Raw genomic sequence first — 288,358 nt, 5'->3', positions numbered from 1 at the left:
CATAGCAAGAGGGGAACAGAGAGAGAGAGAGAGAGAGAGAGAGAGAGAGAGAGAGAGAGAACCACCAACAAAATCAACACCTCCCCCCCTACCCCCGCTTTCCCTCTTTCAGGAGACTGCCTTCTTCCTTCTTGTTATATAATGAATGATTTCCCCATCCTTGAGATAGTGATTTGACTTTACCAAAGAGGTTTTTTTTTTTTTTTTTTTTTTTTTTTTATTTTGGTATATAGCATGTGGCGGAAGTGGGGGAAGCAGGTCTTAGAACAGTGAGGGTGTAGCTCAACACATTTGCATACCACAGATGTCATATTTCAGTGTCAAAGGGTTGTATGTAGACCACCATTACAGGAAATGTTCTCATGGCAAAGATCTTTTAAAACTTGTTTTAAAAATTCTTTTTCTGTATTTCACCATTTTTTTTTTCCCCCATGATAGAAGTGGCCCTAAGACTTGTGTAATGAGGCTGTTGCCAGGGAAACTTGCTTTTTAGTGAGTAGCAATTTCCCCCAAGCAGATGCATTTCCCTTTCTGACTAATGAGTGTGTAAATGGTACCTCTATTGCTTTCTGCCTCCGTATTTTGAAAACAACTTGAACTATTTGCTTAGGACAGCAGACATCTGCTTTGTAGAACTGAGGCAGACAGACTCCTGGTATGCCTTATTTAGATGCAGCTTGGGTTTCATACATCAAGAGCACATTTACTAGTTTGCACTTTTTTTGTTTGTTTGTTTGCTTGTTTTGGTTTTTTGTTGTTAGAAGGCATTTTATACCTGTTGATGGCAGAAGTAATTGTTTAGATGAACGAATAATTAAGAATAGCCCCTCTCTGAGGATTTAACTTTGTCAAATAACTGTGGATTTCATTCCCACAGGTCTAACCATAGGCAGGTCTAACTGGGCTGGGAAGCCAACTGGAATCTGCAATCTGGATATTGTTATGCAAAGCTGGGGGAGCAAGACTATTTCAGAGGCAATAATGTTTTCTTCCAGTTCAGCGATCCACTAATTCCTATTCACTTTAAACTGCTCTTGTAGTGTTCAGAGGAGGAAAAAAAAAGGTATTTTCTGCCATGAGTGAGTGCTGTTCTAATCTGTGGCTTTGAACAGAAATCTCCTTGATAACAAGGAGACCTAGTCACTCTCTTGCTCTTTGGGACAGCTGGCAATGGGTCCAAACATATGCAAATAAGGAACATAGCTATTTACATAAAAGGCGGAGCCACATGCCCTCTAATTATGCCTTTGATTTTCAAAGGAGAAGGATAGATTTAAGGAATTTGGAAAGGGCTGGCCCAGGGGGGAAAAAATGAGATTAGCATTGTGATAAGGAGGAAGGATTATCGAGTAGAAAGCACTCTCGGTTTGTTAAGTTTCTGTCTCCCTTGAAGGAGGCCTCTGAACTCACCAGAGTTTCCATTAGTATCGCTGGAATAAAGGATAATCAATTTGCTAATTTATGTGAATTTACAAGATTGCCCTTGATGTGATTATGCAACGTTACATTTTTTTTCCATTTTAAAAGATATTTACTCATATTTTCTTAGTCTTTTGCTTCTCTGTAAGTCTCTCAAAGTGATTGATGCTAAATCTTCTAAAGATTAAACTGCAGGTTTGGGTAAATCTCTCCAGTCTTTCCATCAGTGATCTCTGTTGTGCAAGAGAATCTGTGTACCCGGCTCCCAGTTTCCTTTTATTTATTTATTGTTTTATGTTTTTTTTTCTCTCTCTCTCAGAATTTTGAGAGTTTTGAGGGAAGTTCACCAGATGTTGAGAAGAATGTCCCAGACCAAGTGTGTCTGATTTGATTTCCGAGTGACTAGACTGGGTGGATGAGTGTTTGAGGCTTTTGATGTCCACATGACAGTTGCCACTACTGAGTATCATGGTGTCAACCATTCCCACTTGGGTAAAGTATATCTGTTCAGTTTCTCATGTTGTCTTTTCCTTTTCTGTCATTCCTTGGGAAAGTCCTTTATTTTTACCCAACACTAAAAGGGTTGGTAATTAAACTTCACTTCCCAGAAGGGCAGGGTTATCTAAATACACTACCTAGAATTCTTCCTTGAGGAAGACTTAAAATCTCTTATCCAACTTGTTAGTTTATGCAGTGATTTATTTATGCAGTATGGATCCACGTACTTACTCTGTATTTTGGGTTATAATTTAATGCAGATTTACCTTGCTCAAAATGTTGTCTGCCTTTGGCAGTTGAAAGCTCTTGCAGGTTGGATCTTGTTCCCTGAGTTATTTCATTGTTTACGTGTTTCATTGTTGTTTTAAAGCCATAGCTTCATTTAATACATTAGAAAGTTAGGAAGAGCCATTATGGACATGTGATAATATGAATATATCCCACGTCTCATGGATTGTAGAAATTATAACATCATTATTTTTAAAAATTTTTAACTCATTGTGTTTAGGCTAGAAAAATCCTTAAAGGTATAATATGCTCATAGGTATATTGTATATAATATACCTCAAAGAAACTGAAGCTTCTGTAGAACCATATATTAAAATACTGAATCATATACTACCTTAGAGTGTCAATACATTGGGCTGTAAATTCTTTTCTATAGAGACATTTTGGTTAGATAGGTAAAGAGATAGTATCTTTGTCTTTTTTTTTTTTTTTTTTTTTTTTATGTAATGACAAAAAACAGATGATACAGCACGGTGGCACATAACTTGTGATCCCAGCACTTAGGAGGCTGAGGCAGAAGGCAAAGATTGTAGGCCAGCCTGGGCTACATACTGGGACAATGTTCCAGAATGAGTTGAAATTAAACAAACAAACAAACAAACAAACAAACAAATCAACAACAAAATATTCAACATCAGATTTCCTGTTGCACAGTTACTGAGGCAGTAAAGTCCAAGGAGAAGGAACTAGCAAATTTTATTCCTGATGATGTCCCTTGTTCCGGATTGCAAAGGCTTGTCTCTTGCTGAGTCCTCCCTGGGTGGCGTGGAGTAGCAGTTTCTCCAACTGAAACCTTCCATTCTGGAGGGAAGCTTAAGATTCCAAAGCTAACCCAAAATTCCAAGCCTCTGGAAGCAAACAACCTGTAGTCTCTGGAAACTTCTGAAATGAGGTTGCAAAGACTGTACAGACCTAACTCCTCAAGGTTGGATAAAGTGCAGCAACTGAGGAGAGCAGACCCTCCATACCTGTTGAGCTGCTGTCAGGTTCTACAGGGAGCTCTTGGGTTGAGCTTTCTTTGCTGTCTCACCCAGGCTGGGTGGGGTGTTGGTAATGCAGCTGCCTTTGGGTCATCCATGCTGCTGGACGATCACTCTTACCTCTTACCTGAAGTAGAGCTTTCTTGTTTCTTTGGAAACTCAGTTACGTCATATGATGTTTTGCTCGGGTTGACAGATGAAAGAATGTTTTGCTGAAGCAGAAATGTAAAAGGATGCTTGACGTTTAAAAAGAATATAAATATGACCCCAACAGACAGCGGGGAAGAGGCCCTGGCATTGGTTTGCCTTGCACCACCTCAATAGTCTGTATTGGTTCACCTGGCACCATGCTGCTGGTCTTCGCTTGTCATGATTTCATAGAGACTAACTTGCCAAAGAAGTTCTTGTGATATTCCAGCAGCTTGCCATCACTGATTTGTGAGGGGGTGATTGCTGAGTGGACTGAACTGTGCTGCTGACTTGTGTTGGTGTTTGTTAAAGGACGGGACTGCTGACAGCTGACAACAAAGATTGGAATCTCTCCAAAGAACTATTTCTAAAGAGGTCCACAACAACACCCGTTTCCTATTAACCTTTCTTTTCCACTACCTCTCGCAGGTGATGGGCTGGAAGGGAAGTTGAAGCATTTAACTACCTTTATTAAAAGTAGGTTTTGAAAAATCTAAGCCAACACTTAACCCCTGTAAGCAACCCAATAAACTCACTGGATGGAATAATTTCTTTGTTCTGTCATCAATGTCCTATTTGTTCTCGTGGCTACAGGAAAAGTTGAACAATGGGTAGAAAGAGTGCCCTGGACTCTTGTGAGGACACTAGTTTCCAGATGAGTGACCCTTCATGACCCTGGGCAAGCATAATGACCTCTAAAATGTCTAGCCGCAAATGTTATATCGAGTTATAGTTAATGCTTTAACAGGGATATAGATACTGGGTTCAAGAGCCTTCACTTAATGTGATTGGAGTCCCCCCCTTATAATATGAGGTGATTAGAATGAAAATAAAGGGAGATTGGATGTATACAAAGGAAGTAGTATTCTTTAAGCCCAGGAGAGAGAAGAAACCATCATCATTTTGATCATCATTTTGATCTTGCATTTCTATGTGCCAGAAATGAGAGTAAGAATGCTGAGCTTTGGTCTGTCGCATGTATTGTAATGCTAAATTCTGTATCCCAAGGTCTAGGTGCCTCAAGACAGTGAATTCTCATGGATGCCAGCTTTTGTTGTGCAAACCTTGTTCCTTAAAACTATTGGTTGAATAAAGATGCCTACAGCCTGTAAGGTGGGCAGAAGAGAGGTAGGCGGGGCATTAGTTCTGGGCCTATGGGTCTGAGGCATCGATCTGAAAGGAAGGGAAGAAGAAAGGAGAAAGAGGTAGAGAAGATAGCATGGGGTAGATGGAGCCTGAGCCCATGGCCGGGAGGGCAGGCCTGTTGGAGTAGGAGTGGCCCAGGCTGAACATGAGTGATATCTCAGAGTTACTGACAGAGAACTAGACAAACTAGCAGAGAGGGTTGACATCTGTCCAGCCCCGGTGTTTTAAGGCTTATTATAAATAGAAAGGCTTTGTGTCTTTTATTTGGGAACTAAGTGAGCAAAGATGGGGTAGAAACCTCCAACTAATATTTACCGAAACAGAAGACATTTTCTGTTTTGTTTTCTAGCGACTTTGTCCCAATGCTAGTAATTTGTAATAATTTGTATAATTATATTACAAATTATATAATAAAATAAAGTAAGTATAGTACAGATTATATTACTGACCCCCATATTTGAACTTTTCCAAAAGCTTCTGTAGTCTCATGTAGGAGAAAGGTGGAATGGTGATAAATCTTGTCAATTTTTGTTTCTTTTTTTTTTAAAGTTATTATTCTTCAATTTGTGTTTCAACCAAGTGAATTTTTTTTGTTTTGTTTTTTAGATATACTGTTCCAAAAATGAGGTGCTTGAAAGAAAAAACACAGATGTGTTAAAGAAAAAAACATATAGCTGCAGGGGATAGAGGGCAAAGAGTCTGCTGGGGAAAAATATAGAAACACCTCTCATTGGCTTCCCGTTATCACACCTAATATCTGCATGTGCTTTTATAATGCTGACATTACAATCCTAAACCACAGTGAAGGAAGAAAGTCTTTTCCTACAGAACAGCTCCTGCTGAAAGAGAAGTGCTGAGCGGAGGCCTTTCTCATTCTGGAAGTTATCTTCTTTTCCAGGAACATGGAAAGCAGATTTAAAATTAATTAAGCCAAAAAGGGAGATGCGCCAGTGTGCATATGGCACTTCAAGCAAGGACCACGTCAAATCCATCAGAATGCTGTCTCAGCTTTTGCTTCTAAACTCCTAGAACGTCTAGACCAAAGGGACTTAGCAGCCACTCAGTTCCCTATCATCTTTTATAAATGTGGCATCTGATGCCTGAAGGCTTGATCTGCTAGGAGAGCAAAGTGGAGAGCAAAGATGCTGAGAAATTCCCCCTTTTATTCATCACTCGTGGCGTGGGGATTTCTCCTTTACTGTTTTGTTGTTGTTCACCGTTACTGCCACTGTCTCCTCTTCCTCTTCCTCCTCCTCCTCTTCCTCCTCCTGTTCTCCTGTTCTTCCTTCCAAGAAAGGGCCATCCTATGTAGCTGTATCTGGCCTGAAACTCAGTATGTAGGTCAGGATGTCCTTGAATTTGTAACAGCCTTGCAGGGCCACACTAGTGCTGAGTCACCAGGTAGCAGACAGGAATCTTTCTGGTGAAAATCTTAGAATATGCAACCCAAAATTGTTTAAGCCAAAATGGTATTTACTGAGCAGCATAAAGCTTCATAGTTTCTTTTTTTTTTTTTTTTTTTTTTAAATAAAAAGTATAGTGTTCATTCCAATTTCAATTGCCCAGCGGAATCTGAGTACCACATCAAACTGCAAAGCTGAGTTTGGCTTAGGTGTTTAGGTGCTGTTGTGATTTCAGTGGGGCGTGGCCTGTGCAGGCTCATGTGACTGAACACTGGTACTTAGTTGCTGGCACTGTTTGGGAGGGTGTGAAACCTTAGAAGATCGCACCTTCCTAGAGGAAGTAGGTTACTTAGGGTGGGCTGTGAGGTTTTATAGCCTAGACTTGCTTTGTGCTGATATGAACAAGTGGCTTTATGCTCTTACTACCTCAGCCTTGTCCAGACGCCACTCCTGCTAAACCTTCTCTGTACCTCAAACTCCAAGTCAAAATCAGACACTGTGCCCTCAAGCTCTGAGTCAAAAATCAAACACTCTCATTAAGCTGCTTCACTGGGTATTTGGTCAGACCATTGAGAAAAATAGCTAATCAGCTGCCTTCTTCAGGGCCTGATTTCTTCCTTCTTTTGTATCTTATTTTCTCTGTATCAGAGTCATTTTCAAATGCAGCCTGCCCTTGCCATCATACTAGCTTCTTGTTCTCAGGGTTGACATTCAGTAGAAGAGAGTACTAGCCTCCCTTCATCGGTCCGGAAAGTTTCTTTGTGTGTCTTTGACTGTCTGTGTCCATCACTAAGTCAATTACACTGGTAAGGATGCCGCACTGCTTTGATTTGTCCGACTGTGGTCATTTCCTATGCCTCCGGAGCTGGCAATATATATATATATATATATATATATATATATATATATATATATGTATATTTTTACCAAAAGAAGGGGCATGCATGAATGCTGGCACATCTCCAGCTTGAAAATGGTTTTCTGTGTTCCCCTTTGAAATCCCTCCCCTTTAATTTGATGTACTGGGACCTGCTCCACACCAGGTGTGCAGCTGGAAAAAAGTAGACAGTCTCTCTCTCTCTCTCTCTCTCTCTCTCTCTCTCTCTCTCTCTGTCTGTCTGATGTGTGCTGCTGTAAAAGACTATTTGGGGATAGATAATTTATAATGAGAGAATTGTATTCCCTCACCTGCCATTCTGGAAACTAGGAAATCAAGAATGAAGGCATTGGTGGGTGGGTGTGGTGTCTCTTTCTAGGATAGTGCCTCATTGCTGCAGCGCCTAGAGAGGAGGGTGCTGAGCTCTCTCTTGGCAGAAGTAAGGAAGTAAGAAGGAATCTCCTGCTGAAAGCTTCAGTGGCTCCAATCACTATGCACCTCTGTTAGGCCCCCATCTCCAATGCCCGAGAGATTTGGCTTACAGTATGGGTTATCAGTATACATTCAGACCTCAGCATACTCAATCCCATGGAACGGAATATCTTTGTATATACAGTTATTAGGACAACTAATAACTTATGTGTTAAATAGTATTTAAAAGCTAAGAGCTTATCTACTAGAGAAATATACTAACGTTTACAGATAAAGTCAGGTGATGTTTGCAATATTTTCGGCAAAGGTACACCTGCACTTGCACATACATACACACCTAGACAGGGTGGGGGTGAGGGAGGGAGCCAGTTAATTTTCAGTGATCAGGGAAATCTGAACTGTGACTGGCTGTTGAAATATTAGCAGGCTGTAGTTAGGGCTAAGATTGGACTGAGGACATCCAATTGCTTCTGGCAAACATTCCAGTCAGATGACACTTCCTATTTTATCATGGAAGCCAGAAGCTCTGGAAGACAAAAACAGTAAGCGTCACTCTGGAGTTCGCTCATCAATGGCTAGATGGATGAAGAGGAGAGGTACTGTTCCTGTCTTAACAAGTAAAGGTGAAGTAGGTTAAGGAGGGTTGGGTGGATACGTGTGCAGATGGGACAGTAAGTGCCAAGTCCTCCCTACATGATGCCCTAGGTACCTACCTTGCTTAGTGTGCTGATGTCCAGGGACCACCACAGAGAAAGGTGTTTGCCCTCTTCCTTGAAGTCACCTGGGACTTGTGTGGGAGACAAGCATGGAGAAGCAGCAGGACACTAATCACAGATTACAGAGGAAGTCAGGTGCAGTATGTTCTTCTGGAAAAGAGAAACAGAGGAAACAGAAGGAAGGGAGAGATTATGAGAGGCTTCCTGGAGGAATCATTATGTAACTGATCCTCAAGAAGAGATAGTCACCCGGTGTTCCCTTTGGCCCGTTTCTGTCCAGCATACCCACCTGTTTAATCATCACGTGATGTTTCAGCTTCCAGAGCAGAGGCAGCCTTACTCTTACCGCCTCACGTAGTTCCACAATGGTGAAGCCTCAAAAGGAAGACCTTTCTTGAGGGTGTTCCCCTCCGCCCACACAGAGCACTGCTCCCGCAGGCTGCCTGCTGCTGCTGCCATATGGCTTGTATAGGAGGGGTGGTCATCAACATAGGATACGAGCCTGTCTCTTGTCTGAGGTCAAGACCGGAGAATCAGAGTTTGTCTTGCAGATGCAATCCCTGTAGCGGCATGAAGAGGTTTCACTGTATGCTGCTGCTATTGCACGGGGTGACATTGCCATCCTTTTCTGTCCCTGTACTTTCTAAAGCTTTTAAAGAAACAGCTTGAAAGGATGCTTCTTTAAAACTAAGAGAAGATGTGGGAGCAAACTTTTTTCTCTCTGGAGCCACTGTGACAAGTCTTCATTTAATGTCTTTTGAGAGTAGTAGGGTTCCCCACTAAGAAAGAGTCTGCTATTATTCAATACTAGATTGAAAGCTCACATCTACCGTCAAGGACCCACCAAAGAACTAGTATGTTAAAAGCCTAAAGTAGCTTTCCGTCCTAAAAATAAATTTTATATCGTGACAAGCAGGCAAGGTCTACTACCCACATGGAATATTTTTGATCCTTTTGCTATTTCCAGTCATGGTTTACAAGTAAGCAATTTCAAAAGACATACTCATTAGGGAAGAGAGGCAGCCTTGATTGGGGTGCTGAGAAGCATTTGGCAAGCTGTTGTAGGCCCTAGGAGGTAACCTGGAATAGCCTTTGGATCCTCAGTCACAGGGCTCAGACTTGTGGCCTGGTGAGTGGCTCCTTCCCTCAGGTGTGCAGCCTCGGGGCCAGCCATCTGGTCACAGGTCCATGAGCATAGCTGAGCTGTGTAGGTCTCTCCCTTGGTCCTACAGTGGGTGGCCTGTGAGCCCGGGGCTATGTTCAATGACAGGTTAAGGAATTATTAACCAATCTACTCTGGGTTCCTGAAGTTCCTGATTTTCTCAAGCTATTATCCTTTTAAACTCTAGGAACAATAACCATTCCAAATCGGAATATTTCTTAAAATACATCAAGAATTTCTGACTAAAAGATATGCCCACCAGCATTTCTTCCCCTTGATTTTCTATATCACCGTCAGCCCCCAGCTCCACTAATCGTTCTGTTCATTTTGTCAAGGCCACAAAGCTGCAGCACTCCCTGAGTGTCTCAGGAAATCCCAGTTTACCCTTATCCATCTTGGAGAAGAGAATAGGTTAGAACCCTTTACTCAGCCATTTTAGAACCATCTCAGATCCGTAAAATTCTTAACACGGGAGCACTTACCCATTTAAGAGATTTGAAGACTACTTAGAGCACACAGATTTTAAATATTCATCGTGTGGAGATATGAATGTGGACATCAATTTGTCAAGGGTTAAATACAAGATCAGGAGCCATGCCATGTGAGAAGTAGGCATGGCTGGATCCAGCCCCTTGACTTCCTGCAGTAAAAATTCCTGAGACAAAAATAAACATTTGATGATACAAGTCACAGTGGATCTAGTGGGCAAATTCCGAGTGGAATTAGAAGACCTTAAAAAAATACCATGAGGTTGAAGAATGAAGCAGATGACGAGAGGATGGGAAGAGAATTACAGGAAATGTGTGGTAGAGTACAATCATTGTTTCTTGGGTGTGTGTGTGTGTTCTGAATTGACCAGTGGTTGTAGCAATAATATACTAGGCACCTGCTAAGTCAGTTTCCCTAAGCTAAAAAAATCCCAAAAGACAGACACTACACTGTTCTTTTCGTTACAGGGGAAAAGATGTTCATCTCTGAGAATTCATGGAACCTATTTAGCTGTTTAGTTGGGTGTCAAATGTCAGATACAGAAATGTCTGCTGCAAAACCCCTTGCTGCCTCTTCCATATCATGTATATTCCTCAAAATGTGAAGGAAGAGAAAATAAAAATGAGACCTAGTGTCAGATTGAGAAGTCTGAACTTCATGAAGGAGGTTGTTAATAAAATGAGACGGGAGAGTTAGCCAAACCAATGCATTTGGCGGTGTGTGAGAATGTGGGCACAAGTGTGCTCTGGTGTGCCTGTGGAGCTCAGAGGACAACATTAAGGAATCGGTTTCTTCTTCAATATAGGTTCCAAGGATAGCTTTGGGTCTTCCGTTGAATTTTCTGCAGTGCATTTGTTCTGAATAACGAGTAGTCCAGGAAAAGGGCACGCTTTACTCGCAAAAGAGTTGTATTTTTGTGGCAAAAGAATGTGTACAGCAAAATTATAGTATCCAATGGTGATTACTACAATAAATGGGTACTCCCAAATGAATGCCATCAATTGGTCAAAGCTGATTTAAATCCTGATACTTATAAGTCTGTGAAGCACAGTCATGTGTCTTGTCACCCTGGTGTAATAGAAACATTAGAAGTACAGAGTAGGTGAGAACTTGGTTCATATCCTAACTAACTGTGTTCCAGGTACATGAGCAGGTGGACATGGGTGAGGCTCCCAAGGGTCATATGTAAAATGGGTACACTCATGTATTTTGTGAATGTAAGTAAAAATAACTCTGAAATGCATCACACAACAAAATTACACATAATTTATTAATGAAAATAAGACTTTGGGGCTGGTTAAAGGTATTTAATCCCATTGTAGGGAACCTGGGCTTGGTTCCAGCACCTACATGGCTCTAGGTGGCTACATGGTAACCCACAATTGTCTGTAACTCTAGTCCTAGAAAATCCAGTGGCTTCTTCTGACCCCTATAGTCATTGCACACACATAGTATATTTATATACTTGGGGGCAAAACACTTATAAAAATAAAATAAAATAAAAATAAATAAATCTTTAAAAAAATCTCATAAAGCTGAAAGTATTTCTGGCATTGCCAAATGGAAATTTGGCACTGGCATAAGGAAGGTATGTCTAGTTACAATATCAAAGTTTAGCCCATCTTAGTGAAGGCTAGTTTCCCTTTACAAAAAAAAAATTGTTCATTAGAATAGGCAAGTGAATATATAACTATGAGCTTAAATATATTTAAGAACTGAAAGAGTTTATATAATGGTATATAGTAGCAACATACCTAAAATTATTGGTTGAAAAAAGACAGTTCATTTGTACTATGTTGAAAAGTGATTTTTATACCTATTTTATTGATGTACATCTCTTGCTTTATTAATAATAGGTCTTAATTCTTTCTGAGAAAAATATCCAGTACTTTAAAAGTAGGTCATGCCGTGCATAGGTTTCTTTTCCAAGCTTGGTATCTACTTATGTAGTTTTTACAGAATGAAAACAGATGACATAAATGTCTACAGAGTATCAGAAATATTGCAAACATATTTATTGGAAGTATTACTGGAGTTGTTTTGAGTGTAATATTCTTGGAAAAACCACTCATCTACAAGACTTTGTTTTGGTTTGTAGACTCTCCTAATTGAGACCCTTGTCTGGAAACCTCCCTGAGGGAGATACTGTAATTGGTGAAACCAGAGAGGGATGTACAACGTGCCATATCATTTCATCCTTCTGGAGCTCTGGCTCTTAATGCTTTAATTGGTCTCATGCCTTTCCCAGGACACAGAACCTCAATTAGCTTACCCAGAAAAATATTTAGAATGACTTTAAGCATTCACAGGTAGCGTTATCTTTAAAATGCATTTTTATCAATGTTATATCCTGCAGCTATTTTTGGAGCATGTGATGGTTTCTACTGATCTGTCAACTGTGTCAGAGATTCTGAAGGAAGAAAACTGAAGTACAATTTAAAAAGCCTCCAAACTAGGATGGAGTAGCTTTATTTCTTTGTTCCCTTCCCTCCCCTCCCCTCCCCTCCCCTCCCCTCCCCTCCCCTCCCCTCTCCTCTCCTTTCCTTTTTCTTTTTTTCTAAAAGTAATTCTCTAGGACTATTAGGATAAAATTCAAAAATATAAGTCTATCTTTCAAACTGTTTCATTGACATTGTCCTGAAGTAACCTATGAAGAAGCTTTCAATAAATGCATGGAGTAGACAGATTATTTTGTATCTGTATTGGAATCTAACTGAGTAGTTTGTTTTAGTATAGAACCATGCAACATTATGATACCTTAATTGTTATTAAATTTTCTTAATACTTATGTATTCTTGAGTCTTTAAAACATTTTATACAATTTTATACTCTATATATGATCTTATTTTAACAATGTACTTTATGATAGTAGTAGTAAACACAAATGTGTAAAAAGACCACAGCCTTATCTGAAATAGTAAAACCGGAGAATGCTTAGTTGTCAGTTAAAATGGAGAATGGATTTTAGAGTCAAGTTGGAATAGTATATAGCAATTAAAAGTTGTTTTCTTTTGGCCCCACCCTTCAAGTGGGCCCTGACCTTCTCCATGGTGGTGAAGACGCCAGTGGACTCCACGACACACTCAGCACCAGCATCACCCCATTTGATGTTAGCGGGATCTCTCTGCTGGAAGATTGTTATAGGCTTCCTATTGATGACAAGCTTCCCATTCTCAGCCTTGACTGTGCCGTTGAACTTGCCATGGGTGGAGTCACACTGGAACCTGTAGACCATGTAGTTGAGGTCAATGAAGGGGTCATTGATGGCAACAGTCTCCACTTGGCCGAGTGCAGAGCTGAAGGCAGCCCTGGTAACCAGGTGCCCAAAACGAGCAAGTCTGTTCACATCAACCATCACCATTTTGTCTACGGGACAAGGCTGGCACTGCACAAGAAGATGCAGCTGTCTCTGGAACAGGGAGGAGCAGAGGGTCATCATCTCCTCCCCTTCTGCTGATGCCTCCATGTTTGTGATGGGTGTGAACCATGAGAAATATGACAACTCGCTCAAGATTGTCAGCAATGCATCCTGCACCACCAACTGCTTAGCCCCCCCTGGCCAAGGTCATCCATGACAACTTTGGCATCGTGGAAAGTTCATGACCATGGTCCATGCCATCACTGCCACTCAGAAGACTGTGGGTGGCGCATCTGGAAAGCTGTGGCATGATGGCCATGGGGCTGCCCAGAACATCATCTTTGCATCCACTGGTGCTGCCAAGGCTGTGGGCAAGGTCATCCCAGAGCTGAACAGGAAGCTCACTGGCATGGGCTTCCATGTTTCTACCCCCAATGTATCCGTTGTGAATCTGACATGCCACCTAGAGAAACCTGCCAAGTATGATGACAACAAGAAGGTGGTGAAGCTGGCTTCAGAGGGCCCACTGAAGGGCATCCTGGGCTACACTGAGGACCAGGTTGTCTCCTGAGACTTCAACAACAACTCTCACTCTTCCATCTTTGATGCTGGGGCTGACATGGCTCTCAGTGACAACTTTGTAAAGCTCATTTCCTGGTATGACAATGAATACGGCTACAGCAACAAGGTCGTAGACCTCATGGCCTCCATGGCCTCCATGGAGTAAGAAACCCTGGACTGCCCACCCCAGCAAGGACACTGAGAGCAAGAGAGAGGCCCTCAGTTGCTGAGGAGTCCCTGTCCCAACATTGAGCATCTCTCTCACAATTTCCATCCCAGACCCCCATAATAACAGGAGGGTGCTAGGGAGCCCTTCATACTCTCTTAAATACCATCAATAAATGTTCGCTGCACCCCCCCAAAAGGGGTTCTTTATAGGATCCGGATGTCATATCCAATGAGGAGAAAAAGTGAAAGCTTCCCCTCCTGTAATATGCTTCCAACTGAGGAAGCATATTAATAAAATCGCACACTAACAATAAAATAAAAATCACACAAATGAGCAGGATAAATTGTAGCTGTGATAAATGATAAGAAGGAAGGCGATTGTGAGTATGTGTAACGGGAACTCAGGCATGATTTAGATTTAACTTGCCAAGGAACTGACTAATGAAATGAAATTTGATTGTGGGCAGGAGCTGGGAAGGACTTTGAGAGCTGTTCTTACAGAGTATACTAGGTAGAGCACTGTATGCTTGCAGATGTAAACTAAGGGTGTATCTACCGGTATGTGGAAAGGGCTTGCAGGGGCTGCTGCAAGGTCAGTGTTTTAAAAGTTTCATTCTTCTGTAGTATGAGAAAGCATCGGAAGGAGTGAAACCACAGCTGGTGACCCACCATGGGGACTAATACCAGTAGAGGTAAGGACTGATAGATTATGGATTAGACAGAAAGGCGGGGTCAAGTGAGTGGATTCAAGGCATTGTTTGGGGTTAACAATTAAATGTGTGAAGTGATGGGTTGTGTGCTAGGCAGGAGAGGTAAAGATAACTGAGCATCACAGGGAGGTTTTCAGGTTGAGTCACTGCTTGTCAGTGACAACTGTAGGAGGATAGAAGGCTGGGCTTGAAGGAGATGCTATGTGCTCCATTTAAGGCGTGCTCATACAAGTTGTTTTTGAGTCATCCAAATGTAGAAAACAACAGGGAGTTGGATACAAAGGTTTAAGCCCAGGAAACTTGTATTATTTCTTTCTTTCTTTTTTTTTTTACATTTTTTCCCCAAAACACTTTATCAGTATTTGTATATACATACATACTTATACATGTATACATATATACATACATATATGAACAATAATTAAATAAGATATATTTGAAAAGTATTGGGGGTTGGGAAGAGTGGGAGGAAGGAGAGAAAGAAAAAAATTATATAAATATAGTGCTCATATATGAAATTCTCAAAAAGGAATCCATTTTTAAAAAAATGTTCAACAGATTAACTTGCATTTTACAATATGAAAATAAATATGACCTACAATTATGTTGAAGGACACTTTAACTCACTACAAACTTTGAAATCTAATAATGAAATCAATAAAAATTATTTTACCCAGCATACTAACAAAAACCACAATAACATTTTATAATTCAAAGTATTTCTGAGAACAAGAAAATAGATTGTCAGAAGCTAAGTCAGCAGAGCCAGGGGGACACTGTGTGTCATTTCTTTTCTTTTCATTTCTTTTTTTTTCCTTTTTTTTTTTTTGTCTTTTTTTATTACTATCAAATCATAATTTTTACTTTTTAACACAGGGGTTATAAACACGAAAATGCAGGATATGGGAAAGGGGATGACACAGGAGCATAGATGTTCAGGGGGAGTACAGATATCTTTCAGAACAGGGTATCAGCTGGGTGAAGGCTCAGGGGTCAGGTCACTATGACTCTGCCTATGATTCACTTGTCCTTATCTAAGTTGGTACTATCAGCCAAGGCTGCCTATTTACAAGGTCTATGACTACTCAAGCTGGTAGATTTCCACAAAAGCTGCCTGTTTACAATAGTTTATAGACATCTGTTTCAGTGTTTTTCCATAGAGACCCAAGACTTTGTGTCAGCAGGCATGAATGTCAGGCCTATTGCTGATTTTAGGCTTATGGCTGATTTTAGGCCTTCAGTGTATAAGCAGGGCTGCCCCTGACATCTCCTCCCTTCTCTAATTATAGAAGGGCTGTGGCGATTCTAATCATGCCAAGGCGGGGATAGAGGCCTGACCTCCAGCAATTAGTATCATTTCATCTTACTCTTATTGGCTAACAAATTGTGGGCATCCAGTAAATATTTGTGGAATAAGAGAGTGAATTGTCTGGAGAAGGACATTTGGGAGTTGTTGGCTTATGGTTGACCAGTAAATTTCTCCAGGGTAAAATGAACATTGAATGAGAGGACAAGATAGGGTTAGTGGGGAAATTTTATTTTTAATGATTGTGCAGACGTGTCTAGTAGAAGTCACACATATTAGAATGACTGGCAAGTTATGGAAAATGGAGCCCGAAAACATCATTTGTGTTTTTTATTGAAAAATCTTTGCTGACCTTACTAAATTTCTATGACAAGATGCGGGGAGAAGGAAGGAAGGAAGAATGGCATCTAAAGGTGATAGGGGAATAAAGAGTTTACTGATTATTGCAATCTTTCTCTTGAGATGTGGTCTTTTTATGTAGCCCAGGCTGGCCTAGAATACATTAGTTAGCACAAGATTGGCTTCAAACTCGTGATCATTCTTCTGCCTTACCCCCGAACACTGATTACAAGCGTGTAATCATGCTTGGCTTATTATTATTGTTAATTGCTATCTGTAGATTGCTTTTGGTAATAAAGCCATTTTGAATGAAATATTACAGTCATTTGAAGTCTTTTCCCATCCCTTCTCTTCTATTTCTTTCTTTTGTACTTTATTACTTGCATTGTAGAGTTTTCAAAAACACCTTTGATTAAGTTTAGGAGTAGGATTTGTTTCTCAGATAATTGTGAATGGAATTGTTTTCTGGATTTCTTTTACAATGATTTTGTTGTTGGTATATAGAAAAGCTATTTTGTTGAATGGTTTTTATAGATAATGTTTTTGTGAACATTCCTATGTAAATAATTGTATACATATATGTCTCTTGGGTACATAGGTGCTTCTTAATCTAAGACAGGCTAAACCCTGGTAAACATATCATAAGTTTAAAATGATACTTCACCTACTGAACACCACAGTTCAGCATCACAGTCAGTGTAGAATATCAGGTGCCTAGCCCACGTTTGCTGGGATACCTGGGTGTGGCAGCTTACGCTAATTTCCAGTATCCTGATAGTACTGTGATTCACATCATTAGCCAAGGAGAAGATCAAAATTCAGAGCCAGAAGTACAGTTTCTGCTGAATATAAATAATTTTGTAATATAGTCAAGATCACACTGGAATCATAGTAAGTTGGGGACCACCTGTATAAGTAACTGTGCAGTTGCCAGATCACAGGAGACATCTTCAAGATTTTAATAATCTTCTAAATTTCTTTCCAAAATGACTGTAATTTTATATTCCTAAGAGCAATATAAGAAGGTTTCTTTTTTTTTTTTTCTATATCCCAGGCAACACTTGTCTTTCTTTTTAATTTAGCCATCCTAGGGGTGATCTCTCATTGTGCTTTAAATGTGCGTTTTCCTATTGACGGATGAGTAGGGCTCAACACTCCCCTGTGCTTCTGACTCTTTGTCTTTCCCATTCAGAGAAAGGTTAGGTTGCATGCTGAAATTACGTTTTAGGCAGGAAACTTCCTCTCCAGTAGCTAGCTTTCATGGCGTCAAAGGTGTTATGCAGACTTCCAGGGGAGAAAAGGTACCAGCAGTCAGTCTTATTTATATGTCGTGCTGGATCCTGACCTACCAGGCAGGGCTGGTCTGGAGTAACTAATCTCGTTTTGATTGAGTTTAACATGCTCCAAAGAAGGGAATTTCATGCCTGGTCTTAAAATTCTGATAAAAGCCCATGGCCCTGATAAAAGGTCATAGGCCCTACGGTAGAAGCTTTTGTTACCAATTTTAATAAATGCCCATGCTGTCTAATGTATTTGTTTCTAATGTATGTATTTGTTTCTTTCATTGCTTGCTTAGCTCTTTTTTGTTTGTTTGTTTTGTTTTGAGACAGGGTCTCTGTTGGCTATCCTGGAACTTGCTTTATAGACCAGGCTACCCTTGAACTCACAGAACTCCACCTGCTTTTGCCTTCCAAATGCTGGGAATAAAGGCATGCACTACCACACCCTGCTCAAACTATGTATGTTGGTATCCAGAGAATAGAGATGCTCTCAACCTTGGTCAAACAAGTTTCTTTTCACAGCACTGAGAATGAGCTTAGCCTTAAATAGGATGTATGTTTTACTCTTCTTACCAAAGACTCAGGGTTATCTCAGAAGAAGAGGCGGAAAGAATGTACGAGCTGGAGAATAGGAGCATGGTGAAATTCAAACTTCTGGATTAACACTCACGGTCTCACAGCGGCTATGGTTACATGTAAAAGGTCAGCACAAAATAAAATAAAAGGATGTGACATTGGAACAGAGCTGTGTTTGGGTCTGATTGGGAGGAATTGGAGGTGGTAAACAGGTGATATGACCCCATTTAATTGTATACATGTATGAAATTCTCAAGAATACAGAAATATTAACATAAACTCAGCACCAGGCATGAGAAACCTCTTTTCAGGTTATTGCTTAAGTGAATCCAAGAGACTCTAAAAACAATACATTCTATTGCTGTTGCTCTGACTTGTCTCTTAGAGGTTCAAGGCAAGTCTCTATTGCAGAAGGTAACATGCACTTTAGAGTCAGGATTTGTAAGGTTCGAGCTGAATCTAACCTGAAAATCCTGTCTCTGAAGACTAACTTTCACAGTACCAGATGGTGCTCTACAAACTGACAAGTGAAGGAAGCAATCAGTGTCATACCCAGCTGTGATGTCTATGAACCACAACAGTGACCAGCATGGCGAGACATTCCTAACAGTGCAATAATAATACTCATATCTTCGTGATGACTAATTGAACTCAAGGCCTGCTCAACAGGAGGTAAATTATGCTGGGTCTAGGAAACCTAGCCAACTTCCTCAGGCTAGTGAGATCTAGCCACTACCAGCACTTTACTAGACCAGCATATTTTCTAATTGTATTCTAAGTACTTATTTTTATACCCACAAATAAGTATAGCTCTCACCCACCAATGAAAGAAGCTATTTTAAAGCAGACTGTGATTATCACAGAAAACAATTACTGGTCAAGATACAGAGGAAATGAAGTGATCACAAGGTACCCAGCCCCAAAGGATACCTCTACAATACAACTCCTATACCTAAGGCTCAGGGAGCAGTGCAGAAGAGGGGACAGAAAGATTGTAAGAACCAGAGAACTAGCAAGTTTGCTGTGATTGTCACCTAGAAATGACAGGGAAGCTACACCGGTGTTATAGTAACAATACAGCTGCTTAAATAAGACTCAAACAGTGACAAATTCAGTGGACATTCTAACATGGAAGAAGGAATTATCATAGTGCCTCACCCATGTACTAAAAACTACAGGCTAACTAAACAGTGCTGAGAGATGGAGAATTAGTCTTCCTGAAGGATGAGCCTCATATTTTGTAATCTAATAATGAGTGGTCAGCCCTGAAATCACATACATACAAGCAACACCAAACAGACTCAGTTGGTAATATTTGTATGTGTATATATGTATGTATGTATGTATATGTTTATATGTATATATGCATGCACATATGTACACATGTATGTATATATGTATACACATATGCACATATGTATATATATGTACATATTATATATGTATCTATATATATTTGTATCTATGTACTTATATGATATATATGATATATACATGTATATGAAACAATGATAATCATAGGAAAAGAAGGGATGAATTTGAGAAGGAATAATGGGGAGAACTGAGAGGGGTTGGAGGGATGGTACATGGGAGGGACTGGAGGGAAGAAAGGAAGAGGGAAATGATGTAATTCTGTTTTAATTAGAATAAAATTAAAAAGTAATTGGGCTATATATTTTTAGATGTTGAGATATGTGAATTCCTCATATATTCTGGATACTAGTTTTGTTTTATAAATACTTCCCATTCTGTTGATTTCCTTTACATCCTCCTTTGATTCCTTTCAAAAGTAATTGTGCTCATTTAGAAAAACATTTTAACTGATATATTAAATTGTTCAGACTTGTGGAGTACCCTGTGATATTTAATATATGTCTACATTATATGCTTAAATCAGAATAAACCTGATTATGCCATAATTTGGATTCGGAATGTTCGAGGCCCTGTGTGTTTAAGCCTTCATTTCCACCTTGGTGCTGTGGGGTGGTAGTGGGAAGTCCACACAGAGGGAATCAGGTGATCGTTACTGTGCCTATGGAATCCATTGTGGGTCCTCAGGCCCTTCTGCTTCCGCTGTATTTTTTTTTTTTTTATAGTAAAAATTTTCTGTGTTTCATCCTTCAACCACAGTGTGCCTCTTGGCCATAGGACCAAAGCAACAGGGCCAATGGATCATAATCCAACCAAATTTGGTCCCTAAACACAATCATCTCTTTTATAAATCGATTTCTTCAGGGTTTTAATTTTTATTTTAATAGAAGCTGACCAACCCATACACTAAGCCTAAGTATCTTATTAAATGAAATGTATGGCATTTTCTAAATTATATTTCATATAAGCAGGCATGTGCTTCTTACTTAGAAACATTAAAGGATAGATATAAATAAAACTTTAGAACAAGAAGTGGTATTGTATATATTTTTCTTTTTATTAAATAGCAGTGGCAGGCTGAGTAGCAAAGAAATCAAAAGCCATCTAGTGTTTCCTGGAATTATTTTTTTTAAATGATGGGAAATAATTTTTATTTTTTTTTTTCTATTTTAGCTTGTTTCTTCTTATCATCTTTTTTTTTCTCCACACATTTTTTTTTTATTGGATGTTTTATTTACATTTCAGATGCCATCCCCTTTCCCCATTTCCCCCCTGGAATTATTTTAAAAAGACGACATATTACCTGCTATTTAATACTCTGTAGAAATGCAGAGTTGATTGACGTAGGCTGGAACTGAATGATGTAGTGTAGATGAAAGATATATATGACTTTGGTTGTTAGCTACTTTCATATAGCAAAAAAATTAATATTGTAATATAGCTAGGTTGTGTCCAAAAACAACAGTGTATTTAAAGATGACCGTGGCTTCATGAGTCTTGCTTCTTGATCAAATGTGCCCAACGTGTTTATTAGGAGAGATTTTGTTTTTCATTTCTGGGGATCAGACACAAGATCCTGCTCATGTAAGTCTTGAGCTGTACCATTGAGCTCCAGCCCCAAGACTTTCTTTGAGGGAACACAGGTTTGAAGATTACATGTTTTTCTCTTTCCCTACCTACACTCAGATGATTTCTAAAGTATTAAATATGAGGGTACTGCCAAATAATTTAAAATTATATATGGATCTAAAGTTAGAAAGTTTGTAACAAACAGAGTTTACTGTCAGAGCAATCAAGGGAGGAGGGTAAGCATATACACGTACTGTTAGTTAGAATCTGGAGAAAATAGCTATTGAACTCCAACGTCCATGGTGAAGCCATCTTAAAATATAGTGTTCCAGTTGCGGGGTGCTGAATTTTAGAAGAGTGGGGCATGGATAACTTCCTAGCAGTGTGAAATCAATAGCAAGGAATAGTTTGGTGATTTTAAGGGACAGGTGTGCCACGAGTCATTAAGAATATGAAAACTCTCGAGTGTCAGAGTGTCAGAAAAAGATGATGATGACGCTGGGGTGTGTACAGGAGTGTCTGCAGTAAAGGTAGGATGGCTTGAGTCATGCAGGAGCTATGAAAACAAGATTATCACGTTACTCTCTGTTTCCTTGACCAGGCCAGAATTACTTATGTCTAACTCTCAACCTGCATTTGCTTCTAGAAGGTGATTTTACATTATCTACCCCTTTTGCAAAGGCTACCCTTTTTGCAATGTCGGGTGTGGGTGTGGGTGTGGGTGCACACATGCTTGTGTATGTTCAACTGAATGTGGGTACACAGATGTGTGCGTGTGTGTGTGTGTGTGTGTGTGTGTGTGTGTGTGTGTGTTAGTGTTTTGAGAAATGCAGAAGTATTTGTCCTCCATGGAGGGAGGAGGATTTTGGGAATGGACTGGGTAGATTTCATTAGGATAAGAAAGGGACTTGGCGGCATTGTCTTGGCAGCATAGTTGGCATTCCACATAGAAGAAACAATACAACTAAGGCACCGGAGATGTCATGTCACAGTGTCATTTTGGCCTATTTGTCTTTCCAATGATCTAGACTATCATAAATGATCTAGAATATCATCATAAATGATTGAGGGTGGCAGGGCTCGTATTTGAGTGGATGTTGGTCCTTTTCCAGAGATTTGCCATTGTCCTGGAAGTGCATTTACTCTTTAACCCAATGAAATATGGGATCAGTTCTGTTTTTTTTTTTTTTCCTCACTATGCCCTATTTCAGTGACTTTTTTTTTTTTTTTTTTTTGCATGCAACTCTTCATGTCAATTCCAGGTTTACGTAGTTTTTTTTTAATTTTGATGATTTGGTACAATTTTTTTTATCATATTTATCCTTTCTTTCCCAGATCTACTCGCTTTTCTATCCATTCAACTTTGTGTCCTCTCTTTTTTGGAAACCCACTGAGTACAACCTGTGCTGTCCGTTACTCTGGGATGTGAACCCTTCCCCTGGTACATGGGTACCAGACACAACCCCTTAGAGAAAATTCACCTGCCTCCGTCAGCGTTAACTATTCTCTTCTTAGCTGGGGAGACACTTGGTGCCCAACTGCCAAATTCCCCTGATTCAATTCTTTCCCAGTACTAACAGAATCAGAACACAGGTTTAGGAGTACAGAACAGCAAGCTGCCTTCCACATCCCCCTAACCCTCTCATCTCCTTACTTGGATCCTAGACAGGAAAACAAGCAGCTGTTTTCTCCATACCAATTCAAACGCAATCATAGCAACGGCAGGAATAACAATTGCTCATGACACAGTTGCTCCACAATATTAAGTAAATGATAAAATTTTGGTTTTTCAAAAATCTGTAGGCTAATTAGAGTCAATATGCTTGGTCATGTTTGAGGGAATTTCCCGAGAATGGCAACAGAGAACAAGCAAATATTGATTGAAACAATGAAAACCGCCTTAGGAAATTCTGTTACTATTAGCTTGAATGCTTTATAGTTGAAGAATGGGATAAAAATTATAGAGGTTAATTGGCTGTGAGTGTGCTCTATGCAATACAACTCAGTTGTGTCCTCACCTAACAAAGAATTGCCTCAGTACATAAATGAAAATTATCCATAGTTAAAATTAAACCCTTTCTGCTTATTTACAACTTAAATATATTTTATATAATATACAGTATAATATGTAAGTATATATAATATATATTATAATATGGATTGCTTTACTCCATAGTTAATGGTTAATTATGTTGATCATATTAATCATTAACCATGGGGTCACTCCCAAGAATAAAATGTTAAGACTTTCCTTAAGCAGGGAGGAAGCATAAATGTACAATAAGGATCACACCACTAAGAAGACAGTAAGTTTATTGTAAATGTATAACATTCAAGTTTCTAAATCATGCCACTTGGAGGTGGGTGATGAGTTTATTGTAAATGTATAGCATTTAACAGTCTTTAAGTCCAACAGATTTCTATTGATTGCTGAAGATGATAATCGTCACCTGTAATTATAGAATTACAGAGACATACATACACTTCAAATGTCATTCCACTTTATAGCAAATCTCACAAACTGTTAAGTTTATAGAATTGTGCTGTAAAGATGACATAGCATTTGATAGAAGACATGGTGCTTGGTAGTGTGTGCACGCCTTGTCAGTAGCTCTTATTGTTTACTTTCACTGACTAAGCTGCTTGTTCTGGCAGTGTGTGTGCGCATGCCCACACGTGTGTGCCTCTGTCTGTCTGTCTCTGTGTGTCTGTGTGTCTGTTACTATGCTTGGGTGTTGTTACTCAGGCATTCCCCACCACACTGAGAGACAGGAGCTTGCGTCTACCTGGAACTCCCTGATCCTGCTAGGCTGGCTGGGATGATCTGCATAGGAATCTGCTTGTTTCTGCCTTCCCAGGGCTGGATTACAAGTATACACCACTGGCTGGCTTCTTCTCTTTTTAAATACATGGGTTCTAGAGATCAAACTTAGCTGCCCATTCTTTTGTGGCAAGCACTTTATTGACTGAACCATTTCCTACACTGTTGGATCATTCTTTGTACCAAGCCAAGGGAGGTGAACTACAGATAGCTTTATACAAAGTTTTATACAAAAAAACCTAAGTTATTTGCACACATGGGAAACTAAAGCCAAGGTTTACTTCAAGTCCTATGGATCCCAAGATCTCAATGTATTGAAACTCATTCTTTCAAATCGTTTGCAAAACAACAGAAGAGGCTGACTTTCAGACCATTGTGACCAACCATTTTCTCTAGTCACTGATGAAGATTCTGTGTGGTTAAGCAGAGGAAGAGTAGTTAGAAGGGAGGATGTTTGGTTTATAATTGTCACTTGACTCCCTTCGAACTCTGTAGGTCAGATGAGGATAAACACCCTACAGAAAACCCACAACACACAATTGCCTAAGTCGCCTAACTACCTTGCATAGAATTGGTTTTTAAGCAAAGAAGTAGTTATTGCTTTTAGGCAAGAGCCAGAGAAGATGTGAAAATGTGATCTGGTACCCACACAAAATGTAACTGGAATGCTTTTTGGCTACATAGTACCCAAGTTTTGCATCCAATCTAAATTGGCTCATGCTCAGGAGGCATAAGCCACAAAAAAAGAAGAAGGAGAGAAAAGAATCTATTTCATATGTGGGAGGCATGTCCCTAATTTGGATTAGTTTTATATCAGAGTGGGTATTATAAATAAAAGACAGAGACTAGAGATAGTTTTATTGATTTTTCCTGATTCCTTTCATTTGCTAATGGGTTGTTATAATAGATCTAACTTGAAATGATGTGTGTAGCAGGTGTGTTGCACGGGGGCTGCACTTGTTGGCATGTACTGTACACTATATCTCTATGTCCTTCAAGAATTTACTACATTGTGGATGGTTTTAGGTGGTAGAAACTCAGGAAGCAATTAAGTTTAGCTGAGGCCATGTGGGTAAGGTGACATCGTTGGGGTTGCGGGGTTCTACCCTCTCCCAACCAGGGACCTTCCTGCTAATCACTAATCTCACCTTATACTTCACAGCCTCAAGAAATGTGAGAGATGAGTTCTGTTGTCTAAGCCACATGGTCTACAGTATCTTCTTGTGGCCTCCTTCTTAACCAAGATGCTGTCGAGGGTGTGAGTACTTGTTGGTTGTATATGTGGCTGTAGCTGGGGGTGAGTGAGCAAGTGTTGGTGAAGAGAGAGAAGGGAGGGGCTGGTTAGTATTGGAGTATGTGTGTGTCTGTACATGTACATGCATGTATTCACATGTGTGTGGTTGCTGAGAAGTATGGGTTCAGCTTTTGTCCATGCAGTCCACTGAACTCATCTTTTCCCTTCACACGTAAAATCTTTGTCATCCTTAGTTTATGTAGAAGCGCACTTTAGAACCATCACTGCAAGATAGCGCCGATCTAGTGAACTTCAACAAGCCTTAGGCCTGACCCCAAAGCAACCCCACCCCTCTTCAGCTCTAACATTATGGAGACTCTATTTTCCTTTGGTTGCGTTATGAGAAAATGAATGAATAAGCTTAGAATGCGGAGGGGAGAAAGCGGGGTGGGGGAGAGAAAACAAAGGAAAGGCAGTGAACAAGAGGAACATATACTCTTAAGTCCTGTGCAGTCCTGACACCCTTAACACATCTTTGTTCTTTCTCCGTGATGAGCCTCCTCATTCATGTGCAGAGTCTGGGCTCCTGGAGCTGAGGAAGCAGTCTCTAGAGCCTTTGATTATTTACAACTTCTTAAAATTCACAGAGGACTAATGTAGCTAGCTGTGGCAGATCGGAAAGGACAACTGTTGCCCTCCCATATCTGAAATTACTTCTTTTCAAGCTCTTGACTAAAAAATCTCTGATCCAAACGACATCACAGTGTCACCTTTCGGGAACATAACAACCTTCCTCTCAAGCTCATATGATTTTTTAAATGAGCAAGTGGGAAGGGGATGGGAAGGGCGGGGGAGGCGCTCGCTCACTGTTTACTACCTTGTGTATATACAAGGTGACTCTACTTCAGTAATCACAGTGGCCAGAAAAGACTTATTGCTTCCTCTACTCTGTGGTTCAGAAGGTGTGTCCAAAAAAAAATCAATGTCAACTGGCTTTAGAGGAAATGTTTTTAATGGGCCTTCTGTTGCCAAGTCTGCCGGCGCAGCTTGATCGATGTCTCTGCACTGTGACGTCAGCAGCCTGCTTCTGTGGAGATTATCTCCCGGGCTCGAGGTTTCACAGGCATACAGAGGTCAGTTATTGGAAGCAAGTCCTGGAGTAGAGCTATTAGAGATGTGAAAATTGGAAGTATGAGGAACTATACAGGACTGGGGAGGGCGTCTCTTACACACAAGGGTAGTCACAACTTACAACTCCCCCCCCCCGCCCCCAATGAAGTATGGGGCCATGAGGGAACTGTGCTGCAGGAATTTCTGGTGTTTTAGAAGAAAATGTCTTGCACGAATTCTTCTCACAGAAAGGACGAGAAACAGACTCAGTTAGGGTCATCTAAAGTGAAGTCAGTTCTGAAGGCTGGAAGCCAGGATCCAAGTGTTGGCGAGTTTTATTTTTTCTGAATTATGAGATTCCCCTCTTTTTAGATTGCAAGTGTTTGTGGGATTTTGTTTGTTGGGCAACTTGAGATAGGATCTCACTGTATAGCCGAGCCTGGACTAGGCTTATCTGGAACTTTCTATGTAGCCTGGATGACAAAACGTGTGGTCCTCCTGTCTTGATGTCTTACGTTCTTATATTACAAGCATGGGCCATCATATCTGCTCAAAGCCAACCACCTTTTTGCATCTTCATGTGTTTCTCCTTGTGTTTTCACGATTTGGAGTCTCTTTTCCACCAGTTCCATTGGGTTAGGATCTACTCTAATGTTCTTATTTGGATCTGTCATTCCCTTACACACTATCTTCCAGCACAGCCCCACTCTGAGATGCTGAAGAAGGGCTCCAAGTGGTTTATAGGCACTGTGTTCCAGTGCCACCCCTTTCTGGGATACTGTAGATGACAACTTTCTGTGGTTTAGATGTGGCTTTTGTTCCACCGTGCTTTAAAATTTTGGCACTACAGGAAGGTAGTGGAAGCTTACACAGTAGGATCTTAGTGAGAGTTCCTTGAGACCTGGAGAAGCCAAGGTTGGAGTGGTCCGAGAGAGATCTCCTGGTCTTGTATTGCAATGCATCCTTAGGTGATGTAGGACAAGAGAACACTTAGCAGAGCCTGAGCCCTGTGAACCTCTTAAACTCCAAGTTAAATAAAATTCTTCCCTCCCTAAGTAGATGCCCTGGATATTTTGTGATAGCGAATGGTGGCTAATACAAGACTTTTATATATGAATATTGGGGGAAAACAATTAAGCTGACAGCAGGGAGACACCCAGAGGTTGTGTTTTCCACAAGCAGGCAGCTTGGGCATCTGCATTCTGTTCTCCTCATTCAGACCCTTTGATAACTATGTATTACAAACAAGACATGAACAACTCCAACATTTATATACAGTGACTTAATTAATACTTTAAGCTCATCGTGAGACAAGAAATTCCCAAAGAAACTTGTGATTATTATAGATTATAAAGGCTTGCCATAGGGAGTGTGGGGTTCCTTGACTCCTCCAACAGAACCAACTTTGTCATCTTTGTGAACTGCGTTCCATTTTGGAGGTGGCATTGTCTTTAAATAGTTAGTAATTGGTACCTCAGTGCATTCCAGCATTTGTCACCCCTCACAGCTCCTGTTCTCTAAGACACAGCATCTGTGGTGAGATATAGTGGTTTACACTCCATCTGTGTGCAGCCACTTTTTTATGCCAGCAACTACTTAGCTTGCAGAAAGAGGGTCCCATGCTGTTGATAAGGGCAACTCCTGGGAATTGTTTTTCCAGTGAGTCAAAATAAGTTTACTTCTTATGGAAAATAACAACAACAACAACAACAACAACAACAACAACAACAACAACACTAAGTCCTAAAAGAGAAATTACATGTTTGAAGGAGTGCTTGAAAGTCTTTGAAGTACATGGACTTTTTGCTACATGGAGTGATGACAAATAATATTGATCTAGTTACTTCAATTGTTGAACTGACTTATTTTATAACCAAAGCACAGGTAACCCAATTTAAAAAAAAAACAAAGGAATCACTTAATATATATTTTTCCCTAAAACAAAATATAGACATGGCCTACAGGTAGATTTGTAAAGGTGTAACCATCGCTAATGAATCACTCATCATGAAAAAAGTACAAACAAAATCCAATATGAGCTATTAAACTGTTCTGTTAGGATAAGCATTATTGAAAAACAAAACAAACCAAAATGGAAGTTCCACAAAGAGTCAAACTACTATACAATCTAGTAATCCTATTTATGGGAGTGTGTCCTGAGTCTACAAAAGAAACATCTCAGGGATAGTCACACCTCTGGCTTCACTGCAATATTATTCACAATAGCCAAGATAAGGACATAACTAAAGACAAATGGACAAAAAGTTTATAATATCATAAGCATTTATCCATACTTACATGGTGTTCATCCATATAAAAGAATGCAGCTCTGCCATAGTTGGGAGCTTTAATGGATCTGAGGATGTTTGTATGAAAGAAGTCAACTCAGAAACAGAAGTTCTGACGGGATCATTTAGCTGTGAAGTCTAGAAAGTCAAACTCATAGAAACAATAGTGGAACTTTGGTTGGAAGGAGCTGGAAGAGAGAGAGGAATGGAGGGATATTGATGAAAAGGTTTATTTTAGTTATAAGATGAACAAGACCTGATGGTTGAAGGGAGACTGTTGCATGGACTGTCTTCAATGTGTTAATTAATTTGACTGGAAATTATCGCACAGTGTACATAACTTATCAAATCATCGTTCTATATACTTTGAATATCTACAGTTTGTCCTCACCAAATATTTTGAAAAGGAACTTGATACTGAATGTTCTCATTTCATATTCCTATGACTGACTTTGATTGCTGGATGAATCAAATTGTTGATTTGGTCATAGCCAAACAACAATGGCTTGGTAATTTGTGAATAACAGAGATTCATTTCCTACCTTTCTGGAGCTGGGGAGTCTCAGGTTAATGGAAGTGTATTTTATGGATGTCTTCCTGATCCATATTTCCATAACAAGGGACACAGATTTCTTAAGAAGAGAGACAAAAAGAAAATTGGTATTGAGCATACTTTTATAGTGACTATTCTTGTGGTATTAGGTTGTAGAGTCTTGTGTCTGTATGGATGTGGCACCTGTCAATAATACATCTGATGGCCTATAGTCTAGGTAGGAAATAGGAGGTGGGACATCCCAGAAGCAGAAAGGATTCTCAGAGAATGTCAGGCTGGAGATTCACCAGGGAAGATGGGATGAATGCAGATGCATGGTGCTTGAGCATAGGTAACCAGCCATGTGGCAGAATGTAGGTTAGAATGAATTGGTTATTTTAAGTTATAGTCTAGTCGGAGAAAAGCCTAGCTCTATGGCCAAGGTATTTGTGAATACATTTTGAGTCTGAGTCTTATTTCTGGGAGGATGGGGCTGGGAGGAAGAACCAGATCTAACTTCTACATTAAGTCCGTTCTCTGACATTAATTCACTTCTTGAGGCAGAGTCCTTGTCATTTAATCACCTATCTACACACAGCTGCAACTGAGATTAATTTTCCAATTTAACTCTCAAAACATACGGGGCTGGATAGGTTTTGTCCTTGGACAGTAATGAGAACCATCTGGGAAAAGGGAGTTTCCTGCATCTACTTCACCTGTAGGGAATTTTCTAGATTGATAATTGATGGTGGAGAGTCCAGCATCACTGTGGGTGGTGCCACCCCTGAGAGAGCATGGTTCCTAGACTGTATAAGAAAGGAGGGGATTGAGTTTGGAAGTGGAGATGAGGTCAATATAGAAGCAGAAGGAGGGAATAGGTATAAATAATAATAGCAAGACCGTTTGAAAAACACCTTAAGGAAACATTTTATGTTTACGTAAAATTACAAATAACACACATATGGTAGAGTTAATATATATAAATGGAAGGCATGCTAGTTAGTCTGACAGTCCTCCCCCAAGAGCCATAGACCATCTAACAAAACTCCCAGTATCAGGTGTAAGAAACCTGTTTTTGAGATATTGGTCAGGGGATACCAAAATACTTCTAAAACTAAAACTCTTATAGGCTAGTGTTGTCCCTGTGGCCTTCCAGAGGTTGAAGGTAAGTCCCTATTGCTGAAGGGAAAATGTACTTCAGACCTAGGACTTGGAAAATTTGAGCTGGCACTGACCTGAAAACCTCCTCCCTAAGAACTACCAGTTGTGATATGCAAGCTGCTAAATTGGGGGAAGAAATTACTAGGTATGAACCACAACAATGCCCAGCTCTGGGAGGTTTTCCCAAATGTGAAGTAGCGCTACTCATATTTTGGTGGTAACCGTTAGTGGTTTAATTGGATTTAAGGCCTGCTCTACAGGAGGGAAATTATGGCTAGTACTAGAAACCTAGTCAATTACTTGTAACTGGTGAGGGCACTGATCCTGGAGAAAAACTTACTATGCACCATTTTATTAGAACAGTGAAATTCCTAAACTGCATTCTAAATGGTTATCTATATACCCAGGGAAAAGTATAGCTCTCACTCCTTATCAAAGAAACTTTTCTTTGAAGCAGATGGTGAGGTGACCATAGAAGAAACCACAACCTGTTAAATATGGAGAGTGACTGATCATGGGGTACCCAGCCCCGATGGATGAATACATACACAATAGACTCTTGCACCCAGGCCTCCTAAAATGTCATGGAAATGAGGACAGAAAAAGCCAGAGGTCAGAGAAGTCTGCTGTGAGATTGTGTCTCTCAGAAATGACAGGGAATCTATTTCTATAATCTCATAACAATGTGGCTGCTTAAGCAAATTCCAAACAATGACAGCCCTAATAGCTGTGTGTAAGGAGAAAATGTATAAGGAGAAAATGGGACTGCACATCTAGACAAAGAACTAAGGACTACAGGGAGAGAGAGAGTTTTCCTTAGGAATGAGCCTCCGATTGGTTATCTAATATCAAGTGGTTAGCCATGAAATTATACACATATAAGTGCACTAAATGGACTCAGCAGATTTAGTTTATATATTTATGCATTTATAGATATATGTAACAATAATAATCAGAGAAAAACATGACATTGAAGATGAATAAAGGTGGGGTACAGACAGAGGTTTATTTCAAAGAATAAAAAACAAAACAAAGGCAACAACAACAACAAAACCATACACACAGATACACACACACACAGACACACACACACACACACACACACACACAAACACACAGACGCACACAGATACACACAGACACACACACAAACACACAGACGCACACAGATACACACAGACACACGCACACACAAACACACACACACAGATACACACACACTGCCCTTCACTACTGGCCTTTTTGCTTCCCTCTGAGCAACTGAAATCTCAGTGTTCTTCATTCTAGAAAAGTTCCCTGCAATGCTAAGCCCTACATTTTCAAATTATTTCCCAAAGTAGGCCACAGAGAAGGAAATCTTCCGAGGGTGGGACCAGCTTCTGTGTGGCTCCATTTTGCCACATAGCATGAATTCCATCTGCCATCACCACAACCTTGATATCAGCAGCAAATTCCGGTCTTCACCTCCAGCTGCTGGAGATCCTGGAGGTCAGGAGCTTTGTGGCGTGTTGAGTGGCCTTCTCTCCTGCTCCTCACTGCAACGCAGAGGCCTCATTGCCACCAGTTTCTTAAGTTACTACACTCAGGTGGTAGGGCTTTGAGAGTAGGAGCTAGGCGCTGCTTGGTTCCCCATGCTAAAAGATTAGTAACATTTCATAGAATATCGAGTCAATTCACGGTCGGACTCAAACAGAATTTCTACATTTTCTTATTTTGTTTAAACTAAATGCCGTTATTATATTTAACCAATTATGAGTGCCACAGCTCATGTGTTGTGATGCTCAGTGTTCTAGCAATACATATGTATTGAGGTCCTGCTGGAGATTGTTACTGTCACACAGAACAAGTGAATTTGACAGCCATTCTGAAAATATGGCGAAATCTTGAATTTATTCTTGAAGACATATTTTCTGGATCTGCTAAAGAATATGTGTATATTTTAAAATAAATATGTTGTAAGGTTTTGCATTATTTGCTTGCCAGTCTTCTGTCACTGTAGAAAAAACACCCAAGGAAAAGGTCTTTGCTGGGAGAGTGTGATTTTGGCTCATGGGTTCATGACCCCTGGTTAGTTAAGTCTGATGTGGAGCATGCAAGAATCACATTTGGAAAAACTGACAGGAAATCTATAAGATCACAATAAAAGTATCTTCCTGAATACTCTGGGTCTAAAGATGCCCTGATGCCTTCAGCCAAGTATTCTAGGCACAGGGAGACTGAAAGGGAAGGATTTTATTTCATCTTTTGGGGGGGGCGGTGGTCACATGATCCGAGAGTGAAGTTGCAGAAAACCTCTCATCTTTGGCTTTTGTCTATAAAACCTAAGGGTTTTCCTTTTCACTTGGCAGTAGGGAGCACATCCAATGTGGTATGCATGCATCTGTATCAGTGTGTAGGTTTGTGTGCATGGGCTATTGTCCTCCATCACTGTCTGTCCATTTCCAGAGGTAGGATTGGTATCTGAGCCTGGAGCTTGCTGTTCATGGAGTCTAGCCAGCCGGCTTGACCTGTGGATTGCATCTCTGCACCACATGCGCTGGCATTACAGAGGGCTGCTGCTCCTACAAGGGTCTTCTATGGGTTACTGGATGTGAACTCCGGTCCCTCCATGTGCACAGTAAGTCCTTTCCACCCTGACCCATCTCGGAGTCGCAAACATTTGTTTTAGTATTCTCCACTAAGTGATTATGCTCTGAAACTTTGCAGATTTTGTGTATCTCTTTCCATTTGTAGACATGTTGTAATTAAGTAGGATCTTCCTTTAAAGCTCGGCTTTCATCCTCAGCTCCTTAGTTTTTAACTCCATATGTTTTTTTTTTTTTTTTTTTTCCTTCTGCGGTGAACAAGCTTTCTCTCTTAACCCTGAACTGAAAATACAACCCCTGCCCTCTTCCCTCCTCCCCCAGTCATTGAATGCATTGTTTGCTTCTGTCGTTGGAAAGGGCGGCTTGGGATATTGTTTTTGTCAAAGAAGACTGCAAATGGAGTATTCAGCTGGGAACAAAATACTTTCTTATTAGCAATCCACTAGCTTTGATGGGTTTCCTGACAAGTGTCCCAGGCTTGGGAAACTTACTAACAGAAGCAACGGGTGAGAGGAACTCTTGATACACATGGATAGAGGGTAACAGGCTAATTTAGCATCTTTATGTTGGTCTTTGAATTTACATCTTGATGTGGAGAAAGCATAAAGTTTATGTCAGTTTATGTGAAAGATTATGATAGCTTAACACGATGTGGAGATAAGTGGCTGAGTTGTATTGTATTTGCAGAGAAGACTGATCTGAGAAAGTTGTTCATTATTATGAAAAAAAAAAACCTGCTGTGTGATGAGTTGCATCCACCCCTCATGTCATGTGTTAAGGCTTTGGCCCTTATATGATGTTATTTGGAGATTCAGTTTGAAGGAAGTTCGTAAGGCCAAATGAGGTCATTAGGATTGTTTTGGTGCCTTTATAAAACAATAGGACATTGTTTCTCCCATTTCCCATACACACACACACACACACACACACACACACACAAACACATACACATAAACACACACACACATGCATATACACACACACATATATACTTACACATCCATGCATGCACGTCCACACCCATACACACACCCATACACACACTACCACACACATATGTATACACAAATTCACATACATGCACACAGCCACATGAATACATACACATACACACATGTGAATGCAACACATGAGTACATAGGGAAATCCACACACTTGCACATATATATACACATATTCATACATACAGATACACACAAAAATGAATAAACATCTGAATACACACATATATGCACATACCCACATACACACATGCATACACATACACACATTCACAAACATACATTAATTTCCATACACATCCATATACTCACACATGCATATATACAGAATATCACACAGACATTCACAAACATACATGAATTTACATACAATTTATGCACACATGCATATACACACAGACATCCACAAACATACATGAATACACAGATACACACATGAATACACACGTCCATATACATAATACACACATATACACTTACACACATCCACAAACACACACGAATGCACACACATACACACACACACATGAATACACACATATATACACACACTTCCACAAACACACATGAATATACACACACATCCACACAGCACACATACACACACATGCATACACAGACACACACATGCACGTATCAAGAAAAGGCACAGGGAACACAGACTAAGAGGATACTCTGAGCACCCTCATCAGATGCCTGGATCTTAGGCTTCTGTCTCAAACAGTACATTTCTGTCCTGTGAGTCATAGTGTCCACAGTATATTATGGTGCTAGCCCAGGTTGACTAGAGAAGTGTGCTTCTCAGCGCCGACAGTGGACCCAGGCTCTATTCATTCTATTGCCGTAGCCTCTTAAAGCTCTGTAATACCACAAGCCCTCACTGTCCCCTTTTTAGAATAAAGGCAGTCCGGCTAGCTGGCCGCTGAGATCTCTTCCAGTGTTTGACATCTTTGATTCTCATTACATAAGGAAGTGCTGTGAAAGAGCTCACTTAGTGAAAGAGGAATCTCAGGCCTCGGTTGCTTATGTGTTGTGAGCCTCAGGGAAGTGTGGCCTGCTTTATTTCTCTTCATGTTACACTGCTATGTGAGCTTTCAGTTTTTAAACATGAACAATGCATTTTTAAAAAGGTATAGACCTGCTCTACTGGGAAAATGTTGCTAGCTTGGACACCACTGAGTTTTTCAGAATAAAAGTGATGATTTTTACGGCACTATGGTGATTTACCATTAGAATATCCTGAGGTTTTGTTTTTGTTACTATATTTCAGTGTTTTTCAAAACATTTATTAATAAATAATGTCAATATGAAAACCTAGCAATATTTTTTTATAAACTCCAGATTTCACAGTTGTCTGTATGTGTTAAGTACCTACCCTTGAATTTATAATGAAGTGTTTCTCCTTTTCTCCATTCCCAACTATATTTCCAAAGGCAACATTCTTCAATTGTTATTTTCTTTGAAGATTACCTTCACTAAGTAATGCGTAAGTCAGATTCCATAACCAATAGGTTTTACCAAATGTTTCTTATTTAAAAGTGAGATTGATATTACATATGCTCTCCTGTATCTACCATTAGTGTTTATATTCTTAGTTTTCATACACTTTTATAATTTAAAACAGTGTCATCAAGTGCTATTCTTTTAAACATTCTTTCTCGATTTATTTTTTCATAAAATCACAAAGTCTTCCTGGCAGTTGCCACATGCTCGCCCTCCTTTCCTGACACATGCACTCCTTGCCTTTCCTCCTTCAGTCTGCTCCATGCTTTCCCTTTTATATTGTTAGCATTAACATTTACATCTTATGCAAACACAATATCTTCTATGTTTGCCCAGGGTTTGTCTCTATGCACAGAAGCACAATGAAATAATGTTTTATATTTTATTTTTAAAGAACTTTGGAGATTCCAGATATTCTTTATAAGTAGATTCTATAAAAAATGGAAATTGAAAGTCTCCCTCTTAGGTAAATTTACATAAAAAATTATATCTATTTGTTTTAATTAATTAATATATGAATTGATATTTTACCCAATGTATGTCTCTGTGAGGTGTCAGATATCAGGGGTATAGACAGGTATGAGCTGCCACTTGGGTTACTGAGACTTGAACCCATTTCTTCTGGAAGTACAGTCAGTGGTCCTACAATCTGAGCCATCTCTCCAGCCCCAGTGACATTGAATGATGACAAGAGGTAAGTATGTGGCTATTCCATCAGTGATTTTAAAAAATGACCTAATATAGGGGCTGGAGAGATGGCTCTGGAGTTAAAAGTACTTACTGCTTTTGCAAAAGATCCAGGTTTAGTTCCCAGCCCCTACATGGTAGCTCACAACTGTCTGTAACTCTAGTTCTAGGAGATCTGGTGCTTCTTCTGATCTCTGCGGGCACCTGGATGTACTTAACACACATACATAAACTAAGGTACACATATACAGTATAATAAAATAAAGTAAAATAAAATGATATGTAATAAGTAAAATAAAATAAAATGATAGCATAAACAAAATACCCAGAAAAAGCACCCCAGTATCATTTACATCATTTAAAAATTTTTCATTAAGTTATTACATCTGAATTCTGGCATGCTTCAAAAGTTCAGAATTTATATTGCACTAGATGCATTGCTTATAACTTCTGTATTTACTAAATTTAGAAAAATCTATGCTTTTACTATGTCTCTGCCATGTCATACTTGAAATTATCCATGTAATTCAGAAAAAGAAAACCTCACAGGAAGATATTTCTAGATTCATATCAAAAGACTTTTCACCTGTTAAAAGTAGAATAATGGTAGTGGCTTGGAATGGAGGGGAGCCCTTTTCCTAATTAGTGTTTGGTGACCAGAATTCTGTCCAGTGAATCTTGTAGGGGGTTTCTGTTGGTTTTTATTCATTATGTTAAAAAATCTACTGCTGTTGCTTTTGAGTTCAGATTTTCTGCGTGGTTCCTAGGGAGTTAGTTTTCCACCCCTTTGTAATGAGAAGATGGTCTCTAACTTCCCCGCCTACTTAGCATTTCATATCCTGTGGACATAGATCCCGGTGCTCAGTGTAGGTCACACAGCTCCGTGTGTTTTCCCTTCCCCTAGGGTAGCTATATCACTTGTGAGGTAAGATCGATACTGAATAGGCTTCTCTAAGACAGGCTAGCCCTGCACCAGATACAGGACTGGTAAAGCCTTTAGTGGCTTCCTGCTTGTGATGTTCACTGCAGCTAGAAAGCTGACTAATACCAGGATTTGATCTTTGCAGCGGCCCGGGTTCCAAGGAGCTGACAGGTCTTTATGCTTCTCATTGTGTCTGAAGGTTTTTGTTTTTACAATAGATTTCAGTGGGATTTCACTTTAAAATCCCAAACTTCTGATTAAACCACATTGCTCTTTAAGAAAGAAAGCAAGGCATGGCTGTTACTAATGTTTTAGTTCTCACTAAACTGGGAGTCCACTTCCTGTGCTTTAATTTCGTTGTCATTGAGATTGTACTCTAGGACGCTTTACATATATGAGATTGCAAATACTTCTTATGCATTTTATCAAATTTAGAACAATGCCACAGGAAGGTGACCTTCAATCTTATTTCATGTTTGGGAAGCTATAGGATGAGAGGCCTTAGGTCTCTCACCCAAAGGCAGATAGAAGCTAAAGAATGAAGCTATGCTTGATCTATGTCTGAATTCATCCAGAATGTACAATACATTGCACTCTGCAGTATGTGCCCAGGTGAAGTGGCTTTTTTTTTTTTTTTCCAGTGAGACTTTCTTACATTTGTTTCCCCAGCTTGCTAACACACGTGCTTTTAGTGCTGACTGATGTTGTGCTTTCTGGATGTAGTATGGCTTGTTCTTTAGTCAGCTCCTGAAGGCATCTTGATTGCTTCAAGTTTTGGCTGTTCTGCATAAAGCTGTTGAGAGCGTGTGTGAGGTCTTGTATGCTCCTCCATTTTCACCTCCTCTAAGTAACAGCAAAGAGTGGAATTGCTGGATTGTGTGGCACATCACTTACCTTTTTTTTTTTTTTTTTTTTTTTTTTTTTTTTTTTTTTTTTTTTTTTTTTTTTGTGGCTGTGATAAAACACAGTGATCAACAACTGAACTTATTGAATAAAGAGTTAATTTTGGCCTGTAGTTCCTGACCAATAAGAGTCCATAATGATGGGGAGGCATTGTTTTGATGGAGAGTCCCTTAAGTGACAGGCATGCTGGCAGATACAGGAAGCTTAGAGATTGAGTCTCCGCCCATGTGCAGAGAGCAGAGAGTAGATGGCATTTGGGGTGAGCTTATCAACTCTCAATGTTTGTCCCATTGTCTCACTTCCTCCATCGAGGCATATCACCTCCCCACACAGCACTACTAAGTGTTCGATTCCCTGAGTCTGGGGTGGGGGGGGATTCCTATTCAGAGTACCACATGTGATAAGAGTGTTTAATTTTGGAAGAAACCAACAAATTGGTGGTAGAACTTTACATTTCCATCAACAAAGAATGAGGATTCCTGTTACTTCCCAAGCTCATCAGCATTTGGTATGGGAGTGTTTGGATGTGATGGTTCTGGTGGGTATGCACTGGTTCCTCATCGGTGTTTTAATTGGCAATTCCTGACCTACACATGATGCTGAATGTTATTTCACATGGTTATTTGTCAGCTTCTACCTTGTATGCTCTCTGTTCAGGTCACTGAGATAGTCTTAAATTAGGTTGTTTGCTTATTTGTTTTTTTAATTTACACTTCAGATGTCATCCCCTTTGCCATTTCTCTTCCCTAGAACCCCCCATCCCATCCCCCTCCTCCTGTTTTTAATTTTAATTTCATTTTAAAAAAAAATTGTTTTCATTTTAATTTCATGCCAGTATTAAGGTCAGTTCTAGGTTGAGGAACTAGCAATAAAATAGATGCAAATAGTCAGGGAACAAGCAAGACAATAAACACAAATAGTCAAAGAACAAGCAAGGCAATAAACAAAGTTCCATGAACACTCCCTCAATACTGTTCCTAAGGGCTTATCAGAATGATCAAAATATCTGAGCCAATTTCCCTGTTGTAGCCCACAGTCATTTTCATGTCTGAAGCCTACTTCCTTGTTCTAGCCTAAGATTTAGATTCCTGCCTGAAATTACTTCTTTGTTCTAGCCTAATGTCAGATTCCTGCCTGAAGCCCACTTCCTTGTCCTTGGCCAATGTCTTATTCCTGCCAAGCATCCCATAATCATGGATGCAAGCATCACCAACAGAATACAAGAGATAGAAGAGAGAATCTCAGGTGCAGAAGATACCATAGAAAACATTGACACAACTGTCAAAGAAAATGAAAAATGCAAAAAGCTCCTAACCCAAACCATTCAGGAAATCCAGGACACAATGAGGACACCAAACCTAAGGATAACAGGTATAGATTAGAGTGAAGAGTCCTAACTTAAAGGGCCAGTAAATATCTTCAACAAAATTATAGAAGAAAACTTCCCTAACCTAAAGAAAGAGATGCCCATAAACATACAAGAAGCCTACAGAACTCCAAATAGAATAGACCAGAAAAGAAATTTCTCCTGTCACATAATAATCAAAACATCAAATGCACAAAACAAAGAAAAAAATACTAAAAGCAGTAAGGGAAAAAGGTCAAGTAACTTATAAAGGTTGTTTGTTTCTTAATGATAAGTTTTAGGATTTCTTTGTGTTTTTTGGACAAAAGTATCTTATCAGGTATGTCTTTTGAAACAAAATCTCTTCCCAGTGTGCAGTTCATCTGCCTATTCTTTAGATTTTTGTCTTTCTGGACCAAACTTTTTGATTTTGGTAAAGTTCAACAAAACAGGGTTTTTTTGTTTTTTTTGTTTTTTTTTTTAATTGATTGATCACAATTCTGTTGGTGAACCTAGAACACCACTGTTTAGGTCTGAGCTCAATAATTTGTTATATGTAAGGCCCAGTTTAGTTCCCAATTACACGCACAGACATACACAGCCACATATATACAGACTCAGACAGACAGACAGACACACACACACACACACACACACACACACACACGCACACGCACGCATATACCTCGCTATATCAAAAAATGTCTTAAGTTTCTGTTGCAGTATGAAACTTTGTGAGCAAGAGTAACTTGAAGAAGCCAAGGTAGGAAAGCAGAGCAGGAACCTGGAGGCGGGAACTTAGGCTGTGATTGTGGAGACAAGAGGCAGGAACTGAGGCTGTGATTGTGGAGACAAGAGGCAGGAACTGAGGCTGTGACTGTGGAGACAAGAGGCAGGAACGGATGCTGTGATTGTGGAGAACAGATGCCCGTTGTCTTGCTCCTCTTGGCTTCCTCGGTTTTCTTCCTTATATATCACAAGACCACCTGCCCAGTAATGGCCCCGTCCACAGTGGGCTGGACACTTTCACATCAATCATCAGCCATCTATCACCAATCAAGAGAATGCTGCATACACCTGGCTACAGGTAAGCCTGGTGGAGGAATGTTCTCAGTTGAATTTTCCTCTTCCCAAATGACACTGGCTTATGTTAAGCTGACAAAAAACAAAAGCACAAATATTAGCACACGAGATAGAGTAGAAAACTTCCCCATGTTATATATTCTGGGAATGTTACCCTTTTGCTCTCTAGGAATATGTTACTCATTTGTGGCTCATACTGAGTTAAACAGTCCATTTTGAGTTAAGTTCTTCGAAGGGCACATGGTCTGGGTCTTGAGCCATTAGCCTAGTGAGAGTTATCTTATTGATTTTACTGATCTTACAAGGTAGTTGGTGTTTGATCACGTTATTTTGGGGGCTCATCCTTTCATACTTTCTTTTTCATGATTTATTAGATTTGTTTACTTTGGATGTATTTTGTTCTTTTGCTGGTTTCATTGATTAGAAACCTGGATTATTCACTCTAGATCTCTCCTTTCGAACTTTTCACGAATTTAACCAATGTTGGTAAGTTGAATTTTAAATTTTATGTTATTTCAAAATACTTTAAAATTTTCTTGAGATTTCCTTCTTGGTCCACATATTCTTTAGTGTCCTCAATACAAGCGGGTGAAGAAAAAAATTTTTAAGTGTTTTGAAATTGTTCAGACATATTTCTTTATGACAAATATGCTAAGGATATTAACAGAAAAAGTGACAGCATATAAGCATAGGTGGGTAATTCAAATATTCTGGCTAAAGTCTTGGTTGGAGGCCTATAATAGTCTTGTTGTATCCGACTTCACGGTGATTCTTATTTAGTCCCAAACTGTGATTTTGTTATTTGTTTAGTTTTGTTATATTTTCTTTTTAGTATGTTTTGTCATTTTCTGTTAGAATGTAGGTGTCTTAGGGTTTGCACTGGCTGGTTTTGTGTGTCAACTTGACACAAGCTGAAGTTATCACAGAGAAAGGAGCCTCCCTTGAGGAAATGCCTCCAGGAGATCCAGCTGTAAGGCATTTTTTCAATTAGTGATCAAGAGGGGGAGGGCCCATTGTGGGTGGTGCCATCCCTGGGCTGGTAGTCTTGGGTTCTATAAGAAAGCAAGTTAAGCAAGCCAGGGGAAGCCAGTAAGTAACATCTCTCCCTGGCCTATGCATCAGCTCCTGATTCCTGACCTGCTTGAGTTCCAGTCCTGACTTCTGTGATGAACAGCAACATGGAAATGTAAGCTCAATAAACCCTTTACTTCTTGGTCATGATGATTTGTACAGAAATAGAAACCCTGACTAAGACAAATTGGTACCAGCATAGTGGGGTATTCCTGTAACAACCTGTCCATTTTTTTTTGGAGAGGACTGTGGAAGGACTTTGGAACATTTTGCTAAAAGATGGGATGTTAAGAGCTATGTGGGATGTTCTGTAGGAGCTTGGAAGATAATGTTGAGAACAGTACAGAAAATGGAGGCCCAACTTGTGAAATTTCAGAGGGAAGATTAAAGACTCTTATCAGGGCTGTTGCTATTTTGATTGTGAAGATTCTGTGGTTTTGTTTAGCTGGGGCTGAAGAATCAGCTGTGATTAACAAGATACCAGAACTACTAACGTGAAACCTTTGTATTACAGGGACTATTGTTGCTGGTTAGCTGGAACTAAGAAATTAAGAAGAGACCAGCATCATAGAGGTGAAATCTTCTGGGAAGTGTTTTCTGAAAACACATAGGCTGTGTTCCAGAGATATCTAATGTTGTACCTTGTGCTGTGGCTGGATTTGAAAGAGTCACCCAGGTGGTTCTGGTTTTGAAGGCATAAAAGGGTCATGAAGAGCAGCTGAGGTTCGGTGCTATGTGAGGCCACAGAAGGCCATTGGTGACGGTGCAGCCTCAGTTGCAGTTGATGGCCCAGGACTGAAGGGGTCATCCAGAGGAATTGAGGCTTGACACCGTGAATAAAGAGAGCTCACGACAGGCTATTGGTGAAGCCTAGTTGCATCGGGAGACAGCAGTGTTTTGGAGATTCCAGTGCCATGAGATGACCAGAACAACAACAGCAGTGGAGTACAGGCAGCTGGAGCCTAGAAGACAAGGTGTGTGCTACAAAGGGCAGAGCTGGAGAAGTGACCCAAGCCCTTTGAGGATCCCCAGAGTATCATGATGGATCCCAGACATTGGACAGTTGGAGTTTGCTTTTGCTTTTGATTGTGACTGTGCCCTGATATTTTTTCCCTCTTGAAGGAAGAAAGTATTTTAGTGGAGCCCACAGTTAAGAGACTTTAAATTGTAAAAATACTGAATTTTAAAAGATTGGATATTTTAAAGGGATTGAAATTTTAATATGTAAGAATGTGTAAACACTGGGACTTTTAAAGTTACTTAGATCTTGGGGATGAGTAAGAAAGTAAGGGTTGAGGCTTAATAGTGATGTATTTATGTGTCAAGTTGACAAAGGGTCACTCGTACTGGCTGGTTTTGTGTGTCAACTTGACACAAGCTGGAGTTATCCAGAGAAAAGAGCTTCAGTTGAGGAAATGCCTCCATGAGATCCAGCTGAAAGACATTTTCTCAAGGATGGGCAGGTTCATTGTGGGTGGTACCATCTCTGGGCTGGTAATCCTGGGTTCTATAAGAAATCAGGCTGAGCAAGCCAGGGGAAGCAAGCCAGTAAGCAGCATTCCTCCATAGCCTTCGAGTTAGCTCTTGCCTCCAAGTTCCTGCCCTGTGTGAGTCCCTGTCCCAAGTTCCTTTGGTGATGAACAGCAATGTGGAAGTGTAAGCTAAATAAACCCTTTTCTCCCCAACTTGTTCTTGGTCATGATGTTTTGTGCAATGTCTTAGTCAGGGTTTCTATTCCCGCATGACCAAGAACAAGTTGGGGAGGAAAGGGTTTATTTAGCTTACACTTCCACATTGCTGTTCATCACCAAAGGAAGTCGGAGCAGGGACTCGCACAGGGCAGGAACTTGGAGGCAGGAGCTTAATCAAAGGCTATGGAGGACCCCTGCTTACTGGCTTGCTTCCCCTGCCTGATTTCTCACCTCGATTTCTTATAGAACCCAGGACTACCAGCCCAGAGATGGCACCACCCACAAGGATGGCCTGCCCATCCTTGATCATTAATTGAAAAAAAAAAAAAAAGTCTTGCAGCTGGATCTCATGGAGGCATTTCCTCAACTGAAGCTCCTTTCTCTGATAACTCCAGCTTGTGTCAAGTTGACACACAAAACCAGCCAGTTCAATAGGTATGGTGCCTTGGTAAAGACAACAGGGGTAGGTAAATAGACATTTAGTGGCACAAGTTGTAGCACCGATGGCATACTCTAGTGTTAGAACTGGATGCAGTCTTGGTGAATCTTTGGCCTCAGAATTCAGCAGAGCTATCCATTTTATACCTTCTGCATCAGGTGGAGCAGGAAGCCTAAGTGCAAGGCTTGTTAAGAACAACAGAATGCCCAGCTATATTTCAAGGTAGTTCTGCTTGCCTTCCTCCTGTTAAAAGTGAGGGGGCATTTCTCTATGATTGGTTTGTCACTGGGAGAAGCTGGTTAGGGTGCTGGAATTAAACTTGCAAGCATGTGAGGCTCCCCACACCTTGTTTCCCTGGAGGTTTTACATCTCAGTGTTCCCTGTGCTGAGCCTCCAGTAATCTGTCAGTTATAGCTCAGGTGGTTCCACCCAGCACTAGTTCCCATGGAGGGGTTTCCTTTTGAGGGTTTCTGTTCTGGCAAGCCATGCTTCTCTGTGCCTGCCTGTCTGCCTTTCTGATCATGAAGACAGCCGTTGGTCCTGTGACCTCATTTCTCTGACAGATCTAAGAAGAGGTGTTTTTCAGTTCTCACGTCTCACCCAGAAACAGGAAGTATGCACAGCTCTTAACCTCTAGTTTCCCACCAGTTGCTGAGTTGAATTTTGTGAGGTGATACAGCTTGGATATATGAATGGGAGGACTTGTGATTATTGTTTTATTGGAGTTCAATTCTAGTGTGTAAGATAAGTGAAGTCAGGTGGGGAAAGGAGAGCAAATGTTACCATGAGTTGCAAGCCCTGCCACTCCTTAAGTTATTGCTAAATTCTGAGGAATCCTTGAGGAATCCTTGAGAAAGCCAGATAAACAATTACTGCTAAATCAAGTCTGAGAGGTGGCATGGCATTTGGGCTTCATTTACTGACCTAGTCTCACCAAAACGTCACTCTGCAGTATAGTTATAGTTGTTTCCTCTACACATCTTAATAAGGCATGCTTCAAGGGAGATTATATATATATATATATATATATATATATATATATATATATATATATATCTTTGATGGAGCATTCCCTGAAAGTCAAGGCTGAATGCTTGGTTATGGATACCCCATTTTAATGGTCAGTGACCTCAGGAAGCAAGAGTAGGGGTTTGAGAGAAAGAGGAAGAAGAAAAAAGTCAGGCCGAGAACAGTGGAATACATGACTCAGGTCCCTGCAGTATGAAGATGTGTGAGAATTACGTAGAATGTATCTTTGAATTGATAATCCAGTGCATGGAAGCTTGGAGTGTTTACCCAGTGTTCCACCCCGTTTAAATTGTTAATTGCTCCTGGTGGCCATTCAGTTTTTGCAGAATGCACTTACATGGGCATCTGGGATTTTGCAGAAGGTTTCCAGTCAGAGATCTTACATTCCAGAGTAATAGCAAGCTTGCATGCAATAGTTCAGCAAGGCAGGCTGGAAGAATGTGATATGGATTATCAGATGCCTCAGGGACAAGAACATCGGGAGAAATTATAAAATGTTATTTCTTTTGTGGGTAATATGAGATTGTATCTCTAGAATGGCCAGCACATGCTGACAGGGGCCCTCACATTCACACCCTGAAAAGAGCCTTCGATATATGTAGTAAACTGGAGCCATGCAGATTTCTTGGTCATAGTTCAATCTGGGACAATAAAAAAGTAAGATATAATTGTATTTAGGAGGTAGTCAATATGTTTGCTTAAATGCTTCTCTAGAAACAATTTTCTGGAAGGCTTTAGAGTTGTTTTTTCCCCTATGCTTGTAGAATAACATTTGAAAATTTTTACAAATACACAAGTCAAATGAATTGGAAAAAAAGTTTGGCTTTCAACTCTTCTCTTCCTGGTGTGTACACCCATTGAGAGGTAGAGTCTATTTCTCCTCCCTCTTAATCTTGGACTAACAGATAACTTTTTATAAGTCTTTAGATAACAAATCAGCAGAAATGACATTTTGAAAATTCAGAAATGTGGATTTCATCAGGTATTGCAAGTTTTGTTTTAACATTCAGCAATGAGAACATTGTGGAGGCAGAGTAGACCAACTTATTGTCAGATGAGAATTCTTGTGGAGAATAAATGAGATACATTAGCTACCAACCAGTACTCATTTCAGACATGTGCTTAAGGCTAGTGTTGATCTTTCAGCCTTGTTACTCACCCAAACCAATATAACCACCTGATTAAGAGTAGATAGTGCTACAGCCCAGCCACAAGATCGTAAAAAAATACTGAGTCATTGTTTCAAGACACTCAAGTCTGGGTTGTTCCTCATATAGAAAAATATACCATAACACAGATAAGATCCTAATACTCTTTGGAACTATACCATTTCTCAACTAAATGGATACTAAAATAATGTATTAATGCATTCTGGAGAGTTCTGTATTTATCCAAGGAAGAAACTGTGGAGTGGCTGTTTCATGCTCAAGTGTAATCTTATGAAAATAATGCCCAGTGAAGTAAGAAGCACATAGTAATTTAAGTAATTTGTGAAATTACAATAGATAGTGTTGGTGCATCAGCCCTTAGTTCATAGGGAAAGAGTATCAGTGTGGTGTCTGTCAAAGTTGACCATGTGGATGGTGTGAATTTGCAGCATGGTCCAACTGTAACTGATTTGGTAGATCATTGCAGTCTCCAAAATGTCCTGAAGGGGCTGAACTTATATTGGTTGAGTTGGAACTGACAGATGCTGGAGATACTGTGACTTGTCCATGGAATGGCACGAATAGGGAGGAGGAAAGGCCTAGTCAAGCAGACTCCTTATCTTTATGGCTTTGGGTGACTCTGCAATACCCAAGCAGTCAGAGAGACTAGATTTTTTTCCTAATGGTAGGGTACATTTTGCTTCCTAGTCTTTTAATTTGTGTCAACAGACATTTGAATTTTATTATAAAATGGAATGAAGAGTGAAGGTGAATTTTTATAAGATCACTGTGGAGTATCTGGTACAGTAAATATTTTTCCCAAAAGAAAGATGATTATCTAGATCATACAGAGAAGCAAGACAAGTCCACTGCTACTGAGACTACAAGGAAGGACAAATATCTTTATCTTTTACTTTTGGTTTCTAGAGGGAGAAAAGCGTACAGAGTCACCTAAATGAATCATCAAAGATGCAGGATATGAAGGAGTCAATTGAAGAGAATGTCATACTCTTCAAAGCCACACATGTGCATGCTGTTTAGGAACAGGGTGCTCTATGCTATGTTATTCTTCCTCCGTGCCTTAGAGTGGAAGAAAACACTACAGTTCTTACAGAAACACATAAAAAGGAGTCAGCAAGGGCCTCCCCTCCCATTGATATCAGATAAGGCCATCCTCTGCTACATGTGCAGTGGGAGCCATGGAGCTCTCTATGTATGCTCTTTGGTTGGTGGTTTAATCCTTGGGAGCTCTGGGGAATCCGGTTAGTTGATACTGTTCTTCCTATGGGGTTGCCATCCCCTTCAGGTCCTGTGGAGGCTTGATGCCCCAGCATAGGGAGATGGCTAGAAGGGGGAGGTAGGAGAGGGTGAGTGGGTGGAGGAGCACCCTCATAATGGCAAAGAGGAGGGAGGAGGGTGGGATGGGATAGGGGTCTTGTGAAGGAGTAACTGGGAAGGGTGATATCATTTGAAATGTAAATGAATAAAATGATTAACAAAAAAGTCAGCAAAACATGAAAGATTTGATGTTACATTTTGTTAGTAAAACAGTATTTGAATCACAAGTTATTACAAATAATATACTTTTAAAAACATGATTAAAACTCAAAACCATGTCCATCCCATTGTCTAAACAATGAACTTATTTTAGGGAGGTAAAATATTTTACAATAAAGACAATAATTTGTGCAGTCAAGGGATTGTTTTATTTAATTCCCCTTGAAAGCTAGTCCATTTACGTATACAAACAAAACCCAGAACAGACCCATACTGCATCTGTACCCAAACAGTGTACTGACTGTTGTAGTCATGATCCTGAGTGTTAACTGCCTGCACTTGTGTTCATTTACTGCCAGCCTGGCATCTTTTAAAGGACAGCTTTGTGGTTTTGCTTGTCACCAGCTAGCAGGGCTGTGCACAGGTAATGGCTCTTCAAATTATCACCATTGAGTTGGCATCTATACTTGTTTTCCTCAAGTCAGCAAACCAGCAGGAGCTTCTTTCCAAACTAGTGGGTCCACTACTTTGTGTGTGGACATAGGTCTCAGTGGAAAATGCTGCCTGTGGTCCCAGGACACTGAGACACATTTTTTAAGTGTAGTTGAAAATTTCCAGATATATATATATATATATATATATATATATATATATATATATATATGGAAGACAGTACTTAACTATTTAGCAAATATTTGGTAAGTGGAAACTGTGAATACAGGATATCAACAATAGTTGGTCTCTCAAAGCTAACTGCTCTGGGTGAGGATGAATACATACGTGGCCATGGCAGAGATGGACGTCCATTGGAGAAGTTATGCACAGTACTTATAAAGGACAGGAGATAGAGAAGTTGGGAAGTCAGCCTAGGAAGGGGATTCAGTAGCATTCTGGCAAAGTGGTATCCAAAAACTAGGTTCTGAAGCAAGGAAGTAAGAATTAGCCAAGGAAATAGAGTGGCCAAACACTGGTACACCTTGCATGTGAAGGAATTTGGACTTTTCCCTGATCTGGGGTAGTTCCTTAATAGCATCGTAAAGGGATTCTAAGCAAGAAAGAGTCTTTGTCTAAATTATTCTTTTTACAGTGAGCTTAGGTAACACTGTGGAGGATGAATTAGGAGGCAGTCAGAGAAGAAAAGGGTTTCTAGAAAGAAAGGATGGTAAAGATGAGCCATAACGTGCAAGCATGCACGCACATGCGTGTGTAAAACATATTAAGAAGGAAGAAAACGTATACTTAGCATGTGTTGTGTATGTTGAGTTAAGAAGTGAAACACGCAGGTGATGCCCCCAGTGTTTCTGCTTGAGTGGCCGTACAAATTATCACTGTAGATGACAGTGAGTAAGCTGTAAGACCGATGGATTGACCCTTAGGAGCCGAAGGACAATGGAATCTTTGGATTTCCTAAATCTGAGAAACCAATGGAGATTACACTTAATATTCGAATATATGGGCTTAGAGAACAAGAGACGGGGAAATAGCTGGGATGTAAATAAACATTTTGAATTAATTTTTTATTAATTGATTTTTGACAGTATCATACATGAATATAATGGATTCTGATTATTCTCACCTGTATCCTCTGTGTTATCTTCTTCCAACCTGATCAACCCCCTTTCCCTACAAGTCCTGTTCCCATGTTTATGCCTTTTTGTCTTACTTTGAGACCCACAGAAGTTAACAATGACCTTTCTGCATGATTGTATGGATAGTGTGGAATTATTCATTCAGATTGTGAGTTCACCAGTGGGTTTACATCGAAAACAGTGACTTCCCATCCCCAGCATCTATTATGACCAATAGTTCCCTCATTGGAATATTTCCCTTTTTTGCAGTATCACACATGTTGCATTAGAGATAACCCTAACGATAGGAATTTTATTTAATTGTCTCTTGAAGGACCTGTGCTCAACTGTGGCATGCTCTGAGGTACTAGGGGTCAGGACTTCATCATATGAATCTGGAAAGGGCATTATTTAATCCACAAAGTAACTCCCGTTTTCAGAACATAAAAAAGAAACTCATGATTTGTCTTCATATTCTAATCAGATACACACACATTTTATCCCAGGCATAATAAATCCCAGGTTAATAAAATTGCACAATGACATCTGACCAATGTATCAAATTTCTCCAATTCACTAGTGCATTAATTAGCTCTTTCTCTAAAACCAAGGGGTAATTGTATTGCAACAGAGTAAGGTTATCTACAAGTCCTTGAACATTCTCACCACTGACAGCTAGAGGCCACATATCAATGTTTGTTCTTTAGACTCTGACTGGGTTCTGTAAAACAAAGTTGTCCTAGATTCCAGTCTTAAATGATCAGTAGTCAACACTTGATGTATCATGAAATACTGCCTCTGGAAGGTTCAGATTGTCATGTCAAAGTCCACTATCCTGAAATATCTTCTAGAGAGAACACATGCAGACCACTTGCTGTGCATATCAAGCTATTTTTCATCTTTCACATTTTTTTTTTTTTTTTTTTTTTTTTTTTTTTTTGTTTTTCAAGACAGGGTTGCTCTGTGTAGTTCTGGCTGTTCTGGAACTCTGTAGACCAGGCTGGCCTTGAACTTAGAAATCTGCTTGCCTCTGCCTCCCAAGTGCTGGGATTAAAGGCATGCGCCACCACTGCCGAGCCATCTTTCACATTTCAACTGAATGTTGCCAATGCAAAAGGTGGGAAATTGATTCTGGAGAACTATTATCATTCTCTTGAAAACAAAACATCAGTAAATTCTATACTATATCTGGCTGAATATGCATCTGTCCCCATTGTGGAAATCCTGTGTGTCTAACTACAAACTGGGTCTCATTTTGGTTATTGTGATTGTCAGAGGATATTTGTATCTGTATCTAAACCCAAGGATTAGCTTGTATTCTTTAGTTCAGTCTCTCTTCCAGAATTAGAGAAAAGAAAGCCAGCCTGTGTTATATAGAACATGAAGCATAGTTCCCATGGAAGAATCACCAAGTAACAAGTTGGGAGCCATGTTTACGGAGAGTCTATATATCAGAAGGCTTGAATCTTTAGCTTTAACCAAAGATAAAGATCTTAGCGGAATATTAGGATAATGTAGCTTTATTTTTGGAGTACAGGTGTTACTCTGATATTAACCCTTTGAGAATGATGGTAAAAATGGAAAAATTTTAAATGACCTTTTTTTTTCTATTTTTACAGTATTAGTTTCCAAAATGCGGAGTTCCACCTTGACAGTTGACCAAGGTCTTGATTTTCATTCCTGTGATTGGTGCTTGTGCTTTCCCTTGGCACCATGTTAGTGATGACACTCACTCTCCAGCCAGGCATTCCGAGCATCCCACATACATTAGCCCCCTTTTCCTGATGTTGAGCTGGAGAAGCAGGAGGCATGTTCTGCTATGAATTTTGTGAATGGGAATGAAAATACAGAAATGTATAAATATGAATTGGATAGTCAGTAAACAATATATAACCAGCTGGAATATCAGACACTTGTGCACACTATGAGGGATGGTAGGCAAGATAACAGGAGACACTTGAGCTCAGTTAGGTGGGGCAGGTCATTGGTGAGCATACGGTAGAGTAGGCAAGAATGCAGAGTTTTCATCATCGATGCCTTTGAAGCATTTGTATTCCCAGAGTAAGCTGGCAAACTCTCTCTCTCTGTCTCTCTGTCTCTGTCTCTCTCTGTCTGTCTGTCTGTCTCTCTTTGTCTCTCAAAAACATGATGGTTTATAGTTTACCAAACATGAATTACTTTCATGAGCAAATGTGTTAGTAACAGCCATCTCAGAAATACCACAGCTAATTGCTGTGCTTGCCGACTCTGGTTATTTATTAAAATAGAATGAACTGCTATAAGAAAATCTATGGAGAATGTCATTATTATTTAAACATGTAAAATCATAATGGTTCAGCTAGGCAAGGTGGCTCAGATGTAACCCCACCTCAGGAAGCTTAGTCAGGAGAATTGTTATGACTTTCTGTACTTATATTAAATTTAAAAAAATTGGCAAACAACCCCAGGTGTTTATATATAGTAAACTTTTACTAAACACTCCATTTCTATGTGCTAGTTAATTCTTACAGAAGTCTTCAGAAGTAGTATAAACAATATGGTTATATCAGAGATGAAGTGAGTTAGGCCAAGAGAGAATAGTTTGTCCATGTGACACAGCTTGGAAGTTTAGGAAGCAGGATACAAGTACCATAATCAGAACACTATGTACACTACACAGTCAGAGAATAATCATTTCTTTTATTCAAGGCTTAATGTATTAGTATCAGCTGAGATATTTTTAAAATATGATATAATTTTGTTTGTTTAAGAATGGCATTTTTATTTTCAAAGCTAGTGACAATCTTTAATTTGGTATTGGGAGTTTTTAAAAAGTGCTTTTAAGCAGAAAGTCTACCTTAAGAAAAAAATGTGTTGTATCCAAACAATATTCTACGTAAACAGAAAAGAAAAAAAACAGAAAGATAGGGAGGGAGGGAATGAGAGAGAGTGGGGGATGGGAGGGAGGAAAAAATGTCCACTGCAATTTAGCAGTAAATAGGGTTGTTTGACCTGAAGCTCCCACATGATTTCCCAAACAGCATGAATAATTTATTTTAAAAAGATAGAATGATATGGGTTATGTTGTAATGTCTGTTGATAAATTGTTGCCATCACTGGCGAAGCTGCTTCTACTTAGGAGGGTAACCTATAGAGAAAGTTACAGCTCTTAGGATATCGTTTTTGTTTGTTTGTTCTTCCTCCTTAAGAATCTTGGCTTGAACACTGGAAGTGCTGGGTGCCTGGTTTCAGTCAGCAGTGTAGCAGAAGTTCACTTCATTTTCTACAGGCCTCGGAAACCATCACATATCAAGTCCCCACATAGCTTGTGTGCTTCTTTCTGAGAGCTGGTCCTCCAGTCCCGCTTTCACATGTCAGAGCCGTGCGCACATTTCCAGGGTCTGCAAAGAAAGCAAGGCTTTCCAAAACCGAGGATAAGCTGTCAATTTTGTAGGGCAGATCTGTTACTCCTTGGAATTTGTGCCCTATGGGACGAGTGTTCTACATGGAATTTTGAAAGCTGACAGCTCAGTGTTGGCAGCTGAGTTTTGACATTCATGCTGTTATCAAAGCTCCCTCCAGCAGCTGACGCTGTAGGTATGTGGCCGTTAAGCCTTCTGCGAGGCATGTTTATCTAGCAGGGAAAAATCTGTCAGCCCTTTATTATTCTATTATCCCGAGCATTTCAGCTGCCTTTTTGTTAATCAACTAAGATGAACACGTTTTTTGAGCTGTCTGCAAAGACGGGGCCAACAAAGAGCCAGGGTTAGGATTGTAGTCTTTCTCAACAAATGTGAGGCCTGTTTGCTTCAAATGATTTGTTTGGAAAATTTATCTACAGTTCTTCGAAATGTGAAAGTAATATGAGATCACATAGTACATCGTCCCCGTGAATCTCACACGTAGTCCTTTCCCTGTGGACTTAGAGGAGACAGATGCTCTGTATTTACCCAGGATAGAGTTCACATAATTAGAAATGCCAATACCTGAAAATACACTCTATCAAGATAAAGATAAGTTGAAATGTTTGAAAAAGGACACTATGACCTTCCATTTGACCCCTGTGACATGTTGAAACAAGTCACTATTTGAGAAGTAAAAGGGGATTCGAATTCTTTTGAGGAAGAGGGAGTAGGAAGGATACAGATGTTCTTACTTCTGATACAAATTATTTTTGTTAGTGGAAAAACAAAAGCAACCTACTAAGGATAAAAAGAGCTTCTCTTTTAGTAAAAATTTAATTGCCTTCCCACCATAGGAACATGCAAGATATACACGAGTATATATACACACACACACAGTTACACACACACATTCTTACACATATATACACAATTTTATACACACTCACACTATTACACACACATATACTCTTACATATATATATGAGTATATATATATATATGTATATGTATATGTACTCTTACACACACTCTGAGACATATACACTCTTATACTTACATACTCTTACACACACATACACATACATACACTCTCACACACATCCATACACATATACTCTTACTCATCTTTATTAACCACCAAGTCAACTCAGAGACACAAAAGCTTCCCCTCATCAGAGCATCCAAGAGCCCTATCAGACCCCTAAACCCTGAAAAAGCACAACGTGTCTCAAAAATAAACAACACCCACTGATTTCTACAAAATGGATGCAAAACCCTGAGAATCTGATGTTCTTCTGGACTGGCAACTTAGTTTGATGAAATGGCTTTGAAATGGATCATGTCATATGCCCATATCCCCCAAACCAAACAGGCAATCCATCCAGTAAATAAAACCTTCTAAAAAAAAAAAAAAAAGCTCAGTGAAATGCCATGAAGTATATTAAGAGATGTAATATATTTTCTTGTGAAGATGCCTTGCAGACAGCAATCTTGAACCCAGCAGTGCCCTCTCTAGTCGGAGCTAGAGGCTAGGTTTTAAGTGGCTGTATTAATGACTTCTCTCATCATTGACAAAATGCAACCCAAGGAAGGAAGGTTTACTTTGACTCATGGTTTCAGGGATATGGTCTCTTGAAGCAGGCTAGGGATGGTGCCAGGAAAAGGTGTGTCCATAGCAGCAGGGATGTGAGGCAGACTGGGAGGGGGATAGGAAGCAGAGACATTGCAGTTGTAAGTCAGGCGGAGATCTACCCCTCAAGGTCTATTCCTTGAGAGACACTTCTCCAGCTGGTCTCCACCTTGTAAAGTTTCTAGAGTTTTGCTATCAGTACAATCTGTGGGAGAGGTGAGTCTTTAAATTCACATGCCTATGTAGAAATTCTATATGTACATCTTGACAGTGAGCTTGCAAGGGAATTAATAACATACAGCAATAATATCTGACACTTAAAGAATATATGTGATGGATGTGGTATAGTTTTAAGCTGAGTGTGTGTGGGTGTGTATGCACACTGTGTACATGTATGTAGAGATACACACTCATGTATAACGTTGGATCCTCAACATGTTTGAAATTGGTAAATGCCATCACTGTCCCTGCTTAGAGGAGGAAATAAAAGCTTAAAGAGATTAAATAGTTTATCCAAGGCCACGAAGTGAGGAGAGGAGAGAGTAAGCCTGTACCATCTGACTGCAAAGCCTGTTCTATTTGTTTATCATTATTTTCTCCTGCACCTTGAGCCACCAGAACATTTACATGTTAAAATATGTTAATCCAAAGTTTATCTGCTGAACAGGGATTTCAGAATTCCATATGAGTTCCTTAAAAAAATGTCGCCGATACAGTGAAAAGGAGCAGCTACAATAGTCGTGGCGTTTTCAAGTCTTCCATACAAAAATACCCGGGGGCAGACTTGATAATGGGAAAACATTGATTGTGAATTTAAAAGGTGATGGGCTTCAGCACTGATAACAGCCAAATTTATATCTCTGCAGTTTCCCTCTCATATTTTTTTTTTAATTCTCATCTCCACATTTGAAAAGCTGTTTTTGAGAAGCAATGACAGCAGTATTACAGAGTCAGCCCTAATCACGGCTGTCAGCTCAGATTAGCGCAAAGAAAATTTCCTTCAGTCTCTTCCACACATCTGTTCTAGCTTGACTTTTTTTTAAAGATATGTGGCTGGTGGGATGTAAAGTGGTATAGAGAGTCTTTTTTTTTTTTTTTTTTTTTTTTTTTTTTCTGTATTCAGAGCATTTTCCCATGTTCCCATGTTGCCTCATTTCCTGAAAGTTGTTCTACTAGCACAGCATAGTCACTCACCTTCAAACAGGGTTGAAGGAACCAATACAACTAAGGGTGCTTGCCTCAAGTAGAAGAGTCCTTGGGACTGAAACCCTCTTAAGGTTGTTGTTTTTATATTTTTGTATGATTTTTTTTTTATGTCATTGTGCACCTCTGAGTTTTGAAGTTTTAGGTCTTAATTGCAGTATTAAGATAATTCAAATTGACTTTCTCTTTTTTGGAGAAGGCTTTTTTTTCCCCCATTTTTGCCAGAAAATCATATAATCCTGTATCATTTATTATTAATTTACAGCACACATGTATGTGTGTGAGAGAGCATAATCCTACCTCATATATCTAATTACAACGTGTGTGTGTGTGCACATGCACACGTATATACACTCACGTGGGCACACCTCACATCTGAACTCTAATAAGCACACTAATCTTTGACAGAAGACCTGGTTTTTAGACTGCTTAGTTTTATATTTTCTAAAGGGAATTTCCTAGATATTTTAAAGGCACACTTATATTCGTTTGCTTGTTTCCATTCCTGACTATTGTTGGCATGGAATTGAGCTGGATTCAGAATTTCCAGCAAAGATGATGATTTGAGATATTGTCACCCCTGACCTCTAAATCTCTGACAGAGAGTTTGGTCTTGTTCACGGCCGTGGCCTCCATTTCTCTAGACTTTAGCATAGTGAGAAGCCTAGATACAGTGGGGATGGTATTTTTAGTGATTTGCCTATAGGCATATCTAGTAGCAACTGCTAATGGGCAAGTATTGATTTGTAAGCTGAAACTCGTCAGGATTCATAACAGCCATTTCTATAACCTAAAACCTGCCACAAAGTTTTTGGCTTGTGGCCAACTCTTGCTCTTTCTAGAAGTCAATCATAAAAAAATGAAAAATATAGAGATTTATACTGACACTTCAACAGTCTCAAATTCCATTGCAAATCATTCCAGAGATTTGAAATTTTGTTTTACAAAACTCAGTTTTCTTACCATTATGTGCAGAGTAAAGCTATATATCTTCATTTTTCCATAGACTAAAATGAAATAAAAACCTGTGGAATTTTCTGGGTCTTTTGATAAATGTTTCTGAGTCTCTCAATAAATATTTTTCTACTTTGCTTATAGTCTGATAACAATTTCTACTTTTTGTTTTTGTTTTTGTTTTTTCGAGACAGGGTTTCTCTGTGTAGCCCTGGCTGTCCTGGAACTCACTCTGTAGACCAGGCTGGCCTCGAACTCAGAAATCCGCCTGCCTCTGCCTCCCAAGTGCTGGGATTAAAGGCGTGCGTCACCACCGCCCAGCTCAATTTCTATTTTTAAAATTATCATAAAGATAATAGAGTAGATAATTATAAAGAATGAAGAAATAGACATATGTGTGTGTGAATATATTTTTTTAATTTTATTTTTTTTGGTTGAGCCAAGAAATTTTTGTATTAATTAAGACCCAGCCTTCTGGATTTTATGATTGGCATCAGTATTTTTTTACAATACGTGGATAGTTTATATCACGATCACTTGTGGTGCATGGTAAACAAAAAAATCCAGTGACCCAGGGATGGCACCTGGGAGAGTACATGTTTAACATCAGAACAGGAGGATTTTTTCTCTCAAAGTTTGTGTGGCATTTACTCACCTTAGGTATATTGAGTGTAAATCACAGTTTGCCTTCAAGTGAGAATGTCATCAGTCTGCAACCTTGTTAAATTTAAAGTACAATAACGAAGACTTCCATGTAATTGATGTGGAAACAGAAATGAGGAGCTTTCTCACCCAGTGTTACACAGGCAATACGAGGCAAGCCCTAGGCCCTCGTTTTGGGTATCCATTCCAGTTAACCTTGGAATTTCTTTCTAGAGGAGAAAAGGGATTTTAGCCATAGCTAGTTTCAGACAGGCTTGTGAATCAACAAAATATTCTCTGGAAAATGGTTGTTTTCAAATAGTAGAGTTATTTTATCTGGGGTGTGTTCAAAGAGGCAGCCCAGAGAATGGTTGGAGACAGAAGAAATGGAAACTGGAGTCAATTGGGAGACCAATGTCCTTTCTGTCTTATCAGTGAGATAGCCAAGATTAGCCTTAATGAAACCTCTCAAATTGCCTTTCACAAGGTATCAGAAAATAAATAGTTCCCATAAATATGACATTGTAAATTTCCTAAAAAATGTTTTAGTTTTGCTTGTTGAATTTTAACATTAATCAAATTAACATGTCAAATTCCTACAATAGGAATTGTTTTGTGAACCCTATAAAACAGAACCATGTTGCATTTATCTTTGTGTCCTCAGAATCTAATTTGTTGTTCATTTAGACTCATTTAAAATGTTTGTTGTTTATTTAACAAACTTGTGTAAAACAGTAGAAAACATTTTTTTCCTTTGAAAATATGTATTGTTTTTATATGCGGACTTAACATTTTATTTACTATGTATTATAATAATATTTATCTTTAGGTATACTTAGTCACTTGGTCATTGTCTTAGGTAGGGTTTTACTGCTGTGAACAGACACTATGACCAAGGCAAGTCTTATAAAGGACAACATTTAAATAGGGCTGGCTTATGGGTACAGAGTTTCAGTCCATTATCATCAAGGTGGAAGCATGGTGCAGGAGGAGCTGAGAGTTCTACATCTTCATCTGGAGGCTGCTAGGAGAAGACTGACTTCCAGGGAGCTAGGATGAGGGTCTTAAAGCCCACGCCCACAGTGACACACCTAGTCCAACAAGGCCACACCTACTCCAACAAGGCCACAACTCCTAATAGTGCCACTCCCTGGGCCTAGCATATACAAACCATCAAAGTCATCATAACTATTTGTCTATTACTGCTTCTTATTTTATACATGTTAAGCACAGAATGGGTAGGTGACTTCTCTTGCCCAAGCTCTAATCCTAGTGACATCATGATGGGAATTAGGACGCCTCCCTAGGCAATGTTACAATCTCCATTGCTCATCACCATGATTTCATGTAAGTCTGAACTGGGTCTTTATATCTATGCAATATACGAAGGGAACAACCTCAGAATATGGAGGACTTGTTTATTTTATTGTTTATATTAGAGCTGGGAATATAGCTCAGAATTTGTGTCTGTTGTACTCAAGGACCTAGATTTGACCTCCAGCACTGCAACTCAACAAAAAGAAAAACAGTGTCATTTTATGTGCCCTGGATGCCATTACTGTACAGCTCCCATCCAAACGATGACTCAGCAGTTGGGCTTCTTTCCTCCTGTAGCTGCCAGCTGGAACAAGCTTCCTCCACGACAAAGAAAAGAAGGAGATGTATGTACTACCTGTTAATTACGTCCGTTTGTAAGGTCACATGGCATATATTCATAGTCATTGGATGGCAAAAGAGTGACTGACTCATCTGCAAGGAGGGTGGGGAAATGAGAGGAATGCAGATATCTTTGGTGAACTCTAGTAATTTCTACTACAGTTTAAAAAAATTAGGATAATAAATACAGTAAAATAACATAGAGTACATTGTATTTGCCTATAAGTCCTTATCAGGGAATTAGTTCAATGACCCCAAGCATGTAATCTAATAGCTTTGAATCAGTTTCATCATGCACAGGATAGGCATTGTGCATGAAACCTAACTTCTCTGGATGTTGTGTCTATGAGAGAAGGTAATAGAAGTAATGATTATATCCCAATGTTTGGGAACTCAGTAGAGTGCAGCCATTGGTCAGTGATTGTTTTTTTCCAGAAACAGGAATTGATATGGAGCCAAAACCTATCTGTAAGGAGGAATTTGACATTTATCTATCACAAAAGAATTGACATGCAGCTTTATGGAGAATGACACTACAAAGTTTGTATCAGAAAGCTAGAAGTCACCGTCGAACCAACGTGAGCAGATGTCGCCCTTCAAGGGTGATCAGGGAAGAACGCTCTCTCTTATACTGAGCAGCTGTGTACATGTGTCATGGTGAACCTTCAGCTGGATGGAGACACACACTCACAATATGGAGAGGCATATACTTTATGAGGTCTGCTTATCTAAATCACAAAATAATTACCCTGAAAGAAACACCCCTATTAATGTTTGATCAAATACCTGGGAACCTCAGGATCCAGTCATGTTGATTCACAAAGTCTGCCATCACAATCATCACTGCAGTCATCACCATCTCATCACCATAATTTTCACCATCATCACCATCATCACCACCACCACCACCATCTTCATGGTTTCTTGTTTCTCAAGTTTATTGTTGTTTCGCGAAGATTTTTTCATTATTTTTTTTAAAGGTCTAAATTAAAAATTAATTCCAGGGTAGCAATGGATAACCATACTAGTTGGAAGTCTGTGAGTGAGGTCAGATTTGGGTGGTGCCTATAGTTGGTAGATCAAGTTGGTAACCTTCTTAACTAGACCACTCTCTTGTCATCTCTCTCTCATTCATTCTCTCATTCTCTCTCCCTCTCCCTCCCATTCTCTCTCTCCCATTCTTTCTCTCCCCCTCTTTCTTCCTCTCTCTCTCTCTCTCTCTCTCTCTCTCTCTCTCTCTCTCACACACACACACACACACACACACACACACACACACACACACACACGGCCTCACACACGGTAGCACTAGCTAGCTTTGAACTTACAGTTATCTGCCCATATCACTCTCCTGAACTTGGGGGGGGGTCAAAGGTTTGTGCTGGGAGACCACCATCTTGATGATCCACAGCTACAAGAAAAAGTGAGCACAGTCAGTCCCTTTAAAGCCTGTGAGGAACACATGAAGCAGAACTGACCTGAAAATCAGTGCCCTTTGACCTTGTCACACTGTTTACAGTGGTCATTTCCATGTGGCCTTTGCATGTTGCTCCTAACATATATTCCAATTTTACCCAGACTTCCATGCTTTCATGTGGAAGCTAATCATTGCCCTCAAACTCACAGTTCCCAAACTCCTCATTGAGCCAGTTTCCAGTCAGCCGAGGCAAGGAAGAGGAGATCTGCCCAAACTATTTGGGTTGTTTAAATAAAACAATATCATCTGGTTGACTTAATTCCCTACTTTCAGCTGGTAGACATCATGGATACACAGATGAAGAGATATTCCAGAGCCAACTCCATCCCCCAAACACATTGGGCAGACACAAAAAACCTGGAAAGATACTGTGTTCTTGGTGCCCAGAAGTCTAGCGTGCACAGGTTTTGTCAAAATGGTGAAGAAAATAAACCACAGACACACAATGCTTTCCAGGAAAAGGGCTCATTTTTCAGAAAACCAAACTGGAAAGTTTCAAGGAATTCGGCAATCCACCTGCATGGCTTCTACCCTGTCACCCCACTGGGCTGAACTGCCCCATCCATGGTTATGACAAACAAATGGCTTGGCCTGGCGCAGGTGGGGAGATCTGTGGTCAGCAAGGTCTTACCAAGGAAGGAAGGAAGTTGCATGTCTCAGGACATCTCTCAAAGTCTTTAGAACAACTGTCTCAAGATTGCTGACACAATGTGGGTCACCAAAAATGCGGTTTCACAGCACACACCTGGCATGTTAACAAAAGTGTCTACAGGAAACCAGGCCAGAAAATACTAGTTTTGTTTGAAAATATTAAAAGATAGGATGGCTATGATTCATGGCTATGATTATTTTAAGATAAATTTAAAAGACACCATCTCTCTCTCTCTCTCTCTCTCTCTCTCTCTCTCTCTCTCTCTCCTCTCTGTCTCTTTCTCTCATAGGCATAAATACTCTGCAATCTACTTTAATAAGGGTTCGCTCTCTCCTCTAGCCCACCACCCACCAGAGGTAGTGAAGAGAAAAGTTATTAGGATATGAGAGAAGTGGACTTGTTTAGCAATAGTTCTTTGGGGGTGAGCCTGCTCTTTGTCAGCTGTTCAGTCCTGTAACAAACACAAAATATGATTTAGCAGCAGCAGACCAGTCCTCTAGGCAATCAGACAGTACACAGGAACCACCAGCTTCAGAACAGACCTCACAGCAAGCAGACACCAGGCACACACCAGCAGCTGTAGGTCAATTTTGAGGAAACCATCAGGCTTACCAACCTGCCTAAGGGGAGGCTGCAGAAGCAGTAAGCTGCCTCAGGAACCTCCTGAGAAGTTCTTGGGTGAGTTTCTTGCAATGGCAGCATTACCATAAGTGCAGTTCAACAAAACTATGTAAGACAAACCAATACATGTGTGTTATTAGCAAAGAATACCAAGGCAGAGCAAACCAAACCAATGATCAGTGCTAGTTTCCCACTGTCTGTGGGGTCACATATACACTCCTTCATCCTGGCTTCTTTCAGCAAAACATCCTTTCACCTGTATCTGCTTCAGGACAACAGACTTTCACGTGTCTGCTTTAGCAAGACATCCTTTCACTTGTGTACCCCAGCAAAACATCATTTGATATAACTGACTTTCCAAAGAATCTAGAAGTTTTTACCTCTCTCTCTCTCTCTCTCTCTCTCTCTCTCTCTCTCTCTCTCTCTCCCTTTCCCTCTCCCTCCCTCCCTCCCCCTATACATATACATATACATATACATATACATATACATATACATATATCCATCTTGGAGCTCATTCTATAGACCAAGCTGGCCTCAAACTCGCAGAGACCTCTGTCTTCTGCATGCTGAAATCAAAGTCATGCCCCAGCACATGTGGAGCAAACGTTCTCCTATCAGACAAAAATAAAACAGTTTGTGACATACTGACAATAAAGTTTCTGTATTTCTATATTTAATATTAAATATTTATATATCTATGTTTAATGATGCATGAGCTTTGAGTACAACAGACATTGGAAACCCCCTCAGGTGAATGGCTCCATTCTCTTGCTTTTAATGGTCAGTAAGTTTTATTCTGTGTCCCATGACGACTGTTGCTGGAATTACATAAAAGCTGACCCAGTTTGACTTGAACTTTGACCTGACTGTGCTTATAATGCCAATATGTAGTGATGCACACACCTCAACTACAGGGTGTAGAAGTATGGTGTGTAAGGAGATAGTAGGCTCTTTGCTTATTCCTATAGCTGTTACGCTTTACCAGAGGAAGGCATCTGCACCAATTCTCTACAGAACTAAATGGAAAGGTCGGTTCGCATATGACCACTCATTATTAACATATTGCTTAGGTCAGTTTAGTCATAGTCAGCAGAGGAGAATATACGCCACTCTAAATATTTACTCTCTTTATGAAGTTCTGTGGGGAGTCAGACATACATTATAAAAACTCTTATCTGGAAATCTCTTGCAAAATCAAGTTTTAAAGTGATGTAACTTATGAGGGATCATACAGGTGAGGGGTGAGAACTCAGCAAAAGGATGCTATGAATATTTAACAAGCAATTTGCTGAAAAGAAGATATGGGAAAATTTATATATATAATATCAATTTTAATCAAGTAATTAAATATTCAGCAACTTTGAATATAATTGTCAGCTTCACAGTTATAATGCTTTTATTGTTGTTTTTTTTTTCCAAACACTTGTAACACCAGTCAAACTATGACTACAGTTAATCACCAGCTGTAAAAAACACATGAATATTGGTTGCTATTTCCAATTAGTAAAAAATCAAAGGTCTATCTTAGACCTTCATTCACTTCTCAGTGATTTGAGTGGCACATTCACTGATGATGTAATAGTTTGAAAACACTCAATGTAATGGGTAATCTTTAATCACCATGGAAACATTTCTCTGGGTTTGTCTGTGAGGATATTTCCAGAAAGATTTAGCTGAGGAGGGAAGACCCTTTCTGAATAAAGAGACATCATCTCAGGATTTTAGAATAGAAAGGAGAAAACTGAACCCCAGCATTCATCTCTCTCTCTCTCTGCATCTTGACTGTCCATGCAACATGACCATCGGCCTCGTACTCCAGCCTTGACTGACTGGTCTGCCATGATGGAATGTGCCCTCAAGCTATGAGGCCTAGGCAGTCCTTTCCACCTAAGGTTACTTTTATTAAGTACTTTTGCCATAGTCATGACAATAATAATACACTAGAAGAACAATGCAGGTCTTCTCATTGGCACTGCTAACATTTCCAAAATTGCTCTCTCAAGTTCAGAAAAATAGCAGGCTTATTTCCTAGTCCTTGCTGAATTCAAGGGTGTCAGTCTTTCCACAATGGCTGACTTCCAGCCACTAATGTGATGTCACTGGGTCAGAAGAGAGATGGTCACTAGTCCACCATTAGGTATTCTCGCCATAATGACAGACATAGATAAACAACAATGAGATGTGATAAAACATAAAAGAGCAATGGGTCTATGTTTTTATCGCCTTGTTTTAATTTATGTAATAGAAGTTTAAATCATTTAAGTTTTAAATACTAATTGTGTTCCCAGTTCACTCTTGAAAATGCAGAAAAATCAAGTAACTTCCTGAGCTGGCAGTTCATATGAGCTCTTGCCTACCACTGGAGAGGGGAGAAGACTTTTTTTTTTTAATCAAATGTAGCCTTCAACACATTTGATTTCACCCTAATAACATTTCTTTGACATTTAAATTCTTTTATATTTCCAATAGATTTCTTTAACTTTTAAATCCTTTGGGACACCAGCACCAGACCAGTAACATCTAGTCCAGTGGACTGAACAACTACTGGATTCTTGGTCTTTCCACTGGGAGAAAACCACTGTTGGACTTCTGAGATGACAGCCTGTAAGCCAATACCCATATAGTATGTATTCATAGTTATACTATCAAATCTGTTCCTTTAGAGATACTTAATATGCCCAAAGATAATTTCCACAGGCTTTTAAATCTATCTATCTGTCTGTCTGTCTATCTATCTATCTATCTATCTATCTAGATATCTAGATATCTATTTATTTTTTAGACAGGGCTTCTCTATATTGCCCAGCTGGCTTGGAAATTGCTATGTAGACCAGGGTGGTCTTGAACTCACAGAGCTCCACCTGCCTGTGCTCCACCTGCCTGGCTGGGATTAAAAGCATGAGCTACCATGCCCCCAGCTCCCTTAGATATCACATGATTGTTTTTCAAGGCTGGTTGAGTGGTTTTCTATTTTCACCAGATGTCTGTCGGAAAAGCAGCTCACTTTACCATGTCAGAGGTTAGTTGCCCGGTACTAGATTTGGAGTGAAGCCAATCATTGTTTCATTTATACCAAAAGTTTACTATACCCTTTGGACTACACTGGGCCTGACTATCCACACCTGAGATAGTTCTCTGTGTGCCAGCCCAGATGCTGGGTCTCAGGCATGGTGACCTGACCTGACCTGAGACTTCTGGCCTTGATAGAAGTTCTGTTTTGCAATGAAGAATTTCCAGTGCTCTGGGCATCTTAGCAAGAGCTACGATGGAGTGACATCAGCAGAAAGAAGGGAGGGATGAGAGGAAACTGCCCTTAGCATTTTGTTCAACATCGGCCCAACCCATCCACAAGCACTGACTCCTTGTGACAGGGCACACATTTCCAGGATCTCATGTGCAGCAGCTATACAGAATTTTCTGTTCTCTTGATTAAAGGTACTGGTTTTAAGTGCTCTTTCTTCAGAATTATTTTTCTAACGTCACAACTCCCCTGGAAAACAAATATATCGTCTTAAAGCCTTAGTAGTGTCAGGTATAGGACAGGTGTAGCCTGTAGATCAGGATTATCTCGGTCATCGCTCTCAGAATGCCTGGAGCATATTGATTGAATCCTGAACTATCATTCACTTTTGCAATTGGAGACAATGACTGTTCATGTATTCAGCCAATAGAAACTGGGTAACGGCGGCACGTCCTTAGGTAGATTTTAAGGGCTAAGGTCACTGGGACAACCCTCACAGCTCTGCGAGAAGTTTATGTTCTGCTGGAGGAAGCTAAAAAGTAAGTGGTAATTATAATGCCTCGAGAAATTATGCCAGGAGTGGGAACACATACACTGCCTATTTCAGCCACCACCCCCTCGCTCTGCTTTCCAGAAGCAGTGTTAAGATGCCATAAAAGGGTATGAGAAAGTGGCAGTGTGTAGATCCCCATTTTCTCAGCTCTCTTTCAAACGGAGAAGAGAGACAGGAGCTGAAAATGTTCAGGAACATATCCAGGTAACAGCTTTCTCTCTCTTGCTTTCTGCACTAATAGAAGAAAAGAAGAAAGGCTTGGATTGTCACCAGTGGAAGGCTGAGCTGAGGTGGGATGGCTGTGAGCCACAAGGGAGAACCATGAGCCCAGGAAGACTTTCTCTTCGGCAATAGCCAGGTTGTAACTGAGAGGAGTCCCATAGTGTGGTTGAGGAGAAATTGACAATTATCTGTCTTGCTCAGTCTTCAATGGCTCTTTATGGCCTGCAGCATGAAGTTACTTAGTACAAGGCACGGAGCTTGCTCTGTCCTCCTCTGCCTGGCTTCTTAATAACAAGCTGGTACATTTACCATGCACATGTTATGTTCTTGCAAGATACACACCATACATACAGAGTATTCTCTCTCTGCAAGATACACACCATACATACAGAGTATTCTCTCTCTCTCTCTCTCTTTCTCTCTCTCTCTCTCTCTCTCTCTCTCTCTCTCTCTCTCTGTGTGTGTGTGTCCCTGTCTCTCTCTGTCTTCTTCTCTCTGCCTTTCTCTCTCTCTCTCTCTCTCTCTCTCTCTCTCTCTCACACACACACACACACACACACAAAGACACACACACACACACACACACACACACACACACACACACACACACACAAAGACACACACACAGAGAGATACAGAGACACAGAGTGCATATATTCTGTGCTTCCCCTCACCCCAGTGTTTCAGTGTTCTGCTTTCATGGTATTTTACCTTTGCTTATAGTTTTCCCTTGGAATGTCCTGTCTCCCATCCTAAAGGCATCAGTTCCTCTAGAGTGCCTTCTCAGTCCTTTCTGACTGGTTAAATGCTCTTACTCTAAGGTTTGTGCACCCAGTCTAATCTTGCACCAACCATATCATGTTGCATGTGTATTTCTTCTGCAAGCTTCCCAGGTTATACTCTATATATTTGTATCTTCTTCTCTATATTTGTATCAACCTAAGCTGAGTGCAGTGCCTGGACAGAATTGTTACTCTAGAAGTATTTTGTTGTATAAATGAACCAAAGGATCCTTAATTGTCTCCTAAATGAGAAACACTAGACAGTGCCTGTTTGGTTTCCAACTAGAGTCTGGAAGCAGTAGGTACCTTCATTTAACTTTTTGGACACAGGGATGTAGCAATCTATAGCCTGCCAGGCTGTATGCACCTGAAAGCCTCGGGAAATCTTGTCACCCTGCATTTTATTGTGTGTCTACAGTTCAAGCTGAATAGACAGAAATGAATCCTGGCCAGTATCTGAGCATCATGCCAGGAATAGAACAGTGGACTATTACAGTCAGAAACAAAAGGTTACCATGGTGTGGCCAGGCAGTGCTCTTGAACTGTGGATAGGCGATGCAGTCAGTGGAACACAGAGTTACCATGGTGTGGCTAGGCAATGCTCCTGACCTCTGTTGGAACCGCCTGCCTCTTTCTACCACTCCAGAATCTGCTGCCACCCTTAGCATTCTGGGTGCATACGGGGCTGCAGTGTAACCATTCAGACTCCCCCTGTGGAAGGTTGCTGGCCCTTAAAGTCCCTCAGCAGAACAGTGTATGTGATTTCAGCTCCTCCTGGTTGCTCAAATATCACGTGACGCGCAACGTGTCAGCCAGGTGACAGAATAAGAACGAGCCCTTCTTGCAGGCCCTTTCCTCAGGACTCTTTCCTCTTTCTCTAAACTCAAGCTAGTTTGACCTCAGTTAGCACTTCACCGAGGAGAGGGTCGGAGGGTTAACTGAATAAAACCCTGTTTTCTTGTAGGGATATGGGTCTGAGGGTTTCCGTCCATGAGATGGAATGAGTGGGACCGCAAGGCAGGGGAAAGAACACAATGCACTCTCAAGCGCTAGGGAGGACAGTGGGTTCTTCCTCTGTAGTCAGTACAGAATGATATTTCCCCTTCCTACAAACGAGGATCTTGGATAATGTCTAATTTTAAAAACACACAAAGCAAAGCCTGTTTTGTGATTCCCAGACCTAAGGGAATGAAGATGATCTCATATGATCTTCAATGTAAAGGTCATCTCTTGAATTTGGATGTTTCCCAGCTATGTACATTCAGTGTCATTGCTGGCACTGCAAGCTGGAACCGGCAGCCTCCACACTGTGATTTAATGCAGGGTGTGGCTGAGAATATTTTTGTCAGAGGAATGGTTTCTCTGCTTAGCCTCAATATTTCATAAAAAGCTCATTGCAGCAAACTTTTTCATTTGGCAGCGTCTGCTGTGCTATCATCTTGGTATCTTCATGACAAGAAACACTGCCACTTCAAGGTCAGCTGAAGGTCAACTGAGAACGAACAGTTCGTTCTCAGCTACCATTAGCTCTATACTTAAAACAAAAATGCATTTTGTTTTCTATAAGGATGCAAGCAAAACACACGATCAGCAGTGTTTTTAGGAGGAAAAAAAAAGGTTCAGGTCTCCTGAAATTGAAGAGAAAATAAAAAGTCCAATTTTAGGATCAGAGTGGGATGATAGGAAAATGTTATAACTGAGACCAGCACTGCCATTTTGGTCGAAGTATTTGCATGACAAGTCTGTTTCTTTGGAGAATGAGCTATGCTACTGTCTGTGGTTCTCTCTCTCTCTCTCTCTCTCTCTCTCTCTCTCTCTCTCTCTCTCATAAAGGTTTTAGGGTTTTTCTGCTGTGATAGACACCATGTCCAAAAGCAATATGAGGATAGGGTTTGCTTTAACTTGCGATTCTCCGGTGACACGTCCATCACAGAGGGAAGAAGTCTGGGCAAGGACTCAAGGAGGGAGCTGAAGCACAGACAATAGAGGATTACTACTTACTGGCTTGCTCCCCATGGCTTGTTCAGCCTGCCTTCTTGTACAGCCCAGAAATAATTGCCCAGTGGTGGTACTATTCATAGTGAACTAGATCCTCCCACATTAATCATTCATCAAGACAATAATCCACAACCTTACCTAAAGGTTAATTTTGGGGGGTATTAAGATGGAAATAATTGATTTTTATAAAATTAGGAAAAGAGCTCACTGTGTTCAGGGACTATGTTAATAGGAAATAGTCCTTTTCCCGTTTCCAGTGGAGAGCACTGGGCACTACAGCAACCAAAGGTTTTTTTTCTAGGGTTCATTCAAGATATCCTATACCCCCTAATAGTCCAATGGCAGGGCATGGTGTGGACTGTGTCTTTCCCAAAAGCCAACCATGAAATAGCATAGAAAGACCTACTTCTAAGCACTCTTGCAAAGTACTCTGTTTAAAGTTGTGAGTGTCTGATTCCAGAATTCTTATAACACTGAGCACAGGAAAAGGTCATGGGGTTATGCAATCAGTGTTTCTATGAAAGAACACCATAAAAGAGCACCATAGATTATGTTAGTGAAAGGACAGAAAATGAATTATGAAGGGAGACAACATGTTCCATGAGATGTTGGCTTTGCATGGAGCTGTTTGGGCATGTTCACTGACAGTAACTAGGAACAGTGACGAATAGTAAGGTAAACTCCGGGGAATCTGCCTGTACATGCTGCTGATGTACACGAGAGTTTCTGATACAGACTTTTCCTTGCTCCTCACAGCCCATGCAGTTTTGCCAAGGTCCTTATTATTTGTAATGGCGTCATTTTGAGCACCCCAATGAAAGGATATGCTCAAAAACAGCCTTTCTTGGTCTTCTTACAAAGGATCCATTTCATTCTAAGAAATGGACTTACCTCTGGTCTCACAGTTTAATAGAATTTACGTAAGTGTATGGTCCTTTTGTGAATGGGTCTACCTGTTGACAAGTTGGAGGTGAAGTTACCAGTCACCATGAAAATGATAGGCCACATACACGTGTATCCACAGACCACAATACCTTCTTTGACCTTGGGATATGAAGAAGGTAAAGGCTGGAAAAGTTCAAACAGATTATAGTTGTTCCCTCCCCCGACCCCGTGAAATTTGTTTAAATTATATGGCAGAGTTTGACAGGGTTGGGTTTTGGAGAAGTTTTCTTATTGGTCAAACCTCATCACCTTTGAAGTACCTTTCTTAGCACCCTTGCCTTGTGGCTTATGTTCTGTGATTTAGACCAATCATGATCTCTCAGTCTAACGTGAGTTAGTTGGATTGGGTGGGCTATGAGGGAGGGAAAGGGAAGACGAGACATGTACGTGATCTTTTGTTCAATTCTTAAAGAAAAGTTTACTGTGCAGTGGCCTTGATCCCAGTACTCAGGGCAGAGGCAAGTGGATCTCTGAATTCCAAAAACCTTTTCTTTGTTGTTGAGAAGTTGGAGGTCATTTGGCACTTTAAAGGTTAGCAAACCGAAGTCATGAGCAAAATTTGCTTCACTGCCTGTTTTAAATAAAGTTTTATTAGAATACAGTCAGGGTAATCCATTTACATCTCGAGTGCCCATACTTTTGTACTAAGACAGTAGAGCTGGTATTAGGAGAGTAGAGCTACTCCAAGAACCATAAGCTGTATTCGCTGCTTGTTCCTGTAAGAAATGCCTTGACCCTAATGCAGCTTTCATAAGTGCTGGTTCTTAGGACCTTGCTTTGATCTTTGGTGATGTGCACAGCTCATAGTTACTTTAGACATGAGGGTTGTTTGTTTGTTTGTTGTTGTTTTTCTTTCTTCTTCTTTTCTGATTGTGATCTGTTTATTCTTTTATTATTATCCCTAACCCCTCACATATTTTACCCACCTCATTTCTTTTCTGTTCTTGAGACTCTGAATCTATCCTGTAGTCTCTTGTTTCACTCTCCATTGCTTTGGCCTCTCTTTGCATTGTCTACTATTGAGGGTTTCCATCTAGATATTTCTATAGGTATCTTTTTTAGTTCCATATCCCTATTTATTATTGGTGTATAAAGTTCTTTTATTGTCATTTAGTTTTGGTAGATTGTATTTTTACTGTACTTCATCTATTTCTTCCAGGTTATTCTATTTGTTCACATATTATTATTTATACCAAAGTCTCTTATATTCCTCTATTCAGTTATAATATCTCACATTTAATTTCTTGTATTATTTATTTTGGTCAAAATATTTGTCCATTTTGCTTGTGTTTTCCAAGAAAAAGACAATTTGGTTTTGTTGATCTTTTATTTCCCTAACATTTATTTCCATATTGATATATATTATTTTCTATCTTCTACTGTCTTTGGCATAGGTTGTTTTTTTTCTAGTTCCTAGGTATGGGAAGTTAGGCTGTTTATTTGAATCATGACTCTTTTCTCCTGTGAACATTTGCTACTCTAAGCCTCTTTTCCCCACTGCCTTTGCTGTGTCTAATAAGATTGTTGGGCTGTGCTCCTGCTTTATTTTCTCTCATCATTTCATTTTATTTTAGTTTTTATTTTTCTTGGCTTATTGTTTACTAATAATATATACATACTTGGAGGTTCTTCCATTCTTCTCTGAATGATTTCTAATTTCATACTATTGTAGTTGCAGAAGTTACTTGATAGTGATGATTTTTAAATCTTGGTACCATTTAGTTTGTAGCTTTATATTCAGTCCATCCTAAAATACTTGCATCAGAGGAATGCATATACCATGGCTGTTGGGTGAAATGTTCTTTTGTCTGCTAGTCCATTTGGATGAAGATATAGGTCAACCCAATGTTTCTTTAGTGAATTTTTTTTGCATGGCAAATCTATATATTATTCAAAGGAACAACATAACTACAAAACAGCAAGAACAATAATGAACAAAATTGCCAAAAGAATTTTTATCTCTCACTAAATTTTTTGAATGTAGTGGTAGTAAGCTCTCTATCACAGGATAGAAAGTAGCTGAATGGAACAAAAAAGAAAGACCCAAATGTGTGCAGATTAAAATAAGTTAACTTCAGCTTTAAGGACATATGCAGACTGGAAAAAGTGGGGACAATTATTCCACCCAAAAGAAAATCAAAGCACCCAGAAGTGTATAACACATACAGTTAGAATGAACTTTAAACTCCAAACATATAAAAAGAGGTTTAAAGTCATCATATAATTTAAAAAGCAGCTGTGTGTGTGGAATACCCTCCAGCATTGGGGAGGCAGATGCAAGAAGAGCTCTGTGAGTTCAAGGCCAGCCTGCTCTAGATAGTGAAGTCCTGTTTTATGCAAACAGAAGTCATAAGGGAATGGACTCAAAGAATATAAAAATTAGAAGTATGTGTTTGTCCAACATGGGAGACCTAAAAATAGAAAGCCAGTACCAATATACCTAAGAGATAAGCAGTAACACAGTAACTGTTGAGGACTTCTGAACTGAAGATGAATTGTTGTGGCTTACAGATTCCTAAGTTACAGATAGTCACTTGCTTTACCAATTATTGAGGTATGAAATTCAATTATTACAACCTTCTCCCTCAGATCCCAAAGTCTCATTTAGACTTTGGTTCTTTTAGAAACCTATTTATTCATCTTAGTTATATGTCACATCATTAGTTATATCTCTCTTGGTTCTTTAACATTTATTTTAGATTAATTTATTTTTTTTTCTGCCTGTGAGTGTCTTGCCTAAATGTGTGCATGTACACCACATGTTTGCCTATGCATGTTGTTTGCAGAAGTCAGAAGAGGTCTCTGGGGTTCCTGGAATTGAAGTTATGGATATTTGAGAACCATCATTGTAGGCACTTGTAGGAACTGAACCCAAATCCTCTGAAGGAGCACAAGTGTTCTCAGCCACTGAGCAATTTATCAGTCTCTCTTTGTTTGTTTGTTTGTTTGTTTGTTTGTTTTTTAAATACACCAGGCATGCTTATTTTCAATTCTATACTATTAATTCTAGAACACAAAGCTATTGTAGATCTGATTCTTATGTTTTATCCTCAGGAAATCTCTAAATGCTTGCTTACGTATAAATTTTTATACTGTTTCTAGTGGTGAACTCGTTCCTTGAGAATTTTAGTAAAAATTCTATGAGCATCTTTACTTGGTATTCAGGATATGCAGTATACAGTACCACAAGCAAATTGGTTTAAACCCACTTCCATACTACGGTAGCCAGAGATCCATATATGCTGAAGAATGTTTAACCGTTGCCTGGTAAGGCAAAATCTGTGAGGTTAAATTGCTTAAGTATTCCTAAAATCCCTTCATATCTGTTATTTACATCTTGAGGGAGACACGGAGCATCTTATATTCCTCTTGAGCCACAGAGACTAATAGAGACAGAGTGTCACTGTATAATTTGAACGGCCTCACTTGTCCGCTCTTTAAATTTGTCTCATCACAATTCTCTTCCCTCCCTACGTCTCAGAATTGACTATAAAATTTGTATCACCTTATTCGTAAAAGTTGTACCAAAAGATGGTTCTTTATTGCCATGCAAATTGTTGCACTCTCCTGAGGCAAAGACCATCTGGCTTAATGTTTTACATCACATTTTGTTCCTGAATCCAACACTTGTAATATCCAGTCTTGTTTGCTTACTGGAGATTCTGCATTTGATTCAATGATCTCTGATTCCACTTCTAGCTCTGACTAACCTTGGCTAACTTCAAAACTTCATATTTTTCACTTTTTTGATTTTCAAAATATACTATACCTGCCTATTTCTGTAGTCTCAAGAAACGTCACCATCTTGAAAATCACACACTAAGGGATTCTCTGATTTTTTTCCTTTTTTTATTGGATATTTTATTTGTTTACATTTCAAATGTTATCTCCTTTCCAGTTCCCCCCCCCCAGAAACCCCCATCTCATCCCCCCTCCGCCTGCTTCTATGAGGGTGCTCTCTTACCCTCCTACCCACTCCCTCCTCCCTGCCCTGGTATTCCCCTACACTGGGGCACCGAGCCTTTTTAATCACAACTTTCCATGTCTGTCCTGAACCTTTCATAATATATTGGCTCTTTAAGCTAATGGAGACACCAGTTCTATTCATCTGTACTTCCAATGCAACAAATATTTCTCCCAGTTTCTATCCTATCTTTATTTATCTCAAATCTTATAATGCAAGGCTTCAAGCATTGCTTCACTAACATGGCAAATGACTTGACTAATCTTTCTGTTAATCTTACTTGGCAAGTAGTCCTAGATTAAATAAAATATCCATTTTTTTTTTTTTTACTTTACTTCTTAGGCTAATCAATATTAAGAAGAAATATAGTTTCTATTTTGATGATGTTGATTTGGATCAATTTCTCCTGATGAAAACCTGTGAACAACAGTGAATATGTCATAACACACATCTCTTAAAATGTTAAAGATTCTCAAATATTCTGAGGAATGTTAGATCAAAGTTAAGAACAAATGACGAAAATTCAAAGTATGCTAAGCTCTGAAGGCATGTGCACCAGAAGGCAATTTTTTAATGTTAGAAAATTAAAGTCATGTTTTTATGGCCTCCTTGGGTAAAGGATCTTAACTTAAGGCCCAGTGTCAACTCAAGTAGAAAATCTAGTAAGACGCTGATCACATCTCTATCCATAATTGCAAAGTGTTGACTGTCAAAGAAAATGGGGAGTCAGAAAGAAACTGCTAAAAAGGTTGCCTTGGAACTGAATGGGGGAGAGAAAAGAAGGAAGGGAGGAAGATTACTCTTGGGAAACTTGTGGGCACTGGATCAGCTTGCTGCAGATTTGTGGAAGAAGTTCTCATATTGTTTCCAGAAGTTTTTGGTGGAATTTTTGAGATAGCTTATGTGTAATATCAAATGCATATGAGCTAATCATATGCAAATGGTGATAATTTGACCTTTTATTTTCCTATTTGTATTTCTTTAATTATCCTTTCTTGTTTTACTGCTCCAGCAAGTACTTCCAGCACTGTATCCCCAGAAAGATCTGGGGATACTGGTCAGTCTTGTCTTATTCTAGATTTGAATGGTGTTGCTTTAAGTTTTTCTCAACTTAGAATATGTTGGCTTTGACTTTGTATCTGTCGAATTTATTATGCTAAGGTTTGTTCTCTCCTGTCCTACTGCATCTAATACATTTAACATGAAGGCATGTTGGGTTTTGGCAGAAGATTTTTCTGCACTTGTTGAAATGATCGTGTAATTTTTGTCCTTAAGTCCATTTATTTGTTTTATTACATTTACTGGCACGTATATTGAACTAACCCTTGATTTCCTTGACAAACAAAACATAGTGGATGATCTTAGTCTGTGTCTGTATTAGGACTGCTAATATTTTATTGAAGATTTTTGTATCCACATTCATCAGAGATATTGGTCTATAATTTTGCAGGTGGTTTGTTTGTTTTGTTATTGCATCTGTACCTGGTTTGGGTATTAGGGTCATGTGGGCTGCATAGGAAGAGTTTGGGTATTACCACTTTATTTATATTTTTTCTGAAAAGTCTAAGAAAGTTTAGTTGTAGGTTTTTTTTTGAAAGTATGGTAGAGTAATCTGGGCTGGCATTTGTGTTCTCTTACTATGATATCAGTCTAGGATCTTCTGGCTTTTATAGTTTCTGGTGACAAGTCTGGTGTAATTCTGATAGTAGGTCTGCCTTTATATGTTACTTTACCTTTTTCCCTTATTGCTTTTAGTATTTTTCTTTGTTTTGTACATCTGATGTTTTGATTATTATGTGACAGGAGGTATTTCTTTTTTGGTCTAGTCTATTTGGGGTTCTGTAGGCTTCTTGTACATTCATGGACATCTCTTTCTTTAGATTAGGGAAGTTTTCCTCTATAATTTTGTTGAAGATATTTACTGGCCCTTTAAGTTGGGAGTCTTCACCCTCATCTATACCTATTATCCTTAGGTTTGGCCTTCTCATTGTGTCCTGGATTTCCTGGATGTTTTGGGTTAGGAGCTTTTTGCATTTTGCATTTTCTTTGACAGTTGTGTCAATGTTTTTCATGGTATCTTCTGCACATGAGATTCTCTCTTCTATCTCTTGTATTCTGTTGTTGATGCTTGCTTCTATGACTCCTGATCTCTTTCCTAGGTTTTCTCTCTCCAGGGTAGTCTCCCTTTGAGATTTCTTTATTGTTTCTACTTCCATTTTTACATCCTGGATGGTTTTGTTTAATTCCTTCACCTGTTTGGTTGTGATTTCTTGCAATTCTTTAAGGGATTTTTGTGTTTCCTCTTTAAGGGCTTCTACCTATTTCCCTATGTTCTCCTGTACTTCTTTAAGGAAGTTATTTATGTCCTTCTTAAAGTCCTCTATCATCATCATTAGACGTGATTTTAATTCTAAATGCTGCTTTTCTGGTGTTATGGGGTGTCCAGGGCTTGCTATTGTGGGAGAACTGGGTTCTGATGATACCAAGTAACTTTGGTTTCTGTTGCTTACATTCTTACACTTGCCTAATCGTCATCTGGTTAACTCTAGTGCTACCTGCACTCACTGTCTCTGACTGGAGCCTGTCTTTCCAGTTATCTTGCTTGTGTCAAAAGTCCTCAGGGTCCAGATGTCTCTGTGATCCTTTGATCCTGAGCTCCAGCTGCTCTGAGTGCAGTGGCTCCTCTAGGATGTCTCAGGATATGGTGTCTCCATGGTAGCAGACCAGTTAGGTGTCCGATGCTCTGGGTGCAAAGTCTCCTCTAGGATGGCTCAGGATATGGTATCTTCACAGGAGCAGACCAGCTAAGTGTGTCTGCCCCAGCCACAAGGACCAAGCAAGAAGCAGAAGGGGAGTGGTATTCCTCAGGGGTGTGGTTTGGATGCCTGGTGGGTCCTGAGTGCCCCCTGCTCCCAGGGAGCAACAACCCTGAAATACTACCTCACACCAGTCAGAATGGCTAAAATTAAAAACTCAGGTGATAGTAGATGCTGTTGAGGATGTGGAGAAAGAGGAACACTCCTCCATTGTTGGTGGGATGGCAAGCTGATACAACCACTCTGGAAATCAGTCTGGCGGTTCCTCAGAAAACTGGACATAGCATTACTTGAGGACCCAGCTATACCACTCCTGGGCATATACCCAGAAGATGCTCCAACATATAACAAGGACATATGCTCCACTATGTTCATAGCAGCCTTATTTATAATAGCCAGAAGCTGGAAAGAACCCAGATGTCCTTCAACAGAGGAATGGATACAAAAATGTGGTACATTTACACAACGGAGTTTTACTTAGCTATTAAAAATAATGAATTCGAGAAATTCTTAGGTAAATGGATAGAACTAGAAAATATTATCCTGAGTGAGGTAACCCAATCACAAAAGAACATACATGGTATTTACTCACTGATAAGCAGATATTAGCCCAAAAGCTTGAAATAGCCAAGATTCAACTCACAGACCACATGAAGCTCATAAAAAAGGAAGACCAAGTGTGGATGCCTTGGTCCTACTTAGAAGGAATAACAAAATACTCAAGGGAGCAAATATAGAGACAAAGTGTGGGACAGAAACTGAAGGAGGGGCCATCTGGAGACTATTCCACCTGGGTATCCATCCCATGTGCAGTCACCAAAGGTAGACGCTGATGTGGATGTCAGGAAGTGCATGCTGACAAGAGCCTGATACAGCTGTCTCCTGGGGGGTCTGCCAGAGTCTGACATATTCAGAGGCAGATGCTCACAGCTAACCATTGATCTGATCAAGGGGTTCCCAATAGAGGAGTTAGAAAAAAAACTGAAGGAGCAGAAAGGGTTTGTGGCCCCATGAGGAGAGCAACAATACCAACCAACCAGAGCTCCCCAGGGTCTAAACCACCAGCCTGGGAGCACATAGGGAGGGACCCATGACTCCAGCTGTATATGTAGGGGAGGATGGCCTTGTTGGGCATAGGTGGGAGAGGAGATCCTTGGTCCCATGAAGGCTGGACACCAAGTGGGGGGGAATTTGAGGGTGGGGAGATGGGAGTGGGGGTAGGTGGGAGCACATCCTTATAGAAGCAGGAGGAGGGGGATGGGATAGGGGTTCCTGGGGGGGGGATGGGGTAAGGAGATAAAATCTAAAATGTAAATATAATGTCCAATTAAAAAAAAAAGTATGGTAGAATTCTGCTGTGAAACCATTGAGACCGGGATTTTTTTTTTTTCCAGAAAGCATTACATTATTTTTTCCATCCCTTCTTTGTTATGAGTCTTTTAAAGTTATTAGCCTCTTCTTGTTTTAATATTGGTAATTTGGATGAAGCAAAATTCATTTGTGTCTTTTATATTTTCCAACTTAGTGGAGTGAAAGATTTTAAAAGTATTTCCTTATAATATTATGGATATCTTTGGTGTCTGTTGTGATGCTTTTCTGTTCATTTCTGATTCTGTAGATTTTGTATCTCTTTCTTTCTTTGGGTTAGTTGGGCCAAGGGTCTTTTAAAGACTTGTTAATCTTCTCAAAGTCTCAGCTCTTAGATATTTTTGGCTCTCTGTATTCCTTTCTTTGCTTTTATTTTATTATTTTCTGCTCTGGTTTTTATTATCTATTGCCATCATTTGGATTTGGACTTGATCTGTTCTTGTTCCAATTTTTTGAGTGGCATCATGAAGTCACTTATGTGTGCTCTTCCTGATCTTTTACTTGGGGTGTTTAGGGCTACAAACCTCACCTTTAATGAGTCTCAGAAGTTTTGTTGTGTTGTGTTTTCCTTTCCATTTAGTTCCAGGAATGTCTTCATTTTTTTTCTTTATTTCTTCTTTGATTTAGTCATCTTTCAGTAAAAAAAAAAGTGTTTAATCTCTGTAATTTTACACACTTACTAGGATTTTGTTTGTGGCTAATTTTAAGTTTTATTGCTTGATGATCAGCTAGGATACATGGAATTATTTCCATTTTCTGTATTTTCTAATGTTTGTTTTGTGTTCCAGCATATGGTATATTTATTTCTGTGTGCTGCTGAAAGTATATTCCTTGGCTATTGGGTGAGTATTGTATAGAGATGTTATGTCCATTTGATAAAAGATGTTACTTAAATCTGAGTTTTCTCTGTTTATTTATTTATTTTTTGTATAGATGACAAATGTATTGGAGGAAGTAGGGACTGAAATTACTATTGTTGAGCTTGTGTTAATTTATGTCTTTTATTCCATTATCATTTTTTTAAATAAAATTAGGACACCAGAGTTTGGTACATATAAGGCTAGTGTGTGATCATTTTCTTGATTAATTGATCTCTTGGTAGGTATAAAGAGCTCTTCTTTGTGGGCTTTGATTAGTTTTAATATGAACTCTATATTGTCAGGTATTAGGATGGCAATGCCTGCTTGCTTCATAATCCCACTTGCTTGGAACACTTCTTTCTATTCTTTTAGATGGTGTGTATCTTTAAGGCCAAGATAACTTTCTGGTAGACAACAAATGGACATTACATGTTTGGACACAGGACTCAGGTGATCCAAGCCGAGTCTAAGCTGAAACCATCTATCCTGCAGTATACTTCAGTGGTACCAAACAAGCTGTATACGCTGCCAACGGAGGGAAGAACTTCATAGTTCTACTCAGACTCAATGGCTACGAACCACAACAATGATCAGTATGTCAAGCTATATATCCATAAAGGCACAATAAATGGCACTCACATGACGGTGGTAACATCAGTCTCATTTGACTTAAGACCTACTAAACCATGGGGAATAGCATGCCTGGTACCCAAATCCTAGCCAACTCCCTGGGGCTAGTGCAGTCACAGACCTTAGGAAAGACTCTACTACACTCAGTTTGCTAGGCCACCATGATTCCTTACTGTATTCTAAATCTTTATACTCACAGATTTTGGCTACCATTCCTCATAAAAGATTTTTTTTTTTTCTTTACGACAAATGGAGGCCATCACAGAGAACCATAACTTGATGAAATACAGAGATCAAAGTAAACCCAGCCCCAATAGAGATATCAGGGGACATTGCATAAAAGAGGCCTGAAAGATTATAAGACCCAGAATACCAGGAAGTCTGCTGGGAAGGCATCTGTCCTAGGAATGGCTGCATAAACAAGATCTGGAACAGTCACAGTATCAATGAACATGTTAATGTGGAAGGGGGAATTTTCAGGGAGTCATCACTAGACAAAGAACTATACATACCTATTGATGCTGGGATAGGGAGACAGGCTCTCCCAGTTATGAGCCTCCTCATAGCTTATCCAATGCAAAGTGGCCAGCTCTGAAACCATATACACTCAAAGAGAAACTGACTAGACAGATTGTACTTATATATCTGTGCATGTGTGTGTGTGTGTACGTAAAATAATAATAACTAAGGAAAAGGAGCTATCAATTTGAGAGTCCAGGAGCACAAGAAGAGTATATAAGAGGAAGAAAAGGGACTGCCTGGAAGGGACTGGAGGGATAAAAGGGAAAGATATGTAACTCTATTTTAATTAAAATATATTAAAATAAATAAAAATTGATTTATAACTTTACTATTTGATTCATAAATTTACCATTTGCATTTTACTTTTTCTAGAAAGTATCTACTATATTGAGCACATATGAGAAAACAATCCCATGGCCTAAAAATTTTAAATAAATCATTTTACGGAAAAATATTAAGAAATACAGCAATTAAAAGATTCAGAAGCTATTGAAATTGTTCCAAGAGCTATCAAAAATCTCTCTGTCTCTTTTGAAATCTTTAAATTATTGTGTATTGTCTGTAGCAAGTAAATGGACTTAATTATCTTTTCATCCAGTAGAAAAGGGACTTTGATCATTTCCCCTTCAGAGTGACCACACTTATCTTTCCTTTGCAGCCTCTTTCCTTTCCTCTGAGTCTTTCTACTCATACAAGTGAAAGAGAATGTGAAATACTGAGTTCTCTTAATTTTGTATTTCTTTTTTATTTTACTGATCTTCTCCTTCATTTTTCTTAACATGATCGCTAACTTCAACTATTTTCCTGAAAAACATAGGCTTTTGTTTTTTTTTTTTAATGCACCCCAAATAATCCATTGTGAATATATGCTTTATTCTCTCATTCCATTCACCCACTGATGGGTGATGGGCACCTGGGCTGATTTGCAGGGCTGCTGGGAATATCATGTCTATTGTAATCTGCCCTCGATTCTATTGGGTGTGTACCCAGCAGTGGTACAGCTGCACCATATTGTGCTTCTAATTTGTGTATACGCAGAGCAAAGAAAAATTCCACTTCTTGACACTTTGCAACACAACCACGGAACATTAATGAACAAAAAAACCTTCAAAGTTGTCAGTAGACAGTGTCAGGCCCCTTTCAAGGGAATGCATTAGGGTGAGCACTGACATCTTGTCACTGGATGATCACAGTGGGTCACTGGAGTATCATTAACTGTTCAGAAGACAGCAACTATTGAACAATTTTATATAAGGAAGAAAAGTCCTTAAAAATAAACGTGAAATGATGTCTATTTTTAAGACAAATGAAAATAAGGTATGGCTCCTTAGCTTATTATCATCAGTAGAGGAAATTCTAAGAGAAGTTGAGTCCCATTGGGAGGCATGAATGAAGGAATGAAATGGTGAGAGGGAAAATGGGTAAATAGGAATGAATGCCTATTAGACAAAATATTAACATATTGTAGAATCATATCCCTGCGAGGATACTTAATAATATACACCAAATGACTAAATTCACCAAAGCGCCTTACTGTATGTTGTGAAGGTGAACGTGTGAAGAGACATCAGAGCTGTTTGTTGTATTATAAATATTCTTTCCATGGATTTCTCTAATGTGTGCCATACTTTACAATAAAGTAAAGTAGACCTTTATCTGACCAACTGGTTTCATGCACCATGAACTTGTGAGCTTCAGTTCTAGTCCACAGAACCCTCCAGACTCCTGGAAGATTGTCATGGTCTGCAGTCTGTCTGGAACAAGAGCAGATCTCTCTACTCTCCCACTCTTCCCACTGCTTTCTGCCTACTGCCTGCTCTTCCCATCAACTTCCTACCACAGAAACCCAAATTTCCTCAATGTCAGAATTCACCTTTCCTGCTTTTCTCCTCTCAACAGTACCTGCCTCAATCTAAGACAAACCATTCTATTTCTTCCAAGGGATTATTTTATTCTCTCTCTGCTTTCCCATCCTTCTCCTTATGCAACATCCATCTTTTTAGTGGACTCCTGATTTTAGTTGGCATTTAAACCCAGACACGTTTCAACACTTTTTTTTTTAAACACACATGCCCGAGTCCTAAAGCTATTTTTTTCTAATAATATCTATCCAATATATTTTTCATGGCTAAACTGCTTGAAGACATTTCCCCAAATCTTTCTCTTTACTTTCTCACTCCCTGATCAAGCTGTTAGAATTTAAAATATTTTCATCTAACTTTCCTTTAGATCAAAGACTGTTGAAAATTATTGCTGTCCTAACTAGCACTTAGGTGAATATCCACAAGTTATTTTCTATTCTGAGAGGTTCGACTTTTCTTTCCAGATAGATAAATGTCTTGTATATTTATACCTGAGTGAACACCACAAGAACAGAAGTAATGTAGTATTCATTTTGATCTCCCTAGGTTTTGGCTTACAACTGAGTAATCTTTTTGTTCCATGTGGTTGGTACCTTTGCATTACTGTAACAGAATACTCATGATAATTAAATTATAAACTGAAAAGCTTGACTCACAGTCAAAGGCTGGCAAACTCACTGTGTCAGGCCTCACGTGAGTGTCCTGAATGGCAAAAGTATGACCAGATGGCAGAGTACATGCTTTCTTCATAGCCAGAAGTAGAAGTCAAAAGGGTAGGAGGCCGGAGACGGAGCATCGCCTCTCAAACTCTCAGCATATATATGGCCTGTGATGGCTGGTCTTAATTGCCCATTTGACAGCAGTTAAAGTCATCTAAGAGGTTGGTGAATGTTGTGTGATGTTTCTTGAGGAGACATGAAGAAATGTCTGCTCTTCCACATGGGGCACCAGAGCAGATCAGAGCAGTAATCCTGTGATGTCTGTCTTTGTGAACCAATGAGTTTATGAGGGCCTGAGTAACTGAAAGGTAGCAGCATCTCTGGAAAATCTACTCCAGCCTGAGAGGTGAGTCACAAGAGCTGAGTCTGTGGAAACTTTGGCTCTTACTTGCAGGTACCCTCCACTAGACAGCTTCTTTTCTCCAGCAAATGCTTTTTGCTTTATAACCGTATGAGTCTTATAACTTTTCTAAGCTTCCTGAATCTCATAAACTGTCTTCCTCCCTCCATGATGGAATGTTTTAATTTAAAGGAAACAGCCACACTACAGAGAGGCATCCCTGGATGGATCCACGAGGGCACTTCCAGGGAGGACTTGCTGAGGGGAGAAGACGTGCCCTGAGTGTGGACACTCCTCTGAGTGTGAGAACCTCCCTGAGCTGAGCATCTGAAATGAGTAACTGAAAAGGAGAGAACAGGGAGAGCGCCACTGTCTCATTTTCTTGGCATCTGGGACCACAGTGATGGGAACTACTCAGTCCTGCCTCACCCTTCACCAAATCCTCTGAAAAAATGTGGACCCAGATATGTCATTTCTCTAAGGAAATCATTTCTGTCAGGCATCTTGGCAACAGTGATATAGAGCTAACTAAAACAAGGTCCCTTTTCTTAAAGGTCCATGGGCCCTTTCAATAGCACTACCGTGGGCCTTGATGTCTTAACATTCCCTTCTTTGCAAGACAAGACCCAAACTGCACAGTCAGCACTGTGTCTGTGATTATTTTCCCAATCCCTCAGTTCTCTTGGTAAATGTGAGAGTTAGCTAAATCCAATTGAAATCCCTTTAAATTACCTTTTCTTTTTTTGAGGTAAGAACGTATCTCGTTCAAGTGGCCTCAAACTCTCTATGTAGTTGATTCTGGCCTTGAATCCCTAATCTTCTTGCCTCTAACTCCTAAATTTTGGGATTGGAGGTGTTACGTTTCTTTATGACAGTGATATTTGCATAATCATTGTATATTACATTAAGAAGTTTAAAATTCATTTCAAGCCTTTCGATGTTTCCTGTTTATGTATTTTTTTTGTCGATTTAAGACAAAAGGAAAGAATAGTTATGAAACATAAAAACCAATCCATCCTGATTCAGAAGACATGAAGAAGGAAAAAGAATTTAATTTCATACTCCAACTTCTATGTCTAAGAAACTACTCCAGGTGTTCCACAGAGGACCTTTAGCTTGAGATTCTAATATGCTAAAGATGATTTCTCCAGGGATGATATCACTCTGAAAATTCCATGTTAACAGCAAATTAAAATAAAGCTGAAGTACACTATTAGCGCTGTAGCTGAATGGAGTGGTTAAGTTCCATCATGGGGGTGTGCAGAAGAAGGGCTGTCAGGGGGCTGTTGGATGCAAGGCTGCCTAGGTGAATGTAATCTGTAATGGTTTTGTTACAAAACCATTTGTCCCTTGTTACTGTGGAATGGAGAGTTTTTTGTTTTTTGTTTTGTTTTGTTTTTTTTTTTTTAAAAGACGACTGTCTCCAAGTGTTTATATACATTTTAAATTCACAGGGCAAAAAGGGCTCCCAGGAAAAGCCGTTTTTGTGAAAGCACTGTAGCCTAATCCTTCTGCCATTTCACACTTTACCTTTGATCTGTTGGTAGGTGCCTTGTGGTGGGCCATGGAGGTATATGGAGGTATATGCAGTCTTGCGGTGGGGAGGAAGGAGAGGGAGTGAGAGCAAGTAGGCCCACACAGAGAAGACTTGTTCTGGAATGATTGTGCAGATTTACTCTCTGCCATGTTGAAGATAATTAGCAACATTGATCGAATTGTTATAAATGAGATAGGATAAAATGGGATGGACTGCATGACAATGTATTGGTAAATAAAGGCTTGGTTCCGGGTTGCCACCTAAGAAGCTGCCTACTCTAAAAAACAAGATTGAATTGAATTGAATGGGGACTTCATCCTTTATAAGTACACCTAGAACAGGCAAACACAATATAAACCTTGATTTCCATCCAAGTGTACTGTTTAATTCTCACGTACACCAAGACAGGCGGTGAGAGCAGCTTCCCCACAAAGCCCAAAGCCAGCCCTTTGTGCCCGCCAGCTCCACTGCGTGCATGGGTTGCCTTAGTGATGAATGTCTTTCTTTGTGTGGTCTCTGCGTTTTCTCTGGAGAGGCTGTTTTAATGAGAAGGTGAACAGAGGGGGCTTCCTTTGAGACTGAAATAGCAGGAGGGTCACTTCTACCCATGCTGGCACAATGCCGCTGTTCCTTCTCACGGAGCTCTGACAGCCCGGGTCTGTGCCTCGGTCTCTGTCTCTCTCAATCTGTTTCCTTCTCTCATTTTTTAAAAATCTTTTATTAGTGGGTAGTGTTCGAAGCCCGCCTTGGCTAAGTAGTGTTTCAGAATGGCCTGTGGATTCCCTTTAGAAGAGAAAAGTAACTAGCCAGTTCACATTCCCTCCCCCTTAGCCCCTACCTCCTCCCCAACCCTGACCCTCGCCTCTGACATCAGCGTTCCTGCAAAAAGGAGCCAGTTTGGTTTTCCCAGGCCACACCAGTTTCTTTCACCTTTTCAAGCTGAGGGGCTTCCCTTTTCAGCTTGATTCACACACCAGGAAGTATGCTGCCTTCAGCTTTCAACACCCCTTCTCCTTCAGGATCCATCAAGCAGGGCAGGAGTGGGAGGAACATCGGTAATTGCAGTGTTTTAGGACTCACTTGGGGAGAGACTTGATTGAACGCACATAGTAAACTTTTGATCATCCCTGCTAATGGAAGGAGTAGTAATTCAGACGACGCGTGCGTTTCCATCTGACTTTGAAATGTACTATGTGATTTTTAAAAGCAATAGCAGGTGGTTTTACTTAGAAAGATAATAGTGCAATTACTTTTGGATTGCCAAGGTTTGCCTCTGTAGGCAAAATGGCAGAGAACAATGCCCTGCCTGCTACTCCTGCCCTACAAATACACTTGGCAGATTCTTTGTGCCTTTACTATATTAACTCTTTATCTTCCCCTTCAATTTCCACAATGAAAATACAGAAAACAGGGATAGGCAAGGATTATTTAATAGGTACTTAATTAAAGAACATACTGTCCTACACAAATATTTAAGTAAGAGCCTAAACCTCCACGCTAAGGTCACAGAACGATGTTTAACATTTGAACTGAGTAGTGCCGAGTTTCAGGACACATTCTTGCTTGTGATGACTGTGTTGATCAAATGCAATGTCATTTGTCATGCTTACCGTTACGCCCTCATTGCATAGGATAGCACTCAGTTAGTTTTTACAGGCCAACTGACCAAATGGATGAAAAAATATAATCCTCATTTTCTGTATGTGTTCACGCAGGCACATGTGCCTGCTGCATCTGTGTAGGCAAATATTAAATAATTTATTTTAAATTAATTAAATCTTTCTTGATTGATATACCTTTTTGGAGACAGAGACAAGAGCTCTTATTGAACCCAGAATTTGTTGGTTTTGCTAGACTAGCTGGCCACCGAGCTCCAGGGACTTCCCCTCTCCTTACCCCTGCCGCACTGTGTGGATGTGCACGTGTGCATGTATGTGTGTATGCCATACCCACCGAGATTTTATTATGCAATGACGAATCCATGTCCTTGTGTTTGAGTAGCAGACACTGTCTGAATCATCTCTCCAGCCCTTCCCTTTACTTTTTTATCTAACTGGTGCATTTACATGTAAAAATTATGCATGACCTTCCTTATAAATTGCAGTTGCATGTAAAATCTCAATGGCACACATAACGGTGGGAGGACTTTTCCATGAGCGATCTCACTCTGTTTCTAAGGTTTTGCCCTTTGCTGATTTGTCAGCAAAGTTTTCATCATTGTTACTGAGGCAGCTTTTCTCTGGAGATAAGTGACAAACTGGGATGCTGTTTGCCGGCCGCTTCTATCACCGCACCTAATCTGTCACAGGGTGGCTGTGTGTGATAAACCACTCACTGCTCAGACTAATAGGAATCTCACAGCAGCTATGCCCCCTCCAGCCAATTCCCCCCCACCCCCCCCCCCGCCCGTAATAATTCCTTCATGTGTGCCATGTGAGTTGAGAAGAAACCAGAAAGGAAAGGTCTAGTTGGGATAGTAGCACTTTCCCTTTGTGACTTGCTCAGAGGAAGATGAGATGGTGGGGCACACAAAACCATGAGGTTTCTAGTTCCACCCGAGGTGCCCGAGGGCCCCTCCCCTCCATGCCTTGTGCTGGCATGCAGATTTAGTTGCTTGGCTTTGCCGAGGAGCTGTGATGTGATGGAGAATAACCTCTCTTACCCCTTTCACAAATGGATACTCAGGTCCTCAAAGCCCCCTTCCCTCATCTTTAAAACACTCGTTGCAATATGTCTATCTCAATGGCAGAGTTAACTTCTTAAGGTTCTGCAAAGGGCTTCCCTTTCTTTCGCATTTGTTATGACCCTGAACAGTTCCATCCATGTCTACTGTGAGCAAGAATCATGGCAGGCAACTTCAGCCCTGTGCGATTTATAGTCCTTATAGCAACTTATTTGTCCTATTGAGGAAACAGAGGCCCATGTAAGTTAAGTCAAATGCTCAGCATTCCAAAGCTTCAGGAGTCCTGGGGACTCTTCACACTGTATCATGTGGCTTCTCTGAGGTGTCAGGGTCCAAAGAATGTAAAGCCACTTATAGCTATGATTCCCAAAAGAAATATTCCACCTGAAGACATGGGGGATTATTTATTATTTATTATTATTTAGCCAGCTGGGCATCTTCCCTCCTTACTTTCTAGATACTGGTGATGCTGGTGTGACTGCTGGCGCTCAGCTGGAGTGACTCAGAGATCTTGTCCCTGCTACACCCTGTGGACGTGGCTATTTGATTATGCCACAGCCCCCATTGCAGCATTTGCTAAGACCTGCGTATTTAGATCTATTTATTTGAGTCTTTGCATCCATCATGGCACCTCACTGTGAAGTATTTAGAAGCGATTTTCCTTCGTTTACAGATACGTCTTACATATGTGATCCAGGAGGGAATGAGGGACTCAATAAATCCGTGGCTGATCTACACTGAAGAAGTCCAAGTATTGTGCAGACGCCTTGGAAGGCAAGCTGGCACACTGCCAACGCTTCCAGTTCTTAGGAGACAAAGAGGTGGGGGTGGGGGGAGGAAAAGTTGCCTGAATCCTTTTCATGGGGTAGGTCTGTTTCCTGGTCTTCTCATGGCAGGAGAGAGCTGTCCTGATTCTATTGCCAGGGAATAAGAGCTTGAGGTACAGCCTGTGGCTAAATATGTCCCAGCTCAGCTCTATTCCACCCTCATTAGCTCCACTTCATAGCTGGCCAGAGGGAAAGATCAATATAGTGGCCAAGCTTAATAAATAGATGCTTCAGGTCATACATTTCATGCGCTGTAGTCAGAGTCAGGGAGTGCACTGAGGTGGCAGCTTTAAGATGTCAAGGGCAAACAGTTGAGCTTGGGGGAAGTGCAGAGACATTTCTCCAGCTCCTTTTGTAATCACCCATACTGCAGCTCTGACGAGAAAGAAACAGTATCTATTATTCATGCAACCCTAAAACCATACTTTTGAATTGGCTCCCTGTTGTGAGGTGTTGCTACATGTGGGATTCTCCAAACATATTATTCTACTACCTAAGATGCACTGTCCAAGAAATGGTGACTTTGTCACTGTATGGCACCTACCATAGAAATCTTTATTCTCTTCCTTCTAAAGGGTCTTGGCAAAAAATTTGTCTTTTGGAAGATGCTTGGTTCCAGGTGGTTGTCTCTAGAAAAAATTAAGTTTGAGGGATAAGACAGCAAGCAACATTATGTTCCATAGGGGCTGAAGTGATATGAGGAAATTCTGAGGTAGGACCATGATGGCGGTATTACAGTGTATGTGTGCGCACATGTGTGTGTGTGTGCATGTGTGTACTTGTGCATATGTGTGTGTCTGTGTGCATGCACATGTGTGTGCATGTGTGAGTGGGAAAGTGTGGGTGTGCAGGGGTGTGTGCACGTGCATGCATGTATGTGTGCATGCACAAATGGAAGGATGTGTGCCTGCCCATGCATATGAACAATTTTAATATATAATTAATACAGAACTAAAATTAAACTCCTGTGTGAACAGATACTGGCATGCCAGAACAGCAAAGAAACATTAACTTCAGACAGCTTGTTTTCAGCTACTTATGCACACACTGCTTTTCAAGGCTTTGTGTGTGTGTGTGTGTGTGTGTGTGTGTGTGTGTGTACACCTGTGAGAGAGTGTGTTTTGTTGTTGTTACCATTTCAGCCTTGAGGAATTAGGATTTTTGCAGTTTATACACCATCTATTATTCCCCAGTGTCAAAGACACCTTGTCCTCAGCCCCTTAATTTCTTCAGGATTCCAGTTAATTAATCCCTCCCAAATGGGGCTACTCACAAAGCAGGCGTCAGCATGGCAAAAGCACAGCTCTTGCCTGTGCAGCCCCTTCACTCCGTAGTCGGTGACCTTCACTGGGTTGGTGGTGACCTCGGATGGAGAAGTTCACGGCTCTTATCTTTACTTATAGAACATTACTGCTTACTTTGACCTTGAACAAAGACAACCGTTGGGCTCAAATGCTTCCTTTGATTATAAATAGAGATTTGACATTGGGAGCAAGTGTCTTTTAAACAATCACCAAAGAAACAAAGCTTATTTTAATGTGTTGAGCCCAAGCATGACTTTAGCATTTGCATTATGAACTGTGCTAAGTATATACTCTTTTCAATCTTTTTCCTCTCTCTCTCTCTCTCTCTCTCTCTCTCTCTCTCTCTCTCTCTCTTTCTCTCTTCTTTGAGACAAGTTTTTATTATGTCATCCTTACTAGACTCCAGCACCCAATCTCTTGCCTCAGCTTTTGGAGTAATGGAGTTACAGAGATATATGCCCAGACTGGTCCTAAATGTTCAATCTTGAAGAAGACAGAGAAAAAAATATTGTTTTCATCTTTCTTTTCATAACATTGGCTTTTACATTGGCATAATATTTCTTTATATTGGCTTTGCTGTCCACACACCGTTGACTACTGGTCTTGTTTTCTTTGGGTGTTCTCTCATCCCTGTTTGAAATATACACTCTGTACATTTCACAGCTTCATTCTGTTGTTTCCCTTTGAACTGTGATCTTACTTTGCCTATCCTCTACCTCTTGGTTTGTAAGGAAGTTTCTAGAACTTTCCTGCATATTTGAACAAAGTGTGCTATATACTAATCACAACATTCTATGCTTTTCTCTAAATTACAGTGGGGGTGGGGAGGAGAATAAGAGAGGGGGAGATATAATAATATAAGAGAAAAGAAGGGGGAACAATTATAGTTTCTTGTAATGAAATCTTCTGTATCAGTAGCAACATGTATTAGCAGAGGATCCAAGACTCGGTGACACCCCACCCCAGGATTATTCCTGAATTCAGGAATTCAGGATTATATCCTGAAATCAATCAGAGTGTATGTTTCATCATTGGACAGTTTATTTGATAAAATCAATTTTCGTACCACATCTGTTCATATTGAATTGTTAACTTCAATTGTTAATTGATAATAGAATTATTTTTCATATTTTCATTAAAACAAGTTCTGAAAACGTTCAGAGAACCTCATGAAAATGCCATGTAATAAAAGTGGAAAATAACAAACTAAAATAATACTATAAATTATATCTTTGGCACATAGATAATTGTATGATTAGCCATATTTATAGATGGTCATTATTGTGATGTTATTTTACTGTTATGGTTAGCTAAACATGTTTAGATTTATTACATAGTGTTATTTAATATTGAGACACTTAAATAATGCTTGATTGTAGACCCAGGGTGTCTGTAGAAGTAGGGTAGAAATCTGGTTGGATAGAGGTCCCAAACGCCAAACCTCTCCACTCTCTTGACCTAGATTGCATGTTTCTCCAGGGTGACTGATGCTGAGGGAAATCTACAGCTTACTTTAAAGTTGTATTTTCATTGTGATCATAATATTATTGCTTGACTGGTATCCTTTGATCCAGTTGATGGAGTCAGGGGTAGAGCTCCAACTGAGTCTGGTTTTCTCACCACTAAAGATAAATGTATATGTATATGTATATGATATATTTAGCAGTTTTGTCAGAAGACAAGTTTGTTCAAAATACAGAGCTTAGATTAGACATGTGCAGATTTCAAATGTTGCCACTAGTTCCTAGACTTGGAATGATTTCCCTTTTTTTTGCAGAAACCAGGTGTTTGAGAAACAGCTGAGAATTGCAAATATGCTCCCGGAGTTAAACACACATGCTGCTGCTACTTGTTTCCTAAGACAGTATGTGTGCCAGTGATGCCTGCTCTCTTTAAGCTTGATGCTTGAATAATCTAATAGTTTTATTAAAGATACAATGAATTCATAGTTGATATTTCAAACTTTTTTAATGCCAGTGATCGTTTCAGAGAACAATGATAGCATCAAGGAAAAGGGGGAGAGTTTGAATGACGGTCAACTGTCTACTTGACTTGACTTTAAGCTGTTATGTCCCGCAAACTTTACACAAGATGCCTAAAACCTTAGTACGCCTAATGTCTTTGCATAAAAGACTTTACTAAAATTAAAATTCAGCCCGAGAGAAGTTGCACTGGATGTAATAAATCTGTACACTCAGATTTTTAGGATTTGTGGCTAAATCTATCCTGGGAATTACACTCATATTTAATTTCTTTAAATTAAGCAACTAAGGTATATATGAAGAAGAATGAGAGAACAGAGAGTCATCATGTGATTTTTAATTTTATTTTTTTGTGAATCAATAGGATTAATATAAAAATTAGTACTCTATGAAAGTGTAAGGTCTAAACTTCAAGATTAAAGTTAAAAACCACATAAGTATAATAAACTTTTGATACTAATATCTATTGGAATTGTACAGTGACCCTGCTTTTGCCTCCTCCAAGAGCATGGAGTTTAGAAAGGAGCCCTTTGGAGACAGTTATCCATGGACATCAAAACTTAGACTATGTTAAAATATCTCAATGGATCTCCCCAACAATATAACCCAGTGATTGTTCTTTGAACAGTCATCAGTAGAATTCTGAGAACACACTCTGACAATCTGAGTTCTTACATTCATCTTTCCTTATAAGCAGCAGAGAGAGAACAAAAGGAAAAAGAGATCTGACCTCAGTATCCTTACAGCCACAAGATAGCTGTTAGACAACAGTAGGAGCCTGTCTCCTTTGCTCTTTTTTCCTGCCTGCTTTCCTGAACTCCCCAAGCACTGAATTAGGGCCACTATATGAAGACCACTGTGCTCGTACTAGCCCATTATTTTTCATTTGTGAAGTTTTCAGCTCATCATCAAATTATTTATTTGGTTTTATTTTTGCATCTAATTCAGGTCTCTTGGAAGAGGGAGGAAGGAAAGTGAGGAAGAAAAGGAAGGGGAGGAGAAGAGGGAAGAGAAAGATCCCTTTTAATTGACATAATGTAGAATCACCTTGGCTCAAAGAAAGATTGTATCAGGTTGGCTTATGGGTATGTATGCAGAGGATTGTCATGATTATGTTAATTGATAATGAATACTCTGACTGCTATGGGTAATACCATTGCCTGGGCAAAGTCTCCTGTGCTGTCCTAAAATTTAATCTCAATTGGGAGTTTCTACCCCTGCCTTTGATCATTCAGTTTCCAGATAAAAGACACAAAACTTTTATAGTTAAAATAAGCCAACAGTGCACTAGAGCTGGGCAGATATCTACCCTCTAAGCTATTAGAATCTACTTTCCCATCAATAATACCAAATTATAACTTGACATGTTCTGTCTGGGCAGCTGTAACTCCAACTGACCAGCACTCACGGCTATGTTTTCATGACTCACCTACCCATGGCGCCTTCTCCTCTCTCCATTTTCTCTCTCTCTCTTCTTAGTGGTTCTCTTCCTCAGACTCCCAAGCCTGGGAACCAAAACCCCACCTATATCTCTTCTGCCCAGTTATAGGTTGTTGATATCTTTATTTAACCAATAATTTTAAATTAAAAAGCAAGACCACATAACATCGTTTTGTGTATACAAGGATTCTCTTGTCTCTGAGGCAACCAATGTCAGTATTTAGTGTTATAATACATAGCAATAGACCAGACCAAACCTCCACAATTCCCCCTTTTAGTTTAATAAAAGGTTCTTTTTCTTTCAAATATAAATTGAATAAAATTATAACAATTATGAAAACTATAAGGTATGATTTACATTCATAATGTCCAGTTCATTTATATTTGTCAACTTGGATAAAGTATTCTATCATCTATCCTATCTTGATGAGTTCAGAGTTTTGTATCTAAATCACTTTCTATCCTAACTTGTGTTACCATCCCTGATGACTAAGGGTGTTGAACATTTCTTTAAGTGCTTCTTGGTCCTTCGAGATTCCTCTGTTGGGAATTCTCTGTTTAGCTCTGTATTCCATTTTTAATTGGGCTATTTGATTTTCTGGAGTCTAACTTCTTGAGTGAGTTCTTTATATATTTTGGATATTATCCCTCTATCAGATGTAGGGTTAATGAATCTTTTCCTAATCTGTAGGCTGCCATTTTGTCCTTTGTCTTACAGAAGCTTTTTAGCTTCAAGAGTACCCAATAATCAATTGTTGATCTTAGAGCCTGAGCTACTGGTATTCTGCTCAGGAAATGTTCTCCTGTGCCAATGCATTCAAGCCTATTTCCCACTTTCTCCTCTATTAGATTCTGTGTATCTGATTTTATGTTGAAATCTTTGATCCACTTGGACTTGAGAATTGTGCAGGGTGACAAATGTATCTTGGTGTAACTCTAACCAAGCAAGTGAAAGACCTGTATGACAAGAACTTCAACTCCCTGAAGAAAGAAATTAAAGAAGACCTCAGAAGATGAAAAGATCTCACATGTTCATGGATTGCTAGGATTAACATAGTGAAAATGGTCATTTTACTAAAAGCAATCTACAGATTCAATGCAATTCCTAAAATTAAAATTCCAATACATTTTTTCCCAGAACTTTAAAGAGCACTTCTCAACTTCATATGAAAACACAAAAAACCCAGGATAGCCAAAACAATTCTGAACAACAAAAGAACTTCTGGAGTAATCACAATCCCTGACCTCAAGCTATACTACAGAACAACAATGATAAAACCCTCATGGTATTGGTACAGAGACAGACAGGTTTATTGATGGAATAGAATTGAAGACCCAGAAATAAACTCACACACCTATGAACACTTGATCTTTGACAAAGAAGGAAAACCATACAGTGGAAAAAGGAAAGCACCTTCAACAAATGGTGCTGGTCTAACTGGTGGTCTGCATGTAGCACAGGGGTTTTTCACAAAATAAAATGTCCTGCCTTTAAATTATCACCAATATCAGTTTGGATAGCAGATAGCAACAGGCTATAAGAAACCCTCTTTTAAAGGAAACACAGTTATCCATTGCACAATAACAGGCATAGACTGAGAAATGTGTTTTCTGGCAACTTACTATTGGTTGGTAGTATAGAACACTTACAGGGACCTAGATATGCATATGCCAATCATTCAACATATCTATGGATGAGATGAGATAGCTGAGAGAATTGCAGAGTAAAATAAGATCATGTTTTCCAGTAAAATTTCATTTTAAAAATTATGTTTTAAAAGAGCTGAGAGTAGGAACTGAAATACCAATAGGGATGAGGACTATCTTAGAGCTTCCTTGGCAACTTCAAGGCTCTGGGTTCTACTCTTATGCCCTCATATTTAAAAATATACTAATTAAAAAAATGCAAGGTATAGTATAGTCAGTGTATAAACTGTTGTGTCAGTAAATGTTCATGAACCCCAAAAGACCACCAAGGAGCTGATTCCAATGCAATTGCATTAGAGTCTCTTTATTCAAGCTCGAGCTTGAGTCACACCACCATCTCTGATGCAGGAGAACTGGAGGGAGCCCTAAGCTTAACTTCAGACAAGCCTTTATAGAGGCAAGAAGTGGGAATCTAGCCTGATACACATCTGATTGGGAGGCCATTATGGCCTTTAACAAAATGGGCTGGTGCTGGGAGACAAACCATAAACTTCTACGTTTTTCCTGATTAGTGGTTGTTAGGAAGTATAGTGCTAAAGGCAGGCTTGTAACCTGGGGGTGCAAATTTGTTGGGGAATAACCTGCTAGATGCAGGTCTTGTTGGGGAGTGGAGAGTAACCTGGAAACTGGTGCTAGGTACTGGCCTGCTAGTTAACTCAAATTTGACCTTAGGTCAGGTTCTCTAAGATGGAGTCTGAACCCAACAGATCTGGTCTCTCAAAACCAGTATTGTATTCATTTATTTTCAGTCCCACGTATTATATGTTTTCCCTACTGTATGTATTCCATTTTTATGTGATGGTGAGTAGGAGAGCATAGGAGGTGTGTTTTCAGGAACATCGCCACAGGCAGGTGTATTACATTAAAAGGTCTTCTACATCACTAGGCAACAGGAATTTTTCAGTACCATTATAATCACGTGGGATTACTTACTGATGCTGATGTGCCTAATTATTGGCTGGAATGGACACAGATTTTTGTTTTGTTATATTTTTGATGTGTGTCTGCCTGTGTTGCCCAGGCTTAAGCAGTTTTTCTGCTGCAGCCATTCAGTTATTCAGGACTCCAGATATATGTGACTATACTCACTTTATATAAAAATTAAAAGATTTTAAGACAAAATCTGTTGTGTAGTCCTGAAAACAAAATTCATTTTGTTGTTGTTGTTCCAGATTGTTAAGCATTTCAAACTTTGATAATGAAGGTCACCTAGCTTGTCTCATTTTCCCTTAGCTTCTGGGAAATTGTCAAGCTTAAGAGTTTTGCTCAATTATCATATGCCCTCATAATCTGGGTGTTTCTGTTATGTGTCTTTTTTTGTGCTTTTATCTCTGATTAAATCATATTTAAGGCTCCTACATTACAGCCAATTCAAGTTCCTTTTGGATGTAGGAGGGCTGCAAAGTAAACATAATTATTTGGTTAGATGTTTGACTGAGATGTTTTTATCGTAGCTATAGCTGAATCAGTACTGGGAAACAGTATGAGATTTTTTTTAAATATCAATTAATATTAACATATCTCTCTTGTCTAGAGTAATACTTAAAATTGTGATTAGTCATTTCCCCAGAGTCTTGTGACTTGAATAAATTTTATTACCATCTTGGTTTAAGGTATTCTATTATTGGGGAAGAGCAGAGGATTTAGGGTCTGAACCAGAGGAGATTCCGTGATGAGATCAGTGCCTTCCTTAGCTTTGTTGCAGGCTGGGTAACAGGGAACCATTCAGCACTACCATTATTCCTGGATGAAAGGGTGAATGGGTGGCCTCATAAAAGGTCACAAATAGAAAGGAGAAATAAATGCAGGCTCGAGTTAGGTGAGATATATTGAGAGGGCTTAGAATGAGTCTCCATGCTTCATTCACAGAAACTACCGGAAATCAGAGTAGACTAGGATCCAGTGTACTTGCAGTATGTGCTTGTAAAATATTGAGAAGATTATATATATAATATATATATACATATACACACACACACACTTATATATACATATAAGCTGTGTGTATGTATATAAAGCAATTACTATCAATTCCCTAGGATGTGAGCTCCGAAAGCACTTGAACTTTCCTGGCCAATAATGAAGCTGGGAGGAAAAAAACCTTTTGCTTGTATTGAAAGAGAATTTTTGAAATAGGCGCAAACTAATAATAATAACAGGGCCCTGTGATTCATTTTCCCTAACCTAAATAGTTAAAAGTGCCTGCCAGCAGGTTTGGGCCCAGTTAATTAGTTACAGAGGAGCTGGAGTTACAAGACAAAGGCCTGTTAAAACATCCAAGAAACTGACTGGCCAAGGGAGGAACTACACCCTGCCCTCATGGTACAGCCTGCTGATGTTCAAAAAAGTAAAACAACCAATCGTGTGCACCCGCACGAAAATTACCCTTTCCCCCACCCCACCCATATATAAACGCTAGACCCCTGAGCCGAGGGGCAGTCCCTCTATCCCCTCCCTATGTGAGATATGGAGATATGGACTGGCCCAGAGCTCTGATTAAACCACCTCATGTGCTTGCATCAAGACGGTCTCTTGTGTGTCCTTTGGGTGAGTGCTATCCTGAGACTCGAGTGGAGTCCCCTTCTGGGGAGTCCTCGACCTTTCAGTATATTTTAATATCTGGGTAATAGCATCTTTTATCAAATGAGATGCCCCTTGGTGGGCTTCTAGACAGGGAGCTGTTACCAAAAAAAGCAAGCCATGATTATAATTCTGGAGCTTTTGCCTCACTCCTGTTTGTCAGAGAGGGGTGAAGGGCTTGAAATGGAACCAATACTTGATCATGTCTATTTACTGAAGCCTCCATAAAAATCCAGAACTATGTGATTCAGAGGACTCAAGTTGAAAAGCACATGCATATACCAAGAGGCCGAAGAATCCTAAGTAGAACAGAAGCTCCAATGCTCAAGACCTCTGAGACTTTACTTTATTTACATTTTTAATCCTGTTATATCTCTGGGTTCTTGATCATATCCTCAGTTCGCCAATCAGTAAACAGAAGTGAAGTGTCTCTTTGAGCTTTGTGACTGAATCTACAGAGTTCAAACAACACAGCAGGGGCTTCTGAGAATCACTAGCTTATAGCCAGTTAATTAGAAGTGTAGGCTATATTAGAGTTAAGCAGGTAGTTTGGGCTATGAACAATCTTGTCAGACTGACACCCTTCCCTGGTGTCATTTGCTACAACCATTAGTTAGATAATGTCAGGACTTATAGGACATCCTGTTGGTGTCCACTGGCCAAATGCTTGGCTGATACCTTGTGACATACCAAATATATGATGTCAGAGTGTTGTTTGGGGCTAGAGGCATGGGAAGATTTTTGTTGTTGTTTGTTTTTACCTGTTATACTGGCATACTATACTCATACTGTTACCGTGCTATGATACTTATAGCCTGGTTCATTTTTCATCCCCTTTGTGCATTTGTTTGTAGTCACAAAGCTATTCTCTCGTGTATTTATTGAGGAAAATGTAAGAGACCAGAAAGCATGTCAAGGTGGCTAAATAGACCTTAGTATCTGGAAGTTTTACAGATTAAAGTATCCATCATTTACAGCCTCAGTGGGTAAAGACACTTGTCACCAAGCTTAATGACCAGAGTTCAACTTCTTGAATCCACATACTAGAAGATAACCAACTCTCACAAACTATGCTATGCTTGAGGGTGCACAAGTACACACATGTGCACACACACAACCACACACACACACACACACTAAATTGCTAACTAAGTGTAAAAATGCTTAAGTTGACCGACCTTCAGTAATTTCTATTAGATTCTCATTTAATGCTAAGATCAGTTTTTCTAACATAGTTTGAAAATTTGACTGGGAAGCTAAGTATTGGTTAGGATTATGTTTCCATTCTATGGTCATCTTTTCTCAATTGAACATCTCTTATTTTTTTTTTGTTTTGTTTTGGTTTTTTGCAAGAATCCAAACATAAGGTGAATATAATAGCATAAGTACTGGTTTTTGAACTTTTAGAAAACTTTGAAATAAGCAAATGCCCATAGAGAATACCCTTCATCAAGGGGGAACTAATTAAGGGTTGTAAACTGGCCACTGTAAACAAGAAGTTCCCTGCTGCGTGCATGGATTTTCTAGGTTTCCTGGGTTGGCATTTGAACAGGAAACAAGTTTTTGGCTGCTGATGTCATGTTCCAGAATGCCCAGGTGTGTTCTCCCACTGTGCTGTCTCAGAGAGAGAGACTGTTTAGCATGCTTGCTGAGAAGCAGCTTACACTTGCAAATGAGGTGGCTCTTCTTGCCTACTGTGGGAAATTTCTCCCAAATGGTCCTTGGCTGGCATCTTGCCCCAAGTAAAATTGATGTAGTAGAGGCTGCGGATTCTGGGCATGGGGCCAGCATGCAGGAGTATAATTCTCGTGTAGCAGAGAAAGACGGACAGGGGGATCTGCATGACATTATCTCTACAGTCACTGCCAGGCTCTAAAATAGAAGAATCACTCTCCAGAATGGACATTGGCACTAGTGAGCTTTCCCCCTAGCCTTCATACGGAGAGAAGATTCATTGAGCATTTGTGGAGCAACTCATTCATTGTTTAATTAATCTGTTAAAACGTATTTAAATCCCTATAATATCGTAGCATGCTAGATAGCTTTTAGGTCAGTTTGACCCATGTAGAGCCAACTGAGGGAAGGGAACCTCAGCTGAGAAAATGCCTCAATAAGATCGGGTTGTAAGCAAGCCTGTAGGGCATTTTCTTAGTATTGCTGTGAAAGGGCCCAGCCCATTGTGGGCAGTTGTACCCCTTGCCTGTTGGTCGCAGGTACTATAGTAAAACAGGATGAGCAAGCTGTAAGGAGCACTCTCCCATCAGCTTCTGCCTTCCGGTTCCTGCCCTGACTTCATTAGATGATGAATTGGGATATGGAAGTGTATTCAAAATAAAGCTTTTCCTCCCTAAGTCACTTTTGCTTTTGGTGTTTCTTCACAGCAACAGAAATCCCAAGACAAACAGACACTGTTACCATTTTGGTGTATATGGGAGTGAACAAGGTGTAGAAGGTTCCTGCAGTCGTGGAGATTATATTCTGAAGGGGTAATGGGGACAGAAAATCAAGGTAAGAAATGGTAAGTGGTAAGGGGAGGAGCAAAACTTCCCTCAGCCTGGAAGAAGCGGCTCAGGATCCCCTGTTGCCAACAGGGAGGACAGCCCCACTCCTCCCAGGAGATGCAGTGTTTATACAGGCTGAAACAAACTGCAGATGCTGATTCTCCCATGAGGCAAGCAGGTGGCAGACCCGAGCAGTCTTTCTTCCTGCACTCTGTCGTCAGCTGCCCCAAGGGTCTAGTCTCACAACACTCACAGTAACCTTAACCCTTGGAGAGGCTGCTTGAGCAAGAGATACGTGATTTTTCCATTCTATATTTACACCTGCTATTAACTTCAGACCGGGAAGAAGTTTCCTCTCATCGCGTGGCGAGCAGTAAGCAAATTGCGCGCATTGTTAATTAAAAACATTGCTAGAATCTCCAAGTTTTCTTGCATATTTGTCTAAATGTTTCCACAAGGCCACTATTACAGCGCTATCTAAGGCATCTGCCCCGCCCACACTGTCCATTTATTCCATATCCCTATTGCTTTCTTTATCTGGACTGAGGTTTTAAAATTTTAACATGGATTTGTTGAGTTAATTGCTTACTCCCTAGTATATATACAGATGGGTGTGTGTATAAAAATTATATGCAAGGATAGTAATTAAAGAACTCAAACTTGAGAGGGAGAAAAGGGGACATGGAAAATGTCAGAGGGGAAGAGCATGGGATAAAAATGATGTAAACACAGTACTCAGTACTCGTGTATGAAGATCCTAGCAGAAGCTAAATCAAAAGCCATTACGATGTTGACTGGGTCTGCCCATGTTCAAAATTAGTGTTTTGAGGTCACGTCAAGTTTATTTGGGTGTGCATTGGGCATCCCTAAGAAGCATGAGTAAAATCAAAATGTGAAAGACAACTGTTGAAAGAAATTAGAGAAAAAGAGGGCGCCCAAAATAAATAGTCCATAAGGATGGTGGGCTGGATTGCCGACAGTTTGACAAAGGCTAAGGTCATTTGGGAATAGAGAACTTCACTTAAGAAAATGCCCCCATCCGATGGACCTGTGAGGCATTTTATTGATTAATGATGTGAGAGGGCCCAGCCCACTACAGGCAATACTGCCTCTGCCTTGGACAAGAAACAGTCCAAGCAAGCCGTTCGGAGCACACAAGCAGCCTTCCTCCATGGCGTCTGCTTCAGTGCCTGTCTTGAATGCCTACCCTCGATTCTGTCAGTGATGGATCATGATGTGGAAGTCTAAGCCAAGTAGGTTCTTTCCTCTCCAAAATCATTTTGATGATGGTGTTTTTTCCACAGAAGTAACAAACTAGGACAGAAGGTTTTTGGGCCACTTCGGGCCACCATACAACAAGGGCTCAAAACCTCAGTAGCTGGGGTTGTTACTTACTCTTCTCTGGAAGGGAATTCTGCGTGAGACTCCTTTATGGCCGTTGTAGCCATGGAAAAGCATTGACAGAGCTTTTAACAAAATTGTCCTGGGAATGGAGAGATTATTCAGTGGTGAAAAGCAGTGGCCGCTCTATTAGAGGATCCAGGTTCGATTCCTGGGAATCATAGGGGCTCCCACTTCTGGCCTCCACGGGCACAAGAAGCCACACGCATGGTACATACCTACAGGTGCAGGCAAGACACCTATCCACAGAAACACAGTCTCGCCTTTTCTTCGGGTTTATTTGAGCTGCTCTTTAATCTATCCACTGAAGTTTTAGTTTCAAGTATCCAGACACTCATTTTTTTTTTTTTTTTTTAGCAGCAATACTTGTTTATTTTGAAATCCATTGCTACTCTTTTTCTCAGAGTTAGTCTTCCCTTATGTTCTCTATGCAAACCACTTTAATTATGCTTTTTTCTTTTCTCCTCCTTCTCCCCCTCTTCTTTGTTATCTTTCCTGCTTCTCCTTCATCCTAGATCCTTGCTGAACGAGTGTTGTGTGCCCTTTGTTATTTATTTATTATTTATCGATGCAATTCAGACCGATTTACTGCTGTCTCATGCTCTAGCAATACCTGGGCTCAGGATATATCTTAATTCTAAGGTGGGGAGTTTCTATGCCATCCCTGTGGGACAGAAAACATCTGCGTGGTACAGCATTGGGCACAAGAAATGTTCATTTTCTCATTGAGGGAAGAGTGGAGCGTCCTACTTTTGTGACAGATGGCTGAAGGTTCCCCAACCTTTCCTATACAAGGATGCAGCTGTTTTCTTCGAGTCCCGAGTTTACATAACAGCTCAAGACAAATTTCTGCTTCGTTTTCTTTTCTCCAATCTCAGCCTTACTTAATTGTTGTTTTTAAAATGTCAGCACCAACCCCTTTTCCAATCTTCCCCATGTCATAATGGTTATTTTGATTTTATATTTTGCTTTGTTTCTCATTGCATTTATGGGAACTTTGCCTTCGTTTTCAAATTTTCTTTCTTTTTTATGGATTCTTTCTTTCTTTCTTTCTTTCTTTCTTTCTTTCTTTCTTTCTTTTTCTGTGTAGTCCTGACTGTCCTGGAACTCACTCTGTAGACCAGGCTGGCCTCGAACTCAGAAATCCGCCTGCCTCTGCCTCCCAAGTGCTGGGATTAAAGGCATGCACCACCACTGCCCGGTGGATGATTTCTTTATTTAACTTTTTAAAATTTAAATTTAATTATTTTTTTTATTTACTCACTTTACATCCCATTCACTGCCCTCTTCCTGGTCACTCCCTCCCACAATCCTTCCTCCATCCCCCTCATCTTCTACCCTGAGTGAATAGAGTCCCCATGGGTATCTCTCCTCCCCCCCACCCCATTCTGGCTCTTCAAGTCTCTGTGAGGGTAGGTGCTTCCTTTCCCATTGAGGCCAGACAAGGTAGCCCAGATAGTAGAACATATCCCAAGTACAGGGAACAGCTTTTGGAATAGCCCCTATCCCGGTTGTTTGGGACCTACATGGAGACCAAGCTGCACATCTGCTACATATGTGCATGGAGGGCTAGGTCCAGCCTGTGTATGTTCTTTGATAGTTTAGACTCTGAGAGTCCCAAGGGTCAAGGTTAGTTGTTTCTGTTGGTCTTCCTGTGGAGTTCCTATCCCTTTCGGGACCTGCAATCTCTCCTCCTATTTTCCCAAACTCCTTTTAATAGGGTTTTTTCACTTATGGTATGAGTGATTTTTGTTTTGTTATCTATTCCTTTCAGTTGCTGTCAGAAATGCCATATTATTAACCTGTTAACCTGTTGTGTGTTGGCAAGTTTTATTTATTGTATTTTTTACAACTTGAGCTCTTCAGAAGCAGATACCAAGGTGGAATTTGTTAAGGATTCATAAGGCAGCAAACAGGATTGAACAGTGGGATTGATGACAGTACAAGCACTTTGTTGGGAAGCCCTGGAGAACATACTGCAAGGGAGTTGTGATGACTATCCTTGGTTGTCAACTTGACTACATCTGGAATTAACTAAAGCCCAAGAGACTGAGTACACCTGTGAGGAAGTTTTCTTAATTAAATCATTTAAAGAGAAAAGACACAGCTTCTATCCGGTTCTTTCGAAGTGTGAAGATCTATCTTCAATCTGGACCATACCTTCTGCTGATGGCCTATATACATGGAAGAAGGAAGCTCTTTCTCTAAGCTTGCTTGCTTCCACCTTCACTAGCAAATCCATTCCTTCACCAGCATTAAAGCCTAGTTCTTCAGGATTCCAGCATCTACTGAAGACCAGCTGAGACATCTGGCCTCTTAAACTGAGCAAGTACTAGATTCTTGGACTTTCTGTTGGTAGGCAGCCATTGTTGGACTATCTAGAACACAGCCTGTTAGGGAACTAACTTCAGAGTCTATCAGCAGAGGAATGGGCAAGAAAACTATGGCATGTATACAGAATGAAAATTGTCATCTGTGAAGAGGAATGAAAGTTGAGTTGTTTGAAAGAATATGATTGTAACTGGAGATAACTACTTAAGAAAGTTGAACTAGACTCAGGGAGACTCAGACACCCACAGCCAAATAAATGGATGGAGCTTGGGGACTCTTATAAAAGAATAGGAAGAGGGATTTCGAGCCCTGAAGGGAATAGGAACTCTTCAGGAAGACCAACAGAGTCAACTAACCTGAACCCTTGAGCTCTCAGAGTCTGAACTACCAACCAAAGAACATACATGGGTTGCACCTAGGCCTCCATACACATATGTAGCAGATGTGGTCTTCATGTGGGTTTCAAACAACTGGAAGCAGAAGGCTATCCCAGAAGCTAATGCCTGTAGGTGGGACATGTTCTTCTAGCTGAGATGCTTTGTGTCTGGCCTCAATGGGAAAGAAAGTGCCTAGCCTTGCAGAGACTTGGGTTGCTAGGGTGGGAGGATACCCAGGGGGCCCCAACCACTCAGAGGATAAGAGGAGAGGGGAAAGGGGAAGGGGGAAGGGGGAAGGGGAAGGGGAAGGGGAGGATTGTGAGAGGGGAGAGATGAAGTAAGTGGGGTGTAAAGTGAATAAGAAAAAAACTAATATTAAATTAAAAAGGAAAGAAAGTTGAGCTAGTCTCAGAAAGATAAATATTATTTGTGACTTCTGAATTTTATTAGATTTATAGAATATAAATTTATGAATTGTGTGTGTGTATGACACAAGAGTATAAGTGAGGCCATCAAGGGGACAAGAGGATGAATAGGAGCAGTTAAAAGCAGAGAGGGGGTGCAGAGGAGTATATGTTGAATATATAATGTATATTTGTATGAAACTATTACTATGTAACATAGATTGATGTGCAATGAATATACAGTGAAAAATAAAAGCTAAACCAAAAACCAAAAAAAAAAAAAAAAAAAAAATCTCAGTTTGGACTCATTCAGTATGAGCTGGTGACTGGGCATTTCTTTTGGAAGCACATTAGCAGAAAATTATTTTATTACCTTTGCAATGCAATAACATACATGCATATTCTGAAGGAGATTTGGTATTTTCATTTTTATTGTTCACCCTCATTTTCTTCTTGTTTTATCTCACTAGTGAGTGAAAGTTTTATCCTATCAAAAACCACATGCAGGAGTACTTTCCACCAAGGAGTACAGGAACAGATTTTTGGTTCATAAAATTCTATCACAATCTGTAGATAGGATAAGTGTTTTGTGACTGAGGCAGTGGGAGGCAAGTTGGGGGAAAGAGAGAAGAGACAATGTGGATATAGCAGGTAAAACACTTAGGAACATCAGTAGAGCAAAGGACTGGTCAACAAAATCTGGGGGTCATGCAAGGATATGAATATTGGGTAAAGGCAGCTATCAACAAACCCAACATGTTTCATATGTATATATTGATGTATTGGCTTTTATCATATATCTGATACACATATACATTATACACATACACATACACATACACATACACATACACATACACATACACATACACATACACATATGGTCCTCACTACACACAGGGGAGTTATTTTTCAGGAATTTTCATTAAAATTCTAGGTGTGGTACTGGAGAGATGGCTGCTCTTCCAGCAAACCCAGGTTGGATTTCTCCTACACACGTGGTGACTCACATCTATCGCCATCACCAATCCCAAGGGATCTGCTTCTTGCCTCTGTGAGCAGGTGTAGAAGTGGTACATAGACCCCTAATACATAAAATAAATAACAATATTCTAGATGACATTCTAGGTGAAATATTGGTCCTTAGAAAAAACATTTGAGGAAACCAAACAAAAACTAAATAGATAACATGTGAAAGTGATTCCTGAAGCAATCAATATAGGATGAAGGAAGAAATGGGAAACTTCTTTGAGGGATTCTACTCCTCCAGACAGCATCAACACAAAGAGGCAAAGAGGCTTCCGAGCTGCAGGGAGACGGATCTTCCTGAGCATCAGTGGAGGGAAAAGCTTTAGAACAATATGTGCCTTGTTTGAATGTTTTCTGGAAAGGTATCAGAAAGAGTGTGAGCAAAGCTTTGTCCTAAATAGGTCATTTGAGTGAAGAGAATATTACTAGGGAACTGACTGGCCTGCTTATTGACTTTCATTAAACTCCTGTAGCAGACAACACACACTGGCAAGAGCTTTGGGGGGAAATGTATCTGATTTCTAACCACAAAAAAAAGAGCAACAGATCCAAAGCCAAGGCATATTCTCAGATTGATCTTTCATCGTGCCTTAATGTAGCCTGCTGGAGAAATGCTTTTTGTGAGCATGGAATTATTTAAACCGTCTAAGGGAAGCTTTCTCTTTTAGTTGTAAACCTGGGATTTACCGCAAAAAGTCCTTCTACTAGTTTGTCAAAGTAATTTCCACTTTTTATCGTATGTATTTACGAAGGGACTTATTGTGGATGGGGTGGTGAACTTATGGCTACAGACCTAGCAAATAGTATTTTGTCCTTAGCAAGGAATAGAGGGATTTCTACAAAATTAGGAGTTGCAAAGCCCTAGAGCTATATAAACCACCAGGGACATAGCTCAAAAATTCAATGTTGAATAAAAAAGCGAGTGGCAGAAAAACATGTACAGGGTGCTATTTCTGAATACATATATTTAAGGACAAAGTTTTGAAAAACATAGATATTATGCTGCTGGCTGCCTGGTGTGGGGGAGTGGCCTTTGGGGCAGAGAACAAGGAGGGAATGGGAGAAAGGAGGTTGGTGGTGGCTAAAGGAAACTTCAGTTCTCTCCTTATTACAATGTCTCCCTACCTCCCCTTTTCTCTCAAGAATGTGAGCAGAAACTGTGTGTGCAGTTTTAGTTGAGATCATAAGCATCTATGTTGCAGGAAACAAAGCCTACTAGCTGAAAAATACATGTATATGATATACACACTGCATATATCTTCACATTAACTGTATTAACTGCTAAGGGCATCAGAGAGTGATTTTTATTCTACCAGTGGTCCTCAGAAGAAGCAAAGAGAATGACAACACAGACCTCATCTAGGTTTGAATGGTCAGGACAAGAAATGAGGACACAGAATCAAGAAATAAATGCAGAATAAAAGCAAAACCAGGCAACTGGCAAGGAATTCTGAGAGGAGGGCCTACAAGCAGAGGGACCAAGGTGATCCCCTCAACAGCATCCACTCCTAGGTAACATCTCTGGTAATCCCAGCCAGTTTCATCTTCACGCCAGTCAGATCTGTTGATCAGTATTTTTCCAAAGCACATACGTTGAAACCTGCAACTTCAAAAAGTTCTAATCTGAAACAAATGTCATAAAAATGTATTATTCTTCATTAGGAAGAATGGATTTGTAGCACTGGTCTAACAGAAGTTCTGTGACTCATGAATCTGACCAAGCATTCTTCGTGTGTCTGGGTTTTCTTTTGAAGTGAGTGCCCACAGAAAGCAGGGCTCTAAAACAGTGGGCACATGATCCACCATCAGAAGCTTTGATCTATGACACAGACACCAGCAACACAAGAACAGATTCTCCTGTCTGGTTAAAAGTCAACTTTTGTCTGGAAAGTCCCCCTCTGGCAGTACAGAGACCAAAGCAAAAATATTAATAGGACTGGCTAGGGCAAAAAGACCTAGCTTTTGGAATCTTATGGGTCGATGGCAGTGGTTCTCAACCTGTGGGTTGCAACCCTTTTGTGTGTGTGTGGGAGGGGAGGGTCAAATGACCTTTTTCTGGGGGTTGCATTTTAGATATTGTGAATCTCAGGTATTTACATTGGAATTTATAAGACTAGCAACTTACAGTTATGAAGCAGCAACAAAATAATTTTGTGGATGGAGGTCACCACAACATGAGGAACTGTATCAACACCAGTCACAGCATTAGGAAAGTTGAGAACCGCTGGTCTATACACTGTTCTACAGTGTCAGACCATTCCGGTGTTACAAATTAAGCCCCATACATGAAGCCTTATATTGGACGAGCTCATGGCAGGGAGCACATGCATGCCAGATCACATTTAACCCATCATTTGGTTCCAGGCCAATTCCCATCTAATAACATCTAATAACGTTGTCTGGAATGAAAATGGACAGGTTCTGGGTATCACTGTGGCATGTGGGAAAGCTGGTCCTGCCCACGCTTGTCTACCTGGCCATTCACTTCCAGTGAGTAACCAATCAGTTTAGGTTGGATACAGAATCGGGTGAGGCAGGGGTCAGATACAATACACCCCATAGAAAATGAAAAGGCTAGTAAGCTGTAGTGAGACTTGTCTCTCTTGGTGTTTCTTTCCTCTTTCAGTGTCGGTCCACAGGGCGGCTGCAGTGGGAGCCTAGAGTCTGTCCTGCCGCTGAGGGCGGGGACAGAGCTTTCTGTGGGAACTAGTGACCAAGTTGAGTGACTCTTCAGCTTCACGTCCTGCCTTGGATTTTATTTCCAACAGAATCTTGAGTCCTAACAGACAGGCTTTTGAAATACAAGTGCTTATGTGATTTCTTGAAACGAATTAGAGGCTCTAAATATACAGACACATCTAATAAACGAGTTCGCCCACAAAAACAAATGAGGGGTTTTATTGATAAGCTGACGGTCAGACAGGAACTCTGGGCCATTGTGGCTTTAATAAAACATTAAGTGGTTTAATTAAATCATTAATTCCACCCTACGTTCCATTTTTCAAAAGACAACATAAAAATAAAACAAGTTGTGTTTTTTGTTTTTTTTTTTTTTTTTTTTTTTTTTTTTTTTTTTTTTTTTTTTTTTTTTTTTTTTTTTTTTTAAGTCGGTTCTGTTCCTCTATAATTCATTAGGTTAAGTCCGTAGATTGACTTGCTCTTCTGTCGTAAAGCACTTGCGGCCGTTTCAAAATACAGCACTTTAAGCAGGATACCGGCAGGTATTGATCTGAAAGTGACTTCTTCCTTCATTTGTCAAAAAAAAAAAAGAGGTAAGATTTTTATTTTTAAAGAACAGTCTATAAAAGGCATCTGAATACAAAGTTTATGTCCGACCTGTCCCAACCATCTTGACACATCGTTAAACTAATTTTAGCTTTTGTATACGGGAAATCTCTGAATGACAAGTTGTCTGACATGACTGGTAGATTTCAGGTATTAACTTCTAAATTAATGTTTACTTTATGAGACTTATCTATAAGAATTGGTGCGAGATCACAAGAATTAAAGAAAATTAGGAATACATATCTCATTCTGCTTGAGAACCCTAGTCTCTCATCCCCTTTCTGTCGAGTATACATCCTGTATATAATGATCCTTCAAGACTGGGTTAACTCAGCATTATCGTTTTGACCCTTGGATGTGAGAATGACGAATAGGGAATCTGAGTAATGCCATCAGGGAAGCATCGGCGGCGTGTGATGGCCACTGCGCAGGCGTTTAGTAGCCCTGTCACCTCGCTGTGTGACTTCTGTGTCCTCGTGGGTTGTAATGAGTGAGCGAACCACTCATAAGGAGCAGGTGGGTAGAAGGAAAAGTAATCTTTGGTTGTTGTTTCTGTCTTCTGTTTCCTTGGGGTCAGAGCTCTCATACAACTGATTGACTCGTCTGTGCTTGGAATCTTGTCATCGAAGCCACTGGTGTTCTCCTAGGAAGATTTCTTCTATGCCACGTGGAACTGTGATTCTCTCGAAGTCAGAGGAGCATAGAGGTAACCCACAGGAGCAAGCGCGGTGTGTGGGCCACGCAGACTCCAGATTTCATCTTAATTTTAGTCATTTGGAGAGCCTCACAAATAGCGTGGGTTGGGTTGGGGCTTCAGGGTGAGGTATAGATGACACCACCAGAAAAGGAACTGTATGAGTACTGTGAGAAATTGGATACTACACAAGTTGTGTTTTTGTCGTTAAATTACCTGACATTGGGAAATGAATTATACGTGGCCATGAATATACGTGGGAGACTGATTCCAAGAGACTCCTGAAGACTGGAATCCATAGATGCTCAAGTTCCTTCTATAAAATTATATAGTACTTGCATATAATCTATACACAGCCTCCAGTAATCCATCCGTTACTTCAAATAATTAATATAAAATAAATATTATATAAATAATTGTAATGTTGGTATTATTTTAAAAATGACAAAGATGTCTGTGGACATTCAATGTAACTTTTCTGAATGATTTTAATCTGTAGTTGGTTAAATTATTGGGTGTGAGGAGAAAGAGTGAGCATCTATAATTCTTAAAACTTCCTTATTTTCATCTCTACCCTAATATAGTTGTGTAACAATTTTGATTCCAAGTCAAGATTTTCATTATTATGAGTAGGGGAATTATATTTTTGCTAAGTCAAATGGCTCAGAAATAATATGTTTTCCTCATATAATTTCCATTTTTCTCAGTTACTATGTTTTTATGTACATTGCATTCTAAATACTTATTTTGATAGTTTTTTCATTGTAGCTTGTATTTTTGACAAATAGAGATTAAATTCTTTTGTTTTTCTATTTTAAAAAAATCTTCATTTTGGAAATTTATTTAAATAACTGGGTGATAACTTGCTGGATAATAACTCATGTGTGTGCACAAAGATCCAAATTAGAGTCTTTGTGTGTCTGGGAGTGGTATTTATCTTAGGCAGTGGACTAGGGGACCAGCCCTTAAAGTAGCATGGCACTTCTGGTGTTCATATATGTTTTCTTTGAGTCTTTCTCCATTTCTCAGATGATATATACTCATTTTACTCTGTAGTTGAGACCTAAAATCAGATTGGCTATATTTTAGGAGAAGGGAAGAAGAAGGAATTGCCAGCATCACACATGAATACTTGATCTCTGTCACTCATGTACCCATGTCTGGTTACTGGTCCAAATTCTCAGATTTAAATGCATGGCTTTTTATGGTAGGAAAGGAGAATAAAATTTCTCGGTTGCAAACATTGTGAAGTTGTACCTGTGGTGGAGTGGACTGGAGAAGAGGCATTTGGTACCCTGTGGTTCTGCCTTGCTCTGACCCACACATTTTTGAACATCCCTTCTTAGATTTTGTTGCCTCTGTTGTACCAGAACCCTTGTAATTGGGCTAAGTTGAATGGTTCCTGATAAACCTTCTCATTGCCAAATTTCTAGTTGCATCTAAAAGGGCCCTGTGCCTTTTCCTTCCTTCCTTCCTTCCTTCCTTCCTTCCTTCCTTCCTTCCTTCCCTCCCTCCCTCCCTCCCTCCCTCCCTCCCTCCCTCCCTCCCTCCCTCCCTCCCTCCCTCCCTCCTTTCTTTCTTTCTTTCTTTCTTTCTTTCTTTCTTTCTTTCTTTCTTTTTCCCTGAAAAGGTAACATTCACAAGTTCAGAAATTACAGATTCAGATAACCTTGGGGGAATCACATTACATAAATATGTAAATAAAAATACCTATATGTGTGCTTATACACTCATACTTGATCAGTTGCTTTGTCTCAGAGTCTGAGATCAGAAATGTTTCACTATCAAGAAGGACCTACTTTCCAGACCTTGATTTCAGGTGTGTTTCTGCTTTTCTGGGTGTGTGTTTTTGAGTCAGAATTATGTTGGACTGACCAAGGAAGGTTTTGACTCTGGGCAAGATACTTATTAAGTAGCTCATGACACTTCTATTTTCAGACAAAAGGAACAAGCTTCTTGACAAATGGTAGCAATGGTAGCAACAGCATACAGGAGACTGTCAGCACATGTAGAGGCAAGCAGGGACAAAGTAACATGAGTTCTTCTGTGCCTCATCTGGAACCATAAGAAGCTTTTGCCACATTATGGTAGATCTTCCCACTTCAAATAGTCTGATCAAGAAAGCCCCTCACAGGAAGGACTAACGGAGCTGAAGGGGACTGCAATCCCATATGAAGAACAATATCAATGAGCTGGACCCCCCAGAGCTCCCAGGGACTAAACCACCAACCAAAGCACACATGGAGGGACCCATGGCTCCAGATACAGATGTAGCAGAGGATGGCCTTATCTGACATCAGTGGGAGGGGAGGCCCTTGGTCCTGTGGAGGCTTAATGCCCCAGTATAGGGGAATGCTAGGGTGGTGAGGCAAGAGTGGGTGAGTAAGGTGAGTGGGTGGAGGAGCACCCCCATAGAGGCAAAGGGGAGGGGGAGAGGGGAATGGGATGGGGGTTTGTGGAGGGGTAAGAGGGAAGGGGGCTATCATGTACAATGTAAATGAATAAAATGATTAATAATAATAAAAAGGAAAGTCCCTCACAGATGTACCCATCCACTTTGTCTTTTTCGTTATTCCAGATGCAGTCAAATCGACAATCAAGATAAGCCATCAGTTTCCTAACATTTGCATATTAGCTCACAGCATCATTTCTCTGATGCTGTTATACTGCCCTCTCTCAGTCAAAGGACATTCTGAGATGAGGATGAAGTGCAAAACAAAGTCAAAAGGTAAGGAGGCGTGCTATGTAATGCTGTCTTCCAGACATAACACCACTACAGAACTCACGAACTTACAGTAGCTGTGTCTACCAGCACAAGAACAATTCAGCCCGAATTCTAGCATGGATAGGGAAGGGCTTCTAGAGACTCATCATTAGCTTAGGAGATGCTAACACATGTGTTCTTAAGGAGGAAGAGTCATTTGTTTTTGTGGCGTGGTCATTGTAGGTTACCCATGCTCCAGTGGATGCTCCATACCTATATACATGTGGATAGTACTACCTGGAATATAACCCTCCCCCATACACACACATACACATGTACTAATGAAAAAGTTAAACAGACATCTCACCAAGGGAACAGTTAGTTGGGAAGAAAATTTGACTACAGGGTCCCAGTGGGCAATCTTCTCAGGTGAGGACTCTTCAGAAGCTTTGCAGGCTAAACCCATGTCTGCTGTGAAGTCCTTCCGCTATGGCAGGCTAGGAAATAGAATGCCACTAGAAGAGGCTCAGAAGGTCTTGAGAGTGTTGGGCAGTGGCTAGCAATGACAGGAAGGCATGGATCAGCTCAACAGTAGTGCTGGAAGTTTAGCAGTCACTGAAGCCAAAGCTCAAAGTCCTCTTGCTGATGGGTATCAAATAGAGGCTGGAGAAGTTGGATCTCAGCAGCGTATCACAATGTGATCTTAGGAGATGCTTCCAACGTTCCGTTTCTTTGTATCATTTCATTGTGTAATAGGGTTTTTTGCTATCTAGCTCACAGCTTGGGCCTGGTTCACTAATATATCAACTCCACCTCGAGGTTAGTTCAATATCATATCAAGGCCTGTCTTGGGTTTGGCTCCTATCTCAGCTGCCTAGTGGTAGGCTCCTGTCTCATAGAAATTACATTATTCTAAGTAACACAAAAATGTCTTTTAAGTGACAGAAAAATGGTTTCACTAACATTCCTAAGAAAACACACACACGCACACAGAGACGTGAAATTGAGCAGAGGATGTATTAGTTGAGGTCTTGGTGGAGTTGTTGGGAGAAATAGGAGTGGATATTATAAAAAAAATGGATTGTGTACACATATACAATTCTCAAATAGTAAACAAATATATTAAGAATAAAGGATTAAAACATGGAAATATTATTCCATTAACTCCTATTCACCTCATGAACTGTCTCCCAAGGTCGATTATTTTGTCTCATCTTGACTCCTCTCACCTGCACCACTGAAACTTCAGGCCATGCACAGATCTGTGTTGTAACACTTCGTTCCCAGTTCCTAGCCTAGAGGGTGGAACACAGAATTCTCAGAGGCTATTTAAAGAATTGACTAATGTTCTCTGTCAAGTAAGTTGAGAAAGCAAGCTTTGAAAGTGGCAGTTCAACCAACATTTAGGTCTGAGAACGAAGAAACAAGATGATTCTTTGCTTGTTTTACTTTCTGTGTTATTTTTAACGAGACGATTCTATTTGTGGCTTCTCCATCTGCACACATTTTCCTGAACAGTCCCAGGCAATTAGCTTCCAGGAATATTAGCAGGTGACAAGTTTCTCTTTTCCAGATGTTCTCATTCTTACCTGCCATAGTTACCACCTCTTGAGAATTTACAGAAGATGCCTTGCAGCTTATCTTCAGTGTCTGAGTCCATGTTAAGATAGTCTCCTTGGGTATTTATGAGAAGGAAACTTATTGCAGCCTCACCTCTGACCAAAATGTTACTTGATATGCAAATTCGGTTCATTTTCAACTATGAGTTAAAATCATAGTAGCTTACATTAAAATTCTAACGGCTGAGAGTTGTTATCAATTATTGTTCTAAGCTTTCATACTTAATTTGACTACAGGAAATTTATAGGCTAAGTATCATTTCTTTCTCTCTCCCTCCCCCTCCATGTTTATGTGTGTGCACATAATGTACATGTGTATATGTGTGTGCGTGTACACGTGTGCGTGACTATGGGTACGTGAATTCCATGGTACACATGAGGTCTGAGGACAATCCTAAGTCTTTCCTGGTATACCACCTTGTTTAAGAATGCTTTCTTGGGCTGGAGAGATAGCTCAGCGGTTAAGAGCACTGACTGCTCTTCCAAAGGTCCTGAGTTCAATTTCCAGCAACCACATGGTAGCTCACAACCATCTGTAATGGGATCCGATGCCCTTTTGTGGTGTGTCTGAAGACAGCTACAGTGTACTCACCATTTATATAAAATAAATAAAAATCTTTTTTTTTTTTAAAAAAAGAATGTTTTCTTGGATGTTTTTCAATGCAGATGCTGACTAGTCATTCTTTGAGCTTCCATTCCAAGGACTCTTCTTGTCTCTGCTGTTCAGATTACAAAGCCCGTTATTACATCCAGTTGAAGATATAGTTATAGAACTGAGTTCTGATGACTTCCAAATCTTCATGGCAGGCTGCCACAGAGATGCTACTCTGCCCTTAGAGAGCTTTAGAGCCAAGTGCTGTTCTTCCAAGCTACCAACTACAGATGTGATCTTAAAGTAGGAATGCTCCTCTCTGGCCACTCTTTAGTCCAGATTCAGTCTTGTACATCTGAATTTGATCACATCTGGAAACTGGGCTGCCACATAGTTATGTGGTAGATGGGAATTAAAAAAAAGGACACTACAATAGCTCAGCAGTCCTCAGCACATGATAGAGCTTCACTGATGGGTTGTGTGAAGCTTGTTCTAGCTAGGGATGTCTCTGTAGTAGATTTGCTGATGCATCCTTGAGTCCATCTCACTAAGTGTTGACATCTGAGTACTCACAATCTTCACAAGCTTATAATTAGTACAGATGTCAGAATAAGAATGATTTACATAATTCTACCAGCCTGCTTTCAGTTCTTTTCAAAGTCCTAGTAGTTTCCAAGTAGATGATGTATGGATTTGCCCTATGCTTTATTTTATACAGGATAACTTATTTCTTAATTTCACACACATACTGAAAATATAACCTTTAGTCTCCCAGCTTTGTAATGCTTCCAGATTGTATGGCACTGTTTAATCTCAAGCCAGTACTTGGTTTCAGAGAAACTTTATGTCTCTTTGTTCTGTTCAAATACCTCAAAGACATTATACTTTATCACTATTCAATATATAAATACATCACGAGCCACCTATAGATGGGTGGTTTTCTCTAAGCCTCACCCCTTATTGAGGAGTTTTTGCAATTCATAGTTGCTGGGGGAGGTAGAACCTACATATGGCCACTGTTAGGTCTCCCATGCTTCAGTGGATGACTTCATACCCAAACACATATGAGCTTTAAACAAATTATTATAACTTACTAGGGTTATAAAGGAGGATGAAGAGGAAGAAGAAGGAGAAGAGAATGACATGAAGTTAGGAGAAGGAGGTATTAAAGGAAATATAGGAGTTGGAGAGTGTACAATGGGGTTGTATATGATCATATTTCAGTGTATACATGTATAAAATTCTCCAAGAATTAAAATGATAATTATGTTTCAGTATGTACCATAAGCAACCCTATTTCTAATAATGAACTTTATTTAACATAATGCATATAATATTTTATCATTTTAAAATGTAATTAATATAAAATTATTAACAAAATTCTTCATATTTTATGAATCATATCTTCTGAACTTAGCATATATTTCACAGTAGCAACACCATTAACCATATCTTACAACATTACTTTAGTGGACACAAGTAGTCAACTATTTTCTTTGGCTCAGAGCACAATGGTCATGTTTGACTCTACTGTGTCACGGCGATGAATAGATCTATGAGAGAGAACTTCATCTGAGGACTCAAGTCCTTAGATCACGTGGATATGCCATTCTGCCTTTTGCTTCCAGGCTTTTGGACCAGACATGGCTGATGCGTCCTAGCAACGCAGAGCTTTCTTACTGAGAGTGATTTGGTCTATACATCTTAGTGCCAACTGGGAAATGTATTTCCTTTAAAGACATCCCTAGTTGGGTTGGATTTCAAAGCTGAAAGTACCTCCAAAGCATTATTTTTTAAGTGGTAAAATGCTAAAATATATCAATACTTAGACTTTATTTCCTCCCACCTGAAAAAATTTCTTCCTGTCATCTTGCCCCTGTCTTTTAGTAGAGAGTGGAATATCCACTAGAACTATATGTGGTGTGTTACTTGCCGTGGTCTCTTGATCTGCTACCTGGAGATGTGATATTGCCTGTCATTCATGTCTTAGGCACATACAACCTGGTTGTCAGTTGGGACCAGGAGACACATTCTATTACAGTTTCCTGTGCTGCTTCTTGGTATTGTTACAGAAAACACCACACAGTGGCTCAGTGGCCTTTGGAGTTTTATATCAACATTCAGATACATTATGAAGTAGTACAGCTATTTTCATGACATGACTCTTGCTTGAGGTGTTTAGTCGCTATTCCCTTAGGTGATACATCTTCCTTAGACATAGTAAGAATTTCAGTGTTTTCTGACTAATCTCCTTTGCTAAAGGCTTTGTGTCCATCAACTGAATTCAGTTCTTTGAGAGGTAACGCAGGAGAATCTCATGCTTTGCTGGGCTCCCTCTGTTTCTCTTCTCTCTTCATCTTCTGATTTTATTAGAGTTTCTTTTGTGTCAGTGGCTTCCCTAGCTAATTCTTTACCCTCAAGATCACCATTTTCTGTGTGATTCTATAGTGTCTAGCATCTCTGATTCCATGACTTTTTGTTAACTTTCAAACAAGTAAATTGTTTAGGTTTCCATAGACTTGTTTATTCATATTGAAAATAAGAATTTAAAAATGATTTTTTTTTTTTAGTCTTTTTAAAAAAGGAAGACAGGATGTATAAGGAGTTGGTTACCACAAAGATTTCTCTTGTTCTGTTACAGGCACTCTTGACCCTTGGACATCGCCAGGTATGGTTTTGTGTGTGTGTTTATTTTTATAGTTTATGTTGTTGATGTTTTCATACATTTTATTTTTTAAGATAATTAAAGTCATATTCCTTTTTGTTTCCAGGGATGGGTACTTACTTCTAGCCCTTAAAAAATAAATTTTAGTAAGTCATTTGTCTTCTTATATGTCTTTTATTTAGCACAAAGCAGGAATTTCACTACACAAATGAATGCATTAAATATTCTTTGTGCACAATGCAGCTGACCTACTACTCTGAGTTCATGACTTGTGCTTTGAGTCACTTTTGTAGTCATAGAAGTTTTAAATTTTCCTCTTTTGGGGGAGGGCAGGGAAAACTGGATAATATTTAAAAGGGAGAGTTGAGAATTTACAAGAAAATAAGGCTAATTAAGCTATTAAGAGATTTGACCATTTTAAGACACACTGCTAATGGCTTGAGTCAGTGATGTCCAGTGGGTATAGAGTAAATAAAAAGGAATGTATAATAAATAATTCTAATTGACTCAAACTGTTTATTAACCACCCATATGAGGAGTCAAGTCAAAGGAGTCAGAATCCATCTATGCCTGTTAGTTCTGTTGTATGATGCCACCAAATAGGAATTTGAAAATATAAAGAACATTATACATGTTTGCCATATTTTAATTTTAAGTATCAACATTAATTTTAAAATTATAAACAAAATGTATGTTAACTGTTATTTTGAGCAGCAATACATGCTTTAATGACTAGTGATTTTATTTAGGAATGTCACTCAGCAAAGTTTAAGACCACAGCACTAAAAAAGGTTCACTTTTTGTATGTATATGTGAATATCTGTGTGTGCCAATGCACACATGTGTGCAGATGTGAGTGCAGGTGATTTTGGAGATTACATGCCTAGGACAGCCAGATTCCAACCTTGGGTATCGTTTCTCTTGCTCAGATACCATCCAGTTTCTTATTTGAGACAGTATCTGTCAATGGTCTGAGCTTCTCAATTAGGTTTAGCTGGCTGGACAGCGAGCCCTAGGAATCTACCTACCCTATTTCTCCAGTGCTTGGTTCACAAGTGCACAACAGTGCCATTCTGCTTCTTAATATATGCATTAGCTACTTGTCTTGTAGCTGTGACAGGATATCCAACAGATGCTACTTTTGGAAGGAAGAACACATTTGGTTTACAGATCCCGGGGATACAGTCCACTGGAAAGGGAAACATTTGGGCAGTGGGAACAGGAGGCAGCTGGAAAGATTACATCCATAATCAGGAAGCACAAAGCTCTGAATGCTTGTGTCAGGTTGCTTCATTTCTTCACTCTGTTCAGCTCACCGGCCACATTTACAGTGGTCTTCCCATCTCAGCCTAATCTAGACAACACACGACAAACATGCCCATAGACTTGTTTCCACTGTGATTCTAAATCCCACCAAGTTGACAAACAAGGTTAACCATCACATACAGGCTTTGGGGATCAGACTCAGGTCTCCATGCTTAGTTGGCAAGCATGTTAGTGACCAAGCTGTCTTTGAGCCTGCCCACTTTTCCTTATAAAACTGTTAACAAAGTGATTTTGCCTATTTCCCTCTTTCCAGTTCACATAAGTGTTGGTATGAAGCTCAGTCTCTGTGGTTTTTGAGGCCTTGAGGTTCCTACCTTATTGTCAGCAACTTCCGTTGTTTCTACAAACTCTGCTGTATTTGCTCAGTTGAGTTCTTGCTCCAACAGAAATCTGGTTATCCATACATAGGCTTTTTCACATCTACTGTGTTGCGGTCTGATAGAGGGAATTTAAACTCATTTATTATTCCCTCTTATACTGGGTTGGTTATTTTCTTCCACGTATTCATCACCGTCTGGTTTATTTAATCCATTTGTTCCATATATGTTTGACTTGCTGTAGGGCTTTGCTCTTGCTTATAAGGCTGCAATTCTTCCGTGTCTACTGTTTGCTATTAGTGATTGCAAGCCAAAAGGTTGAAGAATGCAGTTACTTTTGTACTTCGACTAAGTATGTTGTGCTATAGTTCTACTTTTTATTTACCTGTTACAGATTAGCCACTGGATTTTGGCTTGTTGTTGCTTTTGCATATTGTCCTGGGGGGAAAATAATAAAGTACATATTAGGTTTTCAGATGGCTGCCCTTATCTGACTTGGATTCGGAATTCCTGAGGATCTGAAGCAGCATGTGATGGTGTGACAAACTGATCGTGTGTGGCACATTTGTTCATTCTCTGCGGAACAGTGAAATTTGATCCTGGGAGCAAGGCGGTGATTGGCACCTGTGCGCTTTAGCAGAGCTGAGACTCAAAGGACCCTAAGCAATCATTGTTCTTGGACAGAGGTGCAAGTGGTTTCCGAAGTAAAATATGGTAGTTATGGGTGAAAAAAATGGGTCCTGAGAGAAACAGAGGAACCTACAAGTGTGGGTGATACGTCTTCTCAGGACTATAGTAGAAAGGGAATTCCACATGCTACTGTTTCAAGGGGTATTTTATTTAGTTAAAAATTTAAAAAAAAAAGTTCTGCCATACTTCCAGGCTTAGAAATATATTAAATAGTTTTAGGAAGAATAAACATACATACACATATATCCAAACACAGCGGGATATTCTTTTGAGAGAAACAAGAATTGAAAATAGCATAACTAATATATTTTAGATTGTAATTAATAGGTAATATACTTCTGAAAGGAATAGAACTGTTTGTATGTGTATTTGTCTAACGAGAATATGATCGCATGTGCAATTAGGAACACAGAAGAGGGTGAGAAGAGCCAGAAGGAAATCCTGGTGAGTGGCACAAGGCTACTAGATTGAACTGCTTTATTTTGCTGCAACCAGCAAAGTAAAGTTTCCAAAAGCAAAAGTTCTAATTTATTTTATAGCATGGCTCATTTAAAAATAGCCATGATTGGAGTGCCAGCGACTGAAGAGATTCACTGAGCAAGACATTTTCTTTATATCCACAGGTTGAGGCCCTGAGGAATCATGAAGGACAAATGTGTAGAATCGCTTGGGAAGGCTGAGAAGGGATGCTAACAACAACGAGGCTGTGGTGTGTCTCCCTAACATTTACCTACGCAAGTCCTTCTTTCAAAAGCACATTAGCAGTGGAATGGTTCATTGCTCTGCTGGCAAATCCACATGGTTTTAGTGTTCTGGAAAAGGTCAAGTTTTCAGCCCAGGTTTATTTGAATAATGTCCAGCCTCTTATGTGTTATGGTGTTGTGAGACACTGTTTCTGGGAGATGAGGACAATTGTCTACACACCCTAGATAGGGATCCAGTGACAGATCACACGAAGGATAAAAGCCCAATTGATGAACAAATGAGTTCCACTGGCTTACTTATAGGAGCAGAAATGACTCAAAGACAGCTGCATCACCAAATCCCACCCCAGCACGAGTGGCAGTTCATGAAAGCCAGAAACCTGAGGTTGCTGCACACCCTGCACGCAGTTCAACAGGTTAGAGAGAGTCTTCTCTGGGTCTTCTCAGTAGGTATGAGATTCAACTAGGCAGCTTGGCTGATCTGCCTCTTTCAAAGGCTCAGTGAGTGAGCGTGTTCTAGACAGCTCGGCTTGTCCAAGAGTGTCTTGGACAAGGGGAAGTCCTCACTGCTTCTGTGCTTCAAGGGAGACATCTGGCTTCTATGTCTTCTCCAATAAATTTACATAAGAGGGGTTTCTGAGACTTCGATATTTGGAAAAGCAGCTATTGTTCCTGCTCAATCCAAAATAAACATGGAACTAAGGGCTGAAGAGTTTTCTAGACCCATTTTTAAATAACCCCCCCCCCCCCCCCCCCCCCCCCCCCCCCGCCGCTGGTTTTTCAAATGTTATTTGTTTCCCCGCCCCATCCCCTCGACGCTGGTTTTTCAAATGTTATTTGTTTCTTAATTTGTTAGTGCTATGAGAAACTAGATATGAGAACTGCTGATTTTTTTTTTAAAGCAAACTTTCTGGTTTTTTTTTTTTTTTTTTCTCCCCAAGACAGGGTTTCTCTGTGTAGCCCTGGCTATCCTGGCACTCACTCTGTAGACCAGGCTGGCCTTGAACTCAGAAATCTGCCTGCCTTTGCCTCCCAAGTGCTGGGATTAAAGGCATGCGCCACCACCACCCGGCTAAAATTTCTGTTCTTATAGGTAGATAAGAAACAGAAGACTACACATGGTTATTCTACATATGGCTATGCTTTGTTCTTGAATGTTCCTTTGCTTTGGACATTTCCTATTCCAGTATAGTCACTTATAGTGTCTTTTTCTCAAAATGTCTGATTTAGGAAGTGGTTTCTGCCATCACATCATGTTGATGACAAATGTCAGGAGGAAATGAAGAGCAGCTGTCTCACTTTCATTCTGGGTTATCATGCAAGAGGCTCAGAGTTCAAGTGTCTGAAAGAGGATGGGGCACATTTACCTCTATGAAGAAACCAGTACTTTAGACCTCTGAAGCTCTAACTCTCCACATTTATAAGGAAACTGAGCCTCACATAGGTGTTGCTGGGTATCCATTTGATCTTACTCCTAATGTACAGAAGAGCTAAAGTTTCAGGCTGAGCATGATCAAGAATGACCAAGATCCATAAGACAAATGACAGCTCGTGCTGGTGAGGATGTGGGATCACAGCGTTGTTGGTGGGAATGCAAACGTGTGGAGCTACTATAAAAATCAGTGCTTCAAGGGGTTGGAAACCCATCTTCCTCAAGAACCAGCTAAACCACACTTGAGCATATACATAAAGGACTCTCTGTCCTCCCACAGAGACGTTGGTTCAACCATGCTCATTGGTGTTGTATCCATACTACTGGAAACTGGAAACAGTCTGGATGTTCATCAGCGGCTGAGTGGATAAGGAAAATGCAGTTCATTTATACATCAAGTTATTATTCACCCGTTAAAAATGAAATTATGGAATTCACAGCGAAGTGAATGAAGCGAGGCAAAAATAGTCCTAAGTGATCTCAGTGCTTCCTTCAGCCATCCTCAGAGGAGTTTCCTCTTGCAGTAGGTGGGAACTAACACGGAAAGGCACAACAGAACCGTGTGTAGGGAGTGAGAGACTTTGGATTACTCTGCCCTAAATAGGATGTCTTCTCTCCATCAAAACCCCCATCCCCTGGGGCTTAAGGATCTACAAGGAAGAGGAGGTGGATTGCACAGATACTTGAAGTGCCAGGGTAAGGGGATTCGCAACAGGGCCCAATCCTCTCACAGGAGAAGGGTTGGGGAAAGGGAGGATGGGAGAACAATTGTGGGAGGAGTTGACCAGAAGAGGGGCAGTGAGCAGAATGCAAAGAGAATAAATAAAAAAAAAATAAAAGTAAATAAAAAAAAAGAGGTAGAGGTGGTTGTTGACTTCAAGAGTGTCTTTTAGAACCCACAGGACTGATGCACATAACAAATCTGAGACTGGCAGAATATAGTGGGCCTGCACAGGTTCCCAGCATTGAGATGGGGGATACAAGGTCCCTCCTTATATCCTCCTGACCAAGAAGCTATCTGAAACTAATGCTTGCAAAGGAAAAAACCTAGTTTTCTCCAATGGAGTCTCACTGTGTATTAGCCACATTTTATGCAGGCCATATGCCCAGGAGTAGTTGGTCAACACAAAACAATCTCAAGGGTATTTTTGGTAGACTTTTGTCTCTCATATTTTTTTCGTTTGGGCATTTTTGTCTTATTGGGATTTTTGCTTGTATATTTTGTTTTCCACTTTTTGTGTTGTGTGTGCGTGTGTGTGTTTTCTTTTCTTTTCTTTTTTTGTCTGTTTTTTGAGAAAGAAAAAGAGAGTTGGGAGGTCTGGAGGATCTGAGAAGAGTTAGGGAAAGACAAAGCAGGATAAGAATATATATATGAATATGAAATATATATATTTGAAATATGAATATATTTGAATATTTCAAATGTATATATAATATGAAATAAATTCAGTTAAAATGTTAAAAATTTTTTAAAAGGAGAAAGATCAGTGAACAAATGCTACCTAGAAGCATTTGTTCTACCTAGAAGAACCATCTCTACCTCTTTTTTTAATTTACTTTTATTTTTCTTTCTTTCTTTATTTTATTTATTTATTTTATTATTTTTTTTATTTATTCTCTTTCTACAGGTAGACACGGAAGAGAAGAGCGCAGGGGCAGAGAGCAGTAAGATTGAGTCTCCTCTGTTTCAGGACCTGTTCACACTGTTCCTGAGATATGTGATGCCATTTTCTCACACTCATTATAAATATAAGGTTAAGTTCTTTCCAGAAAATGTCTATGATTTTAAGTCTTCAAGTTTGTTCAAGTTAGAATTGAAACTCAAAATTAACAGATTCAATGTTTTGTGTGATTAGATTATCAAATGGAGTTCATTTGTCTGCTTATAAGATGGAGTTTTATTTATCATAAATAGTAATAGCTTAATATTTGTATGGATTCTGAAGGCTTCTGGGTATATAGTAAGCAACATAGCAATAGTCTTTAATCTTTGAAGCTATCAAATATTAGCTACAGAGGTCCTTTCATTTTGCTTCAAAAGATTGATAAAATAGCTTTCTGGAATTTTTTTGAATGTTTTACAAATACTGGATATATCTGCCTTAGGGTAGTAGACAGTGAAGAACTCATTGAAATAAAAATGTTCTGCCCCCAAATGGATTTCACTCTGAAAAGGCAGGCTTGAAAATATGAACAAATATTAATATTAACCAATGTTGGTGTGTGTGTGTGTCCATCCATGATGTAAAGTTATTGTAAGAACAAAGAGGCTACTTTTGGGAAAGTGCTTACAGCTTAACTGTCAGATATAGCCATTGAGAAGACTTTCATGTGGTCTCTGGGTAAGCTCACATAGTATACACACATCTAGAATGTTAGCTCTGGAGAAAGCATTTTCTTCCCTCAGAAGTTCGGGGGAAATTATTGCTGCAAGCACTAATACAAACGGAAGGTGATCTGGGGACAAAGGATGATTGGAGGCACTTTCTCAGGCTAGTGACATTATTGAGGAACTGGACTAAAATTTAAGTACTTCTTATGTGTTTTGGATGGTTGTTTATTTGTCTTCACTGCATGTAATTCTAATGGGAACTGCAAGTACAGTGGTAGAGGTTTCCCTAAAGTGTATGCACTGTCAGTAGCAGGGGTAGAATGAGAATCATCGCATCTTACAAATTACATGGAGAATTCTGTGAAAAACGTTAGGATATAGCAGTGGTTCTCAACCTGTGGGTCACAACTCCTTGGGGGCAGGAACAACCCTGTTACAGCTGTTGCATATTAGTTCTCTGGCATGTCAGATGTTTACATTCCAACTCACAACAGGGACAAAATTACACTTATGACGCAGCAACAAAACAGTTTTATGGTTGGAGGTGACCACAACATGAGGAACTGTATTAAAAGGTCACAACATAAAACTACTGGGCCAAAGATTGGAGCTTCCTAGGAATGCTAATGGAAAGTCAAGTTCACCAGGGAATTTTGGTACTTGTAAGCCAGTCTTGGTGGTTCTATACAAGACTGTATTGTGAGATAAGCAAGCTTGCTCTTTTATATCCTGTCCCCATATAATCTTAATGGATCTCTTCTATATCCTTTCTCCACTAAGACTCTCAGGAGACAAGATACTTCTTTGTATTTTTTGTGGTGCTGTTCTCAGAGATAAGAGGTCTATGTGTAAGCTGACTAGTCCTTGGTAATGACACTAAAAATCATCCTGAGACTCTACAGATTGACACACTGTTCTAGGAGTTTTCAATGTGTGGTTGTGTTTATTGAATTTCTGTAGATACTTGGGACAGGAATGACCTTATATAACGATGAGGAAGCTAAAGCCAGGGAAACACAAATAAAGTCTCTGAGGTTGTACCAGAATGAGGTGGGGCTAGAAACAACCTCCCAAGCCACTTTCTATGCTGTAAATGATTTGTGTATCTTTTATACCTCCATGGTAGTTGGTTGGGGGCAGTCAGGAAGGATGGCCCTGGATATGTGCTTACTACACATCTACTGATTGACTGGGCTTGTGGGAAGTGCTTCCTGATTTGACAAAAGGCTAATCCTAAGATGTAGAGTGAGATCTTGCTTACATAGAAGGATGGTCCAATTCGCTTCCCTTCTGCTCACATCTATTGAAGATGCAAACCTTCTGGGTCTAGGGAAATATCATTAGTCTTAGGACTAATACATGTATTTTTGCTTTCCTTTCTGGGTCACATTTCCTCCTTGAGAAACGTATGAGAACTACCACTACTCTCCACATGAAATTGCTCACCCAGAAGTTTTTTAATTTAATGCCCACAATTATTAACATCAACAGAACCACCCAAGAATAACAACAATAAATTGAGGGCAGCCTCTCTGGGCTATGAAGGTTGGTACCATTCACTTTCAAAGAAGTTACATGCATGCTTGAGTCAGAGGAAACTATATTCACATTTGGCTGCTGTGTTTGCTTTTGTTTTTCTCCTGCAGAGGAGAGCTCCATGCCCGTGTTCCAGTTGGCTGTGGTCACTAGCTGGCTGCCTGGTAATGGCACAGTGTGTGCATTCCATGGCCAGGATTCAGAGGGGCAGAGACACCACAGGGGAGCAGAAGTGCAAGCCCCAGGTTCCTGACATGAACATTCCTGATGATTCTGTTGAAAGACCTCATTATTGTCATGGCAGATACTGTGAGAACAAAGGCACCATTCTCAGGATGGAGAGCTATGTGTTGTTAATTAACTATTTTTTGATTACAGCATTAAGTTGGTCAGAGCGTTACAGCATGCTGCTTCGGGGCCTGAGCTCATCTAGGCAGCTTCTCCTAATCCGTGGAGTAAGTACCACATCCTCATTTGCTCACAAGACTCCTTTATTCGAATTATGACAAATAACAGGCACAGAAAATATTTGGGGAATTCCATATACATTTCAGCCAAGGAGTGATACAGAATATAGGACACTTAAGATTGTCTGGCAAAGAATAATAGAATTTAAATCAACATGAGATAATTCCATGAGATATAAGGAATAAAAGAGGCCATTAATTTGAAAGCGAGCAAAAAGAAATATATGAAAGGGGTTGGAGGGAAAAAGAGATGAGGGGGGTATGGTACTTATAATCTTAATAAAAAAAATATTATGTGTTGCTTCAGGGTTTTGCTGCAAACTGGATGAATTTGACCAGAAGCTTCAGTGTGTTTGTGTGAGCATACCACATTTTCCTGGGTACAGTGAGGGGAGTGGGAAGGATGAGCAAGAAAACACTGAATGGAGCGATGACCAGGATCCAGGTATGGTCATCAGCAGGAAATCAACTCCCTTTCCCTAATCTGTAAGGAAGATGAGTCAAACTGTACAGCTATTGTGGCTCTGAAACAGCATGACTTTGGCCTTCTGTCAGATGGAGTATGAATTGCTTCAGGGTATTGAATCTTCCAGATGAACATGAAATCTGTGGTCCATGTCCAGGACATGGAACATCCAAAATGCATCGCAACCTCCTCAGTACAACATAGGCTAGGGATCGTTACACTGAGAAACACAGCCAAGATTTTGTTTTACTTCTTCAAATTTTGCTTTCTAGGACTACACCAGTGAGCTCTCAAATCATTTTTGGTTTTGTAGAAATTCATAGTGAATTAGGTCCATGTCTTTGAGATGTCTCCCTTAGAATCAATCTATTTCCATATATATATATATATATATATATATATATATATATATATATGGAAATAGATTGATATATATTATATATATTACTATTTAAATGTATATATTTAAATAGTAATATATATATATATATATATATATATATATATATATATATATTTAAATAGTAACTTCTAGAGATTATTGAGAACTCCACCTAAGAAGCCCTGGAGGAGGGTTTAGGCCTGTTTGTCATAAGAGAGACTAACAAGATGACCTCCTTTAGCCAAAATACTCTCACATCCTGTAAGGAACATCATTTCCATGATTTTAATTTTCCCGAATGTCCTGTTTCTTGGCCCAAAGATACCCTCCGAAGTTTGTGGTCAAAGCACTGAATGAAAGATTTAATGAAGAATGTGAAAGATAAAAATAAGACAAATACATGTTTATTTATGCTTTCAAGAGCTGGAGGTAGGGGACTAGGCTCCGCTGATGCAAATATAAGCCACCTAGGCTCTGATGTAAGTGCAGAACTTAAACACTGATATCAGGGAGTTGCTCCAAGTTTTAAAACATAAGGAGTCGATTCATTTAAACAACTGTGTTTCAGAACACTGGAAAGAGATGCTATGTTTCTTTCCTCAAGCTGGGAACAGCCTTGTGGAATCTGTCTTTTTAATTAGAGTTTCTTCACATTCTGGTCTCCTCTAGAGGTCGATTCATGAACTCTTGAATAGCTTGGTCCAAAGGAAGCCATTTTTTGATAGATGTTTTCAAAGCTGCAATCCAGCTGCAAGGAAAAAAAGCACAGAACAGATCATTAAACCTGTCAGACCCTGGGGAAGTAAGAATGTGACAAAATTCTTTAATTTATTTTCTAGTTGTTTCTCTTGGTGATTTAGTTTGGAGTTAATGGGATAAACACGCTCTGTGGATTTCAGGTTGACTGAGAAGGAGAAATACCAGGACGGCTCAGTAATGAAAGTGGGGGTGTAGGAGAGAACAGGCTGTTCATAAGTAGTGATCAATAGAATTATATGGTTTCAAATTGCTAATAGTATTTTGTAGTTTTCAGTTAACTTTAAGCTCTGTTGATCAAACATATCAGCAAAAATGATTTTGTTATTAAATTCTAGAAACCACACTGCCTTCCAGTTAATTTCTCTTGGCTTTCTCTTGCTTTCATTTTCTTGGACAGTTTTTTTGTGCAACATTGCTCTTAAGGGCATGTGCTTTATTACTAGAGTACTAGGAATAACAACCAGAAACAATTACCCAAGAGTATCTCCAACAGACTGTCTCAGAAACACTAATAAATGAATCTCTGGGTCTCTGGGTGTGAGCAAGAATCTTTATAAATTTCTAAGCTTACTTTAGGCATAAGTGATGTAAAATGTAGGTCTAAGTTCTATCCATTTTTGACTTTCCATTGTTACCCTTTGAAATATTTCTCCAGTGGCTTAATGATAGTTTTTTTTTTTTCTGTTTAAAAAAAAAAAGCCATATGAATTTAATAGTCAGGTCCCAACTCTTTAGAGACTCTTAGGTTTTATCAGATGGGACTTAGATCAGTTTCAGTGACCCTTGCTCCAGTGTGCTAGCTGGACGCTTACTCTCATTATCTGTTTGCCAGATGTCCAGGAAGAGAGTCATGGCAACACGCTTAGCAGTAACACACCTGCCTCCTACCCCAGAACCTCTTTCAAAGGAGAGGCACAAGCAACATTTACGTAGAGGAAAAAGGCATGTTTGCATCTCTTGCTAAGTGTCCGTTTGAGGGAGTACCTAAAATCTCACTTTTGGAGTTTCATTTCTTTGAGTTTAAAACATTATTTCTTGTAAATGTCCCTTAAAAATATACAAGTCCATCAAGTGGCTTTACTATGGAATTTTATCATGGGATCCTTCTAGTTGGAATATCAGGCCTGGAGCAGGTGAAAGATGATGGTGACACAGTAAGAGAAGGGACTTGAGCCCTGATGCTGAGCACCTCTGTCCTCACCAGGTTTTGTCTAGCTATGTCAATGTTCTTGTGTTTCAAAACCATTTGAACAAAATGTTGGCTTTTGAATGACAACCGGAGGCCAAATAGACCACAAACTAAAATCCTTTGTATATTCTTCAGTGGCTTATGATAAAAACAACCAACCAAATACAGATGGACAAATCCATGCATGCTATGGGAAAATAGATCAAGTGACAGATCTGTGCTTTACACGATTGGGATGAGCTAAGAAATATAGTTTAAAGATCTAGAGATTATTTACAAACTGCAAATGGAGTGTGTATACGTGTGCATGCGTGTGTGCATGCATGTGTGCATGTGTTTTAATGTTGATGCCTGAGTTATCTATTGTCTTGGCAGAAATTCAGTTTACTACATCTTCATTTGGAGGGAAAAACATCTCTAGAGAAGTCACTGAAGAAGGGATGAAAGAAAAAGAATCCTGCAGAATCGCAAATCCAAAACTTACAAAGGGTAGATTTCCGTTAAGAGTGGAATTGGAAGATAAAGGGGATGCGTTTGCTTGTCAAGGCTGGCACAGAGGGAGGAATGGGAGGTCCTGGCTTACCGCTGATTTTCTGTTTTATTTTCTGCACAGAAATAGAAAGTCTTGAACTCCCCTGATGAAGGTTTGAGCTCAATCACTGGTTGCTCAAAACCGTGGGTCTGCTCGCTCACACTGTATCCTTGAAGGTATAGACCACCTGCACAGGATGAAAGCAAAGACACAAACCCATGTGAGAACAGGGAAAACAGGGGCGAAAAGGTGTCAGGCAAGCTGTTAGCATACAGTAGGTGAAGGGATGCGTCTCTAGCTGGTAGTCTCAGGTGGAGGAACTAACTTCACAAGAGGCCACACACTGATCAGCATCCCGTAGCCAGGCTGGGAGCAGAATTCCAACTTCTTGGTTCAGTTTGTCAATCATCAGTGGATCAGTGTTTATCGTCTCAAGCTCTGTGCTCAGATAAGCTTCTTCACTGGAAGGACATAGTTTTGAAATAAATTTTCCATTATCAAAGAGGAACAGCTGTAATACCATATAAGAAGAAAATTAAATAGTATTTCTCGGGGCAGAGTCATTAAAACATACTTTCTGAAGCAGGATGGAGGCTGTGGGCAGTTTTTACAATCCACACAGACTCTCACCCTCTTTGTATATATCCTGAAAATCCCACTAAAAATATGAACCCACAGGGTGATACTAAAATTCGAACTCAAATTAGCAATGAGGGTAGATAGCTGATTATAAAAAATAATTTTCCTCTCCTGAACTTATAAATCCAAGGATATTGCTTGGTCTGAATTTTGTTTCAATTTTGAGGTTAGTAAGGATCTTGGTGTTGGAGAAGATTCTGAAAGGTTAAAACTTTTGTCTGATTCTTCTGTGAGGTAGTCCAAATCTCACGCTGAGAGTTAGGCTTTTGTTTGTAATAACGGTGGTGATAGGCTGTTAGCCTTGCTCTGATACCCTAGCACCTCTAACACTGGCCACAGTGCACTTCACTACAAAAGCAAACAAGAAAACACCACACCATGAGAGAGTCTCTGCAGTGATAACATGGCAATATGAACAGGGGACTTGAGTAGGGTCGACTCTGGCTTCCGGTAAGTCATCGTCACTATCAACCTATCATAAGAGCAAGATGGGTATTTTCACTTTAAACAGAATGAAGGATTTTAAAGTTTAGAAATTGAGGAGGGGTTGGTTGCTTTTTAATTTTTTTAAATGGAGGATGTAAAAGGCAATATCAAATTTCCTTTTTTAAAAAAAACTTTCATTTGAAAAGAGTCTATTTTCAACTCATAAGAAAACACTGACTTCAATAATGGACAGATTTTGGTTTGTCTGCCTTAGTTGGCCTCAGTGATATGGTGCTTACCAATGGGGTGATAGCATTCTTTGAGAAGAAGGGTGGATGGGATGTAAAACATGGTAGTGTATTATTATTGACTCAACATAAGCTCCCCATGTGGAGGGTGCAGGCCAATGGGCTTACTTTATGTGTGATATTTGTGTAATCATCAGCATAACTTTCCTCAAGTCAGAAAGAAACACCAGCCCCTAAACAGTCAGTCCTTATCTGAGCCGCCAGCTGCTGGTAACCCCTACTTTCCATCTCTATGGATTTGCTCTTTTTGAGGCAGTGCCTAATAGAAGAGCAATCACACAGCACCCACTCCCCAATGCCTGCTCTCTTTCTCTTAATATAGTGTTTTCGGGGTTCATCCATATTAAGTATCAGATATCCATTCTTTTCATTATAACATGATGTCACATTATATGGATGTAGCACTTCATACATCAACAGCAGCTAAGACTTGCTCTGAGACGGGAAGTCATTGTCTCCAGTGGTGTAACCCCTATGCTCCAATGGATGGCTTCATACCCCTGCCAGTGGGGACACTGCTGGATAACATCAGTGGGTCACCAAACCAAAAGACAGGAAAGTGGGATGGGGACTTGGAGGAAAAGTGGGTGGGTTCATGTGGAGAGAGAAAGGTAAGAAAGAATCAAACTGAGTATTACTCCTTTCTCTACTGCTGTGATAAAATACCATGAACAAGTCAACTCATAGAATAAACAGTTTATTTGGGGCTTTTGGTTCCAGAGGGTCATGATCCATAACAGTGAGGAAAGCAGACTGACATGTGGCTGGAGCCGAAAGCTAAGAGCTTATACCTTGAACCACAAACAGGAAACAGAGATAATTGGGAATGGTGGTGGCTTTTGTACCTCAAAACCTGTTCCCAGTGATATACTTCCTCTACCAAGGCCACACCTCCTAGCCATATCCAAACAGCCAACATCTGGAGACTAAGTATTCCAATGCCTGGGACTTAGAGGAGACATGCCATTCAGATCACCACAAAGGGTATGACTACTATGCACTATACACATGTGTGAAATAGTAAAAAACAAAGAGCTAAAAAATAAAAGAATGCAAAAAACAATTTTGGTGAAAACAAGAAAGCCCTGTAACCATTTTTTTTTTTTTTTTTTAGTAACTTTTAGGGCATCATAATAAGTGGCAGTGAAGCTTGTGGCTGCAACCCCAGCACCTCATTTAAGGAAATTTCACTGGGTCCACGCCTCTTTGTTATATAAGTAAAAGCAATACCACCAGACCAGTCCGCCGTTATCTGGAAGAACTGTGTGAGCATTACATGGCCAGTTTACTGTAATCCTGTAAAATAATCTTTCTGAGAAGTGCTCACAGACCTTGAAGTAATTTAGAAACAAACAACAGTGGACAGTCATAATTTGTTACTTCTAGCTTTTGCTGGACAGAGATCAAAAGGAATGGGGAGAGACTGACATGAGCCTTCAGCCTTTTGGAACAGCCTTTGCTTGACCAAGGGGCTTCTGAAATGTTATTAATATTAGTGGGCACATGAGTGCCAGTAGTACATTTTACTAAGAGGACAAATATTTCTCTTGACGCTTCAGTGAAGACAGTCTTCTGGGAACGGGGGCTGTCTGCCCAGTTCCCCCAGTGCACAGTGGAACTAGCATATATACCCAGATGAAAGGGAGACATAGGGTTAGTGCCTAATACAGTTCTTACTAGAGACCAGGGGTACATGGTTTTCCACAGCTCCCGATCACTTTACTTCTTTTCATTTCTCTGACTTTTCCTTGTCCTCAGAATCTTTTCAGCCCTGCGAGTAAGAGGAAATGCCCTGCCAATTAAACTACAGCTACATTCAGGATCATGCAATATGATGTGAGGTCTGCCAGCCCGAAAGAAGAATCAGGGTACTAACATTTAGCATATATAAAACAGTAAAGAAACACAAAGTAACACAAAGGACAACTGTTTGTAGATTGTTGTTGGGGACTATGCTGGTTTAGTAAATTAGAGTTTGTAGATCCTCTTGCAATAACCATGATTTCAATAGTATTGAGAGTTAGCTAGGTTTTCAGTCCTGGGCATGGCATCTCTCTTGCTGAGCAGACCTTAATTTGAGTTAGAGAGTTCTTGGTTACTGCCATGGTATGTGTGCCTCCACTGTATCTCTGGGAATTCAAAATAGCTCACAAGTCCCAAAGAGGTTTAGAAGTACTTAACTTTTTTTTTCCCTGAATTTGGAGCAGTCTATGAATCTAGACTTAAACATTCCCTTTATATCTATGTACATAATCTCTTGAAAATTAGTTTGATTGGTTTGGTAATAATATTGGTATCATAAATAATATCCCAAGTCAACGATAAATCTGTAGTTCTGTTGGCTTTGCCTGCATTGGATCTTATTCTATTATCAGTCATTAAAGTTGGAGAGTGTAGGCTGCATACAAACAGCCCTTTCTATTCGTCTGAAAAGGGCTGCTTATCTCTTCATAGCTAGACGTTCATCTGGGTCATGTCCAGAACGTCTTCAGTGTGATGTAAGAGGAGAGTCATCCCACTGTTCATCCCAAATGATAGAAAATGGGCCAAGGAGTGATGTGAGCTTTCCCTCTTTAAACATCCAAGACAGTTGGAGTTGTCACTAGACTCTTCCTTCCTGTTTGGCATGCCTATTGGTCTTAGCCAAAATGAATATCAGTGCTAAAAATAGAAATCAAATGGCTCAGGTGCCCGAGTCATATAGCAGGCATTTCATGTGGAAATATGACAGTACTAATCGGTTTTATTAACAATTATAAGAGGATGGGAAATGGGGCAGACTTAATTGGTGGGTAGGAGGCAGGTCAATACAGAAAGGGAAAGAAAGATAAATAAGACTGAAGATGTTTGAAAAAGGCCTTAAGGAATCATATCTTTGGAGATTTGTCTAAAATTTAATATAATACATCTAAGTGCATGTGTTTACATTCCTTTGTTTAGTGAATGTGCTGGGTAGTTTTACTTCACCTTTACACAAGCTAAAGTTATCTGAAAGAAGGGAACCTCAATTTAAAAAAAAAATCATTTCATAAAATTGGGCCGTAGGTAAACCTGTAGGGTAGTTTTTAAATTAGCGATTGATGGGGGAGGGCCCAGACCATAGTGGTGGTGCCATCCCTGGGGTTGTGGTCCTGAGGTCTATAAGGAAGCAGGCTGAGCAAGCAAGTAACAGCACCCCTCCATGGCCTCTGCATTAGCTCCTGCCACCAGGTTCCTGTTCTGTTTGAGTTCCTGTCCTGAAAGATACAAATAATACCAATACCAATAATACCAATAACACAAAAGCAATACAAATGAACCTTTTCCTCTCCAACTTGCTTTTGGCCATGATGTTTCATAACAGCAACAGTTACCGATATATATACCGATAATGCTCCTCCTGAGAACCACAGAGCATCTAACAAAAATCTCCCACACCAGGCATGATAAACCTCCCTTTGGATTGTTGCTCAGGGGATCCCAAGAGAGTCCCCAAACAATATAGGCTACTGCTGTTTCCCCACGTTCGACTTTCAGAAACCAAAGGTAAGTCTTTACTGCTGAAACTACCATGTGATTTGACAAAAGGATTTGAGCTGGATCCGACCTCAAAGCTTCCTCTCCTGAGACTAGTTTTATAGTGCCAGGAGATGCTATGCAAGCTGCCAGTGTAGGGAAGTAATCAATAAATAGTTCTACCCAGTTGTGACACCTACAAACCACAACCATGACCAGTATATCAAAAGATCCCTAAAGCTACAAAAGTGCCACCCATGTCACAGCAGTTTAATTAGACTTAAGGCCTGCATAACAAAAGGGAAAGTACTGGAAACCTAGCCAAGTCCCCAGGGCTAGGGAAGTTATGACTCTTAGAAGAGAGCCTCATCCTGCCACTTTAGCAAAGCAGGAATATTACAGATGGCATCCTAAATCTTATCCTTCCACCTCCAGATAAGTGCAGCTCTTGTCCTTCATCAGAGAAGATGCAGAGAATAATTGATCATGGAGTGTCCAGCTCCAATAGATACATGTGAACACGTATATAAACACCTACACCTAAGCTCAGGGAGCATCACGGAGGAGAGGGCAGGAAGACTTTAAGAGCCGGAGAACCTGGAACTCTGCTGTTAGATTCTGTCTCCTAGAAATAACAGGGAAGCTTCACCCATGGTGCCGCAGCAATAATATGGCTGCAGGAATGGGACCTGTGAATGGTGACAATGCCTGTAGACGTGCTTAATGTGGAAGGCTGAGTCCTTCCACTAGACAGAGAATGTTTGAGATTTTAGAAAGAGACTTTGGCAAACTGAACTGAACGAAAGCAACTAAAGACTGATGAGAGATGGGGGATTAGTCTTTCCCATGATTACTCAGTACCAAGTAGTCAGCCCTGAAATCAGTCTCTCTGTCTCTCTCTCTGTCTCTGTCTCTCTCTGTCTCTCCACACACACACACACACACACACACACACACACTCATGCACTTACACACTTACACCACTAAACAAGCTTAGCTTATATATGTATATACCACTAAACAAACAGGTTATGTGTGTGTGTGTGTGTGTGTGTGTGTGTGTGTGTGTGTGTGTAAAACAGCAAAAATTAAAGATGAAAAGACCATGAATTTAAGAGGGAATGAGAGTGTCATGGAAGGGGCTGGAAGGAGAAAAAAGAAAGAGGAAGTCATATAATTACATTGCAATTAAAACTTAAAATACATAGGTTAAATAATAATTTTTAAAATTCAAGAAATCTTTTGTCTAGATTTCAGGTATTATTTTTTAATACTTGTATGATCTCTTTATATCTACAATCTTTTAAATAGTTATATACATATATATATATATCATAAGAATGTAAAACAGATCTATGATAAACGAATGGAATATGTATGATAGCTTTTTATGCTCAGACCACTAAATGTAGAGCTAATATTATTTCAATGCGAGCACTCTTGTATACCAGTCAGCTGCTACTTCCATTTTATAAGCAAGGGAAGTGAATTGTGGGAAGTTGTACAAACTGACCACCTAAAACAGCCTGCCAGCATCCACATTAGGAAGACTTTGAGTGAAGGATGATGTTCCAACTCAAGACAATGATGAGCATTCCATTTGAAAGCCATTGGTGACCAAAGGAATGAGCTTGTGTTTTAACTACTAGACTCTAAAGCATGAGGCATTAGGCCACTGGCTCCAGGGTTAGCCTGGCTGTTCGGATCTCAGTAGGCTGCTTACTTCTTCACTTCTTCCACACTTCACTGTGTGGCCTCTGCAGCTGCTCTTCTAATCTGCAAATAGAACAGTAGCTGTCCAACTGCGCCTCTTCTGCAGAGCATCCATGGGCTGTCTTAGGTGAAACAAAGGTACAGGAATTTACAAAGGTTCAGTAAAGCTAAGGCATCCTTCCTGTTATTGTAATGATTTTCAAGGGATGTGGATTCCTTACCTGACGCCTGAGTAGAGCGAATGCTACCATAGAAGTATAAGCAGCCATCCTTCAGGATGCAATAGTGTTGGATCCACACATCTGTGCTTCTCTCCAGCTGGTGCAGAAGGCCCAGGCACTCAGGGTGTTTGATAGCGAGAGGTGGGAGGCTACTGTTGTGCACTGTGACGTCTTCCCAGACATGGTTCTGCAGGTGTAGCACAAGGATATGTAAGTAATCATCATTCACCAGATGCCTTTGACCCACACAGCAGTGACATGGGCTAAGTTTTGTTTAGCATTAGGAAGCCACTGTCCCAAATGTTTCTATTGCTACTATGATCTCGCTGCTTGAATAACTGACAAATTAAGCCCTTGCTTATAGAGAACTCCCTCTTTTTTTTTTTTTTTTTTTTTTTTTGTTTCTATTGTATTCTGAAGAAATCAAGAGTATCAGCTGCAAAGCAGGAGATTGGAATTAGGGAGCCAATGGGCATATGTACCTCTGTAAAGAGTTATTAATGTGTGGCTTCTCACATCACAGAGATTGCTCTCCAAGACCCAGTTCCTGGTATGTTCATTATGAATAATAACAGCCCCTGGCTCACGCCTTTCTTTATCTGAACCCCGACTTGTGCAGCAGAACAAGTTAACTGCTCCAGGCCGGCTCCAGCCTTGGGCTCTCATGGTCACTGAAGGGGAAGGCTGATGATAAATGAACCCCTCTAACCTGGAGGGCAGCCCTCAGTCCACAGGCCTGGGAAACAGGCTCTTTTCTGAGAACTCTGACCCATGGCCGGGAACACCATGCTTTATCTCTTCATCAGAACAGGCCTGTGCTTGCCAGTTTCTTTTTGTTCGGTTTTGGTTTTGCCCTTTCATTTTTTTTTTTTAACAAGGCAGTGAAAAGCTAACAGAGTGCAGAGCTTGTTGGATTCTGTGCTGTGAAGTGGGAGCCTGCTGGGAGTTTGGCCGTTCATTTTTTTTTTTTTTTCACTTGCTGTAGACACTCTGAGTGCATTATCAGAATAGATGCCTCTTAAAAGTAACCAGGCTCATTACAGTGGTGCGTTGGCGGGACCGGTGAATATGTTGAGTGCTGTGTTCCGGTAAAATGAAATACAAGTCCTGCTGTTCATTATATGACAATGCTTGAGACTGTTCTTAAAGGATAGTTTACAAGGCAAGGGCACCCAAACTCCACCCTGAACTTCTGCTAATGTGGAAACTCAGAATGTGTAGAGAAGTAATAAGTACATGTCATCTTAAGAAGGAATGATCGTATTAAACAAAATCTATAACTTCATTACAAACCACACAAATCATTACATCCACAATGTAAAAATAAAACAGTGGAGCACTGAGAGAGTGTTCTTCAAAACGTGCTAAGGCACAAACTCAGAAAGAGGGCTACCCAGTCTGAAGTGATAGCTTACCTGATGACGTAAAAATCTAACAGAGGGATATTGCTCCAAAGTTGAGGATCATGAATGTGGAAGAAAAGTGCAAAGTGGCTAACATGTGTACGGAACAGAGCTGAAGGCATCACTGAGTGCCTGGGTGCAGCACTCTGGATGCAGCACTCCGACAAGCTGCTCAGGCAGCAGCAACATCCCAAGACATCCTGGAGATGCCGAGAGGGCAAAGAAATACCAGCATCAGTTTCTCACTATTGTAGACTACTGCATGGCTACATGCAAGTCAGAAATTACAACCCACCTTGTGACTTCACCCCAAGTCTTATGGGAGGGATCTCATAAAAACTCATGAAACTAAAAAGAACAGCAGGATTGACGGCTCGCTTCTTGGATTCCAGGGAAACCCATTTGATGCCAATCATTAAACCCATTTGATGCCAGTCCTTTTGCCAGGCCAGTGTTTAGAACAGTTCTAAGACATCTCCGACTGGGCTGCATGACATCTACCCCGCTCTTTAGTCTTCTGGAGGGAAACAAACCAAAAGTAGAGACCAGGAACCCAGGAAACCTTACCTGGCGGACAGGACTGGCTGCTTTCTGCATTGCCTCAAGCCACCTGAAAAAGTAAAAGGAGAGGGGCAATCCATAGAGGATTGTGTCACAGGGAGGGACTTGTTGCTGCTTAGCCTGTCCTTCTAGCAGAGCAGTCCTGAGCCTCAGATGTATTTCATCCCCCCAGGGTGAAATTAACATGCTCTTATAAGTTTAAATTTAGTATAAAACCTTTTCCCACATATCTAAAGTAAAATTCACGGTATCCCCCCCATGACTGTCATTTGATCAATTCCTGAGAGAAAGTTAATTCATGACCTCTAAGGTTTGGAATTCGTTAACAACAGCATAGCTACACTAACTATTAGGCTCTGCCTACTAGAATATGGAAATACTGGTGAATGGCCATTGCCTGGAGCCCCATCTAGTGTGCTCTTTGGACACTGGCTTCATTGGAATGCCTTATGGTGTCGCATCTGGAGCCCTTAGCTCTCCGGTCTTGCTCCTCAGGCTGGCATCGGTAGATTGACTCCACCTCAGCTTGCCAACCTTTTCTGGTTTTGTTTCACACTCCCCAACTTCCAAGCAGAGCTCATTGTTCCCTGTTCTCCCTGAAGCCCAGTGAGTTTCCCTTGCTCTCCCCTGCTGCATTTCTGCTTCTGGATGTGTCCCTTTTCTGTAAATAACTCTCCCACCTTCTAATTCACAAGCCCTCACTGCCTGTTCTCTACTGGTGTCCTGTGTGTCTTCTCCTGTGATGCTTCTCAATGTCCATTGTGTATTCAAAAACACAAATGCCGTACCATGTTAGTTCCAATTTGGTATTGAGTTTTGTTTATTTATTTCTCTTTTCTCCCTCCAAGCCACTTACTGCTCTCTTTCAAGTTTATGGCCTCTTTTTATCACTGTTATTGCATGCATGTATATATGTGTACATATATATGCCTATATATGTGTATGTAAATATATATATATATATATATATGTTCTCAAATGTAATCTGTTCATTCCATATGCTGTAGCATGTATATATGTTTTCAGTGCTTATTGTTTGGCACTGGTTTTCTCTGGAAAAGACTATTTCTCCTACTCAGCATTTTTAGCTGCCCACAGTTTTTGTGCAGGGCTGAGGCCTTTTGATCCTCACCACTCCTATGTCTATTGGTATCACCCTTGTTCAGCTCACATTTGGGCAGCCATGTTGGTGAGACTTTGTGAGTATATCTTCTGACTTGCAAGGAGACACAAGTATACAGCAAACTCCCTGATCTTCTGGCTCTTCAAATCTTTCCACACCTTCTTCCACATGTTTCCCGTTTATATACTTTTGAAGTTAAAAATGGGCTCTTCATTATAAAAATAATCTCCAAAAACATTAAAATGCACCCTAGGCATGTTAGATATAAATAAATGCTGTTCATATCACACTATATCCTGGTATTCCTTTACTGTGTATTTATTTAAATATACAATATTCCACAAATTCTTTCTGCCCAAGATGTTTCTGACCTAGTACTTCCTTTAAGGATAGAGCTGGCAGAAGGAAGCATTCATTTAGTCTAGACACATTGATGCATTGCTTTCTCCATTGACTTTCTGTTCTGCATGCTGACCCACCCCTCACTTTGGCTGGTCAGTTCCTTCTTTACAGCTTTCACTTGGCTGACTGAAATGTCCAGTGAGCTCCACTTCCTCAGGGAGATATGCGCAGTGTGTATCTAATGGTCAGGACCCATTTTTATCTTCGTAGAATGCTGAGGCACTCTCTCTGTGGACTGTGTGCTTACACAATGTCAACAGAGTCTTCCCTACTCAAGGCCCTGTTATTTTATCTTCGTCATACATTTAGTTAATTTACTACAGCATGTTGTTACATATCATGCTGTATTATTTTACACTAATAACTATCTATCTTACAATACATCTGGCTATTTGTTAGAAATAAGGAGCTGTGGCATTACTGAACTTTTATCTTTTTAGAGACAGGAAGGAGAGTTGCGGTAGTCATGCTAACAGGGCATGCTCGCATTCTATGGAAATTCTGGTTGAAATAAAAAGAAGAAATAATGACATCCTAAACTTACTGTACTCAATACAACGTACACTACCACTTTCTTGTTCCTTTTCTTATTCCTGACTCCAAGGGTATGCAAGTTACCCCTTATGAAACATTCCCCCTCTAGAAGTAAAACCAGGGAGGCAGATTACTGAATTACCTTTTCATCTCTTGGTTTGAGGTTGCACAGAGGCAGAATATTCTGCTTCTAGACTGAGGCATACAGTTAAATACAAATGGCTTCCCCAAGCTGTTGTCAATATCAACTTCTGCTCCTTCTAATTTTATTATGTCTAGAGGTGGCCACTTCCCTTCATCCTATAATTAATGAAGAAGATGATCAGTAGTTAATGGAGAAAATGAAAAAGAAAGGAATGAATACCACAATGGTTATTTTAAATTGATTTTTTTCGTTTAAGGTGAAAAGAAAGTAAAACACACTTTACAGATTATATTCTATTTAATATATAACATAGTACTCCAAATAATCTATATGTAATTTTTAAACACCTTTTGAATAGTCATTCTTTTTTTTTATTAGATATTTTATTTACACTTCAGATGGCATCCCCTATCCCCATTCCCCCCCACCCCCCTTAGGAAACCCATATCCCATGCCCCCTTTTCCTTTTTGCGTTTATACATTTTTAAAAAAAGAATGTTAATCATAGGCTTTATAAGTTTGGAATTGTTCAATCAGCGGTGTAACCCACTGACCGACTTAGATATAACAGCTATCTTTGACTGGTGGAGATACATGAATATCTGCTTCCCTGTCTCCCCCCTCTTTCTCTCTTTCATCACCTAGCTTCTCCTCTCCGTCTTCTTCTCCTCTTCTTACTCCTTTTCTTCCTCTCAGTACTCCTCCTACATTATCTCCTCCTACACATCACCCTTCCTGTTAAAATGAAACTTTTCTCTCAAAATACAATTGAGCATAATTATGCCAATTTGTACCAGTGAGGTACAGGATAGTCCTAATACCCAGTCCGTCCTTTTGTTGACTAACCAGCTCCTCTGTCATCTATTCTAACTAGAACATTTAGTTCTGAACCTGGCTTTAGGATGAATGTCAGCTGACGACCATCCACTCAAATCTTTTCTCTTAAGGTCAATAGCTATTTGTTTTCAACCCCATCAGAAATCCAGAATGACTGAGTTAACTATAATTGTGGGAAGCACAAATCGTAGTTTCTAAAACTTAGCCAATTTATAGAGACCTCTGACCACCTGGACACTCTCTCTACTTCAAAACATTGGAGCATCTGTTCTTCTGCCTTCTGGTCCAGGATCTTCTGACAGACCTTAGTGCTGCAGAATTATTAAGGGCTGATTACTCTGTCTAGGCAGATATAATCAGTCGACGAATAGTCATTCTTAATATGAGCTTTATTTATGGCTGTTTGTGAAAGTATTATTAATTCCAGCTTTCCTATCACAAACACAGGACATCAAAAGAAACCTGTATCCCATAATATCCCTTGTAATGATGTGACATCTCTGGAGAGCACCTACACAATGGGTTCCATGCTTACTGTGTATCCAGTTCCCTGCTAAGCTGTTACTGAGTCACTGAGTTGGCAAATGCTCATTAAATAATTATGTTTACCATCTTCTATAATACATCAGAAGACAGTAGTACAAAAACACTAAAGAATAGTTTTTCTATAAAAGACAACATTTTAACATACTATAATATCAATGTAAAACTAAAATAACTTTACAAGTAAACTGTTTTGATTTTGTTTATTTTATAGTTCTTTCTCAAACTCTTTTCACCATTAGTCATATCTATTTTTACCATGCATGGGGATGTAACTTACACAGCATGACTTCACTCATTGTATAATTATGTGGGCATCACTCTTTAGTAAACTTATGGAGATGAGAAACCACCATTGTAATCTAGTTTCAGGATATTCCCATCAACCTCTAAGCTTCCTTTGAGTTTATTTTCAGTTAGTAGCTACTATTTCCCAAATCACAGATAAATAGACATATTTTGGCCATTATGTATCCAGCATGCTTGGATATTTAATATAAATGGAACTATATAACTTGTGATTTTTCCCCTTAGTGTGACGTCTTGAAATGGCCAAGTTGAAGCAGGAATTAGCACTTTATTCTTTTTAAAGGCTGGATGATATTCTACTGTAGGAGATGTCACATTTTGTTTCTCCACACATAAGTTGATGGATTTTTTTTTCTGGTGTGGGGCTATTTTGAGTAGCACTTCTGTGAATATTTATATATATGCCTTTGGCATAGAGGTGAATAAATGCAAGGATGTTCTTCAACTACAAATATTACCTCATACTTCTGTGGAACTTTCAAGGACTATGCTTTAATCTTCACAACAGAGGAAGATTATTTTAGAGAAAGACTATTAGATTCAGTCATATGCCCCAGTGTTACAGGGATGGCATAGAAGCAGAATATGGTCCCTGTTTTCCACCAGTGGCTTTCCACACTGCATCTTTTAAATGTCTGCCTTCTTGGATCACTGGGATATGAGGGACTGTGGGTTTTTGGAATCAATATTCAATGCATGTGTTAATCAACATTTTGGTTATGTAGTTACATTTCCAGGAATATTTTAAAGTTAAATTACAAATAGAAATGAAATCTAAGGATCTTAGGTGTTCATTTGCTGAAAGCAAATATCCTCTGGGTCTGCCTTGTGTGGACCTGTTTTACAGACAAGGAGATTCTGGCCTTAATGTCAGTGTCGCTTGATTACTTGGGAAATGGCAGGATCCTTCCACATCCTTTGATGTAGGAGAATTCAACAACGTTTGCCTTTGGCACACTATCCAACCAGGATGAGAGCCTCTAGTCATTTAAGAGGTCTTCCCAGCTTGCTCAAGTCACATGTGCATGAGAAAAATGAACAACATCTTAATGGATTGGATTTTAACACCAGGACTACTTTCTCTTACATGCTGTGCAACATAGCCAAGATGGCATTTTTACTAATCTCAGCTGCTCTCTCATGTCCCCCAACTGAGGAGCCTTCTGTGTCCCTGGTAGCAGCTGCAGTGACACGTTGGTCATGGGGCATTTCAGCAAGTGTGGGTTCTCCTGCAGCTGAGCTTTCTGTGCCTACTGTTTTACTTCAATTTCACTGGCACAAGAACATGTAAGTCCCTGTCTCGGTAAGATCCAGATGTTGAAAAGGAGAGTCCTCTCACTGTAATCCCAAGACTACTATGGTGCCACTCTCACCAACCAAATGGTTTCTAGTGATAAAGGACAATTAAAATCCAGCTTGCATTTTACTGTCAAGTCTGAAACCTGAATTCCTTAAGCAAAATTCAGTCTTTTAGCTTGGCAATGACTATTAAATTGGCTCTGTTTGATCCCTTCCCTACAGCTCTGCCAAAAGTCCCCTCTTAGCTTTGATGGAGCAATGAAAATTTCTTCAAGGCTGAATTTGCCACAACTTTCTATTCTTTTGTCCAAGGCACAGAAATCCTCTGGCAGGGTTTTCTATTCCTGAGCCAGTTCACAGGTTCAGCTGCTGTCTGTGTGCAGGATTGATTAAAATAGCACCAATGCTGAGAGGATTTAAATAGGAATTGTTTAGTGATGTCCAAAGGCTATAGACTGAGAATAAAGGAACTTGGACCGTTTGTGCCAGAGGTCCTTGGATAATGTTGGCGTTTTCCTCATGGAAATAGTATTTTTTACAGAATGAATTCCAAAGGTCAGACTGTTGAGAAAAGAGGAGGACAAAACCCAACACAGAGTGAACACACTTGTAAAGTAGATTGTTTTTTAACACAGAAGAATAGAAACAAGGGCACCTGTATGTTTGCGAGATTCTCTGCTAAAATAGACCTACCTACAGATGCCTTTGAATTTGTTGTTTTGGTCAAAACTTTGGTTTGAACCTGATAAAAAATTTGTTGTTGCCAGATCTTCCAGTCTTCAAAAAACAACAAACACAAATAAACAAACAAAAATCCAAAAGCCAAAAACTGAGGGCACCGTGTGTATGTCTTACTTTGTTTGGAGGTACAACCCTGAAAATCCAAAGTCCTCTTAGAAGGCAGGGAAGGGCATTTTTTAATCATGAAAAAAAGATTATTCTGAGTGAAGAAAACAAGAGACAAGACAAATCTAGACAGGAAGAAAGCTGGTCTTAAAGGAAAACATTTCATGAAAGGGTTAATAAAATGGAGCGCCTAGAAGGTATGAAACTGGAGAGTTGGAGCAAAGCTGACTGTCCTTCAGAGCTTTGTTAATGACCCTGAGCACCCTTTATCACTAGGTGGCACATTAGAGCACTTTCTCCCTGACAGCAACTAAAATCACCACTCCTTGATGGGCATGAGGAGATGCATATGACCAACTATGCCCTCAGGTCAGAAAAGCAGTCAAGGGAAGAAGAAAGGTGGGGATGAGGAAGGATTTCAGTGCTGTGCCTGTTGCTATCATTGTGTAGTTGACAAATGGAAGTCCTGACTCTTGAGGAACTACAAGTTCCCCCTACATTATTTAACATTATTTATGTATCTATGCATGTATATGTATATATACATACACACGTATATATGCATACATATACATACACACACACAAGCATACATGTATATATGTTTGTGATTTCATATTTTGTCTTCAGGCAGGCAGGACCAGATAGAAATGGCAGAAATCAGAAACTTAAGTAGGCAGGAAAATGACACCCCCCCCTTTTTTTTTTTTTTTAATGAGTAATGTGTTTCCCAGTTGAAGCTTCATGACTTTTGTTCTTCTTTTGATCACAAAACAAAACAAAACAACCATGAAGGCCATTCGACTGCCTCTAAACTAGCAGCCACACACACCTTTTCATTAGAAGTGTACCCGTAAGATTGTTCACCTTTCCACAGAGATATGGCTCTTTCCCCATTTTTACAAAAATCCCTGGCTGCAGATGTGACATCAACAGAGGCAACTGGTTGCCAACTGGGAATTTTGTGCTTTCTTTTTCAGTTTGCCTGGAGTCAAGAATCAGGTTTTCAGTGTGATAAATACAGGCTGACTGCACCATGTTGTTTCCTGGCAGCAGCAAGATTCCAGACTCCAGGAGGCCCTGGGACCCCTTGGAGCTAAAGAAGCTTGTCATTGGACAACTCTTGATGCTTTGCCCAGACAAATAGGTTTCTTCTAGAAACTTAGCCAAAGGGAGGTTTGCCAATAGTATTTGAGTTGGGGCTACCCAAGCTCTATAGCTTTGAAGGGCAATTTATGCTTTCAATTAAGTTGTTCATTTGTTACTATTTTTCTTGGCTCCTAAATCACCCTCAGAGGATAGCTAGTACCATGAAATGCTTACCATTACAAAGAAAGAATGAAAAACCGGGTATGGTGGCATATGCCATGAATCTTGGTGCTCGGGGCATGAAGACAAGATTAGCAGAAGTTTGAGGCAAGTCTAGAACACACAGGGAGTAGAAGGAAAGCCTGAGGTGTGTTGCAAGACCTTGTCTCAGCACTGACACTATTGCAAATAAAAATGCCTGTGAAACAGTGCAGTGGGTTTAACAGCAGGAAAGCTATGGGCACAACACAGGCATCTGCACCATATGCTCTTAGGTGAAGTGCTTGTTTTAAAGGGTCGTGTCTAAACTCAATGCACAGTAGTGCTCACTTATTCTTAGAGGATACATTCCAAGGGCTCCAGTGGATGCATGAAGCAGCGAGTGCAGAACCCTGACTATAAGCATTTTTCTCCAAGCCTTGTATATCGAGTGTAGCCACCTAACACTAGACTATGTTGATCTTTCTGAGTTTTATGTCACTCATATACATCAGTACTTCTCTAAATAATGAGTACAACAACCAGGACACTATGACAGGGGATCTGATCATTGAAATAACTATGAAGTGACTTACAACTGTAGTACATAAAGTATAGTGTGTAGAACGCAAAAATGTATGATTTATGTCCAGAGCAGGATGCAGTTGGATAAGATTATCACATTACTCAGAAAGGCATGTGGTACAACATGAATTATTTCTTCCTGGAATTTTCCACTTAGGGTTTTCGAAACGCAATTGACTGTAGGCCACGGAAACACTGAAACCTCAGAAAGCAAAACCATAGTTAAAGGGAGGACCGTCATACTATTTCTTTGTAGAAAGGGTCTACAGTCAGAGTAATGGACTTTGAGCCCCATGACACCCCTCAGTGTGTCCCTACATGACTTGCTATTGACGTCATACTTACCAGGTGCCTCAATTTCTTATCTGCAAAATTCGATCAATGTAAGAGTTGATCAGGTGTAAAGTGTTTAAGATAACGCCTGATATTTTGTACATGATACATAACTATTTTCGCCAAGAAGCTCCTGGCACCTCACACAGAGGCTGATTCCACTACAGAGAACCAGGCCTTTACAGCTGAGCTGCTCACAGGGGTTAGCTTCTGGAGCCTTGCCAAGCCCTGTCTCTCCCAAGCCTGGATTAACAACCTGAGCACGGATAATGTTTCTTTCCCCATCCATTCCTCCGCCAGTCTGTGGCTCCTGTATCATCTGGTAGCTGTTACATTGGGCATTCAAGATCTACATGGATGTTAACGTTCGACCAATTTCTGATTAGGCATCTCATTCATTCATTCATTCATTCATTCATTTTTCACAATTTAGGAGCTTGCCTTGCAAATGCTAGGCAAGTGCTTTTCCACTGAGCTGCAAGCGCTCTTGCTCATGCCAACTTCTGCTCTTTTTTCTGGCCTTGTTCTCTGATTATTGGCTGTTTTCCCAAGGCTAGTGTTTCCATTCCCTGTAATCATTGGTTAAACATTGTGCCCTTGCTGGGAAAGAAAGGTCTTAGCCCTGTTTTAGTTTGTAGTGGGTTCAGATGTTTATCTACAGGCATGATGGGTTAATCTGACTCTTTGAGCATAGGAAACATGACTCTGTGTCTTCTTTTTTTTTTTTTTTAAGATTTTTTTTTTTTTTTTTTTTTTTTTTTTTTTTTTTTTTTTGCTTTTTGCAAAAATGAGTTGATAACATGAAAGAAAAGTTCTGCTTTCCTTTTGAGGTCTTCACCCCAGTTCCATGATTTCTTCCTGACAGTAAGTTTGCTCAAGGCCTTGACATTTGGTTCATCTAGAGCTTAGTGCTGAATCCTCTGCCTTTCAGAGTGTGGGCTACAATTCACAGCCTGAAGGTTCTGACTACATTCCAGGGTTCTGGACACAGAAATCAGCCAGTTATATATGGGGACTTTGCTTTTCTGTGTCAGCCTTTTGATAGTTTAATATGACAATCCTTCTGAGTCTTGTGGATGTTTGAGAGAGCCTATATAATGCTGTGTTTTCCTACTCTGTGGCCTTGAGACATCCTCTAGTGTTAAATGCAACTTGTCCAGGGCTTTCCCCTGACTATTACTGTAAACAAAAAAAAAAAAAAATGGTATGGTAGTGATTCCCAGATGATTCAAACTCGAATGATGGTCTAGATTTTTTGCTCCATATGCTTTTCTTGTATGACTTGAAGTTGGGCATTTGAGAATCTGCTTTCACTCCCCTACGAATTACTCAAAAGCACCTTGGACTCCTGAAGAAGATAGTTTCACCAGCTGCTAGATCCAGTTGAATACCATCATCCCCCATATTCTCTACTGCACCAGACTTCCTCCTGTGTTGAAACATCAGCCATGGCTTCCTTAAGCTCTGAGATTTCTGATGGTCTCCCTGATGCAGAGCCCATGTTCTCTGGGCTTCATGCCTGTATCAGTAACCTGATACCATTCCCTCCCTTGACCTGCTGCATACCTGCTTAGCAGCCTTGGTTCACCTGAGCACTGTTATTTTGCTTTTTGTTTTGAATCTGTTTCCCCAGAGATGGTGGATTGGTTCTGACTGAGCATCCTAGCTACAGTGAGCCAAACCCAATATTTTTGGTGATTTCTGAACTATCACTTCCAAATGTGTCTTTGTTAGGAGTACTTTTCTTCTGTCTTAGGACACTTTTTAGGATACATTGATCAACGGAATAAAAACAAAGACCTAGAAATAAACCCACACACCCATGGACACAATATTTGATAAAGAAGCCAAAACCATACAATGGGAAAAGGAAAGCATCTTCAACAAATGATGCTGGTCTAACCGGAGGTTTGCATGTAGAAGAGTGCAAATAGACCCATATCTATCACCCTGCACAACACTCAAGTCCAAGTGGATCAAAGACCTCAGCATAAAACTAGACACACTATAGAAGAAGAGAAAGTGGGGAATAGCCTTGAATATACTGTCACAGGAGACAAATTCCTGAAGAATTAGGCACTAAGATCAAAAATTAATAAATGTCACCTCGTGAAACTGAAAAACTTTTCTAAGGCTAAGGACACCATCATTAGGACAAAATGGCAGCCTACAGAATGGGAAAAGATCTTCAACCTTACGTCTGACAGAGGACTAATATACAAAATATATAAGGAACTGAAGAAATTAGACATCCACAAACCAAGTAACCCAAATGAAAAATGGGGTGCAAATCTAAAGAGAGAATTCTCAAAAGAGGAATCTCTAATGGCTGAGAAGCACTTAAAGAAATGTTCAACGTTTTTAGTCTCTAGGGAAATGCAAATCAGAATGACTCTGAGATTCCATTTTACAGCCATCAGCATAGCTAAGATCAAAAACTCAAGTGATGGCACCTGCTGTCAAGGATGGGCAAGGAGAACACTCCTTCATTGCTGGTGGGAGTATAAACTTGTATAACCACTTTGGAAATTGGTTTGACAGTTTTTCAGAAATTTGGGAATAGTTCTACCCCAGGAACCAGCTATACTACTCCTGGGCATATACTCAAATATGCCTCACCATTCCACAAGGACATTTGTCCAACTATGTTCATAGCAGCTTTATTGATAATAGTGAGAAACTAGGAATAACCTAGATATCCCTCAACTGAAGAATGGATAAAGAAATGTGATACATCTACACAATGGAATACTACTCTGCTAATAAAAACAAGGACATCATGAAATTTGCAGGCAAATGGATGGAACTTGAGAATATCATCCTGAGTGAGGTAACCCAGACCCAGAAAGACAGGGAGGATATGTACTCACTTATACATGGACATTAGCCATAAAGTATAGGATAACCATGCTACACTCCACAGACCCAAAGAAACTGGGTAATGAGGAGGCCCCAAGGGAGGATGCATGAATCTTTCTTAGAAGGGGAAACAAAGTAGTCATCTTAGGTGGATGGAGGGAGGGAAATGGGTAGGAGGTGAGGAGGGGAACAGGGGATCAGATATCGGGAGAGGGGGTGGGGAGTGAGAATGGAAATGGGGGGCATCTCTGGGACCAGCTGGAGGTCTGGGATGGGGGAGGCTAAGGGGAATCTATGGGGATGACCCTAGCTGAGATTTCTGCTAGCAGGATACAGAGCCTGAAGTGGCAGCCTCCTGTAGCCAGACAGGACTTCTAGTGAAGGGGGCGGGGCACCAAATGAGTCACAAATCTTCAACCCCAAATTTGTCCTGCCTACAAGATGTGCAGGAATAAAGATGGAGCCAAGACTTAGGGAACAGCCAACCAATGACTGACCCAATTCAGACCTAGCCCATGAGAGAGAGCCAATCCCTGACACTATTAATGATATTCCGCTATGCTTGCAGACAGGAGCCTCACATAACTGTCTCCTGAGAGACTTCATCCAGCAGACGATAGAAGATAGAAACGGAGAGACCCACAGCCAAATAACAGGAAGAGCTCAAGGGTTCTATCCCCTACTTGTGAAGACTCTGAAGAGAAGGGGAGGTGGTAATGGGGGAGGGATCTGTAAGGGCTGGACTGGGAGAAGAGGAGCGAGGTGGGCTTTGAACTGGATGTAAAGTGAGTAAGAAAAGAAATTATTGAAAAAACAAAGACACCTGTTTACATTTATAGTAACATTTATAGTTACTCTCCCATGTCCTTAGGCAATAGTTCTCTGTATTAAATTTCCTGTTTGAGTTACTTAGTGTGATGGTTCATTTTCTTTGTTAACTTTGTAGTAATTGTTTGGTCAAACAATCCTAAGTGTGTGGGAAGGTGTCCTTCAGACATGATTAATGTTTAAGGTAATAGAATTTGGTTAAGCAACTCAGCTCCATACTTTGGAACAGTTTCATCCAGTTAATTGAATGGTAAAGAAGAGATACTGACCACCTACAATGAAGAAATTAGTCTATTCAATCTTCTTCCCCTTCCTCCTTCTTTTCTTCCCTCCTTCCCTCCCCTCCCTTCCCTTTCCTTTCCTTTTCCTTCCTTCCTTCCTTCCTTCCTTCCTTCCTTCCTTCCTTCCTTCCTTCCTTCCTTCCTTCCTCCCTTTTTCTTTCTTTCATCTTCTGTGCTTGGGATTAGTTCCACAGACTTATTTATGCTGCCTAATAACTAAGCTACAGCCCAAACACCACTGTATTCTCCCCATCTAATTATGAATGATATACTTATGAGAGCATCAGGAACAAGCACTTTCCTCTGGATTCTCAATTGACCTTTTTATGAACGCCATTAACAGAACAGTGTGGAGTGTCACAGGGTCACATGTTCTCCCCAGTATTACCTTTCCATTACCTCCCACCTTCATTATTCCCTCCATCCCAACCATCCTTCATGGTCCTGCTTGAAATCTTTTTCTTTCTTTCTGAAATCTTGACCTTGTAGCCTTGATCAATCTCCATCTTCTCACGAAGCATGCCCATGTCTCACAACTTGGTGCTGACTTATGTAGGCTGTACGTGGATCTTTGGAAGCAACATTATGTGGGGCTCTTACTGTGCTCAGGGATTCTGATACGCACTGTTTTTTTCTCCATGATGACTTTTAAGCGGGAGGCATGATGCTGATTGGTGCCAACAATAAGCAATTCCCTTAGTGTGAACTGTTGTTTGTCAGCCATTTCTACATTGTCTTGTTTAATCCTCTTAATAAAAGACTGTCTATATTTTGTGTGTGAGAAAAAGGAAGCATAGGATCTTGTCTGAAGGGCCCAGAGTTGACAAATCCTCAGTAGGAAAAAAATCCGACTCAGGTCAGCTTGATATTCCCTTTTCCCTAGGTCTGGACATAATCAACAGAAATACTGAGAGAGGTTTGTTGAGCTAGACCAGCTGAGAAGCTGGCTTTAAGCTTTTTGTTTAACTTATTAAGAACCGTGGTAAATACATACTATATAGAACTTTAGACTTTAAACAGTTTGAGGGGACCTATCTCCATCATTCTTACAAATTCTCTTGATTCTCAGAAGCTGAGTGTCCATTCTCTTGGCTCCATTTCCTTTGATCATTATTTTTTTTTTTATTTATTTTTTGAGACAAGCTTTCTCTGTCTGTCCCTGGCTGTCCTGAAACTTGCTTTGTAGAGCAGGCTCTCCTGGAACTCAGATCTGCCTGCCTCTGCCTCTTGAGTGCTGGAATTAAAGGCATGTGTCACAACCACCTGGCTTTGATTATGTTTTTAAATCAAATTTTCATCAATTAATTTTAATATTTTTTCACATATATTACTATGAAAATATGTATTTATTGTAATATATATATATATATATATATATATATATATATTTTTTTTTTTTTTTTTCTTTGGAAAGAATACTTAAACTTTATTATCAGTGATTTTCATTATTTAATCATCTCTTCTGGAACATTTTTTATCATAACTTTATGTTTAGACCTACATACTACCTGGACAATCACTGTATAATTAAAAATTCTTCTCTTTCTTCCTCTGAGGCATCAAATGAGATTAGCATATTGGAAGTATGATTTACTATTCTCAAGTAAGAAGCCTTAAAATTAGAGTACTCTTTATCAAATATAGACACATAAGTATAAGCAGGCAGGAAAAAAATAATGCATGCTAAATTCCATGGTAAATCCTTTATACTTCAAACATTTATAGAGGTCTGATGATTCAGTGTCTTTAATAAATGACAGAAAACCCTTTCATGGTTTCTCAGAATAGGAGACTTTGTCCATGATTCACAGTGAAGTCTCGCGGAGATTAGAAGGGTCAGAATACCCGTCTCACTTTACAATAGTTGTTCTGTTATGGCCATAGTACTGGATAGGAATTTCTATCAAATTCTTTTGTCTAATTTCAAGAAGTTACCTAAATGGATCATATATTATCAAATAGGAAATCTTACTAGCCCACTGATAAACACTTTCTATATGGTGTTCAGCTTTTTCTCCAGTAAAAATTAACTCTTTGGCCCAGATGCTTTTTCCTGAAGTATTTATCTTAATAATTCTAAATGATTTTTGACAGCATTATAAAGCCATATATTATGAATACTGCATTAACTATATTCTACAAACAAAGAAACAGACAAGCGAAGTTGAATAATTTGACCAAGGAAATGCAGCTAATAGATGGAAAAGTCAGGATGTGAACCAAAATTTACTCAACCACTGTCTCCGTGAAATGAGATTTATTTTATAAATGCCTGACATTATAAATGTCACATTCACATTAACCCTGGAGGCCAGAGATGTCATTAATTCCCATCTCATAGCTGAAAGCAAAGGTTGGATTAGATCCTCAGAGACCCAAGGCAGACCTGGGGCTTGTATCTCAGTCTTCACATCCTAGGCCTAGTCTTCTTAATCTCTCGTTAGACAATGTGTTTCACCCAGGTCTTGTGGATTCACCTGACCGTAAGCTCATCAGAGTAGGGATAGACTGCTCTGCTCTGGCAGGGCTCAGTCCAGAGGAAATGTTCTGTTAACAGCTGGTGAACTGTGAAAGGAAGCTTCACCCATGGGACCCATGAAGTTTTCTTGTAGAATAAGTACCCGGCTTCTTGCTGTGGTACTTTGCAATGGTATTTGTCACCCATTATAGGAGTGAGTAGGCTTAATCCTGCTTCTAATAATTTTACCTCTCCTTAAAGTTGAGAGAAGGGTATGGTTTGCAGCGTTGCTTCATTTTAATGCTTAGGTTCCTACTAAGATCGGAGCCTACCCTTGTATGCATTCTGCTCAGGACAGATGGCAACATTAGGAAGCATGGGAGTGCATTCCTTCTACCAAGAGGGTAATAAATAAGTGATCATTTGGTGAATCTGGATACTGTAAAAGGAAGGGTGTCCAGGAAGAAGCTGACAAATCGTTTACTTTTGGACTATGGGCTCAATCCTTTAGGACTTCAGGACAAGGTCTGTATTTCTGACTGAGGTCACTTCTTCTCTTGTGATGCCCAGCTGAATACACCTGAGAGCTGCTAATTGATTCGGACTCACTGTGCTTCTAAGCTCATCTTTAGCTTCTGTCATTGCCTTTGACAATCATGTTGAACTATCATGTTGCTCATGAGACCCCAGATTGTCACGTCGTGGCCTTCATGGTTTCCTCATCATTCTATGTTGTTATTTCTCTAGGACATGCGGGTTCACCTGGGTACAGTTGTCCCATCATTTAGAGGGAAGGCCTCTCCTCAGAAAGGTGTGCCTGGATGGCTGTTCTTAGCCAAACTCCACCCAATTTCAATTCCATCCTATTAACTGTGGTTCTCACTCTTAAGGTTAACATTCTATTCCATGTTCTAGTGATGTAAAGATGATTTTGCCCCACTAGGATGGGAAACTTTCTTTTCTTCATAACCTCTGCATCACTGCTAGGTTCAACTACACGTAATGTAATTTGTTGAGTTAAAGAAGATTATTTATTTCTTCAAAACAAACTCTGGGAATACTGGATATTATGTTTTGCTCACAGGCATTTCTGTTCGTCTATGCTGTTAACTTCTTGAATGAGGGATAACTCACTTTCATCCCCTGCAAAATCTAGGAAGAACAGGCTTCTATAGTGTTTCTAAGTGAGTTCATAGAAGTAAATGGTACTGATGAAGTAAATGATACGTCTTTTCTTTTGTAGAGCAACTGGGCACATTATTAAGCTGCAATGATTGAAACTAATTTGATTGGACAGATTGCTAGAGACTCTAAGAGACCTCAGATGCCATACCAGAATACTCAGCAAAATGTTCAATCACCATAGGTAGAAAAAAATAAGACATTTCATGATAAAACCAAATTTAAGCAGTATCTACCTACAACTCCTGTCTTACAGAAGGTGTTGGAAAGAAAACTCCAATGTAAAGTGGTCAGTTAGAACCATGAAAACACAGGGAATACATCTCAGGCCAGCAAAAGCAAAAGAAGGGAAGTATACATGTGCACACACACACACACACACCACCACCACCACCACCAAAAACGAAATAACATGAATTAACAATCATTGGTTAGTTCTATTTCTCAGTATCAATGTCTTAATTCCCCTATAAAAAGACACAGACTAACAGAATGCATATGAGAGCAGCATTCAGTCCTCTGCTGCATCTAGAAAACATACAACGTCAAGGATAGACATTACTTCAGACTAAAGATTTGGAAAAAGATATTCCAAGAAAATGAACCCAAGAAGCAAGCTGGTGTAGTCATCTTAATGAATCATAAGGACAAACTTTAACAATCTGTATTCCACCAAACTGAAAAATTTTAAAGGCATGGATAATTTTCTCAAAAGGTAACACATACCAATGTTAAATTAAGAGCAGATAAGCAATTTAAACCGACCTTTAACCCCTAGTGAAATAGCAGCAGTCACTCATTAAAAGTCTCCTAACTTGATTTCTACCAGACTTTAAAAGAAGAATCGATGCCTATACTTCTCAAATTATTCCATAAATTAGAAACAGAAAGAACATTGCCCAATTTATTTTACGAGGCCACAGCTCTTATACCCAAACCACATAAAGACCCCACAAAGAACCAGAATTGTAGACAATTTTTTTCTTATGGACATAGACGCAAAATTCTCAATAAAATACTTGGAACCCAAATCCAAAAAGCCCGTGTAGCTTGCTAATATTGATGGAATTGGTCGATACTACAGGGATGAGAACATGGGGGATTTCAGGAAATACTGCAGGCAAGAAAAGCCATAGGTGTAGTCTTTTGTTTATAATATGATTTGGCAACACTGCTGGTCCTCTATAGGGATTCTTGTCTTCCTGTGGGTCTGTTTCTCTTCTGTCTTCCAGTTGGAATTTTTAAAAAACAGCTATAAACCTCAATGACAGTCCTCAGCCTGAAAGCCTGCACACAAAAATGTCACATTACAGTCAGCCAGGCTGGTCCATCATTGGAACAAAGCAGAGTGAACCACAGTGCCGGGGGGGGGGGGGGTCTGAGAAATGATACTGCGTAATAAAATCATTATGTCTCTTCTTTTTTGCTATGAAGAATATTATGCTCACTTCATATCAAGAAGTTCTACACTGCTGGAATTATTATTATTTTTTTCCACCCAGAAAGGCATCCACAGTTGTTTTAATTGCCATTCTTGGTTTTGCATTGCTACTTGTTAGGGAGATTCTGAGCTTTGTTTTTCTAGTGGCTAGCGGCTGGTAAGTAAGTTACTTGTCAAATCAGTTACCTAGCCAAGCGGCACTTATGCTCCAAGACTGATGGCTGCAATGTGCCAAATAGTACCCAGGGGTTCCTGCTCTGCCACAGGGAAGAGTGGTTTAGGAGTTAAGGAATCTAACAAGTCCAATCAACCTTACTTCCAAAACATACTCCCCAGCAGATCTTCTCTCCTTAGTATGCATCACTGTTATTTGACACAGGAAAACACCGTTAGGATTGCTGAAGTCACATGCCTGCAGGCCTTTCAGTTTCTTTGGTTCCCACTTCTAGGTATCTTTATGTCAGAGTCTACAGGAGTTTTAATAGTTTCCTGTTACTGCTGTGATAAATATGCTACAATACAACGGCTTAAAGCTACAAAAATGGATTCTGTTATAGTTCTGGAGGCCAGGTCCAAAATTAGTTTCCATGGGCTAAAATCAGCATACTGATAGAGGATTCTATTTTCTGGAGGCTGTGGGGAGAAGACACATCAATGTCTTTTACAACTCTAGTGGCTGCTTGAATTCCTAGATCCCTATGTCATCAGTCAACCTCTGTGTCCCTGATCACATCCTTTGAGTCTCCCTCTAATAAGGACTCTAAGATGACACTAAATCTATCTGGAAAGTCCAGGATAGACTCTCCATGCCAACACTCTAAACTAAATTGAACATATTCACCAACTCCCTTTCACCATCGTAGACAACACACAGACTCTGTAGAGATTAACTTGTAGAGATCTCTGCTGGGCAGGACAGATGTCCTCACACATGGATACTGAATTTTTTATTTGGTTAATATCTACTGTTGACTTACCACTGTAAAGCAAAATCCATAGTCTTTCCCATAAGATGTGTGATCCAGCTCATACTTTTCCAGCAATTTCTCGAGTAAGTCTTCTCCTGCCTTCCTATGTACCTGTTCTATTGCTAAGGGCCTGTTACTCATGAAACCTCAGACCCTTTCCTGTTTGGAGTGTCAGAGACCACTGCTCCTTGTTGAATTGCTCCCCATATGGCTTCCTGGTCATTTACTTTGGGTCTTTGGCCAAAAGCTCTATCTTATGAAAGAACCTTTTTGAGAACCACCACTATGTTGGTCATTTTAACATCTGTGTCAGCAGGTTAGTTAGGTATTTGGGATCTGCCTCACTAAAATGCAAACTCAGCGCAGGCAGTTTCTTTTATCAGTTGTATCCTCAATGCCTACTATGTTTGGCAAATACTTGGCCGCCACCAAATACCTGATTATTGAAACAGATAGTGTCAGAATCTTAGGGAGAAGCTTAGTTATAAAATATATTCTTTGCCTTTTCATGTCATTGATTCATGGTGCTCCAGCTGGTTTGCAGAAGTCATAAGTGCTAGATGAGCTGGTGAGAAATAGTGATAGATGTCAATATTTACTATTCTGACAAAGGATTCTTTACTAACTGACAAAGAAATCTTATGTCTCTACCAATGCCTTTGGTAGTGAAATATTCTGAGTCTCTCCTCAAGAAGAAACCAAGGCCAACTTAATCAACTTGCTTAGATTTACAAGACTAGTGGAGGGAAATTTAAATACAAAATTTCTGAGACCTAATTCAGTACCTTCATTTGTATAAGTCTTACATGTAAGGGATAGCACAGCCAAGAGGAAAGGCCTAGGATGGGCTTAGACTGAAGTCCTCTCTGTGACTTCTGGCATTTGTGTGATCTTGGGCATACCTTTGCTTCTATAGCACATATTATTGCTTTGAATAACACTAAGATAAAAAAATAAGTGTCCAATACAATGTCTGGTGGTAAAGCAAATCTTGGCTCTTCCTGTGTGGTAGATCCAAGTAGCTATTAACAGAAAGCTATGGCCCCCAAAGGGGGCCTTATTACTTCTTTGCTATCCTCTCATTTATAAGAAAATCGAGTGAGAAACTTGACAAGTCATTTTGCCAATAGTCTGTGATCATTTCGTCATTGCTTCTCGTTACATTTGTGCCCAAGCTTAAACTTACCGAAACAGGTTTCCTCACCAGTAGCAAACATTTTGCAATCCACTCAGAACTTACAGGAAAGAGACAAGGTTTTTTTTTTTTTTTTTTCTGCATCAAAATACTCTTTAGGGAAATGTCTCATTTAGATCATAAGAAGGGGAGGAAGAATGCTCGGGAGTTTTTGAGCTCAATGACAGAAAATTGCTTTTCATTATCCTAAGACTGACATTCTTGTGAGACACTTCCAGAAAGCTAGGAATTTTCTACCCACACACCCCCAAAATAGTGAGTAAAGCAAACACCTTAAGCTTGTATGCTAATAATTTCTTTTGGGGCCAATACAGTTTATGCTGCCTTGTCTAAGAGACAAATCTTCAACAACAAGAAGCCCCAACAAGGCTTCATGACTTTTAGAATAAATCTCAAACATGTCACTGCTTCATGTCTTTCTATGGTTCCTTTTCAAAAGACCTTCAGAATTCTATTTCTTGCCTCAAGACCTCAATTCCTCTTGGCTCAGCACACTCTGTTCTTTATGGAGAAGGTTCTGGTAGCTACTTCCTTACACTGGGCATTAAATGCATCTTACACAGACACCTCTATGTTCACAAGAACTTAGAACGAATGAACAAGAGCTGTCCATTTCAGCAGAACAGAGTACTTAGGACCACCAACTAACCTTCAAACCTTATAAGACTCCACCAGAGTATGATGCAGGATGGTGGTTTCTGGGTAGTAAATGCCTTTACAAGCTGTGAGGATGGTCTAGACTCTTAGAAGAGTGCCCGCAAAATAAAAAAAAAAAATCTTAGAAAGTTGTAAAGATTTTACTTTGTAAATGACCAAATACTCAAAGGAACTCTGTTCTTGTGAAAATTTCAATCATTTAATATTGTTTTTATTTTTTTGAGAATTCCATATAATATATTTTGGTCATATTTCCCTTTTTTTTTCCCTAACTCCTCCCAGGTGGCTCTTCAATCTAACCCAACCAACTTCACATTCCCCACCTCTAAAACAAAGAAAGAAACAAATAAAATATTAGACCAAATCAAAGCACAAAACCAAGGTGAAATTAAATAACTTCAATCATTGAGCAAGAGTTAAAAATATCTCAATCTCCTGTGTAGAAACCACCCTACGAGACCTTCATAACTCGCAGGTGTTCATGGCTCTGTCCTTTCAGTTCCTCTATCTAACATTTACCCGACAACTCCCATGTGTAAGCATTTTGCCGAGGACAGAGGCACATAGGACAATGGCATAGTAACAAATAAGGCCTGAAGAAACTGAAGTCTCTCATGCACAGGCTGTGTCTTAGCAACTGTAGGAACTGAGAGCTGAGAGGTGCCAAGCAGAAGGAATGGGCAGGGTTTTTGTGTGCTGGGGTAGCATTCAAGCAGTGGGCTAAAGGAGAAAAATCAGAAGAGAGGCACAGCCAGGGAAGATTTGAAGGTTAGGTTATAAAATTATAAATTCCAGATCAAAGAGTTTGACTGGCTTCTATGAATGAAGAGGGATTCATGAAACATTGAGACATAGATGTCATAGTTTTTTTTTTTATTATTTATATAAAAAATCATGGGAGGATCTGGCTCTGCATTTAAAGTACAAAACATTTCTACCATTTATGTCCTTAAAGCATACATTTTAAGTGTCTGTCTGAGAAAGCATCACAAACTCAAATGCATGGGTTCCAAAGGAAATACAATAAAAAGGAACTTTATCTGAAAGGCAGCATTGGGCCTTTCTGCATCTCCCCATCTAAAACGAAGTCAACAGAATGACTGTTCATAGTCAAGTTTCTAAGAGCGTGAAGGAGGGACCAATTATCTTAAAGCCAGAGCTAAGTTATATTTTGCACAATGGGATTACGATAATATTATCAATTAGAAACAGAGTACCAGATTAACTCGAGAAATGCCATATTGCATAGAGTAGCAGGACAGTTTGATTTTGCATCTACACAGAGTCTGGGCTCAGTCAAGACACACCTATGTGAGCTGGGGGTACAACTCCCTTTCTAAGTTTTTCTGCTCCCATTTGTAAATGGGATAACAACATTGTTAAATGGTGGCTGTTAACATGCACTGCTGTTTAATTGCTTCCTGAGTTCCCATTTTTTTTTTTTTTTTGTTTTTTGGATTTTTGAGACAGGGTTTCTCTGTGTAGTCCTGGCTGTCCTGGAACTCACTCTGTAGACCAGGCTGGCCTCGAACTCAGAAATTCGCCTGCCTCTGCCTCCCAAGTGCTGGGATTAAAGGCGTGTGCCACCACCGCCCGGCTCCCATTTTTGTAATAATAATTTTGTTCCCATCTTTTTCATAATAAGCTCTTGCTGTGTTATTTTTTACTATTGTATACTTTTTAAAAAGTAAAATATAATGATGAAATAAAGTTATTTTCTTAGCTTATTTAGTACACAATGCTTTCTTAGGAACAGCAGATATTTGTTACCTGGGGATTCCATATTTATGAATCTTTCTACTTTCTAAAACTTATTGTGACCCTCCCAGATCAATAGTTACCCCCGTCATAGTCATTCACAGAAAAAAGATCTTTAAACGAAATTCGCCTCCCGGAACTTAACAATATACTCTTATAAAATAAATTCTTCGTCATGATGTACACAATTCTTTTCTAGTCTTGAGTATTTTACTTTTATTTTGTTTTTGGTAGACTTGCAGAGCCTAGGATCAAACTGTCTATGAAAGTCACTGTGCCCAAGAATAAAACAGGAAACACTAATAAATGGAGCATATCATTGACCCCACTGGCTTTTTCCAATTATTTAGATTTTAAGCTAACCAGATTAAGATCATGGCATTCTTGTGATACATGTCACAAAGACTTCGATATAGGAAGAAAATAATGTAGCGTGTATTTTTATATCCCATAATATTTGTCTAGCACACAGTGATTAACTCAACTTTAGGAGCATTTCTCATGTGGCCTCTCTGTGATACCATCACACAGTTGTACTTCTGTCACAGCTGTCCTGATACTTTATGCAATATGGCATTTCTGGAGTTTACCTGAGGCTCTGTTTCTAAGTCAATTGCTAATATTATCATAATTCCATTGTGCAACTATAACTTAGCTGTGTCTTTAAGACAACTGGTCCTTCTTTCAGGTTCTTAGAAACGTGACCATGAACAGTTATTCTATTGACATTGTTCAAGACTGTGAGATACAAAAAGTCATAATTCAAGTACCTTATGCTCAAAATTCTAGTGACTGAGAGCTGGGTATGAGTTCCGTGGCATGGAAGTGCACCTGCACACTCGTGACCAGATGTGTGCTCACGCTCCTCAAGGTAGTGTTAAATTAGCTTGTAGTTAAGTATGTGGATGAATTATCTTTTTTTTTTTTTACTTAAAAAATATGACGCTTTGTATGGTGTGGGACATTGCAATATTGCATTGAACATAGAAGTATTCTGCTGTATAACATAAAATATTCTCAAACTTTAAGATGAATCACCCATTTATTACTTTCCTTATTTATTTAAAATTTAATAACTTGTCCTCCACATCCACTGAGGAGTATGTGCACGTGTGTTCGTATGTGCATGTGTGTTCGTATGTGCATGTGTGTTCGTATGTGCATGTGTGTGCATATGTGCACGTGTGTTCGTATGTGCACGTGTGTTCGTATGTGCACGTGTGTTCGTATGTGCACGTGTGTTCGTATGTGCACGTGTGTTCGTATGTGCACGTTTTTTCGTATGTGCACGTGTGTTCGTATGTGCATGTGTGTCCGTATGTGCACGTGTGTCCGTATGTGCATGTGTGTTCATATGTGCATGTGTGTTCGTATGTGCACGTGTGTTCGTATGTGCATGTGTGTTCGTATGTGCATGTGTGTTCGTATGTGCACATGTGTTCGTATGTGCACATGTGTTCGTATGTGCACGTGTGTTCGTATGTGCACGTGTGTTCGTATGCGCACGTGTGTTCGTATGCGCACGTGTGTTCGTATGCGCACGTGTGTTCGTATGCGCACGTGTGTTCGTATGCGCACGTGTGTTCGTATGCGCACGTGTGTTCGTATGCGCACGTGTGTTCGTATGTGCACGTGTGTTCGTATGTGCATGTGTGTTCGTATGTGCATGTGTGTTCGTATGTGTGGGTTTGATAAGTACCTGTCACTTGTGTGCTAGAGTGAAGATATGTGAGAAAAAAAAATGAGATTTGATTTGCCCTTTGAAAGTGAAGGTTACATTTTAAACACAGATGAGAAAACAATCCATGTTGAAAGAAATTCATGTTATGAAGAAAAGAGTTTGGAATATTTCGAGTGTTGGTGTCTAATTGGCTTAAATAATGGGACCCATCTATGAGACAATCATGTCTCTGTAATAAAGACATGTGGCTACATTAGCTCTTTGACGACGTGTGGCGACCTACATCACATTTTGCTCTTAGGTCTGTCCTGTTCATATGTCCATTGGCTCTTCTCTTGGTATATATCCCTACACATCTTCAAAGGCGAGAGTCATTACAATGCGAATCCTACCTTATATGACCCAGCACAACCTTACACCCGTGGCTCTAGTCTTTATGATCATACTTCTCTGACTATTTTGTTTGTTATTGTTAACAAAGGCATGGTGTGGGTTTTCACAGCAACGTCAGAACCAGCACTGCTCTCTTCTACTAACACAAGAAAATATTGACTAGCTTTTAGCTCTTTGTTTATTAGTCAGTTTATGTTTCTATTAAAAGAAAAATAAAAAAGCAGTGAGCTCGAGGGCAGGGAAATGGGAGTGGGTGGATGGGTGGGAGCACACCCTCATAGAAGTAGGAGGAGGGAGGATGAGATAAGGGGCTTATGGGGGAGGCATTGAGGAAAGGGGATAACATCTGAAATGTAGATAAATAAATTATCCAATAATGATGATGATGATGATGATGATAATGATAATAATAATAAAATACACAAACACATAATGTAACTAGCTATGGCAGTAGAACATTTGACAACTTTTGTCAGCAATTTAATATTACTCATATTACTGGGATTCCTTATAATTGTCAAGAACAAGGGACTGTGGAAGGGGCCCATGGAACTTTAAAACAATATCTTCATAAAATAAAAAAAGGGGAGGTATATCCCCATATACCACAAATGTATTTAAATTATGTTCTTTTTATTTAAATTTTTTTTAAAAAATAATTTTTGGATGCCAAGGAACTTTTCTGCTGAGTGCCTATGGCACCCTACAACTAGGCATACTTCTGCATAGGTGAAAGGGAAGGATCTACTACTGGTGTATGGCATGATCCCCATCAGGTATTTAATATGGCATGTTTATGTTTTTATCTGCAGGATGCTGAAGTAGCATGGTGGCTGCCAGAGAAAAGGGTGAGACATGCTGATGCCCAGACAAAGAATGATGCTGACCTGTGAGCTGGCTGGGTGCCCTGACAGTGGTGACTGGGATGCTGTATTGGACATATGTTCCCAACCTACCTTTGCTTGACTATACCCCTGATAGGACAATCTGCTTTGCCTCAAGTTTTTAGACCTTGTGGAATAGAGAATCAAAAACCCGAAGTTATAATGACTCTTGTATTTTTCTTAAATGTGACCAGTTATTTGGACTGAATCATGAACTGGTCTAGAAATCAATTCAATATTAGAAATAACAGTCTTCATCTAAGTGCCGGAGATGATATGTGATTGGAAAGAGATGCCGGAAGAAGAAAAAGTTATGAACAGACACCGATTTAACATAAGCTGTGACAGCAGTCTTCTTCCCTGGTTCTTAGTGCCACCATCTGAATCCAGCCACTTTGAGTTTGGATTATCTGTTCAATTATCTTATCTCTCTGACTTAACTTAATTGAAAGGTCCCTAGTTTACCCTACATCTCAGCATCCAGAATCACCCCCTAATAATAAACAGTTGCTTCATTTTATGCTTCTGGATTCACAGCCAGGGCGCAATTACAGTGGAGCTTCTTAGTCTGAATTAAGCCTTCTCAGTACATTGCTCTGGTCAGTTTTCAATCATAATGCAACCAAGTGGACCCACTTATGTTTCCTTGGTTGGTCCCAGCACAAGCCTGTCTAGCTTTTCCTCATCCTGTTCTACCTATTTAGAGTTGTTTTTGCCTCATTTCCTAATACCCCTGTAAATCCTACTCATGTTAGAAGTTTAAGATCAATCTCGACCAAATATGAGGACAAACAGTTTCTTATTTCTGAAATAATGACTAGCTGCATCCTTCAGAAACACAAGCTTATCAGTAAAAAAAAAAAAATGGTGAATGGAAGGAGATTAAACATGGTGCTTTGGAGAGCACCTAATACCATAAATTAGTTAATTGAGGAGACAGGGTTACACACTGTGTTTCAGCAGACTAAAACTTATTTTATACATACATTCATATGCTTTAATTTACTAGCCCTTGTTTTTCATGTCATAACGTTGTCGTTACCATTATCTCCTCACTTTGAGATGATATTATGAGAAAAAGACCCAACATATCGGTCACAGTGAGTCTCACAGCAGTAAAATGAATACCACCATTTATTTATTTATTCATTTATTTACTTATTTACCTATTTAGATTTTTACAGTGAGGGGTTTTAAAGATTAGTTCTACATTAGGGGATTTTATTTTCTAAAATATTGCCTGCCTGTGACCTACATGAGATTCTGGATGGAAATTCTCATGCCAAGCAACTCCAGCTTCTCTGTTCCCATAGCACCCATTATAGAACAATGCAGTCTCAGAGCTGCTGATCATATCAGAACTGACGAATTCACTGTTCCCTATGAATTATTCAGAAGCAATTTCAACTTAGCAGAAATGAATTTCCCTTCCACGAAAAGGCAAGTTTTGGTCATTTTCACTTTAAAATCACCTAATGATATTGAGGACCAAACAGACAGATACAGAATATTTATTGGAAAATTTCTTCTTTGAAGGCCAAACTGACCTAAATTCATACCTCCTTGCTGGATTCAAATGCAACCTGATATCTGGATGAAAAGAACTGGAGGAGAATTAATATTAAACTGACCTTGAGCTCTCTCTATTTCTGATTAAAAAAAATCTTCAAAATGCAGATGTTGCCTCTGTGATTTCAGAGCATTTTTTTTTTATAGCTTGACCATTGCCAAGCATTTTATTTTAAGATTATTTGAGCACTCTGTGTAACTCATTCGGTACTGTGATTTTTCACAATCTAATGCATTCATCTGTCCACCACACAAAATGGCAGAGTGTGCAAAGAGATTTTAGAGCCCCAGCCTGGCATGCCTTGTCATTGGGTTTGGGCAAAGCAAGCTGGAGATGTCGGACTGTGACATTGTGCAATATTTAGGACAAGGATGACTCAGTTTAAATGGAAACACTATCTTTGTTCTGAAGCAAAAGGGCAGATCTGCAAGCGGATACTCTTCATGTAAACAACGAGGACAAACCTATCCCAAAGGGAAAATAAAAAGGGCAGTTACACCTCGTGGGTAATTTATCTTAGTAGCCGGCTCTTGAGTGTTTGCCCCATGACTTTCTTGTGATAAATAAAGGCATTTTAGTTGACTGACTCTCCTTCTGTTGAAGTAACAAATATTTTACTCAAGTGAGAGACAGCTATCCCCACAAGAAGAGCCATAAAATGATCTTTCCTAATGATGACTTTTGGTTTGAAGTCTCTGAAGAATAGTGGTCGCATAGTCTTTGAAAAGGGTTTTCAGGCATCTGGATCAAGATTTACAAAGGCGCTGTTGTGAGGTACAACTTACTAGAAAGTTCAGTACAAGAAAGAAGTCAAGGGTGGGTGGGGGAGCACCTTCTTGGAGGCAAAGGGGAGGGGGGATGGGATGGAGGTTTGCAGAGGGGAGACTGGGAAGGGGGACAACATTTGACATGTAAATAAATAAAATAATCAATTAAAAAAAAAGGAATGAAGTCAGATCCTCTCCTTTCCTGCTTTTTGAGGATATAAGAAATAAAAAAAAATCATTAAGTTTGTCTGATGACCACATACCAACCAAGCAGATAACCTGACCTTTTCCTTTGATTATTGGAGTTGATAGATAGAGGGCTAGCAAACATCCCAATGCTTAATTAAAAGCAGGAGGTAGGTAAACAGTCCAAAATTTACTTTAGCTTATTTTGTTCAGAATCTACCTTCCAAGACAAATATGAACAGGCCAGTGCACACAAAGAATCTGGTGATGTTCTTTATTCTCTCTAAAGCACTTGCTGCGTCATCGGCATCTTCTGCAGCAGCAGTGGGCAGGGCAGCTTTCCTACCCTCTGGGTCAGACTCAGCATCACCAGGGCCTCTTCCTCACTGAGCCCCAAGTACAGGATCAGATGAGGCTCAACGCTTCAAGAGTTAGAAACAGTCCATCCCTTGCCTCAAAGCTACACCATTCACAGAAAAATAGAAACAGTCCATCCCTGGCCTCAAAACTACACCATTCACAGAAAAATAGAAACAGTACACCCCTGGCCTCAAAACTACACCATTCACAGAAAAAATAACATTGTGCCCCCCCCAAAGTGCTTAATACCCCAACTCTCCTCAAGTGCAGAAAGAAATCTGCCTCTTTGCAGATTAGCAGATCACCAACATTATCGGTTCTTTATGATGACAAAATCAAGGCTCTCTTAACACTAGTGTTTTTGTGTGTGTATATGTGTGAAAATTTTGTGAAATTTTCTCTTTCCCCACTCTTCTGAAGAGTTGCACCATGAGGATGAAGAGTTGTGTTTTCTTGTTTTTGTTTGTTTGATTTTTTAAGTTTTTTTTTTGGAGAGGCAAAGGACTGGCAAAAATTATCAGGATTCAACAGAGCTTCAAGCTGTCTTTTCAGACCTGAAACGAAGCCTGGGATATATGACAAGCTTCTGGGTAAATCTAATTGTAGCTTTCCATCGACATTTTTGGAAAACATGCAAGTTGAGAGGAAATGGAACAGGTTGCTTTGAAGGCTCTCTCAAGCATCTGAATGCCACAGCTCCAGAGTTTGTTCTTCTGGTAAGATTTTTGGTTCGTTCGTTTGTTTTTGTTGTTGTTTTGTTTTTTGATGCCCTCCTTCCTTGTAGCGTGTCATCAGGGTCGTCTCAAGTGCTTTGTTCTGTCATGGTAGGAAAAGAGGAGCAGCAACTGAGTTTCAGAGGGATGCCTCCCTTACATTTCCTGGGCTATCTTTCTTTGTGACACCCTTCAGAAGCAACTTGATGGACCCTCAATGCTTATTCAGAAAATGCTGACTAAAATGCTTCTTTGTTTCACTTCAGGTCCCCAGTTTGTTCCGACTACCCCCTTCTCTAAGATCTTTATTATACTTGACACTTTCTTATTGTGGAGACCAGCTGCTTTGACACAGGAGGAATTAGACTTCCGGCCTCAGGTCCCACCCTCCAATTCACTGTGCCAGTGTCTAAAGTTACCGTGTGTCTTTTTTTTTTTTTTTGTATCTTCCCAGAGAGACGCTTTTACAGGTCTATCCTGGGTATAAAGTCAACAAGTAATCCATGTATAACTGAATACGTGTAAAATTCTCTAAAGAATGGATATCTTGAAAGAGAACAGGGAATCATTTTTGTTCCTGAGAATTTCAGGCACTGGTCAGTCTGGAAAGAACGTCATTTGGGAAAATATTCTTATAGATTGTGCCTTGAGCATTTATTTTGTAAACTGAACGTTGTAGAGAAAAAGCAGAAGGCAGTGGACGAATGTTCTGGAGGCCAAGGAAGGTTTATTCCTGTCCCGAAATGTAGCCTTGCAGGGTAAAGCCTTCTTAATACTGTATGAGTAGTTCTAACAGAGCATTGACACAGACACAAGGCTCATCCAGTTACCTGACTGACACCCTTTCAAACCAAAAGTGTCACTGCCAACAGGGACATCATAGTGGAACAGTGCCTGAGCCTGTAAATTAGTATCCGCAGGGGTTCCAAAGCGAGCAACTGCCTAAATTCACTAATAGGTTTATGTTGCATCATCCTTAGTATTCATTTTCTTCTTTTCTTGATTAGTTCTCATTTTTCTTCCAGCATTTACAAGACTTGTGTTTCTAAAGACTACATACTGGTAACTTTGAAAACTAACTGTGAGTATGCTGCGCCACCTACCGGGCATGGTCTAAATTACACCGAAGGGTCTATGGAAGGAAGAGACTTGGAGATAGATATATAAGATTCCAGAGTGAATGCATATCTTCAAAGCCAACCGCTCCCGTCCTTCTGAATGGGCATTTCCCCACTATGTACTTCTCTGTTTTTACCTCTGTGATCGATCCCAGAAAATGATGAGCTCAGCTTTTACCTCAGAGTTTTCTTACCTTCTTGTAAACTTAGACTTTTTGTAAGCCCAACTTCTTAAACTAACTGAACTGACCGTTGGGAATGAAGACTAAAGGGGTTTCCAATTGTACAAAAACAGACTTTGGCAGGGAACTCAAACATGGAATGAGTCCGGGTGTTTCTAGCAAGGTCTGACCTCACTGCACCTGCAACTTCATTGTAGTTTTGGTTTTGAACATAGATGAGCACTTTGTCCCTCTCTGCGTCCCTCAATACGCCACCCAGTGCCAAGAAATACTGTCCCGAGCACCTCAGCCTCAGATCTGAGACTACTGTGTATTAGAAGTCGCAGTGTATTTACTATAAGCATGGAATTTTCTGTTCTTACATTAGCTGAAGGATGTAATTTAAAATTTTTTGATTAATATTTTTACCATCATTCCTTAGGTATGAAGTTTTATCTTTAGAATTGTGATAGAAATTTCTGATTTTAAAATTTCTTTGTTTCAGTTGCTGACTTGAATTTTATTAAAAAAAATGATAGCTGAGTTTTGACTTGTTTGATTAAGAGGGAATTTTCCAATAATTCTGAAATGGCCCTAAACATATTTTTGCCATTTTGAACTTTTATTTATATAAAACAACAATGTCATCATTCATCATTTTAAACTCAAAATGTAAATCAACTCAGGAAAAAAATTAAGTTTTTATATACACTGGTGCATGAAATATTAAATTATTTTTTCTTTTCCCCTTCCTTCCCTCCTTCCCTCCTTCCCTCCTTCCCTCCTTCCCTCCTTCCCTCCTTCCCTCCTTCCCTCCTTCTTCCCTCCTTCCTTCCTTCTTCCCTCCTTCCCTCCTTCCCTCCCTCCCTCCTTCCCTCCCTCCCTCCCTCCCTCCCTCCCTCCCTCCCTCCCTCCCTCCCTCCCTTCCTTTCTTGATGCCCGGTCTCACCATGTACACCTGGCTGCCCTAGATTCCACTATTTATATCAGGCTGGCTTGAACTAACAAAGATCCAGTTGCCTCTGCCTCCCAAGTGCTGAGATTAAAGGAGAACACCAGCCTCACTAAGATTGAAAAAATTTAAAGTAAAACTAAAGGCTCATATCCATCTTATTGGTATGAATATTTGCTTTCATATTTAATAAACAGCAAAATTATCTGTATTCTAAGAAATTGCTTTAGAATTAATTTCTTTTTGACTTACCATCAGTAAGTGTTTGGTCTGTATATCTATTTTATGTAATTTCCAACCCAGAGTACCATAACAATTTTAAGGGTGGAACTGAGACCTTATTGGAAAAAGTTTAGGAAGTCCTGTGCTGAAGCATCTGCGGATGCTGCCTCTGCCCTTTGCCAGAGACTTCCACCTGGGTTTGGTCCTTGGCATTTTCCTACACACTTATGTTGGATCTGGGTGACCTCCTGGCACATAACACCATCTACCTGTTCACATGACCAGCCAAACTGAACCTCACTCTAGATCACTGTCAGAGTTCCAGTGCCATCAGCACCACCTCCTCACCTGAGGTTTGTCTAGTAATCATATTTAAGGTGGCAAATAGAAATCTCAAGTATCTAATAGAAATCAACTAAATGGTTTCCTCCCACAGTCCAGCCAAGCCCATTCTTTGGCACTGGTTTTCCTCTGATGAATTTCAGCACTAAGCCCAACAGCTGTGTATTTTTCTGGTAACTGATAGTTAACCCGAAATTGTGACATAAATTCTTCATTGTGAGATTGTGGGCTGCAAAGCTAGCCTGACCTTTCGAGCCCACGCTGTCCCATTTTTCCACTCTGCCCACATCTGCCCACAATCCACAAGATGTTTAACTTGATTGATTTGGGAAGCACATGGAACTGTAGCTTAGTGGCAGAGGACTTGACTAACAGGCATGAGGCCCTGGGCTGGATCACCCAAATAGGAGAATAAAAGACCATAGTATAAGTTTGTGATTCATTTTGCTTTGATAAAAGAAAACACAAACGAATAAGCCTCAGTTGCAAGAGATATTTAAGATACACAAATGAAACGATCTGATTCCATGCACTAAATTTTGCTTCCTCTTCAAAAGAAACTCTTTTCACTGTGTGCCATGACACGGTCTAACTACTCCTCCAGGATGGTGAATAGCACAGCTTTTGAACAGAGTCTAGAATTGTAAGCAAAACAGTGTCTTCTCTCTCTAGGCACCCAAATCCTTGTGTGTGCCATGCCTCCTTGTCCTACACACACCCACATTTGGTTTTGTGCATTGAAATTCATAGGAAACAACAAACAATGATTTCTTTTGTATAACACAGAAGGATTGCCCCCGTTTGTTTTGAGCCTGTTTGGAAATTCAGCCATATCTTTTATGTAGTCCAATCTTCTGTGGTCAACTGATGGAATAGAAACAATCTGCTTTGTAAACACATGATAAATTATATCTGTCTGTTATCCCTCTTCTTCCGTGCCTCTACTTTTTCCTCTGCTTGATTCTTGTACCCCATGGCAGCATTCACATCTAAACTGGTATCGAACAATTTAAATGACATTTAAAACAGCTCTGCCCTCCTACCACCTGCCATCTCAGCTTCGATGATGCTCTCTGTCTAATCAAGCTAGACTTGATTAGTATCAATCTGACTGCTAGAAAAGGCCATCCAGAGACTGCCCCACCTGGGAATCTATCCCATATGCAGCCACCAAACCCAGACACTATTCTGATGCCAAGAAAGGCTTGCTGACAGGAGCCTGGTATAGCTGTCCCCTGAGAGCCTCTGCCAGAGCCTGACCAATACAGAGGTGAATGCTTGCAGCCAACCATCGGACTGAGCACAGGGATCCCAAATGGAGTAGTTAGAGAAAGGACTGAAGGAGCTGAAGGAGTTTGCAACCCCATAGGAAAAACAACAAAACCAACCAACCAGATCCCCCAGAAGTCCCAGGGACTAAACTACCAACCAAAGAATACACATGGTTTCAGCACATATGTAGCAGAGGATGGCCTTGTACAGCATCAATGGGAGGGGAGTCCCTTGGTCTTGTGGAGGCTTGATGATGCAGGATAGGTGAATGAGGCACTGCCTCTGAGGCAGGAGTGGGTGGGCAGGTGGGGGAGCACCCTCATAGAGGCATGAGCAGGGAGGAGGGAATAAAGGGCTTGTGAAGGGGAAACTGGGAGGGAGGATAACATTTGAAATGCAAATAAATAAAATAACCAATGAAAAATAAAAAAAGGAAAGAGGTGGTTCTGGTAAATAAGGCTCTAAGGTAGACCTTTAATGGATGACCCTGGAAGCAAGGGTGCCGGGTCAAGGGCTCACAGGGACCAAATAGGAATGAATCTCCAGCACTCTTTTCTTGTACATATAACTGAAATCAAATTGCAGAGAATACAACAGAGAGAAAGACTTATGGGAAATCTTGATAAAGAAATGAATAGACATAGAGGTTAATATGACTGTGATTAGTATGTTCCAAAGAAACAAAGGCTAGATTGATAACTGCACTATAACCAAGAGGCTGTAGATGAGAATTAAATGGGAAATAAAGTTGAAATGGAAGCTTTAAATGAAAAACTTTGGGGAGCAAGTAAGCTATTAACTATAGCTTGGAAGTGAGCCAGACACACACATGGCTCCCAGAGCAGGCTGCTCTCTTAGATTCTTCTTGTGGATAAGTTAGTGTCATAGTGTCACAGAAAAGAGACTTCTCAAAATACTCCTTAAAGAAATGGTGGCTAAATCGAAGGTTCTGTAACTAATTTAAAAATCAGAAAGTAGTGGGGCAAAGATAAAGATGATCACTCAGGAAACAGTGCTGTAACAGAAGAAGAATTATCTGAGGCCGCATAGTTGAAGATCCAGAAAAGAAAGAATTATAAGCGAATGTCATAAAAATATAGTTAAAAATGGAGTGCATATGGTCTATGCATATAAAAGAATATTAACATCCCATAGGTTTATAATCTGTATATAACTAAAATACATGGCATTATGAACATATTGCATAAGACATGGTTAGATTAAATGCCAGAATGTCCATTAGATAGTATACATGCTCTTAGAAAACACACATATTGTTTTTGTATTAGGCTTAACCAGTTGAAATATTGTATGACAATCTTTTAGATAGGCAGCAAAATAATACAATGAAACTGGTTTGTTGAAAGGAAGAAAGCGAAGAGAAATATTAGGAAGCATTTACTCGACTGTATAACAGAGAAGAGACTGATCACTTTGCCAAAAGGCATTCTGGGTAATGTTGAGTGAGTTCTGTAAGAGCCGATCCATTAATGTGAGTTAATAGTTGAAAGCAGCGTTCAAAGACCGGGCTTTTAAACAGTGCACACAGCTCAAGTCCAAGTGGATGAAGGACCTTCACATAAAGCCAGATACACTGAAACTAATAGAGGAGAAGGTGGGGAAGACCCTCGAATACCTCGGCACGGGCGAAAAGTTCCTGCACAGAACACCAATGGCTTATGCTCCAAGATCAAGAATTGACAAATGGGACCTCATAAAGTTGCAAAGCTTTTGTAAATCAAAGGACACTGTCAATAGGACAAAATGGAAACCAATAAATTAGGAAAAGACCTTTACCAATCCTACATCTGGTAGAGAGCTAATATCCAATATATACAAAGAACTCAAGAAATTAGACTCCAGACAATCAAAAACCCTATTGAAAAATGGGGTACAGAGCTAAACAAAGAATTCTCAACTGAGAAAACTCAAATGGCTGACGAGCACCTAAAGAAATGTTCAACATCCTTAGTCATCAGGGAAATGCAAGTCAAAACAACCCTGAGATTCCACCTCTCACAGTCAGAATGGTTAAGATTAGAAACTCAGGTGATAGCAGATGCTCTCAAGGATGTGGAGAAACAGGAACACTACTCCATTGTTGGTGGAATTGCAAGCTGGTACAACCACTCTGGAAATCAGTCTGGTGGTTCCCCAGAAAACTGGACATAACATTATCTGAGGATCCAGCTATACCACTCCTGGGCATATACCCAGAAGATGCTCCAACATATAACAAGGACATATGCTCCACTATGGTCATAGCAGCCTTATTTATAATAGCCAGAAGCTGGAAAGAACCAAGATGTCCCTCAACAGAGGAATGGATACAAAAAATGTGGAACATTTACACAATGGAGTATTACTCAGCTATTAAAAGCAATCGATTCATGAAATTCTTAGGCAAATTGATGGAACTAGAAAATATCATCTTGAGTGTGGTAACCCAATCACAAAAGAACACACATGGCATGCACTCACTGATAAGTGGATATTATCCCAAAAGCTTGCAATACCCAAGATACAACTCACAGACCACATGAAGCTCATGAAAAAGGAAGACCAAAGTGTGGGTCCTTTGGTTCTTCTTAGAAGGAGTAACAAAATACTCATGGGAGCAAATATGGAGACAAAGCATGGGACAGAAACTGAAGGAGGGGCCATCTGGAGACTGCTCCACCTGGGTATCCATTCCATGTTCAGTCTCCAAAGGCAGATGCTGATGTGAATGCCAGGAAGTGCATGCTGACAGGAGCCTGATATAGCTGTCTCCTGAGAGGTCTGCCAGAGTCTGACATATTCAGAGCTCACAGCTAACCACTGAACTGATCACAGGGTCCCTAGTGGAGAAGTTAGAAGACTGAAGGAGCTGAAGGGGTTTGCGGCCCCATGGGGAGAGCAACAATACCAACCAACCAAAGCTCCCTGGTCTAAACCACCATCCTGGGGGGCACATAGGGAGGAACCCATGATTCCACCTGTATATGTAGGAGAGGATGGCCTTATTGGTTATCAGTGGGAGAGAAGGTCCTTGGTCTCATGAAGGCTGGATGCCCCAGTGTGGGGGAATTCAAGGGTGGGGAGATAGGAGTGGTTGGGTGGGTGAGGGCACATCCTCATAGAAACAGGAGGAGGGGGGATGGGACAGGGGGTTTCTGGGTGGGGAGGAAATGGGGAAAAGGGATAACACCTGAAATGTAAATAAAATATCCAGTAACAATTAATTTCAAAAAAAGTGTTAGAGTGAAAGAGATGAGACTAGTAGAATAGCTGAAGAGTGTTTCGTGTGTTTATAATTAGCGTCATTACAGATATCACTGGATTCTAAAATGCTATTATTATTTTGCTTCCTGTATTCCTCTTCTGTACTTCCATCTTGTCTGGGAACTCATCACCCTCCATCCTGAAACTGCAGTCCTGTCTTATTTTATGACACATTTTCCCCTGGGTTTTGCTTCTACTTCTCTGGTTGCCTTGCCTACTTCTTTCTTTGCAGACCCTCAAAGCTCAAGGTAAAGATGGCTCCTTTAATGCTTTCATCAACTATTATGGCTGAATATATTTACTACCTACCATATTATAACATATACATTGAGTATATGTCATATATATTCAAAATATATAGAGCTTCCTAGCTCTAACCCTGATTGCCCTACAAAGGCATGCTAATCACACTGCCAGCCACAACAATACATTAGTTCAACACGGACTTCAGATCATGTACTCATTCGATCTGCTCTATTTCAGTGGATTGTTAGAATTTCATCTTGCCAATCATTCTTTCCAGGGAACGCTGAGTCATCCATGTAAACTAAATATCCATGTTTCTTGAGTTCATATGATGAAATCTAATCCTTATTGAGAAGGAATTCAGAGTTAGGATTTCTGAAAGATTAGGTCACAAGAGTGATCCCTCAAGTAGGAGCCGGGCAGTGGTGGCTTTAATCCCAGCACTTGGGAGGCAGAGGCAGGCGGATTTCTGAGTTCCAGGACAGCCAAGGCTAACAGAGAAACCCTGTTTTGAAAAACAAAAACAAAACAAAACAAACCAAAAAACCAAACCAAACAAACAAACAAAAAAAGAACCAGATTAGGGTGTATCAAGCTGCCCAAACTCTCCTTGTCCATGTGAAGACTCAGTGAGAAGATAGCCCTGAAACAAGCAGGAAATTAGTCCTCAGCAGGCTTTGAATCTGCTGGTGATTGGCTTTAGGATTTAGTAGCCCCCAGCGCTGTGAGAAATACTAGTTTGCTGTTTATAAGGTACCAGTTGGCAGGATTAGATAAAATGGCTTACCATTCTGCCAATCTCCCAATCCTGTTCATCCTTGTCCTGAAACAACTTTAGAGTACTCTCCCTAACCAGGACTGCGGTGGCCTCCTCGTGCCTTGGCTATTCCCATCCAGCCCCTGTCGGCCTCTAGATCACTGGCAGCAAAGACAACTAGAATAAAGTTGAGGATATCCCACCACCTGGGGTGTTCTCTGGGTTCCTGTTTTAGTCGAAAGAACTCCCCAAACCCCTGCTTTTATCCAGGGTTCCCGTGTGGCTGCCTCCTGCTTATTTTGTAGACTCACATCCTTCCTTCCTTCTCTGCCCTCCCCTTTAGGCCCTGGCTTTAGCCACAGGAGAGATTTTTAAGTTTCTGTAATGTAACACACCCTTTCTGTTTCTTATTCCCCCCTCCCTCCCTCTCTTCCTCCCTTCCTTTTATTTCTCTCTCTCTCTTTCTTTCTTTCTCTCTATCTCTCTCTCTCTCTTTCTTTCTTTCTTTCTTCTTCTTCTTCTTCTTCTTCTTCTTCTTCTTCTTCTTCTTCTTCTTCTTCTTCTTCTTCTTCTTCTTCTTCCTCTCTCTCTCTCTCTCTCTCTCTCTCTCTCTCTCTCTCTCCTTCTCTCTCTCTAAATACAGCTTAGAGATCTCATATATCTTGGTTTTGGTCTGTATAATAAATGCATATCACAACTTTTTGTCTGGCTAACTTTTACTTAACTCTTGGGTCTTAGCTGAAATTTTACGTTTCCTTGTACACACACATACCACCACCAACACACCACACACACATACCAATATACAGACAAACACACACATATCACACACACCAACATACATACAAACACACATATATCACACACACACACCAACATACATACAAACACACACATATCACACACACAGACAATATACACATACTCACTTTCATACAAACAAACCACAAACTCATACACAACATATATACACACATACACAACCAACCACACACACTACACACACACACACACAAAACACATGCAAACTCAGTCTCTCTCACACACACTCACAGACATACACAATCACACTCACAGACATATATAACCACATGCACACATTAATTATATCTTCACAATCTTTTCCTAGTGTATCCAAACTTTTCACCCTTTCCCAGTTGTCAACCTAGTTATCAGTGTCTCCCAGATTCTAATCAATCATTCTTTTTCTCTGATTTTTTTCTTACAACATGATGTTTTTATTGATTATCCGGATGTTTCACATATTTTGCCCTGATCACATTAACTTCCCTGTCTTTCCAGGTCCTCCCCCCGCCGCCCCCCCCCCCCCAAATATGAAGAAGAAAAGAGAAGAGAAAAAGAAAATGTAGATCCGTATTGTATTACCCATATACTTACTGGAGCATGGTCAAACTCCAAGTTGCCAGCCCCTTAAAGAAAACTTGCTTTTGATTTTGCTAATGAACTCATTTCATTATCAAGTTCTGTACTATGTTGCTGCTAAGATTTCTCAGCAGAGGGCGCTATAGGAACACTGTAAGGGAAGGGAGGCTCTTGCTGTGTCCAGTCCCTACAAGGTAGGCCAGGAGTGTGAGTATGTGACCATCCAAAGGTACTTTGTTCCAGCCATGTGCTAGCATATGCTGTCCCTCTGGGACCCTGCAGTTTGAGCAGAGTCTGTGGTCGCCTGCCTGTGATCCTTGCTGTATAGATAAATTCGTGCAGGTCTCCTGTACACCCTGATGCCCTGACTTTTCCTGCTTACATCCCTCATCCCCAAGGTTTGTCTCCTTCACAGAACTTCTGACAGAGGCTTCACGACAAGGGCTTTTCATGTTCCAGGTCTCTCAGCCACACACGAATTCTCACATCTATGGTATAACTATGCACCAACCACGCACTGAAGGTTTCCTGCCTTGTGGGGCCCCCAAAAGGTTGCTTCCTACTAGCAGTGGGGTTGTAAATTGCTCTAGCCTGGCAAACGAGTGAGCTACAGGCCTTCCATTTGATTACTTTCATTTTTTTCCCTTGAACCCCAGCTTTGGAGAGGGGACAGACCCCCTTCTGAGTTTGTCCTTCATGGGATATGCCTTCTTTAAAAATTTCTCAGTGGTGCTGAGAATTTTTAATTCCGATGAATGGAATTAAAGATGTTATACCAGTAATAATCAAGCCTTTTCCCTACAGTTATTCTTTTATCACAGAGAGCTGTGTGGGTTGCACTTCTTGATGCAAATAGACTGCGATAACTCTCCTCTGTCTATAGCTTTATTTGTAATACTGATCACAATTACACATTGATTTGTGGATTTGTTTTCTTACATTGGCTTCTTACATGGAACTGTAAGCACAGACAGGGCAGACACCGTGTCTGTTTTGCTTTCTTCTGGGTACTTTCATAATGTGTGGCATATAAAAAGTATCTAATAAATACTTGTTGCATGAATGACTTCTGAATGGGTGAGTTCATTTTCTGCTAATTTATTCTGTTATGTCCACGGTATGCTTCATTAACTCTTCTCAAGCTCCGCTATCTATTTTGCAGATCAGACATAATGTGTTCTGGAATGTGCAGCGCTACAGTGCGTCTGATTTGGGCTTTTAAAAATTGAAATAAAGTTATATTTTTTATACTTTGGTTACATCAAAGGCTAATAAAGCAATGATATTCACAATCACAGACTTCCTATCAGCTTTTTCTTACTCTGTGTTAATCACAAGATCCATATCTTTCCCTCCTACACAGAAGACTAGAAGCAGATAAAAGTATTTTAAATTTAACGAAGAATACCACTGTAGTTTATAATTTTCACATACCATCCATGGCAGGCTTCATACTTTCAAATGGCAAAAGTCTGATAGGTAATACAAATAAACAGGTAAGGAAATGAAGAATAGTGTGAATTATGGTAAGCTGGGTAGCATGTTCGTCTCTGAATGCATTTAATTCAGAGAGTCCACACGAGCCAGAAGCAGTACCAGTACCCTGACTTAGAGAACTCAGATGGGAAATCCTGGGGCCCTTCTGAATCTCAGAGATCACAGATCTTAAAACAAGAGATGCATGACTCAGTGATGTCTCTTATTTTATTTTGTTGAAGAAGAGCATTAAAAATGAACATTTACTATGAGCCTTATTTTATAAGAGGGGACAGAAATTACCAATGCAGGGCAAGACAGACAGACAACTCCAGGGTTACAGTCTCCAGGGGTCAATGGTCAAGCTTCATTAGCTGATTTTCTTATTTCTTTCTTTCTTTCTTTCTTTCTTTCTTTCTTTCTTTCCTTCCTTCCTTCCTTCCCTCCCTCCCTCCCTCCCTCCTTCCTTTCTTTTTTCTTTCTTTCTTCCTTCCCTCCTTCCCTCCTTCCCTCCCTCCCTCCCTCCTTTCTTTTTTCCTTCCTTCCTTCCTTCCTTCCTTCCTTCCTTCCTTCCTTCCTTCCTTCCTCTTTTCTTTCTTTTTTTATTGTTCATTGTCTATTGACTTTAGTTTGGAATACACTTGGTTGTGATATTTACTCAATTTACAAATTAGAATTTCCTTTAAAATAAAATTTAATTTAAAATGAAAAACAAAAACCAAAAACAAAACCATCAAATTTCCAGGGCTACACTCCTGCCTATTCAGGAGGTCAGGGGAAAGAGACTGTGAGACTGTAGGCATAGTTCAGGAACTCCTGTAGGCTTCTGAAACATGAATGTGTAAGTTTCCACAGATTAGAAACTATGACTGATGTTTCCACAATGTTTTCTAGACTGAAAAGTTCTTGTCTGTTTTACTTTAATACTTAAGAAAATAGAAACCGAGGGCAGATAGCAATTTCTCTTTCTGCTTAGAGAAAATCCTGTTTTCCTGCACTGGAGGGAGACAAAGTTTCTCAAAAGAGCCGCATGGTTGACTTTCCTATGAAAGGCACAGCACTTGACAGTGTTCCACAAGTGAGTGGCTCATAATGCAGGAAGAGAAACCCCTACATAAGAGAACATAAATGATAGTAACTTATCAGGAGATCATCTTTCACTTCCATAATGCACTGATTTCCTTACTGGCATTTTATTTTCAGGAAGAAATTAAGTTGTTTATACTTGCACACAAGTGCATGTGTACACACACACACACACACACACACACACACACGAACAGACACACAAGTAATGCAAAAAAAAAAAAAAAAAAAAGGCCGATGGAAAAAATAAGATTGTGTCGTAAATGAGGGTTGTGAGTGTCCCTGGAGTGAAGCCAGCAGATCCACCAGGCTTCGGGATGCACACTGAATCCTTTGTTGAATGGGCGAGAGCATGTGCTCCGTATGACAGCAAGTCTATTTAGCTCCTGACAGCTGTTGAAAATATTTTGTGAGAAGTTGGAATGTGGGAGCTCTCCATGAAATCTCTGTTGTCGTTATTAAGCATTCTTGCTATGGCCTAACAAAATTAGACACTGGATTAAATCAAACTGAGAAAACATACATGATAGCAAAATGTAAACTGTGTTTCAGATTCACCTAAAGATGATCTCTCCAAGCACGTGGGCCCATCAGGCCACTCAGTCACAAGCATCTGAGAGTAGGACTGCCTTAGCATAGGTCTGGGGTTATTTCCTACGGGATCCCAGCCTCCCCGTGGAGTTAGAAATTACTGTTCTCACAAAATCTGGAAAGAAAAATAGGTATTCCAGGCGACTTGCCCAGCTCTCCGCCTCAAAAACCTGAAAAGCACAGAGTTCTGCCAACCATGGTAGACTATCTATGTTGTTACCTGAAGAGCTATGTTTTAATCGTCTACGTTTATTTACTAATGCTACTAGAAACTTAGTTTTGTTCTTATTTTTATTTTATTTTTTTTAGTGATAAGGAGATCTTCATGAAGGCTCAAAACCAAAATAAACAGGAAGAAAGATATGCCTTGATTTATGCAGCAGAAGAGAGCATACATTATACTTCTCTGACTTTTGAAAGAACAATTCCTGGACAGTGAAATGGGAAAGTACTGTTTCCAGAATCCTGCAATACAATGTCTTGAAGGGTAACTTTTGGACATGGGCTAGTCCAAGGAGGTTTTTCCTTCCCAGTGTTTTTCATTCTTACCCATATCAGCTGTTCCCCTCCTCACACTTTACCTTTCTGTGTTTGTAATAGAGGAGAAAGCCGTCATGCTTCAACACAAACCACCTCTTCCTCCAGCCCCTCACAAAGCCCGACTGAGTCCTCTTATGCAGGTAACCACGGCAGGTGGGCCATGGGGTATTAGGACAGCGGCTGATGTCCGATGCCACCACCATAGTCAAGATGTCTGGACCTACAGAAATGAATTTGGGAGAGTTCAGTGGCTTGACATTTTATAATCTTCTGGAGCGGGCAGTGACTCTGCAGAAGTAATAATTGGAAAAACAGTCACGACTTTAAAAACAAAGAAACAGAACCTTACCATTAGAATAAACCAGGTCTCTTAGACATACAAATTTTTATTAAAAAATAAGAATTGGACAGTTACCTCTCTGTTGACTCATATGTCAGTGGTGGGTCTGTGACCCAGGTTTCCTGAACTGTATTAAACTCCTTCATCATAACCACAACCATCATAACCACAATGGTTCTGATGACAGAGTCAAGTCTGTGTAATGTCACTAGTTATAATATCAAGCCAATTCCTTTAGCATCTTGATTTACTTCCCACGAAGCATGTGAAAGTATGCTTCACTCTTCTATTTTGCTTTTATCTGCAACAGTTATCCTCCTTGATCTAAGCTCCTACTTATGTCTTTTGCTGAAACTGTCCCCCATCAAACTCCTTGAGTTGAGAAACAGGAGGTCTGCAAGGTCCTAGGTACTGACCCTGTTCTCTTTCTAGGATAAGTCAAGACTTTACCCGAGCTTCTAGTTACTGTCTTTCTTGGGAATTTCATTTTTTTGCTGGACTTCTATGACACAGGACTACTATAGAGTACAGCTTGTGGAAATTGTCTCTGTCCCTGTTAATATGGGGTCACTGCCTACCCACTGTGTTTTGTTGCTGCCAGCGTGGACACCGCACCCCTACCTTTTGATGCCTTGAGACAGCTCTCTGAATGCCATGCAGACAGACAGCAATCCTGACACGCTTTGAAGACTGCAAATGGGGTATGACTTCATTTACAATTCCTCTGAGAGAGAGGCCACATCCCTAAAGGAGGGCATTTGGCCTTGGCAGCGCTGACTTCATCATGATGGCTGACATTGAGATTGCCGATCTGTTTAGAACTGTCTATGGAAATGGGGGTCAGCAAGGAGACTCATCTTCTATAACTGACAAGCTCCAACCCAGGGGATCATTCCTGGCTGAGCCACATGGCCCTGAAAATAAAGATTTGTCCCAGAAAGGCTGACACAGTCTTAACTTTGGCAGCACGCAAAGTACCTTAGTAATTAAATAACTCTCAGTATGTCAAGATATTTCTTCATTGCCATGTAAATACATTTTAATTTATTGAACTGCCCTTAAGCTCCTGTCAAAAACACATCCAGAAAAATGAGAAGAAATGCTCCAGATTCACCGGCAACCCACAAATGTCTTTGTCTTCGGACTACAGTCCCCAAAGAACTGCACTCCTGGACTAATGTGCGTAGTTGACACATCTGCCAATTTATTTATGGACTGCAGCAGTGGGCTGCCCCTGAGGTCATTTTCCTCTTGCTTACACAGACTGCATGCTAGTTTCTCTGATACCGATCAGACTAAGCTTGCGCTTCAGCCTGGTCATAAACATAACTTGGTGCACCATGAAAAATTCTCTCTGGGGCAAGGATGCGGCTGCCTCTGCAGCAGCATGGTTTCATCATGTTAGAGGAACATTGCTTATACCCAGAGTGAGGACATGAGCCTGATGCACGGGGAGTTGCTGAACTCCAAACAGCTGTCGGGAGACGGTGGTTTATATTCTTCACCACATGCTACTGGGGCCCAGAAGACTCAGGCTTGACATTCAGAGAAGAGCTTGAATGAGAGTTTTAGACTTTTGATATTATGTTTTACATAATATCTGTAGCCATTGTACTTTATGCACTAAGGGAACTAAAAATTCAAGGGTCAACATTTAAAACCTCCTGTGGTTATTTACTTACTAAGCCTGAAGTTAGGAAATGTCTTGATTTGATACTTAACAAACTAACAAATATCAGCCAGTGGTTTGTTGAACCCTGTGCCTTCATTCAGCATGAGCATTGGCATTCTGTATTTGCGGAAAGTTCTCAGACGATGTTCAAATACAACTCCAGTTGCAAGACTCCAGGCTCTCGTTTCCAAGAGGCCCTGCTACTTGGCCTTTGCCACTGACTACAGTGTTTCTTCCTTTCTTTGACTATGGTTTAGTTTCCTTTGACCAAATGTATTTTTAACAGTAACATATCTCCTTAAAAAATAAAAGGAAGAAAACAAAATGATTAGTTGCTTCCGTCCACATTACATCTGCTTATCAGTTTTCTGACCCTGGGGATGGAGGTGCATAACCATTGCCTTTATCTCCTGGACACCTTGCTTGCTTTGAGTCGTGCATGGGATGAAGAATGCAGATAGATGATTGTCTGCAGACTGCAGTGAAAGAGTCAAGAAAATTGTCACTGTCATAAGATAAAGGAGTTTAAAAACCCCCTCTTCTCCCACCACAACTCTTTAGTGACAGAGCCCTTCAAAACAAAAGCTCCCCAGAAATCTCTTCTTTCCTCACATGTTGGCCCATGTTTGGAAGTGTAGTATTCGGTGAGGTTATTGACAGCTATGGGGAACAGAAAAAATAATTTCTTTTTCTAATTCACACTCTCTCCTTGGCTCACTGTCTTATTATGCCACCAATCTTAAACTGTGTCAGAGTCGCACCTCCACTGTCAAACAAACTCTACCACCCTTGCGAGTGACAAGGAGAAATGTGCAAGACATGTTCTGTCCCTGAGGGCGCACGCCAGGGGCTGCAGCTGAGAACCAGGCCTCCAGGGGAACTTGTGTGTTTGATTTTTCTAAAGCCTGTACTTAGTGAAGAAAAGTCCCCGTGGAGCAAACTCGTGCCTGTTCACTGAGCTTCAGTGTGTTCCTTTACTCTGTATATTGGTGATTAAATGTCACCATATATAGAGAGCTGTGTATGTTGGTGATTAAATCTCTTTGAGTCTGCTAGCTATCAGCCCTGTACAGAGCCAAAACCATTGTATGAGACCAACCTAATTCAATAAAGACTCAGCAGAGTGTGGGGCTTAATCCCAGCACCAACGGCTGAGGGTCAAGTAAGAGGATCCCAAATTGAAGGCTGTCCCGGCCTGTTATAATGAGAACTTGTCTCCAAAAGCAGGCATGCATGCACAGCTCCAAAGAGTCACATGCAGTGTTGCCGTTTTCGATAGGACACCGAGTGCCTTTCAAAACTCAGTTTTGGTTTCCTCATCAACAGAATAAAATTAACTTGTACAGATGTCCACAATCAGAATTCACGTCAAGGTCGATCAGGTATGTCCTACAGAACCACTGTTTTTCCGAGACCCCGTTTGCGCTGCTCAACTTGCTTTCACCATCACTGCCTATGCATTTTAGAACAATGTTCTAGCCACAGTTCTGTATGGTAGGACCCACTCATCGAGCATCTCTTGCTGCTGTTAAATCAAGGGCAGAGCGCCCATCATAACGCTTCAATTATGCCCCAGGATTGTCTTTGGAGTTCCGACTTCCTTGCTTTGCTTTTATTCCTTCTTCAAGTACAGTAATTTATTTTGTCTTTCGTGCTGGGTTTCACAAAATGGGTTTGATATAGATAGGAATGTCACCATACTATCCTGTGTATGTCTGTTTAATTTTACATAGTGATGTCATGACATTTTTCTATATGCCTGCCTCTTTTTCCACCTCCCATTTTGTTTCTTCCTGTCCTTTCTTTTTCTACTTGAAACCCTCTTTAAAAAATTCTACCTGTGATGCTTCAAAGTGAATAGATTATGCAGAGTCTGCGTGCATTACAACATAGGTATACAAGTTCCCCTAGAGATGACCACCCAGGCTGACTCTAATTCCTTTCTACCACATAAAATACAACTGCTCTTGGGTTTGTCCTTTAGGTAATTTGGGGGTTTATCTGTCCTGAAGTACAACTGCTAGGACCTAGGATTTATTAGGTACTTCACTAGGAAGCACAGATTGCTCTCTAAACTCTCATATCCCAGTAAGTGCACAAAGATTCTCATTTTCTTACCATTATGCCCGTCAAAGCTGGCTGTTATATGACACTTTAAAATAATATGGAAACTAAAACATCATCCTGTTGACAATTTGCATTGTTTTTCTTTAGTGGTAAAGCTGGTCCATAGTTTCTTTTACTGACACCGATTTTACTTAAAAATTGAGATCTGATACAATTGAAGTCCACCTCTGTATATAAAGTAATATATACCTTTGTCAATTTTTTGATAAATAGTTGAGTGTCTTTTGAGCTTTCTAGTCCTTTGCAGATCACTAATCTATTCGATGTTCCTACAAAACAACTGTATTCTTGTGTGTTACTATGAGTTTGTAATATACCTTCATATCTGCTACAAAATGTTCTTTTGTCATCTTGCCGTATTTAAAAATAATGCAGCCTTTAAAGACATTTGCTTTTCTGTATGTTTGTACATAAGTTTTTCAAACCACCTGTATTAGTCAGGGTTCTCCAGAGTCACAGAATTTATGGGTAGTCTCTATATAGTAAAGGAATTTGTTAGGATGACTTAGTCTTTAGTCCAACTTCCCAACAGTGGTCAGATGTGAACAGGAAGTCCAAGGATCTAGTAGTTGCTCAGTCCCACAGTATTAGTAGATTCCAACAGATGTGCTGGCAAGTCAATGCAGGCAGGCAAAGAAGAGTGAACCTTTTCCCAATGTCCTTATGTAGGTCTTGAGCAGAAGGTGTGGCCCAGATTAAAGGTATGTACCACCACCACCATGCCTGGATCTTCAAGTTATTTTGTTCCAGGATGACCTTGAACTCACAGATCTCCTTGCCTTAGTCTCCTGGGATTCATAACCACTATGCCTCAAGATCTCCATGTCAAGATCCAGGTCAGAAACTTGTATCTCCCAGCCTCAAGATCTGGATCACAGGTGAGCCTCCCAATTCTGGATTGTAGTTCATTCCAGATAAAGTCAAGTTGACAACCAGGAATAGCCATTACACTACCTATTCATTTTAATTAAATTTTATTGTGATATTAGAAATTTTAGAGTGATTTTTGGGAGAATTAAGATCTTTCCACTTTTCAACCTATGAATGCATAAAAATAGTGTTTATTTCCAGGCATTTAATCTCATTCATCATACAGGATTGAACCTAAAGCCTTGAACACACTATTCTTTTTTTGTTTGTTTTGTTTTATTTTGTTTTGTTTTGAGACAGGGTTTCTTTGTGAACACAATATTGTAACTGAGATATATATCTATTTTAGATCTTGTATGAAGCTTGAATCATATTTTTCCATAAAGTTCTTCATTTTTTGATAGATTAATCTAAACACTTCAAATTTTTGTTGCTATTGTTAATCATGTGAAATTTCCCCTTTGTTGTTAGTATGGTTTTTAAAAGTTATGTTATTTTTGAGAATATGAATACATCGGTTACCCTTCCCTTTCATCTCACCAACCCCTCCCATATATCCTTCTTTTGCTCTCTATTAAAGCCATGGCTTCATTTTCCATTAATTGTTGTGCATGGATATATGCAGAACTTGCCCAGTCTCTGGGTGTGTATGTTTTCAGGCCTGTCCATAGATAACCAATTTGTATAGGACATTTTATTTTGATGAGTCCTTCTCTTTTAGTTGTAAGTTTTGATCAGCTGTAATCACAAACTCTTCAGTAAGAATGATTCTGTTTATTCTCTGAATGTATACCACTGTTTTTCTTGCGTGTATTATATTGGCTTGGGCAGGACTTTCGCTATTATGATGAGCAGGCTTGTTATAAGTAGCACTGCTCTTGTTGATTGCAAAAGAAATATTTCCAAGGTTTCTCGGTTAACTATTTTTCGGTCATATGTATGTGCTTTTCTGTTTTAATTGTTTTGGATTTTGGTTATATTATGGTTTAGAAATTAAATATTCTTCGAAATCTTATATGTTCACAGATTGGTTGTCACCCTCTGGCACTGTTGGGAGGTGGACAACCTTAGGAAGTAGGCCTCAATGGAAGGAAGTTAGTTCATTGATGGTGAATCTTTGAGATGTTTACTGGGACTGCAGGCTTTTTTTGTTTGTTTGTTTGTTTTTTCTCTTGTGTGTTGCCTTCAGGCTCTGACAGGGTGAGCATCATTCTTTGGCCCATGTTACTGACACAACAGAAACCTTCACAATTCAAAGCATCAAGATCAAATAACCTTGAACTGAAATCATGTATCACAATAAAGTTTCCTTCATGTAGGCTTGCTATCTTAAATATTTTGTAATAGCAATAAAAAAGATACATAAGTAGCATTTATTAGGGATAAAAGGAAATTGTTATTTTTTCTATATTTGGAATATTAAAATTATACAATTGAATACAATTAAAGAATTCTTTGGCTCAATATATGACTGATTAAAATTAACAGAGACTTTAAAATAATTTCTTTACACCTATTTTTATGCTTAACATGAAACTATTCTTCTTTTATATTTCTTTTTGGCAATGTGTTTAATCTGAGATTACTTTAGTCTCTCAAAAGTCATGAATGCCAACACCCTTTGCCATCACTTACATTAAATAATCCTTTACCTAAATATTGCATTTGAGTTTCTTTAATATTTTGAGAATATTACTCCATAGTGCCCTGGAATCTTCTGTTGTTAAAATCTCTGATTGCATTTCAGGTCTTTTAGAGGTGATGCACTGTTTCCTCCTGGATGGTTAAACCATTTTCTTATTATCTTTAATATTCTTAAATTACACTACAGTTTGCCTGCCTAAGAGATTTTACACCAATCTGATAATATGTAAGCATTTTCTGAATTCTCTTTATTTCTTTAATCCTGAAAACATTTTTGTTTTGTTTCTTATAATTTATTTTCATGGGCTAGGGAGATAGTTTTGTTAGTAAAGTGTTTTCTGAAGCATAAGGACCCAAGCTGATCTCCATAAACTACATTTTAAGAGCCTTATGCTCTATAGACTGACCTAGCTGGGCAACCGGAAACTGACTTTAAAAGCCATGCATGGTGGCATGTACTTAGAATTCCAGCACTGAAGATACAGGGAACAGCAAATATCTTAGGCTCACTGGCCAGTCAACCTTGTGGGTCACAGATTTTCATGCCACTGAGAGAGCCTACTTTACAAAACAAGGTGAAGAGCACCCTTGGAACGACACCTGAAGTTGATCTCTGCCTTTCACATGCATAAGCACATATCCACATACATGTACCCCCCACTAGAAACAAATACATGTATGTACACACACAGACATGTCAAGTTTTTCTTTTCATATATTCAATTTTTTTTCTCCCAGGCATTCTAGAGTAACACAGTTTTTTTTGTTATTCTTCTGTTTTTTTCCTTTGTGTTTAACTGTTTTTATGTCTGCCTGACTCTTTTTCTTCCCTGCCTCCCTCCCTCCTTCCCTCCTTCCCTCCTTCCCTCCTTTCCTCCCTCCCTCCTTTCTTCCCTCCTCCATTCCCTTTGTCCCTCCTCATTTTCTCCTTGACACTTTCTGTGAGCATTTATACACTAGTTTGGACTACCTAATATATTTCTATTGTACTTATTTTATTATTCTGTTCACATACTACTTTTTAAAAACATTTATCCTTTTTATACTTAGCACTGACAACAGGCTCTTCTTTGTAACTGCTTTTCTGTTTCATATCTTATAAATGTCCTCCTTGACCAATTCAATGATGTACATTGATTTTATTTTACATTTTCAATGCCTGTTCTTTTAGATGTATTTGTTCTACCTTGCTTATTGCAGATTGTTCATACATAGACACCCTTTTCCTGCATTCTCAGATTTTTTAATATATATATATATATATATATATATATATATATATATATATATAACCAAATAACACTTATTGTTATTGTTTTGGGACTATTAAAAATATTTTGGAGCTCACAGAACCCAGAGGAAGCTGGCCTCCCAGGAGCTCTAACCTGGTCAGTATTTTAGGTAAGGAGACAGCAACAACCGCCCCAAACAGGGAGTAACTGGGACCCACTAGGACCCAGGAAGTCACTCATGGCTTGAAACACTGGTTCCTTCCTGTCTGTGCCTGAGCACTGAACAGATCTTGGGCCCCAGCTCTAAACCCAGTAGTAACACCCACCCACACACAGTTCTGATACAACCAAGAAAATAGGAAAGACAGGCTCCAGTCAGAGACAGGGCAGGTAGCACTGAGGAGATCCAGATGGTGAAAGGCAAGCACAAGAACATAAGCATTAGCAACGCAAGGTACTTGGCTTCATTAGAACCTAGTTCTCCCTCACAAGAAAGTACTGAATTCCCCATATCACTAGGAAAGCAAGATTCAGATTTAAAATCACTTCTAATGATGATGATAGAGGACTTTAAGATGGACATAAATAGCCGGGCAGTGGTGGCACATGCCTTTAATCCCAGCACGTGGGAGGCAGAGGCAGGTGGATTTCTGAGTTCAAGGCCAGCTTGGTCTACCGAGTGAGTTCCAGGACAGCCAGGTCTACACACACAGAAACCTTGTCTCGAAAAACAAAAACAAACAAATAAACAAACAAAAAGGACACAAATAACACTCTCAAAGAATTTGAGGTAAACAGGTAGAAGTCCTTAAAGAGGAAACACAAAAATCCCTTAAAGATTTACAAGAGAACACAACCAAACAGGTGAAGAAATTGAACAAAACCATTCAGGACATAAAAATGAAAGTAGAAACAATAAAAAAAATCACAAAGGGAGACTACCCTGGAGCTAGAAAACCTAGGAAAGAAATCAGGAGTCATAGAGGCAAGCATCACCAACAGAATACAAGAGATATAAGAGAGAATCTCAGGTGCAGAAGATACTGTAGAAAATATTGACACAACTGTCAAAGAGAACGCAAAATGCAAAAAGTTAGTAACACAAAATACTCAGGAAATCCAGGACACAATGAGAAGACCAAACTTAAGGATAATAGGTATAGATGAGAGTGAAGATTCCCAATTTAAAGGGCCAATAAATATCTTCAACAAAATTATAGAAGAAAACTTCCCCAATCTAAAAATGAGATGCCCATAAATATACAAGAAGCTTATAGAATGCCAGATAGACTAGAGCAGAAAAGAAATACTTCCTGTTACATAATAATCAAAACACCAAGTGCACAAAACAAAGAAAGAATATTAAATGCAGTAAGGGAAAAAGGCCAAGAAACATATAAAGGCAGACCTATCAGAATTACACCAGACTTCTCACCAGATACTATAAAAGCTAGAAGATGCTTGACAGATGCCATACAGACCCTAAGAGAACACAAATTCCAGCCCAGGCTACTATACCCAGCAAAAATCTCAATTACCATAGATGGAGAAACCAAGATATTCTACAACAAAACCAAATTTACACAATATCTTTCCACAAACCCAGCATTACAAAGGATAATAGCAGGAAAGCTCCAATACAAGGAGGGGAATTATACCCTAGAAAGAGCAAGAAAGTAACCCTCTTCCAACAAATCCAAAAGAAGATAGCCACACAAAGATAATTCCACCTCTAATAACAAAAATAACAGGAAGCAACAATCACTGTTCCTTAATATCTTTTAACATCAATGGACTCAATTCCCCAATTAAAAGGCGAATGGACTGGATACATAAACAGGACCCAGCATTTTGCTGCATACAGGAAACCCACCTTAGTGCAAAGACAGACTCTACCTTAGAGTAAAAGGTTGGAAAACAATTTTTCAAGCAAATGGTCCTAAGAAACAAGCTGGAGTAGCCATTTCAAAATCTTCAGCCTGAGAACACAAAGGGAGGGACTCATGGCCCCACCTGTATAGGTAGTTGAGGGTGGCCTTGCCAGGCATCAGTGGAAGTGGAGGGCCTTGGTGCCTGAAAGTTTGGATTTCTTAGTGTTGGGGAATTCGAGAGCAGGGAGGAGGAAATGGGAGGATGGTGGGAGCATATTCTCATAGAAATTCCCAGAATTATATGGATTAGACATGACAGAGGCAGGCTGCCAGAAGACTAGATTCCAGAATTTAAAGAAAAAATTATCTTGATACTAAAATTTGTTTGGAGAATTGTATATTGCAGAATACACAACCTTGGTGTATCTAGTCATCAAGCAAGCTGAGGAGACCTGCTTGAACCTCTGATGTCCTGGAATTCCTGCTGATGTAGTGAAGACACAGCATCAGAGGCTTATCAATTTACTCTGCCCCCTGCCCCTCTTCTAATATCTCAATGGCCATAATCAGCTTGAAGAAGTTAATGAAGAGTCAGCACCCCTATTCTCTGGGCTTGGGGACTAAGGTGGTTAATATTGGGTTGTCTTTCTAGGGAAAAGTAGTGGTTTTGTTGGAACAGGGAAGATTAGCTAAGATTTAGTGAATAGCCATAACTTATGGGTAGAAATATGTGTATTTGTTATTAAGATGAAGTTATAATTCCTTAAATGGTACAAAATATACTTTGAATTTTAATTTAAGGTTTTCATTGGTATGAGTTTCTTATTGATATAAAAGTGAGATTAATATTGTTACTCTCATAGGCATTGTGCCTATATAACACATTTAGGAATACAAGGCTTAAACTCAGTCCTTCTTTAACTTTTCTAACTGATTTGAGATGGTTAGCCTATGAGTAAAGGGCCTATAGCAAATTCATGGCTCTGAGTTTATTGTTAGGGTGTTTTCTATATTTTATTTAGAAATAGCTGAGAGGAGTTAACAGACAACAGTCCATGCCTTACATGGATAGTTTGTTTTCAAAACATCAGAAGTCCACAGAATTTATGTTACAAACATTTCTGTATTAATGTTCATTTTGATTAGAGAACTGTCTGCTCCTGACAGCTTCCTGTATTGAATTCTAAGAAGAAATTGAGCATCTTTGGAGTTACTCCAGTTGTGGTGAGACAGCCACTAGGCAAGAATTGCCACTTTCCTTCTACAGACAAATCACTGTCCAGAAAAGGACACACTTGCAGAATAGTTGACTGATTATATCTGCCAATACAGAGTAATCAGCCCTTAATAATTCTGCATCACTAGGTCTGTCAGATGATCCTGGGCCAGAAGGCTGAAGTTCAAATGTTCCTGTTTTGTAGTATAGGAACTGTCCAGGTGTTCAGCAGTCTCTATAAATTGGCTAAGTTTTAGAAGCTATGCTTTGTGCTTTCCATAATTTCATTTAACTCAGTCATTCTGGATTTCTGATGGAGTTGAAGACTTATAGTCTCATAGCCAATTCTGGCTATTTACTTTGAGCGAAAAGATTTGAGAGGATGGTTTTCAGCTGACATTCATTCTAAAGCCAAGAAGAAAGCCAGGTTCACAACTAAGTCTTTTAGTTAAGAGAGATGACAGAGGTTTTGTTTAGTCAACAAAATGATGGACTGGTTATGAGGTCTATCTTGTACCTTACTGATACAAATTGGTCTAGTTATGTTCTAATTGTATTTTGAGAGAAAAGTTTTATTTTAACAGGAAGGATGATATGTAGGAGGAGCTAAGGTGGGAGAAGTAAGGAGAGGAAGAGAAGGAGTAAGGAGAGGAGAAGGAGGAGAGGAGGAGAGCTAGGAGAGAGAGAGAGAGAGAGAGAGAGAGAGAGAGAGAGAGAGAGAGAGAGAGAAACATAGAAGCAGATGTTCACATCCAGTCAAAGATAGTTAGATAGTTGATATATCTATGTTGGGTATTGGGTTATACTTCTGATTGTATGGGCATCTTGTTATTGAGCATTACCAAACTTATAATGCCTTTGATTAACATTAAAAAATTGTATAAAAGCAAAAAAGAGGTGGTGGGATGGAATAGGGGTTTTCTAGGAAGGGTTTTCTGGGGAAAGGGGATGGCATCTGAAGTGTAAATAAAATATCCAATAAAAATATTTTTGGAAAATATGCCCTGGAGCAAGTTTAAATCTACAATCAACCCTCTCTGGCACCCCTGCCCTAGCCCTGGTGAGTGGGGATCTTCAGGGCACCGAACCCTTGGGCTGTCATCTTGATCCAGCTGCTGTGTTTATCTTGTTTGCCTTCATGGCAGGTGACCAAGAATCACAGAAAAATCTCGTGATTATTCTACCAGATATTTCACTGTTTCTGAATTAAAAGCTGTGCCATAGTCAGTTACTCTTAAGTATGTGCAGGAGATTATCCGTGAATATGGAATGATGTATTCTTCCATCCAGGTTGGTGCATCTCATTGACTGTCCATAATAGGTGCTGTCAATTTTATAGTATTCAGCGGTACTGAGATAGAACAAGGCTTGCTAGGAATCCATGAATGACAAAATCAATAATAAATTCTTCCTCCAGCCTATTCCTCACAGGAGATACTGAACCTTCTGGTATTTAATGTAATTCTCATTCTTAAAACAAATACGAACATGATGTCATTATTTTCCTTCTCTATGCTCTTCTTTAATATCTCAGATCCACAATTTATAGTCTACATCTAAGGTATCTTCAATATTGAATCTGAGGGCTGGCAAAGGCAAGGGGTCATAGTCTCTTTAAGAGAGGGAAGTTAAGGCCAAACCCAGATTATATAGAGTATATTACCCATTCTTCCAAGTAACTCCCAGGAGCAAGCAGCTCAAGCTAAGATGTTGAAGTCACTTTTCTCCAACTGTCAATGTCATTTCACCATTTTATTCAAAGCCTGAAACTCCTCCATTCAAGTTTTATAGATGTTCTCTGTTTTTCTGTAACTTTTATAAATGGTTAAACAATGTAAACAACATTAAGGTTCTTGGAGCAAAATAAAAAGTACTAGGAATAAAAGTATTACTAAAATATTTAACATAGAAAATAAAATAAAAAGGAATTATCTTTGAGAAAAGTTAAGTACAAAAGTAACGAATAACATTGCCTTAGCGTTTTATGTTATCAATTTATTAGTGTAATCATGATCATAAATCCTGCATTCCTAAACTGTGCTTCGCAAAGGATAAACATTAGGGTAAGACCTGTGAGAGTTGTTGCACATGCTAACTGATAAAGACCTTGCATTCCTGGCATACTTAGTGCATATCTGGCCAAATTCTACCTGGGAAACAATTCAGAATAGTTAAGTAGAATGCACTCTTTGGTGTTTTACAAAGGTTAGTCTGTACCAGAGAACTCTTGGCTCCTGTTACGTCCACAGCTTGAAAGAAGGTAAGTGACACTTATCAGGGCACCTGTGGCTTATTCCAAATGCACTACCTCATAACCCTTCAAGGTATCACAGCATCTACATAGCCTTCAGGAAGTCAGGATTATTTGAATACTCTATCAAATAATCCTGTGATGAAACTCAGTATTTTCTAGTTGAATCTGTTTTTTTTCTGTGGGACTTTAAGGACTTATCAAATGGTGCCAAAGAAAGCTATCTGTCCAAAAGAACAATGACATTAGTCTGTTCACAAATTTACTGTGAATGGATGCAAGGGTGTGTGTGGGGGGGTGCATGTGTTATCTCTCACCCGGTGATGGTCCCAACTGTGTTGGAACTGCTTGACACACAGGTCTCAGGTGGTCCTAAAAGAATCTCTAAAAGCATCAGAACTGGGATGTATCTCTCTGTGTCTGTCTGTCTGTCTGTCTGTCTGTCTGTCTGTCTTTCTGTCTGTCTCTCTCTCTCTCTCACACACACACACACACACACACACACATGCCATACTAAAATCCTAAGATTTTTGTTTACCTCCACAAACATTTTGCGAAGAAATGGAAAAAACAGAGGGAAAGAGCATAGGTAAAAAGAAACAAAACTGTAAATTAATTTTAATAATGAAGATATATATTTTTAATTAAAGAAATGTCTCAGGAGTAGAGTGTATTTTGGTTACTGATGTTTTCCTGTTTCACCTTGTAGGTGGTGATGCCTGGTATAGAAGTGAAATTTAATTACTAGGATATAACATCATGTTGATAAAGGCACCCCTCTCTGGCTACCACCTTCTCACCTTTGAACTGCCTATGTATTGAGCTGTCAGCATTTTTAGTGAACTCTGCAGTCTGTAACTGGCCCACCTACCTTTCTTTGCAAGCTGCACAGCTTCTGCATGCTCAACACTGGTGACCTCAGTGCCGTTGACAGACAGCACCACGTCTCCAATCTGGAGTCCAGCCTCCTCAGCAGCACTGTCTGTAAGTAGAGAGATGACAACAGTCTCCTTAACAGAGAATCCCAAATTGACTGTCTCGCTGTTTGTACGAGAGAGAGAGAGAGAGAGAGAGAGAGAGAGAGAGAGAGAGAGAGAGAGAGAGAGAGAGAGTTTTTCTATAGGGTCTTTCCTTCCAACTTTAGACAATTGCTTATGTCATTAATAAGAAAGAAAGAGTTCTTCTTGAGGCCCCCCTTCCATTTCTAGGACTTAAACATTCAGCCAGTCATTTGAGAGGCTCTTTTGCAATACAATAGCGAGGCTGCTCTGAAACTCAATCTATTCATCCGCAAGGAGGTTGAACTACTGCTTCTCATTCCCTATTGCTGGGAGGTCCCTTTGTAACCCTGAGAAAAATCACTTAACCTCAATATCTTCATCTCTAAGAAGGGGGCTGGGGGCAGAGCCTCTCCGCAGGACTGTTCAGGGAACAAGTAATTGAAATACTTATGAAGTTGTGGCAAAAACAGAACTTGGGAGTAGTTGGGGGCGGGGTTGAGAAAAGACAGAGTACCCAGTTGCTTTCACTTGAATTGTTTAGGCTCCTCTCTGAGTCTTTTCAGATAGAAAATTGAAAATAGCCTCAGGTTTAGGGGACTGAGCTGAGAAGGCTGGAGGCCTTTCCAGGGGCTACTTTGTCCCTTGGATCTTTCTCACTTTCACTTCTGCAGCAGACTTCCATATTTTCTACGAGTTAAAAGTCAATATGCTATTTTAAGGTTAATTCATTTTAAAAAATATGGTCCCCTATAGATTTGACAAAAATTCTTCTTATAGTAAGTAGCTTCACTCTTTCTTTTCTTTTTTTATTTAGTTAAAACCGACTTCCCCTCTCTTTGATGTGCACACTGAATATATCTGCACTCTTCATGGGCTCACAGAGAAGCATGGGCAATAGAAAGTTTTCAACGTGGAGAATGTCACCAACCTCCTCAAAGATTATTCATTTTAAATATTACCTTTCTGTTTTAATTTTGTGTTATTATTTTTATGCATATGAGTGTTTTGCCTGCATGTAAGTCTACACACTAAGTGGATGTCTGGTGTTTGCAGAGACCAGAAGAGGGAATCATATCCTCTGGAACTAGAGATACAGATAGTTGTAACCACCATGGAGTGCTGGGAATCAAAGCAATATTGTCTGGAAGAATAGCCAGTGTTCGTAAACATAGAGCTATATCTCTAAGAACCAAAGAATATTAATTTATGTTGTATATTTTCATCTTTTGGTTCTTTGAGGTAGGATTTCTCTGTGTAGCCTTGGCTGTCATGGAACTTCCTCTATAGACCAAGCTGGTCTCAAACTCACAGAGCTCTGCCTCTGGAGTCCTAGAGTGCTGGGATTGAGGCATGAGTCACAATGCCTGACCAAGAATGCTAGTTTTAAAATGTGACTTGGTTGCTGAGGGCAACATAACTAAAACGCCATGTCTTATTCAATTCAGAAAGGAGTAAGAAGTAATCTTTGATAGTCCTGTTCATTTATATACTATTCTGCTTGTAGCATATTATATCTCATGGTACATAGTTGATTTATTTGAATCAATTGCAATGAATGCATGGCTTCATTGTCTTAAAGGGCTCACAAAATTTGTTTATGGCATTGCAAAATAATAACATAGATCCAGTGAAATTTCTTATTATTTTCTATATTCCCCATAATACCAGCTATTGTCTTAAAGGTTAACAGTCATTCAAAAAGTAGATATTGAATGAATAAATGAACCAGCCCAAATCATATGCTATAGTTCTTGTTGTCAAAGACTGTCAACTCTAATGATAAAGAACGGAGGAGCAGAACAGAAAAAGGCAATTTCATTTGTAGTATATCAGGTGATAGATATAAAACAAATTACAAAGACAATATATATTGTGATTGTAGAGAAAGGAATTCTCATTCCAATTCATGGTGATTGAAAAATGACTTTCAGTAAAAGGACAATCTCTTCTGTTAATTTTCAGTTAATTCTATTTCATGATGAGTATTAGGGAGGACAGAGTGGTGGAGACTGCTAGTTTTACATAAACCTAACTCCTCTGGTGTCTGGGCTCACAGTTGGTCAGTCTTTCTCAGATTCCTTTGTAGTTGGGCATGCAATATGAAAAAAAGGCATAGCCACTGGAATGTGACCAGAAGTGGGATTCCTTTATAGACGTAGACCTTAAAAACACAGGAAGGCTACCCTTTCCCTCTCCCTTTTTCCCTCTGTCTGGAAAGTACAGTGACTTCAGGGTCCTAGAGGGTTATAGATTCATAAGGAAAAATGGAACCCAGATCATAAAATACTATGTGGTGCAAAAATCTCTCCAAAGAATGCCCACATTAGACTACTACCATATTTAACAACCTTTGTTTCATTTGTCTTGACTCATGCTTATCATTTTGTTGCCAAGTTAGCATAATTTCAAAACACCAGCATACCCAAACCAGTGAGCATTCTAAACAAAGGTATATAGACAAAGTTAGTGACACAGGTGAGCTGGCACAGAGTCTGTGGGTTAAGAGGAGTTGGCCTCAGTGATAACAAAGGAGTCAGGCAAAGTAGAAAGGGTGTTAAAGGTGAAAACACTCCATTATTACCAAATCCTCTGACATTGGAGAGCTATTAAGCATTGCAAACATGGTGTATGTTTTATACTCCAGGCTTTAGGAAGATCAATTTAGAATAGAGATAGATTAAATTAAACAGACCAGCATGGATATTATTACTAAAATTTATACAACCCCGTAATAACTCTAGAGATTAGTGGAAGCATACCAACCTGTCATATGACTTGAAATGCTTTGCTGCATCCATTTGGAACCTGCCCATCTATCCTTAATGAACTATAAACATTCCACCAGCAAGCAAAATTTCTTATTTGTTTATTATGGTATTTTCTATACTCAGAAAAGCTCTGATATATAAAAGGAAAATTTAAAACATTGGTTGAATGTGTGTTTGTTTTCAGATACATTGAAATAACCATGGAGTATATAATTTAAAATGTTCATTGGGATGAATGAAAAATATGTTTGGGAAGGAGGGGCAGCTCAATGGTAGACTGCTTGCCCAGCAAAAGTGAGGCCTAGAGTTCAGCCAAGACAAAATGAGAGAGGATTTGAAGCGTGGGTATTAAGATAGAACCAACAAATAGATTCACAACTCAGACAATGTAAGGAGAGAAATATAGAGCATTGAGGATTAAATTTAAAAAAGAATTACTATTAGTAAGGGAGAGAAAAAGGACTGATCAAAAATATACTTAAGTTAGAGCAGATAGACCCTAGAAAATAGAGTCAGTAGAGACCACAATGAAGACAGTACTTAGCTGGTACAGTACAACATGCAGACCTGAGCTTAGATGCCCACCATCTGTGTGAAAAACTGTGCATGGCAGTGGACAGCTGTAACCACAGTGTTGAGAACAGAGACACAAGAAGGATCCCAGGGGCTTCTAGTGAGTGAGTCAATCAGTTAAAATGGTGAACTCAAGGTTTAGTGAGAGACTTGTTTCAAAAAGTAAGGTGGACCGCAAGTAAGGAAGGCATGTGATATTGATTAACATTCATGAGCACATATATGCTTGCACAATTACACACACACACACAAACATGCTTGCACATGGACACATATGGATACACAGAAAGGGGAGAGAGGGAGACAGAGAGACAGAGAAAGACAGAGACACATAGAAGCAGAGAAACAGAGAAGAAAAAATTCAACATGAAGAGAATACCAGCATTTCTGTATTGAGGCCATAAAAGCAACTGCAATAACATCATAATTACTCTTAATCTGATCAACACATTAAGAAAACTGAGGCCACCTTTCAGGAGAAGGGCAGTAGAAGTGACATTTGCTCTAATCAGTATGTAAAATGATTCGCTAAATAAGGCAATAAACACTAGGAAATCTAAAACCAAGTACACGTTTAATAGTAAGTTTTCCAAGTACAATTTGCTTTAAAATAATTTTTTATTATTCTGACTATACAATTTGATGTTTCTACTGTTTTTTTTTTTTTGTATTGTTCTGGATTCCTTTGAATTTTTGCTTTTTTAAAAAAATCTAGACTTTTTTTTTTTTTTAAATCTAGACTTTTATTTTAATCATACATGTGAACAAAATTATTGTTTGTGGTTTTCTTTCTCTGGTGAGAAACCCAATAATTTGTTTTTTATTATTTGTTTATCTTCCTTAGGTAAATATCTATTCATAACTCTGTTCATTTTAAATTGTATTATCTCTATATTATTGGTTTTGAAACCAAGTATAACCATTGTTGGTACAGGAATTTAGATAGACACGCTTGTGGCTGGTTCATAGATCCACCTTTAATTTTAAATAGTGGGTACTCATTGTTGTATTATGGACTGTCAGGTGTCTTACAAGATTCATCTTTATCTAATAATGATACTGGAGTTGTACTATAAGGGTTCCGTTGAGGAGAGAGATGGTTCAAGGTGACTTGATAATACAGCACACGAATGCTTGCTTTATTTGAGGCCGGTCTTGGTATAGAAATTTTCAACATAAATTGCTTAGAAAGGTATAAGGTAATAGGAAAACATGACTATGGTTTTCTAAACTTGCAGTTTTCCCCAAATAGATGTACTTTTAGGTTTATTAGGGAAAGCTAAATGGAAGTTACTTTATGCTTTCATGCATATTTACATACAATGCAGATTCTGAAAACCTTCTACTTAAAAAAAAAAAAAAAAAAAAGAAGAAGAATGCACTTTTCCCTTTGAAATTTGTAGTCGAACAGTAGCATTTTCCATTCTGGGGCTGGAGGAAGTCAGGCTTTGTTCATCAATTCCTTGCTTATGCCGCCTTAAATGTATAGTTTTCTTTCCGAGTTTGCTCGCTATCAAAGTTGAAACATCTGTTTCTTTTGTTTATGCCAACAGATCTCACAGGCACTTGGGCTTTCACAGAAACCGTTCATGCAGATGCCAGCCGGGTGTGGGCAATTAGTTGTGTAAGTGCCAAGCAAGCTCACACTCTGTATACTTATGGATAATCATTTCCACCCCACCTACAGGTCTCTTCTCTTTATCTTTTTTCATCTTTAGTGTGTAATTAAGCCTCTGTACTGCATCCAGAACAATGTTTTATAGTATGAATAAGATTCTCAGAAGGGCTGAAAATCTGTGTAATTTTAAAGTCCCTCAACCCCTCATTTAGTAGATTTGAGTAGACAATGGATTTCAGAGGGATTCTCAGCACTGAGAAATACATTTAAGAAAAAAATGAGAGAACTACGCTCAGCAGCTACGCAAATCCCTGCCAGGGCAGCACTTTCTTATGTTGAATAAAATCCTGGGTTAACTATGTATTGTAGCATTTTGCAACAAAAAAGACGCTTCAGCTTTCTTATTGCAAAACACCTCAGGGCCCAGTAAATTAAAAGTTCCCTGCAGAGCACACAGTATTATTTCTTTTGTATTAGAATGACAAGAATACAGTTAACCATCACAACTGAATAGTTACAAAGATATCAGAAATTAACTCTGTAATGGTGGATTTTTATGATTAAATTGACTTGAATCATCACAGAGACATACTTCTCAGGTGTAGATGACTGTGGGCAGTACTGTTCTGTCCACTGGCTTGGGTCTCAAACTGAATAACGAGGAGAAGGGGGAGATGAGATAGGAAAGGAATGAAGGATGAGAGGAGGAAAAGGAGAGAGAGAGAGAGAGAGAGAGAGAGAGAGAGAGAGAGAGAGAGAGCGCAAATAGCTAAGTAGCAACTCTCACCTCTCTGCTTCCTGGTCTACCCAGATATGAGGAGCCTTAGTCCCATACTCCTGCCACCATGGGCTGTACCCTGCCTTCCCTGTCACCATACCTGGTATGCCTTCCTTGCTACCGTGGCCTATATAATAGTCAGCATTCTCTACATGAACAGAAGGTATAGAATGAATATTGGGTTTAAATGAATGTGTGTAGTACCATTCTACCCATGGTTTGGTCCTCAGATTGAATAAAAAGGAGAATAGGGAGAGGAGTGAGAGTGGGAAGGAGAGAAGGAGAAAGAGAAAAGAAGAAGGAGTAGGAGGAGGAGAAAGAGGAGGAGGAGGAGGAGGAGAAGGAGAAGGAGAAGGAGAAGAAGAAGAAGAAGAAGAAGAAGAAGAAGAAGAAGAAGAAGAAGAAGAAAAAGAAGAGAGATGAGAGATAACAAGCATCAACTCTCATCTCTCATTGCTTTTTGGTCTGCCTACATAAGAGGAATCCTAGTCCTACTCACATATACATATATTCACATATATGTTTATAAATGAATGAATATTATATATAATATTGAATATGTAATAATGGATATATGTTCATTTATTATATATTGATTCATTCAAATATATTCCTTTATATATATGATAATATGATAAAAAGAGCAAGCAAGCAAAAAGAGCACGCTTCTTTCTTATCTGTTCTTTATACAGGCTGCAAGTGGAAGGTGTGATCCAGATCACTGGTGGATCTTCCCACTTTCAAAGATCCACATTAAAGGTAGATCTTCTCGCCTGAAATGATTCAATTAAGAATATAATCCCTCACAGGTGTACCCAGCTGTTTGGGTTTTAATTAGTTCCAGATATAGTAAAGTTGACAACCAAGACTAGCCACCTCAGTTCTACCCCTTTTCAACTTCACACATAATCATATCTCCTTATGTCATGCTTAATTTCTAAATGAAAACAAGAAGCAGGTCAAAAATTATGCCTATCATGAAATAATTATATCTTGTACAATCACATATGCATCATATAGTTAATCATGCCATAATTATGCCTAACATGCTATTCTTTGTGTAAAACACAAACACACTATAAATTTTAGAATAGGTGGTAATATTCTTTGAGGAACATTCTTTTAAGTATTGTAAACTTAAATATGATAATCTCTCTCTCTCTCCCTCTTTCTCTCTCTCTCTCTCTCTCTCTCTCTCTCTCTCTCTCCCTCCCTCCCTCCCTCTCTTTCTTTTAATTATCTTTAATTGTTTTTTACAATCTAGTCATTAGCCCCCTCCAGGTTCACCCTCAAAAGTTCTTCATCCCATTCTTCCTCCCCCATCTTCAAGAGGATGTCCCCCCCACCCCCAGGCCTCCCCACTCCCTGGAGCCTCAAGTCTCTTGAGGGTTACCTACATCTTCTCTCACTGAGGCCAGACCAGGCAGTCCTCTGCTGTATGTATATGTGTTGGGGGCCTCCCATCAGCTGGTGTATGTAGCCTGATTGGTGGCTCAGTGTTTGAGAGATCTTGAGAGCCCAGGTTAGTTGAGACTGCCAGTCTTCCTATGGGGTTGCCCTCCTAGTCAGCTTCTTCCAACCTTTCCCTAATTCAACTAAAGGGGTCACTGGCTTCTGTCCATTGGTTGGTTGTAAATATCTGTGTCTGCCTCGTTCAGCTGCTTGTTGGGCCTCTCAGAGGGCAGCCATACTAGGCTCCTATATTCTCTTAACTGATGTTATATTACATGATAAATATTCAAAAATAGAAAAGATAAATATCTGTACAAAACACCTGCTCAACAAAATATGACAGAAAAATCCATGTCGATTATAATCTTCATTGTAACTGGTCACATTGCCAGCTGATATTTCAAACTACCCCTTTTTATTATCCATTCTGTGCTTCTTCCACTTTCAGTGAGTTAGTCAGCAAGTCTTAGTTCTTTTCCTAGATGAGTGACCTGAAGGGTCCTGAAGGATCTGTGCCCTTTGTCATCCATCCTGTATGAGGCTGTTGTAGTTTCCTATTGTTTTTAATCATAGGACATGGTAACACAAAGAGATGCCCTAAAGATCTCCTGTACTCCAGTCATAGCCCTTCTTACCTCCATTATGGAGCAGAAATCCAATTTTGTCTCAGTAATCTGGATCAACTACACCTCCACCTTCACCCCAAACACTGTTATTCCTTTCCTAGCCTGTTGGCTTATGGACATCAGAAGCCCAAAGTGGCCAGGGAAAGTCTGGACTTCCAGTTCAATGGAATATTTCTTGTGTCTCCTGGCAGAAGTGCTTCCTATCTGGAACCAAAGTTTTAAGGCTAGCAGAAGTTAAGGATACAGGAAAAGAAAGTAAAAATCTTCCTCTTGGGTCATGATCATGGGCTCACTGTGCCACTTCTTTGGCTCTAAAGTGGGTTCCTTGGTCAGAAGCAGTGCTGTGTGGAATACCAGAATAGTAGATCAGGCATTCTGTAAGTCCATGTATGATGGTTTTGGCAGAAGGGTTACATGCAGGAAAGACAAACCCATAACCAGAATAAGTATCTAATCCAGTAAGGACAAAGTGTCATTTCCATGGAGGAAGTTGTTCAATGTAGTCAACCTACCACCAGACCATTGGCTGGTCACCAGGAGAATTGGTGACCAGAATCTGAGGCTCAGGATTGGTCTCTGAGGTTGACAGATCTGTTGCTCAACAGGAGCTTATAGCCATGTCAACGTTGGTGGTGGCAGTACTTTTTATAGAGCCCATATAACTTCAATCATTGCTATCATGCCACTTTGTTTATGGGTCTATTGGGCTGGGGAATGACAGAAGTGGCTGGGGAAAGAGTCCACAGAACACATCATCCCATCTCCTTGATTACTGAACACTTCTTCTGCTGAAGTTCTTTGAATGAGAATTTACATTTGCTCATTTGGAGAGATCAGATACTCCAAATATGCCATATACTCCTTCCCCAGATCGATTTCTCACCAGTTTCCCAATCATGTTCTTCCCAAGCCTCTGACTATCTAGCCAATCCACTGGCTAAAACATGAACCAGTGAACATCAGGCCATTTTTTCCTGATGTATGATCATGTGAACTGCCTGAAGTTCTACTTACTGTGAAGATTTCCATTTCCTAGGGCCTTTTAGGGTTTTCCCAGAAAGGGATCGTAATTTTGCAGCTGTCCATTTCTGAGTAGAGCCTGCTTTATGCACAGCCCTGCCTTTTCCCCTCAGTTGACTATAGGACACACCCAATAAAGTTATAAGTGCATGCTTGGCAGCAGATGGTTTTGTAACAGGGGTAGGAGCTATAGGCATTTGGGCAACTCATCATGTAACATGTTTATGCCTTCAGGACATGCTTGGGCCTGATCACAACTCTGTTTGGTGATGGACTGCTTGTGTGCCCATCCTACCTTACAACTTGGTGGGTCAGATAACACTCAGCTCATGATGGACAGTTCAGGTTGCTTGTTAACTTGATGTATCCTTATCAAATGATCAGTTTCCATTAATGCCCAATAGCAGGCCAAGAGCTGTCTCTCAAAGAGAAAATTGTCTGAAAATGATGGTGGAGCCTTTCTCTAAAATCCCAAAGATCTGTTTTATGATTCATCTGTATGGCTTGCCAAAGGTTTCAAACAGCACCCCTATCTACCACTGCCACTTCAAGTATCACTGGGGTGGCTGGATTGCATGGTTCAAGAGCCTTCTGCTGTTTGCAGTCCCACTCAAAGCTAGTAGCTTTCCAAGTAACAGGGCCTCTGGGCCAGAGTAGCACACTCAATTGAAGAAACATATGCTGTCTCCAGAATTCAAATAGGTCCACAAAGTGTTGTGTTTCTTTCTTGGTGGTGGGAGGGGCCACGTGCAAAAATGTATCATTCACCTTAGAAGGAATATCTCTGCATGTCCACACCACTGGATTCCTAAAAATTCACTGAGGTCAGAGGATTCTTGAATTTTGGCTGGATTTCTTTTCTATTCTCTGATACACATATGTGTTACCAACAAGCTACCAAAGCGTTTGTCATGGCTCACTTGGTCCAGTCAGTATAAGATCGTCAAGGTAGTGCACAAATGTGATGTTTTCTGGAAGAACAGATGGTCAAGTTCCCTTTGAACTAAGTATGACACAGGGCAGGGAGTTAATTTATCCTTGAGGTAAAACTGTAAAGATATACTGCTGGCTCTGCCAACTGAAAGCAAATTACTTCCAGTGGTCCTTATGGACAGGTTTCATGAAAAGAGTATTTCCTAGATCAATAGCTGCATGCCATGTGCCAGGAGAAGTACATGATACAGCAGCTGCAATTGGAGTCACTAACTGAGTTTTCAGTAGCTGTCTGGCATTCTCCATGATCCATCTGTTTTCAGCTCTGGGCAGACAGGAGAATTAAAGTTAGGTGTGGTGGGAACCACCACCTCAGCATCTTTCAAGTCCTTGACGGTGGCACTATTTTCTGAAATTCCTCCTGGGTTGTGATACTGGTTTCGATTCACTATGTTCTCTGGCAGAGATAACTCTAAAGGCTTTCATTGAGCTTTTCCAACCAGAACAGCCCTCACTCCACAGGTCAGGGAACCAATGTGAGAGTCCTACCAACTTCTAAGTCTATCTATCCCAAATATAGATTCCAGAACTGGGGAGATAACTATAGTATAAGTTTGGGAACCCACTGGACCTACTGTTAGTCAGACTTCAGTCAAAAGTCCATTAATCCCTTGACCTTCATAAGCCCCTACTTTAACTGGAGGGCTACAATGCTTCTTGGAGTCCACCAGAATCAACATCAATTTAGAACCTGTATCTAATAGAATCTGAAAAATCTGCTTGTTTCCTCTCTGTGCACATTTACCCTTGTAAAAGTCTGTAGGTCCCTCTGGGAAGCACTAGGAAAAGGCTGAAAGGAAAATCTCTTAGCTATTTTGTCAAAGTTCAGCCTCAGGGGAACCTAGCTTTCCCTGTATGCAAAGGGTTCTGGGTCTGCTAATTGGTTCAGGTCTGGAAATTGAATCACAGGCTGAGGTTTCCTTTTGTCACAGTCCATTATAGCCCTTCTTCCATTATTTGAGAACTTTTCTGCTTATACAGACCAAATAAAATAGACTAGGCTGAAGAGAAAATCTCTTCTGCACTGTGTGGAATCATCAATAAAAAGCAGATGGCCTATTAGCAAAAGGCAGGGAGTAAGAGGTGATTTTCTGAGGAGAGAGGGGAGAGAGAGAACGAGAACAACTCTGGGAGTTAGTGAAAGAGGGGATGAATTTGCCATCCAGACTTGGAGGTATGAAGGTAAGGAAAGGTAACCAACCATGAGGCACACAGAGAACAGCATAAACAGGTACTAAGTTATGAGCTAGTCAGTGAACAAGCCCACGCTTACGGCTTAGGCAATTATTCAGGAATAAATAAGCCTTCCAGTCATTATTCAGGAACTGGGGTTTGAGTGAAAACGTCTGAGGTTACAAATGGTGCGTTGAACATGGGGCTAGAAATTCAAATTTAGAGCCTGAGAAATCCTGGGTGGAAGATGGTTTCCTAGTCAAGCAGTGGGAAGGGAAACCACAGAGTCAGTGCAGAAAGTGATTCAAAAAAAAAAAAAAAAAAAAAAAAAAAAAAAAAAAAAAAAAACCAAAAACCAAACAAAACAAAACAGACCAAAAACAAACAAACAAACAAACAAAAAATGTTCTGCTGAGTAGAAAACCTTGCTCTGCTTCAGGGCTCATTAGTTGCAGCTTCTCCAAAGCAGAGAAGGATTGGAACGCATGCTACAGAGCCAGGTGCTCTGTAGGAAAGGTAAAGCTCAATTCAGGCCCACAGTGGTGGGATGTAGGGTGGAGTGGGGGCTGCCAGACCGAGCTGAAGGGGTAGAGCCAACTGCTACAGGCACAGTCTGGCCTGAGGACCCTGCAGATTCACAGAAGAGCAGAAGAAACACTTTTCTAAAGCTGCAGTAGGACTGAAAAGCCCCAAACTTCCGAACTGGCAATGTAGACGTTTAAAAACAGTAAAAGGGAAACAAATATTTAGTCTGAAAATAATAAAATGAAGTCCTCAAAGAGAGAATTCAATAATATTAGAAAGAATTCTCCAGAGGAAAGAGTTTAGAGGAAATTAAATAGAGAAAAAGATATTAAGTTTAGAAAGTGTTAAGAGAAATAAATACATATAAAAGATAAAGTCTCTGGAGAAGAGAACGAAAAATAGAAATGTTTTAAAAGGCACATAGATGCTAAATAAAATAATAAAAAAATCAGAACATAGTCATAGAAATACTGAGTTCAAATATAAAAAATCAAGTTTCCAAAGAAAGGAGAGAGAAAAAGAAATAAAATAAAATCTCCAAAGAAAAGAGAAAGAAGAAAAATAAAATCTTTGTGGAGAGAGTTTGAGACATTAAAAAAATAATTCCTATGTTAAAAAAGTAAAAAACATTGCAGAAGAGGGCATCTGGACCTTGATTAATTTTTTTGACTGGGAACATAAAACTAAATATATGTTCAGTAATGATTGCATGTATATACATATATGTATATATATGTATACACACACACACACACACACACACACACACACATATATATATATATATAATCCTTTTAAAAAATCAGAATAAAACAGATTTAGATAAGGGGAGGACTGAAAGATGGACTATTAGCATAGAGTCCATAGAACAGAGATTAGAAGATTAAATCAAAGTAAAGAATTTTCAGAGGAATTCAATCTGGAGCCTACAATGACAAAGAATGACAGTTAAAGGTAGCTCCATATTAAAAAAAAATCCACTAAGTCTTGAGAAATCAGAATGACAACTTGCAGAAATGCAATATACTGAGTTAAGAGTACAATTATGTTTGAAGCCTCATTAGAACAATGCCATATAATAGCTTATATGTTTTATTTTGTCGGCTTTCAAAATTTAAAATATCATACAATTGATACATATCCAGGATTCCAATATGCTTTTTTTGTCTTGAGTTCTAAAAAGGCTGATTGTGAGATTGCAAATTTATTACAGATGCTGACTGTCTTGGAGATACCTTTACAGATCAAAGCTGACAATGCTTCAACATATGTATTCATTAGATACAACATTTTAGACATTATGACATAAAACATGCGACTGGGCTATCTCATAATCCTACAGTAAAAGCGACTGTAGAGAAATCTAACAGGACTTTAAAGGAAATGCTCATAGAACAGAAGGGGAATATGGGATCTTCCAAAGAACATTTAAGTAACGCTCTACTGACTTTACGTTTTTAAAATGTCAATGAGAAGGATAGCATAGCTGTTGAAAAGCACTAGATCTTAGGACCACTAAATTAGATTAGCTTGAACAGGTGATAACTCATGTTACGTTGGGGAAGAGGTTTTGTCTTTGTTTCAACACGAAAAGAACAGTTATGCATTCCATCAAAATTAATAAAAATTAGATTTGTCAAGGGAAGTCCTTCTGAAGATCTAGGCCTCATCCATGAAGAAAGAAAGCAAGTACGAAACAGGAAACACAAATGCTGATTCCTCTACAGGGGAACAGCTCAGAGACACGAAATTATCTCTGCATAGGAAAGAAATCTTGTTGGCTACAGAGTTCTTAAGACTTATCATGGCATCCTTTCAAATGGCATGGGTAGAAATTTATATTACGGTTTGGATATATTGTCCAAACGGATTTAAAAAGTTTGTTTTTAAAGGTTTTCTTTGTTTTTAACTTATCAATATTTTGTAAGTTATGAGAAGGGGAGAGAAAAATAAGCCACAGGTGGAAATATTGCCACTGAAATGAAGGAGACAAGAGGCAACCACACCAATTGGATAGAAATAGAGACTAGAAATAAAGAATAATCAAGAAGACAATACATGCTTGATGCCTGAGACAGTCTCAAGTTGAGGGAGGAGAAAAGGAAACTAGTGAGGAATTCTGAAATGTAGGTGATTATATTATATTGATTTGTAGTTCTGAGATTATGCGTTTGGCCTAGATTTTTAATTGCAAAACAGAGGAACAAAGTCCTTTATTGGCTGAGAGAAGACAAAAATTAGAATTCATTTTATATCTCACAGAGAGGAAAAAATACGTTAGTAAAGTAAGTTGATTAAAGAATGTGAAGAAAAGTTATTCTACAATAAACTGTTTTTACTATGCTGATTCCATAAGCATTTATACACCAGAGACCATTTTCATCCAGCAGTGAGGCCAGGAACAGGTGGTGTGAATGCGCAGTGTGCTCATGGTTCCCAGCAGTTGACATAAATTAGGACAATATCTAGTTAAGAATGATTCAAAGGTAATTATGTGATAGTAGAATTTTTATTTGTTTGAAGCATGGGTCAGTATGTAGCCTAAGTCAGCCTTGAACTTGAAGTTTTTCTGCCTCACTTTCTGGAATGCTGGGATTACAGGAATGTACCATAATTACTTGGGATATGGTCCTTTTTTTTTTTTTTTCCAAAAAAGAAAATTATCACATGCCAAATACTAATATATCAAGAGGAGAAAAATCTCTCATTTTTGAATCAACTGTGTGATGTTACCTGTGTGATTGTTACTGACAACTGGGTGTTGAGTATCACTGTGGTCAGTATGTCTGGAGCTTACATTTCATAAGATCATCTCTTTTTGTTTTCTATTCTGTGGAAATGTGTACAAGGTGAAGGGCATCACTCCATCTTCTGGTTCATAGCAGACTTAGCTTTCTGATAATTCAATCTAACCACCTCACTTGACCTAACTGAACCAGTTCAGTGTAGTTCCCAAAAGGCTTTTTGAGGTTGCAAGCTTGTCTCCTTTCTCTGACTCTGTAGTTTGGGATAGGAAAGCCAGAGCTGCTGAGACTCTTTAGATCCAAGTAGAAGCTTGAAACAGCAGTGAAAAGAATGAAACAAGCCATGGTTCTGATGAAATGACTTCATCACTGAAGCAAACCCAACATCTGTACTAGCTCAGAATCTTCAGCTTTGAGAATCAGCCCATCTGCTCCATTCTTTAAACCACTTTGGGTCAGGTGTTTGATTGTGTTCTAATGTACTATATTGTAGTGAAGAAACTCTGGTTCCATAGTTTGAAATTCTAAGACTTGAATCCTGGTATTTATAGACATAAAAACTCAGTTGGCAAGTTTTCCACTGACTTTGATCTGAATATAGCCATTTTTTTTTTAAAAAGTGGGAACAATATTACCAGAAAAATATAAGTATTAAATACTTTGCTTAGAACAGTTCTTCATAATTATTCTCTGAAATATAACGTAGTTTTGATATACAAATTCAAACCAGTCAATTCCTTATGTGAAATTATAAGAAATTTAAATTATTTCTTCTCAAGTACTGATGAACATTAATGAAATACATATCTTAATTCTTGGACCTCCCTTAGGTTTAAAATAAGGATACTTCACAGGGGTGCTGAGGCCCAAATGATACATCTACAACAAAACTCTTACATAAAAGGCTGAGGAGACATTGAAGAAGAGGCTTGGAAAAATTATAAGAACCAGAATGTGTCTTCTCGATATGACCAGCAAGCAACAACAACAATATGGCTGTCTCAATAAGATCAGAACAATTCCAAAACCAGTAGATAGCACAACGTCTATGGGAGAGATATCACAAGATGAAGAGATAGGCAATTAATGACTGTTGAGAAACCGAATTCGCCTTCCCCAGAAAGGAGCTCTTTAATTTGTTATCCAATGTCAAGTGGTCAGTGGTAAAAACCACATGTGTAAAAGCAACTCAGAATGGAACCAGCATATCATGTTTCTATATTAGATAACATATTTGTAGCAATATCATTTAAAGGAAAAGAGACCATGAATGAGAGAGAGAGAGAGACAGAGACAGAGACAGAGACAGACAGAGACAGAGACAGACAGAGTCAGAGACAGAGACAGAGACAGCGAGAGCTCTGGGGTAGGGCATGGATGAATTGAAAGAAGGAATGGGGTAATGTAGTGATGTAAAGCTTTAATTAGGAATAACATTTTAAAAGAGTGCCCAAGGGAGCATAAAGGAAACAATTCAGGGCAAATAGAACCCAACCTGTGTATACTGACAAACAGCAAGTCTGATTGTCAAAAGAATGAATTCATACAAAAAGCTTGGACTTAAAACAATATGTGGTCATAGTTTGAGAACTTCTCAGTGTTGTTTGGTAAACAGTCTCAGAAATTGCTTCTGTTGCACACATGCACATTACAAGATGGTGAGAGCATAGGTTATTTGGTACATGTTGATAGGATTGAGAGGGCTGTTCTGGTTTGAATTAAACTTTTTATGAGAGCACTTACTGGTATCCACTTCAGTTACCACGATTGGTTTGGAGAACTGAATCCGGAATCCCCAAGGATAATCTCCAGTTCCTTTGAATAGTCTCACAGTTCGCTCACGGACTGCAAGGGAAGCAGAGAATGCATTTCTCTGAGTTGACATTCCATACTATCCACTATTAAGTACTGTGCGAGTATCATGTTTGCTTTTTGATTCCACGTCAGGCCTAATAGATATGTTCCAAGCAATACAAAGTAATAGAATATATTAATTATACAAAATTCTGAGTTCCATCATAATACTTTCATACAGTGTAGTCTAATTTAATCTTCACAACAGATTATGATTGTTAATATATTTTTATAGAAGAGAATATTGGCATGGAGAGTGTAGAGAGGTTAAGTATTTGTGTTAGGAAGATAAAGCTTACTACAGTTAAACAGTACTACACTTTAGGATTCACACTGAACCACTTTGTCATAGCTACCCAAAGCGCAAACCTAATGTGCTTAGATTTGTAAATAAGAGAATTTATTACAGCGTTATTCATGAAAAAAAATTTAAAGACAGTCTATAAAATGATGTTTTACAGGAAGCCAAGAGGAGTAAAAATTTGGCTCACTAAGAAAAATACAGGAGCAATTGGTTTTGAAGAGGTTGGAACTGGTACATTTGGCTGCATTGTCAGTGGAGAATCCTAAGAACATCACAGTAAGAGTTCATGAATTTTTTACTATTTATTCATGTGAGTACACTGTCACTGTCTTCAGACACACACCAGAAGAGGGCATCAGATCCTATTACAGATGATCGTGAGACACCATGTGGTTGCTGGGAACTGAACTCAGGACCTCTGGAAGAGCAGTCAGTGCTTTAACCACTGAGCCATCTCTCCAGCCCCAAGTTCATGAAGTTTTTACAGTCATCAGGCTAATTTTAATTATTGTAGTCCAGTTATCAATTCACTTTTCCTCCTGTAATTTTCTGCTACTTTTATATTCTTTTCTGTATCATTTTCTCTCTCTCTCTCCTTCTCCCTCCCTCCCCCCCCGTGTGTGTGTGTGTGTGTGTTTAATCCACTTTTCCTCCTGTAATTTTTCTGCTACTTTTACATCCTCTTTTCTGTAACATTTTCTCCCTCTCCCTCTCTCTCTCTCTCTCTCCCTCTCCCTCTCCCTCTCCCCCTCCCCCTCCCCCTCCCCCTCCCCCTCCCCCTCCCCCTCCCCCTCCCCCTCCCCCTCCCCCTCCCCCTCCCCACCGTGTGAGTGTGTGCGTGCACATGCATGAGTGTGTGTTTTCCTTACAAGTTCTGTTTATTAATCAGTTTAGATTTATTCATGACATCAACCTGTTTATCGATCATCTTGACTTTTCTCTATCTTAAAGCACTTTTCCCAAAATTAAGAAAATTTTCCAGGACTGAATTCCGGACTGCACCTCCCAGATCACGATCCCCTCTTTTCAGAACTGTTTGGAGTTATTATTCCTCAGAAATGAAGAAAAGGTAGCATTCCAGACTGTGAGCTACATTAGCACTTGGCTTTGAAGACTAACAAAGAGTAAATAATAATAAAGCATATTTGGAAACGTCCCTGAATTTCAGGAGTAGGTTCTTAATACTAGATTGACTCTAAGGTATTTGTGAAAATGCTAGGCAATTATAAGATAAGAATACTAGCTATTAAAAAGAATAGGGTAACCTAACATCTTACAGTGGAAATTTGATAAGATGCCCTTTCATAAAAAGGAGAAATGCATTAGAACTTTTGGGTAATATATTTTGTTCCTTTTTTTAACCTGCTGCATCTTTTACTTATGTAGATGTTATTTTTTTTTTTTTTTACTTCTTAGATTATAATTAAATCTTCAGGTTGAAGTGCAAGTGTTTCCTTTTTGTACGTTGCCTTAGCTTAAAGCCCACATTTAAAGGCATTTTCAGAATACCTATGTGTAGACAAAATACGGGCAGAATTAAAAGTATGTAAGAAGTCAAAGAAAATCTTGAGACTTTGAAGTGATAGCTAATGAGATGAAACTCCCAAAGGTGGTGAGGGATGTGGAATTTCTTTGTCATCATAGCTGACAGATGGTCTTAGATGAGGGTACCCATAGATTTGTAAAAATATTATTATTACAAATTTATATTACTTTGCAGAGCTTGTAAGATGATTTACTTAATTTTTCTCTTAATTTTTTCATTCCAATATTCTGGAATGAGTCACTACATTTCATATTAAGTTTCTTGTGAGACGTAACAAATGTAGCAGAAGGCAAAGCATTCTGTTCAGGTGCACTCAGTCGTGACCTCCTGTTTGGTCAGAGAAGGAAGTCGAGCATCTGATATAAACGAGGAGATACTCCTCCTTGTTCACAGGTCAGTTGCAGTCAAAAGCAGGAGTCACTAATTTACAAATATCTGCTGTGCACTGCTTTACTCCTAGGCACGTTCTCATGTAATAGGAGGCACTAGGCAAGGCAAAGAAGAGTCGTAGCCTCTTGATGCTTAAGCACTGGATACCTGTTATCCAAGAGATGGAATGATACAATGTCTTCATGTGGATTCTTGAAGAGATGCTTGCTTTGTGAAATGTCTGAAGAAAACATGTTGTTTTTCTCTTGTTCCCAGGAAAAGCATACTGATATTGCAGAGAAGGTATTCTGTGTAGCCCAGCTCTAAAGTTCTGTTTTCTTTAATGCTCTGTGCCTCTGGGAAAGTTTGTTTCTCATTAAAAGAATTCTCTCTTGGCACATGTGATTGGACAATGTCTTATTGAATCTCCTAATTCAAGAGGCAAAACTAGGGAATTCAAGGACTCAGGAATTAATATTTCAACACTCTGAGATAGGTTGGTAGCTAATCAGGAAAAAAAATGAAAAGCAGAAATCCATTTCTTCACTGCGGTAACAATAATTTTCTAACATTTCTACTTTTCAAGGTTTCTTGTTCCCTCTAGGTTACTTTCTTGATACTATCTTCTGCTTTTGACAGATTGATTTACCCAACAAATACTTTCTTAATGAGAGATTTTTATATGTTGATTCAAATCAAATCATATTTGGTTTTTTTATTGTTCCATGAAACTATTAAATAGCTATTGCTTTCAAGGTCAGGTTTCTGTGGTTTTGGTTTCTCAATCAAGCAATTTGGATGTCAACAACATATATGGAAGAGTAAACATTTCAATAAAGTCTTGAAATGGTGAGCTCAACTGTCCAACTCTCCTGTGGGAGGACAAAATCAACATGTCTGTAACCGTGTCCCTTTCCCATTCTGAAGACTATTTTCTCATATGTTAAGATTTATAGCCCCCCTTTCCCATGGCTCTGTCTACTGAATAATCCATAAGTGCCACACAGCTGCTGACAAGCCACAAATGAATGTCATTGTTGTTTCACAGACTGCTGGTGCATCGTCAAGTAATTTATCCCTCTAGACAGCACTTCCTTTGCATCACATTGTTGGCTGTAAAAAAATCCAAATGAAGGACAAATATTTCCATAAATATAACAAAACTCTCACACCGAAATGCCCTACATCCTTAAGGTAGCCGCATCTATGCAGTGTTGCTGGAGGAGATACCTTTGTTTTCCTTTTTTCCAGCTCAGAACTTTTTAGGAAATTAAGAATTGGGTTTTGTTTTATAAGCATTACATTTATTTTTCAGAAAATACATTGTGACACATGTAAAGTAGCATTATCCTATCTTTGAAATATTATTAGGTTATCAAAATAGTTTTGTAGAAATTGTTCCTTTGCCTGCTGCCCACATTCTAATGTCTATATTCTCTTCATGGCTCCAGACTTCTGTAAGAGGTGCACAATACTGAGTTGTTTCTTTGGCCTCAACCCTGCTTCCACTTCCTGTGTGCCGGATTTCCGGTGTGTACTAGTATGCTCAGCTTATATTAGTTTATACTCCAAATCTGGAGTTACTATTCTGACAGAATAGTTCTTTTTATTTCATTTTTGGGAATTCCATATGAGTATATATTTATACAATGTCCCCTCTTTCTCTCTTCTATCCAACTTTCTCCCATTCCTCTGACTCCTTCTCAAATTCATGGCCACTTATTCTTTAACATATATACAAGTGCAAATTTATAAATGCAACCTGCTGGATTCATTCATTTAATGCTCTTCATATGTACATGTGTTTAGGTCTAGCTATTTGGACTTGTATTACCTATCAGGGGGTTTGTCCCTGTAGAAGGCTGATTTTTCTTCTCTCAGCAGCTATTAATTGCCTGTAGTTCTTCATCGAGGGGTGGAGGCTCTGTGAGATTTCCCCCATCCACGTTGATATATTAATCCCTAGTATCATATTTTAAGGAGTAGGTCTTAAAATGATAAGAAATTATTTTAGTAATTTCATATTCTTTAACACATGCCAACTACCTGTATTCTGTAGTGTCTAGGGGTCTAGTTAAGAGTTTCCTAAGACATTTGTGCCTTGCTGTAATTCTGAAATCCTTACCAGCGACTGGTCGTTGCTTTTTACTCAGACACCTGGGGCTGTCCTCGGGATTTCCATCGTCGCCCCGGAAAACCCATGCTGTTGAATGGAAATTCTCTGTGTAGAATCCTGTTTCTTCAATATCAACTCGAAAGCCAAAATCCACAGAATGAGCATCATCTGAGGTGACTGAAGAACAGAAAAGGTGAGAAATTAAGTTATACACTGTCAGGAAAGAAGAGCCAGTGCTCCGGTGGTCATGGTGAGAAATCACCCAGACATGCAGCGGTGAGGTCCTAGGGATGAAGAGCATTATCTGTAAACAGAAAGAAGTATCTAAGTTTGCTGTGCATTTTTCTTGGAAATAATTTATATATTCTTAAAATATAACCAAACCAAATATTCCCCAGGCCTATAGAGAAAGCTCAGCAGTTAGAAGTGCTTGCTGCTCATCCCAAGATCCAACTTCAGTTCTAAGCACCTACACTAGTGGCTCAAAACTGCTTGTAACTTTAGCTCCTGGAAATCTGTCACCTTCTTCTGACTTCAACCACTGCACTGATATGCATACATCCATACCAACAAACACCATACACACACACACACACACACACACACACACACACACACACACAAATAAAACAAATCTTCAAAAAAGAAAAGTACACCAAAATACAAAAATTGCTTCAGGGTCTGGGGGTCTGGGCTGTAGGAGTCTGTGCACTGGATACATTACTTCAAATACTTTAGTTAAAGATAAATGTTTGCTTTTGAGAAACAATATATTAATATTTAGAGGTCAAGTTGAAACCAAGGTAGACTAGGAATTAACTTTCAGAATTCATTTTAAAACATCAAGTTCAAGGAAAAGGATTATCAGATATAAAATCGTGTTGCTCTCTTTGTGCTTGAAGAAGGCACTGAAAATGTATTTCTAGAAATCTCACCATGGGCTTATATACAGAGACGTGCACAGGAAGGGATGTGTGAAGTTTCATCTATTTGTCCTTCCCTATGCAGAGGAGTGTCATGATGGTGTGGAACACTGTTTTAAAAAGAAACGAGCTTGTTTTTCCACATTATTTTCCATGTTTCTTTGTGCCCTGGTTAAAACATTCAAACCTGAGGAAAATCCAACTCTATCTCTCTCGGTCTTTCATGCAGGCATTAGTTGAAAAAAAAAAAAAAACAAGCTTCATCAAAAGTTATTTTCAAGAAAACTACATAATTTATTTGCATTTAAAAAATAGTATTGGGAATTCAGGGCTTAAATAACACAACAATTCGTTCTGTTCTGCAAAACAGGGAAGTCTGGGCTGACCTCCGGCAATGTCCTGATCGACTGTCTCATTGCCTGGGATTGTACGTATGTGTTTCAGCAATGCTTCTTAAAGCACAATAGAGCATCTTACTTCCCCATCTGTTTCTCTTTATACACTGTAATGGTTCCTATGCCTTTCTTAAGAAGTCTCTGGGACAAATGTCTTATTTCCTCTTTACCTGATGTAGCAAGGCAGAGGTCTACTGTAGGTCAATTATAGAAAACACTCCACACCCTCCACACAGCCCCACCAAAGCCCTCTCTGTTTTCCCTGGAGAATCACTCTGAATGGTTCTTGTTCATTTCCACATTCAGTTTCTTAGTCCCAGACTGAAGAGAATAATTATTAGTCATTGTTCCTGACACATAGATAAATGAACAATAGATTTCCAACTTCCACATTTGCTTAATGTAATAGTGGAATAGACATTTGATGGCTTGGGTGGTTTCAGGCACATCTATTCACTCACCAAATAGATTTGAAATAAATGCTCTTCTGTTATAAGGCGGGTGCAATTAATTTTATAAACATTGGGGATACAATGACGGGTAAGACATTGTGGTGCAGTGTGAGAGTTCAGAGGAAGAGGGTGGGGCAGCTAGCTATAAAGAGGCGTGTCTAAAGGAAGTGCATCTCCACAATCCATTCTGACAAGCAGGTGGGGGAGAGGAGGGGACACAAAGGGAGGAGTGAAGCATTCTTATTATAAAAATTATGAAATGACAAACTTAACACCTTTTAAATGTCAGCCTAACACCAAAATTATGAGAATACCACATCTGTTGGTTTGAGAAGTCACTGTCTAAATATAGTTTTAGTATAAATAATGTATAAAATCATGTTCAGGATATATGTATATTCCTAAAAGAATTTTGCTTTCATATATACCCTATCCACAGATACCATGTAATGTCTATACAGATACTCTAAAGTCCCCCAAATCTGAAATCTTCAGTCCGAAACATTCTGCCGATACTTCCCTATGTCATGCTAATTGAGTAGATATACTGTTATGTTTGGATGGAAAAAGAGATGATATGTGACAATAATATACAGTTATAAATCTGGAATAGAAATGATTTGAGCTTTATGGGACATGGTGCTTATTAGATTAAAATTATAAAAAGTTTAGGGCAGAATAATATAAATAGTATAAATCAGAATATGATGTCTGCTTCCACATAGCATATTTCAAAACACTTTAAAACTTTTTTTAAAGTTTCACTTTTTAGGTGAGTCTGCGTGTGACGTTTGATTAGGATAGGCAAAGTAAACCAAAATGACACAATTATTTCTTAATGTGCCTTTCTGAGCTTTGAGGCGAAATAAAAGCTTCTGTTTTTGTTTTATCTGTAATAGGAACTTTCTAAAGTTTTAGATTTATTTACTATAGTCTGTACTTTAAAAATTAAAAATTCAGTTATTTTAAAAATGTTTGTTGATGTCGCTCACACGGATTTCTAGGACAATTTCCCTTTGACAATAAATGCCTGTATGGGATATGCAGTCACCCCCTGTCATGTGAGGGTCTGAGGGCAGGTCTTTATATGGATCATTGTTTTTATCAATATGTATGAGGTTATTCAAACAGCTCACTTATTTACAAACAGATGCGATTCTGTGGGTGAGTAGCTCTGTAGTCATTCAGTTAGCGGAACAGAGCTGATGAGCGTACTCTTACATAAGCTAAGACATAAAATTTGTGTTAAAACCCAATGAAGCAGCAAGCCACACACCTGCTGGAAATTTATAGCTGCGAGAGGTCTCAACATCTGCTCCACACTGAACCTTGATCTAAGCAGGCGAGCCCAAATAACTCTTTGTCAGATAAAGTTTGTTACCAAATTAGGTTTGCTAGATTAAACACTTAATAAATGGGCATTCCAAACATGAGCTCTTAAATGTTTTGATATTATTGAAATGCATTTTAAGTAAAAAAAATACAGGCATCTCTTTTACTTTTTTGTTTTCAGTTTTGGCAATAATAATAATAATAATAATAATAATAACAGACAATGACAATAACAATACATATAGTTTTTAAAAAGAACCATAGCATGCACTAGTTAGGTCTGAGTACCTTAGGTATCCTTAAACTTCTTTCATTTTATTGTATCATTTGAAGAAAATGGAGAGGTGGTATGCAAAGAAGCAAAGCCCCAGAAGACCAGGATTTTATTTGAGTTCAACAGATTCAGTAATTGCTGTTTTGTGTAGGAGCATGAATTCCAATTAGATTGTCTGAATTTGAAAGTAAGACTAATTCTATATAGCTGAATAATTTGGATTGTGTCACTTATCCTCTGCAGGAGGCCCTGATAAGCAAAATGAGGTTGGAAGTACAGTCACATAACTCATAATTCTACTGGGAATCATGTCAACAAGAAAATGCATCATGAGTGGTTTAGACTAGAACCACCTGACTTCAAGTAGGGTCACCACAACCCTTAGTTATTACTATTTAAAACTTTTAGATAGATATAATTTTAGTTTATTTTAGATAGTCATAGTTTATTTTATGTGTATGGGTGTTTTTTATGCATGTATGTTTATACACCATGGGCATGTCTGGTACCCACAGAGGTCAGAAGAGGGTAGCGGATCCCAGGGAAGTTTCAGATGGTTGTGAAACATCTTTTGGGTCCTGGGAACTAAACCTGGATCCTTTGTGATAACTCATACCCTCTCTGCTGCCCTCCAGTATGCTTAGCTGTTATTAGGAATTAGATTTAGTTCCCTTGCTTTTCTCCCTCCATCCATCCTTTCTTCCTTCCCTCTCTCCCTCCTCTCTCTCTCCCTCCTTCCTTTTCTTTGTTTCTTTGTTTGTTTTCCTTCCTTCCTTCCTTCCTTCCTTCCTTCCTTCCTTCCTTCCTTCCTTCCTTCCTTCCTTTCTTCCTCAGTGCTAACTAATATTTGCAAAGAACAGTTCCATAATACTTCTGTTAGCTGAATGAAGTATGGGAGATACTAAGAGCTGTACCCACATGATTAACCTCAAATTCCTGCTACATCTGTTGTGATCCAGGGGCCATTTAAGATTATAAAAATCAAAGCCCCATTTTTCAGTCCCTTTCCACCGCCATTACTGACCTTCAAGTTATTTACCTAGTATACCTAAGTCAGCATTCCCCACAGTCAGATGGATTGATCAACTGTGTCAACACACATAAACATGTCACTCTTAATGTCTTTTCCAGTTATTATGTAGGAAGTCAGAGATGAGTGAGATTAACAGAGGGAAAATGCCAGAGGTAACGATGCTCAATAAAACAGTCAGGTTTTAAGTCATATATTAGCAGCATATCCTGACTCTATAAATGAGAAAAAAATTCAAACTACACATTAAACAGTACTAACCCAAGCCGCTCTGAGTGAATTACAGTTGTACTGAAGTTTCTCAAGAAATGTAACACATGCCTTCACTGAGCATGTGGCTTGGATAAGCTGAAAGAGAAGTGGCGGACACTTGTTCTTGTGTCTAACACGAATCGAATTGTTAGGATAGATTTTCATTTAAAACAAAATTTACCCCAAAGAGAACACAATCACTGTTTAATTAAAAGTATGCTTGGGCATTACATTTGAATTTACGTTAGGATTACTGCTGATCTTGTGTGATTTCAAGTGGACTATTGGTAAATGTTTTAAATAACTTTCCAAATTTGAAAAAAAAAAAATCCCTGATTTTGCTGTGCTTGATAGTTCACCTTGCACAGATATTCCCACAATAGCCAGTATCAAGCTAACAATCTGTTGTCGATGAGCTGCGGTGTAGAGAACCTACACAGCTGGATTCGCAAGCAGCTATAAGCTGGCCTGGTACACATGTGATTGTTTCTTATTTCAAAAAGTTCAAAGTAGACATGAATGTCTAAGACCAGTGGTAGGGAAGGATTTGTCATTACAATTAATGCAATCGACCCTTATTATGAGTCCATGTTACTGAAGAACCCAGTGTGTGAGGAAGAACCAGACCCATCTCTATGACATTTGAAGGCCAGCAAAGTTCTTATGAGGCTTGTATGATAGATGCTATTGTATAGACAGATGATTGATTACCAATAAGTGTTACATATCATATAAAGCAAGAAGAAAGAACTTTAAATATTTTCACCATAAAGATTCATACATTCTTGAGGAAAGTATAGGGAGAGAAACTGGAATAGGTGGGCATTTACGGGGTAATACTGAAATCTAGTGAGGTGGAAATTTCCTGGAACCTATGCAGGTGACTCTAGTGAGAGTTTCTAGTAACTAAGGGTATGGAGCCTGAACTGTCCATCTTCTGTAACCAGGCTAGTCTCCCAGCAGTAGCACAGGGACATCAACCCAGCCACAAAATCTATGACCCACAACCTGCCCTGCCTGCAAGATACTCTTGGGCCCTGGCGCTTCAGAGCTTGTAGGAGGGGCCAACCAATGACTATCTAATTTCTAATGATATTCTGCTATACTCGAAGGGTCAGTGCATATTACAATCATTGGTAGAGAGGCTTGCTTCAGAAGCCAATGGGTTTAGATACTGAGAGCACATTCAAAACATTAGGCAGAGCTTAGGAAACCCTACAGAAAAGGGTGAGAAGGATTGTAGGAACCAGAGGAGTAGAAGACACCAGGAGAACATGGCTCACAGAATCAACTATGCAGAGCTCATGGGGGCTCACAGAGACTGAAGAGGTAACCATGAGGCTTACATGGGTCTGTGCTAGGCACTCTGAATACTTGCTATGTTGTTTAGCTTGTAGTTGTTATTAGACTTCTAACAGAGGGAATAGGGGTGACTCTGACTCTTTTGCCTGCTTTTGGGATTCTGTTCCTTCTACTGGGTTGCCTCATCCAGTCTTGATATGAGAGTTTATGCCTAGTCTTATTGCATCTTGTTATGCTGTGTTCATGGATATTCCTGGAAAGCCTGCTTTTTTTCTGAAGAGAAATGAAGGAGCAATAGATCAGGAGGAGGAGGCAGAGGGACTAGAAGAAGGGGAGGCAGGGAGATTGCCATCTGGATGTATTGCAGAAGAGAAGAATAAATGAAAAATGTATCACCATATATATTGAAACATCACACAGACATTATAGTTGTATGCCTTTTATGTCTAGTCTAGGTTACATTTAATTGAAAAATTTCTCATGTGCAGTAGATGCTTTACTATATGTAAGTTACTATGTGTAAATTTTTGTCTCCTCTTTTCACAATTATAAAAAAAATTGTGTTCATCTTCCAGCTTTTGTGTTTTCAGTTTATAAAAATGGGTAAGTGCTGGTTACTTTCTTGGTGGACTGATTGATTATACAGGTTGTAGCTACAAACTACATGAATGTTCCTGATACATGTACACACACACATATACCCACCCACCCCCCCCCCCACACACATACAAATTTATTTCAAGGTCCAAAAGAAACCTCAGAAAGAAGAAGACAGCATTAAATAATTTTTTTTTTTAATAAAGAAAGCATTGCTGTGAAGGGATACCACTGATGGCTGCAAAGAAACACAAGTGTCTCTGAATTTCACAGATAAATAATGGACAAAAATTATTCTGAGTGAGGCAAGCCAGACCTAGAGAGAAAAACATAGCATGTATTCACTTATATGTGGATATTAGATGTTAAGTCAATGGTAACAAAACTATCCATAGAGCCACAGAGGTTAGGTTTAGAGTAAGGGCCTATGGGATACAGATAGATCTTGTTACGAATGAGAAATAGAATACATAGTTATGGATGCATGTGGGGTGGGATTATAGGATCAAGCAGGGAGGAGGAGAGGAGAAGGGGATGAGAAAGAAAATTTAGGGAGTAATAAGTAAAAATTTATACATATATGAAGGCAATCTAAATAAAGTTGCAAAATTATGGGGGTAATAGAACCCCAACTAGACATCTCTTGTTATCAAATGAAGTGTCCTGTACCAGAATTTGTTTACATATAACTGATCTATTGGTAATAGGGGCCCTATGGAAATTCCCAAATAAACTAGACCGTTGCCAAGACTAGACTGTTATTCTCCACAAATTAACAGCAGGACCTCATGGCTGAAGATAGCACCTGCAGAAATTGCTGAACATGGAGAAGTTGAGTTGGTGCCTACGTGTTACCCCTCTGTTCTAGCAACTTTGGTTTAGGAACATATCTTCCATATTACCAAAAGAGAAACATAAACACTAAGTCAGCCATAAAGTCTCTGATCTATAGTGCTGTCCTGCCTGGGAGATATGCTAGGGTTATGATGGCACTAAGCTTGTGGGAATAACCAATCAATATCTGATTTGTTTCAGGCCAACTCCCTGAGAAAGAACCCATACCTGATGCTGCTTGGCAGACCTAGACCCTAAGACCAGATATTCTATGGACCTGAGGTAAAAATGACTCTAATGATATTCTACAATACTCATACATCAGTAACTTGCTCCATCATCATCAAAGAAGCTTTTTTTCTGCAGAAAAAGTGGGATGGGAACAAAGAGACAGAGCCAGCGATAGGTATATGCAGAGAATAGAAGACCTTGGAACACGCAGCTCTAAATGGAATTCCCCTATCAAATTCCTCTCCTCGGTGCTTGGGGATTGCTGTGGAAGAGAAGGCAGATAGAGTATAAGAGCCAGAGTGGATGGAAGACATCAAGAAAAGAAGGCTCTATAAATTAACATGATCAAAGCAAATATGAACACATATAGACTGAAGCAGATTGCACACAGTTTGCAGGGGTCTACACCAGATATTCTGTGTATATGTTATGGCTTACAGTTTAATGTTTTTATAGGATTTCTGAGTGTGTAAATGAGTGAGTGTCTGAATTTTGGCTTCTCTTGGGCCCCTTTTCTTCTGTTTGTCTTGTCAAACTTTGATGTGTTCATTTTGTTTTATCATGTTATATTATATCATATTTTATTAACCTTTCTTAGCTTATTGTTTTCTAATGAGAGACCAAAGAGAATAGAAGTGGATGGGAGGGGTGGTAAGAACTAGGATGAGTAGAGGGAGAGAAAAGAAGTAAAGGAAAGAAAAGAGAAGAGTATTTTTCATCTGGCCTGAAAATTCTTCCTCCAAAATCCAAAATCTGCCTAACAAAACCCCCAACACCAGGCATGTGAAGCCCTCCTTTGAGTTGTTGGGTAGGTTTGTCCAAGAGATTCTCAGAATATTACAGACTATTGCTATTACCCTTGGTTGGCTCCTAGATGTGGAAGGTAAGTCCCTAGTGCTGAAGATGCTATGTGTTTAGACACAAGTCTCAGAACTGGAACTGACCTGAATGACTTCTCCATGACAACGGCTTTCATGGTATCAGAAAGCACAATCCAAGGTTCCAAAGGAGGGAGGAAACCAACAGTCTTATCCAGATATGATGTTTATGAATCACAACAACAACCTTCATGGCACAATAATTTAAGGGCTCAATGGTTACACATATACTTTGGTCATAACCAGTCATGATCAGACTTAAGACATTCTCAACAGGAAGGAAACTGTCTGGTGTTGGAAACCTACATGACTAGACGTAGTGAAGTTATGGAAGGTGGAAGACAATGTACAATCACGACTTTAGCCAACCAGAATAATCTCAACTGTGTTGTAAATAGTTGTCTTTATATTCACAGATGAAAGTAGTCTTTACCCTCATCAAGGAAACTTTTCTTTGCAACAGAGAGAGACTATTACAGAAAACCACAACGAGTCAAAATGTAGAATTGTGGAGCCATGTCCCAATGGATACATCTACAAATCACCCTTGTACCTAAAAATGATCAAAGAACATTGCAGAAGAGGGGGAGGAAGATTGCAAGAGTCAGAAAACCAGGAAGTTTGTGAGATTGATGAGATTGTGTCTTCTAGGAATGTCAAAACCTACACACATAAAGTCATACCAACACGACTTTCTAAGAATGAGCAATTTTCTAAGCATGAGCAGAACAAGAATAACAACCGTCATGCTATAGTGGATGAGCCTCAGCTGTCACAAACAACGATGGGCAACTGAGGGATGCAGAGTGGCAGAAACCATCCTCCTCCAGGAAAGAACACACCAGCTTGTTGACCCATCACAAATGTCCAGACCCTAAAATATGCACACAAAGAACATTACACAGACTGAGCAAGTTGTACTGATGGATATACATGTATAGACATATGCATACATTCATGTAGCAACAATTGATGTAAAAATAGGCCATGAATTTGAAAGAGATCAAGGAGAACTATATCGATGGCTCTGGAGGAAGGAAAAGTAAAAGGAGAAATGATGTGATTATATTATAATCTCCAATCATAAGAGAAGTTATCAAAGAGAAAAATGTCGACAAAACCAAATGAACCAAAACAGCCTATCAATTCTTCAAGAGAATCCAACAGGAGACAATATGTTCTTTTAGATTATTTTTATTTTAAACCTCTTATACTAGTATTCCTGTTCTTCTAAACTGTTAAAGCATAGATCTTACCTTTTCGAACCAAGATCTCGTATTGAAAAAAATCCTAAACCAAATTTAAAATTTCAATACATTTAAACTGTTCTCCTATTGAAGAACATATGAAAGCTATGTTGGGGGAGGTGTGTTTCTTATTCTTGTAGGCATAGTAACCCTGGGCTGGCGTATTCATAAGTTGTTTACAACAGCATCAGATAGTAAAGTGATGGTACACTCTAGGATTGTGGCATGACAAAGATGGCGCCCTCTAATGGGTAACTTGAGGATAATTAAGATCACTATTTACATAGTTTGGATAGGCCTTAAGGAAACAAACCATGCTAGATTTGAACTGAGAATAGCAGGTACTATCAGTTCCAAGAACTTAACATCATAGAATGCAGTGTGGTGTGGGTCATTGTATAGGACAGTGCCTTTAGAGACACAGCAGCCTTTATTCACCCACACAGAAAGACCAGAAGCAATATTGTTTGGACCTCCTTGCCATCACCAGTCTCCTGAAATTACTACCAACTAAACCTAATAAAAAGCCAGAACACCCTTTGACATAGGCCAAAGAGGAGACACTCTTGTGCTAGCCAAATAGTGAAGGGTAGGAAAGGAATCTAGAAGGGCAAATGAAAGGTGTTTTCAGAGATGATTTCAAGAGAGTGGAATAAGTACAGACAACAGCTGCCCATTTTGATAGAATTTTTGTTGCTGTTAAAAATAAGGATGTAAAAAAATTAGACCCTAATTTCTTCAGGGTTTATATTAGAATACTGGTATGTTCAATTACATATTTTTAGAAGCAGGGTTAGCATCTACACTTTATGCACTATTAAAAAAATGAGGTGTTTCAAAGTCCACATAAATATTAGGAAGAATAGTAGGTCCTCTCTCCCCTGACTTACTGTGTGTGTGTGGAGGGGGTTGTGTAGTATATTGTAAGAGGGTGGATGAATTTAAGAACAAGACAAGAGTTCACATTATGCCATGAGCTAGACAGCACCTGTAACCTAGATATCATCTGTAAATCACAATATGAAAACATATCATAACATGTAATATATAAATACTATTTTGATACAGAACTATGTGAACATCACTGAGAATGTAGAAAGAGAAAAACCAGGAACTAGAGAGACTCAAGGTGTAAACAAGACTGATAAATTGGGGTGCCACCAGCAACTGCAAGGTAATTTAATGCTTACACTGCCTGCACTTTTAGACTTTCCATGCATCAAGCAGCCACACTATCTATCCCTAATGTGTACACAAGAAATACTAGAGTCTGAGGACAAGAGACACTGAATGGGATATGAAATTTCCTGGGACACAGCTAAATCAGTCATCGCAAAGGAAGAATCACTGTAGTGAATAAATCCTGTTATTAGTAATTGGTACCAAAAAAGATGAGGAAGACCTTTGCAACATACTAAGTATTAATAACACATTAAAAAACATATACAAGATTGCATAATATAAATAATACTATTGATAAAGTACTATTGGTAAAGGTGAAACAGAAGGTAGAAGAAAACGAACATTAGAGCGAATTATTGAAGCAGTAGAATCAGAGCTTTGGGAGTCTAATAAAAGATGTGCATTCTAAGGTAGGTATTTCAAGTTCATATGAGCAACTAGGGAGATTGGAAACATCTAATACAGCAGTACATGTGGAATATAAATGATACGATCCCAGTTGTATTCCTTCCCGCCCAACACAAAGAAAGACCTGGAAGGGGCACAGCCTCAGAGCGAGCTTAGGACTGGCGCCACTGCTGCAGGAGGTGTGAGGGTACAAAGGCTTTCATTCAGATGGCAGAACAGTCTTTCAGATGGAGGCCCTGCAGATTCTGTGGAAGCTGCTAAAAATGCCAGTAATACAGAAAAACTCACAGCCCGGGTGATGCAGAACCCACAAGTGCTGGCAGCGTTGCAAGAACATCTTGACAATGTCTCTCACACTCCTAGTTACACAGAAACTTTACCCAAAGCTGCCAAAAGAAGAATTGATGCTCTGATGCAGCTCCAGGTGAGGTGTGCACACACAGAAGCTAAGTTCTATGAGGAAGTCCGTGACCTGGAGAGGAAGTATGCCGCCTGTACCAGCCGTTATTTGACAAGAGAAGAGAAGTCATCACTCGTGACATGAAGCCCACAGATGCAGAGTCAGCGTGGCACAGTGAGAATGAGGCAAATGAGAAGTTGGCTGGAGACATGAAGAATAGAGTAGTCATAGCTGAGAAAGAAGCAGCAACAGTGGAAGAACTGAATCCCAAAGGCATCCCAGAGTTTTGGTTCACTCTTCAGAAATGTGGACGTGCTTAGTGAGCTGGTGCAGGAATATGATGAACCGATCTTGAAACATCTGCAGGATATTAAGGTGAAGTTTTCAGATCCTGGACAGCCTATGTCTTTTTGCTAGAGTTTCACTTTGAACCCAATGACTACTTCACCAATCCTGTCCTGACGAAAACATACAAGATGAAATCAGAGCCAGACAAAGCAGAAGCACAGGGGCTGGGGTACTATACGAACCATCACCAAGCAAGTGCCCAAAGAGCCCTTCTTCAACTTCAGTCCCCTGAAATTTTTTGGAGATGGAGAATCTCTGGATGAAGATTCAGAGTTCACCTTAGCCTCTGACTTTGAAATTGGGCACTTTTTCTGTGAGCGCATCGTGCCACGGGCTGTCCTCTACTTCACTGGGGAGACTTTAGAGGAGGATGACAATTTTGAAGAAGGCGAGGAGGATGAAGAGGAGGAATTGGAAGGTGATGAAGAGGGAGAAGATGAGGATGATGCTGATGTTAACCCCAAGGTGTAATTTTTGAGTTAATCATTCATGCGTTTCTAGAAAGAACCCATCCAGCCACCAGAGTGCAAGCAGCAGTGAGAAGCAGCGACCCTGTGGGGCCGCCTGGTGGATGGCTGTCGGGACCACAGGCTGCAGACAGGGGCATCAGTCTCTGCCAAAGCAGAATTTTGTTGACAGTGCTGTGACATCTAACCATTTCCAAGTGCGTGATTCCTCTCCCCCTTCCCTTCTTACTTTGCTAAACTTGTACAGTGGAGACTGCTGCAGTTCAGAATAGGAGATTTAGTTGTAGCACCTGCAGCTTTGGTGCCTGAAAATCACTCAGGGTGGGCCGAGGTTGTGCCTAGGATTGACAGAGCCTGGTAATTGTGTGCACTCTGCCCTCCCCTTACTGAAAAGGCCCCCTGATTTCCAGCCGCTGAAGTGCGTGGGAAGCCGCTCCAGCTGCTGTGCCATAGTCATCTCCCAAGCACTGTGGAGGAAGCTGTGCTCGCCTTAGAGCATTTTTTTTTCTTGCGTTTTGGTTTTAGGGGTGGGTGGGTCGTGACACATACCTCTGAGGCTAGAGCTGTCGGGTTCACCCTCGGACTTATTTATTCATTTGTGCTTGGGGAGCTTTAAACTTCACTGTCCTCCTCCCACTTCTGAGACCACGTTGCTGACTTGATCAGGAGGATGTGACACCCAAGTGGAGTGAGGCCCATGGAGGAAGCCTTGCTGCTTCCTGCCCCCAGCTGTGCTGTGCCATGCAGACTACATGTTGTTATTGCCGCTGGAAGTTGGCAGGCTGTAGCCAGGGGGCAGAAGTCCTTCCTCACTATCGGTCTCTGGCCTGTAGAGTATAGATTCAGCTTGTACTGTGCACACCAGAGCCACACCTGGGTTTAGTGACCAGTTGGTGGTTGGTGTGTGTGTGTGTGTTTCCGAGTGTGTGGTTGTGTCTCTGATAGCCAGGACAACCATGTCCACAGTGACCAGCCATGTAGAGCATGCTCAGTCTTACCCAATAACGCATTTGTAACTGAATACAGTGTTTTCAATTTGTATAGAATAGTTAGAATATTCTATTAAAGTTGTGAAACACACACACGCACACACACACACACACACACACTCTCACACTCTCTCTCTCTCTCTCTTTCTCTCTCTCTCTCTCTCTCTCACACACACACACACACACACACACACACACACACACAAAAGACCTGAAAGAATTAGGCACAGACCAAACAACACGAATAAAAACTTCCAGAACAAAATAAAATATTTAAATTTTGTTCTTCATGATCACATGAATATAAAGTTTTGGGCTGGTAATAACACAGTATTTGATATTTTTATGTTATGTATAATTTTTCCCCACATATATGGCTTCTTTCACCCCCTATTTGTTTTGTCAGGCTTCTGTTTTACTATGGGAAAGAAATGACACCATTGCCTAGGATGATGCTGTGTCAGCCATCAGCTTGTCTATAGGGCACAGCCTACTATTCTCACTACTGTCTTTCACAAAGACATTTTCTGTAGGATGGCAATTTGCTTTTTTTTTTTTGGTTTTATTTCCTTTTAAAAAATCAATCATAGTTCACAGAGGTCGAGGTCTGAGTGTTTTCTCAAATGCACTTTGCTTTTCTCAATAATTTTCGAATAGCACATGCCTACTAGTTGGGTTAGTCTCCTTTAACATCAGCTGTTACAATCTTGGATTCATATTAGTCTTAGTATCTACAAAATGTACTAACTCCTCACCCCACTCCCCAGTGCATTATTCCATGATTGACTTTAATGAGTTTTCATCAGCGATAACTTATCATCCATTCTCAGAGGCCATTGTTTGTGAAGCTGAGGTCCAATGTTGGTATGTATGTAACTCACTCCCGTAGCTTGTAGAAACTATTTCACAAAAGCACAGATAATTTTAAAACTTCATTTCAGAAATGTTAACATGAGAAAAGATTTCCCTTATAATAAACTATATTGATCTTACCCTTTTACCGCAGACATATTTTATATACAAATTTTAGTGTCTAAAGAGAAAGGAAGGCTGAGCATTAAGCTGCCGGTATGTTTTCTCAAGGTCATTTCTCAAGTAGTAGTTCCTTAAATGGATAACAAAGAGTTGATTGTTTTAAAAAGCATCTTTCTAAAAACAAACAAACAAAAAACTCCCTTATGACCACCACATCACCATGTTCAAAGAACAGAGTCTACACACAGAGATGAAGCAGAAGGAATTTAATTAAGACTCGGAGAAGCTGCCTTTGTTGTTGCCTGGGAACGAAGGTTTCTACTCACCAGAGCCTTCAGTGAAGTTGCTGATGACGGAACTGCCCCCAGCTGAGCTGCATCTTTTGCCATCCTTGAACTGCTGCCTCTGCCTAGCCCACTGGTCTATTGCTTCTTCCTGGGAACCATCACTGGCTCTCCCACCTCTTAGAGGCAATTCCTGTGATAGCTTTCGGGGGTTATTGATCTCCAAATTCTGGTCTAGATGAAACCATATTAAATATCAAAAACCATAATAAACATCAATTCAAGATAGGATATGAAACACGGTTTTAAAACACAGGACTGTAAAAACTTTTCATTCACTTCTTTCATAGTCCACTTGTTAAGTTGGAGAGAGAAGCAGAGATGTAAATTAAGATATTGGTTTATATAGTTCCAAACTACTGCCTTCTGTCATTATAAGAAATGACTAAATTATTAGAAGAAAAAATCTTACCAATAAAATATCACAGTGCAATTCAACTGAAAAATTAAAAAGAAAACCTGAAATACATAAACATAAAACTCAAAACCTAGAAAATAATCCCATAATTTAGAATTGCTTAAGACTTTTACTTTTTGCTACTACACAAAAGGCAAGCAACATAGATTTGAAAACTTGACTAATTTATTCTGATGCTAGAAACAAATTGAGTTTTTATAACTTTTCTTTGTTTCAACTTAGAATCTTCTCATATATTTTAATTGGGAGAAAGCACATGGCCTGTGTTACGTACGCTTTGATATATACATAAGAAAGTACAGAATTCCACCATTTATAAATTATAAGGTTTTACACCTATTCTGTTGCTTGGTGTTGGTACTCATAGACTTGCAAAAAACTATCAAGGAAATTTTGCCCAACCACATGGTATGTACTTGTGGTAGTTAGGTTTTGCCAACTGTACACCAACTACAGTCACCTGGGAAGGCGGGGCATAAATCGAGGAGGTGCCTCCTCCATCAGACTGCACTGCAGCATGTCTGCCGGCCATTTTCTTGATTAACGACGGATGTGGGAGGGCTGAGCCCCTATAGGGATTACTACGTCTACATTTGTTCTTTGGTTGTGTGAGAAAGCAAGCTGAGCAAGCCCTAAGAGCAAGGCAGTTAGTAGGGCTTCTTCGTGATCTTTACCTCAATTGATGCACCCAGATTTGTCTTCAGTTCCTGCCCTGACTTTTCTCAATATCGACTGTAACATGCAAGCCAAACAACCCTTCAATACCCCAAGTTGATTTTAGCTAGTGTTTATTTCAGCAATAGAGACACAAACTAGGCCAACAATTAAGTTCTACTAATTAACTTCTACTAATGTACAGAGCTGTCAATTCGATCTGTGATTAAATATAAGTACCTCCCCAAATCCAAGTTAACTACCCATATTCCAAGTATACTTCAATTAGATAGAGAGTTTTGGCGTGGTATTTTTAATCTAGCTCACAAGAATCTCTTTTCATGTGTGAGCCTCTCCCTATTCCCATGAATATCCAGGGTGTGCACGGAGGTTTTCCATGAATCAGATGATGTGGTGGGGCTGGATTGCAGACACTAAAGCTCCTGGAGGAAGCCTGTCAAATACATACTCCCACTTTAGCAGGACAATGTATAAATATAGGAAACACAAACGTTTAAGCAAGTGTTATGGTTTGGACATGTGTGTCCCTTGAAAGTTCCTATTTTGGAAATTATAATGTAATCATATTCAGATATTGATATTTTAGTAAGTGATGAAATCTTTCCTTTCTTGACCTCATGAATAAGATAATGTCCCGTATAATTTCTGAAGAAAACTAGTCCGGCCATAGTCCGTTCTGTCTTCCACAGCATACACAGCAGAAGTGGAGATCTCCATATCAGGAAGAAGGCACAGCACCACACTAAACACCCATTCATTTTCTTGACTTTCCCAGCCTCTCCATATTTGTTCTTTGAAAAGTATTTCATTACCGAAAACTTGTCATATCACTATGTAACTGAACGGACACCTCAAGAATGGATGTGAAAGTAGTCCTCTTGGGAGTATGAGGGATCCAGGAAGTGGGGGAGAGGACAGGGAACTGGAGAAGCACTGGGCCCAAACTGGGACAGGCTGGGCTTTTCATGTTAAGAAGCATATGCGTGGGAAGTTCCAGGCTCACCATAAGTCATTTTATTGGAAGCTATCCCAATAGTTGTCATTTTGTACAGGAGAATAGATGGATTTCATTTATTTTTCTGTTCCTAGCTATTGATTAAAAGCTTGTGAGTTCAAATGTCCTCAAATCTGTAGTTTCTGCCAGGTCTATTAGAATCACTTGCTTTTTTTTAGATCTACGAGCAAGCAAACTATTGCATAAACTGTATGCAAACTTTGTGTCATATTACATATAAGTCACTGTTTAATCATGAATATGCCTATACCATATAAAATGTCACTGAATTCTTTTTATTGTCTGTCATTTTCTCGGCTGACCTGGTTTTAGTTCTATCTTTTTTTTTTTTTTTTTTTTTAATAATGTAGACTTTCGGGTTCATTGACATAGATCTTATGCACAGGTCTCAACTAACTTTTAATCAAAGAAATTCTACTCTAAGAAGACTATGACTTATCTGGCAAAGAACTTAGAATTTTATTATTAAAGGGGTGAGACAATGTCATACCCTTTACTTTCTATTGTGTTGACTCTCTTACTTCCTGATAACCCAGCCTTATATCAAGGTTTCTTGTGTGTGTCTATGCACGTACACAGACTTTGAGAGGGAAAAGATCTCTTGAAAAATGCAAATATCATTTTTTTGTGCCTACAAAGATTTTTTTTTTAACTTCTGGTGAAACAACCCAAGTTCGTCAAAGCACTTCTTACCCTGAAAAGTTTGTGCAATTCTGGCCTGAGATGACAGGGCAATAAATAGTATTGATAAAGGCTAAAGGTACTCATAGCTCTAAGAAAACCAAACTTATGAAAGCATTTATATACTTAAATAAAATTCCTGTCACTACTTTATTGCTGAACTGCTTTCTGTATAAAAGTGCAAGGGTGCGCTAGCAGGATATTACACAGAGCAAACTGATACGACTTTCCCAAATTCAATCAACAAATACTCTTTATACTTTATATTAAAGGGCAGATACTATAGAATGCTGTAGATACATAACTAATTAGAAAGAAAAAAATAAAACAAACCATGATACTTACAGTTTAGTTAATAAAGAGAATACAAACAAACAAGTAAAACATACAGAATATTAAAAACAAAAAATGTCATATATGAGAGTAAAATTTGGAAGGATGAACTTGGGCTGGAACAAAGGCAGTTCAGACTGCAATTGGAAATTTGGTTTCTGAGAAGTTCTTACTGTGATTATTATGTGAAGAAAATCATAGAAGAAGACATGGTAAGAATAGCCTTGCAACATCAAGGGGAATGGAAAGAGGGGATGAGTGTGGGGGGAACTCTAAAGAGAGGAGGGGGCTGTGATAAGAATGTAATGTGAATAAATAAATAATGAAAAAAAAAAGACTCTTTGCATACGGAGAAAGAGTGGTCCAAATTGCAGAAATAGCCCATGCTAAGGGCCTGAGGAAGCATGGTGGATAGAAAGTTCTAGAAGTTCAAACAGATAAACTGTTTCTGGAACAGATTTATCAAGGGGAGAAAAAGTAAAAGGCTGTAGGGACAGATTTTTGCTGAAATGTAAGGAACTGTGGTTGTTTACTGAGTGGGGACAATTCCAGTTTATTGAGAGTAATCTCATTTGTGGTTGGACTCTTATTTGGATTTTTAACTGTGTTGGGAGAGGCAGTATATGGAGCAGCACACTTCTGGGAATAGGGAAGACAGCTTGAGAGGGGAATTCATTGAGGTGAGCACATGTCTCCTCTGGGAACCCTGAGTGCTCCTGCTGTATCTGCCCTTGCATTTCTAAATAACCATGCATTGACACAAATCCTGGAGAGGATGGGAATGGCCTGGTATCTGGAGCTACACAGGTCCTGGCAAGCAGCCACTGGGATCAGCAGGTTTTGCATTAAGGTTTTTCTACAATGGAGGAAATTGTACAGCTTTTATATTGTTTTATTTTTTAGATGATTCATTTTTCATAAATCAAATTTTACATTTTATGGCAACACTTATGCAATATATTACGCTTCTTTTATTTCTACCCTTAAAATTTTAAAAGCCTTGGAGTAAATAATTTTTCTATTGGTTTTAAAATTCTTTCATTAAAAGAGAGAATATGAGAACAGGAAAGATGATGTCTTTCATAAGTTTCTTCATTCTCAGTCTTATTTCTGGGCACATTAGGCATGCTATCTGCAATTTAGAAGACCGTTTTACTTTATCCTATGGAATAATGCTAACATTAACTATTAAATAATTTGGACTCGCTGAGAAACACAAGGATCTTTTTTGAAGGGGGCAAAAACGATGTTGTGCTGTTCCAAGATTGAAACCAGACAGACAGCATTATGTACTTAGGAAAAAGCTTCCATCTTAGCCCTTCTTGAGGTCTCAAGAGCACCTGGGTTGTATCAATTGGTTGAGCAAGACAAGGAAACACTAAACAGGGGTCGGAGGGTGGCTGGAGTTAAAGGTCCTATGGATGGTTCAGTCAGGATTAGTTAAGGGTGTCTCTGGTTTTTGTCCTTTGGTTTAATTACTATTCCACATATTCTCTGGAGACAGGGAAAGCCCTGCCCGTGTAACACTCAGCATGGTTTAAAAGCACATTTTACTACAAGCATATTCTTCCTATTCTCTTAAACATGCTTACCTTGCAACATCAGAATAGTGGATTATTTAAGAGTGGCACAGACTAACATTTTTTTAACAAAATTGATTTGCCAATATATTAATCTTTTAAAGAAAAAAATTATTTTATATTAAGCCGCAGCCATGGTGGATTTTCTACACACTTACGGGTAGAGTTTGTTTTAGTGTAAAGAAACAGGCTGACGGATTCTCTTTCATATGGTCTAACTCTAAAATGCTTAACGCAGCTGGCCAACAAGAAAAAAAATCTCAAGCAGTAAAGACGATTTCACCCAAAACTGTTCAAATCTTCTACATATAACAATAATAAAACCTAAATATTCTGTATAGCCCATTGTACCTTTTAGGGTCTTCTGCTTCTGAGGTGACAACAGTATGTCCACAGGGTGGTAGGAAGCTTCTGTAAGGTGCCTTCTGTTTCCACTTTCCTCACAATACACTCTTGATGTAGTCCTTTGGCACTCTGCTGGCTCCTCTGGGAAGTTGTTCAGTCCACATGTTTTGTGGTTTCCATTACTATTTGGATCTTTATTGCTGGTTAGTGTCTTATCAATAAGAAACAGCTTTTCTGTAGGGTGTCCTACACAGGTAGACTCAGTAGAGTTCTGTGAAAAGTCCATGTGAGAACAGATTTCATTTTGATCCTCACTAGGTAAGTCTTCAAAATCTCTGTGGCATATATTCTTCACCACCACTAGTGCCTGGTATGTGTCATCTTCAACACTTTCCAGATAGCTGTTCGACTTTCTAGGATTTCTCATTGCCCTGGGAGAGTTAGAATCAACTGTGCCTTCTATGTACTTTTGAGTAGTGAGTCTCTGCTCTAACTCATCAGTTATGGAGGCCATGACTGGCACTTCCGTTCTGCTGAGGCCTGCCCTGTCTACATGATTTGCATGGTCCTCTGTTTGATCCCATTCCACAGAGCTGTGAATATTGCCGTGAAGTGGGCTCTTCGGAACTAGACTGCTGCAGGATGCAATCCTGACAGCTGGACTCTGTGGGTTCATCCTTTCTAATGGTTGTGTGTTTGCAGAAGAGTCGCTATGTAAAATAGCCTTGTTAATATCTCTGTAATGGACTTTCTCCTGCTCTGTCTCAACCCCAATATATTGCCTAAAGGAAAATGCATTCCCAGGAGTCCCTACAGGTTTTGAACATCTGCTGACCCAGTGAGATGGACTGAGTAAAGGAGAAGGTTTTGTAGCCTGTTCACTGACAGGAAAAGATATGGAATTTGGGCTCTCATAGTCTTCTCCCGGTATAGTTTTGTCACCTCTGCAGCCAATGTTGTCTGCTTTTTCTCCCAAGAGCTGCAAGGTTAAAGAAGACAAAGTACAAAACTCCGAGTCTGAGGCATCTTGAATGGGAATCATGCCATTCACAGCACTTAGGGGACCATTTGTTCCTGCTGTGCATGACTGTACTTGGGAATCTGAGGTGATATTTTCCCTGACATCAGAGCTGGGTTTTCTCTCTTCATCCACATCCCGAGAACCCTCAAAAGACGTTTTACTTAAATCCCCATTATTTAAACTTGTGGTCCTTAAGGTTTCAGATGAGGTAGGAAGGCAAGTGTCAGCTGTGAGGTGATGCTGCTCCGGGGGCTTGTCTTGAGTAATTTGTAAGACCTTCTGCTGAGAGGTAGCAGAATCTCTCTCTTCCGAGTCATCCGGGGCTGAAGGGAGTGTGTTGGGTTTCTTTTTCCCTCTCTTGGGAAGTAAGCTTAGAGAAACCACAACTGTGTCTGAATCCACATTCTGGACAGTATTCACACTACAGGGAGCATCATGCAAAGCATCTGAACTCTGGTTCTGGTTTCCACGCCCCTGGTTTTCAGGGTGATTTATGCCAGGCTGTGAAGGAGACTCACAGGGTTCATTCGTGGTGTGATTCAGGAAGCCTTTTCTATGTTTTGTCGATTTTCCTGTGATTTTAGGATGACATATATTGATGAATATATTCTGGTTTTTACTTACATATTCAACCATAATTCTTTTTCCTACAATGTTTATGTTCGTTGAAGGGAGCTCACTTCTAGAAACTTCTCTTATATATGTAGATGGAACCCTATGTTTGAATTCTTCTGTCAGTACAGTACTGTATTTAGAGAAGCGGCCCCGAGATTTGGAGTTTCTCCATACTTTCTGGACAGAATAATGTTGGTGACATGTTGGACATCGCCTTTTTGTGAGGAACTGTGCTCCTGTTTTACAGAAAGTGTTTTTTGTGGTTTCCACGTGCACATTGAAAGCCCCACATTTGACTTCTCTAATAAATTTGCCTTTGGCTGGCTTTAAGACTTCTACTGTGTTTGGGAAATCCTGTGTTGTAATTTTCCCTGGTAACGATTTTTCACAGTCATTAAACATGGTCACCGGTAAGACTTCCTCTAGCTGATGAGAGGTGGCCAGAGGAGGGTAACCATTCTCCATCCTCTTGTGTACATTGCTGTCACATGGAGTTTGTTTCTCATCTTTGATGAGAAAAGAGAAATTCTGTTTTCCATTTATAGAAGCAGATATATACTCATCTCTGATTTCCTTCAATTTCCCTAATGTCCTAATCTGATGAAACACAGTCTCTGAAGTGTGTCCCTTGTTGTCCTCTTCAAAATATTTTACATTTTTGGGGCATGCTTGGCCAGATGGCTGAGATGCACCTAAAAACAAAGGAGAGAGGAAAGAGAAATGTTTTATTTCCACTTAAAGAACAGATGTTCCAATGAATATAGGAATATCATCTGTAACTATTTTGGGTAATAGTTTCTATTGGTTTCCACGCAAGTTCTTTCCAAATAAATATCTTATTTTACATGAATTATTCTAGGGTGCAGAATAACCTGGTAGGTTAGAAAATAAATGTATGACAACTTCTGAAATTGAGTTAAAAGAAATAAATGCAACTAATTTTTAAATGCAACTACTTGATAAGAAGCGAAGTGACATGCCCTGAAATTTAAATGTAGCATTCTTCCACAGGTTATGTCTAACTCCATATAATTCCACACAGTTAAAGATTCTGGTAAGGAGGATGCAGGAGAACAGTATGGTCCGTAGACTGCCTTTCAAATACATCACATGGATTCCATTGCCTTAAATTTTTTATAGGATATCTTCACAAATTCGAATTCCCATATCATCCAGGCAATGTTTACAAATAGAGTAGGCTTGATACCCATATTTATCTCTAGCCAATAGTTGCTGGGGGCGGGAAGAGATCACTTACTGCTAGATTTGCCCATTTTCCAAGAGAGTACTTAGAATTTCTGTTCATTTACTTTGAAATCACCTCATTCTTGATTCATTGAGCTCACATTGTTAAAGCTCTTTTTAAAATTAGAGATCAATGCATGAAGACATCGTGTTCGACATAAGGATTGTCAACAGACATCTTGTATTCTTTTTATTTTACTATTTACTAAAATTAAATATTTTATTTTTACCTTGATGTTTGTTAACATGGATACGAGGCACCTGCTTTTGTATAAAAATACCATGAACAAAACATGTTGTATTTCAAATAATATATAAGGAGATTGTTAATGAAAACAGAAGAGTGATAATAGCTACTGGTACTATGACAATCAATGAAACAGATGTTCTAAAGCATAGTTTAAATATCTTTATATATATATATATTTATTTATTTACTTATTATGTGTGTATATATATGCATACATATGTGTGTGTGTAAAAGAGAGAGAGGGAGAGGAAGAAAGAGAGGAAGAGGGAAAGGGAGAGAGAGAGGGAGAGGGAGAGAGAGAAAGAGAGAGAGAGAAAGATAGAGAGAGAGACAGAGAGAGAGAGAGAGAGCACCATGACATACATGTAGAGGTCAAAAGACAATTTAAGGGAGTCAGTTTGCTCCAGACATTGAACTCAAGTCACACAATTTGGTGGCAAATATACTGAACCATCTTACTGGCTCATCAAAAGGGATAGTTTTAAACAATGGCTTAAGTTAAAAATTGCTAATAATTTTTTATAAAGTTATTTTAAATGTTATGAATTTACACATAATATACACATATTTATGTAGAATAGACATTAGTTACATGGATCTCTAGACAAGTAAAGGAGGAAAAGTATACTACAGCACTTTCAGACTCTGGCCACACCCATTTGTCCCTCTTCGCCCTGAAGAGCTATTCTTGTCAGGTATTAGGATAATTTTCATAAGCCTGCTTACAATTGGAAAATTGTCATATGGATGGCATGGAAGAAGAGCGAGGGAGAAAAATCACTCTGAAGGCCCTTTACAATCAAGCATGGACACAATAACAGTACATGGATGGACAGACTTCCTTCCACAACAATCAATTATCATTGATTCTTAAAATACTGCATCCCAAGAGCAGTTTAGTATACAGTCCATATTATTTGATATTTGTACACTTGTAATAATTTTTAGTTGACTGCAGCAGATAAATTGAGAAAGTTATGCAGTAATGTATTAGCAGCAGAGTTTAATAGCAAGGTGGGAGCTTAATTGAGGATGTTGAAATGAGTAAACATTCCATTTAAAGTTTTTAGCCCATAGTACATTTAAATAATAACTGCTGAGTAAGTACAGTTATAGTAGTCAAAGTCTGTGGGGTTTGAATAAGAAAGGTCCAGTGGACTCAATATGTGTGGATGCATGCTCATAGGGAGTGATGCTATTAGGAGGTGTGGCCTTTTTGAGTAGGTGTGGTCCTGTTGGAGGAAAATTGTCACTGAAGGCTGGCTTTGAGGTCTCAAGTACTCAAGCCAGGCCTAGTGGATCACTGTCTCTTCCTGCTGCCTGTGGATCCAGATGCAGAACTCTCAGCTCCTTCTCCAGTACCATGTCTGCCTGTGTGCCACCATGCTTCCCAACATGATAAAATCTCTCAACTGTAAGCCAGTCCTGATGAGATGTTTTTCCTTATAATAGTTGCAGAGTCATTGCATTTCTTCACAGCAATGCAACCCAAAGACAAAAATCATTAAACTATTCTATAGCATTTCTTAATACATCTCTTCCTGTTTTATATAGATATCTCTGTGATAATGAACAAAGTACATAGATGTAGTTAATTTGTACATCCCTTCCACAAAACAATTGAACCGGACTTACAAAAAGTAGTATTCAAGACTTTGCATTTTCTGTGTGCTTTTCTTCTTTTCCCTCTCATTTTTGGGAGATGTGGATCCTCAGTTAACTCTACCTTTTGAAAGTACCAAACTTGACATTATTATTAGTCAGAATTTAGATTTCATCAAATGAGCTAATTTATCAACTTGTCAGCATCATGTCTTCCTCTGTAGTATTCTATCTTGACTATATAATTATTGTTCTAAAAATATTTTCTCTTCCTATTTAGTTGCTCTTCAACAATTTATTGGAATGAGCCATACAATGTGAGAATTCAAACATATATAACATATATACATATAAATGCACACACAGGTTTTTAGGTATTTAGGATGGAAATTGTAAAATTACCATTGTTTAATGGATTTTCTAAAATTTAATTATTATATTTCACATGCATAGTGTTTTTAGGTACGTATATGCACCCCATAAATGCCCAGTGACTGCAGAGGCCAGCAGAGGTCGTCAGTTCTTTTAGAACTGAGTTATTAGTCCCCATGTGGGTGCTAGAAATCAAACAAGCATCCTCAACAAGAGGAAAATCCACTTTTTCAGCTACTGTTGAATTGATTTTTTTGTACTCCATTTTTAATATTAATAAAATAATGTAACTTTCGTGATTTTTTTTTTTTTACTAAGTTAAAAGTCATTAGATTTTTTTAGGCTCATTGAAATAAGTGGTGGAAGGAGGATGTTTTCCCTCCATTACAGTATCATCTTACATACTACAGTGAATATTGTGAAACTGGATATACACATTAGCAGTGTTGGCAGTTCCTCATAGAAGACAAAATTCTTTATCTCTGTTGTAAACCAGATATATCCCTGTTGATGATGTCTGAAGTAACATGATGATGTTTGGAAGAGTTATCTGGGAGAAAGTATCCTCCTAATGACTCAGGTGGTGCTGTCCTCGGGCATCTGCTTTTGCATATAGCTGCATCTGATTTCCATTGCCTTTGTCCTTGACAATGACTAAGTGATCTGCAAATCCCAGGTAAAGTAGCTTGGTGCTTAGGAACGGGGCAGTTTTATGTGTAGGTCTGAGCAGGTTCTGTCTATGGATCAATCAAGCAAGATGTTTATTTCTCTAAATTAAATGGAGCGGGCTCATGCGGGAAAGAAAGATGTACTTAAATTTTCCTCAACTAATTTTTCACCCTATCCCTCGAATCATGGTATCGATTGATTCTAAAACCTCCTTATTCTCTGAACTCTGGCAACATTATGCCTTTCTGCATATTTCTCTTCCTTAGAGCACCATTGTCTCTGGAAAAAAACTGAAACCCACTGGCACTTCTATTCTTTCCTTTCTATTCTCTCTCCCAATAAGCATGAGTAAGTCCTTACAGCTGATAAAATGAGCAATAATATTTTCTCTTTAGAAAGATGATGTGAGAATTTAATTGGGTACAGATTATAAATACATAATTTAACATCTTTAATTTGTTATCATTGTCTTATATGGATAATGGGATTTCAAAATTTGAAACTACGTCAAAAGAACTTGTGTGGCTTATAAGTTACTTCTTTATGGTTATATACAGGGGGAGTAGAAAATGTGGCTGTCCCACTGTATTTAGTGGCAAACACTATGGATGTAGACTCAGGAGATCTGAGTTCACAATCTCTAAGGCTGATTTCTTTGCCTGTGAGATAAATGAGAATACCTTCTTTGTGAAGGAGTTGTCTCTAAGAAACATAGTAGAAAAATGCAACAATTCATTCCATTCAAATGACACCAGTTACTCGTTATGTACTCATACTTTCTGTGCACATTTAATGAACTACATCAATAACTAGCACTGTATAGTGACTACAAAGTCATTTCATACAAGGCTGATGAGAAACTGAGACTCAAACTGAACCTGGACCCAGGCTACTAGGAAGTAGGTGAACTTTCTCTTTGCACATGGTTTAGATGCCCAGGATTGCTTCTTCTCACACTGTAAAATTTTGTACTTGATTTGTATTTTAGCTGTGAGAGAGCACAATTTTGTTCTAGAACATTTAATGTGCCCTTCCGCCCCTCGCCCAGATCTCAGTGGCTGGAGCAGACACCCAGCTGGTCTGCTTCCCTATGGAAACTGTGTCCGGAGGCATCCTAGAGAGGCCACTGCCCATAGAGCTGCAGGTAGGAGCATCTGCCCACTGACCTATGCCCCAGAGCACACCTGGCACCCAAACCCCATCCCTGCAGAATACCACTCCCCTTCCACCCCTCGCCTGGATCCTGGTGGCTGGAGCAGACACCCAGCTGGTCTGCTCCTGTGTGGAAACCGCATCCAGAGACACCCTAGAGAGGCCACTGACCTCAGAGCAGGGGACAACATATCCCGAGGCATCCTAGAGGAGCCACTGAACTCAGAGCAGCAGATACCTAGCTGGTCTACTACCGTGGAGACACCATATCCTGAGATATCCTAGAGGAGCCACTGTACCCAGAACAGCTGGAGCTCAGGATCACAGAGACATCTGGACCCCGAGGAGTTCTGACACAACCAAGATAACTGGAAAGGCAGACTCCAGTCAGAACCAGTGAGTGTGAGTAGCTAACCAAATGGCAAAAGGCAAGTGTAAGAATGTAAACAACAGAAACCAAAGTTACTTGGCATCACCAGAACCCAGTTCCCCCACCATAGCAAGTCCTGAACACCACATCACACCAGAAAAGCAGGACTGAGAATTAAAATCACTTCTCATGATGATGATGGAGGACATTAAAAAGGACATAAACAACACTCTCAAAGAATTTGAGGAGAACGCAGGTAAACTGGTAGAAGCCCTTAAAGAAATGCAAGAAAACACAACCAAACAGGTGAAGGAATTACACAAAACTGTCTAGGATCTAAAAATGGAAGTAGAAACAATAAAGAAATCTCAAAGGGAGACTACCCTGGAGATAGAAAACCTAGGAAAGAGATCAGGAGTCATAGATGCAAGCATCACCAACAAAATACAAGAGATAGAAGAGGGAATCACATGTGCAGAAGATACCATGGAAAACATAGACACAAAGGTCAAAGAAAATGCGAAATGCAAAAAGCTCTTAACACAATACATCCAGGAAATCCAGGACACAATGAGAAGAACAAATCTAAGGATAATAGGTATAGATGAGGGTGAAGACTCCCAACTTAAAGGGCCAGTAAATATCTTTAACAAGATTATAGAGGAAAACTTCCCTAACCTAAAGAAAGAGATGTCCTTAAATATACAAGAAGCTGACAGAACCCAAATAGACTAGACCAAAAAAGAAATACCTCCTGTCATATAATAATCAAAACATCAAATACAAAACAAAGAAAAGATACTAAAAGCAGTAAGGGAAAAAGGCAAAGTAACATATAAAGGCAGACCTATAAGAATTACACCAGACTTCTCACCAGAGACTATAAAAGCCAAAAGATCCTGGACTGATATTATAAGACCCTAAGAGATCACAAATGCCAGCCCAGACTACTATACCCAGCAAAACTCTCAATCACTATTGATGGAGAAACCAAGATATTCCATGACAAAACCAAATTTACACAATATCTTCCCACAAATCCAGCACTTCAAAGGATAATAAATGGAAAACTCCAACACAAGGAGGGAAACTACAACCAAGAAAAAGCAAGAAAGTAGTCTTCTAACAACCCCAAAAGAAGATAGTTACACAAACATAATTCCACCTCTAATAACAAAAATAACAGGAAGTAGCAATCATTTTTCCTTAATATCTCTTAATATCAATGGACTCAATTCTCCAATAAAAAAACGTAGACTATCAGACTGGATACATAAATAGACTAAGAATTTTGCTGCATACAGGAAACACACCTCTGTGACAAAGACAGACACTACCTTAGAGAAAAAGGATGGAAAACAATCTTTCAGGCAAATGGTCCCAAGAAACAAGCTGGTGTAGCAATTCTAATATCAAATAAAATTGATTTTCAACCAAAAGTAATCAAAAAAGATAAGAAAAGACACTACATACTCATCAAAGGAAAAATGTACCAAGATGAACTCTCAATTCTGAACATCTATGCCCCAAATGCAAGGGCACCCACATACATAAAAGAAACTTTAGTGAAGCTCAAAGCATACATTGCACCTCACACAATAATAGTGGGGGACTTAAGCACCCCACTCTCAGCTATGAACAGATCGTGGAAACAAAAAATAAACCGAGACACAATGAAACTAACAGAATAATGAACCAAATGGATTTAACTGATATCTAAAGAACATTTCATCCTAAAACAAAAGAATATAACTTTTTCTCAGCACCTCATGGTACCTTCTCCAAAATAGACCATATAATTGGTCACAAAACAGGCCTCAACAGATACAAAAAAATTGAAATAATCCCTTTTACCCTATCAGACCACCATGGAGTAAGGCTGGTCTTTAATAATGACAAAAACAATGGAAAGCCCACATACACGTGGAAACTGAACAATGCTCGACTCAATGATGACTTGGTCAAGGAAGAAATAAAGAAAGAAATTAAAGACTTTTTAGAATTTAATAAAAAGGGGGACACATCATACCAAAACTTGTGGGACTCCATGAAAGCAGTACTAAGAGGAAAACTCATAGCTCTAAGTGCTTACAAAAAGAAGTAAAAAAGAAACTGGAGAAAGCATACACTAACAACTTGACAGCACACCTGAAAGCTTTAGAACAAAAAGAAGCTAATATTCCCAAGAGGAGTAGAAGGCAGGAAATAATCAAACTCAGAGCTGAAATCAACCAAGTAGAAACAGAAAGAACTATACAAAATATCAACAAAACCAAGAGCTGGTTCTTTGAGAAAATCAACAAGACAGATCAACCCTTAGCCAGACTAATCAAAGGGCACAGAGACAGTATCTAAATTAATAAAATCAGAACTTAAAAAGGGAGACATAACAACAGAAACTGAGGAAATTAAAAAAATTATCAGATCCTACTACAAAGGCCTAGGCCTATACTCAACAAAATTGGAAAATCTGGATGAAATGGACAATTTTCTAGACAGATATCAGGTACCAAAGTTAAACGAGGAGCAGATAAACCATCTAAACAGTCCCATAACCCCCAAAGAAATAGAAGCAGTCATTAAAAGCCTCCCCACCAAAAAAAGTCCCAGACCGTATGGTTTTAGTGCAGAATTCTATCAGACCTTCAAGGAAGATCTAATACCAATTCTCTTCAAACTATTCCACAGAATAGAAACAGAAGGAACACTACCCAATTCATTATATGAAGCTACCATTATGCTTATACCTAAACCTCACAAAGACCCAACAAAGAAAGAGACCTACAGACCAATTTCACTTATGAATATTGATGCAAAAATACTCAATAAAATTCTTGCAAACCGAATCCAAGAACACATCAAAACAATCATCCATCATGATCGAATAGGCTTTATTCCAGGAATGCAAGGATGGTTCAATATTTGAAAATCCATCAATGTAATCCACTACATAAATAAACTCAAAGAAAAAAAACACATGATCATCTCACTAGATGCCGAGAAAGCATTTGACAAAATTCAACATCTCTTCATGATAAAAGTCTTGGAAAGATTAGGAATTCAAGGCACATACCTAAACATAGTAAAAGCAATATACAGCAAGCCAGTAGCCAACATCAAACTAAAGGGAGAGAACCTTGAAGCAATCCCACTAAGATCAGGGACTAGACAAGGCTGCCCACTCTCACCCTGAGTTTAGTGGCTGCATATGGGATGGATCTTCAGGTGGGGCAGTCTCTGGATGGCCTTTTCTTTAGTCTCTACTCTACTCTTTGTCCCTGTATTTCCTTTAGACAGGAGTGATTCTGGGTTAAAATTTTGAGAAGGGAGGTTGGCCCCATCCCTCAACCAGGAGCTGTGCCTAACTTCTGGATATGGTCTCTACAGGTTCATCCTCCCCTTTGTTGGGTATTTTAGCTAATGACATCCCCATTGGGTCCTGGGAGCTGGAAAGAACTCAGGTGTCCCTCAACAGAGGAATGGATACAGAAAATGTGGTACCTTTACACAATGAAGTGCTACTCAGACATTAAAAATAATGACTTATGAAATTTGCAGGCAAATTGATGAAACTAGAAAAATAATCATCCTGAATGAGGTAACATGGTTACAAAAGAACACACATGGTATGCACTGACTGATAAGTGGAAATTAAGAAAAAAGCGCAGCAGAATACCCATGACACAACTTACAGACACATGAAGCTCAAGAAGAAGGAACACCAAAGCGTGGAAGCTTCAGTCCTATTTAGAAGGGGGAACAGAATAATCACAGGAGGAAGTGAGGAGGGGGAGAGTACAAAAAGGTGGGCAGGATCAGGTGTGGGAGTAGACGGAGTGGGAAGATGTACAGAGGTTCAGGAAATTGAACAGAGGTGTGTAGCAATGGGGGATGGGGAGCTGGGGTAGCCAACAGAAAGTCCCAGATGCCAGGAAAGCAAGAGGCTTTCCTATCTCTTAAGCAAATGTTTTTCCTTTCTTTTTGGCCCCCTGCCACCCTTTTCCTACCTGTGGGAAGATGAACTTGCCACTCAGTCCACGCTAAAATGCAGCTGACTCTGTGTCCCTCTGCTTTCCAATCAACATGACAAATTTCTCTGAATTTGTATCATACTCTATCAAAGTCCTTATTTTGTGGATAATGTAAGCATTTCATGATGATGTTTCCCTGGACCATTTTCTTGCAGTTCTCATATCCTTCCCCTCAGCATTCATCTCCCTCTCCAGCTTTACTTCTCTGTCAACTGTCACATGCCTTTACAACAACACATAGTTAACAACTTGGCTCAACACTCTTCAACTTTCATCTTTTTTTCAAGTTCACTCCAAGCGGCCTATTATCTCCCTGGACTCCACTGACAAGACTCTTGTCCAGGTCGTGACTGACAGCCCGATTGCTAGAACTCAGTCACTTTTAGGTTTTCAGTGAATTCACTCTCTAAGCATTATTTCACACAGTAAAGAAGCACGCCACACTGCCATGACATTACAATGGCCCCACTGATCCTTTCTCAGACAAGTTGTCTGATCATCGCTTGCTCATTACTTCATAAACTCTCCTCCCAAGAACCTTTTCTGTGTTTTTACCACCATCCTCCCAAATGTAAAGTTGATATCTTTGTTCATGAAACTCATAATTTCATATGGATAGAAGTTCAGGATAGAAAATGCAATTGTTAAATAGATGTATCCTCCTGAAAATTGAGCTGGACTTTAACTCCAGCTTATGCCTGTTCCCGAGTCTGTGAAGACCTCTGCTTTTTCAGATCTTTCTTCTATGATGGTGTCTGGTCTCTGTCAGTGCATCTCTATCCACTCAGTTACAACCAAGCCTCTCTCCATCATCTCATATTTTTCTCTTTAACCTTCTTCCAGACTCACCAGCAAAATTGTCTTACTCTGTCTCCAAGTGCATACACAACACATGTATTATATATAAACATATGTTTAAAATCTGGATTATTGCAGTAGCTTTTCAAATCCTTTTTCTTCCAAATTCATATTCTTTTATGATTTACTGAGGAGCCAGACTGATTTTTTTTAAATAGAAACTAAATCATGTCACTTCCTTGCCTAACAATCTTTAAGGGTCTCCCATTTCATATTTTAAAAAGTCTAAACACTTTCATTTTGTATGCAAATACCCAGGATTTAATTCTATTTCAAATAAAATGCATTGCTACTATATCTTTGGATATATTCTGAGGAAGCTATTCTGTTACAGATTTCCTGCTTTTGTACTTTTCATGAATGCTTAATTATTCTGTTGTAAATCAGCAATAAGGCTCAGAAAGGATCCAATGACTGCTGTTGTACAAGCTGAGTCCTACCATATCTGGATTCTTTGTGCTGTACTTTTTATGCTTCTTTCTCAACTGGGCTTAGACTCATTGCTGTTATTCACAAAAGAATAAGGAAAGGTATAAACAGAAAGTTTATAGACACTGTGTGTCTATTGTGGGACCGAGTCATGATACCATATGCTCAGAAAACAGAAAGTATTGTTAAAATTTTTCACTGGTATAAGAGTTCTGACAAATTGCTTTTGCCTAAATCCTTCTATTTTATTGTTAAGCTGAATGATTTCCTTGAAACACTGAAATATGATATTTATTATATTACCCATAAAAGAAGAAAAGTTCACAAAGGGTAGATAATCCTCACTATTAAAATTTTAGAAGACTAAATTATAGAATAAATTCATATATTAAATGCTCAAATTCCAAGGCAGGATGTCATTTAGTCCCCCTGTGAAGCCCACTTGCTTCTGTTTCTATGAATTCAGTAAGAAATCACATTTTTTTTGGTTTATGTTCTTTTCTAGATTTTAGCACAAAGTTTGTGGCAGGAAGACTGTAAGTGCATGTGTGTTCGTGGGAGTGTGCATGTGCACAAACAGGCATGTAGAAGCCAGAGGTAAATGCTATATACCTCCAATTGTTCTCTATACTGCCTTATTTTATGTCAACTCAACACAAGCTTGAGTAATTGTGGACAAGGACACATCAACTGAAAAATATTCCCACCAGAGTCTGTGGTGCATATTTTTAATTGATAATTGATATGAGAGAACTTAATTCTCTGTGGGTGGTGCCACCCCTGGGCTGGTGGTTCTGGGTGTTTCAAGAAAGCAGAATGAGCAACCCATGGAGAACAAAACAGTGAGCAGCACTCCTTCATGGCTTCTGTTTCAGTTCCTAACTCCAGGTTCCCGCTCTGAGATCCTTGTGTGATGAACTACAATCTTAAGAGAAAATAAACGCCTTTCTTCCCAAATTGCTTATGGTCACAACGTTTTATCACAGCAATAGAAACCCAAACTAAGAGACTTTCCATCTTAATATCTTGGTGAACCCAGAGCTCATCAATCTGGCTAGGCTGCAAGTATCTTGAAGAACCCAGAGCTCATCAATCTGGCTAGGCTGCAAGCATCTTGAAGAACCCAGAGCTCATCTATCTGGAAGGCCAAAAAAGCTCCAAGAATCCTAGCCTCCATTTCCCTTGTGCTGGATGAAAAGACACACTCTGTCACTCCTGGGTTTTCTGTGAGGGGTGGGGATTCATGTTAAATTCCTCATATGTTTGTGAAAAGCACTTTTCTGACTGAACCATTTCTCCAGGACACCCTTCCTTCCTTCCTTCCTTCCTTCCTTCCTTCCTTCCTTCCTTCCTTCCTTCCTGTCTTTCTTTCTTTCTTTAAAAAATCAGTAAAATAAATTCTAAAAAGTCTAAGTTTAAAAATACTAAAAGTCTAGTATTCACATTTACGTTTGCAAATATGCTCAAAGTATAAAATCCTGACTTTAAACATCATGCTTGACTTTGGGTGACATGGGAGTTAAAACTATAGTCTTTTGTCTGTAATTTATGGGCATGGGGTGGTGAGGATTAAAGCTTCCAGATGTGGGATGTGCAGGTAATTTCTGCTGAATAGTCTGGTAGTGTCTTAGAATTAAGGATCTTTAGTGAACATCGTTGAGGAAGCCTCAGTGCATTTTGAAAGTTATTCTTCACATCTTTGTTTCTTTGTCCTTGTGAAGAGTGACTTACTTATATTTTTATTTATACACATTTTGATGCATAAAAGGTTTGAGAATGTTTAGTTGAATAGAAACAATCAAATCTGATAGCTAGTACAACTGATTTCTCTCTTTCTCCAAACACTTTACAGGTAAGTTTCTGAGGCCTTCAAGGCGTTATGTCAACCCACTAATGAGATCTCTGGAGTTCTCAGGTCCTCAGTTCTGAGAACTAGGTATGAAAGAGTCCTAACATGAACATAAATGTCACCATCCCTTTTGACCCATAGTAGACCAAATGTAACTACATGGATGAAGCTAATTCTTGACGAATAGAAAAGTCTACCCCATGTATATTAAATCACAGTGTCCCCTAGAGTCTAAGAGAATAAAATGCAGATAGGAAAGGATACTGCCTAGTATAATTTGCTACTATTTATTATTATTGGTATATTAAGGTACTGGGAGCCAGAATTATATTAGTAAACAAGGAAAATGAATTCCCCATGTAGTAAAGTTTGATACATTAAATGACACCAAGAAGGAAAAGATGAACTAAAATAAGAATTTTTTATAGTTTGTTCTAAGTGTCCATGATGTGTTTGAGAATATTCTCTACCCCAAACCCTCATTTCTTATCAGAGGAAATAAGGTTGCAAAGTATCCAAGGAAAGGATGCACAGAGTGGCTACACTTTCTTCTGCACCATGCCAGACCCTAAAAGCCAAGGATGCTTTTACTTGATGTGTTTTAAGATTCTTACTGCTTCACTCTGTTAAATACAGGGGATCTTCTCTCATATCATTGGGTACTCTTGTCTTCTACTTTCCTAGAGGATGACTTCAGTGAATGAAGTCTAATTAGAAAAGAGAAAACCCAGTATGCTTATAAGAAACAATCTTTAACTTTAGTACATTGAGCTAGGGTTTGGGCTATAAGATGGATTTGATATAAAAATGTAAATATGATGCAAATTTCAAGGGCGTTACAGAGTAGCATAGGGATTCTCTGATTTGAATTCATTTGAGATGAGAAGCATAATAAATATGTAGATTTAGAACCCCATCTTCAAGACTTAAGATCCAAACATATGCATTTTTTAATACGTACCCATTCTTTTGTTCTGCACGAACCAAGTGCTTTTGACTCAGAAACTTCCATTAAAAAAAAAAAAAAGATAGAATTGGGCAGGGTGAGTGAAAATTCATCCACAGAATATTGGTAACCTTAATACATCAGGGTCTTGAATCCTAGAGGAAACTTGCTATGAGTTCTGCTTGTGTATACTCTCCCCTATTTCCCTCCTCTACTTATCCTTGCACACTAAAGCTTATATATTTTCCAATGATGACTTGATGTAAGAGCAGATCCTATTTCTTTCTGTATCAACAAGTTCCTAGGAAGAAGGCTCAGTGACAGATAATTAAATTTTCCCCCCTCAGCTCTGTGAATGTTCACAGGCTGTACCCAAACTGTGTTCTAATCTCAGGTGTTAACTCCTCAATATCTTTTCATCTCCTGCTAACCATGACTTGTGACAAAAAACATCTCGCAAGTCAAATTAGCAGGCCAGGGCTGTTAGAGCAAGAAGACAAATCATGTTGACTTTTTGATTGCTTGCATTTCCTGTGACATTGTGTTGACATTCGGCTTCACAGAGTCAAAGGGTTCCTGTGCTTTGAACCTAAGTGCATGTATAAGCTGAAATTGTTGGTGAGTACATCGGGGATTACAGTGCAATGAAAGTGTTTGGATTGCTCAGTGTAGGATCCCTGAAGCATCTTTCTTGTTTTCTTCCTGAGATTCAAGGTATACTGATTTATAACCACACTGATCAATTGTGGACAGTAATAAAAGTCTCACATACTATTAATAAATACCAATCTTTACTTCTTAAACAAAGCACTGCTTTGCTCATTGGAGGCTAAGATGTGTTTGTGACTAAATTCTACATCTTCAAGTCTTTCAGATGAATGTGGTAAAGGTATTATTTAAAATGTTTTAATCTCAATTTTATTTCGTGGTACATATTGAGCCAAATACTTGAAGCATTATTTAGAGTACCATGAGCAATATCAACCTCATTGCTCTTTTGTAATTTTCATCTTAGGTACCTTGAAATTATTTGTTACACCAGAATAAATAATTTGGTGATGGTATTAATTTCAGTGAGATAAGAGTGCTCCAGAGAGGCTCAGACTAAGATTTAATAGAGAAATTTCCGATAAGTTTAGAATTTGCAATTTAAAATATTTTCCATGTTCACTTTATTCATTAAGTAATGTTCTGTAGCATAATCAAAGCTAATGCATTTGTTTGCAAGCAAGAAGAACGTCTTAAAATGTCATATGCTTGTTATTTTTTGCATATCACTTGTTTTGTTTGAAGATTGGACCAGCAGGATGGCTCAGTGTGTAAGGGGGTTTGCCTCTTCAGCACCCGATGATCGGAGTTTGAGTCCCTGAGCTTACATGGTAGAATTAGAGAACGGACTCCTAAACATTTTTCTCTGACCTTCATATGAGGGTATGGAGTGTGTGTGTATGTGTGTGTGTGTATGGGTGGGTGTTAACACACACATAGTCACAAAGAGACACACACAATTCACACATAGTCACAGAGACACACAGACATACACTAAAACACATGCACACACACACACAAACACACTGAGATATACAATCACACAGACAAATACACACACAGACACTTAAAGTTTGCAAATTGCAATCTTGTTAACGGTGAAAGAGAAATGGAAAGTTGTTTAGAATTAATTAGTAATCAGCTTTTAGGACTATGGCTATGTTAGACAGATAATCAGTGCTAACATACCATCTCAGACTCACTGAGGTCTGGTCAGTCTCATAAGAATAGCACTTTTGGTGGCACAATTGCATTTTTCAAGTGAGATCACCTCCAGAACTTTTATCCTTCACTTTGCAAAAAATAATCAAGACACAGGCCATGAAAGAAGCACAATCTATGAAGGAGGTTAGCAGCTCCTTCCCAAAGTCACACTCCTGTAGTATCATAAAAAAATGCAAACTTGATCATAAGAGAGTTTTCCCCAGAAGAAAAAGAAGCCAAGACCATTTTATGAGCACTCTAATTGCAGGTTTGCTCATAGGATTACTAAAAATGTCTTTGAATGGTTAAATGGCTTTATATTAAATTTAATATAAGTGTGAACTGCTAGCAAGAGAGACAAACAAGGGCAGGTGGCAGAGATTTTCATTTTAGCTTTATTTCCAAGTGAAGGATTTAGTCCACTTATTTGGTGTTATAAATTTATACTAAGATGAATGAGTTAAAATTCTCAGAGAGGAAAAGAAATTAAAAAAGTATCTAATAGTTAAATTTTTAATGAGGAAAATGAAGATCTTTCTAAATTCTAAATGATAGAAACTCTGCTGAGAAAATACATATTGTCATAAAAGTCTTGTGGCACATAAGATCATCTGGCAATAATATTGGTTTATTTATTCATTTATTTATTATTCACTTTACATCCTAATTGCAGCCCCTCTCCCATCTCTTTTCCCAGTTTATTCTTCCCCTTTTTCTCAGAGAAGGGGAAGCCCTTCTTGGGTACCACCCTGTCCTGGGACATCTAGTGCCAGCAAGACTAAGCATCTCTTCTCCCACTGAGGGCCAACTAGACAATCCAGGTAGATAAAGGGGATCCAATAGCAGGCAACAGAGTCACAGACAGCCCTTTTCAATTGTCAGGGGACCGACAACTGCACACTGGCTACAAATGTTTGTGTGTGTGAGGGCCAAGTCCAGCCCTTACATGCTGTTTGGTTCGTGATTTCCCTGTGAGCCCCCATGGGCCCAGGTTAGCAGACTCTGTAGGTCTTCTTGTGGTGTCCTTGACCTCTCTGGCTCACTCAATTCTATCTCCAGCTGTTTCACAAGACTCCTGGAGATGTTTAGCTATGGGTCTCTGTATCTGTTTACATCAGCAGCTGGATGAAGCCTCTTGGTGGTGCATGCCTGTAGTCCCAGCTACTCAGGAGGCTGAGACAGGAGGATAGCTTGAGTCCAGGAGCTCTGGGCTATAGTGTGCTATGCTGATCAGATGTCTGCACTAAATTTAGCATCACTATGGGGACCTCCCAGGAGTGGGAAACCACGAGGTTGCCTAAGGGACACGTGAACCAGCCCAGGTTAGAAATATTGGTTTATTTTAGGAAGATCTAATTAGAGATAATTTATCCCAAACATCAGAGTATTTTGCTCTGACCCCAAACATCTTGTCAGAATAAAATTGACATAAATCAATTAGCAATTGAAATTGGTATTAAAAATGTAATGTCCTTAAGTAATTTTTTTTCTTGAGATCATGTTAACGTTTTGGTTAATTAATATAAGACACAAATTACTACCTAAGTAATATTAACTATAAAATGAAGAAACATTCTATGAACATAGAGGGAGTCATTTTTATGTTTAATTTTGTAATAGAAACCAGGCAGTATAAGAATTCTAAACAAGGTCTACAGCTTAGAAATGAAACTGACCCTTCCTGCATTCAGAGTGAATTTCAATTATGCCGAGAAGCCTTGCTTGTCAACTGCATTTTGCTTGCTTTCCAAATGCACAATTTATTTGGAATAACCAAATTAGGATATGGATAATGCCTCTTCAATTGAATATGTGATGTCTTTCTTAGCATAAATAACAACAGCTTAAATACATTGTGTAGGCTACTTTTCTGAATGTCTCCATCTTATTTGTTAAGAGTTAAGTTACAAACAGCTTTTGGATAGCTTCATACATAACATTCGAGCCATTTTCCTTGGCTATTTTCCTTTGTCAAACAAACATTTCAGATCAGCAAATATTAAAATAGACACTATTCCAATTCTGAAATATACACATACATACAGTCATACATACATATAATCAGCTTACCTGGGTAAAGCCTTCAGGAATTGCTCAGCTCTGAGAGAAACATTGATAAAATGCAAATACGAAGTTTGAAAGGCAAGAAGATAAAGTCGGATTTGGGTGGCTTGTCTTGTTCTATTTTGGTTTTATCTGGGTTTTCTAGGACTCAAATCTGATTAGCATATTTAATCTTATGCAGTGTCAGGAATGGTTTACCGTCCCTTAATCAGTCTATTATTAGCCTTCTTAATTGTTCCTAATAACTTATTTTTAAACACATTATTGGTATACAATGCTGCATTGTGGGTTTTTATGGTTTAGAATTTTGATAGGGGGTGAATGAGAAACATTGTCATGGTGTTCACATGGTGAATAGGAAGAAATTCACCTACACCAAAATAAAAATGTAAATGATGTAATTCATTGCTCACATGAGTGGGTTAATTAATAGGAGACTGACATAACTTTATGTTGCTGTTCTGGATGGACGCAGCCTATCGAGTTAGAGCTGGTGGAGCATTTGATTTGGAAGGCTAGACCTAAAGTCCTATTTCCACATTTGGTGATACAGAATTTTTGAAATTTAGAAAGGTATGACATAGAATTTTTAAATACATAAAACATTATTTCTATTTGTACTGTAATGTTAGAGAAGGGAAGGGGAAGAAAATTGGAAGAGGCGATAGATTCTTCGAGGCAGCTTAACTTTCAACCACTAATACTTCAGCAGCCCTCAAATTGCTTGCCATGAAAAAAACAAAACAAAACAAAACAAAACAAAAACAAAAACAAAAACAAAAAGAATCAGTAAGAAGCTCCGGGTCCTAGACTGGCTATAAAACAGAGGGCCAAACTGCTGGCAATTAATACAGTGGGTAGTTCCTTCCTGGTCCAAAGCTAAGGAAAGCTGAAGAGTGAGTCCAGGTAACAAGTGAGGCTAACCACCTCCTGTCAAATACCCATCTGGAGTTTGGGGCTGCACACCACAGCCTTTAACTGGAGGCAATGTTAAAGCTAACAGTAATGGGATGTGGCTAATTATTTCTCTGTTGGCTGGGAGTTTGGGTTTTCTAAAAGATACACTCTTAACCACTGGGCCTCTCTCCAGACCCTTGATTTAGGTAAGACTAAAGGATGAGATTGATTCCCTAGAAGATATCTTTGTCTGTATGATAAAGAATGAATTTAGAATAAAACTCAATGTAGCAGAAGGTGATGCAGAAACCAGATGAATTGTGGGAACTGATGGTAGCTGTGAATGAAGAGCAACAGGGAAGAATGAAGAAAGGGGAGGAAGAGGAGAGGGAGGAGGAGAGGGGGGAGGGAAAGGAAGAACGACAGAGGAAGAAAGTGTGGTTGTGGAGGATAGGTAGGTATTGATATTCAAGCATTAAGGAGAAAGGGGTGTAGTGCTACTAGGTATTTATGTAAAGAAGTTATAAGCCATGTTGCCCAAACTTCCATGTTGGACAAGTCTGCTGACAAGGGATACGGAAACAGGAACCTGCTGGTGTTGATGTAGAGTGAAAAATTATAAAGACCATTTTATAAAATATATACAGGCTTTTTTCTTTACCCCTAGACCTGAGCAAAAGAATGCAGGTTCCAGAAAGCAGAACTGAATGTAAGACTTCAGGCCTTCACTGCCCCGGGATACATTCTGGGAAGAGTACATTATCCCTGAGTCAGAGGACACTTGCTAGGTTAACATTCCTCAAGCATCAGGGAAGAGAACCCACCTGTGGATGGGGAAGGCCCAAAGCAGGAAGACACATTCCTGACCACAAAGAAAAATGCAAATCATCTGGGTGGTTCCAAGAACTAGCTAACTTTCCACTGTTCTTGGTTACCCCTCCCCCCTCTTGAGGTCTTCCCAGTGTTACAGCCTGCTGATGTTCAAAATTTGTAAAGCAACCAATCATGTGTAACAGCAAAAATTCCTCCCTTTCCCCACCCCATGCTATAAAAAGCCCCTCAGCTTGCTGATCTTTTGTCAATTCAACTCCTGTGTGAGTGAACCGAATTGACCTTGGCCAGCCAACTCTCCTTAATAAACCTCTGCTGATTGCATCCAGGTACAGTGTCTTGCAATTTTTGGGTGGCTGTGATTTCCCGAGACTTGAGTAAGGGTCTCCAGAGTTTGGGGGTCTTCATTGGACCCTGAAATCCAAACCAGAAGACGTGCTCCCACATAAACACTCACAGACAGGGGGTTCAATGCAAAAGCAAGAGGCTTAGTACACTGGGGTTCCCTCACATGCAGGCTAGAGGAACCCTGAGCTACAGCTAAGAGCAGTTTTTATACAGTTTTCACAGGGTTTACGAGGGCAATCTTAAAGTTACTTCTTAGACAATGCTAACCACAAAAGCTGACCTCAAACGCTCCCATGCCCGGTTTCTTGGTAACATTATGCTATGACAATGAGTGTTAGCTAAGTCTATCTTACCATAGCTCCTGTTTACCCAGGTTTATTGTGCTAAGGGCCCAGATTCCTGATAAACTTTTAATTCTTGAGCCTTTCTCCTGGAATGAATGTGTAAGTCTGAAATGTGCTTCTCCTAGAACGTGTCTCGAGTTCATTTTTAAGTTTAGGCTGAGACCTGAGATTCCTTCACTTGGAGGAAAGTTGACATAAAGATAAAGCATTTGGGAGGCTCAGTGACACCTGAAGGAGTGTGTTTGATGTTGAAGACCAGTTACATAAAATAAAACAGTAGAAATATATAGTAACAGAGGTAGAAGACCAAATCCTGAAAAGGATCCATACTTCAGAGATATTTAGGAAACTGAGACTGAAGTGCTTTGTTCTCTGCTAAGCACTAACACATCTATCCAGATTTGGAATAGAACGCTTTGCCTTAAGCTCTGATCTACTTATTTATAAGCAATGTGCCTTTAAGAATGATATCCTCTGTTTAGATGATTGTAAATTTGTGATAATACAACAAGTATTTCATAAGGCAGCTGTGAGATCTGAGCTCCAAAGCCGAAAAAGGAGGAGAGTCACAGGAGGCAGAAGAAGATGCAGAAACCATAAGGAAATGATAGACACTTTATGCACTTGGGTATGGATTAGTATGGCAAACTGAATAATATGTACAAAACAAATTAAGGGTCTCACTGGAAGTGAATACTAGATACCATTACAACCATGGTAACTTCAAGGTTTCCAGATGTATTTTCTTTCTTTCTTTCTTTCTTTCTTTCTTTCTTTCTTTCTTTCTTTCTTTCTTTCTTTTTTCTTTCTTTCTTTTTTCTTTCTTTCTTTTTTCTTTTTCTTTTTTCTTTCTTTCTTTTTTCTTTCTTTCTTTCTTTCTTTCTTTCTTTCTTTCTTTCTTTCTTTCTTTCTTTTTGTTTGTTTTTTTTTGAGACAGGGTTTCTCTGTGTAGCCCTGGCTGTCCTGGAACTCACTCTGTAGACCAGGCTGGCCTCGAACTCAGAAATCTGCCTGCCTCTGCTTCCCAAGTGCTGGGATTAAAGGTGTGCATCACCACTGCCCGGCCCAGATGTATTTTCTTATCACTGGACAGCAGTTTCCTACTGGCTTCACTTTTTTTTTGTTACCCTTCTAACAGAGCCCTTATCCATGAAGCAGAGGGTGTGGCAGTGGTCAGGACCAATCAAGCCCCTGAGGTTTCAATTTGAACATGTCTTTGGGGTACCTTTTAAAATGATGTTCATACTATTGATACAAAACAAAACCAATGCAAACAAACAAACAAACAAAAAAAGATACCACAAACACCCCAACCAAAACTGGACCAACCAGAATCTTCTAACCTATTCTACAAATGCGAGGAAACGTAACTAAGATAAACGCTAACTTCAATAAAGCTGTGGTATAAATGGCATTTAAAATCACTATTATCGTCACTAACAGAGATGCTGTCAGCTCTTTGCCACTTGAGTAAATAAATATTTATAAGGTGCTGTAAGCCTGAAGAATGTCACACTTCTCCAATAGACTACATTTTCAGGCAAGAGTGAAATAGGCAGGTTCTTTAAAACACCACCAATAGCAACCCCATCACCACATTTGATGAGTTGTCCATTCTCTTCTGTAATACAGGTAAGAGAGCTATTTTCAGTTTCTACTCTTGGGTGGAAAGTCATCCTGAAATTGAAGCCACTTCACAGTCTTAAGTGGTTAGAAGAAAGTTAATCCATCAGGACTGAGAGACTGAGTTGGACAAGTATAGTTCCCTTGAGCAAACAGGGAAAGCCAGGACAGTTTTTTCTTCCTTCAGCTGCAGTTTTTCTATCAAGCTTCTAGTTAGAAGAAAAAAGAAACCCATTAGCAGATAGACTATTTTTGTTGTGGTGGTGGTTGTTCCGTTGTTTCTTTCTTTCTTGCTTGCTTTTCTTTTTTTTTTTTTCTTTTTTTTTTTTTTCTTAAAGTTTATGATAAAATTTCATAGCCACCTCCACTATTCTGGGGAGCATTACTATCATGGGAATTGTGAAAAAGAGAAATGCTTATTGATGGTTGCTTCAGGTTTGCTAAACAATGAAAAGCTGTGAAATATTGTCAGGAAGGACTAGGAAAAGTCACAGTGCTACTTGGACCAATAGATAGCTGTATGCTGATTGCCAAGGATCAGCCTCAGCTTGGGAGTCTTGAGGAAGGGATGAGGGAGTGGTAGATGAAGGACTCAGAGTCAGTGATGGATACAAGCTGACAGCTGTGTTCTGCTAGAAAGAGCTCTCTGCTGGCTTGAGATCACTCTCTCTTGCAGACCTAAGTAGTCTTTATTTTGCATAAGCTACTTCCTTCGGAGTTACTTAGCAGTTCAATCACCTACTCCAGGTTCTGTTTTGATTATCCCACAAATCAACATTTATGACCTTAGTCCCTTGATTCTAAAGACAGAGCTACAATGGCCAGAAGCTGTCAGTTCTGTTGCTTTGGAGCTGGAAAATGGTTCCGTTGTTCTATTACATTATCACTAGCCTTCTATTTTCCAACTCCTTCACTGCCTAAAATCGGCTGTCCTGGAATTTTCTCTAAACCATGTTTCTGCTCCTGAATGCTGGGATTAAATGTGTGTGCCACCATGCCTGGACTTAAGCTTTTCTTTACTTAGAACATGCTCTGTTCCAGGCTGGCCTTGAACTCAGAAATCTGCTTGCCTTTGCTTCCTGAGATTATGGTTATTACCACTATTGATGGGTCTAAGTTTTTTGTGGCTACTATTCCTCAAGATCCAGATCAAAAGCCTGTTTTCCAGCCTCAAGATCTGGATCACAAGTATGCTCTCTATTTCTGGATTGCAGTTTATTCCAGTTAAACTACAAGTCCAAACTACTCCCTGTAACTGCAAACACAAACAATAAGCTTAGCTCAGTGGGATTTTGCCCTGAGATCACTACTCCCTAAATCTCTTTTATCGCCTTCCTTAATATCTTGCTGACAAAGCTGGCTCATTAGTGCAGCTGCCATTGGTTTTTCAGGTCCATGAAGCCCCTCATACAATTCATATTTCATCCTTCTATTTTTGCATAGTTGAGAAATCCTATAAAGAACAGTTCTTACAATGATTTATATATTCTTCAAGTCATGTTTTCAGAGATTTTCCCTATAGCCTTAAGGGCTTTCTGAAGAACACTGTGATGACCATTTTGCTGAGGACCACCAAACACATTCTTGCTTCCTGGAATCGCGCTGTTTCTGATTATCATGGAGTAGGGAAACAATCTGAAATAAACTTGGCAGAGAGAATATTCCCGGAAGGAGGAACATAAAATGTATACATTACTATACAAATAAGCTGTATGCCTACAGCACATGTCAGCACTGGAGAAGACCCACGCCATGCTAGCTTTGCTCCAGGGGCAGAAACTCTGTCATAATGTCCCTTCCTTGGCCATGCTGAGCCTGGTAGTGAATATCCCTTCAATGAAACAGAATAAGCCACCCCATGCTGGTTTAGTTCCCATGTCCAGATGCATATTTTGCAGCTGAAAATAAATGCTTTCCAAAAAGAATTGTGTGTGTGTGTGTGTGTGTGTGTGTGTGTGTGTGTGAAAGAATGGTATTGAAGAGGTCAGGTTGCTTTTGGTATTTATTTTCACAATTACTTTCTGCAGTCCTTGCCTATTCAGCAACTTTGGGAAAACACAGGCATTTGCCAACATTACACACAACCTTTCCTCCACAAAGCATCCCTGGCTTTCATAGTCCCTTGTGGCATCAAAGCTTGTCCTTCCTCCTTCTGTCTTGTGGCCTCACATTTTTCCAGTCTATTTTCTCTTTACCCACATCTCTATATGTATCTTTAACAGGCTGACTAATTTCAACAACAATGTATGTTTTTAGTGTTATGAATGTATGTGTATGTTATTGTGAATTGAATCATGTGATCTGTGAGTGTTCTAGCTTTGAGCAATATCCTTACCTTGTTTCTTATTTCTTATTTTAGATAGGATCTCACTAAGTTGTTCAGTGTGGTTTCAAAATCACTCTGTAGTCAGGCAGGTATTGAGTTTGCAATCCTCCAGCCTTCAGCCTGATTATCAGCAATTACAGGCTTTCTTTGGCAGGTCAGGCTGTGAGCTTTCAATTCATGACAAATTATAAACAAGTGAATATTTCAAAGTGCAAATATTGACCATAATAGACATGTAATTACGGTAGACTGTGCTACATATATAGAGTTAAATTTGAAGAATTTAATTATTCACAACATAAGATCAAACAAGTCCATTTGTTGACACATTTTACCTCAAACTACAAAACTTAAGATTCAAAACAGACAATTTAAAAAAATGCTCTCATTTAAACCCAGTACCTTGCAGGCATTACACAAGTAAATTACCATTGGGCTACATTCATGCACCAAATCAAAATTTTAATTCTTTTTACCAGATATGTTGGAGCCTACCTGTAATCCAAAGAACTATATAGGTTGGTCTATAGTAAGATTGCAGAGAGAGAGAGAGAGAGAGAGAGAGAGAGAGAGAGAGAGAGAGAGAGAGAGAGAGAGAATGAATTTGCTTATGAACATCATTAATAAGCAGATGATACTGGCTATAATGTACACTTGTGTCAAAAATTCATTAAAACATTTTAAACACACACAATACACAAACATAATACATTTTAATGCATTGTTACATTTATTTCTATTGAATACTTGTGTGACACTTGCCCCTCCAGAACTGGTTAAGGTAGCAATCATTTATATGTACAGTGTATCCTCACCTGTCCAATGTCAAAACTTAGGAATGATTATTAAAAACATTAAGGACGTGGCAGTTTATAATACAACACTACTGCTAAAAGCACATTTGGAGCAAAGATGAAGTTCAGCTGATCATATTTCATAATACTCAAAATATATTCTTTTAATATAATTATATAAGTCTAACTTACCATATATAGAAATTTCCTGTGTAGGTTTTGGTTTGGACAAAGCTCTGATTTTAATAAGCCTTCATTAACTGCTAAGCAATCATATTCATTAGTAAAGTAAATCCTCTAAGAAAGTTGTATTATTTAGGTTAAATCAATTTTAAATATTATACTTAAAGTTTGAATTAAAAACATTTGATAAGCTAAGGTCATTTTTCCTATCATCACTTCTTTTCACCTATTGTGTGTGTGCATGTGAGTATGCGAGTGTGTGTGTGTGTGTGCAGTGTGTGTGTGTAGGCCAGAGACGGAAGTCAGGTGTGTTCTTCAATCCTTCTAAATTTATGTGTCTGTGCCTCACGTAACTGCTCATGCAGATACCTGGAGAAGCCAGAAGAGGGTGTTGGATCTCCTTTGTAGTTGCAGGTGGTTGTGGCCCGCCTGAGGATCTTGGGAACTAAACTCTGGTCCTCCACAAGGTGAAGGTGTTCTTCACCTTGGATCCACCCCCAGGTTTCCACCTTGTGTTTTTTGGGACAAGGTCTGTTATTCTACTTAGTGCTCCAACAGACTGACTGGCCAACACGTCCCCAGGATACTCATGTCTCTGCCTCTTTAGGCCTGGGCTTAGATCTGGATGTTATTAAACACAGTTTTGGAGACGGCTGCAGAGGATCTGAACTCAAGGACTCTTGCTTGCATAGCAAGCACCTTAATGACCGAGCCATTTTTCTGGATCCTTATTCTACAGACACTTTTAGTAATACAATAATCTATATTGTAAAACTGTGAAATGCTGCAATAACTTTCTCTAGAAAGTTATTAGCAACCCCATTCTAAGGTGTATTACTTAGGCTCTGAAGATATGATAAAAAAGGTCAATGCCAAGATATTATATTTAGATATAATGAACACCGACATCAATTACTATATTTTTTTTTTGCCAAAACAAATGCATTTCTCATCACAATATTAAATACAGTTAGTGCTTTATTTAATATGTAAATAGTCTTCATATTTAGTTTCTGACCTCCAGAAATTCCTTTCTAAAATGTTAACAATCAGGTAAAAAATTGGAGAGCCGTTACATGTCTTAATAGCAACTTTAGGGAAAACAGAGAGATGTAGTAGTTGTCTTGGGATTTAACTGCAGTGCCATATACAATGGTGTGCACCTGTTCTTCTCTACACGTGAGTATAGGATTCTGAGATCAGTACAGGGTAAAGTGTTAAAATCATTTTCAATACCGGTCATATTACACTAGGAGTAACACTGCAACAGTACGACCACTAGACCAGAAGGCCAGAAGAATAATTAGATGACTAAATACACACAGAAGCTCAAAATTCATCAAATTACTTTGATGCATATCTCCAATAAGGAATCCACTCTTTACAAGGGAAGGATTAGGTTATCTCATTTCTGAAGCTCTTCATCCCAACATGATCTTTCTTGGTAGAAATATAGTTAGTTTTCTGAGATAAAATTGGGAAACAAAACAAAAATGTTCACTGGCTGCCTCCAAATTTACGAAAATCTTAAGGCGTCATTCCAGTTTATGAAACTATGAATTTTGTAGTTAATAATGAAAGAGTACTTAAAAGTGCTCTTTCATTATTCTTTTTGAAGCTCCCAAGTTTTATATTATAAGATTCTAAAGATCTAAATATGTCTAATCTTTCTTGACATATAAGTAGTGTTAAAAATTAAGTAATACTTCAACAGAGGCTAGTATTTTTCATTTAGAGATTGGGGTTCATTCCAACCCAGTGTTTGATTAACTGATGTGCAATAGCTCGGCTCGGTGGCACAAAGAATGCTTGCTGCTTCCCTTTGGTAAGAACATCCACAACCTGAAACATAACATAATATAGCATGTTAGAGGGCCAGCCGCCAACACAGGCTTTCCAGTTGCTTCACTGAATCATGGTTTCAATTTTTAAATGTTTCAGAAAGGCATATGAAAACAAGGCCAATGAATAAAAGCAAAATATATGCCCTGCATTTAGCTTCAAAGTGAAGACAACCTTTTGGTTTGGGTTCCTTTTCCTACAATCCTGAAGCAACAATCTGATTTCTTTTGTGAATATAAGATAAAATTAATTTCATATAGATAAAGCCATAAATGGTTCTCCATTTTAATATATATATGTCCATTTTTTTCTGCAAAATTTTTTGGCTAAAAAACCAGTTCGATAATTTATTTTTATTACTTAGAGCTATTATTTTCAAAAGTTCTTATGAATATATATTGTGACATATATTAATGTATTTAGTGACATCTATGTCTTTCTTGACCTTCAGTATATTTCTTTATATATATATATAGCATATATATGTATAATATATATATATATATATATAATATATATCATACATATATTACAAAGAATTACAAAGAATATATATAATATAATATATATAATATACATATATTACAAAGAAAGATATATGTATGTATATATAAGATATCATACATATATTACAAAGAATTACAAAGAAATATATATATTATATATATATATATAATATATATAAAACAATATACATATATTACAAAGAAAGAAAGATACATACATACGTATGTATGTATGTATGTATGTTTGTATGTCTCAATCCAGGATGGCCTAGGACTCACTATGTATTGCACTCAAACTCTTGGTAATTCATATGCTTCAGTACTATCTTTCAAAATACAGAAAAACTTCAAAATCTCCAAGCAGTTTACTGAATTTTTTGAAAGCTATTGGCTGTAACATAAAGGTCTGAGGTTACTATTTGTGATGTCTGAACTAATATGAAGACTAAGTTCACTGAAAGGGATTAGCATTCATTCAGCAGGTCCAGCGTGTGAAATCTGACATGGTACAGCATCATTATTCTAGGAGAATCTCACGGAATGAGTCAGGGGACACATCAACAATGCCCATTTTCTACATGGAATGGAATTATCAGTTACATTATAATCCATTCATAATGAGAGGGCTGCAGCCATTTGTTCGACTTGCTGAAAATATGCTTCCATGCTGCATGCCCAAACCAATACTATCATGGAACAATCAATACAACAAGGAAATTAAATTGAACTTTACCTGTTCTCTAGTGAACCATCGGGCATCCTCTATTTCATTCTTGTCAACTTTAATTTCTGTAGACACTGCCACAGCTAAACAACCAATCATTAACGAGGAGGGCATTGGCCATGGCTGACAAGAGACATACTGAACATGGCCAACTTTGACTCCACTTTCCTCTTCTACCTCTCTCCGCACAGCGTCTTCTATTGTTTCCCCTAATCAGATGAGGCACAAGAACAAGTGGTGTCAGCATGACTTGGACATAGTTCAAACATTTTGAAACTACTCGAAAGAGCCCCCACTCAATGAATGTTCATTCTATAATGGAAGTGAAGAAAAGTACTACGTTTGCAAGTATGTGGCCACAAATCGAGGATCGAAATGCCTCATGCAGGTTTCATTTCTTAAAAGCCACAATTTGGCAGTTCCATAAAAGAAATAATTACAAATTCTGTGACTATCATGTAACATTGATTAAATATTATTAAATATTTTATCATCTCATGCATCACCATTTCTATGGCATTGTTTCATGAGTTTATAAGTGGCTAGTTTTTCCCTCCATTAAAAATGTGTTTTACTGTGAAATAGGGTCTTATGTAGCATATGTTGGCTTTGAACTTGCTATATAGTTGAGGCTATCCTTCATCCCCCTGATTCTAGTACTTCTACTTCCCAAGTATTGGGATTACAGACATAGCATGCACTATGACATCCAGCTTTCATTAAAAGCTTGAAACTCAAACCACAGTGAGGTATTTGTAAGCATTGTTCTACTTGTGAATGAATGTTCTGAGTTTGTTGGAACTCCGAATAATAAAATGATTTTAAGTAAAATGGATTTGGGTGTTTAGAAATTTTAAAATTTCTACCAGTACTTAATGAGACATATTTTTAAATATAGATTGATGCATCCCCTATACACAAATTCTTGTGTTTACTCCAAGAAGTACACAGTGAAAAGAAGTCGTAGAGGAGTGGAAGAGATTTGACTGAGTATAATAACAGTGTATGCCTACATTCAATGTTAACTAGGCTAAAACGATGAAACAAAATAGACAGGGGATACAAACATCCACAACAAAAAGAAGAGAAACACGATGTGTAATGGACATTTCACAACGAAGTCCCATCAGAAGAGCAATGGAAGCTCATGCAGAAACAACACCTGATTTCTTACCTTTCTAAACACAAAATACAAAATCTGAAAACTGAAAACCCATGCTGGGCCTGGTGGCACTTGCCTATAATTGCAGCACTTGGGCAACCAAGGCACGAGGATCACCAAAAGTTGGAAGCTCATCTAGGTTAGAAATGAGAAACTCATTCAAATACCAAAGGGTGAAAATTCCACTATGGTAAAGCTATGGAATGATGTAACACTCATGTGCCAGTGGTGGTGACGTGAGTTAGGAGGTTCACCTTAGAGAGGCACTGGCAACACTTAGTAAAGTTTGATGTGCTAATTTATGCAGTGATAACTCTACCTCAAATAACTCTTGCAAATGTTCATAAGGAGATGAACAAAAATACTCACTACAATTTTTTTTCAATAGCCAAAATTCTGAAATGAATTAAAAATCCATAGCAGACACATGACTATATATTAGGAAATTCAAGGGAAATACAACTTAGTAGTTTTAAAATGGCTTATACTTTAAAAATTTTTCTTTCACATGGTGTGTTTTGATTTAATTCCTCTGCCACAACTGTTCCAAGATCCTCCCGATCTCTGTACCTATCCAACTTCATGGTTTTTTTTTTTTTCTTTCAAAGAAATAAAATAATAACAAAATCAAAACAGAGAGAGAGGAAGAAGCAGAAGAAGAGAATAATGATGATAGGAATAATATTAATAAAACAAAATAAAACAAAGTACAAAACTCCACTGAGTCCATTTTGTGTTGGCCAACTACTCCTGGGAATGGAATGTACCCTGAAGAGTGATTGATATAGTCAGTATCACTCTACTGGAGAAAACTAATTTTCCCTTTCACAGAAGGCATCAATTGCTAATCACTTCTTTAAAGGTGGTGCTTTGTGTCCACCTCTCCTTCTCAGTATGACATGGTGACTAGAAGCAAGGACTAAGAAGTGACTCCCTGGGTTTGAATCCCTTCTCTATCACCAGTGATTTGGGGCAAGGTATGCAGTCCCTGTACCACAGTGCCCTCACCTGTGAGGGCGCTGCAACAGTACCCACTTTAGAAGACCATAAGAGGATCACAGGATTTAATGCAGGCAAGCTTCCAACTGAGGGCCAGGTGAAATATGTTTAGGACCATCGTTACCTGGCAGTGCACATTAGCACTGCATGTCGAGACTGAACATTACTGATCCAGACATGTTCATTCATCTGTTCTGGGACACCTACTAAAATCCTATTGCACGTGAAGTATTGGCTCTAACTGACTTATAAAAAATGGATGAAAGAGATCATTTTATCTCCAAGAACTGACATACTGCAAAGTCAATACTCTAGACATATGCACTAGAAGGTGGTGTTGATCAATAGGCAGGATGCCTGGGATTGTGAATGTAGGTATGGAGCCTAATGACTATATATGGGATAATCATATAACCCTTAGAAAGGGTGATACTTCTGTCTAGCACAGAAGAGAAGTGTAAGCCATCTGATGGCTTGGTAAAAAGCAATGTATAACAAAGCAAATACTAAATTTCAAATAAACAACCTTACTTGTAAAAATCTGAAAGTGATACAATGCTTAAATTACATGATTAAAATACTATTTAAAAACTTTTGGGATTGGCAAGATGGTTTAGCAGGTAGACACTTGTCACCAGGCTTGATGGCTTAAGTCTGGGACTCACATGGCTTAAGGAGAAAACTAACAAAGTTATTCTTTGATTTCAAAAGTGCACATCTGTATACATACGTATATACACACTAAAAAAGAATGCAGTATAAAATTAAAGTTTTTTTCTGTTTTATAGCATGGTACTTACTGAATTATATATCTCACATGCTGTCTTCTAAAATTCTAAAAACTCAGTCAGTATAGGCTTACCAGGCTCAATAAATCCAGCAAGACAAGTAAACATGCCTGGGGGAAATCTCTTTTGCCTGCCTAAAAGACATTTGGTTCCATCTGGATGTATGACTTGCATAATTACGACTGGATCTGTTTAAAAAAGAAAAAAAAAGAATAAAACAGACACACAAGTAACAGTAAATATAATCTGACTCATAATAAAATAACAGGCAGGTATATCTCTTACAAGAACAAGACTCCTGTTTATACGACATTCCTCCTTTCTGTTCTGACGTGCTTAATAAATATCTGAGAAATTGCATAGACCATCTTTAGCAAGTGAAAGAAAGATGATTTCTGCCATCCTTACTTCCAATCTTAGCAACATTCACTCTGTGCTTAGGGTGTCCTAAGCACAAGTGTGTGTAGATGATATACGGATATTGAAAACGGAAGTTTACTAAATAATACACTGTTTCCCCCTTTTATCCCAATCTTCAAGAAACTGTTTTAAAAGTGAGTGTGGCCTCTTCAGTTGAGTTTGAATCATTGAAGTAATAACCCTTAGGTATCAGTTCACCTCTCCAGATGTCATCAACCTGGAAACTCCTCCTTGGGAGACCAGTCATCAAGTGTTCCACTCCTCCCTGGTGACCTTGACAGGGACTGCTGAATCAGTCTACTTCTCTCATGGCTTTAAGGGCCAGATTATGGGACTTCTACAGCTAGAGAAGAAACATAGCTGTAACTAGGAGGAAAGAGGCATAGAGGACACGAGCCCAGATGAAAAACTAGCTTCAGACTCCACAGCTGGGTAATGTCTCCAGCAGGCACTGAATCACTGGAGACTTCATTACCACTGCTTAAGAGGGGTAAAACTGACTGGCTTTGAAATGCTGCAGAGGCAGGTCTATGGTGAAGAGTGCTTGCAGCTCTTACAGAGGACCAGGTCATAATCTAGTATCCACATCGGGCACTTCTCAGTGAACAGTGAATGCGGCTCAATGGTATGACACCCTGTTCTGGTCATATCTGCACACACATATTCACATCTGTATGCACATACATATTTATACATATATGCAAACACACACACACACACACACACACACACACACACACACACACACAGAGAGAGAGAAAGAAAGAAAGAAAAGCCTTACCAACTCTTGGGTAAGATGTGTTGTGGACACCGAGGAGACTAGGGCAGTTCTCTTTTACACACACTCTTTTGTAGCCACCTTCCTCAATTTTAGTTGCACTGCCACAGGTTGGGCAGAACTTGTATCGGCTATGCCATGCAAGCACTGATCTTGCTTGAGCTACGACCCCTTTAGAAGGAAGTACAAGTTTTAGTTCCATGAGAAGCTGGGTTAAGACGCAGGTACAGTGTTTTAAAGCAACAGCAAGCACGTGCACTGTTTTCTGAATCATTGCTTGGCCAGTGGCTTTAGTATTTATCTTTATGATGAATCATTATCATTCAATTTTATACTTTTGGTTTTAATCACTTGATTGTAATAGTTACACAGATAAAAATATTGCGCAGCTATATTAGTGTAGCCAGTCAAACGTGATATTTTTCCTTTCAATTTAACTTTCTATCTGACAAGTGGGAGTCAGAGTTAATTTTCATTTGAATAGATAGGATGGATGTACCAATAGATCAGGCTTCTACCATTGGCACTTAAGATCTCTATATACATGATGTGAATATACAGTGAGTTTACAAACACAACTTTATAACAGAGATCATGAAATCTTAAGTTGAGCTACAGGCGTAGCTGAGTGGTAGAATACTCTTTTAGTGTCTGTGAGTCCTGAGATTTTTTTGTAGTTCTGAAAAAAAAAAAAAAGAAAAGAAAAACAAAATCAACCCCCCCCAAAAAAAAAACGATCCATTTTTTCTTTACATTTGTGATATTAGACTTGGACTTTGAGAAATATTACTTGGAAACCACAGGAAGCTGTCTCCATCTTCCTCGGTGTATTAAGCCACTGCTCGTCCCACCACTGTGGGACATAACTGGTTCTTACTTAGTCCCTGAACAGAGCACATAGCATATGCACATAGCACATAGCGTATACCATATAGCACATACCCCATAGCACATAGCATATAGCATTTATTTGTAGTTAACTCCATTAAGCATGCCCAACAGAATTTATCTTAGGATATCTACACTCTGCTTCAAACTCTTACATTGTTTCTTCCAGGACATCATGACCTGACAGAACCTGTACAAGGTCACTAGACTAGGAACATTTCAGAGGCCTGGAGAGTTTACTTTCCTTAAAATAAAATGTAACAACATTTAAAGTGGGAATAGTGAATAAAAATTATCACTGATATTTAAAGAACCACAGGTATCATTAACTATGTGCCTGTTATCTTAGAATAATTAACCTAATTTATACTGTAGAATTTACCATCTTCAGAATTTATATACAAAATATGTATTTAGTATTTGATATGTACCATACACCATAATATATACATACATAGAGAGAAGTAGAAGGTTATATACTAAAGTAGTTATCACTGTTTCCTCACTAGTAAAATAAGAAAAAAAGTAGTGCGCTCATTTAGAAGATGAACTTACAAAGCTGTGCATATAGATCTAAAGGTGGCTTTTGTTATCCAGTCCATCATTTCCTCCCCTTCCTCTGTCTCTGCTCTTATTGTAGTCTGCCCACCAGCCACGGTTCTACCATGCTTCCTCTGTAGTCCCTCCCACTATCCCTTACTCTCTATCTTCATTACCACCACTCTAACCTGCTGCCTCTCTCCTAAGCCACTGCAGTAACTAATCCACTCGTAATAAGGCTCCTGACTGCCACTCTACCTATATACCTACAGGTCATACTTTATAAAGTAGCCAGCATTAACTTTGTTCTTTAACACACAGACACACACACACACACACACACACACACACACACACACACACACACGGACACTTCAAAAAAAAAACTAGTTGTTTTCTTCAAACCCTTTCTTTCTTTTCTTTCTTTCTTTCTCTCTCTCCCTTTCTTCCTTTTTTCTTTCTTTCTTCCCTTCCTTCCTTCCTTCCTTCTTTCTTTCTTCCCTTCCGTCTTCCTCCCCCCTCTTTCTCTATCTCTTTCTTTCTTTCTTTCTTTCTTTCTTTCTTTCTTTCTTTCTTTCTTCCTTTCTTTCTTTCTTTCTTTCTTTCTTTCTTTCTTTCTTTCTTTCTTCTTTCTCTTTTTAAAGATGTTATTTAAAAGCCCAACAACAGAAAACAAAACAACTGTGGCCTTTGACATCATGCTTGAAGCACAGTAGGGACTCAAACATTATTCACAGAAGTATCAAATGAGACAACCACACATAAACATTAACTCCAAGGAAATGTTAACTGTGGCTCACTGAAATTGCTGCCAGGACTACACGAGTGCCCTAGAGTAAAGCCCTGAGGGGGTTCTTACTATTTTCCTGCTCACTGGCACACACCAACCAGATGCTACACAAACCCACAGCTCCAAACTGGACTGTCTGATACCGACACAGGCAAGCATATTCATTCAGTCATTCCTCACCAGCCTCTTTTTCTTTCAACTGCAGAAGAGCTGGCATTGGCGGGTGGAGAAAATAACAATTTTCATGTCTTTGCTTAAACTCCTCAGCAGCACCAGGTTCTATACCGAGGGCAAACCATGCAACCAAACCATCCTCCTCTTCCTCTGGTCCTCCTCTGGCATGGGCCTGTGAGCCTTTCTTCATTTCAAGCTCGACTCCAAGGAACACCAAGGTAATCTTCTCAGGCTGAGCCAAGTAACCCTTTATATCCGTGTAGTTGAGCTGGCAGAGCCTGACTTCCGGCTGCTGAGAGCTTTCTTTATTACCACCTAGGGTAACCAGGGGGTTCAAGTCTGAGAAAAGGATATAAACCGTGGCGGGGTGGCTCTCTTTAGCTTGCAGCCAGTCAGAATTATTTCTTTTGTCACTCTTCCGGTCCAGTAGTGTTCTGCTAAAATAATTTTCACACTCGTCTACTTCATTGGTTAGGAACCAGGGCTTCTTCCCACCTTTTGCATTAGCTAACAAGTTAGCTATATGCCTATAACCCCAAAATACAGCAATATCCAGGGCAGTTTGCCTCGATTTATTGACAAGTGATTTGTCACATCTAGACAGAAATGGGGAGAAAAACAAAGGAAGTAAAATGTTTCTTTTGTATTTATTGTAATAAAATACACACATAGCCCCATTATTTAATGTTTTTTCTTTCTTCTTTTTTGTCTCTTGGTTCATAGTTCACTACTGAAGGTTAAAAGAATCTTGTAACAATTGTAAGAAATAAAAGATTAAATAAGATGAAAAAGTGTCTCTATGTGCCATAAAGAAATGCAAACATTCTATACCATGGTATAATGAGACGCATACTTTTTATTTAAAAGAGGGGAATTAAACTCTCCTTGGCCATTGTTTTCAACAAAGTATGAAGGGTTAATGTCTTAAATAAGAAAGTTGTCTCTTAAATGTAGCTTGGAGTTCAAGATCTTGCCTGATATGCACAAGCTCTTGGGTTTAATCCCTAACACTGACCCCCCAAAAAAGAAAAGTTGCTTTAGTGGGAAATTAGGCCATCTTTCATATAATAAACTGGGCAGTGAGCTATTTCCTAGCCCATTGATATAAATATGTCTACAAAAAAATGTGAAAGGACACAATACCAGAAATTAAAGAAGAAACTTTTTTTAGGTGGTACAGGCCTAAGATGTTTACCCTTTGTCAAGCAGAATCTGGACGACGTCGGGATGCCCGTTCCTTGCGGCATACATTAACGCAGTCCATCCATTTTCACAAGTCTCATTGAGAAGAGATGGAGAATGACTGAGTATTCCTGCTAACTTTGCGACATTTCCTTCTGCAGCGGAGCTGTGGAGTTCAGAAATCATTTCCCTTTTGGGATTTCTTTTAACAGAAGACATTTCTTCCTTGGAGAGAGAGAGAGAGAGAGAGAGAGAGAGAGAGAGAGAGAGAGAGAGAGAGAGAGAGAGAGAGAGAGAGAGAGAGAGAGAGAGAGAAACCTTATTTACAATTGCTTTTTGCACGAATGGATGAACATTATTTAAATGTTGATCTCAGAAAGACAGTACGTTTCCAAACCAATACACCTGTCAGAAGATAATTTGTAGTCAACTGCTATTGAACTATAGAAGGGGGACAGAGCTGGGGCACTGAAGGGAGGGGTTAAAGCAGACGACAGACTTAGAGGCAGATGCTTATCAAGATGATAAGGAGTATTCTGATTCTATACTATGCTATAGATGTCATCCCTCAAAGAAATTACGGCTCCACAATTATTCAAGAGCTTTTAAAGCTTCATGTAAAAATAATTTACTGGTTAACCTTACATAATTAATTTTGGGATCCATATGGTACTGAGTTTTGTTTATGGTGTGAGGTAGTCTAGGTCAGGATTTATTTGAATTCATGGATAATTCCTGACTCAGCACCTTTCTTGACATTAGCTTCGTCTGGTGGCACGGTTATCCTTGTCATGAATTAGATGACAAGGCATTTCTGTATCTACTGTTGGGTGAAGGTTCTGTTGGCCCCTCCATTGTCCTTGAGGCAGTTCTAAAAACTACTCACGTTTTCTGACCTGTCATGCTGTTAGGTTGTAAACAAAGCAAAGCCATGTTTCTTAATGTATGCTATGTAGTCCCTAATTCTGCTAAAAAAAATACAGATAACAATAGTTCCTGTTTCAAGTGTTAACTTCAAAATCTTCTTCCCTCTCAGTACTGCATGTTCTGCCCAGAGCCTTGTCTCCTGGATTTTGAAATAGCAATGTGGCTAGTCAAGCCCACAGCCTAGTCTGTACAAAGTTGAGTAAGATAACAAGTCCAAGATTAACTTTCAGATTTGGCATGTGCTTTCCTATTTGTGTCTTCTGTTTATCAATAATTTAAAACTGCGTATGGCAATTTTAAGAAACCCGCTGAAAAATCTGTTCACCAGTGAAGTTAAGAGGAACCTCTACATATCTCCATTTCCTTTCATTTGGCGTATTTTACTTATTTTCCCACTTTTATCGTATTGAAATCTTAAAATTCTTGAAAATATTGTAGTCCCCGTTGCGATATTCCAGGACTGTATTTAGAAGCACTAAGTGTCTTCCTAACTCCTTTTCTCTTAAATCACTTTCACAAACTCCGGTTATAGTTTCTCCAGCGAGGTTTACTTTTAACACCACACTGTTCCCTGTTCAGAGGTCACAGTTTCAGAGGTCACGGTCACTCCCTCGCTGTTCTCACAGATTACCCTAGGTGACCTCAGCATTGCACATCCAAACATGCAGTGTCATACACTACCCCCAAGGCAATACATATGCATAAAACATTCTCTGCACCACAAGGTGTTATCAGCTTTCTCATTACGTCTATGACCCCTTCCAGAGATGCTCGGAAGACATGACCCGCGGCAGCACTACCTGCTAATCATTTATTGGCAGGTTCTGTGGAAGGTGGGGGTGGGAAGGTAGCATAAAGGTTTCCAAGGCTATTCGGAGAGGTCAATCAGAAGAGACTTGGATTTTAAAGGAGCTACATTTTAGCCAAAACAACATTCATTTTTACTAATGAGTAACTTCATGCCCAAGAGCTGCCCAGCATGGATCCAGCAGCCTACAACAAGGCCTCATAGTAGACCAGTCAATTAACCCAACCACCATCGATTAATATATTCCACTCGCTGGGGCTGTGGAGACCGACTTAACCCATTACGTGCGTCCCACGCAAGCACCGGTCTCTCCCAACGGTCAAATGCCTTGAATAGTATTTTTCTTCTATTGTACGATTCCTTCTTTCAAGGAGGGGACACATCCGAAATAATTTGTTTCACCCCATCCGAAACTTGGCTGGGAATTTTAGCAGCCACCTGCCGGCAGGCAGTTTCAGGTCGTAGTCCCGCGCCTGCGCCCTCTCTAGCCCGCGCCAGACTACACTATGAGCCCGCGAGGGACGTCCCCGTCCTCGAACGTCCCGGGGCCTACTAAAACTACTAACCCAAGGGTGATCAGAGAGACCGCGACTACGATGTTAAGACTCCGCCGCAAACTGAGTTGTCAGTTTTCCCGGTGCTGGAGGGAACCTTCCGGACTTCCGGCGGAGGGCCACTGTCCTCGCACAGCTCTATGGGAGATGTAGTTTAAAGGCCATCGACAGGTCCAGGAGGCTGATTAAGGTGAGGGCAGAAAAGCGTGGGGATTGGACTTCGGACTTCGGGTGCTGGGAAAGACCACTAATTCTTCCCCAAGATGGAAGTGTGTGGAGTCAAGTGCTGGCGTTAAGATAATGAATTCTGTGGAAATGATTTTGTTTTCTTCTATTTCTCATCCAGCTCCCCAACTTTCCATCAAACAATACAGTTCAGCGCCATTGAGTTTTCTATAGTGTCATGAAAATGCTGACGTCTGATCGTCTGATCACACATTAAATTAGGAGCCACTTCTACGTATGATTTGATTGATATTGCTTTCCAATTTTTTATATTGAAGTTTTAAAATAATTTGAAATATTAAAATAAAATTGTGATCTTTCAGGGCTTTATTTTCTTCCAACCTGCCTTCTCTTATATGACTTACCACAAACTCTTGCTGCACAGTTTCTCCAGTGAAATTTACTTAGCTGCACAAGTCACTTAGATATGTGGCCTTAAGCAGGTCTCTCGTCTCGGTAAAAGCCAAACCTCACATTTTATAGAAAATGCCACCATTGTCTCCCTACTGTATTAAGTAATCCTTATAAAGGTATGTTGTGTTTGGAGCTTCCATAATCGCTCCTCGACTGTAGGTTTACAGAAGATAATGCATGAAAAACTCGTGGGACCAGAGTTGATACCCACAATACCATATTCTTGCGTTTATCAATTTAATTTCCTACGATTTCATTTTCCAAAGCCTACAAAAATTATGTGATTCTTTGAATAGCTTGGTCTTTAGTGGTCTTCTAATCCCCAAACCAGGGAATGGTACTTGTCTGTCAGCAACAACTGCAGGAGTATTTTAAGACTGACCATTGTTTTCCGTACCTTCCAGGTCCTTTCTCACACTAAAGTTGCATATATCTGTTGACAGTGTTATGCTTGAACTGAGAATTGAACCCAGAGCCTCTTGAGTGCATGGTAAATAATCTATTATATTCAGCCTACTACCAACCATACATCTATGACTGCTTCTTAACGTTTGTCCTATGCTCCGTTCTGTGGGTAGTTGTGTTGGTTGGAAAAGGATGGCACCCACAGGCTCATATATTTGAGTACTTGGTCATCATTTGGTAGAACTCCTTAGGAAGGACTGGGAGGTGTGGCTTTGTTGGACTAGGTGTGTTAATTGGGAGTGAGATTTGAAGTTTCAAAAGCCCATGCCATTCCCCGTTAGTCTCCTTTGTCCAGACACCTGCCTCCTACTTGCACATAAGTATGTGAGCCCTCAGGAATGGCTTCAGCACCACACCTGTCTACCTGCCTGCCTGCAGCCACGCTCTCCACCAGGATCCTCATGGATCCACCTACTGAAGCTTTAAGCTTTTATCAAGCCTTCGTTTATAAGTTGCCCTCAGCATGGTGTTTTGTCACAGCAGTAGAGAAGCAAGTAAAGCAGATATAATTACCAGACACATCAGAGATTTAGCTGCTAGATATTTCCCAAACTCATACTTTATTCTCCCTGCTCCACCATACATTGGTGACAGCATCTTTCTTGTAGTGCTAGCAGGAGCCCTCCTCCTCGGCTGCTGCTCTGTCAGCTTCAATGGCCAGTCTTTATGTTGCCGTGTAGGTCCGTCTCTCACTTCTTTCGCTGGATCCATGGATATTTATGGGCCTTGAAGGTATCCTAAGGGCTGTTCCAAACCTCCGGGGGGAAAAACACATGCATATTTTTATTTCAACATTAGTATGGGGGATGGGCCCTTCCACTTTTCCTCCAATGGTTTTGCTCTTGTCCTTTGACAACCAGTGTTGTTCGCAGCACCAATGAGATCATTCGCTGAGATTTCAACAATTTAGTGTAATCAGGCTTTGTTTAAAGAATTGGTATGGGGTAGAGAATTCTTCCCTTTTTCACTTCATAAATTACTTTTGGAACATCCATGGGCTATTTTTCCAGTAGCCTGTCCCTTTGAGTTGTATGGAATGCCTGTGTCATAAACTATTTTGTTTTGGGCACAAAGGTTTTGAAATGCAGAAGAGGTAAAACAGGAACATTGTCTGTCTTGAGGGGTTGTGGATAGCCCAGCACTGGGTGCGTTGCTTAACTGTTTGCCTAGCCTGCTCTAAAGAGATGGAAAATTCCTTGCAGAAAGAAGAGGTATTTTGATGGTACAGAAAACACATGACTATCATGAGCTTGTATTATGGTGGGCTGCATAGTGGCAGGAAAGCAGAATTGTCTTGAATATTACTGTCCACTACTGGTCAGGGAGATCTGAGTGTAATTTAATATCACAAACATAGCAAGAACTCTGGTGGTGGTGTAATAGTTCCTAAGTCCTATGGAAAAGATGATATTACTGATGATCCTAACTAATACTGGCTGTCTCCAAGGCTTATTACTTTCATTACATAGGGTCTGTCACTGTGCTTATTGAGGGGGGCAAAGGCAAAATTCTCTAAAACAGTGCAAACTGCAAAGAAGTGTGCTCACTGAGCCGAGGTGTGGGATGTTCATTGTGCTTTAGGATCTGAGGAAAAGTGCTGAATGACTACACAGTTGCCAGAAGTATGTTAGATAGTGGAAGATGAGAATCAAGCTGAGCAGGTTAGTCAGTCAAGGGGTATCTGCCAAGCAGTGGACTGTTAGCAGAGCCATCATTGTACCTAGCATTTCTAATGAATTTCTGTCCCTTTGATATTAATTTTGCCACCAAATCATAGTAAGAATTAAGTACCATAGAGGGAGATGCTCCCAAACGTCCTGCTGTTGTAGAGTACCTCTTTATGGGTCATGGGCAATTTTAGGATTGTTAATGAAAGAGGCAAGGCAAGTCCCATCTCTGTACTTGACTGTTGTACATAGCCACTTCCACTGCAGTGAGAGTCAGCCTCAGAAGGAAAATGTTGTGGAGAAAAAGACTTGATGTCTTCGTCTAAAGTTTGGAAGAGGAGAAAGTTCCTGTATAGTAAGGTTAAGTGGAGGTCTGAGACAATTAATATCATCCAACAGTTTTTGATTATCATGAAGAGTTTTGAGAGAATCCTTGTGAACTGCTAGCTTTTGAGAGCATACTGTGTGCTCCTCTGTGATTTTACCCTTGACCCTTTCCTGCAGTAAACTGAAAACCCTAGGCCCAAAAGACTATTTTCGTGATCAACTAAGATTTCTGACAATTAAAAAGAGTCAGGATGGCTGATGAAAATATCACCCATATCATTGATATTATAAGTAAGTCTGTACTAGTTAGACTGTGATGTAATGCCATGACCAACTCGGGGAGGAAAGGGTTTATTCCACTAAAAGAAATTAGGGTAGGGACTCAAATGGGGCAGGAACCTGGAGGCAGGAGCTCATGAGGCCGTTAAGGAGTGTCGCTTATGGACTTGTTAATCATGATTTCTCAGTCTGCTTTCTCATAAAACCCAGAACCACCAGCTCAGGAGCAATGCCCCCCCCCCACAAGGTGTTTTGTTTTTGTTTTTTTTTGTTTTTTTTGCATGTGGTGGTAGACTAGGATGAGGTAGAAGAGGGTTAAGGGAAAATTTTTGTCATTACCAGTAGTTATCAGATGGGTGAATGTGTCCTAGTTACCTAGTTACTGTCCTATTGCTGTGAGGAGACACTATGACCAAGGCAACTCTTAAAAAAGAAAGCATTTAATCAAAGGTTGGGTTACAGTTTCAGGGTTATAGTCCATTATCATCATGGCAGCACACATGGTACCGGAGCAACAGCTGAGAGTTATATCCTCATTCACAGGACCAGAGAGACACTAGGCCTGGAATGGTCTTTTGAAGCTTCAAAGTCTACTCTAACAAGGCCACACCTCCTAACCCTTCTAACTCTATCAAAGACTTCCACTACCTGGTAACTAAATATTCAAATATATAAGCCCAAGAAGGCCATGCTTATTCAAAGCATCAGAGTGGAAACAAACAAACAAACAACAAAACAACCCTTTAAGTTAACTATAATTAATTGAAAATAAGGCTATGTCAGTCTTGACTAAGGAGACACCATTGCTTGCATGACTTTGTAGTTCCTAAATCCTGTATCAGCCTTCATTTGCCTGCATCATACTTCTTCTTCCTCCCCCCTCCCCCTTCCCTCCCCTCCCCCTCCCTCTCCCCCTCCCCCTCCCCCCTCCTCTTCCTTCTCCTTCTCCTTTTGTTTGTTTGTTTGTTTTTTTTTTGTTTTTTCAAGACAGGGTTTCTCTGTATAGCCCTGGCTGTCCTGGAACTCACTCTGTAGACCAGGCTGGCCTCAAACTCAGAAATCCACCTGCCTCTGACTCCCAAGTGCTGGGATTAAAGGTGTGCGCCACCACCGACCGGCTCTTCTTCTTCTTCTTCTTCTTCTTCTTCTTCTTCTTCTTCTTCTTCTTCTTCTTCTTCTTCTTCTTCTTCTTCTTCTTCTTCTTCTTCTTCTTCTTCTTCTTCTTCCTCTCCTCCTCCTCCTCCTCCTCCTCTTCCTCCTCCTCCTTCCCTTTCTCCTCCTTCTTCTATAACAAAGATAACTACGTACAATTCTATGTACCTGCTCTATAATTATCTCTCCTCCAAAACATTAGCAATAGTCAATTTACCACTCCAAAGTGCTATAAAACCTGGCAACTAGGGCTCATATACTCTATCCAGTAGCGATGGCTTGGGCCCCTAAGTTAGGGATTGCAATACATTGGTTGGTAGAGCTGAAGTCTAACCCCCACTGCCTGATGTTGCTTGATAGAGCTGATGGATGGTGGGTGAATTTTGGTGACTGGAGTCACCTGTCTGCCCTGTTAGTTCTTTGGGCTCCCCAGGGTGAGATCCCCTATTGATTCATTGGGCCAGGGCAGGCCACAAAGCTGTTTCCCTAGCTCTCCAGAGGCTGTCTGTGAATATTTGTTTATGAACAACTTTCATAATCTCAGTGGATTCTTCTCTGACATCTCAAACACAGGACTGTGGAGACCATCCAGGGGACGATCCAGCTTCTTTTTAAAATTGAAATTTCTGCAGTGGCTCTCACTGGCAGAATGTCCCATCTCTTTGTGTGCATAGCAGACATTTCTTGTTTTCTCAGGGCATATAACTTCCTTAATGGAGACAAGAGAGCCACTGACCTTGAGGGTGACTAGGACCTCAATTATTATACAATTATTATACAATATAATCATTGTAAGAGGTGCGTCATAAATTCTGTATACAGTTCTTTTCAGGACCCGGTGAATATCAGTGAGGAAGCTTTTTTCCCTTGGTGGATAACTGTCTCCATGCCCTTAAAACGGCTATACTAATTTGTTGGTAGGCCTGTGTAGTTTGTAATTTGCTGATAGGGTACTGTTGTCATCGGTTGTCAGCCCCTTCACAAGGCCAGGTACCTTGAAACATGTCTGGGGCTATAGAAATTCCACAGTTCCAAAATTATGTTGCTTGTGGTCCTGACATAATTCTATAAACCTAGTTTTAATTAACAGGTAACTCACTGGATAGATGCCAATGTTTTGCCATGCTTAACTAATCAGAGGGAGGAGAGGAAATGTTACTGAGGGTACAAGTCCTTAGTTATATGGAGCAGTAAACGAAAAAAGCATATGGATTGTTTGAACTTAAGGATTTGAAAGGCAGAGTCTCATGGTGCTGTGGCATTTGTCTGAAGTTATTTAATATCAGACTGCTCAAATATGGGTAAGCTGTCAAACTATTAATGTCTTTCCCATTACATCTTTTCTAAACTCGGCCTGCTGATAGGGTGAAATGGTCTTCCTTGTATGTCTTCATGGCCCAGTCTAGAGGAAACATAGCACCATGGGTTGGGTGACCTTGTCCCATCAATCATTAGCTTCAGCATCAATGTTTGTGACATCTGGCAGGTTGGGACAAGCTTGACCCTTGAATCTCCATCACTGGCTGTTTCTCAGGGAGAAGGGGTAGGTTCTTGGTAATCTGAGGGGAAAGACTTATGAGGCCAGACTTCTCTCCATCCATCCAGAAGAAGTCTGCCTTCTGTGAGGTTGAGGCTGTGCATCTATGGAATCACAGTATAAGGCTCCTTAAACTGAAAGTGTAAATGGGAATGTGTTCAGGTCCATTGGCCCTGATACATTCTTCAGGTTTTTCCTATTCTCTCCCATGCAGCCTAATGTGCAATCTCTTTTTCTGGAAACCAGCATGTCTCTCTAACAGAATCTAAGAATTGCTTGACTTGTAATGTTTTTGCTCTGCATCCATAATTTCTCTGCCTGACGTATGATTGCCTATCTCTAAACTCTACTTGTCTCATATTTCTTATACCCACTAATTGAAATTTGCTTCTTCCTTTCTTCCTTCCTTTCTTTCTTTCTTTCTTTCTTTCTTTCTTTCTTTCTTTCTTTCTTCTTTTCCCTTTATTTCTTTTACTGTCTAAGAGCTCTTCTCTTGGGAGTTCTTTCTGTCTAGTTGATGAGAACTCTCCATATCCACATGTCCATGACCACATCCATGCCCCTGCTGTGATGTCACTTGCTGCATTCAATGTAGCTCCAGTGATGGACTGACTGGGTCAGTGCAAGAATGAGGAAAAGACAAACACAAGAAACACACACTGAAAAGCTGCGATCAGGTGGACTGGGCTCCCTGATGGAGCAACACAGCACCAGAGAGCACAGTGTGTATTACATACAGTTAAACAGGGACAAGCTGTTATTGCCCACAGCTGAACAAAAAGACAGGGTTAGCTCATTTCTGTAGGAACAGTCTCTGTATGGGAGCAGACTTAAAGTCATCAATATCCAGGAGAGGGAATGTCCAGGTGGACATTTTCTGAACACACTATCAGCATCTGCACCTGGATCACAAGAAGACTTTGCCATCTTTCTGAGCCTCAGACCTGGGGAGAAGGCTTTTCTATTTTTTTCCCATGGATCTGGGGCTAAAGTTCATGATGTGACCAGCTCATGACAACAAAAGATGTTAACTCAGCCCCTGACATACTTAGTGGTTTCTTCATGCTCAGGAATATCTCTAATATTAAACTCTCTATATGGTTCTTAATACAAGATCATTTGACATGTTACTTCAAAAGAAGGAGTTTCTATTTTTCCTAATATGCATCAATATATGTACTGATAGGAAAGGAAAGCTACTACAAACTGAGGAATACACATTTTACAATTTGGAATATATCAGGTTGGCCCTGCCATTGGAACCTTGGATTTAGCAATTCTCTTCTCTTGCAACAGTCTTCCCCTAGATTTTCTAATTACAAGATCCTTCTTGCCATTCATGTTCAAGTTCAGATGTTCTTTGGAATCTTATCCCAGTTTACAGTAGCTCCCAGTTGCTAGTAATTGTCTCCTCCACAGACACTAGAACCACTCGCGAAAGAGGCATCTGTGCATTTGTGTGGGAAATTACCTGTACTATATTAGTGGAGGTGGCAATACCCGCTTCCTCCTGTGGGTGGCACTGTTCTCTTGCTGGAGTCCTGAATGGGTTAAGTGGACTGAGGAAGCTGAGCAGAAACTTTGAACTTAGAACAGTCCCGACTGTAAATGGCTTGTGATCAAAAGCTTAAAGTGTCTGCAGCTTTGACTTCCCCGCCCTGACAGTTCACCCTTGCACTGTGAGCCAGAGTAGACTCTTTCTCCTTAAAGTAGTCTTTGCCAGTGTATTGAATCACAGCAACAAGGAAGACAAACTAAAATAATGACCTATTGTTATTTTCTTTTCCTTCCTATTTCCTGTCTCTGGTGTTTATACAGTGCACTTCCCAGTTTGAATGTGGGCACTACCTAAGAACACCCTCCTCTTCCTCACTGTTTCTTGGGCCTGCAGTCTCCACTTGGCATATACAAGACATTCAGTGAATATTTATTGATATTGAACAAGTGACTGTCTTCATATTAAATATATTTGGAATATTGCTATCATACTTTCTCAAATAACATTTGTCAGGAGTTCTTTTGATGTTTCATGGTTATGTTTACTTTATGCTTATAGAAGTTAGGCAGTGAAATATGATTTTGTTTGTTTGTTTTATAGTTCCTTGTATAATGAAGTAATTTACTGGACAAACAAGTGCTCAATTGTAAAAAAAGGTGATACATCATTCAGTATACAGAATATAGATATGTAGGCAATGGTCAGAAAAGGTATAGTCAGGGCTTAGTGTCTATCTCTGCCCCAGTCTACCTGGAAGAATCTTCTGCAAAGAAAGTATGTCTCAAGCTCCTTGCATCTAAGCATGGCCTTGGGATTTGGGATTTGATAGTTTCTAGTTAATATCCTACAACAGAAGTGGTGACCTTCTGGCTGAAGCAGTTAAGAGTCAGTCCATATCCCACAGACCTTTATCACACTGCTATTGCAATCTGGAAGTATATAGTAAGATATAGTCACAAGGAGACAGGACTGGTGTTCGCCCTTGGAAGACAGGTGTCAGGGAATGCTGGCAGTCCTTCAAGAGATTTGTATGAGCAAGAAATAAACCTTTGTATAATAAGCTACAAAGTCAGGCATGAGCTAGCACCTTGCCACAGCATAGTGTATTCTTGGTAGTGCAGAACACAGCCAGGAGATGACCTCTAAACTGAGATCTGAAGGGCCAGTCACAGTGAAATCGTATAGGGAAGATTCTTTGCCAAAAGCTTTTCCTCACCTGTCATTTGGGACTCTTGTCTATCTACTGGATTGCCTTATCCGGCCTTAATATGAGAGGAGGTGCCTAGTCTTACTACAACTTGATGTGCCATGTTTGGTTGATATCCCTGGGAGGCCTGTCTTTTTCTGAAGGAAAACAGAAAGGAGTGGATGGGGAAAGGGGAGGTGGGAGGAGAGACTGGGAAGAGAGGAGGGAGGAGAAGCTGCAGTTAGGATGTAATATATGAGAGAATGAATTAATTAAAAAAAATACAAAAAAGGAGAGCCAAGCTTGGAGCTAGAAGTAAGTTAGTTGCATGCTCAAAATGCTAAGGGGGTAGTAACTGTATTAGCATCCCATGTATCAGAAACCATGCCAGAACATCTTGACATAAAGTTCTGATATTTAGGAGTCCTGGCTGGGTGAAGGGATACATGGCCCACTCCGCACTTCCCAGCTTGTCTGTGTGATGGCCTCTCCTGTTCACTCTGCTTCTGCAAACACCTCCCTGTTTACTGAAAATGACAGCACCTAATAGCAGTCAGCAGTGATGACCAGAATAAAGCATCTTACCCTTTGCAACATGTCCATCCAGGAGTGCCCTTAATCTTTCAACGCACCCATTTATAGTTTTTATGGGTACCAAGCTGCTTCTGTTCACTGTAATGGTGATTTCATCTGTTTCCTAATTTTCTTTTTCAAAACATTTTTCAGTTTTCCACTTCTGGACGTACATGGAAATGACTGTATTTTTCCACACAAACATCAATTTACTTTATGCATTTGGTTCCCAAACACCAGTTTATTCTTATTTACAGATCATTTCTCCACTTTGGCTCTTATGAGTTAATGTTTTATGAAGCAGGGACCATGAGGCGAGGAGGAGTTTGACTGATCAGAGACGGGATTAACACTGCTCGAGAGAGCAGCATTCTCTCTGTGTACTCGAGTTAATTGGTGCGGTGATTTAATCACCGAGCTGCCATTCACATCTCATGTGTATTTTGTGTAAGTCACTTACACTTGATTTTTTTTTCTCTTTTGGAATGTCTAGGTTGATGAGCATTTAAATGGATTGGTAGCATTTTAAAATGTCCTCAAAGCTGACTGTAGCGTGACATCCATCAGATTCTGTATTCAGTTTTAGTTTAGTTATTTTTGAAGCTTTCAGATGAAAAAAAAAATCTACATTTAATATTCTGCAACAGGTTGTCCCATCACCTTGCCAAAGCCCAGAGGAGTGCAACATATTTTTTTTTTTTAACTTCTGAATTTCACTATTCTTTTTTTTTCCTCGGGATATTTTTGACCCTAGATACTTTTTCCTTTAAATTTGATGGAGCTGTGATCATGGCTCTGACCTCTAGCCTTGAAAGAAGACAAGTTATGCCTCTCAGGAGTGATGCCTCAGGCACTTTGCAAGTCTGCTGGCAGAGATTATTTCCCAGGCTGTGAAGTGATGACCTTCTACGGAGAGTGAATGTCTGCACTGAACGTAAATTCTACCAGCCATGACTGAGAGCCTTAGGTCTGTTACCTGCTCTATGAATCAGAGTCCATTCTTTCTCCACAGCGGATGGGTAATTTAGTGCTGTGTTTAAAGCCACACGTTACATGTACACGTGTGGGTTAATTTACTGTTGCTGGTGATTACATTCTGCTTTTGTGCCCGACATAAGGTTACTTCGGAAGTAAATCTAGAATTTTGGAATAAATGACTGGAATGAAGGGCCTGGTGATCCGAGGACACCTTACCTATTATTTCTAAACAAAGTGCTCTGTCGTGCTCTTCTGGCTGCCCACAACTCCTCTGATTTTAGTATCTCAGAGAGGATTTCTGTTGCTTTCTCAGCTGTCATTACAACAATAATATGTTGCTGATTGCTAAGATATTTTCAGAATCCATTAAAAAGAGGAATAACATTTAGAGTGATTAGTGAACACTTTTTTGAATCTGCAAGAGAACATTTGTTTTTATTCTCTGAACGGAGCTGTCAATCTGAACTCGATGTATTTACAGTTTTGAAAAACATTTAATACTCTATTTCATTTTTTCTAAGGAATATAGTCCTTCTAAAAGCTGTGAATAGGTGTATATATGTTTATTAGCTATACATATATATGTATATCTAAACATATATATATATATATATGGATACATGATGATGATAAATATATAGATGATAGGTAAAATAAATTTTCAGCATTTTCTAATGACTTTTAATGCTGGGGTCAAATGCTGTATCTATTTTAAGCTTTCACAGCAGATTCTTGAAAATCTATTTATTGTCAATATACTGTTGATCCACCTCCAATATAAATTCAACTGACAGGATTGTGGGAAGGCTAGAGTTGTTGCTGAAGGTCATGTGAAATTCTTGGGAAGCCAGGATGAAGAATGATTACCTATTTAAAATGCGCTGGAGATCACAGCTCACATCACATTTCACTTAGTCTTAGCTCAAAGGTTGTCTGTTGTTGGTTAATATATATATATATATATATATATATATATATATATATATATATATATACCTCAACTTAAAGCACACAGAGCTATCTTGGCAGCAAGACTCCAGAGTGATACAGCCTATGAAGGATCAGGCTCTGTGGCCTACAGTTTTCTTTAAATTATGACTCATTCATTTATTCAAAAAACCCATAAGGTGTTCTTAAAATGTTGTTGATGAATAGAACCTGCAGGAAGTTCAAAATGGATCAAGTTATGTGACCAAACTTTTCCCTTTTCCGAGTTGAAACTTACTGGAGATCAGTTATATTTTAACAAAATATCTCTAATTTGTTAAAAACAAATATTTAATCTCCACTAGAGTTATCTACATTGTTTTTCACTATTTTTTACTTGTTTTCTTATTTCCTTAGCAAAGGAAATTTGATACATTCGAATGCAGATTCATTTGCAAACCCTTGGCCTTTGGAACCTGCCAAGCACAGAGAAACAGTACCACCTTCGCTCATCCTCCAGGATGATGCTGGAACTAAGTCAATGCTGGAGTTTTTGTATGTTAGCCAGTAGCATCCGCTTCACCTCCATGTGCCCTCTGCCTCCCTCCTATTCTCCATAATCAAGTTTTAATTCTACTTAGCTGGGAAAGATTTTAAAAAATCCTATCATAAAACGGTAAGGTAGTGATTACATTTATTTTTAAAAATGTTATCATGAAATCATAACATAATTTTATTGTGTTTTTGTGATTTCAAATATTATGGCTTGACTTGGAAGCCTACTTTTTGGAAAAAACATGGAATTATGTAGGACCAGAAGGTAATGCTTGATGAAAGTCACCCTGATTTATAGTTTATAAACTCCAATAATCAGTCTCAGCCTTGCCCTTGGCATTTTGACTAGACCAAAATCATCATTAAGGGCTTTCCCCTGGGACTGTTATACTGGCTTTGTAATGGCTCCTCTCCCCCCTCCCAATATGTGTTTATATTTACCTGCCAGAATAGAGCCAAGTGGTCTGTTGACGTCTGCTCATTCTTCAGTTTTCTAAAATGTTTAATTACTATTCATTGAATTCAAGAGAACACATAGAAGGTCCTTCCTTTTTTAATTGAAATGCCACTAATTAAAATATATTTATGTATTCATTTACTTATATAGTATATATGTGTATTTATGTGTATATATAATATATAATGTTTAAAATGCTAGATGCTATATATAGTCTATTCTGTTTATGGAATTAAAAAGTGGAGTGGTAAGCATTTTAACTATATTATTTTATTATTTATTTAACAGTAATTGTTTTAACAATAAACATTTCTTTTCACATATGTGTTTGTCTTGTGAACCCCTAGTTGCATTTATCCACAATTTTGGCCAACTAGACCAGTCTCACTTGCTGTGTATCTGAGAGAAATTATTATGTAATTAAAGAAGCAATGGTGTCTTCACTTACACTTCTTTTTGCTAGAAATACCTAACTCTCTTGTCTCTCCTCTTGCCTGTACACCCTCTTCTTGTGTCAGTCTCACTTTATATCCGAGACTAAGCCATGTGTTTGTTAGCATCTCAGGGAAACAACTGTATCCTATTGTTGGTGTCCACCAATGCATTATAAACTAACATTTTTTCATAACATACATCTTTTCCCATACATTTTAAAAAATTCTTTGAGAGTATTATAGAACATATTTCGATCATAGTTAGCTCTCTTGCTCAACTTTTCCAAGATCTATCCCTCTTTCTCCTACCCACATAACTTTGTGTTTTAATTTTTTTTTAATTGCCAAGACCAATTTGTGCTGCCTAAATATTCTCTCTGTATGTGGCCTCCCAGTGGAGTATAGTCAGCTTGCCAGAGGTTACATGCTTAAAGAAAACTATCTTTCCCTTTCATAGAAGCTAAAAATTGATAATAGGATCATGGCTAGGAATGGACTTTGTACTCAACTCCTGTCTCTAGGTAGAAGCTATCTTATCTTCTGGGGCATCAGTAAGATTAGGAATTCCTTTAAGAAACAACTATCTTTTTATCTTTACATTTTAAGATGTGTCTAACACTTGTCATATCCTGCACAGTATGTCCGGTTGGAAGAAAAGAAGGGGGGGGGAGAAGAGAAAGGGGAGGGGAATTTAATATGTATGTTGATAAGGAGTAGACAGGGCCCACGGCTCAATGCTCAAAGGTACTTGTTGCCGAGGCCGGTGACCTGAATTTAATTCTCAGGATTCACATGCTGGAAGAGAAGAACCTATTTCCACAGGTTAGCTTTTGACCTTTACATGCGCACCAGGTCATGCATACTCTCTATCCACACAAAAGGGACAATACTTAACAAGAAATATAGGCTAGGCATTTGCTGGTAGAAGTGTGATTTTAATCTACATCTTTATGGTTCTTGCATGATCAACGGTGAATATTCCAGGAAGGAAACTTCATTAATTACTTACCAAACATTATGTAAATGTCTCTTTCTCTCAGTTTAATTTTCTTTTTATGTTGACAACTTCATTGTTGTCATTTTAAAATAATATTTTTCTCTCAGCCTACACTTCTGTGCTCTGCCCGGCTTCTGGGCCAACAGTTTATATCTATAAATTCAGGTTGTTCTCCGTCCTGGTTACAGAGGCTTGCTCTTGTGACGGGCAGCAGTCGGCAGAGGGAAGCAAAAGTGGTCAAAATGCCAAGAAAAAGGAACGGAGTGCTCTGTCTAAAATGAGGCATAGACATTAAGCCCTTCTCCCAGGGCTCAAGGGGCACTACAGAGGAGGAGGCTGAGAGGGGAAGAGCTGGTAAATGGGAAGGAATGCTGGGAAATGTCTTCTCAACATGACTTGGCTATTGCATACGTGGGCGAGCTTTATTACCTGCAGAGGACCTGCACGTTATCAAGTCAGCCAAAATTGCAGCATAGACTAGGTAGATTATCTCCTGCCCCTCCTCTCCCACACCTGCTGAGGACATATTGACAGTACATAGTTGCTGGACGAGAGAAAATTATTTATTATTATTACTATTATCATTATTATTGATGATGGTGATGATGATGATGGTGGTGATGATGTGGCCATTGGTAGGAAGCCCATGCTCTAGCACACGGCTCACACTCATGCTGCACTAGCTGGCATTATGGGTTATGAAAAAAAGACATGAAACTGGGAGACAGGAATGTTGTGTGTGGGGTTATGTGAAGAGATGGAGGTGGGGGAAGAGGGTGGGTATGTCTGTATTTTGTTGTATACATGTATAGACTTCTCAAACATAAAGAAAAATTAAGGATTTTTTTTTTTTTTTAGTTTCGTATAATGCCACAGGACTAGCATGTCCTCAAATTTCTTTTCCAAAGGAGTGAGGATAGAGTAGATCATGGGAAACATGTTATGGGTAAGGATAATATATTCTGATGATATTCAAATTCATTCAGCAAAGTCTAAATAAGTCAGCGCAGATTTGCTGGTTCATCAGTTGTGCTGCCTCTGCATTCTTAGGAGTAAACTGTAACACATTTTACAAAGACTCAATTTACCCGCACAGGTCACAGATCTAGGTTAAGCCTAAAGAGCAAGTTTCATTATAGATCACTTATTGAAAGTGGAGTGAAGCAATTACGATAGCTCTCTGAAGAAGCATATTGGCTACACATTCTCCTTAGGAACAGTGTGTGATGGTGGATTAGTTATTTAATACTTTAGATATTATTGAAACTTATAGATGCCCCGCTGAACTTACTGACAGTGTTAGAAACAGATACATGATGGGAAAAAAAAACTTCACCAGGGCTCTTAAAAATTAAAGTGTAGGCATCTTCCAATTATTATTTTGGTTAGGAGACTTGCTTTGGGGATTTACAGAAGCAGATATTCAGTGATTTAATTCACAATAGTAATAATTCTTCAGTAGTTATATTGATATAACCCATTTTTCATTCTTCTGGTAGCTTGATTCTGGGCAAATTTGGATATAAAATAGATGGGATATTTTTATAGGTAGCACATCTGAGTTTTCTTATTTCATATTTAGTTTTAAAAAGTAAGATATTTTCATATAACCACCAGAATTTCAATTGTGGGTCATTTAAGGAAAATTAGCTCTTTGAAAGAATAATAGTCTTCTAAGTGATTGGCTCATACAGGTAATAAATTTTTGTCACCTTTCTCTGATTTTTTTTGTATTTCTTTAAATGCTAAGCTGGACATTATCTGTGTATATAAAGTTTTAGTTATTTAAGTTAAACTGTATTTTTAAAATGTGCAAACTTGGAAATACATGGATTGTCAACCATGAACGATTTCTCAAGTCACAAATAGCCTATTGTTTCAACAAAAACAACAGCTTATGAGAAATTGACAATGGTTTTCAAATCTCAGTCTAAGAATATTTCTTTAACAAGTATTTTCACACAGGAATTATGTATTTATGTTGATAATATCATGACTCACTTTGCATTATCATTGCTATTTATTGTAATTAATTCACTAAGTAATTGGTGGTGCTAGCGTTGGAGGCCAGAGCTTTGTACATGCTAAGCACACATGGAGCTACACCCAAGCTCATATGCATTCATCCTTAAAAGGTTTGAGAGACTCGCCCTGTATATGTTCTGGATGCATTCCTGAAGCATACTGTGCTGCGGCGGCATTGCTATGTTCTAGGAGCTGGAGCCATTATTTGCTGTTGTATATTTACTATATTCTTATTTGTTCCTGGTTTTAGCTTTTTCAGCTATATGTTTTCATTACCATGGACAAAAATCTGTTTCATAAGCTCATATTTTTTATCCCCATCAGCGAAATAAAAAAATGGATTCCTCAAAGACAACAAAAGAAATCCATTATAGCAATTGTTTTAGTTTTCTTTCTGGCTGCCGTGATAAAATACCATGCTAAAAGCAACTTAAGGAAGAAAGGTTTATTTGGTTTACGAGCCCAGGTTACAGTTCATCATTGTGAGTAAATCAAGGTAGCGGGAACTCGGAGCAGTTAATCAAATC

The 288,358-nt window shown here is 39.4% G+C and overlaps 2 protein-coding genes and 2 pseudogenes across 10 annotated transcripts; 2 read left to right on the top strand and 2 right to left on the bottom strand.

Moving 5' to 3' along the window:
- Positions 1-12,410: 12,410 nt before the first annotated feature.
- Positions 12,411-14,685, top strand: LOC143434761 (glyceraldehyde-3-phosphate dehydrogenase pseudogene; annotated as a pseudogene).
- A 110,514-nt stretch (positions 14,686-125,199) lies between these two features.
- LOC117722474 (uncharacterized) lies at positions 125,200-255,063 on the bottom strand. Of its 7 annotated transcripts, XM_034521647.2 has the most exons (12): positions 251,714-252,407; positions 232,489-234,810; positions 227,418-227,609; positions 212,585-212,752; positions 208,130-208,231; positions 191,987-192,097; positions 177,934-178,112; positions 138,260-138,417; positions 136,065-136,107; positions 134,095-134,281; positions 127,344-127,479; positions 125,200-125,560 (listed from the first exon to the last, which is right to left on the bottom strand). In XM_034521647.2, the coding sequence occupies exons 2-12, from the start codon at positions 234,581-234,583 to the stop codon at positions 125,461-125,463; spliced, it is 3,471 nt and encodes a 1,156-aa protein (XP_034377538.1). In that variant the 5' UTR covers positions 234,584-234,810; positions 251,714-252,407; the 3' UTR covers positions 125,200-125,460. The 7 variants fall into 7 exon arrangements, 4 of the variants coding, with proteins under 4 accessions (XP_034377538.1, XP_076770789.1, XP_076770790.1 ...); XM_076914674.1 differs by lacking the exons at positions 125,200-125,560; positions 127,344-127,479 and adding an exon at positions 129,347-131,901 and having other exon boundaries at positions 251,714-252,421; XM_076914675.1 differs by lacking the exons at positions 125,200-125,560; positions 127,344-127,479 and adding an exon at positions 133,517-133,995 and having other exon boundaries at positions 251,714-252,421.
- LOC117722475 (nucleosome assembly protein 1-like 4) lies at positions 223,796-226,200 on the top strand (annotated as a pseudogene). Its single transcript, XR_013104574.1, has 2 exons — positions 223,796-225,125; positions 225,162-226,200. The product of XR_013104574.1 is annotated as a nucleosome assembly protein 1-like 4 (transcript).
- Positions 255,064-258,339: 3,276 nt separating the features above from the next.
- Nudt12 (nudix hydrolase 12) lies at positions 258,340-272,283 on the bottom strand. Of its 2 annotated transcripts, none has more exons than XM_034521826.2 (7): positions 272,148-272,283; positions 269,860-270,071; positions 268,671-269,260; positions 266,276-266,443; positions 265,149-265,262; positions 262,135-262,334; positions 258,340-260,895 (listed from the first exon to the last, which is right to left on the bottom strand). In XM_034521826.2, the coding sequence occupies exons 2-7, from the start codon at positions 270,063-270,065 to the stop codon at positions 260,785-260,787; spliced, it is 1,389 nt and encodes a 462-aa protein (XP_034377717.1). In that variant the 5' UTR covers positions 270,066-270,071; positions 272,148-272,283; the 3' UTR covers positions 258,340-260,784. The 2 variants fall into 2 exon arrangements, with proteins under 2 accessions (XP_034377717.1, XP_034377718.1); XM_034521827.2 differs by having other exon boundaries at positions 269,860-270,067; positions 272,148-272,281.
- Positions 272,284-288,358: the final 16,075 nt, after the last annotated feature.

Source organism: Arvicanthis niloticus, chromosome 17 (genome assembly GCF_011762505.2).
Source record: "Arvicanthis niloticus isolate mArvNil1 chromosome 17, mArvNil1.pat.X, whole genome shotgun sequence".
NCBI classification, from domain to species: Eukaryota; Metazoa; Chordata; class Mammalia; order Rodentia; family Muridae; genus Arvicanthis; species Arvicanthis niloticus.
This window is presented reverse-complemented; position numbering and strand designations above follow the sequence as displayed.

Coding starts and splice junctions, on each gene's coding strand:
- Nudt12 (XM_034521826.2), bottom strand. CDS start 270,065: ATGTCTTCTGTTAAAAGAAATCCCAAAAGGGAAATGATTTCTGAACTC. Junction 266,444..268,670: donor GTTGAAAGAAAAAGAGGCTG/GTGAGGAATGAC, acceptor TTCCTTCTAAAG/GGGTCGTAGCTCAAGCAAGA. Junction 265,263..266,275: donor CACATCTTACCCAAGAGTTG/GTAAGGCTTTTC, acceptor TTTTTTAAACAG/ATCCAGTCGTAATTATGCAA.
- LOC117722474 (XM_034521647.2), bottom strand. CDS start 234,583: ATGGAGAATGGTTACCCTCCTCTGGCCACCTCTCATCAGCTAGAGGAA. Junction 192,098..208,129: donor GGTAACTGAAGTGGATACCA/GTAAGTGCTCTC, acceptor CTCTACTTACAG/ACAGTGCTGCTGAGGAGGCT. Junction 138,418..177,933: donor TCTATTACAAACACAGAAAG/GTAAAGTGTGAG, acceptor CATTAATTATAG/GATGAAGGGAAGTGGCCACC.